General features: G+C 41.6%; 3 protein-coding genes across 4 annotated transcripts; 2 read left to right on the top strand and 1 right to left on the bottom strand.

Annotated features, from left to right (window-relative positions):
- Positions 1-687: 687 nt before the first annotated feature.
- Positions 688-33,244, top strand: DZIP1 (DAZ interacting zinc finger protein 1). The gene is made up of 19 exons (XM_088523346.1): positions 688-705; positions 774-1,280; positions 4,989-5,073; positions 5,800-5,924; positions 10,729-10,890; positions 11,275-11,412; positions 12,193-12,255; positions 13,547-13,687; positions 15,246-15,294; positions 16,353-16,409; positions 22,333-22,392; positions 25,390-25,535; positions 25,872-26,067; positions 26,461-26,590; positions 26,805-26,855; positions 27,561-27,763; positions 28,666-28,796; positions 31,673-31,844; positions 32,717-33,244. Exons 1-19 carry the CDS (start codon positions 688-690, stop codon positions 32,797-32,799), a joined length of 2,517 nt encoding a protein of 838 aa, XP_088379472.1. The 3' UTR covers positions 32,800-33,244.
- A 1,189-nt stretch (positions 33,245-34,433) lies between these two features.
- CLDN10 (claudin 10) lies at positions 34,434-92,799 on the bottom strand. Of its 2 annotated transcripts, none has more exons than XM_010219631.2 (5): positions 92,615-92,799; positions 40,330-40,491; positions 40,079-40,160; positions 35,835-35,942; positions 34,434-34,725 (listed from the first exon to the last, which is right to left on the bottom strand). In XM_010219631.2, the coding sequence occupies exons 1-5, from the start codon at positions 92,682-92,684 to the stop codon at positions 34,611-34,613; spliced, it is 537 nt and encodes a 178-aa protein (XP_010217933.2). In that variant the 5' UTR covers positions 92,685-92,799; the 3' UTR covers positions 34,434-34,610. The 2 variants fall into 2 exon arrangements, with proteins under 2 accessions (XP_010217933.2, XP_088379436.1); XM_088523310.1 differs by lacking the exon at positions 92,615-92,799 and adding an exon at positions 48,142-48,407.
- Positions 92,800-121,546: 28,747 nt separating this feature from the next.
- On the top strand, positions 121,547-255,534 carry ABCC4 (ATP binding cassette subfamily C member 4 (PEL blood group)). The gene is made up of 31 exons (XM_088523307.1): positions 121,547-121,628; positions 132,409-132,519; positions 134,851-134,971; positions 135,627-135,851; positions 139,974-140,063; positions 140,518-140,681; positions 144,763-144,888; positions 147,332-147,581; positions 150,214-150,318; positions 153,584-153,673; positions 154,169-154,360; positions 155,855-155,949; positions 156,070-156,156; positions 162,856-162,952; positions 164,122-164,337; positions 166,025-166,165; positions 167,558-167,595; positions 167,946-168,046; positions 169,966-170,112; positions 194,006-194,085; positions 211,653-211,803; positions 212,441-212,560; positions 216,426-216,536; positions 218,039-218,139; positions 220,308-220,499; positions 224,860-225,015; positions 228,728-228,817; positions 229,249-229,421; positions 235,534-235,639; positions 250,937-251,071; positions 255,424-255,534. The coding sequence occupies exons 1-31, from the start codon at positions 121,555-121,557 to the stop codon at positions 255,529-255,531; spliced, it is 3,993 nt and encodes a 1,330-aa protein (XP_088379433.1). The 5' UTR covers positions 121,547-121,554; the 3' UTR covers positions 255,532-255,534.
- The last annotated feature ends 25,178 nt before the right edge of the window (positions 255,535-280,712 follow it).

Below are 280,712 nucleotides of genomic sequence, written 5' to 3'. Positions count from 1 at the left end.
AGAGTGTTAAGGGTGAGTGATGGAATAGGATAATGTAGCATGGTGGGGGGGAAGGATATTTGTTTCTGAGGACAAACTTTAAAGTCACCAAGGAAGAACAAGGTAATGGTAACACCTGGAAATTGTGGTGAGGTAGGGAGACAGGCAGTGATCATTGGGCGCCTGTGAAGGCAATTGGTTGAGGATGGGATGGTGACACTGGTGTATACACACACACAGGCTGTGAGGTGCTTTGGGGGTGAGGTGCATGGGGATGCTGGAGGTGAGGCAGAGAGGACGGGTGGACGTGGTGAGACAGGACTGTGTGGTTACAGGCGGTGGACGGGCAGACGAGTGCTGGGACCGCATCCACGTGTGTTGGTGTGAGCAGAGCGTGGTCCCGAGCGCAGGGCCGTTCCAAGGGGAGAGCTGGGGTCGTTAGGACGCGCATGGGCCCGTGCCTGGCCACAGGCATGGGCTGGGAGCGAGGCGCATCCAGGAGGACGTGCAGAGCCCCCCAGCACCGTGCCAAGGGCTGGGGGAGACGAGGACAAGCGCAGCAAGGGTAGGGGAGAGGGTTCCTCATGGGTGCCAGCAGTGCCTGCAGTGTTCTTCCCGCAGGGATGGCTGGGACGGAGCTGCCATAGCAACACGGAGGACGCGGGAGCTCGGGAGGCAGTGGCAGCCCCGCGCGGCGCCTGGCCAGCCATGGTAAGCACAGGCACGGTAAGCGGCGCCGTGCTGGGTCCTGCCAGGTCCTGTCTGAGCAGTGGCTTCTCGGCTTCTCTCCTCAGCCCTTCACTGAGCGCGCCTACTACCCGGCGGCGGCGGCAGCAACGGCGGCGACAGGAGCGGCTCCGGCGCCCTTCCCCGCCTTCCAGTTCCGTGCGCGCCACGAGAGCCCCGAGTGGCGCCGCCTGAGCGCCGTGGACGTGGGCCGCGTGTGCCGCGAGGGCGATGTGGCCACGCTGCAGGAGCACCTGGGCCACGTGACGTTCTGCAGCGCTGAGCGGGAGCGCTGCCCGCACTGCCAGGGCCCGGCCGACCCGCTGCTGCTCAAGCTGCTGCGCCTGGCCCAGCTGTGCACCGAGTACCTGCTGCACTCGCAGGAGTACCTCAGCGCCCAGCTCAGCAGCCTCGAGGAGGCCCTGCAGGCAGCGCACGCGCAGCGTGACCAGCTGCGCCAGGAGCTGGCCCGCGGCTCGCAGGAGATCAAGGCCCTCAAGGAGGAGTGCCGGCGGAGGAAGAAGATGATCAGCACCCAGCAGATGATGCTGGAGGCTCGGGCCAGCTACCACCAGGTGAGAACAGAGGTCACACGCATGCTGTGGCCTTACCAGCTCTGTGCCTGCTGGGGATGGTGGTCTGCTCATCATGGCTCATCATGGCCCCTCTTTTTGGTTCATGGTTGTGTCCTTGTGCTGCAGGGATGGGGGACATCCCAAAAAGGGGCTGCATCACCTGTGCGTGTCTTGTATCACCTCTGTGTTTCACAGGCTTTTGGATGCTACCTCACATTTTTCTGAGAATGCTATATCTGGTTTTACGGATCCTCTTTTTGCTAACCACTCCTCTGCAAATTCACTTTTGGTGTGTCTAACACGCCCCATATGTGCCTGCACATACCCAACCTGAGATAAACGCGTCGGTGCTTTCTGTTGCTATCTTTCCTCACCTGTCTACTGCATGGCTGGAAAACATATGCAGCAGGTAGAGCAGGACTGGTGACGAGCAGTGACCTGCCTAAGTGCCTGTGCTAGGATTGGCTTTCATACTGCATTTTTCCCAGACACCAAGTTTCTGCTTCTGTGCATGACTTTGGAGTGGCTTGGGTGTGCAGTGATGAGCAGCAGAGGGTGAACTCATCCATCGTGCCCCCACTGGTCTGTCCTCATACACCTTGCCTGAGAGGCTAAGTGCGCCGGTGTCTGGACATCTCATGCCATGGTTCTCTGGTTAGGGGTGTTTCTTGCTTTTGTTTTGATTTGATCTGGACACAATAGTTTGATTTAGATATTTATTACCTTCAAATGCCTGAAATCTGCAAAGTGTGGACTGCACACAGTCTTGACACAGTACTTCAGGTCAGCCTTGTGTCTTTGTGTCTGCAAGCTGAAAGTCATGGTTTTGTTTGGCTGGTTTGGGTCATTCCTGAGACACTCGGTAAGCGAGCTCAGGGAGTGATGCTGAATAATTGCTGAAAAAATCTACAGTGGTTCAGGGTTCTGCATCTGAATGCAAGAGTTAAATTAAACTCTTTCTAGGATTTGTAAATACGGGTCAGCAGTGTGTTCAGTGAGCAATAATCTTACATTATTATCTAAGCCTTGGTTATCTGCTGACCTGCAGTGCCTGATAATAGGAGTTTTGCTGGTGCTGCTGAGAGAATATTTCAGGTTCCCTTAGTGTCTTGGCTGTTTAGCAAACAAGTTCATAAATAGTTATTTGCATTTTTTTTAGTAGATATGCACTGTATTTATAGTGACAGTTGCAGTAACCATGTTTTGGGGTTCAAGTTTATTGTCTTTAATCCACCACCAGTGAAAACGCAAACGATAAAATACTACCATAAAATATCATAAACTTAAAACTCTTTTGCTCTATACCTTCATCTTAATAATTAAGCTTTTAGTTTTAAATACTATTTTTTTCACTTTTTGGTACCTTGTACCTCTGTGAGTATCGTGTATGTGCCCATAGGTGCATCTTGCATCTAACACTGAAAAGTAGTTGCAAGAAGAATGTCATGTGATTTAAAACCTAGATGTTCCCAGTGTTCATCCCCTCTCCTGCAGTAAAAGCTTTCTTCTGCTACCAGCAAGTCAAACTGACACAAAGTTTGTGCATGAATGGATAGCATTATTTCACAGCCAATTTCATTCCATAAATCATGTGCAATCTGTTACACTACAGCTTCCCTTCTGGTTCTTTGCTACGTGCTATATTTCTTAGCTTCTGTTTTATGTTAGTACTTTCTTGCATTTATCCAACAAAATCTGTCTCAATAATTCATATTTTTTGATGTTTGTTGTAAGGTATTTATATTTAATAGCCTACTTGCTATCAGTAGTGGCGTTTTAAATATTAGTTGGCGTCTGGGAATTCAATTATAATGACATGATCTTGAATCTGCTAAATCAGTTTTTAAGCATCTTTGCACTGATATCATGATGAGATGAACGGACTCAACTGAGTAGTGGTGTCTTACTAACATATTGATCTGAAAAAAAGTCTGAGAGATGGGGAGTGAGCTGCCCTGCCTGACTTAAGAAAATCAGGAGCTTCGCAGTCAGGTTGAGGTTCTTCAATACTTAGCTGTTTTTAATATTCTGTAAATGAGTGGAATGTACTCTCAAGATGAACTGAAAACCTTTTGTATAGGGATAGGATCCAGATTTCACTTAAAATATGACAGTTTCTTCTTTGCAACCGTATATACCATTAAAATGCAGGAGAAGCAATACGGAACACATACATTTTTTCTAGTATTTTTGTTTGAAATTAAGTTTGCCGTAAAGGAACTTGGTAAAGCAACTGAAGCATCTTCCTGGAAGTTCCTTCATTTGTGTTACACCTTGTTAGGTTTTGAATCTTAATAACATACAAATTCAGCTTTTTTTTTTTTTTAAATCCGATTCCCTTTATGGATGTCTGGGAAGGCAGTGATGCAAGAACAGTCTGGGAACAGACGTTCTTCAAATTAAATACAGATTTTCAGTATAAAATAGAAAAAGGCAATTTGGACCTGTGAGAAGAGTACAAAGTGAAAAGAAACTTTTACCTCTTTTCTGTTAAAAACAAAAAGCCTTAGTAGTGTGGTTTTAATTTCTAACCATTTTATTAACAGAAAAATAAAAAGAAATGAAGACAGGAGGTGGAGAAAATTTGGAAAGAGAGAAAAAAGTGGATATCTGAGCAGATATTAGAAATTTCATCTTGCATGATATCTGCTGCAGTTTATGTGTCCCCTCATAAGTCTAATAGAATTTAGTGGAGGATTAGGAGTATTAAAGACATTGCTTGACTTGGTCATCTGTAAATATTCCTGGTAGAAGCATTTGTAGTGGAATAGAAACATACTAACTAGGGGTAATAAAATTACATTAAGAAATAAAAAATGACATGAGATATTAGGGAAGGGCTTCTAGATAGTAAGTTTTATTAACAAATTTTTTTTTCAGAAAAAGTGGAAGTAATTTATAAAAAAAATCCATATTGATGCATCAGTAAAACAGCCTGTGGCTTTCGCTAGTGGCCTATTAGGTGTTTTCTGTCTCTAAGTTTGTTCTACTATAGGTCAGTCATTTTCCTGTTCCCCAGAACAACCTAATTAAATGTAGACTTTCTGACTTGTTTAGCCATCACCAAGTAACGTGTTCGAGGAAGAAGGAAAAGTCTGGTGATACTACTCTACAGAGGGAAAATATTCATGTTATTTTTTCTGTCTTTTTAACTCCTAATTATGACATAATTTTTCTTCAAATTTAAATTTTGTTTTAAACTATTACAGCAAACATGAACTCAAATGGAGTTGTAATTTTAAAATCTGAGTAAATAATAGGATTGGTAATTAAAATAGCTTTATGCTTTAGAAGGTGGCTGTTGAATATGGAACTAATGGGCACATGCATCTTAATTTTTGCATATTTTCCTCCATCTGCCTGTATGCATCTCGTCTCTATTTTATATCTGAATTTGAACTTGCCAGGTCACAGTCTTTTATGTTCAAAGCTTGTACAGTGACTAGCGCAATGGGATTCCTGTCTGTGACCATGACAGACAAGCATTAAATATCACAAATATTTTAATAATTTTAATGGGAATCTGGCACTGCGAGGATTCTAGTCATCATTCTTTTGAAACAGAATTTATTAAATTTGCCTATTTATGACATTGTCTGGACAAAATATCATAACTTGTTAAAAACGTTAACTGCTGTGCTTAGGAAACACAAAAATTGCTAACAATAAACTTAGTAAAAGTAATAAATGTTACCTCTTTTTTTTTAGTGCCAATTTTGTGAGAAGGCTTTTATGAACTATTCATTTTTGCAAAGTCACATGCAGAGGCGTCATCCAGAAGAATCTCAAATTGGTATGTGCTTTAATATTATCAATAAAATTAATATAATAGTATAGAAATGTGTAAATATGTTGAGGTCTGGTGCACCTGTGCAAAAAAAGATAACAAAACTACTTAAACTAATTACTGGATTAACTTATTCCAAAACAGTATTTGGCTTTGTACTCAGATTCCCAAATGACAAGCAGCCCAGTAAATCCTTGGTAAGCTGTTAAAATTTTTCAAGATTAAAAATGGTTGCAAAATTTGCATATCTTTAAACTGTGTATTTTGCTGTGGTACTCCTCATGAAACAGAAAGTCTAACTTACTACAAATAAATGAGAAGCTGAATTCCAAATAGATTCTCTACAAAAAATGGTTAGAAAAAGTTAAACTAGATGTTACTAGCACCATATGATTGAGATTCATTTTATCCTTCATCTGTCTTTCTCGAACCTGTATTAAAATTAGGTGATACTTTGCCCAATGCTTGCCTGATACTTTTCCTTCTAAATATTTCATAAACTATTTGAGAAGTCACTAATGCTGTTATTTTTCATTCTTTAAGAATAAAGTTAGCAGTCCAGTCCAACCTATTTAAAACCTTCTGTGGCAAGTCATGTGGCAGGGGAAATGGTGCATGAGAGTCACACTTGATGTTATTGAAACACTCTAGAAAAGCATTTGCAATAAGTATCATGTTTTCAAAAGTTACAACAAGCTTTTTTTTAAAAAAATCTTTATTTCTTTTGAACAGAACAGAAGAAGAGTGCAAAGACAGACAAATTGCAGGAAGAGATCAATAAACTGAAGGAGCAGCTAGAGTTCACCAAATCCCAGTTAGAGGCTGAACAACATGCTAATATGGTTAAGTTTTCTAAGGTAATATGTATGAAATAACGTGAACCTCTCGAAATAACTAGTAGTTTGGACTGCATGTTGCTCATTTGGTAACTAGAAGGGAATGAAAAGGTATCTACAACTGGCCAACTTAGCAGCAGTGTTGGTTGGACATTACAGTATAGCCACCCCCGTTGTTTTAAACATCCCTTTTCTCCTTATTTTGATTATAGGCATATTTTAAATGACTGCTAAAGGCAACAGTTCTGTTTGTTAGCATTTGCCGGTTTGTAAGATAAGCGTAAGCACTTGGTTAAGCAGCTAGGATTGGCCTTTAGTAAGAGAGACATGCAGCAGTTCCAGGAAAGGATATTGAGAAGAAACAGACAAATTATATAGAATTTAGAATTGGAATGGCCACCGAATCAGAGCAGAAAGTAGTCTTAGCCGTTACTGAAAGAATAAAAAATTAATAAAATAGTTTACAGCAGTGGTGATGGATTTGTAATCACATGCAAAGGTTTTATTTACGATGGTGTTAAAACTTGTGATAGTGCTTACTGACTAGGAGAGAGGAAAGAGAAAGAATCCATGAGCTACTTGTTTAAGTTCTTTTACAGCTTGATATTTCCAGATTGTCTCACAATTTTCATTTTTATTTAAGCAAATACAGTCAGGTCTTTTGCTATTACAGCAGAGGTGGAAAACCTCTGTAAGTGGAGAAGAAATTTATTATTCACTTTGAGCAGCAAATTTTGACATAAAAGACAGCATATGTTAATAGTTGAGTTAAAGACCAGTTTTGATACTGCAGTTTGCTCCTTCATAGTCCTGTATCATACTCAAAAGTAGTGTTATATTGATGTAACTATAACCCATTAAAACCTTCTTTTAATAGATCATCCAATGTTCAGAGCTTTTAAATTACTTTTCTTGTCTAGCTTGTATAGCTATACAATATAGCTATATAGCTTTTCTTGTATAGCTTGAGGATCCTCAAATATAATACTGAGCATTAGGTTTGAAAAGAGACATAAAATTTTGAATTTAACAAGAATAAGACAATTGCTTTGACTAATTATTTTCTTTTTTATTTCCAGAGGAAATAAAAAAGCATTATTCTTTAAAACACGCAGTGTTTCCCTTCCTGAACACAGTTTCAGTCTCTCTCCTTCATTTCTTTAGTCATCCTCTTTCTCTTCTCTCAGAGTATTTTACATTTAGTCTATTTATTTTATAAATTGTAATTGATTTTATAAATTGTGTTATATCTTTTTTTTGACTTCTTCCTATCCCTTCCAAATGTAATTCTGTAGACCACGGCCATTACATTTTTCCAACTTCTGTTGAAAATCTAATTTGAACACCACACTCACATTCAAGATGCCCTGCAAAGCCACCAGAAGAAAGAGGAGCTGCCAGCTCTGAAACCAGCAAACAACCAAATAAGCAACCTTATTTCCCATAGAAGAATCAACAGCAAAAGTGCCAGTGACTGCTAAAACAGCACAGCCACCTGTTTGCAAGAGACAGTCCTCTCCAGCGAGACAGCAGTCACTGACAGCCACAGCCACAGGTTGTCCCCTACTGTCACTCACAGTGTCTGAGCATGCCGGGACCCTGCAGAGCTTCCTGTTCTTCCCCTATTTCTAGCAATGTAGTGAAGCAAGTACAGAAGATGCTTCGATGTCCATGCAGTTTAGATGTAGGTGTTATTGGTGCTTGCTTATGCTATCAGATACATCTAGGAGCTCTAAGCCTTGTGGGCTATTGGGCTTGGTTCCTTGTGCTGACTTCGTGAATTCTGTCAGGATCTATGAAAATGCATCTTTAAGATGTTTAGGTTGGTCTATAAGTGTATCTGGAACTCACACTTTAAATAGACATTATAAAATATTCTGATTAAAGTAGCTTTGAATCACTTTATTTGATAGAATGAGGAATTTCCTTTACTGGAAGAAAATATAGACTGATGCCCAACTTTTAGCATGTGTCAGTTGCCAACTTTTTCTCTGCACTAAAGCGGGTCGGTGAAGACAGGTAGAAATGAGACAGGGCCTTAGCTTTATTTAAAAGTATTTCAGTGAAGAACTGCATGAGGGAGCTAGAGCTCTTTTTTCTCTCTTATTGAAAATTCAGATAGAAACATTATTTCTGGAAGTTGAAGAGTTCATCTCAAGTTGCCAAAGGAAGACTCAGCATATTGAGCACGAACTTACATGGGCAACTGCTGGATAACCGTACTCATCCCTTCTGTACCTCACTTTTCAGAGACAGATCTCCAACCACATTTCTCCCACACCCTAAGCACTGCTCTTCTCATGGTACAGAATCCAGGGTGTTTGTAACAGCGCAGCATGGATTTTGGCTGCCTTAGGAGCCTCTTCTGAAGCCAGATGTCTTAGCTGAGACTTGTGATGCCGCAACTACTAGCTTCAGCATTACACAACGAGAGACTTTTGAAGCGCCTGTGGTGTTTTCCATGATGTAGGGGAAGATAGGAATTTGAAGTGCAACTAGTTGAGGCTTGTCTGCTCTTACTGACATACACTGACATACATTCTTTTGTTCAGGAGAAAATGGAGAAAGTGTTTCCCCTATTTTTGAGAAGTTCCACTATGGAGAAGATTCAGATGGAAACTGTACTGCTTCTGGCTCTTCGTCCCTTCTCCTTTGAACTGGAAGGACACTGAAGATCCTGTGCTTGTTAAGTGACCAGATGCTAGAATGATTGCTTTTTATAGATAGCAGGAAAACAAATTCAGAGTGAATGCCTTGAAAGAAAGGAGCCAGGGTTGCCAAAAATGTGTATGTTTTCTGGGCAGTGAAAATACAGATTTTTGTCCGATAAAGGGTTAAAGGCAGAGAAGGAGTGGACAGCTGTGCTTGAGAGGAATCCCTTATACAGCTACCATGTTGTAGCATGGGAGCATGCCTGGCCTTGCTCCCCTTTTGCCTCTTGCTGTTTTCCCTGTTTTTCTAGTATATGGAAATAAACATGGACTCAAAACTTGAACAAAAATTGTCCTTCTTATAATATAAGAAGAAACAGTATTTAAAGGAAAAATATTTTTATAACAATAGGCAGTAAAGAGGAAAAGCTAGATTGGTGTGCACTGCTGGAAAACTGAAATGGATTTAGAGAAATCTCTGTTTTACATTAGCCTTTAACAATTGATTGTTACATACACCAGAAGGATATTCTAGTATCTATACCTGATAAGCTATTTTGGGGACTCTTAAGTAGGCCATGAATCACAAACAGGAAATGACTAAGGTAGGCTCATAGCAGAGGTAGTCATTCTGCTTACAGGTTTGCTATTTTTGTCCATTTGGAACTGAATTCCATATCCAGAAGTTATGATTTTTTCCTCAAATATAATCCAAATATGAAAAGAGAGGCTTTTATTCGGCATCCCTTACATTGTTGAACTTTTTATCCGCTCAGCTCCTTTTATTCCTTTAGCTCTGTATTCTGTATAATGCAGAATTCTGTCGTGAAGGTACAAAAATATATTCCATAAATTGGCTGAGACTGAGTTCTAAAGAACAAGATAGGTTCCGAGGCCTGGGAGACGACAGGATTAGCTCAACCTCTGTTTCCTAATAGATTTCCTGAGAGGGTTCTCTGATTAATTCAGGAATCTATTCAAGAACAGATATGTTCACCATATTCATACACAACTTGGTCAAGAGAGCAAGCAGTGAGGCAGCAGAGTTTGCTGATCATACTAAGTCATTCAAACTTCTAGGAAGAAAGGCCAGTTATTCAGAACCACAGAAGGACTTTACAAAAATGGGTGACTGAGTAATGGATGTTAAAGGAAATTTAACAGCTAAAATAGGATAAGTGCTTATGGAAGAAAAACAATCTGATCTTCATCTCTGACATGATGGGGTCCTGAGCTGAGCCTCATTATCAAGGACAAGATCTTAATATTATGATAGATGGTTTCATGGAAATATCAGTCTAGTGCTTAGTAGCGATCAGAAAAGGAAAGCCAAGATAAATAGTTAAGAAAAATACATGATTTAACCACAGCTTAAATACTGTGTGTGAGTCTGGTCTCTTCAGCTGTATCTAAAAGGATATAACAGTGAAAAAAAGAAAAATCAAAGAAGAACTGCAAGGATGATCAAATCCAGGAACAGCTTTTATATTTAGTATGGCTGAGTAGGCTAAGAGTTGTCAGCCTCAGAAAGAGACATCAGCTTGGTCTTGGTGGGGAATATTGATGTCTACAAAGTTGCAAGTTACACAGTAAGTATCAGTTTTTCAAAAGATGTTCAAAATTGTTAAATCCAAAAGTAATTGGTACTCCAGAAAACTTTTAGTAGATCTGTGGAGCTCGTTGGATAAAGATATTTTTTGGTTGATAAGAGTTGACACAGCCTTGAGGGGAGACTGAAAAAGCACATGAGGAGAAATCTGTTGAAAGTTACTAAGTTTACAGAACCGCATCTGGCTTAAGAAGTCCTTTGAGCTGAAAACAGTTGGCAGATGGAAGACTCCTAAGAACATTCCTTATCTACTGACAGCCTCTCTGGGAAGCAGGATACTGAACTAGGTGGACCTTTGATATAACCAATTAAAGTCATTCTTGTGTTCTTAAGTAATGAAAAATAACGAACTTTCGAAACTTCCTGAGGCTTACTTGCTTTGCCAGCAAAATGTTAGTTTGTATAGTTTGTTACTCCAGATTTTTTCAGAAACTATATTTTTTATGTTTTTGATGCCATAGTGTTGCCCGTTGAAAGTGACTTTGCCACACATGGTTTGACAACTTGGGTGCTTAGTATTGTGTATGGGGAAAAAATACAAATAATGCTTTTAAAATAATTTCAGGAATGTGAACAGCAAAAATCAAAAGAGGAAGAAATTCTACAATCATTTCATAAATGGAAAGAGGAGGAAAAAGAGAAATTAGCTGATGAAATAGAAAAAGTAAAAGAAATGTTTATGAAAGAGCTTAAAGAGTTATCTTCAAGAAATTCAACGTTAGAAGATGTAAGTGGTTTATTTTTCCACAATTTAAGGCATAAATATCTTATGATAGAAAGTAGTAAGCTTGAGATGTTTGAAACATGATGTAGTCATCTGAAAGGCCTTAGGAAATTTTTAAAATACGATTGAATTGTATCCCTGTATTCTGGTGTTTTATTCACATAATTGCAGTATTTTGGTTGAAGGCGTTAAGGTATCAGAGGGGTTGTTAGTATTTTCTCACTCTTCAATCCTTCTTATGTGAGGAAGTTACTAATAATGCTGATGTCCATATGTGGGATGCAAGTCTTCGCAGTTACCTTTAAGTAAATTTCATATTAAATAAGTTTCGTTTAAAAAAATCCGTGTATGTATTCTGGCCTTAAATTCCCTTTCCATTCCTTTTAGCAACTGTTAGTACTACAGAAGTCCAATATGCAACTTAAATCCAACTTGGGGACGTTAAAAGACAGCCAAGAATTTATAGAAGAGAAACCCCAGAATCCTCAGGATTATCACAATGTGGTTAAACTTCTTGAAAAACAGGTAACATAGTAACTTAAAGTATTACCTCTGAGAAATTGCTGGATATTTTTTTAATTTTTACATGTATAAATAGGATTTTGAATTAATTAGTAAAATTCTTGCCCTTCTATCTAAAATAGCTAGATTTTAAAATTGACTACTATTTGGTACAATCTAAAAAATGAAGGACTTTTTATTTATTGCTTCTTTATTTTTTGCTTTATAACCGATTGACATTTATTCATTAATATTCCCTTTATTCTTTTTTATTAAAATTATCTAGCCATACCAAATACGCTGTGGTTGTAGTTCGGTGCCCAAAGACTCCAGTAGCCCATTTATGTTTGTTGATCTAAGAGCCTGCTTTAGAGAAATAACAGTAAAACTGGATTTTTCCATTTTCTATGATGTCAAAAACATAAAGAAGCTTTCAGGCAAGATTTCCCAACCTGTGGCTTTTAAACTATACAAAGCTATTGAGCTACTGGAACTCTCAGATGCTGATGCTAGTGCAAATTTGCTGGCCAGTAAGTCCTGTGTGTCAAAATACTTAGATATTTCTCGATTTCAGTCAGTACATACACAAATCAAGGCCTTTTATAAACAGATGCAGACTATTTGGTAGCAACTTGCATATATGAAACATGGTGATAACTGTTCTAGGTCTTAAATATGGAGTTACTCAGTTTTCATGTCATTGATAACCTTTTCAGTGCATATGTTTTATTTATAAAAATAAAACTATTGAAGTAAACATTACCATGTAATTAGCAAGAATTAGCATTGGTTTCCTTTATACAGGAAGGTAAATGGGCATCTAGAATACAAGCCCTTCATCAGGAACATGAGACAGAAAAGAGTCTGGTAAGTTGCACAGCAAACCACTCATACAACAAGGAGATATGTTCCTATTTGCTTACTCTTGCGGTAGTTCTTGATGTTTTATAGTGTTATCGGTTAGATTAGAAAGCCTAGACCCAAGAGTTTTGTAATTGTGTCCTCTTAGATGTATTTGTTATCTTTGTATTTCTGTTATTCAGTGACCAGAACTGATATGGAATTTATCAGTTAAGAATCTGACGATCACCTGAAACTATGTCTGTGTTTTGAAGAGCTTACAACTGTACCATTCCATGAGCACTACTTTATACAGTGTTTTCTGTTATGTGGATAGGTCACAATCACAATGGCAATACACAGCTTTCATCTACCCTATACCTTTGGTTACTGCAGGCCTATGGCTTGTGTCTCTATCTTTTTTTCTCTTTTCATTCAATTATCTGTTTCTTTATTTTATTTTATTTTATTTTATTTTATTTTATTTTATTTTATTTTATTTTATTTTATTTTATTTTATTTTATTTTTCCGCAGCTGTCTAACTCGGAATCTGTTGAGCTTTTTCAGGAAAAGGCACCATAGCATTTTATTGTTCATCTGTTTATATATTTTACTATACAAAGTTTTATTCCCCCCCTTTTTATATACGTTTACATTTCTTTTTAATGTCCTTCCTACTTTTTTTCTGTTGCCTTCTTTCCTTTCATTTTCCTTCATCTGCGTGACCATGTGAAAACTGAGCAGGTCATAGTGGTCTGGCCAATACTTCTCTGGCAAGAGAGCAGTGGGGAAGAACCATGAAACAGTGCCCCAAAAGATGTAGTTAATGATACAACCACGTACAGTGCAAGCATAGAATAAGAGGGAGTAACGTAAGTATTAGTTTTGAGATGATGCACTTAAAATATTGTTCCTCTTCTGTATTTAGAGCTAATATGTTAGGGTTAGTGTGCAAATTCACATCTTGCTTCCTTGAGATGCCACTGTTTGACGCCGTTCATAACTAAAACACTTTATACAGTCATAGGCTTTTTCCTGAATCTTATTTTTAGGTAACTTCATCAATGTGTTTTTATATCCTTTCCTTGGTGCTGAGATTTAGGTAGTTCTCCTTGCGTAAATAAAAAATTATTTGGGCAGCTGTTTTGTAATATATGCACGTTCCAGTGGAATCACATGTAACCTTGCATCCCTGGTGGAAAAAAAAAAGCCTTTAAAGAAGTATTTAAACATGACTCTTGTTTGTTTAAACCCAGTAGTATTGAAATAATTGTATATGAGTAATATTGATTTACTTTTCTACTCTTTGTTCGCTAGCTGCTGTCACAGATTGAGAAGCTTAAATCATCAGTGAGAGAAGACTTGAATAAAAGCAACACTTTTTACAAGAGAAGGATAGAAGAGTTGGGGCAGAGGCTTCAGGAACAGAATGATCTAATTATTACTCAGAAGAAACAGGTCTGTTTTGTGAAGCATTCGAGGGTTCAGGGAGCATCTGATTCTATAGGACCCATAGAAACACTTTCCTAACCTTGGGTCACTGATTTATCTCCAGTTACATGGGGAATATTCCGATTGGTAAGAATGTTACAGGAGTATTTTGGTTACATTTCTGAAATGATGGTGAAAAATTTGAAAGGATCTGGAAAGAGACATAGGAGTTAAAGCATGATTTAGAGTGAAATATTTAACAAACAAAATGTTTTTAGCAAGTTTAACGGAAGTTGAGAAATTAATATGTCACAGTTTCCAGAGACAGGATTTAATTTCTCATAAAATGATTATAGTGAGATCTAGTGAATCTACATATAGTGAAACTACATGATTCACACTAGAAATAAAGTATATTTTTATAACTGTGAGACTAATTAATGAAATCATTTCTTTGAAAATGTTTTGATTTTTCTTAATATACCTTTATTCAAACAATGATTCTTTTGTGGTGGTAACTGGGTAAAGATCTATTTCCTTTGTTAGTCTGGAGTTTAGACTGTGCCACCATTAAGCTGCCCTCCATTTGTTCCTGTATTTTACATGTTTTTATGATATTAGTGATAAGCATGTACATGAGTATTTACAGATTTGGAAAGACAATGGCTTTTCAGATGCCTCCATCTGAGCAAATTTGATAGCTGTTCAGTGAAGGTGCAATAGAGGAGGACTTCTTAGTCCTAAGCAAATTACCTGAAGTGACCCTTTGAGGAAAAAAGTAGTAATACCACAGTTGTAAAATAAGTTCAGGGGAATCCAAGTTTGCTTTTTATGAAGTGTAATTATTTCACAGAGAAGATCTGCATTCTCAATATTCTAAAACTAGAAGAGCTTGAGAAATAGCTGGCACTTTTGTAGAATCCAAACTTGACAGGCCATGAATTGAGGCTCTGCTGCCTGTGTCTGAAGTGTTGAACAGGGAGGCCAGGGTCTAGTATCTTGCAGCAGCAGTAGGTGGTACTGACTGTGTGTCTGTGCTGTTTGGGGTTAGCTTCTGGGCTCGCCAGTTTCCTCTTTTCTTTGGACTGAATTACAATCCGTTTGCTTTCTCTAGGCTCTCTAGGCTGTGTGTTCAGCACATAGTTGGAGTAGCAAAGAACTGTAGAGAGACAGGAGAACTGTTCATGCAGCTAAAATCCATTGTGTGCTTTAATGTTTTCCTGGAGTGGCACTAATTTGCAAAACTGAACATGAACTGCTGAATCAGAAGGTATTGGAGCTGTAAGTGTGAAAATGGCCTGTAAGGCTACGCTGTTTTCACTTCAAAGTTTGTGTTATCAATGGTGTACACAGCATGAAGTCATCCAAGGTAGCAAGCAGAGTAAGTCCTAAGCATTCATTAAGCATGAATGTATGAACTATGCATTAGGTAGATGAATAAAGAAAGAGAATAACAGTGTATCCCCACATCATTAACATGAGTTTCTGCCATGCATCACTACTGAAAGGAGGTATTTTACATTAATTATGTATTTCTAGTATCGCTAGTTTCTAACTGTTCATGTTCCTGGCTTTTTTCGTTTAGATAAAAGAATTGTCCACAAGGTCAGCTGCAAGTATTAAACCATATGATGGTAAGTGCAAACTGTAAGAAAAAGCGATTTTGTTTCTCATCTGAAGAGTTCAGAGCGTTTTAGTTTATTAAAGAATATAGACGTACACTTTATTAATTAAATACTGAAATTCAATACTTGAAATTTATTTGTGTTTCTCGGAAAACCCAACTGTAATTCTGTGTTTCTACACCTTTGTACTGTTTTCCAAAGCTCATATTTTGTAGCTGTACAGTCTTGTGATGTGCAAAGTTGGTATACGTAGCAGTGAAGAGACATGAAATATGGTATCTGTATTTTGTGTGATATAAGCAACTTTTTGTTTTGCTTTGTAACATAGAAATTGATGAGCCTGTCCTGAAGCCGTAGGATTTGTAAAAGGGCAAATATTAAAAGCATAAACAGAATTGATTAATATATCAGTTAAGATACAGATTTTTAAGAAATTTAAGTATACCGATGATATACCGATGGTGATCTATCTCTGCTATGACTTTCACCATTTCAAAATTTCACCCAGTCCATTCATTTCCAAAATTTCCCTGAGTCCATTACAAATAGCTACGCCTCGTAATACTTGTGTTTCAGGATGCAGCCCTAGACAATAGGTTTGAGGTTGCAGTTGCTGTGCCTTGGAGTAGGTTTATTGCAACAGATGATGGCAGCAGGATTAAGATTAATTCCAGTTTGGAAACCATCTTGCCCTGTTAGCAGAGCATGGGCTCAACCTGAATCCAACAGCAGGACGTGGCTTGGTTTGGGGGTAACAGAATGGCTCTATGGCCACACTGGGCGCGGGCAAGTGTAAGCCCAGGGCATACAGGGGCATTTGCTCTTAGGTTCCAAACAAATGTTAGCAATGCAGAACTGATGTGATAATTCAGTCCAAGATTGCACTCTATATGTTATATAGGTAGGAGACTATTGGTTTATTTTTTCCTACTGAAATCAAAAAAATTGCATACTTCATGAATATGATTAAATGTTGTTATATTTATGAATCTGCATATGGTGGTGACTTTTTTAGAACATTCACTATAATACATTTACATTTGTTTTTTGTTTTCTTCCTCTTTTAGTGAACACTAATGTACAACCTTTTGTGGAATCTAGATCAAGTCTACCTGTGATGCATGGTAAGTTTTTGTGGTAGGTGCAGATTCGGTACCTGCATGACTAACACCCTGTCTTCTGAAATGTGCTACTTGCTGAATCAAAGCTGTAAGAGTAGTTACACTGAAAGAACAAAATGTGAATGGCTCTGCTGCATGTCTGCATTGAGAATTCCTAGGAAATAGTTGTGAAAAGGACACTGTGGAAAAGTGTGACACTGTTTGTATAAGAAAAGAAAGAGAAAATATTTTCAGAATATTTCCTAAGAGATGGAAACTATTGGAGCACTTAATGTTCAAAGAAACTAAAAGGGGAAATAAAACAATTTTTTTTAGAAAATAGGTTTATTTTGTGGTATCTGCATATACTGGAATGTGCATAGAGAAAAATGTGAAGATATTTGTTTATACTGCGTCTTGAAACTATATTTTTCACGTGTCGTCAAATATAAAGGAATAAAAATACAGCAGAAATAAGTAAAATAGACAGTCATCCCATCTAGACAGTTCTTCTAAAGTAGAACTGTGCTCACTTATAGATCACTATTTAGTTATTTAGCCTTACTACTATATTACATATAGTACTTACAACTATGTTATATATACCACTATAAATCATGTATAAATATGATTTATAATTATTTCTCTTAGCTCTACAACCTGACAAGGAGAGAGGAATATATTTTTTCTAAGACAAATTAACAGAATTTTTCTTTTTCAACAAATCCAGATTTTCTTAATTGACGTGCGAGGGGAAGAAGAATCCTTAGATAATTTGATCAGATCCTTAGATCATTTGATCAGGAATCAAAAACTGATGAAAGTGAATTTTAAAACATTAAATATGACAGTATTAAACTAAAGAAAATATCTTTTTATTTATTATGTTGTAAAATTATTTGAATAATATGGAGATTTCTTAATAGCCTATGTGACACAGTTATTTATTGACAGAAGCATAAGGGAAACTGTATAGAGATGAAAGGTTTCTGTGTAATGAAAAGTAATAATATATTACTAATGTTATTGATAATAGTACTTAAAATAGTCCTCTTATTTTTCATCCATACAGCTTTCATTGCACCAAGAAAGCAACGGTTCTTGTTAAGATAGTTCACAGCAAGTAGCTTAGCTATTGCTGTGAATTTAAAAATCTAGTTTTATGAAGAGATTTGCTTCTGAGTGGTCTCCATGCGAGATTTGTCAAGAACTACATTTTTAGTCCATCTCCTTTCATGTTTCTGTGAACATTAGAATTTTTGTTCTATGACTCTTTAAGTTATCACATTCATATTTTTGTTTCTCACTAGCATAGATGTGAAGTTTGTGGCAACTTAAGAAACTTCTGAGATAACATTCACTATCAATTTATTATGAAACAGTAGAAAAAGTATCTTCTTCTGATTCTTTTGCTGATGATTATTTTATTTATCTCTGCAGGTCTCTCTGTCCCCTTTCTTCCCTTCCTCATGGATTTTTTTTTTTTTTTGTGATTATCCTACCTAATTTCTGGATATAAAGGTTAGCAGAAATTCTAGTGCGTTTCCCCAGACTTTAGGATTCCTCAAGGGTCTGAGTTACAGGCTGAATTAAGATATCATGGCTGCATCTGATGCCATTATCAAAATGAAAGTGCCTGCTGGTGCCTTCCAAATAGAAGTTTATTTAGCAGGATACATCTGTGACATCAGAATATCTGTAGTTTTCCTATCAAAATGTTGCTGATTTCTTTAGATAACTAGTAAGGCCTGTCTCTGTGGAATGCCATCTTAGCATGACTTTTCTCTGAGTTTCTAAGCTAGCTGTTAAGTCTTATTTTCAACAATGACTTCAGTCTCATGAAAAGGCTACAGATGAATTATGTTTTCTTTTTTTTTAAATGGTCTTAGGCTCTTGTATCATCTTCAAAATGTTGACATTGCTCAATGTTTAATCTTTCTTAGGTGGTATTGGAGACAGCAGATAAAAGGCAAACATATTAGGGCAACACTGAAACATAAAACTTGGTTTTAAAACCTGTTGTGAACTTCAACCGAGCCATCATTAGGGACTTAACTGAAGCATCTGAGGAGAATCCAGTCATAACAATCTTCCAGGACAGCTAATGGAGGAAAGGGGCTCCTTCTGATTTTGATTCAGTTGAACTAAGATCTGAATTACTCGTTGAAGTTACCGGTGTCTTTTCATTGATTGTAGAAGGAATCTGAGATGACTAGACTCATAATTTAGATGCCTGAAGACCTTTAAACCAATGTCCAAAATTGGTCATATTTAAAAATATTGTTTTAAAGTTAATGTTATTATAAACATATATTCAGACTGCTTTTGTGCAGCATATGACTTTCCTTTGATTAGTTAGAAGGCAAGTTTAGGGAGCTCATTGATTCAGAATGGACTGTTAAAACGATGGGTACCACAGATGAAGTCTGGCAGCTCTTTAGGTGTGAAATCAAAAGAATATGAAAGGACTGGGTTGTATTTATAACCATGCCTTACATCCTTGTCATGTCAGAGTGCCACTAGATAAGAACAGGCAATTAATACATGATATGCTTGAAATACACATGGCCTGCATTTAGTAAATATATTTTCCTATTCCACCTGCAAGCAATTTGTCTTCAGAAACTATTTTAAACAGATATTTAGAGGTATGTACAAAAGCAAGTATTCAGGGGCATCATTATTTTAGCGTTATAATATCCACTGAAGAATTTAAGGCAACCTGTACTTTTGATGACAGGCATTAGCTGGCAGAAAAGATATTCTGGAGATTGTGGAGGAAAAACTCCATCATTGTGAAGGCTGAGCTTAGCTAGGGCAAGCATCAGTGTGGCTACGTTCAGGGCAGCACCGGCCAGTGAGGTATGATTGTGGTTGAGTTAAGATGGAGACCCAAGGAAGGGCTGGAGATTAGAGTCAGGGAACAAAATAACGAGTTTCACCTGGACTCCAGGGTAGGCCAAGCTCTGGTTCTGCTGGTCCTGTGGTGGTGCAGAGGGGGTGACTGTGTGGCACCTCCTGTCGCCTTCCTTGCCGCAGCTTCCTGGGCTCCTTGTGCAGTAGGCAAGAAAGCGCTTTGGGTGCTCATTGGCTGTGTCCCTCTGGAGCGGGGAACTGAGAAATGCCTTGGAGCAAGTGACTCAAATGCAGGTGTGAGTCCAGAGGGAAGATAGTTGCTTGTCTAGCTTTCACATTCAGGCTGGGACTAAAGCAACAAATAAGATTCTGGACCACAAGGTCTGATGTTGAGGGTGTTGCTATGGAGCAGAGCCCGCAAGGGTCAGCCAAACTAGATTTACAGCAGGTGATTAACAGAAAGGCAAATGTTGATAGTCAGATTTAAAAGATTCCAAAGAAGCAGATTGTTAATATTAGAATGTTTTGCGTATGTACTGCTGATTTCAAGGATGGCTGAGTGCACTAAGTCGAGAGCTAAGAGGTCTGATCAGACAGCTAGGAGCAACACTTCCCTGACAAACATAGGTCCTTAGGAGCTTGTCTCGCCAGCCATCTATTTAACAGCGGAGATGTGAACCAAGCTGGTTTCATTCGCATTGGCTTCCAAACTGACAATTAATAAATTTCTCTTAATATATGTGCACAGCAGGAAGAAAGAAAAGATCTACTTTCATTGGAGTAACTGCCATTTCTAGAGGTTCCACTCCCCCATGTCTCAGGATTTGATGTCATCTGTCATGAGGCAGTGAACAATGATTTTATTTACAGCAGTAATATGGTTTTGGCTTTTGCTACTGTAACTATCCTTTTATTGATTTAAAATTCCTTTGCTTCTAGTATATTGAGGAAGAGAAACACCGTTCTGACATCAGCAGACTATTTTCAGGTCTGAATTTGGAGGATTGGGCTTTCCCTGTTACCATTAAGTTACCCAACAAGGGCTCGCGCTGAGATGAGTCAGCTGCTTTAAGCAGATTGCATTTGAGTAAAGTACAGGTAGAAGGTTTACAGTTTAAATCCAATTACACGGTAACCAGCCAGCTCTGTGGCAGTTCCAGCCAACAGGCTCTGAGGCTATACTCATGTAAGTAAATGAAAACTCAAGTAAATGAAATCTCCTCAGGAACATCCCTCATGCACTGGAAGCTCTGTCCTTCAACACAGGCTGGCTCCAGTCTTCTGGTGGTGTTCCCAAGCTGTCCCTGCCTACTCTTTGGACAAATGTTGGTTGTCGCAGAGCAGTAACGTGTCCAGAGCAGCCTCAGGAGTTCAGCTGTGTGGAGGGTCATATCCCACCGCCCAGGGCTGCTCTGGCCACTGTTTAATTTATAGCCTTAGAGACTAAAAGATTAGAAGCCCATATATCAGTGAATCTCTCAGAGTTTTGTTTTTAAGATCCCATAAAATATACTGATTTTCACATCTTGTTAGCATCTTTTGATGATACAATAGCTTTTTTTTTTCTTTTCCCCAAAAGACTTTTATTTAGTGCAAAGTATATAGCAGTAAATCTTAAATCTTACAAGTTGCCTGAGAAAGCAGGCCAAAGGCTGGATGTAGCTGCAAGAATGGAAGGCATAGAGAGAACAGTCACTATAGCGAAATATTCACAACAGACTTTTTAGTCCCTTCACATTGGGAACATTAGAGGTATGACAAGAACTGTTACTTAGCCCCAAGTGCTCATTTCACTCTGTGCTCATACAGTGCTTCCCTAAATGTACCATGTTGTACAAAAACCACTGAAGAGCAAGCAAGTTTACTGGAATGCCACTTGCGCTTCTGCCACCAACAGAGTATAATAGCCATTTGTAGGGCCAAAGGATTTTTGTGAAGTTTGAGGCAAATGTGCAAGTCAAACTAATATAAGAGAAATTTTCTAAGTACTGGCCAATGAATTGTTTTTTCCTATACTGCCAGCAGTTGAATGCTGAAAGTATAGTTTGCACATTCTTCTGCCTTTGTCATAAACCCCAGAAGAAACTCAAGTTCTAATTTTTGCTGAAATGAATTCACTAATGCAAAATGAATATTAACATTTAAAACCTTCGCTTTTATTAATCTACATATAAATGTTTTCATTCACTCCTCTTACATCTGTTTTTGTAGGTCTATAAAGACTTAAAAAGAAATTGTGAAGAAATTGTGCTGTGACTTCATTTGTATAAAAGCAATTGTGCCTGATGGCCTGGAGAATAATAGCTCCAGTGTGCTTAGAAAGCTGTTTGCAGCAGAGGGCATTTCAAGATCTTTTTAAGCATGTGACAAAACTGAAGCTCGGTATAGCAGAGTCGCTGAAGATTTTTTAAATTGTCCTTATTGAAAAAAAAGGCTCTACTCTTGAGTTTCCTAATATGCTCATATGGTTTCTCTCTCTCTAGCCCATATGGACTTTCTACTTAATAATTTTCTAGTTTGATGATTTAACTCATATTTTTTGCCTTACATTTCTGAGGAATTCTCCATCCATCCATTTCATTTATCTTTTTCAATCTATAATACCAATATAGACATAAACAGTATTTTAAAAACATGTTTTAAAGTTCAAATGCCTCCTGGAGAAATGAATGACAGTATTCATTTACTTAATCTGAGGTGGCCTTATCATTTTAGATATATAAAATATCCTGCCTGGCCTCTGGGTGCTCTTCCAGAAGGACACAAGTTTTCTGTAGGTTCTGTATCTTATCAGGCAGTGTTGTGCAGATGATTATGACACTGTGACATATCTCAGATTATACTAGACACCCGTGTTTAGGTGTCTGAATCACTCCCAAAGCGATACTAGGGTCTGCCCTGCAAGAATTTTGCGCCAGGGTAGTACTTAGGACTGTGAAGAGTCATGTGCATTGCCTTCTTGATTGCTAAGCAGGTTGTCAGCAACCAGGAAAATCGACATCAGTGTGTTATTTTGCTCAACTTTCCCACTCTGGACCTTGACCTTCTTCTGTCCTGTTTGTCTGGTGTTCCTGTTCTTCCTCGTTATTAGAGCAGGCACCCTTGGTTCATATGCTGGAGCCCATAGAGGAGCTTTCAGAAGAGGAAAAAGGTAATGGTTGATTCAGATCAAAAGGTAGTGGCATGTTTTTTCTTGAAAATGGAAGTGTAAATGTTATTTGATGCCTACCTTATTTCTCTCTCTGTTTGAGTTTGCTTATCTGATTTGGGTGGGAACAGACCTTGTGTGCATGTTAATTTCCGGTTTGTTATTGGTGCTTGTAAATATTATGATTTCCTTATCCAAGCTGAATGTTTTTATGGAAATCTGGAAAAAAAAAAAAACAGGAAAAATAGCCATATTATAAATGCTTAAAGGCACTGCGTATAAGCAGAACAAAAATAACTGCTGGAGAGTACCCCCTTAATAGGAAATTCTGTGGTACAATCTGGCGGTTGGTGCTGCTGCCATGTACGGTCGCTTCTTCCTCAAACTCTGTGGAAGAGGAGAGGGAATTAAGGCAGGGGAAGCGAGTTTGTGGTAACGCAGAGCTTGGTGCTGTCCAATAGTCTGCTTCAGCAGATGTTTCAGAGGTCCTCCTGCAAGTAAGGGACGTTGTGACTCCCTCCAGCCAGGGTTGCGCAGCTCTGAGTGCAATTCTGTAACCCGGGGTTTGCAGCCGTCCTCTGCTTCACCTGAGGAAAACCAGGCAAGGCCCGTTTACAGTGGTAGGACAGAAAGGGTTGGTTCATCCTGAATGGTGCTCTTTTCTTTGAGGCAACTCAAAGTTCTTATATTCAAATACCTGAATTCAGAGATATATGTAGAAATAAAAATCCCTCTCTAACCTTATAGATGGTGACTAGATATTGATGGAATGATGTTGCTGCTGTTTTGAAAACAAAAGTGTCTTTTCAATATGCCTGTGCTTGCAGAGAGATTTTCCCAGGGAAAATCCAGTGAGTGCACCATCTGAAATAAGGACTGCTCGCATTTTTGTCGTTCTTTCTGCCATTTCTCTTGCTTGCTATCTCCTGTCTTGATGGATTGTCTGCGATTCTTACGCAGGGCCTAGGGACATGCCCTGCAGTACAATAGAAAGAAAGAATGCAGTCTGAAAAGATAGACCGAGATGTTTTTGTTTTCAGTGACAACCATTTGTAAGGGAGAGTGTGAAAATTCTTGATTTGGGGGACTATTTCATAAGCTTTTTTAGCAGCTGAGGCAGAGGACCAGACTCAAGGTCGCCAAAGGTGTCAAACCCAGTTCTGTTCTTTTGTTGTTTTTTGTTTTTTAAAAAATGAATGAGAAAACTTCCTTACAAAGTAGGTCTTTCCTGCAAAGAGGATTTCACTTAAGTTAATTAGTAGGAATTAATATTATCATTAATTAGGATAATGCTGAATAGTATTGTTACCCATGTACCTATGTAATAATTATGAATTAAGCAGTGATTTTAGATGCATCCATTTTATTGCAAGGATTAACATCCGAAAGGCACAGGATTTTCAGAAAGCTCTTTGGAGCCTTCCAGGAAAAATAAGAAGTCTGAAGCTCTTGGGGAGAATTTTGTACTGCCTAATGCACCTCTTTGTGAGTGGGAATAGCTTCACAGATTCCAGCCCTGCCACTCCATACGGCCCAGTAGTCACCTCTTCTAGCACTCAGCTCTCCAGCCAAGTTGCTCTTATTGCTGGGTCTGTGCTGCCCACACAGTTCTCAAAAGCGGGTAAGACTTCAGGCAAATAATGTCCTCATCAACTGCAGATCTCCTAGTGCCACAGATGGACTCTCTTTTCTCAGTTTCAATTTCCTACAGTTCTTCTCAGGATCCATCAAGAGACACTTTCTCAAAATGATCTAATGTCCTTTATGCATTTCCTCTTTCTTTCTTTTTGGTCAATAAAAACTAAAGTTAAATTGAGCTGCTTTTTAAGTAAACACTGTTTAAAAATGGGAAAAAAATGCACATCTGTTTTGAAAGAAAACATTTGAAAGTCACAATATAAAATTGTTCCTTCAGTTGTCTCTTTGTCTGTGGGGTGGCAGAAGACACTGCTGCCCTACAGGCCATGTTGAAAAGAGATATGCTCCTGAATTTCATGTAAAAGGTGGGAGTGTGGCTTATAGTACAAGTTCTGGGATGCTGTATGCCTGCTTACCTATGATTTGCAGTCTTTGCTGACCACTGCAGAACTGCAGAAGTGTTTACCGTGGGACCAGAGACTCCTGGTTCTCTTGATATAAGACATATCCAGTAATATTTCCATCTTGCCAGAGACATTTTCCAAACAGGTTCCATGTGACAGTATTTTGCTTCCTCACTCATCTATATAGTCAACGTGCAATACTGAAGCCTGACTTAGAAATGAGTTTTTAATTTAGGTGTAGCATCTGTCTAAATGATAATTTCCTGTGTAAGAGTGAGTGTCATTACTGACACTTAAAAAAAATGAAAGAGATAGAAACTTCTTCCTCTGCTTTTATGGATGTATGGTGTCATAGGCCTGCACAGAAGAAAACATGGCCCTGAACTTTGTATTTGGAAGAGTTTTAAAGATAAGTAGTATCAGTCAGGTATATTCGGTGAAATGGTCTGCCTCAGACTAAGGATTTGTCTGTTAACATTTTTGAAAGTGCTAAGTAACTTTTGAAGACTCAGTCTCAATAAGCATTTTATCAGAGAACATTGTGTTGAGGCAATTTTGACAACAAGGCTATTGTGTTAACTAGAATTTAGCTTTGATTTGAAATAGAACTCTTAGGAAATGTAATTATCAAAGATAATCTTTCTTTATCAGAAACTCCAAGTTCAGTTCTAAAATTAGGTCTTTGTTGTTAAATACTCAGGCAAATATCTTTACGATGGTTCTGTAACAAGGAAAAGAGGTCACTTATTACGGTGAGTACTAGGTGCTGAGTTAGACATTCGAAGTAAGCTGAGGTTTGTAAGCTAGCCCCAGATTTTAAAAAAATACAGCTCTTGTGTAGGCATAACATACACACATACATCGCTGGTGTTTCTAAGAAGTGCATGTTTCAATGCAGTCTAATGTCCTGTAGATTTTTCAGATGTCTTTGAAAAGTAATTTTCCATTCTTATTTCAGAAATTGAGAAAGGTGATCATAAGACAGGTAGAAGTAACCAACATTTAATAAATGCTTTGAAGACTGATCCATCCTTAACTAAAGAATTGCGAGTTGTTTTGGAGCAAGCCCTGGAAGAGAAGCTGGAATCCTTGGGAATTAAAGCAGTAAGTTTGTCTTGAATTATTCAAAAGGAGGGAGTCTTTGCCTCGCTTTTTACTACTCTCTTCCACTTCTGCATTGTACCTCTCAAGCTCGAAACTCCAGAGCTAGATTTCCAGCTGCTACAAATCAGTGTAATTTGTTAACCTGGGAGATTTTCCATCAGTTATAGCAGTGATGGGTATGATCTCACCAGTGAGCTGTTATCAGCTTTTGTGCTGTGTGCCACAAGCTGTCCAATATTTGAATTTTTTATGGTTACTGTAAGAGTGTATATGGTTGTGGAATACAAATCCCTCCTATATTAGCCCCTTTTCTTACAGCACAATTTTTTTCTTTAGGGTGTTCGTGGTATCCCAAATGAGCGCCTAAATAGAATTTTACATGCTATTGAGTCTGCTAGAGAACACAAGCAGAAGCAAGAGCCTGACATTCAGCGAATTCGAGAGCATCTGGAACGCCAAGTCAGCTTTAGGATTGAGGAGAAATCATCATCTTGTAATAGATTTGTTTCCTGCCCTCATCTTCCTTCAGAAGGTTAAAAAAATAATAATTTTTATTTTTTAGGTTTTTTGAATCCGTTTGTATGTCTGTGACCTAAGTATCAGACTTAAAGGATTTGTAGACACTGAGTAGTTGCTTTCATAATTTTTCACATAAATATTCTGTATTGTTCTAACCAACTAAATGATTTTCTTTAAAGATTTCTTGATGTATTGTTTAATGTGGAAATCTTGGCTCTTATAATTGGCAAGATCCTCAATTGCTTGCACTGTTTTTTGGGGGAAAAAAGTTACTTTTTTTCCTTCTATTTTTGTAACACCATAATCTGTAGCAGTGCCATCTTTCATTTTAGAAATAAATCAGATTCTAATATAAAATATAGCAAACATTTTTTTCTAATACTGAGGTACATAACTTCTTTTGTAGATAAACAAAAGTTCAATCAACTGAGAATTTCCTCATCTGCAATACCACAAAAAACAGTAAAACGGCCTTCAACAGCTGTCCGCCCAGCTGGACAGAGAGCAGCTGTCACTGAGAATACATCTACACCAAAGTAAGAGATGCTCTTTCTTCTAATATTCTCCCAACTTGTAACAATATTATGGGTTTGTTTTTCTTGACTTTCCATATAGTGGATAAGGGAATTGATGTGAATATTTCCAGCTAATATTGTAAGAATTGAGCAGAGAATTCACGTTGCCTCTTTATAAAATTTGTGTGTATGCAGTTGACTACCAATCTCAAAATAATGTGTCTTATTGTTTTAGATCCAGGAAGCTTTTTGGAGATGGACTTTCCAGAAAGACATCTAGTATCACGTATGTTTTGTTCTCTCATGCTTTAGAAGAAAGCATTTTTGATGACTGGATTTTGATATGCTTGCAACACACACACACCAAAAAAAAAAAAAGATTGATAAGTGTCAATGAGGACTTATTTGATGAGGATTAATACAATATTCTGGATTCCAGTCGCATCAGATGGCACTATATATTTTTTTTTCTGGATACCAGTCAAAATGCACTTTCAAACTTGTCAAGACAGAAATAGTTTGGATCTGGTTGTTACATCTAATGACTAGCTCAGTGGTTATGTTAACTTCGGAAACCACATTGAAAAAGTCCTAAATTATTTAATCTAGCAAAATAACAGATGTTTTATAGTGGGAAGTCCTTGGTCCTGAACTTTGCTCTCCCTGCTGAACCATGAAAGGATGTCTTTGTCTGGCAAAACTTGCTACATGTCTGGGGTGTTGGTTTTGTAAAGACAGTTGCCTAGACAGAGATAACCATGCCTGTATAAGAGATTGTTTTGTGATAACTATTTCTGTTTACTTAGTAATATGACTTCTTCTAAACAGTTTTATATATACTGAGAATTTATGGAAGTTGCTGGGTGTTTTTTTCAAATAAGAAAAATGTGCATGTTACTTGAAAGAAAAATACAATGAAGTTTAACTATGTGTGTATCGGTGCAGTCACAGAAACCTGGTAAGTTCTTGGGTCTTGTGTGTTCTGGCTTAGAACTCCACCATTCAGCTCAGAGGAAGAAGTGGATGATGATGATATTAAGCAGGCTTACATATCACCAGAATTACTGCAGAAACAGTCAAAAACATCAAGCAACAATGTCAGTGCTTTTCGGATGGCTCCTGGAAAAAGTGATATGGATGGGACTGAGGAAAGCGAAATGGAGGAAGCTGAAACACCTGCCAAAACTTCAAAAGGTTTTATTTTTATTTATTTTTATTTATTTTTTTTCCAAGAAAGAAGTGTCACATGATTTTGACTAGGCTGATACTATTTCTGTGTTAGAAGACCTGCTGAAGCCAGACTGTCAAGTTTGTAGTGCATGTGCCTTTCTTTACATGAACACTTTTGAGTGCATATGTGCACTTGCTTTATTCTTTCACTAACATATTTTATAGTCCTCAGAGATGTCAGGCAGGGTTTGAGCAGTATCATGCTGTTTTATATAAATGCAGTAAAATACATGATCTCTGCTTCAGAGAGGCAGTTCAGCCTAGAACAGTTTTTCTCCACATTTTAATGATTTTTATTTTGTGAAAGACACTTTGAGGGTTTACAGTAAAGCCCCAAGCACGATTCCATCAGTGCAAGTGAGGGAGTGATAAAGCCTGCAGTGGAGGGGAGAGAGGAACAGAGAAGCTTCCTGAGCTGATTTGGCTGCTATTAAAAATGCATCATCAGTTCACATCTCAAGATGTTGGTGTTTCAAGATTATATATTCGAGATGAATTTTGGAAGTGATATGTAGGCACCTAAATATCTACTTTTGACTTGCAGAACCTATGTAATGAGAGTTTAACTTTGTAAAGTTTAGTTTACTTGCTGAATTTGCAGACTGATAGAGGAAAAATATATGTAAACTAATGTATTTTGCATCCAAATGATTAAAATAAATACACATAGAATTTAACATCATTTTAATTACAAATATGAATGAAATAATTGATTTAAAAGCATATTATTTTTAGTAGTATTGGGGGGAAGACATAGATACATATTTTTAATTATTTCTCTCAATTCAAGTGATTGCTAACAAAGAAATATCTTTTTTGCCTTACTCGTTAATGAAGATTGTCAATATATTTTTTATTAATTTTAGGAACAGTTATTCAAAAAATGACTGAGCAAGTTGGAAAGAGTCTTTCTAACCATGGAAATAAGAATAAACCAGTTGGAGGGGTTAACGTTGCACAGGCATTTGTTAAGAAAGAAGAGGTGCAGGAACTAAAGGTATCACTTATAAAGTCATTATTATTTCATTAAGTAATGGAATGAGCTCTATTTCCATTTTCTATTTACATTTCCTTCTGAGAGTCTTTGGAAGCAATGGAGAACTGTCTTCTCAAAGAAAGTTTTGGAGTTTTTGAGGGTACCTCTGCACTGTTTATAAAAGGGTGTTAGGAGTGAGCTGTGACACGGGACCTCTTCATCCACACCGCCTGGTAGCAGCTTATAGCCCCGCTGCCCTGGAGCACTGCAGCTTGTCAGAAGTTTGGGCACCATCACTATCCTTTTACCTCTAATGTTAGCAGCATAGATGCAGCTCTTCTTTACTCACTTTTCCTAGAGTCTTGTTTCTGATGGACAAAAAACTCGATTTGCTTACCTAGCTTATCTAGTATTTCAGAGTATTTTTTTTCTAGACCTTTATCTGATATGGAACTTTTACTGCATTTTCAAAAGGGGACAAATTCCATTTCTGTATATGGTCTTTGTTTTGCTCCATGTATCTACAAATCATATGCTCTCCTCAAACTGCAGGCGAAGTAGCAGGGATGTTTGTGCATTGAGTTTAGCACATGTTCACATTCAGAATGCTAACAGAGCAAGTTCTTTACCTCCTTTCAGGCTTTCCTAACGTCTACATCATCCCCTTACTTTAGAGTTTCGTAATTGGTGAGCCACATCAATGGACATTGATCTTTACCAAAAAAGTTTTTTGAATCAAAAGTTACTCCAGACCACAAATCAGCAGCAGATAGTGCTCATTTACTTCAGTTTTAGTGTTTGTTACAAAATGGACAGCCAAACAATAGTTCTGCAACCAATGAAAATCTATTTCTTTTTAAACTATACAAATAATAATTACTGAAAAGCATGTTATCCATAATAAAACTGATATCTTAGGGTGTCCTGGCAATTGAATCTGAAATTGAGATGATGAGAGTCTGATATTTTATCTGAAGAATTGCTCCTCACATAAATAGTGACACCTCTATATCAGTTTCCAGAAAGGGGTGATAATCTCAATCACCTTGAACTGTGATGGTCGGGTATTCATTTTAGCCATGTGCTTTTATTTGTCACTGGCAGCAACTACCTTGTCCATTGACCGCATGGGAGCTGCAAATCACACCAGGGGCAAAAACATCCAATCAGACCTGACTGCTGTGTATATGTGTTACTTTGTGTTCAAATATTACTTTCAAACACTCTGCAAATTCAGATGATACAAAATAACAGTGTAAAAAAATATATTTTAGAGTAAATTTAGGGGATGTGATCCACATTTTTATTGGCTTAACTGATAATAGTTATTATCAAAGCCCAGAACTTAAGTTCCCCAAAATCTTTCTAAGACATCTTGTTGTCATATGTTTTATAGAGGTCACATTTTACAGAAAATATTTTATAAACATTGTAGGGAATGTGATATTTCAGCTTGGCTGTAGCCATATTCCTGGAGTTCAGACCTACCAGATTTTTTATTGGTTAGGGTATTTCTTTGGAATAAATCTTTGAGTTAATAAAAATACATCGTAGTTTTGAGTAGTGGTGTGTAGTTACATTTGATCCAAACTATATGAGGAGTTCTGTTCAAAGGGGACTTCTTTTTTCTGTATTTTAAACTTTAAAAATTTGGGACTTTAAACTTTATTTTGGGATTTTAAACTTTAAAAATTTGGGACTGAGTGACTATTCAAAAAAACTCTCACCACAGCATTTCCGAATATGTGACTGTGTCTTTCTCAGGACCACACCCTCCAAATGTATATAATTTAGAGCAGTGAAATGTTGAATCCTGGTATGTTAATAACACAGCACACTGAGCAGATCTGTCACTTTTTGAAAATCAGACTGTAACAGTTATGAATGTGAAGAATTGAAGTATGCTACTTCAGTCTCTTCACTTCTGTCAAGACACGCTACACGTTCCTATTTGCAGACTTTTCTCTGGTATTTAGGTAACCTGCATCGTTTTCCAGGAACATCTGCCGCTTTCCTCTGTGCAGTGTAAGGACAGTCGACAGTTGATTGTAACCTTCAGAAAGTTCAGAGAAATTAGATATTAACTCTGTGAGAAAGCAGCTCTCTTGCAGCAGTCGGGCCCTCTGAAAATGGCTCACAGCCATGAACCACAGCAGACTGACAAACAGGGAAATGCTGTGGCTCCTTTTTCAGAGCTGAGACACTTACTTCTCAGGCAGACGAGATAAGAGCAGCCCTGGACTTGCAGCCTTGCTCTGTTTGACTTGGCTCTCACTTCACGAAGTCGTTATGCAAATCCGCTGCTTTACTTAAAAAATACTTGCACATGCTGACAGTGAGTCCTAGGAGGAATCCATATCCTAGCTCTGAGCACGAGGGTTCTTCTATATATTATTTTTAATTGTCCCTTTTAAGTAAATTAATTTAAAATTCAAAAGGTCTGCAATGTTAAATTTATGCAGTGTAAACAAGGAAACTTATGCAGCTATCAAACTGCCACCTTGCAAGATAACACACAGTAGCTTTAATGCAAGTCATATTTAAAGTCTAAAAGGTTTTTTGATCGTATCAGGTAAGCCAATTCCCCAGCTAAGACACCCCCTGTTTAGTTAGACATGTTATTCCACAAAAAAACCCCCCACATATTTGCCAGTTATAGAAATGGCTATTTAATTTTTGCGGTTCCTGACTTTTTAAAAAAATTACAGCTTTGCAAGCATAGTAGTGAATTAATATAATTCACGTATTTTTAAACATGTTGGGGTTAAAATGATGGTGATAGATCTCAGAGGGGCCAAGCACCACTTCTGCACTTTTCCTCAGCAGTTTCACATTGTTTGGTTTATGGAAGAACTCAAAGACATAGAGAGAAAAATGTTTGTTTTTTATTCTCTTAGTTCACAGAAGTTGATGAAGATGACTGGGATATCTCATCTGTAGAGGATGACCTTCTGTTGATGAAACCAGGGAGAGGTCAGAAGGCGCAGGCTGCTCAGAAAACCGAGGCAAATGCTGCATCCGTGGTGCACGCGTGGGGTCTTCCCAAGACAAGTGTGCCAAAAGAGGAAGGTAACAGCAGCAGGCTCTTACAGTATAAATCTTAAGCATCATACACAACTAGAGGAGAACTTGTGTAGTGTGTTGCACATTGTAAAATACCGTGCAAGAAATTACAGGAAAAGAACAAAAAGAAAAGTTGCATGTTTGTTGTTTTTCTACATACACGTGTGTGTGTGTATAAAAAGTATCTTTACCTACATACATATCCATGTTTGTGTGTGTATATTTGTGTATGTATATAAATATATAAAACCACAAATACATATGCCTGTAAATACACAACACACCAAATACTTAGATTTGATGTTTTAAAACATACGCTACTATTAGGCTTCAACCATTGTCTTAAAAATTAACCAGCTGGGAAATTTTGTTTATGCTTTCCAAAATGGGTGCTAAGGGCACTATGAAAATAACCTTGCCTTGAGAATAATAATCAGCTCTTAAATTTATTGAAGACCCATGTCTTGTGACCTGCAAGGCTGAGATAAGTATCTGAATCACTGGTAAGGGAAGAACATCAATTGTACATACTAAAGGACTTTGTATTACTAGTCTATATGATTTTCCAGTCCTAACATTTCCAGATAATAAAGGTTAAAACTGGGTCTATTACATTTATAGAAAAGATGCTTCAGGTCATTTTTAAAAGGAAAGTAATGTTGACACTGACTGCTTGTATTGTGCATTATATTCTGCGACAGAAGCTTCCTTCATGCTAGCAGCATTTGTAATTTCCCCACTGGCTGAAGTTCTGGACTTCCTGAAGTCCCCAGGTGTTTGTTCCCATAGCGCATGATTTTATGTTGTAGATCAATATATGGAAAAATAGCCCAGAGATACTACTAATGATTTTTAATATTTTCTTCTGTTTCTAACAGGCCTTCATGAAGCGGATAATACAAGCACTTTAAAAAGCAGCTTAGTCACTGTAACAGATTGGAGTGATTCTTCAGATATCTGATTGTTGTGTTCCTAATAAGAGGCACGGTTTGGGGGTTCTGTGGGGCTTGGAAACTTAGTTGAAGACCTCAAAATTGCTTCATAGTCATTTGTCATATTGTTTATGTCATAACCAGGAATACTGTGGTTTACAGAGCCCTTTGTCTTTCAACCCTGAATTGGGAACAAAGAGTCTTTAAATACACCTTGCTGGCCATGGCTGCTCGGAAATTCAGAGTTAATTCTTAGTGGGGCTGAAGTTGATGGCAAAAACCTCTCTGATTTCCCTGGGCTGAAGGTTTTGCCTCTAATGTTTACTTTTAAGACTGAAGCTATACGAAAACCTGTTAATCAATGAACAGAACTTACTGCAGATTATTATTTTATAAGATTTTTAAATGTATATTTTTCTTGTATTTTATCATAAACTTTATATAAAATTGTGAACATTTTAAATAAAGTATTTCCATGTATTAAAATGTTACATTTCTAACAGTTTACAATAAACACAAAATGAAAAAGAAAATGGCCTCAGTTATAAAATTCATTGTTATTGAACAACTTCAATTTTGGAGAGTTAATTTTTTTTCTTTCTGTTTTTCTTTTCCTATTAGAATAGAGTCTTATGCAAGTTAACATAAGATTACAGAAACTGGAAAGAAAGAAGAACACCAAGCTGAGGTAAGAAAAGTAGTGACCTGCCACTGAGCTAGTGCTTTCTTATTTTCGTTTTGCCCATAGTGGCACCTTCTCAGAAAAAGCACAATGATGCTTTAACTTAGCTGAAGTACAAAAATAAAATAAAGAGCTTGAATGGGTTTGTATTTCTGCCGTATTTTAGATGGTATCAGATATAAGACATTTATCTTCTATCACACTGTGCCATAAATAAATAGGGCTAATCACTGTTCATATTTACAGCTTTTTTTTCCCAAAGTAGCCAATTTAACGCCACTCTGAGGGTTCAGCTCTTCAGATGTCAGGATAGACCCTGATTTTGTGCCTAATTATAGGGTCTCAGTCTAGAAAGTGTTTTGCAGATATTTATAATCCCTGATCTTCTTTTAGCGAATGTGAATTGCGCAAAAGCCTTCACATTTCTGTAGACATGCGAAGCAGAAGCACCCGCTGGATTTCCGCACTGCTCTAACCAGCTGCAGCCCCGCTCGGAAGGTGCTGTCGAGCGCCGCGCGCTCCTAGGCGCGCAGCCCTGCAGGAATGTCGCTCGCGGAGCAGCCCGGCTGGTATCGCCCGGGGTTTTTCCCTCCCGTTGCTTAACCCAGCGGCTTGAGGCTGTTCCGTGCTGCTCTGCCTGCCCGGGCGCTTCCTTCTCCTGCCCCAGCCTCTTCCTTCTTCTCTTCCTAGCGCTTCGAGCTGCCTGATAGGCCTCTCGCTCCCACTCCTGGCCATGCACTAATGCCATGAGAGCCTGGGCTCTGCCAGGCACCGCAGCCACGACGCGCTCTCAAAATCAGAGCAGTGTCGCGGCGCTTTCCCTAGGAACCTGCACGGAGCAGGGCTGGCTGGAGGGTGCTCCGCAGTAACTACGTGTCAGGGGGCCGTGCGGACATCCTGCATCCGTAAATACCTGGCCTGTTTGTTCTGGAAGGCAATGTGAGCACGTGATTTGCAGGTATGAACTTGACAACACCAACATCAATCTTAAAATATTGTATTAAAAAATTTACATCAATATGTAAAAAGCTGCAAGTTAATATTTTAAAAATCCGTCGTCTTAGTGGTAATTACATTGGGTTTGGGGGGAAAAAGAATCACTCTCTGAAGCATACAAATTGATTTTTAGACCTGGCTTTGGATCCTGGGCCAGTACAATTAAACATACGCGTTCTTGTCAAAGTGCTTTGGTGGGGACTTGTCCGGGACGCTGGTGTGGACCTTTGTGCGGGAAGACATCACGGATGTGGCTCCATTATATGCGTACCCCATCCTGAAGAGAAAAGAGAACCGCCCGGTCACAGCTTTCCCCACAACAGGGAACAGCTCTGTAGCCAAGCATTAGACTGATGCAAAACTAGAGGAAATGCACAGGGGTTAAGGCAGGAGCAGGGGGAACACCTCCTCATGTGCCATCTCGTTCCATCTTGGGTGTTTCACCTTCCAGCGTCTCACTTGGCGCTTCACTTCCACGCGAGCGTCGCCCCATGTTCACAGCCAAGAAAATGAGGGGCCCAAGCAGATGAATCGTTTGGGCTGCGGCAGATGCCATGTTAACAGCTGCTCGCCCCAGCTGGGCCTCTTCCTCACCACAGAATCACAGAATGGTTGAGGTTGGAAGGGACCTCTAGAGATCATCTAGTCCAACCCCCTGCTCCAGCAGGGACACCCAGAGCACGTGACACAGGGTGGCATCCAGGTGGGTTTGGAAGATCTCCAGAGAAGGAGGCTCCACAACCTCTCCGGGCAGCCTGTTCCAGGGCTCTGTCACCCTCTCAGGAAAGAAGTTCTTCCTCATATGGAGGTGGAACTTCCTGTGTTTCAACTTACACCCGTTACCCCTCGTCCTGTTACCGGCCACGGAGAAGAGCCTGGCCCCATCCTCCCTACAATCACCCTTCAGGTACTTGAACATGTTAATCAAATCTCGTCTCAGCCTTCTCTTCTCCAGACTAAACATGACCAGCTCACCCCTCTTCCTCCACTGCCACCACCACCACCACTGGCTCTCAGCTCTGTAACTTCTCACCTGATGTTTTGGGTCAAAGAAACCTGTCCCCAAGTGTTCCACTCTCATTCCTAAGGGGGCCTGACCACATTTCCTACATCACCGAGTTCATCTTTTTCCAACTATAACACACCTATTAAGTATATATAATACTTTTGTTAATGGATTCAGTAGCTTTTCTTAACTACATTAATGAAGGAAAGAGAATTAAATCCCACTATTTGCTTTCCTCCATACAATCCTTTTCGCGATACCTCATGAGGATTGTATGGAGGAAAGCAAAGGGCTTTGGACAAGTAACCAGACTTGCCTGCACCCAGCAGGCACCAAGGGGCTGACACTGGTTCTGCCGGGTGGTGCAGCTTGCGCGTTACCTTGGGGTGCTGCTGCTTTCTGCTATGGAAAAGCAGAAGATGCTGCCGCCGATGATGCAGAGCGACGCTCCAGCCCAGCCTATGAACAAGGCTGCTCCTAGTTCATACCTACAAGGGAACAAACGCGTTTAGTACAAGCAGAGGGAAATTTCTTTTCAGAATGAAACAACCAAATTGCATTTTTCATGAATTACCTTCAGTACTTTACACATTATTCACAGAAAAAAATAAACACATGTTTTTCACTCCAGAAGGAAATTTTGTCCCCTTGGTGCACTCCTGCAATGCCCACGTGCCTGCACAGCTGGAGGGAATGCCTTTCCCTACAGACTTCATCCTAGATCCATTGGCTGAGCGGCTACGGGATCCTTTGGCCTTGCTTCCATGGACAGCTGAGAGCCCGCACAGCACCCTAGATTTGTTCCCCAGTGTCCACATACATATGGTGCATAGCGCACTCATCTGTGTGCACACATGCATGTGTCTGTGTCAATAAATCATGCCTATACACACGTGCACAGAGGGGCACGTGTGTCCTGTGTGCCTGTTCACCTCTGCCTCCGGAGCGGCTGCCTGCGCAGGCTGGCAGGGGCAGCCCTGCTCCCAGCCAGGGACAGGACTGCGGATCACCAGCAACGGCCGCTCCGCCGCCTGCAGCAGCCACCGCTTCCTTGTGGCCACAAAATGCTCAGCCTGGCTCAGGTTTCTCTAGATTAAACAACCTTGCATCTATTCAAGGACTGGGCTTCATTTGATCAAGAGCAGATGAGCACTGATCACCCAGCACACTGCTGGACCTAGAGCCAGTGGGGCTGCTGCTCTAACAACTTAACTGCCAGACCGTTTGCCGAGAGAAACGGTAACACAAGCTGATTCTCACATCTCCACCTAACAGGGTTTAAAACACGCTTTGCTGGAAGCAGATGTGAGAGACGCAACACAACCAATTCCTATCTCCTCTAGGGAAGCTCTTCCATTACACAAAAATATGATTCAAGACTAAGCTGGGGTGGAAAGGGGCTGCCTGACTCTTGCCTACTGTTTGGGAAGGCAGCGGGTCTGGTCTTTGTTCCTGGGTGGTTTGTACGTTTTAACCATCTTCCAAAAATATAACATGCATAAGCAAGTATGGAGCCTTTTAGATTACTGCCACCCTGCTGTGTTAATGAGCTACAGAGCCAAATTGGCCTTTCCTCAACATCTTTGCACAGATAAAGGCTTCTTCGACTTACACCAACGCCTGTAAGGAAATTTTCTAATTTTCAATTGTGTATCAGCCCATGTATGGCTCCCTGGATTTTATCCAGTTGTTTTTTTGCACATTTCAGACACCAAAAGCCATCCAAAATCCACTATGTACCATATTCAAGAACATTAAATACACTGGTGGCTCCTGAAAAAATTACTGGAGATGATATAGGACTTTTTTTTAGAAGAAACGCCAGTGAAATATGCCTGAAAAAAGATCACTTGGAAACTGATGGCTGATCAGAGGAGAACAGGACACTGAGGAAGGGGCTAACGGTGGTGACCACTAAAGACTACAACTCAGCGGTCCTGAACTGAAAGGCACCTTCAACTCAACGAGTAGGCGAACAGCAGAGTTTTTTTACTCTAATCCAGGGAGGCAGAATCCGGTGAAATGAAGTCTAATACCAATGAGGAAGAAAAATAGCCTAGCTGTTACATACATTAAGACTGTGAAGCAAACTTTTGAGCAAACTAGATGTAACTTCATTAGCCAACTGGGTGAAATCCAGAACATATATACAGAACATATCTTCTCAATGAATCAACAACTATCCAAATAATTCTTACGGTTCTTGGAAAATGAAAAACAGATTTAAAGCTATATGTGGCAGCATGATAATGCAAAAAAGTAGGCTAATATTCTTTGCTTCTCCCTTCCATTATTTCCCTCAGCCCCAAATGAAATCTGAGCACTACCTTAGAGAAGCAAAATAAAGGCACAGAGAGGGGTGCAAGAAATGATAAAACAGCTGAAAAAAGAAGGCCTGTGTGAACTGTGCATAGTCAGTTCACAGGAAAAAGGGTGAAGGCAAACAGCCCTCCGTAAACTGTGTGGATAGTTTATCCAAGTAGTTGGATAATGCTCTCCATTCATCAGTAATAATAGTCATGATTACGGAGCTCAAACTTTAGCAAGGGGAAAAAAGGATAAAGATTTAAGAAGCTTTTATTAAAAGTAGTAAAGCAACAACCAACAGAAGCTTTGGGAACAGCTTTAGCAAGACAGGAAAAGAGAAGCAGAGATTTTCCTTCTATTAGAGGTGTCTCCAGAAAAATGAAATTCATCTCGACTGCAAGTACCCAGGAGCCCAATGCTGGTCCTACAGCTCTACGTGCGTTATCACACACAAGCATTTCGATTTGTTTTAAAATGCTAATGCAAACCATGCCATCCAAACGTAAAACTCAGCCTAACATTTCTTTTTAAGTAAGCTTTTTTTGGAGATGCCTGTCATTCCTCAAACTGAAGGCATAAAATTATATCAGAAGGCTCCTGGACAACAGCTTTGGGTAGGTTTTGGATTCCTCCTGCCCATCCATGTTTGGGTGCCTCTTCCAAATACTGAAGAATGGAGTGAAATTCTGTCAACTGAAATAGTGCTCAATATTTTGTGCCATCTGTTGTCAGCTAGCAGGCCTCAGGCCTCCTTTCTCTTGCCACCAGAAGAACTTCAGGTGAGCAAAGTGCAGCACAAGGCGAATGGTTGAATCCCACAGCACCCCCTCTGCCAGATAAGGGCCAATGCCAAATTTGCACGATACACCAGAAAAGCACTATTCAAAGCTTCTGCATCACAATCAACGTACAGTTTGCAGAAGGCATGAAACAAATTCCCCAGCATATTCTGCCTCGGTTCAGAGAGAAAGCAGCTAAATGTCACCATCACCGTAACCAGACGCAAGGTCACTGCATCAGCTGCGTCATTCAAATTGCAACATCTGGTTTTCCCCTCTGCCTTTATTCTTTGCATAGCCGCAATCTACTTACGGGTGCTCACAGTTGTGCTACATTCCTTATACCGGAATTATGCAGAGGATGTTTCACTCCCTTGATCTGAGTATTTTAAACTGGATTTCTCATTTGCTCCCTTGCAAACTCTGCAGCAAATTCTGCCCGCTCTTTCACAACAGAGCGGGGACATAGTATAGAGCAAAGGGGATGCTGGCAATATTTCAGGTATTTCCCACGACTACCGGTGAGCCTAATGAATAATTAACTTCCATAATTAACTGCTGGCTATATAACCAGTCTTCATGTCTTCACAGTAGCACACAGCCCGGTTTCTTTCGGTGGCCTTTGGATCCTGTTTTCAGCATGTGAAACCAGTAGAAACTACAGCAGACTTAGGAAGGAAACTAATATTGACTTGTTTTCAAGAAAAAAAAGTAGTAGTATCAGTCTTTTAAAGGGAAGTTTACATTACAAAAGAAATCAGCTCATGACAATCTAAGATGCTATAATTTATGGCCAACTTGGTGGCTAAGGTATGAAGCAAAAGTCCACACAGTGGGTGGTGAATTGCTAGTGTTTTGGATTGCAGAGCCCAGTATTTTAAAAGGAGTCTTACGGGATGCTCATTATTTCTGATACGGCTCCTGCCGAGCTGTAAACATACAGTCCCTAAAATTTTATCACATTCACAGCCAAAGCAACCTGCACATTGATATTAGTGATGGTATGATTATGGATTATGATAAAGTCTACAACCCAAATTTTTAGGCATCTGGTTTTTAAATTTAAAAAAAAAATGCAGAACCTGTAAGAACCTCTTTCCAGAGGGATCAAGACTTGTGCAATGCTCAGCACCTTTATGAAAACGATCATCTATCCAAAAGGAAACATTTTTTTTCACTTCCTATTAAATTTCTTGCCAAATGAGTGTCTTCTGATATCCTTTTTTTCTGCATCTCTGATATAAAGATAAATATAACCGAGATAACCAGAGTTGCTCTGTGGGGAGTGTTGCAGAATCCCATCACGTCATGATAAGCTTGGGCACAAAGATTACAAACGAAGCACCGTGTGGAGATGCATCAGTTCATTAAACTTCAGTTCATGGTTGGATAATACAATTAAACAGAACTCCAAACCACTCTTCATTTTTGCCCAGTGGTAGCAGCATCTGCTTTCTGTGTCAATGACTTCTGGTGTGTGGTAAGAAATCTGAGCTCTATTTCTTTGAAAGATTTGTGGGTAACAGAAAAGTACTTACTTTTGTGCAACAAAAGTAGGATCAAAGAACTCGGATGTAATCTTGTTCGCGTACAGGGAACAACTGGTCATAGAGCACAACCCTGAAAAAGGTAAGACAAACTCTTCAGTGGCATCAGCAGAAGGTGCTTTGGGTCTGACCCTGCAGCTGCTGAAACGACACAGTATCGTGTGTGAATCTCTGAGGAAAAAAAATTCACCTCTAATACAATTTCAAATGTAAAAACTTTAGAGAAATAAAGTCATATTTACCAGAAAGTATGAAAATCAGTCCAGCTAAACAAGCTATCTTAGCTTTGGTCTGATCGGCGCCTCCAACCTTGGTGCACTTCATCCCAACCAGTCCAAACACAGCACCAAAGAAGCCGAGGCAGACGGCAGAGATCATGAGTCCTCTGCAGGCCTGGATGTAACCTGCAATCACAAGGAGGAACGCCAGGTTAGAGCAGGGCCCGCGCGGGGCTGCGCCGCAGCTCCCTTCGCTCCGCGCGGTGCCGCGCGTTACTCAGCGCACGCGGCGTCCGACCGGCCTCGGAGCCGCTGCGCCCGCGCCGAGGCCGCTCCGCGCGTCCCAACCTCGGGCAAGGTGGAGACCAAACCGCTGCCGTGAGCTGCCAGTGCCAGAGCAGCGAGGAAGGGCTGGCTTCAACCGTGCAGAGTTCCTCAGGATACTCCAAGCACCACGGGGTAAGGCCCTGGGATAACTGTTTGCTTGGCATCTTCTGCCTTCTGCGATCTCTTTGCAAAAAGAACTCCCACCACACAAACCACACTTCTCTGCTTTTAGAGACGTGCTGAATACACCCAAAGCTGAATAATTATTCCTGGAAGTTTTTCTCCGTTGAGAGAAACTGTTTCATCTCATCTCAAATGAAAATATACTGCCAGTACCACTTCCATTCTTTGCTCTTTTATCTCCAGTGGGTGGAAAAGTTTGAGTGCTACAGCAGGTTTTCATCATCCACTTTCACAAAGCAGACACCAAAAAAAAAATCTGTATGAAAGACCTTAATGAAGGTGTTAAATACTATACTAAAACAGGAAAAAGGGTACAGCAAGTGAAAACAGAAGGCAAAACAAAAACAAAGGGGTGGCTGTTCATGTAGCTTACAGTTAAGTTGGGGAATTCTTTGCCCCAGGCACTGTGGGTGCTACAGGCTAACACAGGCTTCCTGAGCAAAAGATGCCAGATAAATTAATTAAAGAGAAATTAACATGTGGCCGGGGAGTCCCTGAGCTGCACATGGGCAGACCCTGGGAGAAGCCATCACCAAAGTCTGGGCTGTTGTTAGGCTCTTCCTGTGCATCCACTTGGACCACTGCTGGAGACGGATGAGCTCTGGTCCAACCCAGGGCGACCACCCTTATGTTTGAACGTGAATGAGTAGCTTAAAATATCATTGATTTCCAGCACACAAGCACTTTGGAGCACATTACACCATGTTTTATTGCTCCTACAGAATTTGGGTGCTACACTGTGTGTCTTTAAACACAGCCGACTGGCATTTGTCTATAATCCCTCTACATTCATGCAGGCATCTTTCTGGCACACCAACCCATTTGCTAAGGAAAAATAACATTCAATAAAATATCTGTAACTGCCATAAGACTCTAATACTGGAATATAAGAGAGAGAGAGTCAGTTGCATCAGCTTAAGCTGTCTGGCATTATAATTAGGTAAGTCTGAACTAATAAGGTAGAAGAAACCTGTGCTGGGTAGATGTGCTGCCCTCTGGAGGAACCTCTTTTTCTCCACTGATGATAAATGAATAGGCTGACAAGATCATACGTTACACATCTAACTTTCAGATATCTAAAATCAGGTGAAATACTCTTCTTATTTATATGTAATAGTATATCACCATTTTCAAAAATGCATTTTGAAAGAGGGTAAAGAAGACACCTTCAGTTCTCACAGAAACCCACCTCAAATACGTTTTTCCTTGCTATACTGTTGCTTCAACATTATTACTCTGTTTGAGCTGGAAAACCATCCTGCTATTTGCATGCAGGATTGGTTTCTGGATTTCTATTGTGCTAATGTACTAATTGTGCTATATGTACTAATACATTAATGCAGAATATTTTGGCAAGTATGGCCTGTATGTTCTCTTAGAGGCTGTCAGAAAACCTAGGACGTGACTGCTCCCAGGACAAAAGGTTTAAGCTGTTCCTTAAAAGCTTTTCAAACACGTGAGGAGTGACACATGCCAACACCAGAGCCGGTGACCCTGTCGCTGGAGCCGACGACCCTCTCGCTGCTGCTGCCACTGCAGCACAGCTGAGTCAGGAAACAGTTACTGATTCTGGTCTTCTCCTCCAGTCCCTGCTAAGGGGCATCAGTCCTGCACCAGCAACCATGAGGAGTGTTCATCTGCCCAGATCCCCCTCAAAGACCTAAATGTGCGATTAGGATCCTCTGTGTAGTCCCCCAACATCGTAGCAGAGATGCCTCCACTCACCCCAGGCACTGCTCAAAGAATGGCAAAGCACTGTCCTGTCCCATAGTATAGGGACTTCCTCAGAAAACATCAGAGGAACAACCAACAAAAGAACTATGGAGCAAAGACCTACAGAACCCAGTCTATGATTGCTGTCTGCCCAAGCTCTGCCTGATTCTGGTATCCCAATTTTCACTTGAGATCTCCAAGAACACAAAAAAAGTACGGATATACCTAAAGGTAAACTATTCTATACAGCATGCCATCATATACTATAAAAAGCTTCTTTCCTTTCTGGTCTTCACCTGACCAAATGCTTCTCAACGGAGAAAACCAAGCAGTTTTCACCAAGAATAACCAAGGCATTATTCACCATATCTTAATATAGTTGCCTACAATAGAGCAGATGAATTGTACTTAATTTTTCTCCCTTTAATTTTTCTCTCATTAATTGTATTTAATTTTTCTCTCCTTTTCTCTCAAGGATCATAACAAGAGCCTGGGATGATTCACAGCAAACAGCACTACTGCAGTTATCTGAAATCAGCTGAGATAACTCCCCTTCCAGCAAACCTGCAAGGAGCAAATTTCCTTAATACAAAGTGGAGTAAAACCAAATTAGTGAGGGTCAAATTCCGATGATAGGTAAACTTACCAAATCCTTATCCTGTATTGTTACTTTTTTTTCATTTTTAACTCAAGCTAAAGTCAAGGCCATGCCAGTAGGAGAAAGGGCTTTATAAGATTTCTAAGTGTGGATCTTGGTTTATAAGACAAGTCAGAAGAAAGCAGTCTTGTGTAGTTAATTTTGCTATAGGAAGCATGCAAAATTCCACTTTTACTTCTTTGTCTGCTATGCAAATGTCTCTCTTGTAATATTATGCATACTTAGGTAAAGCAGGAGGTGAAAAGTGGCAAAGAAACTATTATTTTTGGCAGGTCCAATTTATGGACACTGTTGGTAGTTAAGTGACACATTAAGGTGCTGAACCATGAACACATTTACCCAAAGGTCCTCTAAATTTTTATTTATGCCTGAGCCGAGGAGAAACAGTAAATATTCACCCCAACCAAAAGAACTGGCATTTGCTAGAAACAACATGGCTGAAATGCAATTGTTATTGAAGGTCAATACATAGGTTTAAAGTAGGTGGAGGGTAGTGAGGCAACAAGAAATAATTAACTCACTCACCCACAGATCATTTTCAATTTTAAATAGCATGACTTGGAGCACCTCTCAGCTCTGCTGAATGAATAACCTTTCTCCCTAAATGTTTTACCAAATTCAGGAGGCCAAGCCAGACTCTGACGTGATGCAGTTCACTATAGTGATTATCCCACTTTTAAAACAAAACTTATGAAAAGGCGACAATCTACAGCACTAGTGCAGAAAAACAGATTGACTTTGTGAGATCTGCTAGGCTACTGAAGTACTGACAAGCATAAATGGGCAAAATCAACATTTTCGCCAAACCTTAGCTTTCTCTTGCTCGGACCCAGGTTAAAAGTGACTGTTGGACAGCATTTGGCTGCACCAGTGGTTAAACTTCTTTGCTTCTTGGAAAACAAGAACATTGCATTCTAAGACTTATGATGGAGAGAATCGTAAGGGGCAGTTGCCAATTTTTTCATGCTCTTCAACTGAAGACCACAGACTACCTCCTTTCCAAATACTTATTATATGCATTTGCATCAGTGCCAGGCAAAAGCTGGTACCTAACCATGCACACATTGAGAAAAAAACTTCTTTACTGTGAGGTGGCCGGATCAGTGGAACGGGTTGTGGAGTCTCCTTCCTCAGAGACATGCAGAGGCCATCTGGACAGGGTCACAGGCAACACGCTTTAGGAGACCCTGCTTGAGCAGAGGTGTTGGACTAGATGATCTCCAGAGGTGTCTTCCAATCTCAGCCCTTCTGTGACTCTGTGACTACCCAAATGAACAGCCAAGGTGCCAGAAAGCCCTAAGTTTTAAACAGACAAGTAGACAAGCATGTATTACTCATAAAGTCATGTTTAGCAGCATTCCAAGAGAAAACTATCTCATGTGTGTGGTTTTTCTCTTTTAAACAAATGTGTTTTGTCTTGCATTCAAATTAATCTTGTTAGGCTATCGTCTTTCTTGCCTCAGCACTCTCGTGCGAGTCAAAGAGTCAGCAAGAATTCATATATCCACAGTGTAGGAGACACAAGAAATGCATGCTGCCCGTGGGGGTTGCCACTCTCACAACAAGCAGCTCCGATGGCACCTCAGGGTCCGCGTCACGTGCAGCGCCACAGGTTGCCTTACGGAGAGCGCGCAGATTCTTTCCAGCAGAACACACCCAGAGCACTCGCACTTTTGTATGTTTTCCTAAGCTCTAATACCCTCTTTTATCACATGGTTTTGTTCAACTGTGCTCTTTCAAAAGGTCACTTGTTCCCCTGTAGGAACTGCTGTAACTGATAGGACCGGCTTTGGGCAGGTGGCTTCAGGGCTCGGTTTCCACCTACGAGCACTAGTGCGCAAAAGTAAACCTGCACTGAACATCAGTGCCACAGGCAGCAAGGGGCATTTTGGTCATAGAATCAGAGCAAAATCCCAGAACGGTTGAGGTTGGAAGGGACCCTCTAGAGATCATCTAGTCCAACCCCCCTGCTCCAGCAGGGACACCCAGAGCACGTGGCACAGGGTGGCATCCAGGCGGGTTTGGAAGATCTCCAGAGAAGGAGACTCCACAACCTCCCTGGGCAGCCTGTTCCAGGGCTCTGTCACCCTCACAGGAAAGAAGTTCTTCCTCACATGGACGTGGAACTTCCTGTGCTTCAACTTGTACCCATTACCCCTTGTCCTGTCACTGGTCACCACAGAGAAGAGTTTGGCCCCATCCTCCCTACATTCTCCCCTCAGGTACTTATACATACGGATCAGATCCCCTCTCAATCTCCAGACTAAACAGGCCCAGCTCACTTAGTCTTTCCTCATAAGATAGATGCCCCAGTCCCTTAATCATCTTTGTTGCTCTATGCTGGACCCTCTCTAGAAGCTCCACATCCCTCTTGAACTGGGGAGCTCAGAACTGTACCCAATCCTCCAGGTGCAGCCTCACCAGAGCTGGTTGTATACAGAATGTGACAATGCGCCTTCTGTTAGGAGGACATCACATGTGATTTTTCTTCTGACAGCCACCAGGACGATGTGATGGCCCGAAAGCCTGTTAGTGCCCCAAGGACAACCCCTCATCTATCTCAGAGCTTCTCGCTGATACCAGTTTATCTCAGAGGAATCCAGTTGCACAGCCTAACACCCCGCTATGAAGAAATGACCTGGGGAAGAGCCTCACTCTCCTGATTGCTCCTTATCCAAGCTCAAATGTGGTTACCCCAAAAGACTTCTCCTGGGGTGCCTAGGCATGGGAATACTCTGGTTGTATATACTCTGGTGATGCTGTCACATACCTGAGAAGCAGCTTCTGACATGATTTCCAGCAAAACTCGGAGCTTTCCAATACAGCGAAAAAATACTGCCTTAGAAAGGAGCCGCTCTGCTAGGAAAACGCTCACTAGACACGTAAGGAAGGAGCGGAGCTACACCTGAAGAACAAAACAACCTGCAACTTATTTCCCAAGCCTGCCCTACCATTTCAAAGGCTGCAACTTGGCTTCCCTGCACTTATCTCCACGGGGCTTACGGTTTCCACTCACAAAACCGGCAGAGAAAACGGGAAGCCAGATCTGTCCTCATTTGCTTCTTGCGAAGCCCCCACCTGAGGACGCAGTGACGACATTCCCATGTCCCCCGTGACAGAACACAAAATGCAGCTCAGCAAAGTGAGTCTTGTGCAAGGAGGAAGAGGAGGGAGGACAGAGGCTACTCGAGGGCCACGGGCAGAGTTGGCTGCCTGCAGATGCCCGAATTCTTCTGCGCTTGGCGTGACGCACGGCAGCCCCGAGGTATGTGCTCCTGCTGCGGGGCTGGCCGGGGCACGGAGGGGACGCGCACACCCAGCAGGGTCACCGGAGATGCCGGCACCTCGGGATGAGGCCACTGCTCTGACAAACAACGACTTTGTTTTCTCTCCCACCCACCTTTTATTTGGATTGTGGCCGGGTACCGGGATCCGGCCCTGCAGCACCTGGAGATCCTGGTAAGAAGCAGCGATGCCAAACCACCTCGCACTGCCGATAAGGGCCGGAGCAGCGAGGACCGGATGGGGCACCCTTGGAGGTGCTGTTCAGAGACGTTTCTGTCAAAAACGAGTTCCTGCACTACAGGGGCAGGACAGGGCTTCAGAGCACAATCGTTACTGCTGGATCTCATTTCTGGGAGAAGAGCGGAGTACCACCTGGTAGCAAAGCTGTTGTGGGATATGCCTGGAGGAAGGGGGCCACAGGGATGCAGCTGCTCTTCCTCCTCTTCCCTCTGCCACTGCAAACGTCCCTCATTACATGAGCGGGGCTTTTAGCTTGTTTTCAGCAGCTGCTGGCAATCGCTCTGTACCTGCCTGTGCAGCTCATAGCCCAGAGCCGGCGTTTCGGGGCCACCACTGCGTGCCCAGGGCTGCCAGTGCCAGCCGAGGTCAGGTACCCGGCCGGTGGGAAACAGCACCAGGATGCCGCTCTGGTACCACAGGATTGGGTCAGGAAAGCCTTGAGGAGAGGCTCGTCTCCATCCGAGGGAAACATCCTATGATGCAGCAGGGCTTGCCCCTGTCCCCTTGCTTTGGTGGCTTTAACCTCAGCCCCTGGCAGCGATTCCACTGCCACAAATTCTTCTCCTTGCACCCAAAGCCACTCGCCTCAGGTGCGGGCTCCAAGGAGGTTCCTGGCCAGAGCATGACTGGCCAAGGTGACTCCTCCTGGAGCACCAAAGCCGCCAGGGAAGCCTGGAGGCTCTTCCATCCTGCCCACAGACACGGTGGCTGTGATCGGGTGCCACCTTCACTTTCACTGTTCCTACCAAAGCTCTATTTGGCAGCGATTTATCAAGTGAGAGTTTAACGATGTCTTGCCATGACTCAGTTTCCCACTAGGGTTTCCGGGAAGAGTAAAAAACACTTGCTCCTGGACAAGGAAAGAAACACAGGGGACACCTCCTCAGCCTGCGGTCACAGGCGCCGTCATAAAACTTCAAGTTTGGCTTTGAAACAGCATCGCTGCAAACCCCAGCCCCGCGATGCATCACTCGCGCATACCTGCCCGTCGCAAGCCTTTAACACGGTCATTTATCAGCAAGGCCATCACCTCGGAGGGAATAACCATGTAGAGAGAAGGACAGGGAAGGAAAAGAAAAGGAGCACTAATAAACAAGGCACGACTCCAAGGTTTATCCTCCTCTGCCGGCTGCGGCACGGCCATCGCAAGGGAGAAGTGGCGACGGCTGGGAAAGAAAAAAGCAGCCCTAGCCTTGGTGTGCCGGGTCCACCTCTGAGTCTCCTGACGGAAAACAACAGCCGCAGCAAAGGAGATAGCGGAGCTGGCGGGTCCTGGTGCACCGCGATGCAGCCCATTTTGGGGACACCCCCTGGGCCAAGTCACTGCCCCATGGCCACCATGGCCCCCATCGCGTCCCCCCTCCCCAGGCGTGACCCCCCCAGCTCCGGACAGACCCACGGCGGGCGGGGGTGCGGGGGGGGCAGCTGACCGTCCAGCGCCAGCATGGAGGGGAAGTCCTTGCAGTTGGAGACGCCGGTGGAGTCGGTCACGCAGGTCTTCCAGAGGTTGGCCCAGAAGGTGGCCGTGGTGATGACGGTGCCGTCGATGGAGGACACCTTCCAGTAGTCGGTGGGCAGCGTGGAGGAGACCAGCACCCAGCCCGAGATGCTCAGCACGAAGGCGATGATCTCCGCCGACGTGCTCGCCATGGGGCCGGCTCGCAGCAGCCCCACGAGCGGCGCGGCGCGTCCCGGCCCGGCCCGGCCCGACCCGACCCGCTCAGACCCGGCCCGGCCCGGCCCGTCGAGGCGGGGGCCGCCGGCCCAATCAGCGCCCGCGGCTCCCGGCCCGCCCGACGGGGCGGGACCTGGGCCCGGCCCCGAGCCCCGCGCCCCCTGCGGGGCCAAATCCCGGGGAAAATCCCGGGATAGGGAGAGGAGAAGCTCCAGGGGAAAAAAAATCGAAAGGGAAAAAAAAAATTAAAAAAACCCCGACAACAATAAAAAAGCCCTCCGCACCCGCACTGCCTGCAACGTGGGTTCTCCTCCCCAACGAGGAGACAGGTGTTTTCGCTGCGTTTTCTCCCCAGTTTTAAATCCCGACGCAGGGTTTTACCCCTTCCGCCAGGTCCGCTCGCCCGCCGGGAGCGCTGCTCGCCCGGCGCTTCACCCGCGTTAGCCCCGCAGTCACTCGCCCGCCCCGTCGCAGCCACGGGCCCCCCGGGCAGCCTGGCCGGGCGCCGCTGCAGCCGCGCTGCCTTCAACAGCCCCGCGAAACAGAGCTCTGTGGCCTGTGCTGGACGCCCGCTGCTCGTGCAGGGGTCTCGCACGTGGGCGAAGGGTTGTTAATCCTCCACGTTTCAACCGGTGTGGTTATTAACTGGCCCCGGGCAAGGCAGCCTTTAGCAGTTCTGCAGCTTTAGCAGGGGATGAACATGGACTTTCCTGCCTCCGCGTATCAGCGTCGGACGCTGCCGTTCGCAGGGGCAGAGCTGCTCATTGTGGCTTCTCTTGTTAAGAGCTATTTGCTTTCCACTTCAGTAGTGTATTTGGCACTGGTGTGGAAAGTACACTGCCCGTCTTTACTTTCCTCCTATTTGTTTCAAAGCTATTGTTACACTTTCTAACCTTATTATTTTTGCCAGCCGAGCAATCACTGGAAGATGAGAAAACCACATTTATATCATTCTCGTGTGATAAATGCTCTTTGGTGTTACCATGTGGAAACCAACCCGGATGCAATCACCTTATCGCTATGTGGTTGTTCAAAGAAAAAACGACTTGGATGTGTGGCAGAGCTCGAGGGGAGCAAGCGGCCAGAGGGATAAAAATGGGCTGCGAATCTGCTGTCCTTTCCCTCCTCCTCTCCTCTCCTCTCCTCTCCTCTCCTCTCCTCTCCTCTCCTCTCCTCTCCTCTCCTCTCCTCTCCTCTCCTCTCCTCTCCTCTCCTCTCCTCTCCTCTCCTCTCCTCTCCTCTCCTCTCCTCTCCTCTCCTCTCCTCTCCTCTCCTCTCCTTTTTCCAGAGGGAAAAACCCTTCAGCACTGGAAAGCTGGGTCACTCCAAGCAGCTCTCAGCTGGGGATGCTACCCTGCTATGCAGGGTAGGAGACCTGAGCCCACGTCGTGCTTTCTCAACAGCTCACCCGCTCTTCTGGAGGTCAAACTGCTTGGGCTTTTGTAAAGCTTGGTGAATCCCGGGCCTGCAGACTGGGCAAATTTTGCCCATGAGCAGTTCCCAGAGCGCTGCCGAACTGATGGCTGGGACCCTGAGTCACAGACTGAGCAGGAGACAAGGAAGAGGAGTTTTGGATGAGCATGGACCTTCATTCCCTTGTAAAATACCTTTTCCCTCTTCCTGAGAGACACAGCACAGCCTTGGGGTGTCTGGGCATGATGCTCACTGGAGAAGACTCCCCTTCCCTCCTGAGCAGCCAGCGCAGGTGCTTCTGAACGCCCAGGGACATTTGCATTGCCAGTCCCACCTTTAGTGTTAGGTGAGTCTTTCTCACCTAAAATCAAGGCAAGATGGTGAGCATCTCATCTGCTTTGTGGTAGTGTAAGCCCCAAACAGCCTCGCCAGGGTGGCAGAATAATCACCTGGGCTGCAGAGTGAAGGGGCTGCAGTAGATACTCTTCCTCTCTGGCTTCTTTTTTTGCATTGCTTAGTATCTGCAGGGCTTCAAAACTAAAATATATTCAATTGCATTTTTCCCCTTATTACATTTTCAGCCTCTCTTTCTGTGGTCTTGGGATTCCTCAGTCCTGATCTTAACTCAGAAGTCTTCCAGCTCCAATTTTTCCAGAGCACAGTGGCTGCTTTGCTGCTCGTTGATGCTCCAAGAAATCATATGTTGCTCCATATGCTTTACATAAGATACATTTGTAAAGATGTGCCTATAAATCCCTTCCACCTGTATCTCCAGGCTCCTGCCTCCACCATAGTTCAGACTGTTGCTTTTCCTCTTTGGCTCTCTTGGTTGTTTTCTGTTTGTTTCTAGGTCCAGAGTAAGGGGACAAGCTGTGAGTCTCATTTTTTTATTATTATTATTTTTTATTATTTCAGCATTTCACTGTGTGACTATTTCCTGTGCTTTCCTGTACATAAATTGATTAACTGACCATTATATTAATATACTGTCATGGTCAGGCAGCTAAATGGGTATGTGCCTTGGACTGCCAAGAAAGATGCTCAGACCTTTTTTTTTTTAAGAAAAGCATCCTCTGTGGTTCAGTCTTTTGCAAGTCTCGCTGGTCTTTGGGCATTAACACATCAATCTTTTAGAAATGCTACTGAGGGCATTTTAAATTGCACCTATTTCAGAAATTGCATAGGAAAATGTTTAAATATTTGGGCTTTTTCTTTACAAGGTACAAAAGTTCGTTGTGTTGCTGGATACGGAAGAGTCCTTCAGAAAGAGTTTTGTTATGGAGTCTGAAATACAGGATATTATTTTAACTTTTGCAGGATCAAAATCACAGGCAATCATTATTGCCTCATAAGTCAAACACCGGATGACAGCATCACTTGTTCTTTTGCCAGGATAAGCAGACTGGGGTCGTCATGCCTTTGTCGCGGAGTAATTTTTCTTGTAATTTTACCATGCGTAGGTTGGGCAACTTCAGTCTTTTTCCTGGATCTGTTGTGTTATGATTTTCAGGGTGCCTAGAGCACTTGTGCAAAAGAAAAAAAAAGGAAACAGTATTTCTCTAAGACTGAGGGACAGCTTCCTTGTTTGCTAGGGTTTTCCTGATGATTTAAATATTGCAAAAGTAAGGCAGAAATGCAGGGAGTAGAGAGGAGGGATTTTTAAGAGTGATGTCAGCTGGGCAAGGTCACATCTGCTCTCAGTGGTAGCTTTGGGGGGAATACACCCCAAAATTGCCATCTATATTGAAGAATGTTAACATAGCAGAGGAGATTGGGGGGGTGGTCGATACATCCTGCGTCAAACAGAAGTGCTTCCTAAAGAAAAGAGCAACCAATTCCTCCCCTACAAAGGACAGAAGACCAAGGAATGCTGCTTGTTTTCTCCGAGGAGGAACATCAGTTAATAATCACCAGTCCTTGCTTATGTGGGATCACTGCAGCTGCTTTTGTTAGGATCTCAATTAGATTAAGCTAGCAATTAGGTTAAATTAAATTACTGCACATCTTTTGTAAACTATCGGGACAGGAATGACTGTAAGTTGCGTTGTGCATATATTACATAACAAAAGGTAAAAATTAATAGAAAGTGACAACCCTGAACATTTTAAAGGAATGAAAAATTACATTCCATGAGTCAATAAACTTTCCATTTCTGTGCAGCGTGTTTGCACATTAGAGACTTTGTTTCTTGACACTGAGATTAATGCATTATTTCTTTTTTTTCAGGTTGGCTTAATTTTGTTGGAAAAAAAAAGAAAGTGTGTGTTGTTCCCTGAAAGTTGGTAACACAATGCTTTTAAAAATAGATAACCTGTTTAACAAACTGAGCAGGAAAGTTGAAGAAATGCATCTCCTACTTTACTGGAGGTGCATTCCACCTGGCAAGCAGCACAGGTGTAGTCCTTCCTAGTTCAAAAGTTGCGTGCACAGAAAATGCCATTTTGTTAAAGTAGGGATTTTTTCTGACTGTTTTTTTTTCTTGTGCAATATTATGCAGAATGTGTTTGCAAAATATAAGAATACTGTATGCAATAAAATGGAAAAGAATTGAATTGGAAGGAAAGTGGAGGAGGGAGAGGGGAGGGTACTAAAAAAACACAAATGTCTTTCCCAAGGAGCCAGTTTTCAGAAGCGATCCTTGCAAAGAGTTGCAGAGATGGAGAGAGCGACTCCTGACCACAGGGCTGGACTCAAGTCTGGGGTTGAGACCTTCCACTGGGAACGCTTGGTCACCCAGCTCATGCCCTGCTGTCATATGCCATAGCTCATCTCTGCCCTTTTCTAAGCACTGGATAGATCTGGATTTAAGCAGTCTCCTACCTGGCTACAGCAGAGCCCTAAAAATACAAATGACTTTTAAACAAAACAAGACAGAGTAGTAAAACCTTTTGTATCGTGTGTGTTGGCTTTGGGGCTCCAGGCACAGGCTGGAGCATAAGGCCTATAGGAAGAGACTGAGATGCCTGGTTTGTTCAGACTGAAGAGGAGGTCAGGGAGCCCTTATGGCTGCCTGTGATAACACAGTGCAAGAAGATGGAGCCAGACTCTCCCTGGATGTGCGCAGTGACGGACAAGAGGCCACGCACACAGGCTGGAAGCTGGGAAATGCCCACTAGATACTAGGGAAGCCCTTTTTACCATGAGGGTGGCCAACCATTAGAACAGGTTGCCCAAAGAGACCGAGGGATCTCCCTCCCTGGAGGTGTCCAAGGCTTGATGGAGCATGGCCCATGGCCTGGGGTTTGGATGAGATGACTTCTGGAGGTCCCTTCCAGGGTAAATTATTCTATAGCTCTGCTGTCACACTGAAGCCAGTGGAGTAGCACCGAAATTCATCTGGCTCATTAAATTTCCATGTTAAGGAGTGTACTGAGGCACTAATGATTACCTAGGAAATGTTTCACACAGAACATATGATCCCTGTTATCCTGTGATTTCTCCCACACATTTTCTTCTACAAATAAGTTTACTTCAGTCCATAACGGCAGAGCAGGTTACTTCTTTTCCAGCTGTTTGCACATAAAGTATGTTCTGCTACGGATATCTATTTTTTTCATGGTATCTCCAGCTATGCCCAAGGAAAACCATAGTGGGGAGCAGGGTATAATATGCTTCCTGGGACAGTGGAGTGGGATTGGGTGAAATGAAGAGCTACCGGGAAAGCTGGGTTCATGAGAAGACAATTCCCACTAGTGCCAAGGACTTTGGATCCTGCCTGGGCACACGCTGATGGTGCTGTGGGGTTGGTCCTGCATTATCCCAGGCACTTGTGGCTCGTGGTGATCCAGCGCTGTGCGGTCCCGCTGCTTGCACCCAGGCAGAGCAGCTGAGCTTAGTGCGGCCAATGAATGCAACAAACTCAGGAAGCAGAGTCGGGGCCTAGTTAGTTAAGTTACAGACCATGCATCTGGGCAGCACTATTTTCTTGGAAACAGGAGCACTTTCCCAGGTACGGTGCTGTGCCCGTTCTCCTTAGCAAATGACCATTTATTAGTAGCTGTTCTTCACCGAAGAGCTACGCAGCACATCAAGCTTTTAGAAAACCCAACACCAATAAAGCTGATAGAGTTGTGTGAATTTGTGAGGACTGTTACAAGTAGCTGGTTCAAAGCAGTCCAGGAGGCATAGGTTTTACAACCCTTTATGTCCTTAGAAAAACAGGAAAAGCTGATAAGCATGTGCTTCAACTAGATCAAATATGAATTTATCACCAGCAAGGCTAATTCTGAGGGTATATTTGAGGAATACACTGTCTTGCCTATGATATATTCCCCTCCTGGTTCCTTCCTCCATATTCAAGTCAAGATTGACAGTCTCAGAAAAGTTGTGCTTTATTGGGTGACACAAGCCACACAAGGCAGAAACTGGCCCCAGGAAAGTGTAGGCGAGGGGCACGATTTGTACCCTGTTCCTCCTATGTAGCCCTACCCCACCTCAACACAATTTTGTCCTGGGTCCCATTTTGGCAGGATGGGGAGACAAATGACGGTGATGAAGATGAAGGTCTGCTTTATACCTTGCCGCTAATAGCAGTATCTGAAAGGAGACTCTTCCCTTCACCCACTCCAATTCCTTACCCCAGTTCTCCGAGTGTTCCCTTTTCTAATCAGAAAAAGGTCCACGGAGGGAGTGGTGTGGGTTGTGTTTCCAGCCTCACTGCTTCCTTAGGGCTCCAGTTATCTCTGCTACAAGTTCTGCCACAGAAAGATTTCATTTAACCAAGGGCATGAAAACCACAACCTGAAGCAAAGCAGCTTCTGTAGCGTGACTTAATCTGAGTACAAACCGGCTGGGATCAAAAAAGGTCATGGTGACAAAGTAAAGTTAAAAGTTGACTTAGATCAACATGCCCAAGCAACTCAGAAACAAAGAGAATAAGGAAATAGTGGGACTTTTTTCAGATCAATGCGGATTTAAAAGAAATTGATAAGATGAGGTTCAAGTTAATGAGCATTTCTAAGCAGCGTTTGTATTTGAAATGTAAGAGCCATTGGACAGAGGCAGTAAAATCCTTCAGCGAAGAGAGGAGATGCCTGCAGAAGCAGAAGCTCTTTGATAAAGAGGACAGGAATAAGATTAAACTTAAACCTGCCCAGATCAAGGAACTGCAAACAAAGCTGAACACAATATAATCCAAGGAGAGAAAAACAGAGGAGAAACTTTAGGAAGAGAGACACTCACGGGAGCATGTGTGTGCAGTGGGACATGGTTCAGTTCCCCACACCTTCCCTTGTCCTTTCTCAGCCAACTTTGCCTTTTCCAAATTAAGATGTATTTCTGGGGGAAACAGACAGCGCTTCAGCTCAGTAGTGTGGCTGATGCAGCGGGGACTGATCTTTCTTGGCTCGCAGTCCAGTGGACAACTAGGTATCACCAAGGACTGTACACAGTGTACACTGCTTGTTATGTTAATGTTTCTATGCTCCTACAGTGGAAATATTTTTCTTTTATTGTAGTACAGTGGCTCTACCCTGCTCTGGTGAAGGAATAAAGCTTTATCCACTGATAATAGAATTGCACTGTATTTTTCCCTTTTTTTGTTTCTTTGTTCAAGTATCTGAATTTGTCAAAGACACTTCCTTCATTACTTTGGATGGATCATGTGGGTGTTTGTTAGTTCCAGTTTACCAATTCATTTAATTGCAAGCAAATTAGGGCAGGATCACATTCAAGAAGTTTTGCATTAAAATTAAAGCAAAGTCTCTTTTTTTCATGTCAGAAAGGCTTTTCAGATTCTAGTAAAGGAAAATTCTTAAATAATTTTGACTTAAATCCAGTCGGTAAGGAAAGTTTGCCACTCAATAAAATCTCATGTATATTGTCCACTTTTCTGGGTTTCATGGTAACAGTCCTTTATTTGGATTTAAGTATTTCCCTGGACTTTTTGTAGAAAGCAAAGCTGTAAAGTGAGAGAATATGGGGAGATGAAGCAATTTGCTTTCAGTGTGGCAACTCTGTGAACATTTAATTTCTTCCTCTTTCTTAAATTTCAATGTGTTCCCTCTCTAGTGCAGTTATGTTATGTGTTACATGTAGGTAAGAACTGGCAAAACTTCAATAGCAAATTCATAATTTCGGAAGTCTCTATGTGGCCAGATGGCAGATTTTCATTATAAATAGGTTGAACAACAAGATAAAAATGCAGGCGGTTGCCAGACAGTGAGGTTGGAGACACCTATACTCATTGTAGTGGCTGTTCTTTGTTTTCCTGAGGGATAGGGCAATATTGACAAAAATGGCTTTCAGTGATGTCTAAGGATTAGGGTTTATTTGGAAAGATGCCCCAGAGCGCTTGTAGTACAGCAAAGCATTCATATAGTACCTTGGGAAATTTTAACTGTTTAATGTCTGTATGGGAGAAAACCTGGTTCAGTAAAAGAGGGATAAGCAATAACCCGATACATAAAAGCTACAGTTTTGTTGTAGCTTTTAAGAATCTTTAAGAATCTGACACAAATTTTAGATTTCAGACCAAGGAGGTGTTTGTCTCTATACTTCCTGTACCGTTGATGCACAACAGCTTATTTCGGTACAAAATACAAACCATCATCACGTGGGAAATTCACTGCGTGGTCACAAACGCACCCCGGTTTGCACAGACCCCCCTGATTTGCACAGAGCCCACTTTGCACAGATTTGAGGCGCAGTGAGCAGCCCGTGGGCAGTCGGGCGCAGGTGCTCTGTGGCGATGTGCGCCCAAGGCCGGCGCAGCCCCCGCTCCGTGCCAGCCATTGTGCTTGCTGGGCTCTTTCCAGTGCCACGTCGCATGCCCCGAGCTGTAAAAATATTGATTTTGGTATCACTTACTTGAACCAGTTCCAGTTTTCCTCCCATCCCAAATGGTATCTAACCTCAGGCTGAGGTCCCCATGAACCCCTTGAAGGTTACTGGACTTTACTGCAGTTTTATCCAGGTCCATCGTAACTTTTCCAGCAATGGCAGCATGAGTCCCTGTGCTGAATTACCCCTTACTCTTAGATTTCCTGAGGAGGTACCGGAGTGCAACTTCCCCTCTCCTGCCTGCTGTGCTGCATTTCAAGTTACTGCTTCAGGGGGACGCTGGCCTCAAGCCACCAGTATCAGCCCAACTTTGTTCCCTAGCTCTCCATAAGAGGATCAGAGGAGAAGCACAAATTGTATTTTTTAGCAGATCAAGTTTAAAAGATGGAAAAGCTAAAACAAAGGGAAAACACAGCCTTCAACGTATGTTCAGCAAAAGGTTGTTTTCCCCGTTATGTGAATTAAGCAGGAAGGCAGTCCTTGGTCTGCACCGACTGCGTGCCCGGTGCGCACCCACACTCCACCAGCTCAATATCATCCTGGCCCTGGATGGCTCTTCCCGGCCTCCCACCTCCTCTTGCTCATGGGGCTGCTTGCTCTCACCCCGTGGTGTTACAGCATGAGGCCTCGGCTCCCCGGCTCGCTTTGGTTTTGGGCCCTGGCCCCTGTGCCCGCCTTGCCTCGCCAGCGGAGGCTCCGGCAGCAGAGGGCTCCACCGCAGGCCCGCCTCTGTGCCTGCCTTGCAGGAGCGGGAACGGGAACAGCCTCTCCGCTAAACCCATGGGTGCCAGGGTGTTCACAGCTTCTGGCAGCAAACAGGGGCACCCTTGGACTCGTTCTGAACTGCCGCCAGGCTCTCTGCCCAGAGACATGTTAGTGAGGGAGCTGCTACCTCCACGTGTCAGCTGAGGGTTTGCTCTGCCACTCCAGAAAGGACAGAAGGGCTTGAGTTTTACTTCAACTTTTTTAGGGCTTTATGATGTCTCAAGGGTGCTCAAACCCTGTGGATGGGAATCACAGCGACTTGGTGGAAGTGGCCTGGGAGAAAGCTAGAGACTGCTCTTCTCACAGCTGCAGGCTTTCTGGTCTTGGACCAGATATCTCAACGTGTGTGAGGACAGCACTAGTCACCTTTAAGAGGGTGAGGAAACAGCAGAAGCACGTCATGAGCCCTACAAGTGCAGCGCTCCTGTCCATCTGACCACAGCTCTATCTAGATGCCCAGCTAGATATCTACCACGTGGCCAAGGCAATCCAGCTAGCTATAAAACAGAGGTTGTCACAGCTTGTATTGCAGACCTTGCTCTCCAAGCAAGGCTTGGAGAAGCTGAAGGACTCTGTTTTCCAAGGAGAAGCCGTCAGAGGTAGATCTGCAGTTTGTGCTTTCCCTCAAATCAGTGCTTCTTCTCTGGGGAACTACTCTGCCACCACCATCCACTAGCTTGGGAGGAGGGCTGCTGCCAGGTTTCTCAGGCGTGCAGTAAGTCGTTCCCTTCCAGTTTTTGAAGTGTCATGGTTAATTTCTAATGAGAAGTGCCTTTGAACTTCTGAACTTTAAACTCACTGGAGGAAGCCCTCCCTTAAGTACATCAAAACCTGTAGCTGTGCTTAATGGGATGATTCATGCCGCGTGCTCATCATGCCAAGAAATTATCCCTAGTCCTTTCTGTGGCACATGCATCATTGAATATATTAATACAGACGAGTAAATATAATAAAGTCATTAGACTAGAATGTGTCCCTGAGAGCAGAATTTGCCCCGCAGATTATCAAACGGACTGAAAGAAAGCCACTGATCTTTTATAGAGAAAATCTCTTGCATCTTGAAGCAAAACACGCACACGTGAGCAAAAAACTCACACGTGTATATTTGTATATACTGGAAGACTGTGATTCACAACAGTTCTGGTAAGAGTCTGGTCTTTCTTTCCTAGTCTGAGATGTGTGATATAGGCCAGGGACATAAAAAAAGTCTATATGCTTGATATAGGACCAAAATTATTAGCCAGTAACACATCTGGCTACTGTTTCAACTTTTCTTAAAGAATTAAATACATATACAGCTCAATAAGTAAGCAACACCACTACAAGCTGATGAAGCCAAATCATGATAGAAAGAGAAAAAGAGAAAGATTTAAGCTGGGCAAGGGAGCAACCCGACCCCACCCCGTAGATAAAAATGTGCTTTTCCCTCTCCTCACAGCAATTAGTAGCTACAAGCTACAGCTGGTGGCTGCCTATGAGTTACCTGCTCATAGAGCTTCTCCTTTTTTTTTTTTTTTTCACAGAGTTTCTTCTGCGCTAGATATTCCTGCCTACTACTTCTTACAGCATCACAGCATCACAGAATGGTTAAGGTTGGAAGGGACCTCTAGAGATCATCTAGTCCAACTCCCCTGCTCAAGCTTACCACCTACCCCCAGAAGTTTTAATTGCTAAAAGTGGGATGGGTGTGCAATAAATCCCAGCAACTTTGTCAGGAATTGTCTAGATTTACTTATGCTATCTTCATAGTTTTGTCTAATACATACCTGGACTAAAGGTGTCCATCAGGACAAACATTTTTTTTAGTATTTTGCTTTTCACACTTCTATTTCCTTTTTTTCTTCTATGCAGCTTTTGTTCTTGTTAGTAAGGGCCTGTGCTAGTGTGTTGAATCTATTAGGGGATATTTCCCAAACGAGCCCTCTGCAACTTGTGGGTCACCATCTCTCATTAGGGTCCGTCCAGCAGTGGCCTGCAGTGAGCACCTGAGTTGTTTGTGAAACAGCTCAATTTTTGTAATGGGGAAGTAATATACACTGGAGCAATCTCCATTTATTTTCAACAGCGCAGCAGTAGCCTTGAACTGTGAGGTGTTTCATGTGATTTCTGGGGTTCTTTTCCATTTGGATGTCAATGTCTGTTGCAGATTTCACTCTTTTTTTTTATGGCAGCAGTCACGCCTGGCTAGTTAAGATATCTCAAGCTCAAATGGGCAATAAGGATTGCGCTCAGCATTTCTGTGGGCATGCCCTGTAGGGCTGGAGCATAGGGACCCATCACCTCCTGTGAATTCAGCTCTACTGTCCTGGTATATTTGTGAGCTCAGGAATATCAGTGCTTTGGTAATAGCCCTGTATAATTATTTATACATTATTTAGCATCCTTCTTCAAAAAGGCCATCTGTTGGTTTGCACAATTATTTTTGCACTGTTTATGGTCTCATCTGAGTGATTTCTGCCCATGGCCAGCTCACTAAAGAGTTCATATCCCAAAACAATTACCAGTGTTTCTTTCTTCCTAGGAACCTGATCCTGGTGTTTTGGTTTGGTTTGTTTATCTGAAGCTGTGAAGAATGAACATCTTAATCTTAATCTTAATGTGAGTGCTGTTCCTTCAGTTCCCAAACCCATTTCTCCCACTCTTTCTAGTGAGGATCTCTGAACTGTGTTAGGTCAGGGTTGATTTCACATTGGCATTCTCTTGAATTTCTCTTTGACTTCTTTTTTGTTGTTTCATACACTAAAAGACAATGCTACTAAATAATTATGAACTATCCTTGCTTGCTGGGATAACTGCTGAGTTTCAAATGCACCTGCGCCTGCGAAGTGATCTTCACATGGGAGACCTCAGAGAAATGGAAAATATTCCCCACCTTCCTGGGCTGAGGCAAAAGGGGGGCACACTCTGCAGCCTCCCCATTTGGCTGGAACACAACTAAAAATGTGCTGCACCTCAGTGTGCAAAAACACTACAGCAGAAGTATTTTTGTGAGGCGACTGCTGTATATGTGCTTGAGGAGCACAGTTACATCTTTAAACCGAAAGCAACGCTCTGTGAATGCATAAATCACAAAGCTGCTCTGTTTGAAGATTGTATCATAACCAATTGAGGTGATACAATCTACCCTGCACAAATGTCTCCAAAATGAGTCATTCTTCTGAATAATGATCCATACTGGATCATTATTTGTGTGAACAGTGATGAGGAAGATTTTATAGGGAGGGTTTAATTGAAGCTTTCAGCCCCTCCTTAAGACCCAGTGGTCTGCGAAGCCTACAGAGCTCCAGCAGCAGCCAAGTGGTAAGGGGAATTGCTGAGACATGAATAGAAGTAGCCACTGAGCTGGGCTTTGGCAAGCGTGTGCTCTAACTGCAGTGACTCTTTGCTTCCACTCCCTTCCCTTCCACACCATTTTCACAGTTGCTTCTGCTCAAAGGACTCCTGATCCTGATCTCTGACAGGATCCTCTGGTCACTACCGTGATGCTAATACCAGCCCCTCAAGGGAAATGGTGAGACCTTTTCCTAAATATGCTTTGATTTACATGGAGTATGGTGTAATAATTGCTTAATAATTGGTTTTTGACAGCGAGTGCAATAAGGGCAGTCCTGTCCCTGTCTGTCAGTGCCGGATGTTAGCTGGCAAAGGAAGCGTAGGCATCCAATCCACTCCCTATGCGTGGGTTTCTCTCTCACTGAGAGGTCCAAAGGATGGATGTCTGTGTCTCAGCTGGTCAAACTGATCTCTTTGTACATTCAGGAACAGGGAACTAACTAACTAAAGGTGGAACTAACTAAAACACTTTGGGTAAAGTCTGTCAGATGTGGGATTCAGTTCCACATTTAGGCCTCTAATTGAAGATGTCTAACAGTTTTGGTCGATGTCCAAGCCCCACAGGAGCCAATGGAACTCTAGGTGTGGTATCCCAAGGAGTCTGGAGGGCTACTCAGCTAATAAATGTGCGTGTCTGCGAAATGGGATGAACTGTAACCTTGAATTGGCTCTTTCTACTGACTATGAAGGGAACCAGACTGACTGATTCACATGCAGTCATCTATTTTGTAGGTGCCAGGGAACGGGATTCCCACTATGCTTAGTATGTAATCACACATTTAAGAATAAAAATAGAAACATTCTTCAAAATTTTCACTACGTGCCCAGCAGAAATGTGTTTCTTTAATGTTGCTACATATGAATTTTGCGCCCTCTTCTGGGAAAAAAAAAAACATTTGGCATATGCCAGTCATAACGAAAAATGACTGACCTCTACCCAGGGCAGTCCTCTTTTCATTTCCCTAGAGCACACTTAGCACAGCTACCAGCTTGTTAGATATCAGCTATTCCCTGGATTATGATCAGGAAAGATCTTAGTGCGTAGGGCTACTGAACTGGGAAGTTATCAGCTGATGTGTTATCCATTCAATTGTGTGATTTCAGTGAAATGTGGCTTTGAAATAAACAGCCTGAAACACGAAGCAAGGAAAGATTAAAAAAAAAATCTACTGCTATTTGTTTGTCTGGAAGATCTGGAGCAGCAAGTGACCTGGCAAGTTGGATGAGCTCAACTATGGCAGCTTTACAGTGACGTCGCTCAGGTAGCTGCAGTGGCATTGAGATTTATGCAGGTTTGAATTAATAATCCAATCTTACATGCAGTTATAAGAAAGCAAACAAGTCAGGACTATTACACCTGTAAGAGGAAATTCTGTTTTTCAGGGCTATGTCACATATGTTTTCTTCCTGAACAAGGTAAAATGTGGCAGATTGATAACACAAGCAATATAAGTGCTTGGCCTTAGTGGTCTGATCTCGGAAGGACGGTCATGTTAGTGAAATAAGAGCTATCAATTCTCCCACTTGGACTGCAGGCTCCTTATCTGAAACTTGTATGAAGAAGGGCTTAAGAAGAGTAGGACTAACTTTCTACATGGCGTCTGCACGTTCCCATCTCTGAATGGCTCCATCTAATTCACCTGAATGGCACTTTTTCCAAAATCCTTGTTCAAACAGCATAAAATAAAACGAGGAAGGCGGTTAGCAGAGTCCCCAGTCCGTAAGGTCTCAGCAGGTTTTCCCAAGGTGTTCACCTTCCACTGACACGGTGTGATCACATGCTGTAGAAGCGTGATCATGCAGATGCTGCGTGCTAGCTAAGTGTCAGCAAGTGAACAGCAAACGAACACTTGCGTCAACAAATTATATTTCATTACTGAAAAAGCAAAGATAGCAAGCTACTCTTTGTACCTTCCATAGACCAACAATCTATATTAACACTTTCCCTGTGTGGCCAGTCACCTCAGGTGAGCACGGTCCCCAGTAGTTGCTGCCCCTCCTGGCCTCTATCTGATCCCCTAAAATACGGATCTTGCAACAGCTCTCAGCTTGGGAGCCATGGGCTCTTCCTTCTCCTAGCCTGGACCATGGGAATCAGGTGCTGTCTCCCAGCTCCTGTGGATCCGAATGGCAATTCAGCTTCCTGAACTCCTGCTGGCCCTAGATGTGAATCTACACATTTCTCTATTGTCATCTAACAGTAGCAGGTTGCCTGGGATTTCTGGAGAATGGGAAAAAAATGCTTTGTGGAACTGAATTTCTGCAGGTTCTCAAACTCCACAGTACTAGAGGAAAGGGTGTGTTCACGCTTAAAGATACTCTGCAAGAGAATAGTGGAAAGATGGGGATGCAATAGGAGGGCTAGGTCAAAGAAAGTGTAAAGGTGAAAGAAATAAACTTCGCTGGATGCTGGGGACAAGGAAATATGTGGCACTTTGGGATATGCCATGGGTTGGCAGAGAAACCACAGGTGTGAAAAGCAGGAGCTGGTGCTGAGGAAGAACCTCACAGCACTCCTGGCCATTTGGCACTTAGCTAGGAAGGCAGAGCAAGGTGAGACCTGCAGTCACTTTGCGAGAAAGACTTGTTCACTACATAATGGAGAAACCTGTGATGTGTGAGCCACAGATCTCATCTATGAACCACATCTGAGCCACCTGCTCCTTTCAGATGGGACTTGTCTGTTCTAACTTAACTGTCTAAAGATTAAGTATTCAGCCTAAACCAGTGATTCTCAGCTCCCTGTCTAGTCCATAGAGAATGAGGGATGCTTCCAAGGGGGGATCTATCTATCTCATTTATTTCATATTAAATTGCCCTCTGGGGATGCCTATCTTTCTTTACTTATTGCAGAAGGCGTTTAAGCTGATTAATTTAGACATACCTTTTGGATTGCTAAAATTAGTGGGGTCAGTCCCATCTCTCACACTCAGCTTAACTCCAGAGGTAGCGCTGTTGAAATCAGTGGCTATGTCTGGAAGGGCAACTTTCTGAACCAGTGGTAATCTATACGTGCTGCCTGCATTTTGGCCTCCCGCTGTGTCATCTCCTGTCTGTGGACACCCCTGTGATCAGGCTTTGGAAGGATTTATTCCCTCTCACACCGTGCCTGCTCCAGCTGTGCCCAGACAAGCCTGGCCTTTGGCTTATAATGTATAGACACAACAAAAAAATCAGCTTTCGGCATAACGAGTGGGTTGGCTTTTATGTATGTGGCAAGGTCGAGCCTCAAAGTGGGACCGAGGTCTGCTGCAGGACAGTCTGAATGCCACACGAATGTCACATGTGGCACGGGGAAGGAGTAGCCCTTTGCTCATTGTGTCCCCAGGTGCTGCTATGTTTATGTAACCTGTTGGCTCGGGGTACGCTCTGGGAGCAGCTCCCTTTCTCCAGACAATAGGGAGCAGTGGGCAGCAGGATTCCTGCAGACCTGCTGCTGGGGCTAAAGAGCTCAGATGCAACATGTACCCTCCATCTGCTCCTTAGGGAAAAGGAATCAAAGTGTGTTTGACCAGTACCTGGGCAAACACAACGTTTACATTTATTGCGTTACTCATGGCAGGGTGAAATTTCACACTTAGATGCAGGCCCGGTGGAATGTGTTTACCTTGGCATTTCCTCTTACTGCCTTCGCTTGAATTATTGCCATCTATTCAGATATTGGTTCATGCAGATCTTGTTCATCTAGTCATTAGCTGCCTTTGGGAGGAAGGCACGGCAGGCTGCCGCTGCTCAGGCCTCCGGGACGGGGCTCTCCAGTGCTCAGCAGGCTGCTAAGGAGCTTTGGTGCTTCGATATTGGTAGAATTGGGGAGTGATTAAGGTACCTTTAAGCTGTGCACTGAGAGGTAGCTTTGGACCTGTTCTTGCTACGCTTTCTGCTGTGAAATGGCAGTTTATCTGAAATTTTTGAGACATGTTCTGTGCAAAGTCACTGGGCAGAGATGTCTGGTTTGTTTTGGTGTTTGGTGGGGCAGTGGGACTCTAATGTGACCAGCCTTCTTTTAGAAAATATAATGCCTTTCCTGCGCAATGTCTGCTCGTGCAAACTTTGCCATGTGAACATTGTATGAGTGCTTGTTGGGCAGACACCACGGTCCTCTTCAGCTAAGCTCCCTGCCTGCCTTTTGCAGGCTTTTGCTAGCACTTCACAGCATTGCCATGGGGAAAGAGAACTGTTTTTCACCTGCTTCAACTACTACCTGAGGTCCTTTGCTCTCTTTTCACTCTTCTTCCACCACTTCTGTTTTTTTTTTTGTTTTGTTTTTTGTGTGTGTATATTCATCTTTTCATAGACAAGAATACAGATCACCATATTCCTCCATTCTGACTTGTTCAGCTCGACCCTATTATATTTATCCTTGAGTCCAATTTTTCCCTGTCAACTGCCTCAGCTGCCTCTGTGTTGAAATGTTTCAGGTGTTACAGGCCAAATCACATCTGCTCCTGAGGATTCATGTCTCAGTTGTATCTGAATTGTAAAATGGCTGCGGGAGCTTTCCGGACACGGTGATTCATTCTCATTTTGGTGAAAGGAACAAAGGAGCAAGCACATTGTTAACATGATAAAATGCCCATCTGCCTTGTTCCGCTCAGGTCTCATAAAGCTGTCTGTCACCCCTGCGTCCTAAGGAAGTTCCATGCAAAATGGCAATCAGTAGCACATTGCTATTGCAGAATGGAAATACATCCTTGTTCTTGCAGGTGTAAGAGTCAGGTATGAGAAGTGCTGTCTTTTTTTCCCCTGCCATTACATAATGCTGAGCCAACATGGTATTGATTTGCTACACCTGCAAATCCAGACAATTGCAAGTCCAGGCAGTTGTCTAATCCTCCGAAACTGGGCATTTATTTAAATGATAATTTTTTATTTAGAATTAGTGAACAAGTACTTAATTCAATTTTGTTTCTTCACTGCTTGGCCTCCCAAGCATAGATTTGCCAGGTGTTTTTACACTCTAGCCTTTCAACACAATTAAAAGTAAATCACACTAAATGACCTTGTCCATGGTCCCGCTGAGCTCATGTCAGCATTTGTTTTCATCATACTGTATTGAATTTTTTCTTGCGTCTGAGCCTTGCAGTAGCTGGAAGATAATGCTGCATCTTTGCTCAGTGACTTTTTGTGTGTCGTATCTTAAGTCAATCTTATTTTTTTTCTTGTCAGTACATCTTTCTCTCCACAATATACTGTATTTTCCCTTACTAAAACTCTGGCCTTATCTTGGCAGTTACCAGGACATGTGTAACAGCCTGGACTGCAAGAGCAATAAGGAGACCATATTTGGAAATTCCAGTATTAGTGTGTGGAGCTACTCCTGCTTCCCACTCAACCTTCAAAATGGGTGATCCCTGTAGGCAGGGGGAGAGGGGGAAATGAGGGTAAAAGCACAGCAATGTATGTGTTAAAAGCCTGGAATCAAATACGGACTATCACTACAGTCCCTTTGGCCCAGATTCATTTCCCTTCACCAAAATACTTCTGTGAGGAATATTTCGACTTTCATTTAAACTTAAACTTTCTCCCAGGCAATGGAGGTAAATCCCACTAGAGGATGGGTCAAAAATTTCACTCTGGTAGCTGGGGACTTGACTGAGGGAAAGGTCTTGGTGGCCTCCACATCCCTAGTACCTAAGCAGTTCTCACTTGCTGTGACATTTTTGGTAATGATCTAGTACCAGCTGCTCCTAAGATCATGAGACTGCACTTCTGTGACCTTTCTCCTCAAATTTGCTAGGAATTTCTTGACGTCAGTGTGTGGTACTTTATTCCCTGGAAACCTGTAATAAAACTAGGCTTTGCAACTCCTGTGTATTCAACACTTGAGAGATGTGAAAGACTAAGGAGCATAACATCCACATATTAGAACCAGTACTTTCAGATTTTGGTACTAAAATTATTTGCACAAACAGCCAAGGGAGGCACCTAGTTACCGAACAACCATTACAAATAGCACTCTGTGGACATTTGTCAGTGTCATAGATATGTACGTAAATCTCCCTCTCAAGAGGTGATCTTCCTAAATCCAGGAGGAAACATGGCATAGGAAACTTGCACTGATGTGTTTCATCTGGTCTAACATGAAAAGACTAAAATTTCAGGGGGTAATTTATGCTAGTTCTGTAGGCTTTGCTTGTACATGGAATACATGGAATTCCGTACATGGAACACATGGATTTCCATACATGGAATGAGTTGTCCCTTTGTCTTGACTGTATGGAGAGCAGAAACAAGTTATTTAATTCTTATTGCCTTCTTTGCCCCTATATTTTTGGGTAAGAGGACTTTCATTTTCAGAGGTGATCATCTGGTACCTTCTAATCATAGGGTATTTTAAAGAAGGTGATATCTTTTTACTTCCATTTGCAGAATAGTGTTCTACCTGAATGGGAAGAGCTAGGACTAATTGTTTGCACTTTCTGCATACTTTTTTGGACAGGAATCCCTTGAACAACTAATCTGAGTGACCTTCAGATCTGACATATGCCTCACGGAACAGCTCTTTCTGTAAGTCATTCGTATCAAGAATGATGCTTTCTGATGAAGCTAGTTGCTATCCTGTGTATCTGTTTATTCCAGTGGGCTGAGCTCCTGCTCTAGGCATACTTGGACTCCCAACTGGCAAAATATTGCTGGCTTTATATATTTTCTTTCTGTGAACCGCTTCTTTGTGGTATCTTACACTTTCCCGTTGTAACGCCATTTAATAACTCTTATCTCTGGCAGAAAGAACATCATGGGTTTTTTTTTTGTAAATAACACTACCTGTATTCAGGATATCTCATTTTACTTCATATTGTTTTATCTTCTCACAGAAGTCTCTCACAGAGGTTTGGACTCTGTAAATAGCCTGGACACAGTTCTTGAAAAACTGGTTATGTCTTATGTTTTGTAGCTGTTCCAAATCACCTGTGGCAACGTGTGCTCTCTTGTGTATTTTAACAATTTCTCATGTATTAACTTTGAATGTCTTGTTGCTTGTACGGGCTTTATACCTTTGGGCTGGCCTCAGAAAGTGCTAGGCATGTAGCAATACACCCTTTAGCAGCAGCAGCAACAGCAAGTGCAGAAGATTGCAAGGTGCAGTGTATGAACGCATAAACCAGAGATAAGTAGTCTTGAGAAACACCTGGAATTGTGGCCAGCTTGAAGGGCAAAGGGGAAGTGCCTTCAGGAAAAGGCACTGCAGTTCAGCATCCAGAGCTTTTTCAAAGAACGTGAATCATCAAGGTGGTTTTGTTTTGAATGTGCTCTGACGTCTTTGAGGATGGTAAAGATCTCTAGAGGATTTCCTTCGCAATACCTGTGTCACTAATGCTTTGCACAGGTCCCTAGTAGCAATGGCTCTGGTAGCAAATGAAAGAGCTTTCTTGTGTGAGAGGGGGATGTTCAAAAGAGTTGCACAGTAAGTGGGACTGGCTCACTGGGTGCTATGTTCGTGCAGAGCTTCCTTAGGTTCCTAAAGGCACAAGAGCTGCCTGCTACATCTGCATAGCTAAAGGCATCCACTCCTGGGGCCGAGCCTGTGCTTCCAGGCTGGATGTGCTGGTGGGTTATATCCTCCAGCTAGCTTTTGCCAAAACAAATTGTCTGTGATCACATTGCACATCCTTCGGTTTGGAGCTGTCCCAGGCCCAAAACAGTTGCCCTAAGGCATACTTGTGATTTTTCTGAAGTATCTTTTTATTCAGGGACATTGCTTTTATAGTATGAAATTGAAGGCAAGATTTTTAACCAATATAGGATGAGGGTCTATGGGGCATGCTTGGTGGTGCAAGGACTGGCTGGAGATTGCTGGAGGTGTTGCCTACTAGGAATGACTGTCCTCAGAATTACACTCAGGTTTATGTTTCAGAAAGAAAAAATAATCTGCTCTTGCTAAAGGAGGTCCTGGAAGTGAACTAAAAGATGTGGTGTGGACAGTAATGGTGGAGACAACAAAGGTTTCAGCAATGTGGGCATCCTGCTATTTCTACTTAGGGCATCTGGAGTGTTTAAGAATGGGATCCAAAACAGCTGGGAGCCACACGGTCAATATCTCAGATCTGGAATGAACTGGCTAAGCACTGTGTGTTTCTCCCTCATCACCTCCCTGGGGCATGGCACAGCTCAGCTTTAGCTGGTGCAAGGGAAAGCAAAAGAGAAAGTGAAAGAGGACAATCCCTGATCAAGGGATTAGACATTAGAAGAACACCCAAAGAGCAAGTGGGGTGCATAAATGTAAGTGACTAGTGTCATTTTAAATACTCTGCTGTGCCATGACTGCAGACTGTGAGTCTCCCATGTCATATTTGCCTTGTGTGTGGAAAGTATGATATTTTAAGGGCTTCTAAAATGGCGCACAGATGCCTGTGTTCAAACATCTGAGCTGCCCCCTATTCTCTAGACAGCTAAAGTTAGATGAGAGCTGCTCTCAAATTCAGGCTCATGCAACTAAATTCAGGAGTATAACTGCTCTGTGCTCCACTACAGAGAGGATTTGTTAAGAGATTTTCAGTTTATCTAAAATCCCAATCCTCTTCTGAAGAGGGAGATCTACGCAGTTCCAAAGCAGAACACAAATGCTGATCAATGTTGTTTATCACTCAAACTACAAGTATGTGCAGAGATTACCCTATTTCTCATGCTATGCCCAAGCAACAAACAAGTAAACCTTCACCTTCTCCTTCCTTTTTTCTAACTAAGCAGGAAAAATGACTGTCTATTGAATATGTCACTGGCTGTGGGCGTCTCTTTAGCCATTGAGTGCAGTGGGAGTCCAAGGACTTAGTTAAAGGTCTCAGATTCATGACACTTAGATCTGAGCATCAGCACTACACAGAGAGGTAGCTCCATCTCTTTTGACCCAAAATCTTGACTTTGCCCTGAAGAGAGGTGCAGTCTCATTGACGCACATGAGGTAAACACTTAGCTTATAAAGGAAACGAAGTAAGGGATCCATCCTACCTTTCTCCAGCCTTGACCTCTGCTGGCTTAAGCCATGCTAAATTCACTGTGCTATTAACTTATATCATGGGGATAACCCAGTTGCGAGTCCAGCTGTCTTTCTGTAGTATCCTTGAGATTTGTCTTAATTGAACACTTTAGGTATCAAGGGCGACACACAATAGAGAAATGACACTTTGGGGATAACACATACTCTCCCTAAACTGTAGTACACCAGGAAGTTCTTTACTGAGGAGTACACAAAACTGCACTAATATTACTGCTATGCCTAAGAGGTCAAACACGTAAGAGTGTTCAGAGGGCATTCCCTACCATTCTGAGCACTGGGCTGGGAATGAGGATGGCCAGATCCTGACTTCTGGCTCGCACAAGTCAATTCACTTTTGTGCTTCCCTTACTGTACTGTATAACATGGATCTACTCCAAGAGCACGTGTGCTTTGGAGTCCAGCATAGATAAATTTTATCATGAAAAGCCCAATTCACTAATAAACTTTATAAATCTTTAACTTAAATCTTATTTCTTTCAAACTCTCTTACAATGAGAAGTAACCTTTTAAGTATTTATTCCTGTCATTGATATAGCTCAGATACCTTTCCAGATAAGGAATACATCTGAGTACTGTTTTAATATTAAGCCTTGCTTGATGATAATGGTCAATAGTATAATTCATTAAATGGCCTTTAGAGGGAAGCAGATCCAAAGAATCCGCATAAAAGGAAGCAAAATATTGCAAAAACAAAGTGCGATACCCTGATAAACTAAGCCGAAAGTGACTTTGCTTGTTTTCTTTGGCCCTGTTTAGTTTTAATTCAAATTTGAATACCCTTTGCATTATTCTAGAACAAAAGCTCTCACATAGCAAAGGAAGTTGGGGCTAAGTTATCTTAATCTGTTGGTGTAAGCAAACCTTGCTTCAGCCTTCAAAGGACTTTTCCTTTAACCTTCACAAATGCCTCTGAGAGCAGGACTTGGGGTGACAAAGAGCCACAAGAGAATATTTTTGAGTGCACTATGTGATGGGTACTCAACAAGGTTGGAGAGAGTTGCCCTCCTGTCCCACATAACAGGGCATAATTTGAAGGAAATCTGTGACCTAAAGCTTCCTGATTTCTGCCTGCTATCATATGAAGTGTTAGGTAACAATCTTGTCTAAAAATATCTAGATTTAGATTTATGCCCCAAACTTTTCCTCTTATCGAGAATGGTACATTTAAGTACTACATATTGGTGACATAATATTACCTTCTGAAACATCCTTTTTGTATAAGCAATAGTTTTAAAGATAGAAGATTTCTTTCAAGATCAGAAGGGGTGGTGATTTTATGGGACTTTATGGGACACTGCCTTTGCTGTGTCCCCTGTATGTGACACATTGGCAAGGCATTAATTTCTCCGTGGGCATTCAGCCAGCAAAGTGTGCCACCCTGCTGGCAGACTGCTGTTGTTTTATGGGGTGAAGAGAGATGTCCTGTATAAAGCCTGGAATGAGATGATGAGTGTGGAGCTCCATCATTAGACCTCTAACCACCAATTTTACAAGTTTATCGCTCAGTTTGGGCTCTACCAAGTAGAGCTCTACCAAGACAAATGTGGAGTGTGCCCTAGGAAGTCCTACACAGCAGTCTGACCTGTTTTACTTATGTAATTTTTACTTATTATTTAATGGTAAAGGCAGAGCTTTCAAAAGCCCATTGAGGATTGGTAAAGTGACAGAAGCCTGGAAAACAGTGAACAGTGCCAAACCTTAAAAAGAACAACAGGAAATTGTAGGTTCCCCATCTTAACTGCAATTGCTGAAAATTGTTTGAAACAGGTAGTCAAATAAACTCTCTGTAAACACCTGTAAGACGCTAAAGAGCTGGGTGAAGAGCCAGTACAGATTAGTCATGCTGAATCAATCCATTTTCTTTCCTGATGGAGAAGAAGGCTTTATGGACATGGTAGTTGCACTGTATACCTCTAATTTTTTGCGACTTTTGACCTGTTAAACTCAATAATAATAGCAATATGAATTTGATGAAATCATCCTAAAGCAAAGGTCCAAAACACCCACTGAATATCTATGAATGGCTTTCCATCAGGGATGTTCTCAGCAGGGATTTGCAGGGATCTGCCCTGAATGTGCTAGCGCTCAGTGTGTTGTTAACATAGCTAGCAAATAGGAACTCTGCTGATACTGGCAGATCTACAAAAGCTATTGAAACTATGTGCATATAAAAGTATTCCTAATTCTGTTACATTATCTGTGAGATTATTTTTAGATTTTTTTCCAAGATCCATGAAGGCCCCTATCCTTCCTGAATGAGAACCCTGTCCTAGCTGATATGTACCACAGTGCAGTAAGGTCACTCTCTTCTAGCATTCTCAACCTTATGAAAATAAGTACAATTTACTAGCTCTCTTTTTATTGATATGTCATGCCCCAGAATTACATAAAGAAAGCTCTATTGGGTTGGTCTTGCTGTATGCCCTTTCACTTAGGGAAGCTATAAGCAGATTAACAAGTGTTGGGTGTAATCTTAGACTATAATATTGCATGCTAACATTCAAGGGTTATGCAAGATGGGTTTCAAATTAAACATATAAACAATGTTTGATAATGTTTTGTGTATTGTGGAGCCATGTGGGATTTGTATAGTCTTACAGCTCTTAGTCATAATGGCATTAAACTTCTGGTTGACTTGTTCTCATTTTTTTACCAATGAACTTTTGAATCTCTATTGAGAGAAATACGACTTAAATTTATAGCAAAAAATATATATGCTATAAATGAGAACAAAAGAGAAGTTTCACTTTGTTGCACATTCCAAGGACGAAAAGGATTATCCACCATAAAACCTCATCTTTTTCTGAGGGAATTTGATGTGATAAAGTCAGCATCAAGAATGAGAGGAAATGAGGGCAGAAAAAAACAGTTGTGCCTGGATAATGTGACACTTTTGCTGTCTTTTTTGTCTTTAGGTGAGGAAAGTACCATACTTTGGATTTGAGTAATAAATCCTAGCTGCGATCATTACAATCTTTCTATACTTGGTGGGCAAACCAGGAAGATAGACTTTTTACTTTCTTTTAGAAAGAAGAGCATAAGGAACAGCAGTTGCCATTGTCTGTAAGTAGAATTATCTAACTCTTCTTTATGAATAATTTATTAAATATCTGAAGGTTTTCCAGCCTTTCTATCTGGACTACTCAATAAAAATGACCCAGAGTTATTAATTCTAAGCATATTTTCATTACTTTTTCATCATATATTTGAGATTTACCTAAAGCGGAGGTAAACAGAAAAACGCATAAGGCAATTTAAGTGAGGGCACAACATATTTGAACAAAGAGATTAAAGAATCAAATTCTGAGAACTGCAGAATTTTTATCCCTGACACAAAAGGCAATTGTTGATGCATGTACATAAAGTTCTTCCCCTGATGGTTGTTTCCCGGACCCTAGTTTCATGTGACACTGGCCATATCAACAGCTTCCATAATACATATATTAAGGGACAATAGCTAGTGGATTATTAGCACAAAAGCAAGACAAAGAGTTAAAGAAATGGTCTATTTATTCTTAAGACAGAAGCTCAGATATATGTCCTACATGAATTGTTGCTCAGAAGATTAGGACCAGACTGGTGCATATTTCAAAGCCCCTTTCCAGAGTTTGTAAATTAATTCCTCCAAATACTTAAACCAACAAGAGTACAATGTAAGATATATGAAGTACAAAGTGTACTAGGGGGGAAAATCTTAATCTTTTTATGGGATAAAGATTTCATATTATGTAATTAGCAGCACATTACAGAAGAGGAGTGCTATCTTAATCTCTTTCTGGGTGGTATCAGCAGACAGCCTCCTTGATCATTTTGGAGGGCTTCTGGTACAGCATGGTGAATCTCCAGCACCAAGTCTTTCTGCATCTGTGCTAGTTACGGGGAATCTGTGTGATCACACAATCTTTATGTAATTATAAAATTGTTTCCCACATACAGTCTTCTGAGCATCAGATGCATAGTTCAAGGAGCACAAAAGTTAGACACCTTTCTCCCAGGAAGTCTGTGCTATGTTGCTGCCTTCTTCTCAGGAAACTTGGATTATTTTAATCCACAAAAAAACTTGAGAAAAAATCTATCTGTGTGAAAAATACAGGAATTACACCACTGAAACTTTTATGTGTTTAAATCATTTCTTCCTTAGAGAATGGATAAAATAATTTAAAGTTGTGGCTTGTCTGAGATGATGTGTGGCGGTATCATTTGAATCTTTCCTAAACTGACACCAGAGAAGTACTCTGGTGCTGTTGATAACTCTGATATCACTAAATGATTTGGGAAGTGCCCATGGGGTTTCAGAGTGCTGTGGGTAAGACCTGGGATTTTCTCTCTTTCATAATTAGTCCCTTTGTCACAATCTTGTTTTCTAGCTCAAAAGTTGGTCAAACACCTGAAAAGCAAACAAACAAACAATCTTTCACCATACAGACTATTTTCTGTATTAGGATGCCCCAAGGCTTTGGGCAAAAGGCAGCGTAAGGAAGGGCTAGCTTCTTTCTCACGCGCAAAGCCCTGCCGTTTGCAGGCTGGCCGCAGGCAAGTGCCCCTCGAAGGCCCGGGGGACCCCGCCGAGCAGGCGGTGACATCTCGGTTGCCGCTGTTGTAGGCACCGTTTCCTGTCTGGCGGATGCGTCGCCACTAACGATTCAGGGTCACATCTTAGTTCTGGGTGTGCTCTGACTGGAGGTTTCCATCCTCCTCTTGAGCACACAGCAGAGCTACATACAAACTATCAAACATCTCAAAAGGAGACCCTGTGCGCTGTGGTTGCCGAGAAGGTTTTAGGAGGAAATGGGAGTCTGGGGTGCGCAGCGGTGCCTGATGGAGGAAGTGCCAGCATGTTGCAGGAACAGCTTAACAAGGAGCCTACCAACCCCACCAATACTAAAGAATTATTTTCCTTTCTTTTTTCTTAAAGCAACATGATCAAACAAACTCGATCCTCTTCCACCTCCCTCTTCTTCCTCCTTTTTGAGATAAACCTCCCCACTTCTTTTGAAGCTTACTACCTAGACTGTAAACTGTTTGGGAAGGAGCCTGCCCTGTTTGTTCTGTGTGTGCACAGCACCTATTACAAAATATCCCCCCAGAAGCCAAAAATAATAATTTATAATAAACATCTTTTCTGGTTTCAGTAGTTTCTGATAAATGCAAACTGAGCACAATGCCTGTGTTTTGGTTCCTCTGTGGAGTACTGCATGAGAGAGATATAATCCCCAAAGTATGTGAATACAGCTGATCATCAGCAGAGCAGTGAAAATACCTCATGAAGTCCAGGCAAAGACACAACCTCCCTAAGCGTTCAGTGGAGAACTATTTGCCCTCTGCTTCTTGTCAATTCTAAAATCTTTATGGTTTCTGGTAATAATGAAAGCAGCACCGCTCTCGCTATAAAACTACAAGATTGACTTCAATCTAATCCTTCAAAAGAAAGCATGCAACATTATTGCTGGGATTAAAACAGAGATATGGAATTGAACAATATACAAGCTACTGTAAAAAGGCAGTAATGTAAGTTAAACTTTAGTTCTCTTCTTGGCCAGATGATTGCTAATTTGATCTCAACAAGGCCTCTATTTTTCCATAGGGAAACTTATCAAGTTACTTTGAGGATATAAATGTATATGAACCTTGTTCTGTAGACTTTATTCAGTGGAATTTGATGCATATGCACAGAGGAGATGACATATCCTTTCTGTGTGCATCCACTGAATTCAGCATTGGTGAATAAATGTGGAAAAAGCTATCATTTTTAAGATGTGACCTCCTGAAGGACTTGGTAAATGATTAAGGTTTTCATTTTTTAGGAGAGGTATCTCAAGGAAACAAACACTTAGTAGTGTAAAAGAGGGGAAAATCACCTCTCTCGGAGGTCTCTCAGTCCTGACTCTCTGAAACCCATTCTACGATCTACGCTAATGGTAGTATGGACTAAAAGGCAGAAACACCTCCCTGCTTTCACATGTGCCCATCCAAGGTGAAGTTAAGCGATGGCTGGCACGATTTTTGCTAAACTGAAGTCTTTTTGGGCCATTCTGCCGTTGCACTCAGTGTGCTGTCTGTGATATGGAGGGGAAGTGCTGGCTGGTCCTGGGCCAGGGCGCTCGGTGTTTGATCCCCCAAGTCCTGTAGCTGTTTGATTTTGGCAGCTCTGGCAACGGAAGCCAGTGACAACTGCATCCCTGTGCACAAGACCGGTTGGCCCGGTCACTGACTTCTATGACTTCATGCACTCAAAATGTAGTATTTTGGCCTGAAACAGCTGCTATTAAGAAGCAAATGATAGGTATGAGAAGTTTCCTCTCATCATTTTTGACTTCCTCACCCTACTTAAAAGAAATGCTTCTTTCCTCTCACAGAACGCAGCTTGGTCACACTGTTGCAGCTGGTGGATCTTTTTTTAATAACCCAGAACTTGGGTCCTTTGCCAGAGAGTTTAACAAGCATCCCAAGGAGTGGGATTGGGTAAGAGAAAGCAAGAGTGAGAGATGGATAATAGATTTTTTAAACAAACAAACAAATATGAGATAAACATAATGATAACTGGAATAATTTTAAAGGTAATAATATTTTTTTTCTATATTTTGGGACAAAATTTAAAAAGACTTCAAGTTGTTTAGGCAACATACTTGGGATAAGCTCATCAAGTGAGCCTGATTGCTGGTATTATGCCCTCAAAATAATAATAAAAGAATTGCTACCAAATGTCATTTCTGTAAACACATCCTAAAATTTTCTCTTAAAGATATTTCACAATGCATTCTTAATAGGACTAAGTTCTGAAGGCCTGGTTCAGACACAGTCTAGCGTAACCCCATCAAATACTACGGAAATTCCCTGGCATCAAAACTAGAGTAATTTACAAATTAGACTTTGAATTTCTCAGATTTTGCCATTGGGTACTTGGAACCAGAAATTCCAAAATTACTTTTAATCACATGCGGAGATCCCCATTTACTTTCAAAGATGCCATTTTCATCATCACATACTCTGGAACAGTACAATTGCATTCATGTTGGAAGCTTAATTAGGCATTGGTTACACAGGGGAATTTAAAATAATATTTGCTGATCCTTTTGTTTAATGGATTTCACTAAAAAATTTCGTTTATTTTGGTATCACTCTCATAGCCGACATGACCAATTTATCTGATGACTAATTTATTCGATTTAAGCCAGAGATATCCTGCCAAAAATAATAAATGTCGAGTTTATTTTTTGGAATAGCTGGTATTCTGTCTTGCGTGAGTGAGACGCAGGCTGCCAGAGAGTGGCTGTCAGAGCGCTGTTTTCCAGGGTCATTCCCTTCATCCTACTATTGTTAAAGAAGAACACGGATTCCACTGCGGCATCCTAGTTGGAGAAAGAGGCGATTACAGGACTTTGCGTTATCACATATAGCTTGAGTCCTGTGTTCAATGAGAACTGAATGGCACAGGGTGGAGAAGGGGGTTGCTCAGTCCATGGGGAGGCTTCCATGGGCTGCAGTGCCCTGCACTTGTGGAAGCTTCAGGTGAAGGTGTTCTTTCCTTTGGGTACAGTCTGATTTGGGGAAAGGAAGTGTGGAAGTTGGGAAAGTTACTGGGGAAGTAGAGGAGTAGATTGCTCTCCAGGTGTACTCTGGTTTGGATTGAGTCATGGGTTTAAATTGCATCAGATTTGAGTAAGGGTAAGATTAGGTTCAGTAGCATCCCCATCTGTCTGTACCTTAGCTAATCATCACACTTTTTTGGCTCTTCTGTACTGCCTCTCTGCCCTGTTGTTGGTGTCACCCTGGGATGAGATGGATCGTGCCTTAGAAGTGCCTGTAGACTAGAAGGAGAGCTGAGCTGCCTACCCCACACACAGCATTTTACTCTGGGATAAATCACAGCCCTACGTGTAAGAGCCAGTGCAGCAATTTGAGCTCCTTACTTGCGCCCAGTACCAAGCGTTTGGTGAAGTGCTACATTTCCTGTGTAGGAGGAAGGGAGAAATATGAAAGCTACATCATTAAAGATTATTAATTGGTGAAGTCGTTGTTCCGTGCATATGCTTACAGTCTCATGGCAAATCCCTGATGTTATAGAAGGACCTTAAGCTTCTACAGAGCATCACCTCTTCCTACCAGCCTCACTTTACTGATTCATGAGCTGGCTGTCAACCGGGTGTTTGCTGTTCAGATTCCAGTCCAAGTGCTGTTTAATGTAAAGAAGATATGTAGCAAGATGTAGGAAGCCAAAACGAGGAAGCCAATTCTATAACACAGAGCTATGTGCTCTGCAAACATAATGCAAGAAGCCAGCTCCTAATTCAAACAAAAAGCAGGAAGTGTATATAAAGAAAGTGCACGTGGGTTTAATAATATTAACAATTCTTTGTAGGGCAAGGGTTGCTATCAAGTGGACCTTGGATACTTTATAAACTGTATTTTCTGAATTACAGTTTTTCACTTAAGAGGCCTGGATGTTAAAGAAAAGAAGTAAGGACTTCAGGGAACACTTTACCTCTGGCAACTAGAACGGACAGCAAAGTATAAGGTAGGACTGATGCAGGAATCCACAAAGTAGCAAAATTAGACTAAGGGCTAGATCTAGTTTGCCCGTAGACAGATGAAGCAGGACAGCTGCTTTTAAGTTGTAATACTAAAACTGTAGACTTTGTGGTAACTAAAGCCCCCTGTTTCCTGTGGTATTGCCCCTGGCATAGCAAACTGATTACTCTCTTCCTGTCTGCATCCACTTTTTACGTATTTGAAGGCTATTTTCATGTCCCTCTTCAGTTTACTCTTTGTTAGACTAAACAGTTGTAACTCTCCAAGTCCTTCTTCATTGGTCAATTTTGTAAATCGTTGGGAATTCCAGGGGTTCTTCCCTGTACTCTCCCCAATTGCTCTGCATCTTTCCTAAAGTGCAATACCTAAACTGGACACAGCACAGCAGCAAAGACCTTACTACAGCCGAGCAGAATAAAGACCCATATTTATATATGTGCCTAAAAAACATAAAGCATAAAACATATTTATAAAGTTTGGCTTTTTTTTTTTTTGCAACACAGAGACTTTCTGCAGCAATTACAGTCTATATCCCATGCACTGTTGGATCCCTGACTGACAGGATCCTGGATTTTGAATTAATCAGTCCTGTACCAACTACACAGAACAGATAGCTGACCAGAATCCCATGGGATTTTTTAAATTGTTTTTTCTGTAAGTTATTTAGCAGATAGATAGAACTTAGATATTTTGAAGCAAATGAGAGGATATATTATATTTTTTTACACAAAATGAGCAGTTGTAATGAGCAACTGTACTAGGTCAGACATAAGACTGAGGTAGTTTATGAGCCTGTCTCTGTCGGGGGCATGAAGGAGACAGTAAGACTATGAAGATTTTGAGAGAAAAGGAAAAAAAATAACAGATCCACTTAGAAAATATTGCTGTTGGTGAAATTAAGTGAAAGCAGATGTAACCCAGTGAAATTCAGACCTCAACAGGGTAATATTTCTTTTTCTTAGTGAAGAAAATAAGCTATGCCAGTGAAAAAATCCCTGGCTCCAAAGATCACTTTGTATGACTCACACATAATAGAAATGATTTTCTTTTGAAAACAGACATCTTCCTCATCAATTCTTCTACTCACAAGTCCAACACACCTGAAATACATTTCTTCATTTCCCAATTTCTCTCCCTCTTCGTACACCATTTCACTTCAATATTATAAACAGCAATCATCTTGCAGTGATGCTATCTATATTAGCCAGCGGGCACAAAATGGGATTCTGTTGTTGAATGCAGACTTTCATTTGAAACTGCCCTTGGTGATGAAATTTCAAAGAAGAGTTGGCTAAAATGCTCAGATTTCCCTCAACAAGAATTCCTACTCACGCTTTTGATCAAAATGCTAAAAGATCTTGGAACTGATCCTCCTGTGTGAATGTTTAGCCTTTGCCAAGAGAACTTAGGCTTCCTGTCCTTGTCCTTCCTGGAAAGCAGTGGCACCATGCAAAGTGGTGGCAAAATTGTCCATCTTCCTGGAGGGCAGATTTCCAAGTCAAAGCCTTCGTACCTGACAAGGTTGTGCCTGAGCTGCTCTGTGCTGCAGTCACCGTGCTGGTCTGCGAGCACTTTGCCTCCTTGCACACTGTTCCCCATAAAGAGGAGAGCACGTTATTCCTTGCTCCTCCCTTGGGGCTTCCACTGGGGCCAGGCTGCAGTGGTGCTTGCACACCGAGATCTTGCTGAATAAGTGCAAATCTTTCCAGTTGGCCGTTTTGTGCCTTACTCTGCCCTGGGCCTTCCATTAGTCTCTGCAGCTACCTGAGCAATCCTTGCACTGCAAAACAAATAGCAAGTGACCTTTAGGAAACGATCCAACATTAGCATATTGTTACAAACATGAAAATAATAATAAAAGTCAGTGGGATGTGAGGTGGTGGAGTATCTCTTATCAACAGGCTCCACAAAAGCTCTTTCTTCTGTTTATAGAGAACTACAGAACCAGAGATGCCTGGATCTGCAGACAGGAAGGGTGAGGGAGGGAAAACATCCCCACTTGTTTTCTCCTTTGAGCAAAGAAGGCTGCAAAGCTACTTGGCAAACAGATTTGTATTGAGTACCTTGGCTGGAAATGTTTGTGCTCGTTCCTGTAAGGCACGCAGCGCGTCTCCGTGTGACAGCACCCTGCTCCGCGGCTGCGAGGGAAGGCAGAGGGGGCACTCGCTGCCCCTTTGCAGCTGCCCCTCCGCTCGCACGCCGGCACAACCTCCCCCTGGACAGGTGCTGGTGAAACACAACCCCTTTATTATCAAATCCCTGTAGATTATTTCTCTGCCTCTGACTATCCTACCTGGTACCTCAGTTTGGCTCCTTGGAACAAGGTTTCCTGGAAGGGTCTACCCATCTGAGACAACTAAATGAGGGGGCTGCTCTCTATTTACCCTCCACCAGGCAGAGGTTACAGGAAAATCCCTCTGCAGCCCATGCTGCCAGACTCCAGGGGTCTGCAAGAACCAGAAAGGAGCCCCATGACAGTGTCAGCTGGAGACACCTGGGAGAAGAGCGCTAAGGAAGAAAGTAGAGAGGACTCAGTCTCCAGGAATGGCAGGGGACGGGCTGGGTGGCCGTGCAGCTGAGAAGATACTGATGTTGGGAGTGCTACAAGCAGTGACCTTCCCCGCACAGCTCGGTGAGCGATGCCAGCTCCGTGCACTTTCTGAACCTCTGGGACGTGGGGCGAGAAGCCCTGGCCGCCACGAACCATCTGTGACTGCAGTGAGTGTTTCTGACTCAGCAGGAATTAACCCAAATCCCTGCCTGGAACAAAAACAAGTTATCTGCTTTCTGCCAAGATGCTGTCTCTCGCTCTGGCCAGTGCTCTCATTTTTAAAGTCTGGGTCCAGAGCTCTGAATGAAGCTGGGTGACTTCTCGATTGGTGCTTTCTTTGGCCAGGTAGCATCCTCTTGGGATTTCAACAAATCCTGTCTCTGGGGAGGAAGATTTTGTAGCCAGTAAGATGATAACCAATTCATCAGGAAAACAGAAGAAGTTTCGACTTTTGGATTGCAGGGACACCTTTGCTGAGTTCTTGGTCTAAAGCTGGATGCATTCACGAAGGTCAAAAAGTCTGTTGGGTCCTAGCCCTGCGACAAACAAGCAGAACAGGTCTGCTGGAAGGGGAACCTAATTTTGCTGCACATAGAGGCACAAATTTATGACCTACCAAAGGATGACATTTTTAAGACGCTGTTTTTCTTCCAAAGATAAAATGTGGAACGCTAGGTTTCTAGAGAGGCTGCTGCTTGGGCTCATGGTGGGTCTGCAAGTGAGAAGCTGTCTACATCTCTGGAGAGGCTCGTTCTCCTAGTACCCCAAATAAACATGCATTGAGAAATGGTTAGAGAGTCACTTTCTCTGTTTCTTGGTGGCTGCAGTTCAGTTTCTGTTTTTGCTGTTTACAGGATGAAATATCAATAGAAAGGCTTTTATGTGACATTCTATGTTATTGTTTATAGATTCATTGGTGGAGAAGGAAAAGGCAGTCTCCAAATAAAAGAATGTTTTGGCAGATGTCCATTTGCAACGGAAATTTAGAACTTTTGAGTTCTCATTTCCTTTGGAAATATGAATCAGCATGCAGTGCCCTGAAAAAGAATATTGTGTAACAGAATATAAGCCTTGGACACGTCTTATGTTTAAGTGGTATCTGCAGAAGAAGAGACTAACATCTTAGTTGACCTCTCATGGACATAAAAATAACAACAAGCATAGAGGTTAGTAGAATGGACCTCAGAGGAAAAAAAAACAGTATGTATTATTATAAAAATCAAATTTGTGAGAAACTCCAAATTTTTAGTTTTGCTTCTTATTTTGACTGTCAGGTTATGTAGTTGTGCCCATTCAAAATACTATCTGAATCTGTGTAAATAACCTCTGGGAAAATGGGGAAGGGGAGTTGAAAGGGGAAGTTTGGGGGTCTAAACTAAAACAGTCTTACAGAATAAGATTAGTTACATATCCAGTTGATGGTATACAGTATTAAAATCTACCACATGGAAGCCTCGGCCTGTGGTAAGCTATTCAATGGTATCACATGAGTCTTACCACATAAATCTCAAGATGTGGAATTTGAAATCATGAATTCCATCTTCAAGCAGATTTAATACTGAAGACATGTTTTACTAGACGTTGGTTAATTACCTCCAGACTAAGTTACATTTTCCTTAGATAAGTTAACGGAGTAAAAAGAAACGTAACTGTAAAATGATCATATCAGTAGAGTGTTGGACACCGTTTTTAGAAGTCTTTAACACCTCTACTTTTTTAACTGTTTCAGATACCTTTTCAAAATTTAAAGGGCAAGTGTTTGAGTCATCATTACAAGTTATGTAAAGTGAAAGGTGAATAAAAGACTGTCAGGAGATTTCATGTGTGCCTAACTTTCAATATTGCTTTGCTGAATTAAGGCCCTAAATCTTAAGTTCTAGATTTTCAAATAGTATATCCCAGCATACAAAGTTACTATAGGAGCAGAACAAGACCCTGGCTTTCTGTCTTTTGCTCCAGTCCGGAACACTGGCTGATCCACTGTCAGTCCTTTGTGGCATGAAATAGATGTAAGACCTCTTTGTTCTATGGATCCATCCCATGTAGCCATCATCCTTGTATTTGAGCAATCCCTGCTAGCTAAATGCCATTTTGGAGGGTCTGTACACTAGCAATAGATACCAGTGGATATCTGCTCCGTGTTGTTAGTTACCTGTTCTGAGCCCCATTAACCTGTTCTGAGCCATTAGATGACTCTGATATCTCTTGTTCTATTTCCTTTGGCCCCAGTTTCATGCCTTTTGGTCCATTTCTCTGTAACAAAAAGCATCCTACAGAACAGAAAGACTGTGCTAGTTTATTACTAACACTGAATCAAATAAATATTTGAATGGCTTTCTGGTTTGAATTTTGCTTAAACATATGTGGTTTTTTTAAGCAAAACTGAAGCAATACTGTCCAGGAAGATATCACAGAATAAAACTATTAATAAAATTTGAATAGCTTCAGAAAGAATAGGTGCTTTTTCACTTAAACATAGAAGTGCCACCAGAACTGCCTCCTTCCCTTGTCAGGCAACAGAAACCCATGCACGTATCACAGAGGCAGTTTGCGACTCCTTTCAGCCGCCCGACTTCTAGGCCTCTGTTTTATCTCTCCATCTCCCTGGCTGCTCTCCCAACTGCTAAAATCATTTGTCAATAGATCTGTGAGTTGCTGTGTTGCTACCGCTGTATTATGTTACTCCTGTGACAAGTGCTGTTCCTCAGGGGTCAGTGTTGGGGCTGGTCCTCTTTAATATCTTTATCCATGATCTGCATGAGAGGATTGAATACACTGTCAGCAAATTTACAGACAACACCAAGCTGGGAGGAAGAGTTGATCTGCTGGTTGGTAAGAGGGCTCTACAGAGGGATGAGGTTCAGCAAGGCCAAGTGTTGGGTCCTGTGCTTCGGTGACAACCACCCCATGCAGCACTGCAGGCTTGGGGCAGAGGAGCTGCAGAGCTGTGTGGCAGAAAAGGATCTGAGAGAACTGGTTGGCAGACAGCTGAACATGAGCCAGCAGCGTGCCCAGGTGCCCAACAAGGCCAACAGCATTCTGGTCTGTATCAGGAACAGTAGGAAGTAGGAATAATAGCCAGAAGGACCAGGGAAGGGATTGTCCCCCTGTACTCAGCACTTGTGAGGCTGCATCTTGAATACTGTGTTCAGTTTTGGGCCCCCCCCCCACAAGAAGGACATTGAGGTCCTGAAGCATGTCCAAGGAAAGACAATGAAGCTGGTCAAGGGACTGGAACATAGACCTTATGAAAAGTGTCTGAGGGAGCTGGGGTTATTTAGTCTGGAGAAGAGGAGGCTCAAGGGGGACCTGATTGTTCTCTACAACTACCTGAAAGGACGTTGTAGCAAAGCAGGGGTCGATCTCTTCTCTCGAATAACTATCAATAGGACAAGAGGAAATGGCCTTAAGATGCACCAGGGAAGGTTCAGGGTAGATGTTAGGAAGAATTCCTGCATGGAAAGAGTGGTAAAGCATTAGAACAGGCTGTCCAGGGAAGTGGTGGAGCCACTGTCCCTGGCAGTAAACAAGAAACGTAGATGAAACACTTAGAGACATAGTTTAGCAGGCAGGGTGGTGATGGGCTTACTTGATGATCTTGAATGTCTTTTCCAACCATAATGGTTCTATGATTCTATATGCTGAACATGTGAGGTTATAGAGTGAAAGGTGTGCAGTGGTAAAAGGAAGTGCCCCTGCATGTAACAAAACCTAGATTGTAGGCACATTTTTCTAAGCTGATGTGTCTGTCTCTCCTGTGTTAGAAAGTAAGTCGGTCAGTGGAGAGGGACCCATGCAGAAGCTACTCATTTTGGAGAGAAAAGACTGAGCAAATTGCAGACCTCCCTTGAGCAGAGGGCCCTCATCAGGACTGAGTCAAACAATAAGCGCCCAAAAAAGATGGTGGAAATCTAAAGCCTGCAGCGACATCTCAGTCCTACTGCAAAGATTAACCCTAATTTGAATTAGTGAAACACCTAAGAGGATACTTTAGTCAGCCTCTAAAATACCATCCACTCCAGAGACAAACAGTACAGGTAATCAGAAATTGCGGGACTTGATGTGTTGGCTCCATAGAAAAACCCCATGTGTACAGCTCCATTAGAATGTCTGTGCCCATCTAGCATCTCACTTGACTTTGGAAAGCTCCTTGTAAGTACCATTAGATGTCGAATAACACCTACATTGAGGGATTTAATACCCCTATTTTCTATATCATACATGTTGTCTCTCCCTTATCAGCACCTTTCTTTTACCTGTCAAGTCAGCAACGTGTGCTGTCCACAACACAGGTTTATAAATATCACAGAATGACACAATCACAGAATGGTTAAGGTTGGAACGGACCTCTAGAGATCATCTAGTCCAGCTCCAGCAGGGACACCTAGAGCACATGGCACAGGGTGGCATCCAGGCAGGTTTGGAAGATGTCCACAGAAGAAGACTCCACCACCTCTCTGGGCAGCCTGTTCCAGGGCTCTGTCACCCTCACAGTAAATAAGTTCTTCCTCATATGGAGATGGAACTTCCTGTGCTTCAACTTGTACCCATTACCCCTTGACTTGTTGCAGGTCACCACTGAGAAGAGGCTGGCCCCATCCTCCCTACATTCTCCCTGCAGGTATTTATACATATTGATAAGATCCCCTCTCAATCTTCTCTTCTCCAGACTAAACATGCCCAGCTTGCTTAGTCCTTCCTCATATGATAGATGCTCCAGTCCCTTAATCATCATCGTGGCTCTACAGAAGCTTCACATCCCTCTTATACTGGAAAGCCCAGAACTGCACTCAATACTCCAGGTGTGGCCTCACCAGAGGTGAGTAGAGGAGATGGATAAATATATATATATTATATATTTAATAACATATTCTACCTTTTCTAAACTCCTGGCCACTGCCTGTGCAGATTCCCTGCTGTGCCCCTTCCCAAGCTGTTTGCTGCTTAGCCTTTAGCCTTCTTCCTGCCCTTTCCTCTGCTCCGTCAAAATGTCATAGGTACTAGAAAACTGAAATTTTAAATCTTAAATCTCAGTCACATTCATTTCAAAAACATCAGTTATAATAGTTCGAACTTCAGCCTCCTTCTCTCTCCCACTCACCTACCATGTCTGCCTTTGCCAGGTTTCTTCTCCCCTTCTGCTGCAGGGACTTTTAAAAATAACTGTAAATTTGAATGAAGCTCTGGATGTTACGTGACTGTTAATTATAAGGGGTATGTTCATGCTGCACAAAACCTCCCTGCACCCACCTGAGTGCTCACAAAGCAGACCTGGGCACAAACCTGTTTGAACAGAGGTATTTGAAGACAGGCTGCATACCAACTACTGCAGAGTCCTTTTCATTTTGCAGTACACTCTCTGCTGCTATGAAGGAGTAATCAAAGAAAGCCAAAAGCAAAGCACAGATAGTAATCTATCCTAGTGTGAGTATTAGAAGATGAAAGAGCTTTGTTATTAATGCCCCAATAACAAGCTTTGCCTTCTCATCCCTGCACCAGCTGCATGAGAACCATCCTAGCAAAGAGCAGCACTTGGCACCTTCCAGGCTTCATGAGTGACTTTCTGCAAATGAGGACTGTCCACAGGCAACTGTCTTCTACACAAAATCTGTGAGAGTAGGGATAAGTCAGGAGAAACATGAGCAGAATAACTCTTCCCTAAGGTCGGACAAAAGCAAAAAAGTTGTTCATCATCTCAACCTCTGCCCATGCACAAAGGCATGAAGGCAGAAGGTTTATAGCACCAAAAAAAAAAAAAAAAAGAAGAAGAAAAAGAAGAAGAAGAAGGGGGGATTGCAGGGATGCTGCCAAATTTCCGGGTGTAAACAAGAGCTAAAAAGGAGGGCAGCTATGCAGTGCCTTATGTTTCCCTGGAAAACATTAGAGTAATCACAGAGCCTGCCCTTTGCAACTCTTTGGGTCAGCTCTTCCTCCAAAACTGGCGGCTAGCTTTGCATGCCCTCAGTTTAGGGTTTGCAGCTGGCCCCATGCAGTCTAGCCCTCCATTTCTTGGAGTCTCTTCGGTTATCTTTGTGGCTGCCAACCTCCCTAGTAGCCACACTTCTTCCTACTCTGCCCTGGACTATTCTACTCCAACTAATGGGCCAGGGCCCGACAAGTCTTTATAGCAAGCTGCAGTAAAGGGTGATTCAATGTGATTTAGATGCATGAGTTTTTGGAATCTATAGATTAAAATCTTGGAAACAAAGAGCTAGGAAGGAAAAGAAGATGGAGCAGCAGGATTCCCTCTCAACCACTTCAGAACCTCTAACCTAGAGATCCAAAAACGGAGTTTTCAGGGAGTCATCCTGCCTCTCAGGGGACTTGTGGGCTCTGGAGGGTTACTCTGTAACTTATCACAGGGAAATGGATATGCTGCAGAGCTCCCAGTAAAACTCCTTAGGGCCAAACAGTTTGGGTACTTGGTGGTTAGCCCCCTTCTTCAGTTCACATCTATTCTGCCAGGAGCTACCAGGTCAAATATGTCTCTCTGCTTCTTGAATGGCTCTGCTCTACAGTTTTCTGTTCCTTCCCTTACTTTAAAATCAGCTGAATAAGACACATTTTTTGTCCTCAGGCTAATTCTTACCTAGATTGAACTGTTTAATTCACATCTTCCACTTCCTCTGTGTGTGTGTGTGTGTGTGCATGTGTGCAACCACATACAAAGCATAATGTATCCCACAAGGCATCTGCTCTATATTGACATAACATCTCATGACCTCTAATGCATTACCAGCTTTCTCTAGAGACCAAGCATGTATTTCAGGATATCTCATTTGAGCAGAGAGCAGATCTTGCCATCTGCTCTTAAAATAGAGCGCACAAGCTTGGAAAGAGGCTTGCTACAATGAAAAGGCAGACTGTGATATTGGAGAACCTTTTGTTGCCAAGACTAAACAGGCTATTGCTCTACCACACAGAACTCTCCATGCTGGAATTATGCATGCCGTTGACATGCAGGCAACCCAAACTGTGGCCCTTCTCCCTACTGAGAATTGGAGAGCACTTTGGTATTAAGCCATAATACCTCTTAGTCACTATTTCTAAATTTGCACTATTGGTCCTGGTGTATTTTTCTTCTCTCTCTCCCTCTATTTTTTTTGAAGAAACTTTGTCAGTGCTGTTTTGAACTTGTGTTTTCTCAATCAGCAAACGCACATTGTACTCACCAGGCAGAAAAGCTTGAACACAAATGAACTTCCATTAGCACTTTTCCTAGAATGATTTGCTTGCTCCAGAATAGCTCTAGGATGTACTTTTCCTTAACCTTCAACCAGGCCCTCCATGATTGCATCCCTCTGTTTGGAGCATCTCACAGTAGAGTCCTCTGTAGCTGACCACCAAGTCCAACTAAAACCTCCCCGGTAGTGGCCCCCACGGCCTTGCTGCCCTTTGGCTAAAGAGGGCTGCGCTCCGGGGTTGGTCCTGCAGCACCTTGGAGAGAGGCAGCGATGGGCAGGGGGTGCTGGGTGCTCCCCCGCTCGCCTGCGCCAGCCCTCAGCGAAGGGGAGCCATGGGGAGAGGATGGGAAAGCCCATGCAATCCCCCCACATGTGGCATGAACACAAAGCTCCAGGTGAGATTTAGCACCAAGCCCTCTCCTCAGCGTGTCTGACACGGCTGCTGTGGGTGAGTGTTGGCTGTCGGGCTGCCGTGCTGGTTTTTGTGCAACGCCCAAGTTACACTCTTCCTGCTCTCGCGCAGGATCCTGGAAAAGCTGCAGCATCACCCCGAAGCTTTGCAGCACTTGCCCTTCCCAGCTGAACACGAACGTTTGAGCAAAGCTGCTCTTAGTGTTGCAGCTGCCCTAGGAACTGCCTTATTTCAGTTCCCTTGCACTGCTTAGCTGTATCATGATGACCACTTTGTGAAACAGCAGGTCTGGATCCACCAGCCTGCAAGACTTGAATGAACATGCATCATCCTTTCTGCAGCAGTTACCACCAGCAGAGCAATGACCACATCACTTCGCTCCACTAAGAAAGACAGTGGCAAAACTACAAGGTCAGCAGAGGATCTGAGGCTCAAAGCAGAGCATTTCCAGTTTGTGGTATAGTTCCCTAAATGCACACCATGGAAAACTGGAGATCGTAGGAGCCACGAAACAGAGCTCCATAAACTATATGTGCTGAACTTTGAGCCCATGATTTGATCAAGCCTAAGGCTAGATGCTGCCCTGATAGGCTAATAAAGTGTCATAAGAAAGGGATGAAAGAAATTCAGGTTGCTAGATACAGAGTTCTGCTTCTTACATGAGCAAAGTGGCACCACCACAAGGAGAATATTTAAACAAGTAACATATCTAATCTGTGGCTAAGACAACTACAGCTAATTCTCATCAAATCCAAAGGGGCTTGTCAGATTTTGGGGTCATAAGTGCAGGAGGAAGGAGAAGAGAGGTACCTAGTGCCTGGGGAGCACCGAGGAGTTAGCAAGAGGTGCTACTTTCCAGTTCTGGGGTAGGTGCCGTAAAAAGTCATGATCTGGAGTACAAGACAGCCCTGACTCCAGTGGAGCTGAGGGCTTTAGTCCCTGCGCTCACCCTTGGAAGGTACTTTGTGGGTCTTTCTTACTGATAAGGTCTGAGAGGCCAGCGATGTGGTGGTTTTGTTAAAACTCTCTGTTAATTTTGATTTCTGTCATTTACTGATTGTGTGAATTTATGCCCATGTGCGCTTCTCATGAGTATATGCAGTAACTGAAGAGAAAGTGTTCCCAGATAATATTTAGCTTGATGTTTGCTGTGTATTTGCCTCAGACCTGATAAATGACTTTGTTGTCTGTTCTTCCCCCAATCAGTTATTTAATAAAACATCCTGCCTCATCCCACAAACATTGCCTTAGATGATTGTAGCTATGACCACCCTTACTACTAACCGTGCCATAGTTCTGCCCTCCACCAGTATCTTTCACTTGAGTGTTTCCATCACTGGGGCCAGTTTCACTGTGGCTCCACACGTGCATGTGAAAGCACATGTATATAGGGACATGGTCCCATATGGTTAATAGTGTGGCCAGGCTAACGTAGAGCTCGCAAAGCACTGACTCCTGAAGAGTGGCAGGCGTGCTGGGTTGTACAGGCTGAGCTCCTATGGCCTTGGCTGTCCTGCTGCCAGCACAGCCAGTCCTCCAGCCGACGGTGAGACCTGGTATGCACAAACACACAGCCAGCGACCACGCTGGAGCCCTGCTCAAAGATAGACCTTCAAGGTCCGTGCTTTGCTTAATGTGGTTTAAATAGGGGAAAAACATCTTTAAACTTGATGATGTAAGAGTTCCCCCCTCGAAAGCTGCCACCAGTGCAAAACAAACATAAACAAGCAAATCAATCATGCTGTTGGCTGCTAATGCTTGTTGTGGGGAAAGCTGAGGATGGGTAGGCAGGAAGGCGGTGAGGAGCCAGTATAACAGAGTTATCTTTGGCTGAGGAACAAATTGAAGAGGGATTCCATAAAATCATGAATGTGCAATAGGAAAAGTTATTCTGCCATCCCAACCTGCAGCCAGTATGTAATGATGATGACAAATTTAAGCTCTAAAGGCATAGATGTGAGTTTATTACTTCTTTAATATGAGTGCTTTACTGTTTTACAGTGTAGGACAGAGTGCAAAACACTTCCTTGCTGAACTATTGTTTCCTCCAGATTAGTGCCAACCTATGTTTAGCAGGTTTTCCAAAATCAAACACCTCACTCTTTTTGAATTTATGCTACATGTAACACTACCCGTTGCTTGTGCCTGCAATGACAGTTTAAAATTAGATTTTCTAAATGTCAGCAGCTTGCAGCTTGCTACCATCTCATTTTAACAAGGGCGCATTCCTTTAATTTGTTGTAATTTTTTTCTAAGTTACTCTAAACATACAAAATAAAATCTTACGGGGATGCTTAAGTATATTATTTAAATAATATATACATACTCTTAACATATGTATTTCGTTCATTCAGTCTGTCAGTAAACAGTAAAAGTAGTAATAAAATAGAATCTAAGCAGCAAATTGATCAGAGCTGATTATTCTGAAAGCTTTTGTAGAAATAATAATAATAAAAAATGCAAGTTTGTAGTTACTAAAGTATTTCACATTGCTTTGAACAAATTTGACTGTACAAACCTGAGAAGGGGAGTTAGTTAGTTTTTTCTTTAAATCTCAGGAAAAAGAATGCATAAATGGTTATTTACAAAGGGATGATATTAGCTTTTAAAGAGTATGTTTGTGTTTCTATGCCTCTTAGTTTTTTTTTTTTTTGATGAACAGCATTCTTTAAGAAAGCAAAAATATTTTTATGCATTCAGATCTCTCAGATGTGATTTGCAAAGGCTTGGAGGAGAGCATGATCAAATGTGTATAGACATGATTCTGTGAATTTTGTCTCAAAATCCTCTGTTCATACCGAGGACATTCAGTAAGGTTCTTGTGACGCTGCTCAAAATCAAGCTGCACACTGACAGTACGATCATGAGTCATCAAAACAGCATGTACGCAAACAGCTTGCTTTTTTATTTGTCAAAGTGGATAAACACCCTGACAGGGAAGCTGATAGGTTCTGCAGTGTGTTTAGGCTTCGCACATCCATTATGAAAGAAATACCCACCCCACTAAGACAGTAATTCAACTTTCTCCTGCTCCCGAAAGCGTAGGAGTGGATCAGCCTGCCCCAGCACGCAGTGTGACCTGGGGGCCGGTGAGGAGAGGGCTGGGCTTATAACATCCCCACGTTCCCGTGTCTCCCCACGTGTGTCTGGGTCCGTGTTGTGCCTGCGTGTGCGTGACCCTGTCCCTATAACATGGTAACAACCGCGCAGCTGCACATCGCAGGCCTGCTTCAGGTCTGGCTGGGGGCATTTCACCTTCGCGCCTCTTGCTGGTCTCACAAAGACTTTGTAAAGCAGGTTCTAGCCTGGGCCCGGCTTTTCATTCCCTGTGACACCAATATCTTAACCTGCTGTCTCCTGCAGGGTCCTGCCTCCCTCGTGCTCTCATGCTGCCCACGTCCAGGGAAGGGCAGCCCGTTGGCCTCTGCCCTCATGGGAAGCAAACGCTCCTGGCATCCCAGCCGCACTGTTACGCACAAGCTCACTGAAAACAACCTCGCCGACCGTCTCCAGGCTCAGCAGCAAACAGAAAACAAACCTCTGCATTTACTGCTTTAGCTGCAAAACAGAATACACTTTCCACAGCAGACCTGTAGTTAGCCACCAGCTCTGAAAAAACTCTTTTCTGATTTAAGGTAAGCAGTCTCAATTTGTTTCTATGCTTTGATAGACAGCTTCCGAATACAATTATTTCCATCAAAGCAGATATTCTGAAAAAGCACACCTTAAAATTTTAAAGATAAAATATTAGCCTCTGGTACAGCAAAAATATATACAAGTACTTAAGTTTCCAACATGTAAGCATTTTTGAAGTATTCACTGACAGTATTCACTTTGCTATCTGATTTCCATACATCCTAAAGAGACCTGATGACTGACCCAGCTCTTGCCATCCTTTCTCCTCTCCCCATCCAGCCAGAAATGTGCTTATTTTCAGAAGGAAATACGAGCTGGAAGGTACCTCTTAGACAGTTAGCCATCTCTCTGCTAAAAAGGCTTTGCTAGCGATAGAGGATTTACTGAACCTTGGCCAGTATACTTATCTTACACTGCTAACCACAGAGCAGAGATTACTGTCTTTCCTTGGAATACATCTCATGCTTGGGAAGTTGTTTCTGATATTCAGCCTACACTATCCTTTAATTATGTTCATGACAGTGCTTTCATCATAATCTCCTGCACAAACTAAAACAATCTACGCCTCAGGCTCATGCCTTGCAATACCCATAGCTCCCCATGTGTCTCAGTTAAGTTACACCCACTTACCTTCTACTTTGAAGAGAGTAAGGTGAGGTCTGCAGTGAAAAGCGCCCAGTGCGTTGCCTGCACAGTTCATCCAGAGGCCCTGGAAGACCCAGGTTGCGGTGATAACAGATGATGCTCGGCTAGTGACTTTCCATTCATTTGACGCAGTAGCAGCAATAACAGCTCCTACCCCGCAAACACAAAAAATAAAAGCTATAATCTGTATTCCTAGCATGTTTTGCTGTAGCCCAAGAGCTTGGTAATGTCACTGTGGGGAGAGGAAAGTACTTTAGTCATGTGGGTAAGTAAAAAGGCGTAACATAAGCAAATTAGACTTGAACAAGTTCAGTAACACTTGTTACAGAAAGTTAATGTGGCTGAAAGAAATTGTCGTGCTCGAGTGATTTAAGAAAGGCCCCGGGCATTACAAATGTTTAGAAAGAAAGACATGGTACAATTTCCAGGAGCTAATTACTGCTACTCACTTACTAATTTCCAATTTTAAAAATCAATTATATTTTTTCATATTTTTTCAATTAAGATATTCCTGTTAATGCTTAATTTTTAGTTAATTGGAAACTTACAAACATAGCATCTAGCAAAAAAGGTTCAGAGTCCAAACTGTACAGCGCCATTTAACAGATTACCGTAACATTTTAGGAGGATCACACAACACTTGAAAACACGTGTTTAAGATTCTGTGAAATTAGTGTAGCTGTAGCTAGCCATCAGGCAAGCAGCTTGCTTCGAAAACAGGGACATCTTTGCAGCAGGGCCTGCCCGTAGGACACCAAATCCAGGTCCTGAATAAGTGAGGCAGCTGTGGTGGGGAGCAGAATGGACTTCGTCATGTAGCTCCTATCGGGATTTTCTTCTCTGGTCAAAAGTCAGCATAGAAAATGCTTCCTATGGTAGGTCTGCTCTGCACAACAAACATTGTACAGACATTTCCAACACACCATTGCCTGAGCTCTTGTGCCCTTATGCTACAGGGCAGCTCAGGCCCTGAAAGGCTGTCACTGATTTAATTAAATGCCATCCCTGAAGTAGTAGACACTGACTCTCAGCAGAGCTGGGTAGCCCAGACACAACACCATGCTGAAATAGCTGTTCCCTTTCCTGTTCTTGAGGAAACTGCCATTGCTGGTGTGAGCTCTACCTACAGCTTTGCGAGCATCTGTGGCCTTAAGTCTCCTGAGGTGTCAAAGTCCACCTTTTCTTGTGGCCATCCTCATGCTCTGGTCCTTTTGGCCTCTTCTCTTTGGTCTTATGCCATTTGGTGGCATGAGATCATTCTGGGTGTTGAATATACACAACTACTTTTGGCAGTGAGAGGAGTCTATTTTTTTCCCCTTGGATGCTTTTAGTATTGGTTCTACATGTGACAGCTGTGATCACGACCATGAGCACATTGGCATCTGAGCTTCCTTCTAGATCAAAGAGAAGTAACCAAGAACACCAATGATATGACCAAGGAGAGTTTTACAAAGACTGTCCTGTTGGACGATCAGCTGTTATTAGTTCTTTTACTGTTATTATTATTATTATTTTTAATATTATTATTTTATATACTTTTATTCTTATTACTTGAACCAGCGTTAGGTTCATTCCTGAGCAGTGAGGATTTGACTTTGCTGTCAAATAATGCAGTCACATTTAGACGAACATATTTGTCCTACGACAAGAATTAATCCTTCACTCGTTTCACTAACTTGAAAATTGTATAGAGGAGAATATAGATATAGGCCCATCTTTGAAGCACATTACCAGAAGCTAATATTACTTTTTGTTGAACCTCTGCTGTATGAAATGTTGCATTTTTTGCATTTTTGGTTAAGGGCTGTGCTAGTTCATACAGGAGATTGAGAAGATGTGTCATTAGGTATTTTTTTTTCAAAACAGCTCTGTGAGAATCTTGTTGGCTGAGTTCATGGAGAAGCTCAGAGGCATGTTTGGCATCCGATACTAAAGTCAGGCCTTGCTCTGGGCTCGCCCTGAGTGCTCTCCAGAGTGATCCAGAGATATCAAAAAGCTTGTTTGCTTAGGCTGAGGGATCAAAGGTGGCTGGATGCGACCACTGACCCATCCCTGCCTGCTCTGCCCCCTTTCAGTGTACCCTAGCAATTTGACCTGCAATGAATTAGCCAAGCTCAGGGATGCCTGGTTGTATCTTAGCAATGTGCCCCAAGGCAGAGGAACCTCCCCAGTAGGCCCTTGTTCTTTTAAACAAGTATCATGTTAGGAAGAGACTTTATATCTCTGTTTCTAGATGAACTGCAATGCAAACTCCTAAGAATGAACCATTTTCCATTCTCAGTGTTAAATGATGATATACAAAGGCCTCCTCCAGTACACATTCACTCATGTTTGTCATGCTCTTGGGACACTGGAAGTCACTTATTTTAATGGAGCGTGCCTGTACAAGCAATAGGCACCACTTGAACTGTAGATTGTGTTTTTAGGACTTAAGTAGGACTTAGTGATTTCTTGGCCTTGATCCTGACTCTGGTTTACTGCATGAGTTTCATGGTTAGAAACACTTTACCCTGCATTGTTTCTAGGCAATCAGTGTGTGAGTGATGAATAAATTAAACAGACACTTAGGTGATAAGAAAGAAGTAAGCAGTCCTGTTTACAGCCTTCATTTCTTCTATAAACTGTCAGGAAACAAGTTAATCATCATTTAAGAAGTATAAGGCAAAGTTGAAAGTTAGCCTGGTAATGGTGTTTTTCATTGTATCAAAGCTTCTTTTTTTAGTTACTGAACAGACAAAACTTGGAGAACAGCTGATAGCTTAATGAGTATTTAAATATAAAGGTGGAAAAGGGAAAGCATTGCTGCAGGCCTTCGTTGAACTACTGCTCCAAAACTTCACAAAAGGCACTAGCTGGTCACGGGACTATCACTACACAAGTAACATGCGATATTGCCATTACTACTGATACCCCTTTTTGAAATCAGTTCAATGCCAGTCTTTAAATACAGCTGACAGCTTTGCAGCATGGCAGGAGTGCTTGCACTGGTAGGCTGTAGCCTCCAGTTTACGATGTTTACTTTGACCTACATAAATCGTGGCAACTGGGATGAGTAAAGATGTCCCAAGACTTGTATGCTGGCTGATAGAGATCTGATTGCTAACCATATACGGGTCCCTCACAGAGGCGTGTACACTTTAGCAAACTGAACTAGTTGTGGGGAAGGCTATAGTAAAATTAAAAAAGAACTAAGTGCAACAAAATCCACATATCATCTGAAGAGCAGAAGGAGAGCTCTACAAAGCAGACAGTTAAGGTAGCATAGAGAGGGCTTGCCATATAAGCAGCTAGTAATGGTGAAGATACTGCTTTGGAGAGCATGGGCAACACAAATTGCCTCTGACAACTGCAAAGGGAGTTATGAGAGGCCTACACAACGATGGAGAAGCTACATAAGCAGTAAAACGAACTTACAGGAAAGAATAAGTGACAAGTAGAAGCATTGAAGAAATGGTGCAGATATCATAAAGTCTGGAGGCATCAGCACATAATGCAGGGCAAGGGCTAAGCTGTATGGAAATCTAACTGGGCCAACAGCAAAACCAGGGCAACAGCATAGTGCAAAGAAGGTTCCTGGGAAATGCCAATGACATATGGCATATCATCCAGTGTCAAAAGTAGGGAGGGTGCATTTCAGCTAAGCGCCTAATCCCGCTGTCCATGCCAGGTACATGCACTCTAGAAACTCTGGGCAAACAGGGTTGTCAGATGGCTATCAGTGATGAGGCACAGCCAGAGGGGAATTTGAAGGAGCAATGAAAATACTAAAAATGGGAAAACTGATGGCACAGACAAATTCACAGGTTCTTATAGGAGAAGGACACTGGAATATTAGGCTATAATGAGACAAAAAAAAATCGTTATAGTTAGAGATGTTTGCTCCTACCTTGTCATAGGGAAGTCCTGGCAGCATACATTGTTAAAGGAGGTATTCTCAGAGTCTTATACTAATTCCAAATTTCTTTTTTTTTTTTTTTTTTTTTGTGCTCTATGGTCAAGGTACAATAACATGACTGTAGTATTAGTCTTATGCTTTAGTATAATCATTCTATTAATCATAGCAAAGTTGTTATATTACTATACTGCCAGTACAGAAAGAGGTGCTGCATATACCCATTGCTGGAAGAATTGATTTGAGACTGTATGGATACCTGCATAGGGCTGCCCCCAACCCAGCCCCAGGCTCCTAGCCTGGATGTGGGTCCCAGTTTCCTCAGTGGCAGCCTGAACCCCTCTGCCTGCCCATGAGGGCGCTTGGGGCAACCTGAACGCTTCACATGGCCCTCTTGCTCCCTGAGGACCTCCGACCTGGCCTGGGACCCACAGGACAACATGTATGTCCCTGCTAGGATCAGGGTGTTTCATACTCAGGGGCCCTCAGCACTACCTGGCAATCCATTATTCAAATGACTGGTCACGAATAGCCAAAATTAGGGCCAACCTGACTAATCAGTAATCCTCTCTGTACATAGTTCACTGGATTGGATTATATTAGTAGTTTTGAGAGTCTGAAATTAACAGAAAAAAACATGTAAACAATCATTCTTTACTGCGTGATGCTCAAAATTATTGAGTACAGACATAGAGCACAGAAAAAACCCAAAACCATAATGTGAAGAATATATTTGAAATAGCAATGTAAATTTTGGAGCAAAGTCCCACCTATGGTAAATCTGACAACTGATTAAAACTGTTTGAGATGTTTTGATATAACACAATATGATATTATTATGAAAATTAATAATTAAGAGGAGTTATTCTGACTGACTTTCCTATTACTATGCTTTGCATATCAGAAAAAGTGCTCGTGATTTCACAATATTCCACTTGGTGCTACAACTCTTTAAAACTACAACATATAATCAGATTGCAAAATACTGCCTTTCTCCATACTTCCTCTTTAGTCTACCTCATGAGGAATGTTGAAAACCCATCTTCTTGATAATGCCCTGAGGTGCTGTGAGTCTTCTTGGAGACTCTCACTTTATATGAAATTAGGGAAGGAACAAAAGCGTTGCTGTCCTACTGTACATCTCCTTCAACAGGGTGCTTTCATCCCATCCACTTCCCACCTCAGTGTGACAAGGACCAAATCTCTGAGTTAAATACACTTACTGGGCACCAGCCAGTGTGCTGCTCTAATGATTTCTGCAGCACTGCTAATCATTCGTTCCCCAAAAACATACCTATTCTACACGTATATGTACTCCTTTTTCCTTACATATGTGAGATGATGAACATAAATGTGAGGTCACCTGAGAAACTTCTGCTCACCTAAGCCCATACCTCAGGGGATGTTCCCTTCTTACCCTGCTTGAAAGTAAAACCTAGTGCAACACATCTGAATTAGCTTTCAGGTGAATCTCCAATCCTCCCATCAAAGGAAAGTCTTATTGACGTGTTCAAGAGATCCTCCAGCTCTTCCGTTTTCAAGTAGCAATGCATTAGATCAAGCCGTATTGTGAGCAGCTGATACTGCCCAGTGCCCAAGTTTACAAAACTTAAGGGGGCCAGTATTGCTTGGGTGGTCTTTCTGACTGTCTCATCCCATGGAGCCAACTCCCTCAAGTTTGTCAAGAGCAGTGGAGTGGGGACTATGTACATCTGTGTCATGCACCTCCAGAAGGATAAGCCCCTGAGCATACACGAGCAATTAGAGGCGGCACTGCTCTTTCTTTGCAAGTGAGTTCCTGGTTTGCCGCCCAATTTATGCCTTATGCCCAACGGCTATGACTCTTGTTAACTCCACCCTTGCTGCTAATGAAAAGTGTATCCAGGCAGCTCATCAACCATGACTCAGACACCTGACAGGGAACCGCTAACCACATTAGTGCCATCCGAAATCATCACAAGCAAGTAAAACACGACCACAGCAGCCCATGGGCTGAGCCCAACTTCACCTGTCTCGTAAAACCCAGCATGTTAATGTGGTAGCCAGGAAGCTCTTCAGCAACATCTTGGTCACCTACTTGGTCTTGGTCCTACTCACGACTTTGTTCATAGCAGGGCAAAGGCTAAGCAACAGCAGGATTGCTAATGCCACATCTTGCTCAACATTCATTATCTGCCTTTCAGTATGGGCTTTTTGAGCCCATTCTGAGCAGAGAGCAGAGAAAGAGAGCAGAATAAACACTCCATAACCCAGGAGGAAAGAGTCAGTGACACCCACAAGTCTATGGGGCCAGATGGAATCCACCCAAGCGAGTTGGCAGAAGTGCTTGCCAAGCCACTCTCAATCGTCTATCATCGGTCCTGGTTAACAGGGGAGGTCCCAGACAACTGGGGGCTTGCCAGTGTGATGTCCATCTACAAGAAGGGTTGGCTGGATAATCTAGGGAACTACAGGCCTATCAGTCTGACTTCAGTATCAGGGAAAGTTATGGAGCAGATCATCTTGAGGATGATCATGCAGCATGCGCGTAATAACCAAGGGGTCAGGTCCAGCCAACATGGTCTCATGAAAGGCAATTCCTGCCTGACCAATCTGGTCTCCTTCTATGACCAGGTAACTAGCCTAGTGGATGAGGGAAAGGCTGCGGATGTGGTCGGCTTAAACTTCAGAAGGCCTTTGACACAGTGTCCTGCTGCCGTCTCCTGGAGAAGCTGGCAGTTCATGGCTTAGACAGCTCATGACTAAGTGGGGAGGTGAGGATAGGAAATGATCACGGAGGGTCCTCTTTCACCCCTCCTGGGAAACCTGTGGCCTCTGTTGCTTCCCTGAAATGCCTGTATACCAATGCACGAAGCATGGGGAATAAGCAGGATGAACTGGAGATCTGTGTGCGGTCCCAGCATCATGATCTCATTGGAATCACAGAGACGTGGTGGGATAGCTCGCACGACTGGAGCGCTGCCATGGAAGGCTATGTGCTCTTTAGGAAGGACAGGCTGGGAAGGCGAGGTGGTGGAGTTGCTCTTTATGTGAGAGAGCAACTGGAATGCACGGAGCTCAATCTGGGAGTGGAGGATGAGCGAGTTGAGAGCTTGTGGGTAAGGATTAGAGGGCAGGCTAATGTGGGAGACACTGTGGTGGGTGTCTGCTACCGGCCACCTGACCAAGACGAGGAGGTTGATGAGGCCTTCTATAGGCAGCTGGATATTGCCTCACGGTCACAGGCCCTGGTTCTCATGGGGGACTTCAACTACCCCGACATCAACTGGGAGGACAACACAGCCAGGCATAAGCAGTCCTGGACGTTCCTGCAGAGCGTCAACGATAACTTTTTGATGCAGGTTGTGGAGAAGCCGACGAGGAGAGGTGGGCTACTGGACCTCGTGCTATCAAACAGGGAAGGCCTAGTAGGAGATGTGAAGGTGGGGGGTAGCCTCGGCTGCAGTGACCATGAGTTGGTGGAGTTCAGGATTCAACGAGGAGGAGGTAGGGCTGTAGGTAGCCTTGCGACGATGGACTTCAGGAGGGCCAACTTTAGCCTCTTCAGAGACCTCCTCGGTAGAATCCCATGGGCTAGTGCTCTAGAAGGCAGGGGGGCCCAAGAGAGCTGGTTAGTTTTCAAGCAGCACTTCCTCCACGCCCAGCAGCAGTGCATCCCTGTGTGTAGGAAGGGAGGCAGAGGGGGCAGGCGACCTGCGGGGATGAGTCGGGAGCTTGTGGCAATGCTCAAGCAGAAGGCAGCGGTATACAAAATGTGGAAAAAAGGACAGGTGCCCTGGGAGAAATACAGGAACGTAGTCAGGGAATGCAGAGATGCGACAAGGAAAGCTAAGGCACGTCTGGAAGGCAAGCTGGCAAGGGACGTTAAAAATAACAAAAAAAAAATTCTTCAAATACATTAACAGCAAAAGGAAGATCAGGGAAAACGTGGGTCCGCTGGCGGACGGGATGGGCACCCTGCTTACAAATAACACAGAAAAAGCAGAGTTGCTCAATGCCTTCTTTGCTTCGGTGTTTACCAAGGGCAGCCCTTTAGAGCCCCAGGCCCTAGAGACAAGAGAAGAAGCTGGTGGAGAGGAAGACTTGCCCTGGGTAGAGGAAGACTGGGTCAGAGAGCACCTAAGGAACCTCGATACCCACAAATCCATGGGCCCTGATGGGATGCACCCCAGAGTGCTGCGTGAGCTGGCAGATGCCATAGCTAAGCCGCTCCCTATCATCTTTGAAAGATCCTGGAGAACGGGGGAGGTGCCGGAAGACTGGAAGAAGGCCAATGTCACGCCAGTCTTCAAAAAAGGCAAGAAGGAGGACCCAGGCAACTACAGGCCAGTCAGCCTCACCTCCGTCCCCGGAAAAGTGATGGAACGGTTCATACTGGCCGTTGTCTCCAGGCACATGGAGGACAAGAAGGTGCTCAAGAGTAGTCAGCATGGATTCACCAAGGGGAAATCTTGCCTGACTAACCTGATAGCCTTCTATGATGAAATGACCGGCTGGATAGACAAGGGCAGAGCGGTGGATGTCGTCTATCTCGACTTCACCAAGGCTTTTGACACCGTCCCTCACAACATCCTCCTGGGCAAGCTCCAGAAGTGTGGGATAGATGAGTGGACAGTGAGGTGGATTAGGAGCTGGCTGGATGGCAGGGCCCAGAGAGTGGTGATCAGCGGTGCAGAGTCTAGTTGGAGGCCTGTAGCTAGCGAGGTCCCCCAGGGCTCAGTCCTTGGTCCAGTCCTGTTCAATTTATTCATCAATGACCTGGATGAAGGCACAGAGTGCTCCCTCAGCAAGTTTGCTGATGACACGAAACTGGGAGGAGTAGCCGATACCCCAGAGGGCTGCGCTGCCATCCAGAGGGACCTGGACAGACTGGACAACTGGGCGGTGAAAAACCTCATGCAATTCAACAAGGCCAAGTGCAAGGTCCTGCACCTGGGGAGGAATAACTCCAGACACCAGTACAGGCTGGGGACTGACCTTCTGGAGAGCAGCTCTGCAGAGAGGGACCTGGGTGTCATGGTGGATGACAAGTTGGCCATGAGGCAGCAGTGTGCCCTCGTGGCCAAGAAGGCCGATGGAATCCTGGGGTGCATTAAGAAGAGCATCTCTAGCAGGTCGAGGGAGGTGATCCTGCCCCTCTACTCAGCCCTGGTGAGGCCGCATCTGGAGTACTGTGTCCAGTTCTGGGCTCCACAGTACAAGAGGGATGTGGAGCTGCTGGAGAGAGTCCAGCGCAGGGCCACAAGGATGATCAGGGGCCTGGAACATCTGCCCTATGAGGAGAGGCTGAGGGAGCTGGGCCTGTTCAGCCTGGAGAAGAGAAGGCTGAGAGGGGATCTAATCAGTGTCTATAAGTACCTCAAGGGAGGGAGTGCAGAGGACGGGGATGGTCTCTTTTCAGTGGTGGCCACTGATAGGACTAGAGGAAATGGCCGGAAACTGAAACACCAAAAATTCCATAGGAACTTAAGGAAAAATTTCTTAACAGTGAGGGTGACAGAGCACTGGAACAGGCTGCCCAGAGAGGTTGTGGAGTCTCCTTCTCTGGAGATCTTAAAAACCCGCTTGGATGCAGTCCTGTGCCACGTGCTCTAGGTGTCCCTGCGTATGCAGGGGGGTTGGACTAGATGATCTCTAGAGGTCCCTTCCAACCCTAAGCATTCTATGATTCTATGATTCTATGACAGTTGTCATGACTCATGACAACTACCTGAAAGGAGTTTGCAGTGAGACGGGGGTTGATCTCTTCTCCAGAATAACTACCAATAGGACAAGAGGAAATGGCCTTAAGATGCACCAGGGGAAGTTCAGGGTAGATATTAGAAAAAAATTCTACACGGAGAGTGGTGAAGTATTGGACCTGGCTGCCCGGGGAAGTGGTGGTGTCACTGTCCCTGGCAGTGCTCAGGAAGTGTGCAGATGAGGCACTTAGGGACATGGTTTAGCAGGCATGGTGTTGAAGGGCTTACAGTTGGACTTGATGATCTTGAAGGTCTTTTCCAACCACAATGGTTCTATGATTCTGTGAATTAGATTTCAAACTTCTTCCCTTTTTGCTGAGTCTAATCTGGCTAAAGTCCACCTTCAGAGAAGGCACTCACTTTTCAAACTAATGCATGAAGCTAAAGACAGGAATGCGGTACTGATCAGTTTTTTCCAAAGGCAGTTTGTTCAATATCTTATATTTGTCTGTCTTCAGTATCTAGTCCCCTTTTTTTCCCACCTTCATTAGGTAGTCTTGGTATTGTCTTTTCTGGAAATAATTGAGTACTAGAGTCAGTGTATACTTGACCATCAGTTATGGTTTTTATAAACTAAACACATTAAGCTTTCTTGCATGAAGAATTTTCTTGAAATTTCAGATAATTTCTGAAGTTCTTTTCTGCATCTTTTCTAATTTGTCCAAATTTCTATCTAATTATTGGCACCTGAATAGACAGTGACAGTCTGATACAGTCTGTTCCAGTGCTATATGCTACTTTTTACCCAGGAGATTCTCATTAGCTTTTTACCACAGTCCTGCATTGGAAACTCATATTCAGTTACGACTCTTGAGCATTTTCTAAAGGTATTATTTTCTAGAACTGGAAATTGACTGAGCTGCATGTGCGATTTTGCAAACAACTGTTTTAAAATAAGTTAATTTTTGATGTTCCCTGTGTCAAAGAAAGGCTTGCTAATTTACTGCCCTGAATGCAATGTATTAATAAAATAATAATAATAAAAAGCTTAAAAAGAACTAGTAAAAGTATTAGTCCCTGGAATTAGACCCTCTTGGGCACATAGATCTTGCACATTAACTGTCTACACAGCTATGTTGTTGTCATAAAACCAGACTTGTTGGAAAACACCTAATTCATTAACCTTTTGACTTTAGAACTTACCTATTTTAAGGGCTTAAAGCCCAGGAATCATATTGGATTTTAAATCTATTGAACATCCCTCTCCATTCTGTGCTCGGCTTAATTTTGCAGAAACAACCAAACACATTTTATGTTGCTTGGAAAACAAACCGTTTCCATACTCCCACTATTTATCACAGTGAATACATGACTGACCTGCTTCATTTTCTGGTCTTACCTACTTTAGGAATGGGGGCAAAGTGAGTACTTTCTTGTGTTTTTACATCTCTGTACATCTATACTCAATCATGTCCCAGGAATGGTTGTATCCTTGCCGAAGAAACTCTCAGGCAGATCATAGCAGGCTGAAATGTAAATTTTAGAATATTTCAGGACCAGAATCAATGGAATCCATGCAACTTGAAAACAGCAGTGGAAAACTTGCCAGTTTTTATAGCAGTGTGAGCTCTGGAGGCTCAGAGACTACATGAACTTCATTGATACAATGAATTCTTGATTCTTGAATATGCATGCAGTGATGATGCCTGGTTATGTTCTATTGGGCAAAGTCTAGACTGAAGGCCATGTTTAACACACAGCGAGAATAACAAATTCTCCATTAAAAAAGCTCTGTTTTTCTTTTTATGTTCCAAAAGTCTAACATTAAGTGTATTTATTTTTTGGTTCATCCTGAACCAAACCTTAATTTCTCACAGTAGGTGACTGAGCAGCTCAGCAATCCTGTTTGAGTCTGCTGGAGAAGTATCCTGGGGGTAAGATAAGAAAACACTCCAACTATCAAAGTGACATCACCTTATCTTGATCACCTTGCATGCGCAAGTTCTTTTTCTGTCTATCTTGTATTGAGCTCTTTTCTCAGAGCCAAGGGAGAATTCAAGCTTGGATCCTTTTCACTTCTGAGGAAAATCTCCAAGAGAGTAGACTGTATGTAAGTGAAGGGCAGAATAAGAGTGTTGACATGATTTTAGTGAGTATAGACCTTTTTTTTTTTTTTTTTTTTTTTTCATTTAGGCCATTGGCTACAATCTTTCCAAAAGTTCTGCATCTACCTGGTACTGCCAGACTTGTCAACCATCACTTGTTTTCTGGAATCGTCCAGATCTGGATCTCAGATATTTGGGAAGGACTAAGTGAAAATATGTTCTGCAGCACATATTTCACAGTAGTCTGAGTAATGCCATGCCTAAGCCAGTATTATTTTGCACACGCATTCCAAACGTTCCAGTGTTTCTCCAGGGTGCTTTTCAACAGATTTGCAGTGGGCTCAGAAAGCAGAGGGATTCTGTTTAAACAGCTATAATGAGATGTCAGTACAATTTCTTGGTTCCTGTCAGTATCATGTACAGTTTAGCGGTCATGAAAAATATGATCTTTGCAAAGAAAAAGGTTTTTGATCTAACATTCTCTCTTCATTCTTTATTATTCCAATATAATACAACCAATCATGTGAATTCTTACAAGAAAATACATTTATTGATGTCGTATAATCACAATGTGAGTCCTCACTGATAATTTGTAATCTTCCTAAATCAACAGTCTATTGGGGAGTTGATGGAAGGAAACCTTGGATGTTTAGTAAGAAGGTTAATTGTGTGAGATGAAAAGAAATACTGAACTGACGCCACCTCAGCTCTGGAAATTTACAAAATCTCATTCAGACAAAAGGGAAAAATCATATTTAAAAGTGTAAAATTCTTTGTCTACCCACTGTATTACACACATACTTCATAGATCTCTATCTCTAGCCAGCTCCAAGAGCAATGCCTCAATCTGTGACAGCTCCACTGCGGTTAGTGAAACTGCCCTTAGTGTTAATGCTTTCCTCAAAGCTGCCATTATTCACCTGTTTTATTTTCCTTTCATGTTTTCTATTCACCTCAGGCTGTTGCATACTAATACCAGTTCCTGAACATAGGTAGACAGATAACAATGTTTTGAAAGTCATATTTATAGAATATATGTTTTATCTTCTTTAAATGGAAGCATTGAATTTTCATCTTTGCCATTGAGTACTTTCCTCTGATAAAACTAAGATTAGGATGTGACTACATATACAAACAGAGAAGTAGAATTTAAGAGTAAAACATTTGTTTTGAGGGGATATATACTGCTCTATGAAAAAAAAAAAAAAGAGAAGAGATGAATACAACTGGTTTGCATGTCACGAGCTTTCATGTCACTAGCTTGTCACATAGGCTGCAAGAAGTAAGGAGGATAAATACAAACAAACAGGAAAACATTTAGGTCAAATGGACTTTCCAAGAGGTTTGTAAGGAAGGACCTACTTGGGCAACACTGGTAAAGATTACAAGGATCAGGTTTGCAGAAGAATATAAACCTTGGCAATTTACTCTAAAAGGTAAATAGCTGTGAGAACTTGGAATTGTTGTGGTATGACTTAACTTTCTAGGGACACTGTGTCAACAGCAAACTCACTTCTGTTTTCTCTCTCTTCTTCATCAGTCTCTTTTGTTCCCTGTGTTCCTTGTTGATCGTGTTGTTCCAACTATCTTTCTTGACCAGACCTTGACTCCATGTTCATTCTGTAATGTAAAACCTTGACAGGCATAGATGGGTGTCATCTCAAAATGCTAGCTAGCTGAGCTGCTTTACCCCTCCTTGTGCTTACAAACTTTCCATATTTATATTTTAAATGTGTAATATTTCCTGTTTCCCCAGTAGCAGTATAGTATAATTTTTCCTGGATATGAGAGATGGTAGATTCTTCACCAAATACCAATTTAACTACCAGGAATTTATCTAATAATGCTAAACTTGGTTTAGAAAATTGTGCTATATTGAAGATCTGGTTCTCGTTAAATTAAGTGGTCACAAGATATTTCAATTCCAAATAAAGGCAGTAATTAAGACAGTTCTACAACTAAGCTCCCTGGTTTTGAAACAGGAAGTGCTGCTGAACTCATGGGGTTAATCTGCAAAATCAGCTGCCCTAAGAAGTTTAAGGACTTGAATGTAGAGGAAGTCTGGAACTTGCATGTTATACAAGAGGGGAAAAAACAGCTTCAAACCTACTGGGTGTACAGGAAAGATCATTTTAGCCCGTTAGGCTACTTAACTGCAGTTCTGAAAGTAAAAGCATATCACCAAAAATGACAAAAAACAAGGTGAGTCAGAGCTCACAGAGAACTTACTTCAAGAAAAATGACTAGTCTCGAGATGTAAATATGAAGAGAGAACAAGGAAAGAAAATGTGGATCTGCTTTACGGAAAGCAGAGGGTAGAGATGAATGATACTCACTTATCACCCCGAATCAAGGGTTGAATCCAAAAAGGGGCAGTGAGCATCCAGTCAGGAGCGCCAGTGAAGGTGCCTGAGTTTGTTATAGACTGACTGGGGAGAGGTAAGGCTGGAGGAGGAAGGCATATCTGATACAGTTAATTGGGAATATCAAAAGGTGATCTAAAATGCTGACTGTTGCCTGCATTTAAGCATCCAAATAAAGGCTGAAGTAAATGCCCCAGTGAGGCCTGCATTAGTTCTGTCCTTAGCATGTGAACTATACTAAGTTGCAGATGACTGACTCATTTTTATTCCTTAGGAAAAATGGTGAAGAGGAATAAATGGAAAAAAGTAAATTTCGATGCTAGGGACTGTCTAAATAAAGGCTGATATAGAGAGTTTATGCTTACATTATCTTTAGTCCTCAAAATCATTAAAGCAGAAAAGCTTCCATCTGGTTTGCTCTCCATTCCTAATTGATATCAGCACTTAGCGCAACACGAACTCCTTTTGCAGTGTGCAAAACAGGGGGTATTAAGACTAGAAGGATACAACACCTTTATAATTTCCGCATGAGTGAGGAAATCAATATCACAAAGTGCAGCAGCAATCTGTGCAGGGTACATTGCCTGGATGCAGATTTGGGCTCTTTCTCCCGCCGCAACGCTTCAGTGCGTCCGTATCCGTTAGGTTCCAAAAGGTGCCGGTAGCGTGACTACTTTACTGGAACCACTTTTCCGCCCAGGGTCTTAAGGGAGTCATTGTCACTAGGCCAGTTTTACAAATTAAAAATTCCTGCATCTCTAATGACTGCATCATCTGCAAAAAAAAATTAATCTAATTTTCAAATGTTTCAAAGTACAGAAGTCCCATTCTTTGCTGCAAAAAGGAACAGCAGGACTACTAGTTCTCCTGTTTTTTTGAAAAGTTTGAATAGGAAGAGAGTGTCTATCTTCCTCTGGAGATAAGTTTTAATGGGGGTTCAGATGGAGTAAAAATATCAGATTTACTTAGATATTTGACCTTAGATGAGTTCATTTGGGAACTCATGTTTGGGTTTCGTGTAGAGGGTATCTCCTTTAAAATATCTATCTCATAGTTTGCATGTAGAGGCAGTGTTTTAGACTGATGAGTAGCAGTATATTTTCTAATAAAAACACAAAAATACCAATACCCTAAAAAAACAAGTTTCTCCTTTAAGTTCTGAGACAGTGATTTGTTGAAAAATCTCTAATGGACCAAATGTAGCGTTATAAAATGTGCCACAGATTGGATCTATAGAGGACAACGTAATAGTGCTTCGGAAGTTTAGTGCATATCACAAAGTGTCTTGTAGTCACTCAGGATTTGCACTAAGATCCTGCAAGATCCTGCAGGAACAAGTAGATTATTTTGCAGATGTTTTGCCATGAAAGTAGATTACCTTGATTAACAAGTATCACTGATCTTCACCATGTATGTTTGCAAGCCCACAAAAGTAACTAGGTAGATGAATAATATCATGTAAATCATCACAGGGCCTAGGCACCTACACACCTTTGCCAACTGGTGCCTGGAGCTGCCCCATTACTCCTGGGGCTTAGTCCCAGTGCTCCTGGAAATGCCATCAAGGCTCACTACAACCAAATGGAAAAGCAAGAGGTAAGTTTATGATGAACATATTAATGTCACAAGCAAGAGCAAATAGAGCAGAAAGCAAAAATATCCAGTTCAGGTACAAACACAGTTCAGTGAAGCAGAGACGAGTGAAAATCTCATGCTACTCAGTTGTTGTGTGGTAGCCACTGCAATTAGACCGATGTCATTTTTAATGCAATAGCTATAATACATAATTTGGTTTCACGCTTGCCTGGGCATGGTCTCTTCCTTTATTTCTTCAAGCAGAAACAAGCTGCTCAGAATAGGCACCAGCTCAGGCATCAGCACTATCCAAAGCTGGTGCACAGGAACACATTGGAGAGAAAAGTGGAATACATTTCATGGCTTTGCTGTCCCCTCCTTGGCCTGCATCTCATGGGTCTCAGGGCCTGACTCTGTCCTCATGTCCTCTGTCCTCAGCAGTAGACACATGCTTCAGATATGCAAGATGTCCCAGGATGACGCACACAGAGCTGTTCTGCTCATAGCTCCTTTCTGGCTAGATTATAGGCACCAGAAAGAAGTAGACAGTCACAGTAGACTGTGTCTTTAATATGGCACAGTCGGCTCTTGGAAATCTCTTTCCTCCTATTTACTTGCCCCGATGCTTGTGATCTCACAGGTCTCCTTGCCTCTGTTTCTTCCTGCCTGATGCTTGTGTCTATGTCCCAGTGGGTAGGTCGGGGAAGGAAGGAAGCAGGAAAGATGCTGTTGTTGTGGGTAAGATGTATTGGCCTAGGGAGAATGAAGCTAACTCAGAGAGAGGCAGATCTTATGCTGGCCACATGCTGAAAAGTCTGTCACCTTCATTAACCATCACTGCATACCAGAGGCCACACAATCTGAGCCTTCTGGCTACATTTATCCTGGTAAACTATGTGCCAGGATACCCTCTAGCAGGGAAGCCAGCTCGCACGGAGGCACAGGGACACGGCCTGTGGAAACCTCCCACCCCCTAAAGCAGGCGGCTGCGTGCAGACTGCCTACGAGGAACGGGCCTGGCCTCTCTAGCGGCCACGCTTGCAAGTGCTGGAATTTGGCACAGGCCAAAACTGTGCCTGGGCCTCTCCTAATAGTTTACTGGTGCATAAGCAGTGCTGTTGCCTGGGCACAGATATCCCTTTGCAGAACGGCATAAGCAACGAAGGCTTTTGGTGTTGGCTGGACGTGCTGCCGCTCCTTACAGAGACACACTGGCCTCTGCAGCTCTGAGGGAAGGAAAAGTACTCCGAGTACCCTTAGAAAAACACGTGGCCTGCCAGAGCTAGAGAAGCAGAACAGCACCATCTCTGAGAGAAAAGGAACTTTGCTTTCCCATGTCTGAGAAAAGATTTTGGTGGATTTGCCCTGGAAAAATACGAAAGCCTGGTTCTGGCAGGCGGCTGTGCCTAAAACAGGTCATGAGCTCCTTTTGCAGCAAGGGTGAAAAAGAGCAACAGACCTACAGGTGCTGCAGAGAGCTCAAAAAGACTTTTTTTAATCCTTGGGGATTTCTCAGTAGATAGTTGTGTGTTGTTCTGGCCACATTGGTTGGCTGAGCTGCCTATACTGAGCTAGCTGCAGCACATTTAATTCAGAAGTTTTTTTGTGGGAGGTATAGTATGAAGATGTCTTTCCACATTGCCTGGTCTATCAGAGCTTCCTTTCAGATTCCTGGCACTCACAGCCTATGTTTTCGCATGTCAAGTTCCAGGATTTTCTAGGGCTGCCTGAACTGCAGGTCCCATGTCCTGTTGCTTTAGGAGGCTCACAGGAAACATGGGATTGCCCCTTTTTTTGGTGCTGGTGGCAAGGGCCTGATTTTTACCATGGTCTTTCTGAACGGATTGAAAATGATCCATGATAGATAACTTTCTTTTTTTTTGGGGGGGGGGGCGGTTGTAAATGTATCTTGTTGCCAATAGGCCATATTTCCCAAAGTTCTCCCTTCTGCTGACTGCACCTCTATCCCCAGAAAGGAGCCCCCCCACTCTCATTTGGTATGAGCTTCTCTGAGTCTGCAGAAGTTGTTACTCGTGCTGTATTTACCCGTGAAGTATTTAATGTTCAAGACGGCATAGCTAGAGGGTCACTTTTTTTTCCCTTTTTCTTTTTTTCTCTCTCTTTTTTTTAAGCAGGTTCCGACATATTGTGACACCTATTAAAGTCAGGCAGCTGGTAATAAAGTTTTGCATGAGCAAACGCAGGGAGAAGAGGGATCTTATTTCTTTGCAATTAAAAATGCCTTGACATTCAAACATTTAAGAATTTAAATATTAAGAATATTAAACATTATTAAGAATAAAACATTTAAGAATGTTTTATCTGCTACTACCTTTCATATGTCAGATCTGTTTCTAGGCAGAAGACCAACATTATGTAGGCAATTGTGTGTAGGTCATTTAGGGCAATGGTTCTGTCTACGTCTGGGTATGAATTTGTGCACTGTGTGCTTGCAATCTTGATTGCATCCTCTGAGTAATACAGCAATGCAGGTATGCAGGTATGTAATCGTAAAAATCTACTGGTAATAAAAAAGGAAAAGGTTAATTATGTCAGTGCCTGTGCAGATGTTGCTGATAATGCCTTTTATGTGAAAGGCAAACATGAACAAAGCAAGTTCTGACTTTCAAAGAACAAAAGAAAGGAAAAACCCCAATACTGTGCCAAGTTTTAAAACGAGAAACCCTGAAGGGAAAGAGAAAGCATGAGAGTGCAGGGTAAAAAAAGTAAGTGTTAAAAACTATGGAAAATATCTTGTCACTAGCACATTCATTAGAGGGGGAAAAAAAAAAAAAGGATATTCTAAGTAACCTTAATAAAAATATCAAAGTTTTATAACCTAGCAGCAAATAAGAAACATAAATGAAATTGTGAGTGTTAAAGTGCATTTTATACTGCTTCAGTTAAGTCTCTAGCTAACTATGTCCTAAGTTTATAAAATAGAGTGATTCTGGAAGATAAAAAATGCTGTTTTATAGGATCGGAAGAAGAAAAACTCTAAAATCAGATGCTGCCTAAAACCTGCGAGAAACATAATATTCTTGGTTTGAGCCACCATCCAGTGACTCACCCCAAGAAGATGCGTGAGCCCAGCAGGAACTAATGACCCCCAGCACCAAGGGGCAGGATAGCTCAGATAGAGCCCTAGCGGGATAAAACTGGAGAACCTGTCATGTGCTATCCAGTTTTAATGCAAAAAAAAAAAAAAAGAAAAGAAAAATGAAAAATGATGCCTCAAGTAACACAAAATTCAGAAACACTGTTTTGGAGTTAGTTTTTAAAAAAACACATGAATCTACAGCCTTAGAGAAGCCAAGAAATAATGCCTGCTAGTCACGGAAAGGGGATGTTGATCAAAAGCCAACCGGAGATAAATCTAAATGTGGGCCCAGAGAAACAACCGTAGTAAGAGTTTGCTCCAGGCCTCATAAAATCCAAGTCAAGAGTTTGAGCCTAGTAAATTTTAACCTTAAATTTTTGCCAGGAATAGGTGAGGAATACCACGACTGCTGAGTCAGTATGAAAAGGGAGACAGGGGAGGGAATATAGAACGATAAAATATGCCAAATGGAAAAAGAAATCAGCAGTCTCTCAGATTGCAGTTTGTTAGATAACAGAGAAAAGAACAATATGCAAAAAGTTCTGACCAGAGTCTCTTATGGGAAAAAAAAAGATTCTTTTGGCAACACAGTTCTGGTTTCATTGAGTTGTGTCAAAAATCCAAACTGACAATAATGACAACAACAAAATATGTTAAATAAAATGCTTGTATTTTTCCATTTCAAACTATTTTTCCACTCTGGGATTTAAGTTTAAAAATGTGAAATGCTCAGTTTGGAGGTTGACAAAAAAAAAGTGTTCTTCAGCCTGAAATTAATCATTTTTTCTGCAAAATTACCAATAAATCAAAAAAAATAAAAGCATCAGTGACTGTAGGTTCATTCATCCATCTATCCATCTTACCACTTCTCTCACTGCTTTGACTCTCTATCTGCAGATGCATTTATTATTACTTAATTGAGCTGCCATTCATCCATGCCAGGGCTGTGCTGTACTAGTTGTGCCTGATTAGCCAACAAAACCTTTAAATGTACTGTTTTAATAAAGAAACCTTTTAAATTAGATACATAAATTAAAAGGGTTTAATCAAATATTTATCACAGTGTAATCAACCAGCAAAATTGGTTGTCAAGGCAGCTGGAAAGTTCCCTGTACAAGTGTTGGGAGCTGTGTATGTCCAGCGGTCAAGGCACAAGCTTGGGAGCCCCTGCTTTTCCCTGCTCTGCTACCACTTTCCTTGCTGGCCTTGGGCATGTTCTATATGCTCTGCTTTCTTATGCACTTGTTTAGCTGCCACCAAAATCTCTTTTTTTTTTTTAAGTTGCAATCTGCTAAAGAATATGAACTTTCCTGCTGTCTGCATTGGCCCCTTGTTGTCATTTGTACAGATTGTGTCCACCCAAAACATGCTCTGTAAATGATGCTTTTAGCATCATGTCTCATTAGGAAGATAAGGACTTGTCCAGCCTGAGCTTTTTGCTATATGGCCTATTATTGTACTTGAGCTAGATGTAAATTATAAATAATAGCTGCAGAGGTGCTTAATGATCTATTTCATCTTTAGTCTGAGCTGAGGGTAGAGCAAATGGGAACAGGCTTCAGAGCCTGGTAGGTGGCTAATTTTTGTTTTCATTTTCAAAAGCCCCACTTTCTCCTGTTTTCCCCCACTTTCATGGTCCAGCATTCTCTCTACCTGAGGATGTGGAGGCAGGTCCAACAAACAACTGGGTGTACCAGGTCACTCCTGCTGAGCAGAAGCTGGGATGGAGGAAGTTGGCAGCACTTACCCTGTTCACCTACTCACAGAACTTCCCAAGTATTCATGCCACAGTTGCCTTATTCTGGGTGGGCCTTCTTCCTTCAAAGAATGACCTTCCTATAAGGAAATATTATGCTTACAGAATGACTAAAGGAAAACCTCTTAGAAATTTAGTAGGTCAAATGACTCATTCATCAGGTCAGAACAAAATCTGTCAAGATTATTATTACTCGTTATTTGTGATAATGGAGCTCCTGGGAATCCTGCTCCTGAAGCACAACACACTATGCAGGTACTGAACAATTAAAGAATGAAGAAAACAGTCAAGGCCCAAAGAAGCTCAGCGTCAGCCTAAGAAGGCAATGATTTATCACATTTATTTGTCTAAGCCTCTTGAAAAATTTTATTATAATGGTTGCCTGGCAGCAAAAATAACTGTTTGGGATGACTAAGGTTCTTATACCCTCCACTTTCCTGTGCTTGCAAAACGGCTGGGAAGGCAGGAAGTGCCATCAGCACAGGTGCCAAGTTGGAGGAGGGGGTTCAAAAGGTCCCATCTACATTGTTAGCAGCCATGTAGGCTCAGGGAAGATTAATTCAGTTGGATTAATTCAGTTCTCCCTTTGGAAAGAACCGTGCTGGTGCTGCCTGCCCGCATTTAGGAGGTGGGAAGCCGTGGTGTTTTGTTTCATTTGCTGCAAGAGCAAGGTGTAGTATTTTTATACAAATCCTTGAAGATTGGCCATCTCTTTTGAAGATCAGCTGGAGAAGGGAGGCTCACACATGGTGGCACTGACTTTCTCTGCCAGGAGAGAAGATGGATTAATAGATTATTGCCATGCAGTGTTTTGCTCAGTATGAAATGCATTTAGCGACACAGAACTACAGCTGTGAATGCTGACACAGCTTAAACATATCCCACTACCAGCAATATAAGACTATAAATACACACATATATCAGTCCTACTTATTTCTCCTGCCTTCCAGTAGTCGTAATTGAAGGGATTTGTAAAAGCATTTTCTCTCAGCGAGTCTGGTCTTGAGTTTCAGTTGGTAATAGGACTGACATGTACCCCTTCCTTGTTGGTTACAGAGGTTATTGCACACTTGGCCATCCACTGGCCACTCTTAGTACTTGCCAAAATCATTTACTTTCCAGTCACTTCTTGTGATTAATCTAACCTCTCTCTTATTTTTACCATGGTCAGTCTTCTTCCCTTCTGCCTCATTATCTTCTCCCTCCTGTATCAGTTCAGATCTACTTCTTCCTCTGTGCACTGGGGAATACCTGCCCGTGGCCCTTCCTTTCCTGTTCTCTCTGCTTCACCTCTCTGGTTGTTCTTACAACTGAGGTTTCTCATGGTTATGCTTTTCTTCATGCTGAGTTTTCATTCCTCACTCCTTGTGCTGTGTCTGAAACAACCATTCCTGTTCTGGAAAAAAAAAAAAAAAAAAGAATCCATTGTGTCTTTATACTGTGTCCTTTATAGCCCAGGGTATTAAGGTTTAAAAGGCGAGCATGCTAGGAAGAGTAGGAAGAGTGCACTGAAGAAGAAACAGTAAACTACAACAAATGCAAACATGGCCACAGTAAGAGCAAGAACTGAATATGCATATGTATAGATTCACATTAGACCAGCTCGAGTCATGGCATACGAGTGCTCCTTCATTTCTCACCAACCTTGGCATTTGCATATGAGCAAACTTGAGGACTTTGTCTTGCTACCTCCAGCACAGCAGGAGACTGTTACTTGTCCACGGCCATGGCTTTCTTCCCTCCCTTTCACAATCACCTCCTACCTGTACTATCTGGCCTACTCTCTGTGCACATGAAGCCCTTGGCCACAGGAGCTACCATGAAGTGCAGAACACAAGGTGCACATCCTTGAGGTGGCACCACAGGCTGTCAGAAACACATCTCTGTGGTCTGTTCTCCGCTTGGCCTTGTAGAAACTGTTAACCAACATGAAAGATCTCAGTTTTTGCCCTCTGACTGCTCTGTACTTTTTCAGACATCTCAAAAGCTCTGAGATAAAGACCAAGGTAAACATCTATCTATCACAAAGGGAGAAGAACATCCCTCTGTAAGGGCAAGCCTTGGGGTGCAGGAGATACAGTCCTCCAACTTGGTTTGCCTCAGGCTTTGAAACAAATACTCCTGGGGTGGGAAGACTAAGAGAAAACTCACTATCTTCTGTTCTAACTTGAGTGTATTACTTCAGCCTTCTTTTCTATTTGTATATATATAACTGAAACTGCACTAAATTAGAGTATTGCATGCACACAATTCTTCAGCTCTGCCACAGGGATGAAAGAGAGGAAGAGAGCAAGAATAAACAACACTTGACATGCATTAGTCATGGTACTTAATGTGCAGCTACAAGATACTCAGTTACAAGAGTGATTAAGATGTTGGAAGAATCTAATCACACAAGAACTTTGTGCATCTAAATATACTTGCTGCTCGTGAGTCAGGACATGCAGATGTTTGTAGTAATGGGGTTTAAATAAAAAATATAATCCAAGTAATAAAAATAATTTAGCACAAATATACTGAAATAATTATATAACAAATCTTAATGTAAAAATCTAATGCACAAAATGCATGCTATTTAGAAAAAAAGATTAATGTAGTCTTGCTATGTAGTCAATCTTTGCTCGTCACAGCCAGCACAGGTGTGAGGCTGTCAAAAAGAGATGAGGAAGAAGAGCCTTGTCCAGGGGTGCATGGTTTGGGGAGGAGGAAAAGGTGGGCCTCTGGGGTGAATTGTGGCAGAATGAGCAGACAAGAAAATTTGTTTCTTGAGTGCTCTGTGTGGGCAGGTAACTTTGGTGGTGTGCTGAGAACTGTGCCCAAAAGAGTCAGAGAAAATCTGTTTCTTCTCAAACTGTGGGTGCCCAGAAAAGGTAGAAATTCTGTGTGATCCAGCCACAGACTTAGACATGTTAGACTCTGGTTAAGCAAGAGCTAAGAAGGGTAAAGTGACAATGGTGTTGACAGACTATATTGGCCAAGGCTGAGGAGAACTGTGTTTACACTTATTTAACTTTGTTTGCATTCTGATTTAACAGGCTATACTTGGTGTTAAATGCCTCATATCCTGGCTGGATAGGAAATATTTTGCAAATGGCTTATGTTTTTACATGCATACAATTGGTTCCCTTCTCTTTCCTGGTCATCTGTAACAGTGCTGGCCTTAGCTTGTTTCTGTTAGGACAGAATTACCTTTCCCCTCCCCATCTGCCATTAGATCTTCACTAAAGTACTGAGAAGGGAGTCAAACACTTTTATTTTGTCTCAAAAGATAAATTAATAATAAATATGAAATATTGAGTGTTTTTTTTTTCTGCCCTTAGTGCCTTGCTAGAGTGGGTGGTCATTTTTTGGGCCTGGGTTTAAAGCTAACAGTGTATGCAGTGACTTCAAGAACAACTAGGAAAGGCTGGGCTATGAGGTGAACCTGATGATTGATTTGTTGTACCTTGTAAGAACTTGCGTGCTTGCCACCTACTTTTTCCTCCTCCACCCTTAGGCACAGGAGGACTTCAGAGCAGTACTTGCCCCTTTGCTGACCTGTTTTGGGTTGACACTGAATGAAGGAGATTCTGCTATATAAACCACGTTCATGTAAATAAATGTGGAACATACAAGGGACCAGCGTAATGAAGAAAAGCATTGAAAGAAAGCACAGCTTTTACTGTCACCAGTGTGAGAATGGGGTCTGCTAACAGCTTATTACAAGCGACGTCTGAATCAGCTTTAAAACCAAAGCTTTCCTACTGAAGTCACCTGAACTGTGTTTTTCTCAGTGTTGTATACCCTAAATAAATGCTGCTTTAAGAAAAAAAAAAGAGGAAAAAAGACAAACCCATCTTATCCAAGATCCTCAGGTGTGCAGCAAGAGCATGGTATCACTTACATGACTTACATGAGCTGAAGTGGAGCTCTGACATTCATATCTGGATCTGAGTAGAGCTTTTTTTTTGGAAAAAAGAAATAATTTCGGTTGTGCAGAAGTCATGGCAGCACCCTGGGAATCTTGCCTAGTTAAAGGCATTCACAGAGAACGGGGACCTCGGAAGGTCAGCTAACTTCCCACCGCTGGAAGAGATTACCTGCATGGATCAAGCTTCATGACAGAGACTTATCTAATCTGTTTTTAAATTCCCGGGTTTGGGAAGTCTTTACTTTCCCTAGGCTATCAGCCACAGTTTGCACAATACTCCATAGTTTGTTTTCTGTTTGCTGACTCACCCTTGCCCTGAAGCTGGCTCAGTTTAATTTTTCTCTTACTGTAATTCACTGTTGCATGGGGATTATCCTGGGCTGTGCTGGCTAGCATTAAGCTAGAGAGGCAAGAGGTGAGGGGATGAAGAAAGCAAAGGAAGTTTAAAATGTTTCTGTCTCATATCAGTTGGTTGAGAAATGACTTTGCTCTTCAGAGTATTATTCCTTCCAATATTGGGAATGTGGGTTAACAAAATGGAAGGAAAGAAACTGTAATGAATCGAAGGGGAAAGTTTAATGCCTATTACCTGGTGAGACCAGGACATTAAAATAAGCTCCCAGCTGCTTAGGGATGGATAAAATAGGGGTATGAAGCTCAGGCTAGCATTATCACAAATACACATGAATCAATGTATTAACTATTAGCATAAGGAGTTGCTAGGCCTGCTGTATCTCATCCGAGTCAGTCTGCAGAAGTACCAGTCTTCAAATGTATGGCCATGAAGTACAGAGATGGCATTTTTACAAGGAACTCAGCATTTGATAGCTGTGCCAATTAAAACTTTTAGTACAACTTCTACTGATACTTTTCTATTGCAATAAATACTGAAATTAATAGAAAGTAACCATTTTGAATCCCATCTTAGCAGATAATCATTACAACCTACTGCTTGCTATGAATAAGTGAGTGTAGCTTTCTTAAATCAAGATAATTATTGGACATCCAAACATCAACAATGGATCTAGTGATTCAAAGGAATTAAGCTATGAAAACTAACAGAAATATTGTGTGTGACTGTGTGTGTGTGTGTGTCGCTTGTAGGCTGAAAGATGGGGAGGACTTTTTCCTAAAACCCACATTGATTCAGGAATGAAGATGGTAGGGATGGGGTACAGTAGCCCCAAATAGATGCCTATTGCCACTTAAAGGCCACTGGAGACATTGGCGTGGAACTGGTCAAGACACAAGACAAGCTGTGGAAGACCTGAGACTTTCTAAAATGGTAGCTGGAAGGCAAATGGAATATCCTGTGACATCAATAGCAGGCACCTACATTTAGACAACTAATTCCATCACAGTTTGAAGTGAATGAATAAGCCAATTAGCAGAATTTAGAATATATGACATGCAGAAAATTGATACAGGTAGTTACAGATAATAGGGAGAAGAGAGAGGACTAGCAAGCAGAGCAACAAGAAGAAAAAGCTGCTGAGAAAAATGAGAAAAAATGCTACTATTACATACTAGTGGTTGGTTGGAAAGAGCAAAATTACTTACAGTTTGATTAGGAATGTTGACATTTCTGTTCTGCAGCCGAACAAGAACAGGCTGATCTGTCAGTATTGCAGGAAGCTGAGAAGTGACGTAGCAGGACGATGAGTCAGGCCACGAACGGGGTGGTGACAAGTGGGGCTGCCAGCCCGGGGACAGCCAGCTTTCTTGCCCGTGGCACGGCAGGAAACAGGGCCGCCTGGTTGAATTGTCGGGCAGCATACAGGCTGCCTTTCTGTCTGCCTTCCACCAAAAACATTAAGCAATGCACAGTGGTAAAGCCTTCACGGTCTGCTATGATAGCTCCGCTTTAGAAAGTCACTCCCCGCAAAGTCTTTCAAACAGCTTTGAATGAATCTGCCCTCAGTACTGCCTTGGAGATACCATGTAGTGCTCAGTAAATCTTTTATCCAGACTTATTTTAAGACACGTGGCCTTGTTTTCCAGGTACCTGACGTGAGCTGCTGGGAGCCACTGGCAGAAATTGTCCATCTGCAGCTGCAGTCAGGGGGTGCTCGTCTCACCGAGAGAGGTTACGGTGACACATACTCAGGTATATTAAGCCTCAGGTTTTGACTGCACATTCAGAATCAGTGGCTGTATTTCGCCTTAAGATCCACACGCTTCTCTTCACCACCTGGAAATTAGATAAGCTGCCCAATTATCTCTTAAGGGCTTTGTGAAAAGCAGATGTGTGTGAACTCCTCCTCTTACTGATAAGTGCCATAGAAAATGCACATGAAGAAGCTGGTGATCCAGAATGAGAGAGTAGAGCAATAAGGGCTTAAAGCCACACATTGTATAGACACTTCTTTAATGGATATTGCCTTTTGTGTATTGCCTAGATAGAGAAACTTGAGGGTTTGTACGTTTGCGGAATCCTCTGTGATCATCTAATTACCATAGCATAATGTATATGCATAAATGGCTTAACTCAAATGCCACTGGCTCAGCCTGGCCATTGACTAATCTGAGTGCTCGGCTTTGCTAGGGTGATATCTTTATTGTGGATTTGTGTAACATTAACTTCTGATTAGGTTGCTTGCCTATCTATCTGGCCTGTTCATGTTGTGAACTGATTTTACCACAGCAAAACATTCAATTAATATCTAAAAAAATCAGCAGTTGCTTTCCCCTAAAGATTATTAGTATCCGTACTCGGTGCTATTCTCCCTCCTCTCTCTTCTGCATGTGCAGTCTCCTGCTTTCCAGAACATCTCTGTTACTGCATTTGTTTGGTTCACAACTCTGGCTGCTGTATCCGCTTCTAATGGTTACTTGTACACTGGACAGTTACTGATTAATTTGGCCTTCAGGCTTTTCTTGTTTTGTTTTTCCTGTTGGATTTTATTATAATTCTTTAGGCTTGCCTTTTTTTTTTTTTTTTTTGTTTCTCCAAACCTTACTGGAATGTTTTGTTTCAGACATTAAATTCAACAGCAAAACTATTATAAAATTATGCATTATGCATTATCAATAACTGTCACTGGTAATGCTGGGAAATAATATATTTATTTCTTGAGGTCTGTTCTTTGTCATTTTCCTACCATTACAATAATCTTGGACAAAGTTACTTTCTGATCCTGTGTTCTTAAGAAATATTTATTGTACATGACAAATATTATATTTTCTTGTCCAAATAAAGAAATATTTTGATAATCTTTCACTGCAAGAATCTGGCTTGATTTTTTTTCAGGAAAATAAAGCTTCATGAATAGCTGTCAGTTTAAAGATTTACATCTTCCTTTCCCCTGCTACCTGACCTGAACTTTATTGACGTTTTGGGACTTACTGTGTACCGCCCAACCTTTTCTCCTCATATTAATACCTCTTTAGACAAATTTGCTTCACAGAAATCTAAATCTGCGTGGCCAGACTTTGCTTTTCTTCGTGTGTTTTGGGAGGTGACTTAGATTTTAATTCTCCACGTTCTGGAATACATAAAGCACTTTTGTGTGTGTGTGTGTGTGTTTGTTAAAGCCCATCCTTCCAAACCGCCGCTGCACTGTTTCCCTGTGTGTATTTATTTGTTTTGACCCAGGCAGATCTACAGGCCGCTGTTGGGAAGCACACTGCTTGCTGCTTGCAAAATCCCGTGGTATGTGGTGGTACACACAGGCAGCACATTTTGTTGCCAGCAGACACCTACAGTCCTGGCTTTTACTGATAACGAGCTCAAGGTTGGTTTATTTCTGCTACAGTGACGATGACATCTCTCCAAGTGCAAACTGATGCTGTTTGTTCAATGATACAGTGTGGTCCGAACCCTAGTGCCCTCTTCCCTCTCCATCCTGTGCCAGCTCCATGTGCCTATGGTGACAATCAGATGCTGGAGCTATTTCCTAATTGATAAACCATTTCATTTGGGAAGAGATAGGGCTGGTGGCTCCTGAGGGCAGAAGATGATTCAAAAGGGGACTTGCCTTGCAGACGGAGGGGAGGGAGTGAGGAAGGCAAAGCAGAAATGAGGGCACAGCAGACACCTATTCTGCCTGTTATTTTTTTCACAGAGGTGAATAACTTTGGGGTTATTTACAGCCGCATGCCCCAAATCCCTATTACTTCAGATTTCCCCTGCTCGTGGTAGCTACACACGGAGAGGAGCGCGGCAGCCGCCCAGGCAGCCCCCCGCCTGCTCCAGACTGCCGCGGGGTCTCGCAGGGGGTCTCGCGGGGTCTCCCTCGGCATTAAGTCACTGCCTTTTTGTTATAATTAACTTTATTACCATTTTTATGCGTGCGCGGAGCCCCGAGGCCCCTCGGGGCGGCGGCGGCGCCGGGAGGCTCCGCTCGCGCCGGGCCGGGCCGGCTCCCGGAGGCGGCGGCGGGGCCGCGCCGGCAGGAGGCGCCCTGCGGCGGCGGGCGCGGAGGGCGGAGGGACGAGGCGGCGGCGGCGGCGCTGCCGGAAACCGCGCGGGCCGGCGCAGAGCGGCGGCCGCTGCCGCGCGGGGAGGTGGCGTGTGCGGGGCGCCGCGGCCGCGCCGGGCGCCATGGAAGCGGTGCCGCGCGACGAGAAGCCCAACCCGCTGCGCGACGCCAACCTCTGCTCGCGGCTCTTCTTCTGGTGAGCGGCGCGGGGGGACGCGGCGCTGCCCGCGCGCGGGGATGCTGCGCGGCGCGGGGCCGCCTCGCTCCCTGCCTCGCTGCCGGCTCCCGCTGCCCGCGGCGGCGGCGCGGCCCGGGCTGCCCCCGCGGCCCGGCCTGGCGGCTCCGCAACACGCGTGAGCGGCGCCGGCCCGCGGGGCCGCCCGGGCGGGGAGGCGGCGGCTCCGTTAGCGATCGGTGCCTTTTCCCGAAGCTCCTGAGCTCTCCCGGGACAAGGGCAGCCTCCCGCCTCCGCTCCCCCGGTGTCGCGGGGCAGGGGGACCGGCCACCCTCGCAACGGGACCGGTCCTGCTGCCGGACCGGTGGCTGCTGAGCGGGGCCAGGAAGCTCCTGCTCCTGCTGGCGCTGGTTTCGGATGCTCAGAGCAGTAGGAAACACATTCCTGCCGTTTCACTGATAAGGAAAGAGAGGAAAAAAAAAAGATACGCAAGGTGGAAGGGAGGATTGTCCAGGCTCTCTGTCTTAGCAAGGCCCTTTGGAAGAAGAGAGCGCTCGCACGGGCAGCGCTCGCCCTGCTCCACCTGCTGCAGCGGGAGCCCTGGGTGCGCGTGCCCTGCGCCTCGTGGGAGAGGGCAGGGAGCGCGAGGGCCCGTTCGGGAGCCTCTCAAACACGAGCCAGGCGAGTCTGGTCCTGGAAGCAGCCCAGGCGGGCGCAGAGATCCTTTCTAGGAGTCAGGGGGATTTGCAGGGCCCTGACGAGTTTTAGCTAAACGCATTTCCAATCAAGGAAGTGTCTGCGGAGGTGCAAGAAGCAGCAGTCGTCTGCTTGTGTCAAGCTCCGTGCGCTCAGCAGTTTGGCTCCTCGTTTGCGTTGGCCGTGTCAGGGCAGCTCGAGGAGGGCTGGCGTGGGAGCAGCAGCGGTGGCTCCTGCTGGGGCTGACCACGTCCACAGGGCTGCTGGCCACTCGCCCCACTTTCCATCCTCATTAACAGCGTTGCAGGCAGCTGGGCAGGCATCCTTTTTGTTTTTTCTCTTTATTTTGTTCAACAGTCGCATCTTGCTGTTGTAAGAAGTCCTCCCCCCCAGCTTTGTTGTCTGTGGAGCTCAAATTATTCTGCCTTGCAGAAACAGGATCAAGCTCACAGGGGAAAAGCAGTCGTGTTTTCATTGAATTATAAAACCAAGGTAATGAGTGTGTGTAGGCTGAAGACACATTCTTCTCCCATTGTTCAAAGCTTGTCTTCTTGCTTTTGGGGTTGCGACTTTGACAAGTATGAGCTTGATGAACATTTAATGCTCTAGTACGTTCATGGGAAAGAGGAGCATCTGGATTGTGTGTGAATATTGTTATTTAATAATGCATCCCTTGTGTAATGTTAGTTGGACGTTAAAAAAATAAAAACTCTGACAGAAATATGTAGATGAGGGCAGTTGCAAAATATTCTTGTTTTCTGTGTCTCTCAGTGAATTATCTCTATTAACATAGGATTATCAAAGAACCAATTACTGCTCTGGGTATTTTGGAAATTACTGCCGCTACTGACCTTCATAGTTGTTAGTTCCCAGACTCCCAGACTTCTCCAGGCTCCGGCTGGTAGCTCATTTAGGGGACCGGGATGTACGTCTGTCTCCTTTGCTTTTCCTCACCCTTACTGCTTATTTTTGGCTTAGCTTGCTAGTGAGAATGAGGGCTTCGAAGGGTTGGTTGAAGGATTTTAAGACTCTCCAAGGAAGATACGGTTCAATTTAGTGATTTTCATGTTTAAAAATGTGCTCTGTTGCGGCAAGATTGGGTTTAATAAGTTCTGTAAATGTGCCCAGAGTTGAAAAGAAAACTTTTCACATCTTTTCTCTGAGGAGTGGAGGTTCTTAAGTTAATGGTTGTATACAGTAAGAATATTTCTTTTTCTAAACAGCTTCCAGTTTTGGACCTTGTGTGTTCTTTGAGTAGCTGGTGTGTTTTTATTTGCTTAACAGCACTTGCTGCCTTGAGCTGTCAAAGATGCTCTTGTTATACAGAGCTTGCTGCTTCCTGGGCACCCTGTTTTTACAGGCACGTAATTCACTTCTGTGGAAAATTACCAAAGAAGTGCTGTGTTTGGTGACGTTTTTAAAAGTCTAGGTAACTTTTGGTGCATTAGTACCATGAGAAGGAGAGCAAGCTAGGTAATAGGTAATCCAGTCCTCTTGTTCAAAGAAGTAAAGTCCTGCTAAATTTCATATATCTTTAATTTTAAATAGACAAACATTTAAGTATTTTATTTATCATGGAATTTCTGGGCCTGTGAGAAATTTTCAGCTTTTTCTGGGCATTGGACGTTGTCACCATCCTGAAGCTGGATGCTTTTTTACGCCATCACTTGACATGCAGTAGTTACAGTAAAGGTATTAAAACATGCCTCGAAGCGACTTTGCAGTTCATCCGCACAGCTGTGATTCCAAGGAAGCAGGGAATGTTTTGTCCTTACCCTTCTGGGGGTGTTGCTCTTGGCCTGCTGAGGAAGGGGGTTAGGGAAAGTGATAAAATGAGAGGGCTTTTTCACTAGTCTGGCCTAGTGTGTAAAGTGGGAAGATCAAAAAAATCCTGACCTTGGATTTAGGTGTGAACAAAGTGAGGTAAGCAGAACTGTATATGTTTTCAGTGACCTTTTTTTTTTTTTTTTTCAAAGGGTTTCTAGTGCCTGCACATTGTGTAGCTGTTCACATCGGAGCAGAAAGTGTCATGCAGCGTGCCTCTCTGGTACCAGTGTAAATACAGGTGCACACTTTCCATAGCTTTTTTCCTCCTGTCATGTCCCAGAGCTTAGACCTAGAAGGGCCACTGGCTCATTCATTTGGACTTTTGAGACAGCTTAAATGTCATCTGTGCTTTAGGCCAGTGACTTGGCTCCCTTGCCTTGCTTGGAGGGAAGAGACGTGGGGAATTCATCGCTTGCCTTGAGTGTTCCCGTTGGAGTGGAATTGTAGCACTGTTGTTCCTTGTTATGTCAGCAAATACACTCATCTGTGGTGATTTTATCTTTGCTCAGGTAATGAATGAAAATACGACGGAGCATCAGGCTTGCTAGTGAATTGCCTGATACCTGTTCACCCACCAAAGTGCCAAATGATGATGGCTCCAAATTGCTAGCACTTGATAAACATCTGAGATGACTAATTTTTAGTTCATTTAATGATTTATTGGTGCAAGATGACTGCTCACAACAAGACTATTGCAGTACTATATGAAACTCTAAAAAACATGTGTAAGCATCTTGCGTACGTGTAAGTGGAAGATATGTGTTCAATAACCAAAGAATGAATGGGACTTAACTTTTTTTTTTCTTTTGATTTAGAAACAGACAGAGGGTATGTATATAACCTATTACAAAGTTAATGCCTTATTTTTCCACTTATTGGGTATTTAATAGCTTGTAGTTGAATTTTAACAACCTATACCTATTACACCTATATATGAGCTCTAGCGTGGTCCCCTGGATACGTTTTTCAAGTGATGAAGAATTTGCCCATCCAGCTAGGTTGTTTCGCTAAGTTAATTGGAGATTAGGAATTTGGATGACTAATTCTCTTCTGCTAAATTGAAGAGCACTTCGTTCACTCTGTGTGACTCTTTAGGTCGTAGGTCGGTAAAGAGCTTATACTATTTACATTTATTGCTAATAAAGCATGACCTTCAGACCTTTGCACCGAGTCATCTGTATGGTGAATATTCTTCTTGGCATGTGGATGCCAGATCTGGAATCTGCATTTTGATAACAGTCTCTGGAGCAGTCTAGTCTTTACTTAAAAGCAGTGCCACTTTTCGACTCCCTGTTCCCAGGCTTTGCTGGCAGCCACTGCATGGCAGCCTTGGTTTCTTCACCTCCTCCTGCTTTTATTTCTGCTTGCCATGTGGAATATCAGAAAAGGTATTTGAGTAATCAGGTAGTTCGTACCTGGCTAATGCTGTAGACAAATAGCATGAAACAACCCGCTTTAATTGCAATTGATATCAACTGAGTTACTGTTAGTGTAGGAAGAGGGGTGTTCAGTGCTGTAGCTGCACACACTCTGCTGGGAAGAAGCAAAAACAAGGAAGACAAAATGAAATTACGTATCAAGGATTATTACTGTTTGACATTGTGACTGGAAATACGAAGGGATTTTTTCGTTAATGTGGCTTTGAAGTAATTTTTTTCAGTTCTTACTGTTCTTTATATTGTATGCAATGAGAAAATCCAGTCTAAGCTTCCAGTAAGCAGTGGAGGGAAGTTGTGATGATAACTCTAGCTGAAAAACATCTGAAGAAATTTGAGAAACTACTCTGCTTATTAAATGTATGTAGCTGCATTGGTAAGGGGAAGTGGGAAGCAACAACTTGCCGAGGAGAATGGGTGAGTGTGTGAAATAGTTGATTGTAAAAAAGAAAGCAGTCACATGGTGGTTGCAAAATGTTTGCTGCAGTGAGACTTATGAATTCTTGCATGATAAAACTAAAAACTGTGTTCGTGTACCTGAACATCCTAGCCCAATGGGCTCCTCTGCACTAAAAGCAAGTGGCCCACGCTGTTGGCTTTGCTCTGATGTTTTTTAATATCGTGAATTTGGGTAAAAAAAAATGTACAAAAAACCCCCACGCAGGCTCTAGAGGATAAGCAACATGAGCTTGTAGTCACAAGGTCTTGTAAGGAAACCCAGTTTGTTCTACAAAAAACAGCTCCAATTTAAGTGATTAAAGAGAAGGAAACACATGTTACTCCGCAGCTTAGTATTTGAAGTAGTGCTTCCAAGCTGCTCAAGGAGATGAAATCCGAGTGTTATGGAAGAATTTGGGTAAACAAAGACTCTCCTATGCAACTCTTGAAAAATAATTGGACATTGGGTATAAACAGATGATGCTTGCAATGTAATTCACAAATAGGCTTAGGAGAAATGGGGAAAATACAGTTTGTAAACCACCTTCTTAAGGAATTAGTTGATGAGAGTATCCAGGATGTGGTTTTTACTGGTTACTCTGAATTTGCGCGGGAGGTAAACTCCTGCCTATAGCTAAAAATAAAAAGGAGGAATTAGTTGAATGAGATGGGTAGTCTGTTCAGCCTGAGTTTTCTAACTCGGGCAGTGATAAAAGATATTTTGGGTGTGTGTGTGACACTGTTGAGTGCACAGTTTTGCCCTGGGCAGAGGGAAGCAGGAAGGTGGGGGCTCTAGGCTTTGTCTCTCTCTAGTCCTAATTCTTAGCATAAACTCAGGCAGGTTCTGAGGCCCAGGCCTAGTGCTGGCTTAAAGGCAAGTGTTGTCTTGGGACCAGTCTCGCCGTAGCCCCATGTTTCCTTTGACAGGCCCTGAGCAGGGCATGGCGGGTCCTAGGTGAGGCCCCTCAGGGCCTTGTTATATATAAATATGTGTATGTATTTTTATTCATATCCAGTCTGTGGTATAACCATCTTGGCTGATGTTCTATGATAGACTCTCTCAGGTCATGAAAAACTTGCGCTCTGTGGATTTCTGGAAAACTGCAGCATAGAAATACCACATTTTTGACTGTTTACTAGCAGGATATTAAGGTAGCGATTTCCATCCCTAGGCTCAGTGACCTTACTGAGCTGGGCATTGCTTTTAGCTTGGCTTGTCTATTGGTCATGTCTTTTCCTCCCTGGCTAAAAGGGAATTCTTTGGGAATGCTAGCAACCCTAATTTAAAAGCTTCCCCCTTTAAGAAATTTTATGCATCAAATGCAGTGGCGTGGCTGTTTTGGTTGCAAAATGACTCTTTCAGATACAGCTGCTAAGACTTGCACTGTCCTGAACAACTAGATGCAACTACAGCTGGTCGGCTGGGCTGTAGTGTCACAGGAGTGCAATGTCAGGACCCAGGAGTAGGAAAATGCAGGAAATGAGTGTTTATATTGTGGTCTTTATATATCTCTTGCTTCAGAAATGAATAACTTTATTTTTTTTTCCTCTGTGCCTCAGGTACTACTGTAGAAGAGGAAAAGCTTTTGGGGCCGGAGCAATGATTTACTGTTCTATACTGGCTATCTCTTGGGTTTGCACCAGGTCACCAAGTGACTTTTTACCCTTTTTTTTTCTTCTAATCTTGATTCCTGGTGACATCAGTATTCTGGCAGTAATGGGAACTAATTCTGGGCTTCTTTCCAGAGTGATGTCTTTGATCAGCTAATCGCCTTGCTAGGAGAATAAAGCCATTCCCAGCAGAACAGAAGGTGCTCAGGATTCTTCAAATGTTCCCATTTTTATATGCAGTTTATGCTAACACAAAGGTACTGTTTGCTTGATGCCTAAGAACCAAATAATCATTCAAAATATTCACCAAGCAGAAAGATACCCAGGCAAAGAGATGACGGTAACTGAGAGGTCCCTTGTTGTTTGCTTATTTTAAGTTGAACAACTTTTTTCAGAAGGAAAGGTAAAATGGGGGGCTTAGCTGTGAACCTTTTCTATCCCTCCTCTCCTCATCTCTTTTTCTTCAGCCTGTGAATCAGCAGTGGCTCCATTTTCTACCCATTCATGGGATGAGAGGAGTAGTTTGTATTTGGCTCTATATATTCTCTATTTCTCTGTCATCTTTGCTTTTTTTAAAATTTAGTTTGTTTAATTAAACTGTAATACATCTTGAGCAGTTACTGTATTCATGATGAAACCTACTTTTCTGTAGGATTTTTTTAAAAATCCTTAAAGGGATCTGCGTTAGCTGATCTCTGTTTTGGCAGACCGGACGTAGTGCTGTAGTGTCCCTTTATGGCTAAATCTGGCTATTGAAGGTTGCAGGGGATGTTCTGTACCTAGGCCATTGCCTTGCGTTTCCAGCTGCTCTAACATTCCTCTTAGAGCACACTTTTTTGTTTACTAAGCCATTAATCAAGAAAAGAGCCAGATTTTTTGTCACAAATGTGTGACTCTCGTAAGGACAGTCTGGGTGAGGACGTTTTCAATGCCGTTCTGAAAAGGGTGAATTGCGAATTCCTCGTCACGTCATCTGCCTTCATATGTGGAATCTTGATGATAACTCCTTAATGGCACAGTAAGGACATTTGCCAAGTCTCCTATCTGAAAGGAGACCTTCCAGCGTGACGTTCAGGACGCGTCAGCGAGGCTGCAGGCTTTATCTGTTCCTGCTGCACCGACAAATTGCGGCGGGCAAACAGAAGGCATCATTTTTGAGCTGGAAATTCTCCAAGGACTGTGTTTATTTTGAAATTTGTAAAGAAAAAACTGTTTAGCTTTGTTCTAAAGATCTTCAGTTGTAGCATTCAGTATCACAATATACTTTTAGAAAACTTCTGTATTGTTAAGACATCTGTAGCAGTAGTTCTTAAGGCTTAATAACTGGAGGGAGAGTAGTTAGATGTAATAAAATTGAAGGCACGTCTAGGAATTCTCAAATATTCTTTTGAACGGGGTAGAAAGTACTTTGTTAGGTCCTCCTGCTCTTGTAGTGTAACATAGCTTGTTTGTACATAACTTGACTGCATCCAGAGTGATGGTTAGCTTAAATTGGCACAAGATTTTGTGATTTTATTTTCTCTGTGATCTATATGAAAGGAGTCAGAATTATGAGAACAGGCCCGCTACTAGTTATATGATCTCTGGAAGTGAAATTTTAAGTGGAGTGGACATTGGAGTCAAGGGAGGAGCAGAGAAACAGCAGACTGACTGTGATTTATCCCGTGTGGAATTCTGCATTTCTCTGAGATCCAAAGTTGCGTTAAAGTATGTAGGTGTTGGCTGCAAGTGCAGTTACTTAGTGAATAAAATACATTCTTGAGGCAGCAGTAGGGTACAGGGAAGCACTGGGTGGATGGTGATGTTTACTTTTTCGTTCTCTGTTGTTGTTGTTTTAATGCCTGTCTCTTTCTGCCTAATCTCCCAAGAACATGAGGGCTCGTCCTGAGTTTCTCCCTGTGGTCTGTTGAAATAAGTCCCGAAATAAATTGCCACAGTTTTTGGCATACTTCGCCTTTTTTTTTTCTCTTGCATTTTTAATCTTAAAGTAGAGTTTGTAGTGCAATTGTATAACTTTTTGACTATTTTTAACTAACTGAAAAATAGAAGCACTCTGAATTTGTGATACTTCTGACTAAACTAATAGTCTCAATTTGAGATTTTGGACATTTGTTACTCTGCATTATCTCCATTTGCTGCTTAATTTGGAAATCAATTCCTATAGTATGTGCAGTCCTTGCTCGATGTGGACTAGTTAGGGTGATCAGAGATTTACTACGACGTAAATTTTACAGAGTAAAACTGAGAGCACTGTTTCGTTTATATTCTGTTTATGTTCCTTTTTAAGGTTAAATATCAGAACAATTTAATTTCTACCACGTTGGCAATACTAGTTAGTGCAACTTGCATTGCTGTGAGAAGGATTAATCTCTGCATTTTCATGAAAAGCAGCCTCATCCTCGTTCTTACGCTCAAGCAGCAGGAGATTGCCCAACCTCTGTCCTAGCCTGTTAGAAAGGAGATTTGTGGCTCATTTACTGAGTACACTGGAAGCTCCTATGGATGTTGCAAGAGGAGGAGCAATTAGGATCAACCACAGGAGTCGAGTGAAATTTGCAGCTCTTTCCCATCATTGTCCATCCTGGAGCAGATAGAGCCTCTCATCCAGCAGGTAGAGGTTTTGCTTGAAGGCCCTTGAGGTTGCTTGCCCTCTGTCTGCTTTTAGCTGTGGCACAAGTGAGGCTACACGGAGCCGGTTTCCCTGGAGCAGGTTCAGTCGGGCCTTTCTCCGTGTCGAAGTCCAGCGGATGGCCCTGCTGTTCAGCGCAGAGCTCCTGTGCTAAGTCAGGCACAGCTCTTTGGCTGGCTGAAACCCTCGATCTTTGAGGTGTTTGGTCAGGAGCTTTAAGGAGAGCATTACAGGGGTTTGAGCACAGAAAGTTGTACTAGTTGGCTGTGGAGTGGAAGAAACAAACCATGTCTTCAACAAGTAACTTTCTCATTGTCTCTGCATGTTTAATGTATGTGAAGGATTTAGCTCATGTGTCACTGAAGCACAGAATCACTAAGGTTGGAAGGGACTTTTGGAGATCATCCAGTCTGACCCCCCTGCACACGCAGGGACACTTAGAGCACGTGGCACAGGACTGCATCCAAGCGGGTTCGGAAGATCTCTTAGAGAAGGAGACTCCACAACCTCTCTGGGCAGCCTGTTCCAGTGCTCTGTCACCCTCACTGTCAAGAAATTTTTCCTTAAGTTCCTGTGGAACTTTTGGTGCTTCAGTTTGTGGCCATTACCTCTACTTCTGTCGCTGGCTACCACTGAAAAGAGGCCAGCCCCGTCCTCTATACTCCCTCCCTTGAGGTACTTCTAGACACTGATTAGATCCCCTCTCAGCCTTCTCTTCTCCAGGCTGAACAGGCCCAGCTCCCTCAGCCTCTCCTCATAGGGCAGATGTTCCAGGCCCCTGATCATCCTTGTGGCCCTGCGCTGGACTCTCTCCAGCAGCTCCACATCCCTCTTGTACTGTGGGGCCCAGAACTGGACACAATACTCCAGATGCGGCCTCACCAGGGCTGAGTAGAGGGGCAGGATCACCTCCCTCGACCTGCTGGAGACGCTGTTCTTAATGCACCCCAGGATCCCATTGGCCTTCTTGTCCACGAGGGCACACTGCTGCCTCATGGTCAACTTATCATCCACCACGACGCCCAGGTCCTTTTCTGCAGAGCTGCTCTCCAGAAGGTATGATGCAGCAGATTTTTAGGAGCCCTGAGTTTCAAAAGGGCTGTTAGCTACTAAAGGTGCTCTAAGCATCTCATCTTTGAACGCTGTGCTACTGCCATGCTTAGCAGCAAAGGGAAAACAGCACTGATCCCAGTTGTCACATACCACCGTGCCCCAGAGCCGCTGCGACGGGTTGTAACAACAGCCCCTCTTTGGGAGAAACTCCCCGAGCCCCCTCCTCAGCCTGCCCCTCTGCCCTCTCCAGACTAATCCCTCTCTAAGCTCCTCGGCAGCCTTCTCATAAGGCAGCGTACGCAAAGCTGAGCTGGAGCGTGCCCGAGCAGGAAAGGCAAAGCTGTGATGTGGGTTCATAACCACTGTTGTGGCTGTGAGTAAATAAATGCCCTCATTGCAAACCATCACAGCCTTCAATTCCCACAGCTGCTTTCCAGAAAGTAATACACTCCATCTATTGCAGCGGCTGCTCCTTCAGAAACTGCCTTGTGAAATCAAGGAACAGCTTTGCATCAGAAACTAAACAAAGTTAGAAGCTTTCACAGGCAACTGACATGAAATGGAAACACTTTGTCATGAGTGCAGGGGAATTTTTTTCCACAAAAGGTCCATCTCTGACTTCTTGCCTCTGATCCTGTATGATGACCTCAAAAAAATGTTGAGAAAACAAGCCTGAGAGCTAAAATTCATGCCCCTTGTCTCCCAAAAAACAAATTTTAATAGATAATTTGTTAACTTCATGGCAAACTTCCATTTCCTTGACGACTCTTCCTGCTAAGCCAGGCTTGTTTCATAGAAGCCCTTCTCTTTTCCATGAACAACTTTATCACCTTTTCCTTTGCTGTCATGTATCTGGCTGCTCTGTGGAGCAGACCTATGTTTCGGGCTTGAAGAAGGGTCTAGGTACATGAGAGCTAGTCTTAGCCATTTGTAATATTGAATTAATTTCCTTCTTATCTGTTATGAAGATAAACATAGTAAAGTGTGTGGGATGTTGAGGTGACAGGCACAAAGAGGAGGGAAGAAAGGCATGGAAAAATGAAGTTAACATGCAGGGGAATTACTCTTCTGGTTCACCGATGAGTTTATTAATAAACTTGTATTTAAATAGGTGGTTGAATCCGTTATTTGTTATTGGACATAAACGGAAGCTTGAAGAAGATGATATGTATAAAGTGTTGCCAGAAGACTCCTCGGAGAAGCTTGGAGAGGAATTACAGTGGTAAGGAGAAAAAAAAAATATTTCTTCTGTTCCATTATTCTTATCTGCTGCTGAAGATATTTCATATTCTGAAATTAAAAGAGCTTACTGTAAAGTTTGCCAAAGTGTCTTCTTTAAACTTCTGAGTAGTAGAGAGTAATATTGTGAACTTACTCACATGGAAACTTTTAAATCTTTTCTGTTTATAGATAAGGAAAATGTATTTCAGTGTTTTCAGTGTATCATTTGCCGTTCCTTTGGCACTCTGCAGAGCGTTTGGAACAGAAGACTCAGCTGTTACTGAAGTAATCCTTAATAATGATCAGTGGTACACTGGCTGTTGAAATGTCTATATTTTCTCTGTATACAAATAAGGAGAAAGACTAATACCCTCTGTTTTGTGGAATAAATGGAATTAGAAGTGACAGCTGTGTACCTTTTATGTAGGTATGCATATATGCAAAATACAGCATTTTTACAGCATTTTTTGCTGAAGTGCTAAAGTGTCTTGGACCTCTAAAAGTTTGCCTCGTGGAGGAGTCCTTATTATGAACTCGAGATCATCTTTTTTGTTTGTGAAATATCTTCTGAAAATAAGTGCTTGTGTAAATTAGAATCATAGAATCATAGAATCATAGAATGCTTAGGGTTGGAAGGGACCTCTAGAGATCATCTAGTCCAACCCCCCTGCATACGCAGGGACACCTAAAGCACGTGGCGCAGGACTGCATCCAAGCGGGTTTTGAAGATCTCCAGAGAAGGAGACTCCACAAAACAAAAACAAAAACAAAAAATTATCTTGAACCTTGCACTAAGAAAAAATATTTTTGTCTTCAAAGTATTGTTTTTTCAATATAATTAGAAGTAGAGTCCTTTCCTAGTGAAAGGAGGCTTTTGAACTAAGAAAGTGGTAGCTTGGCCTTGCTTTCTTGCAATTACGCTGGAAGAAGTCTGGCAAATGAACTTTCCTAATAATTTGGCTGGGATGAAAGGCTTCTCAAGAGGTAAGAAGCCTCCAGAGTGAGTAAAGATTATAATCAATTCTTTCATGTTTACGCTGTGGCTGAGTTAAATGAAGAAAGGGTGATTGTGATAAACTCATGGGAATGCAACCTTTAATATCTTTCTAACTGGAGATCTGTGTGAAATTCCAGTGACATTCCTTGAAGCAGTTCCGAAGGTTGGCTGTACAGGGAGATGAACTCTTTCCAGTGACTTACAGTAAAAGCGCACACTTTCCGTGAATTCAGGAAGCAGTAGAAAATACAGCATCCAAAAGACATTTTTTTTCCTCTTTAGTGTATTGTCCAGCAAGCAAAGAATATAATTCATAAGTAGCCACCTAAATAGTGTCTTTTCTCCCAGCCAACAAACCCCACAGAGTGTAAACAGTTTTAATTCAGAGGCTGAAGTGTTTAGGCAATGACTTCATAATTTCTGTAGCCTGAAGGAGGGTAAAAAATTAAAAACTTTTATGCTTCTGTCCCTACTATGTGCTTCAAACTTGTGTACCTTGTTGCAAAATAATAAACTTGGCTTTCACGTCTTGGACTAATTTCAGCCCTCCAACTAGCAAGGTCGGGGTAATGGCAGAAAGTGCTCAGTGTACAGAAACAAGGGAGAACATCTTGTCTGACAATAGGGTGCTTTAAGAAGTCTGCTTAAGTCCTGATTTCTTTGTTTTGTTTTTGTTGTTTGTTTGTTTTCATATTTAACTGAACAAACTCCTGTTTGTTTTTGCTGTCTTTGATTTTAATGTGATCGGATTGTGCCTCACTCATGGGCAGGCAAGTGGTAACAGAGAGCTCCCTGCCACTGCTGTTGTGATTCCAGCCCTTGGATAGATGTGGGGAGCAGCAAGTGACTAAACAGCTGTAGACGTTTCGTTTGGCTCCTCTGCATCAAAGCAGGTGGCAGAAACAAGAAGGGGATTGTGCCCAACCACCTCTCTGGGGAAGCGCAGACCTTGCACGAGGATAACGGTGCTTCATGTAGCCTGGTTTAGTCCATCGGGTTCAGGTGGTAATTGGCTGGTTACTGATTGTCTAAGCTGGGAAGAAAGAAAGAAAGAAAGATACGAATGCATCAAGGCAATAGGAGTTAACAGTGGCTGGGGAAATATTTTTGCTGCCTCCCTGTGCTTGTGACTGCAGAGGAGCAAGGAGGCATGTAATGCTAAGTACATGTTTTTGTCAGTGAGAAAACATGACTCTTTCTTATCATGTTAATACCTTGATGAAAAATGATTTACAGGGGTGATCAGGGCAATCCTACTGCAGGTCTGAATCTGTTTGGCTAATTGCCTTATGGTTTTATACTTATCCTCCAGCATATTTTCCTTTCATTTTTCAGGTACTGGGATAAAGAGGTGCAAAAAGCTAAAAAAGATGGAAAAACACCACATTTAACAAAAGCTATCATTCTGTGCTACTGGAAATCTTATTTAGTTTTTGGAATTTTCACCATGATTGAGGTAAGAGGTGTCAAATCCAATACAGCGTCCTTCTTAGTGAACAGTGATGTGAAATTACTCTGCAGGCCTACTGGTTTGCATGATGCCAACTGGTGACTTCGTGCTGGGCCACCCAGGGAAATTGGAGTGTTCATAAATTCTCTCAGAAAAGTACAGCAGAGCTATATTCCCTTAGGGATTGAAGAAGCAAGTCAGATATTTTGTCAGCGGGTCTCATTATGGATGTGGAACTGAGCACTATTTCTGAGATGATATAAGCCATCTGACTTGCCTTTTAGGTCTTACCTGCATCTTATGCATCCGAATGTGATGACCCATCGAAATGGTTGTTATGCACAATGTCACACTAACTCATCTTGAAAAATGGAAGCACAATATGTATTTATGAAACTTGCTTTCATAACTCCGAAGTTTTTATTGATAATTGAGGGAGTTCTTTTTTAAAGAAGCAGTTATTTTTTACTGTGGGGTATATTTCTTAGTTCATGATGTTAATAAAAATAAGCTTGACATGTTAGAGTGTGATCAAAACAAGGTAATGTGGGATGTGACTTGCAACAGTAATTTAGTTCTTACTTGCCTGGGTACAGATTTGGGTGGCACAGTGTGATACAAAATTGTTTATACTTTCTTTTTTTTCCCCTTTTTCCTTTAGGAAACCCTCAAAATAATTCAGCCAATATTTTTGGGAAAAATTATTAGTTATTTTGAAAACTATGATTCCTCTGATGAGGTAGCTTTGAATTTTGCATACTGCTATGCAGCTGCTCTCTCTGTGTGCACTCTTATTCTAGCTACGATGCACCACTTATACTTCTACCACGTGCAGCGGGCTGGCATGAAGCTGAGGGTAGCTATGTGTCATATGATTTATCGGAAGGTAAGCAAGCGTTTACAGTTGTATTTGATGTTTCTACTTAAGGTTAAATATGTGGCTGTTTGTTACGTGTGCTCCTGCAGCTCCTGCAGTGCAGTTGCTGACTTGCAGAAGTGTAATGCGTGCCGATAAACACGGGTGTTTGGGCGCATCTCTGTGTGCCTTATGCTGTCTTTAGTCAAGTGTCCGAATGATGATTTCAGTCCTCTGAGTGAAGAGGATGGATTACAGAGCCCTAAAGACTGAGGGGGAGATGCAAACTTTGACCTGCTCGTGCCGTGGGAGAGAAGCCTTCTCTTTGTTGGCGGAGGGGATGTTTGCTGGAATATATATGCTGGTCAATGTATAGGAGAAGGGCAGAGGTCCCAGTGAGTGCTGGGTCCTGGCCGTTCGGAGCTGGCAGTTTCTGGCTCTCACCAGGTCCTTTAGTACTCTCAGTTTCCTGCCATTTGTGGCACTCTGTTTTCTACCCCCATGCTGTAATGTTTATATGTGTGTGTTTTTTTTTTTTTTTCCTTCTAACAGTGCTGTAAAGGTAATGAATTACCTACTTATTAACTCTTATTAACTTTAACTGCTTATTAAGGGTGCCTGCCTCTTTTGGCACGTCACCATGGTAGATTTTCACAGGGTTATTCACTTTCTCTGCAACACTATGGAAGCCTTGTTTTGATTGCAAGTCCTAAAAACATGGAAGTCAGTGCTAGGAGAGGACTCCAGCGGTGCCATTTTCGGTAAGGCAGGAGGGGAAAGCTGGAGTAGCCTCCTCAGCGGCTCAGGGAGTCCTGGGATAGTGCAGAATTCCTGCTGGGATAGTGCCAAATTCCTGCTGCTCCCTCCAGGCTGGAAGGGCTGCTTGGCATCGTCACAGGCAGGCCCCCTTGGCAGCGAGGGGGACAGGAGGGGCTGCAGGTAGCCCTGCACAAGCAGCAAACTGCACCCAGGACGAAGTGCTGGTCTCCCTGTGCGCTTAGGAGGAAGCAGCAGGGCTCAATGTCTGCTGCCCTCTTCTGAAGCGGCTGGGAACACTCAGGCTTCCAGCCTGGCTCTGCTTCCAGGCGGGAACGCCGCCGCGGGGGCGCTGGAAGGGCGAGCCCCTTCCCTTGGATGTCACCGGGATAGGGACCTGCCAGTGTTTACTTCAGCTAAGAGATTTAAGCCCTTAAGAACAGGGGTGTGAAGTTTATTTAGTACATAAACAAATGCATAGTATTTTAGCTACTAAACGTGGGCAGCATCCCCTTAAAGCAAACATTTATGCCACCTGTGTCGCTCGTGCAAGCAAAAGCCCAAAGTGAGGGCCGTGAAGATGGCTGCCTCGTAGTGGTGATTGTTTCTCATGCACCTATTTATTCCCCTCCTCCTTCTGATACCTTGGAAATTATCCTCTGGGACCTAGGCTCTAACATGGCACACTGCTTTCTTGTACATAAACATATCTCTAAGGTATTAATTTACTCTGCTGATTATCATAACACACTTTGCTGTATACATATTTCATGAATTTCAAAGTTGTTTGTTACGTTGTTGATATTGGCTTAGGAGCCTAGGAGCTTGGAAAAGAAACGTTCATAATGTGTACCCTTATTTCTGGAGATGTGATTAAATGGAGAATTAATCTCCCCTCATCTCATAAATGTTTCCTCCTGAGGGTGAGGGCTGAAGTTACGGCAGAACATTGATAAAACCTTCCTAATCAGTTGTCTTCATTATTCAAGGTTTAGAGATAGGTCATGCTTTTCCTTTATTCTCCATCTATGCTTTTGAAAGAATCTGAATGCTAATTTACCAGCACTTTTGCAGTGCTCATTAATTCCTGTAGTAAATGGAAGCTAGGATTTGCAAGGATGACTGGGGGTGGACGGGAGAGCATCCTTAATACAAAGTGTTGAATGCTAGTACTGCTTAAGTTTTGTATTGCCTTTCCTGGAAAGTTTAAAAACTGATTTTATTTGCAAAAAACTTGTATTCAGACTCTGATATTTTGAGATCAGTATGAACTAATAGTGATGCACATAGGAAGCATGCAGGGAATGTGAAAAGAGACTCTCTTGTGACAGTTTTATATCTTCTTTGGGCTTTAGAGTAGACACTTGAGCAGTTTAAGCTGTGTGGTAGTTGGCTGAGACAGGGGGCCGACACTTATTCCAAGGTGGCAGCAGTTTTTTGCCTGGAATTGATCCGTTGTATGGTCAGCTCTCCCTTTTTCCTCTGCTTTCGAATTAACGCTTTGGGGCAGGGAGAGATTAAAATGAGTGGGAATACAGAAAATGGAGAATTGTTAAAAAATGGAAATAGGGTCAATGCAATTATGTCTGGGGAAAAAAAGATGAATTCTAGACAGACAGCAGGAATACAAACTGCTGTCATTAATTCATGTAAATAAAACCTATTTTCTTTGAAGAAGGGTTCTTGCTGGGAAATACATATGCATGGCAAACATATATAGAGAAAAATCAAGCAGCTTGTTGTGCTGAAAACAGATATTTGGCAAATACAAAATAAAATACAATTTCAAGTTGCAGTTGCTTTCTAAAAATGTGTGTAACTTCCTAAAACATGTAGCTCCGGTCTTTGGTAATCTTTTTCATCATCAGGATAAATTTAGAAATGTTATGGTCAAAACAGTGTTTAAAGACACAGCTGCTGGACAGCTAAAGGAGCAAAAGGGGACATTTGGGTAGAAAAGGGTTATGTGAGTGAAACTCTCCCTTTCTGTTCAGTGTTGCCATTTCCTTCTGTCCAGATAGGTTTCAGCCTGTCTAGACCCAGGGAAATGTGAGGTTCAGCCAGGAAAATGTAAAGTTCATTTCAATAGTTTTTTAAAATTATATATATCTATATCTATCTATCTATATCTCAAAAGCAGTTTTGGAGGCGGGAGGGCAGAGGAGGAGAGCAGCCTGTGGCCTTGCTGTGCGTGGCCGTGGCGTGTACGTCTGCGCCATCAACGTGTACGCAGCAGTAGGGGCTGCAGAGGCCCCCGGGGGACAACGTCCCCAAATACCGGGTGCCTGAACTCCTGCTCCCACGGGCTGCAGGTCCCTGACAGCTTTTCCAGCAGCTTTATGTGCTTGGAGCTTTGCAGTGGGTTAAACGCAGCAGGAATGTGGATGTGCTGGGGCTGCCCTCTGGTCGAGAGGAGGCCGAGGGCTGAGGACACAGTAATAAGCACTGATCGTTTGGAAGGGGCCAAGTAGACCTGCTTTGGAGAAATCACCTGTTTTGCTTTCAGGAAAACACATAGCACATTTTGTTTGTTACTGTTACTTGTGCTACAAAATGGTGCTTTTTCCTTTTCATGGCAGGCTGCAGGGTTCTGCCCCTTTGAGTTATTTCGGTTTGGATCTCTGCAGTCATGTGCAGACTGCAAAATCCAGATATGTTTTGTGGGATAATTTTATAATCAGATACTATTTTCTACTTATTAACTTATTAACCTCTAAATATTTTATATTTTTTTACTGCTTTTCATAATATGTGCTAAGCTTTAATATAATCCAGAAATTGTGATTTCTACAGACCCTTTGACGAGCCAACTCTTACATTAGTTTGTAAAAGGATTTTAACTCTGATCTACAAAGGCAGAAGGCACAGCTCGCAGTGTTGCTAAGAATTTATAATGTAGGAGTATAGCTTGACTCATTGTCTTCTGTGGCGAATCTCAGTCAAAAAAGTATTCTCTTGGCTGGTCAAACCTTGTCCTGACTTTCATGTAGCCCTGGGGCAGAGTTTTCCATTCCGGTGTTGCACATACAGTCCTAACGTGAGGGCAAGAGAGAGCAAAGGGAAGGTTACCAGATGTTTTGGTTGTTTTTAATAACTACGTTGGTAGTTTTCCATTTTTAATCGCTCTGGGAAAGTAAAGATAATGTTTTTATGGCACTTTTTTTCCCCTCCACCCAGTCCTTCTCCAGACTTCTTTTGTACGTTCATCTTCAGGCTTTTCTTTGAAATATCAACCCAACCAATGCGTTATTTCGCATTCTTGAGTTATAGCTGAGAGATTCTCAGGCAAAAGCTACAAAAGGCCTTCAGTTTTTGTTCCAATAAGGTGTTTGTGGGTTCAGTCTTTGACTGTGCTGTGGAAGCTGTGGTAATTCTGGACTGTTTTCCCTTTTTTAGGCACTTCGTCTCAGTAATGCAGCCATGGCAAAAACTACCACTGGTCATATAGTAAATCTTCTTTCAAATGATGTGAACAAATTTGATCAGGTAAGAAGTCAGATCTCACTGAAGGGGGCTGAAGGTGAAGAAAAGTTACAGAGTTTGAGTATTTTATTCACGGCTGGTAATAAAAGTATGAATGTTTTTCCTAGTTGTTTCTCAAACATCATGGAAAAAGAACCAGTGTCTTGAAATATGGGGGAAAACGTACTTGTTTCTCCCCTTGGGTGTTTTCCTGCTGTTTTCAATGTCTCAGAGATAGGTCGGTGCATGCGGAGAGCCACAGTCTAGGTGGGGATTTGGTTGCTTTCTGGAGCGCAGGCGCTTCCATGCAGCCCCCGCGCTGGGGTCCCTGACTCCGGCGAGGGTGATTCCCGAGCCCTCTGCCCGAGGGTCTCGGCACTTCCTGCAGGCAAAGGTGCATTTTCAATGTGGCATTTTGGGGGTTTTATTTTTTGCTAAAGCTGACAGCTTGATTTTTGTTTCTTAATTATTTGTGTAGGTAACGATTTTCCTGCACTTTTTGTGGGCTGGACCAATTCAAGCTGTAGCAGTAACAGTGCTTCTCTGGATGGAAATAGGCCCCTCGTGCCTTGCAGGAATGGCAGTCCTCATCATCCTTCTTCCTGTACAGACCTGCATCGGGAGGCTCTTTTCTTCTCTAAGGTAAGGTCGTGTGTGCTGGGCTGTAGCCCCTCTCTCTGGGGTTTGAAAGTGGGATGTCCTGGATTGTCTGGGCGCTCGATTGACTCCAGGTGCTGCTCTGAGATGGACCTCTGTGTGGTGAGGCTTTTTGCTGTGTCTTCGGGGTTTGACAATATTTTTGTTAGCCACTAATGTCGTGTTTTTGAATTCCCGCTTAGGGACTTGAATCAGCGGTCTATCTTTAAGGGAGGCTGCAAATCCCTAATGCCTGTTGCCAGTCCTGTACTTTGAAGAGTTTGGTTATTTCCATTATTAATTGCCCTTTGTTACATACTTAGTAGTGTTATTTATCTTTGTTGCATTTTTCTGTTCAGGGTGAACAGAACATCTTCTGGTTGCTTGGATAGAAAAAAACTTTTTTAGTGAGTGACTCCCTTTTTCTTTCAAGTTATAGCTCAAGGGAGTTTTTCCAGTGGTACTGAGGCTGGCACCACTGCTGCCTGGCCGGGTATGAGAACAGATATGAGAATCACCAAGTCAGAGCAGCTCAAGGGCTTCCTCCCCTGTTTGTAACCACCGTGATGGTCCTTGGCTGTTAACACTCACCGAGTGTTTCTTAAATAGTCATTAAGTGTCCTCTGCCAAGTTCCTAGCTTTATATGATAAAACGTGTTTTTAGAACACTTAATTCTTTCCTTACACGTGCATTTTTTTTGCCTATGCAAAATGTATGTGTAAGTTGTATCACTGTTGTTTAGCGGGGAGTTTAATTGTAACAGTTAAAATACCTAGCACTTAAATGGTGCTTTATCCTTTGTGTTCAAAATGCCTGTCCAAAATGCTAAACCTTATCATCCCCATTTTACAGATAGGAAACTTGAGCTATGAAGAAATAGAGGACTTATGTCAGGCGACAGTGAGAAAAATATCTTGGAAATAATGTATTTAAAAAGTTTGTCAGGATCCCTATAATATTTTTTTTTCTTCCAGCTATTAACAACCATTAGTTGCTATTAACAACCACTAGTTTGGCTGCTGTGCAAGGGAAAGAATTTCTTAAGCAGAAAAAAACCCTTTGCCTGCACACATGTGCACAAATCTTCGTAGCCCAGTGAATGGAGAGAGTTAATGGAAGCATTAAAATGAATCCCAGCCCTGTCATGATGTCTGTGTTCACATGGCAGTTGTTGGGAATCTGTATGGCTTTAAGGAAATGGCCAATGAAGAAGTAATTTAAGGATTAAAGCTTTTGCTCAAATCCAGGCACACTCCGCGTGGCAGCTAATTTGTGCTAATATTCAGCATTATTCTTGCGGGCCAGCGCTGCAAGCTCCTGTGTGCATAGAAGCTCGTGGTGCAGACACTTCCAGTCGCACCAGAGAGGTCAGAGCTTGCAGAAATGGACTCAGGGTTACGTGGAACAGTACGCACCATATTACGGACTGTTGCTTTTATCTGCACAAGTACTAGAAGTTGCGCAAAATACATAGGTTAGGAATAGTTTAATTGTCAAGCTGGAGAATGTTGTATGTATTCATCAGAGTTTGGCCCTTTCACTACTTTGCCCAGTAATTGTAATATTAGCATTTAAAGTACTTCCTAATCTGTAAATTATATCTTTTTAAAAGAAAAAAAATGCTGCGTGTAAATAAAAGTGCTGTAGGTGTCCCTGCTGGAGCGGAGGAGTTGGACTAGACGATCTCTAGAGGTCCCTTCCAACCTCAACCATTCTGGGATTCTCTGTTCTGTATGTGTAGCCTGATCTTGTTTTACCTTAACATGCTTGGAACCTGTTGAATATACCTTACGGAAAAAAAAAATGACCACTTCCTTGTAATTAGTAATTACTGACACAGAAAGGTGGTCTTGGGCATTTGAAAGAGCCCTTGGGAAACTTTCAGGTCCTTCAGTATTGTGCACTGGAGCATGCTTGGTGCTTGTGTGCCTCCCAGGTACCCTGGTCTGTGCTTGCTCCTTTTTTAAATGGAGTTTTTTAAACTGGTAGCGTTTTCCACCACTGCACTCGGTAAGCCTGCCTGCTTCACCCCACTGCAGCGTCACTGGGATGGCTCCAAAGCTCTCTGGTGGCCCAATGGCCAAATAAGATTTTCTAATGTAGAGGAATTGAAAAGAAAGTTGTAAGAGGATGGTAATTTTGCTTTAACAAACTCATTTTTAAATTTTCCTGCTGACATGTTACTCTTTGAGAACTGTTGCTTTTTTTAATCTACGGCAGTTACAAAAGAGAAGTACATTCATTATTTTTATATATATATTTGAATACTCTTCAATCTACTGTTATCTGCAGACCAACTGTGTAAGTTAGGTCTGAAAGGTGATTGTTTCAAAAGATTGGAGGTGAGACAGGTGAGAATTATTATTTGCTGCACGGACACAAGCAGCATATTCTAAATGTTGTCTCTTGTGGTGGTGGTGCATTTATGTGGGGGAAAGAAGGAGGAGCTCTCAAACTCATTGAGAACTTTTTTCTTTTTTCTTGTTTTGTTTCTTTTTGGAAAAAAAAAAAAAAAAGCACTTGGCAAAGATAATCTTGTTCCACGTCAGTAAGGTTGGTTTAGGCTAAGCTGTCCTCAGTCTTCCAAAGAAGCCTCGATGACATTAGGGCCACTTTCCTGTGTTTCTTCCATCATTTTTCATGCCCATATATTTCTTAATACATCACTTTGGTCATCCCAACATTTCTGAAACACTGGCACTGAGGAGTTGATTTAAAACGCCGGGCAGTCGCCTGATTTTTTTCTATGCAAGTGCTTTGAGTGTGGCCGCTGCTTCCAGAGCACCTGAGAAATTTTAGGGGGTAGGTTGAACTGACAAGACACAACAAGCCAATTTGAAAAAAAAAAAAAATGTATGGTTTCTAAACCATACAAACTTTCATTGGCTATATATAATATAGGAAAGAAGTTGCAATTTATCAAACTAAGATCTACTGTAGGCAACTCTATATGCAGAGTATGTTTGTATGCAGGAATGAATTAGAATTGCCACATGACTTCTAACTTTCAGTGCTTTTTTCCCAAATATAATTGTGATTTGATTATATAGTTACACACACACAAATACACACACTCATTTTCCAATTTATTCATCATTATAAATATCATGCAGGACCAAAATATTAAAAAATGCTGTTAATTACAAATTTTCTTAATGTTTTAGAATGATAAGCACATATATGTTGTAATTTCTTTTTGCTTTTTGAATAAATGGTGCATATGTGTATATACACACATGCTCACACACATGCACCTACACTTACACACAGATTTGAATTTCAGCTCTTCTTAGTGTGGAAACTGTTCAGTGATGAAAAATGCCTTGCTCACAATCTCTGTTCTGATAAAGTAGGAATGTTGGTTAGCTATTAAAAGCCTAAAAAATCAATGCAGCCTTCTATCAGGCAAAAAAGATGACTTTATTCTTTGAACATTAACAGCTTTTACTGCATACTTTGACTGGTACTGCTCACAAAGCAAAGGTCTTTTTTTCTTATTTTTTAATTTTTATTTAAACAAAAAGGTGTCTAGGTTTGTGTTCTTAAATTGTACCTGAGACACGGGTATTGAGTGATCTGCCTCAAAGAGAGTTAGCCTTACCAAGACACAAACAGAGACCTGTTTTTTTTGACAACACCAAAATAGCCTTTTGAGAGGTGTTTATTTTGGCATTTTAAAACCCATTTTTAAAAATACTTTTCTAATTTTGGTTTAGCTCTAAATTCAATATTTGGTTGTATATATTTAATGGAAGAACTTCATTTATTTTCTACATAAATATGTTGTTTAAAGAAGCCTATGTATTGTGTGCATGTACTGAAATACATTGTGTGCATGTACTGAAATAATAAATTGTGCACTGATTTAACTGAATATGCCCAATATTGTGAATACAGGCGTATCAAATTTTTTTTGCTGTGTGTCAAGTGTATGAATGTCAAATGTCAAATGTATGAAAAACATTTAATGCAATTAAAATTCCATGAATCTTCTTTTCAAGTAGAAGTAAAAACATCCATAAAATGAATGTATTATATGATAATAGTCCTTCTTCTGAGAATCTTTTTATTTTCTTCTGATTACAGAAGCAAGACAGCTGCCTTTACAGATGTCAGGATTAGGACCATGAATGAAGTGATAAGCGGTATGAAGATAATAAAGATGTACGCTTGGGAAAAATCCTTTGCAGAACTTGTGAATGGTTTAAGAAGGTAATCCTGTCAAGATACATCTTCTTACATGATATATATGTATATCTATTTCCGTTGTTACAAGTCAATAAATAACTATGTTGTGCTTTGAAAAGCATTTCGCTTGAACGTCTGTGTGGCTTTTTATAATCCTCTATAGGAAGAGGGAAGGAACGAAATTTTTTTTTAAGGAGACAGAAAAAGAAAAAATCCTTTGATATTTATAAATTCTATTGCTTGCTGTAATAGAATATTTCTAGGTAATAGAGTTTATGCAAAATCTTTTCTCTTTTCTGTTTCCTATAATGGAGGTTTTTCTTCTGATGTGTTTATGGAATTTGACTCTTTCCCGAACGATAGCATCATCAGATAGTATTTTAATTCCCTTAACCCTGAGCCTTTTGAAGTGTTCTCCAAAGCATCTGGAAAGGTGGTGATAAAAACTTAGTGTTATATCTGTTTTTCAGGCACTGTATACATGTTCTTTTACTTGACAGTATGAGAGCATTCAGTATTAAGGGGTAACTGTAGGAGTTCTGGTGCAAATTTCCTATCAATTAATTTTGGGTTTATGTCCATTACTTGTCTAAGAGAAAGAGATTGTCATCCTACTGTGACTTCTCTGACTTTGTTTTTTCTTTTCTTTTCTTCCTTACTCCTTTTTAATGACTCTTTAAATGTGCAAATTTGCTTTTGTTCAGTGAGCAGCTTTTCCCCTGCTCGCTCAATCTCTTCCTTTTGCTAAATATCGCATCCTGTGCTGGTTGAATGTTCTCCATTGGATATTCTCCATTGAGCGGTGGCCTCATGCTCATGCCTGGAGCCAGAATTTCTTTATTGGTAACTTCCCCTATGAGAGAGTAGATACCTAGGTTTAGTGTCTCATTAAGTTTAGAGGCTTCCTATTTAATAGCGGGGTTAAAAAAGAACCTCTTCCAAAAGGCATCCTGAATCCTGCTACTTTTCATTGACAGCACTGTGGAAGCCTGTAGCTAAGCCTTGAATTCAAACATCCTTTCCCAGTATTTACACAGTGACACTTGACAGTCATTGAGACAACATCTGAACTCTCATTTATTTGTTTTTTTCCTGGGGATGTCCATATTAGTTTCCTTTGATTTAAATCTGTGCCGTAACATAGTACAGTCATAAAGCTAGGACGCAGGTAGACTGTGATTTTTCTGATACTTGTGGAGAGCAGAACAAAGAACCCGACGATTATCCACAGATAATGGGGGATTATTAAGGATTATTAGAGGGTGGGAAAAGGGTTTCATCCAGGATTGCAGAAGTAATTGAATTAGGCCCAATTCAAATAGTTTATCTACAAATGTTCTTTGAGTGTACTTTGGAGGAGATCAGAGACTGTGAGCCCTTAAGCTGAAAAAATAAGTCTTTGAAACTCCCTGAAAGTCTGTCAATTCAGCCAATTTGGCAAGTAGAATGGAAAGTTGCTTAACCAGTTTTCCAGTGGTGCTTCCTGCGTCCTTCTCTGCATTAAGCGAGGACTTGATTTGTTTCAAGTGGTATAATCACAACTTGAATTTCTACTCATGGTGGATAGTTCCGGGTGGAAGGGAAATCAGGATGAGCAAGGTTTTCTGTGGGAATTGCCAGAGTGTTTGGGAAGAGAAATTAGGAATTGTTTTAGTAGAATTTATTCTAAATTAATTTAAGCAGATAAAATTGGAGTGTATGTGGAAGGAGCAGGTTATTATGGCTCTCTTGAAAAATGGTTATTTTAATAATAGTTTGAGTTTGATGGCAGCGCATCTACAGTGTGGCTGCCATCAAACTTACACGGCAGATGCCCTGCAAGTGCAGTAAAATTTCTAGGATCTGGTTTGACCAGTCAAGCTGAAGTTTAGCAGGGGTGGAAGCTGGAAACACATCCATCAGCAGCTTCTTGGGAGCTCGGCGGAGCCTGGTACGTCTGTGCACTTTATCAATTACGGTCAGATAGGGCAGTGGCCAGCAGAGCAACTGGTCACAGAGCAGTATTTTCTGAATTATGAACCAGAATTCCTGGAGCAAAAGGAGGCAGGAACAGTGTCCACAGGGAGCAAGAGGAAGGAATTAGAATGAGATCAGATATTGCAAATACACTGATGCAGCTTGAGGAAGAGTAGATGATTTATCAGTGGATTACAGAGGCTAAGGCTGGACTCATTTCACACGAAAACATAAATAAAATCAAAACAACAACAACAAAAACCTCTCTGTTTTTCTTTAATACCTGAGTAGCTTCAGAAAAAACATCTTTAAGTACTTTCCTCAACTTGTTAACCTCTTCTTTTTTTCTGTCATTATCTACCATTTGACATACTTCCTTCATGGTTACTGTGGAGTAACCAATGAGCTGGGGAAAAAAAAGGCTATCAAAGTAAAGCCTGGGAGTGAGGTTTCCTCATCCTGTTGCTGAGGATGAGAGACGGGTGTGAATATTTCTATTTTGCATTTTCAGGAAGGAGATCGCCATGGTTATGAAAAGCTCCTACCTTCGCGGGCTGAACTTGGCCTCTTTCTTTGTGGCCAGCAAGATCACGGTGTTCATGACGTTCATGGCGTACGTGCTGCTGGGCAACGTGATCTCGGCCAGCCGCGTGTTCGTCGCCGTGTCGCTCTACGGCGCCGTGAGGCTGACGGTCACTCTCTTCTTCCCCGCGGCCATTGAGCGAGTGTCCGAAGCGGTGGTCAGCATACGACGGATCAAGGTCTGGTCACCGGCTCTGCGTGGGTTATGGGCTTGTTCTCTTCATGTAATAACGATTCGACATCACCAACAGAAGCAGCTTTGTTTTAGTTTTGCAGGGTTTGGAATTTGTCATGAAGTAATCTACCTCCAAACTTGAATGTGTTGCTGTGTCAAGTATGGGGAAAACCAAAAACTACAGGGCAACTGTGGAGCTGAACTGTGTGAAGAAAGTGTGTGAGCGCTCTTGTAGCAATTTTTGAGCCAAGAAAAAAAACGGTGTGCGGATGCCCAGATACGTTGGGTTTGGGAGTTGTGTGCCTGGAAATATGGAGGCCAAAAAAAAAGCAGATGGGAGACAGGTTGCCAAGAGAGGTTGTGGAGTCTCCTTCTCTGGAGATCTTCAAAACCCACTTGGACGCAGTCCTGTGCCACGTGCTCTAGGTGACCCTGCGTGTGCAGGGGGGTTGGACTAGATGATCTCTAGAGGTCCCTTCCAACCTTAAGCATTCTGTGATTCGGTGACACAGAGCACATGTTCCACATGCACTGCCGCATCGGGAGTGAAGGGCGGGCACGGCCCCCAGCTAGTGTCTGAACTCCTTCCAGTACGGAATGAAGACACTACAAATGCAGAAAGAATGAGCATCGCTCGTGCTGCTCTTGTAGCAGAGGGGCTTTATTTTATTTGGTTTTGTTGTGTTGGGTGTGCTGTTTCGAATAAAATAAGTACACAACAGTTTGCTGAGTGTACCAGCAGTTTAGCGTGAGCTGCAAGAACAAAAGATTTACATGCAAATTAGATTTTTTTTTTTAATTTAAAACTTAAATTGCTAGGCTACGGAAATACACACTTAAAGCATGTCAGCTGCTCTAGACCTTAATTTTGTGAAAAATCAGTTTAATCTAGTCTGGAACCAGAAAAAGACAAGCGCCTTTCATGTAATCGTATGGCAGTGTCGCTGTGTAATGTGTTGATGAAAGAAGCTGAATTCTCCTGTTAAAATTTCATATGCTTGAGTGTAATAAATCAGCTTTCTTGATGTTAAATTTGCTAATTGTACTAAGCCCACACATAAAGGGCACCTTAAAAAGGTAATCTTTGCCCTTCAAAGAAGGGTTTGTTAAAAGTTGATGCAGATTGTGTTAGAAAATGTTAATGACAATCGCAACGGCTACTTTGTAGGCAGTAACATGTATTATTACTGCTTAAAGGAAACTGCGGGAGAGGAGAACGTGGCTGGGAGTGCTTGGTGCTGCGTGCTCTTTTCCGTCCTTTTCCGGGGAGAGGTGTTTTGGCTGAGGAAGGTGCATTAGGAAGAGCAGAAAGACACTTGGGCAGAGACAGTGATGGATGTATTCCTTTTTTCCTGTCCCAATTTCCAGTGTGTCCTAGGCCATATCCCAAGATTTTGCTTCTAACGGCCTGTCACTGTGATTCCTAAGGAGGGTTGTTAGAAACCAGCTCCAAAATCGAAGTCCATTGGGATAGTTGAAGAACTCTGCTAATGAAGCTGTAGTGTTCTTGGGACAGTCACCCACTGTTTTGTAATGAAGCACTAAGATCAAGGTCCTTTCCTGAAACACAGCAAGAGCTGTTGTTTGTTCCAGAGGCTTATTTTGGCAGAAACTATAAAAGGAAGATAAAGTTCATCTGGGTACAAAAGACATGGTTTCTCTCTCAAGGATGCGACTGTATCTCAAACTGACGTTTGCTTTCCAAGTTGGCAATTTCATTTTTCTCTGCGTGGAAGATTAATAAATACAAAAACAGTGCAAGAATGTTTAAAGAGAACTTAATCTAAGGATTAAAGTTTTTTGCCACTTTCATAAATCTATTACTAATGTTGATTTTCCCACCAGTATTTGCAAATTTTGGAATTAGCCATCTTGTTTTCTTCATTTGTATGAAATTTATTTGCAATGTTCCACCCATGGTGCTGTCACCATTTTGAATCCCATGACTAGCTAGACTTTATACCTGATGAGAAAGCTACTGCTGTCAGAAACTCCTGATCCGGTCCTGTATTAGAAATGCAGAAAGAATTGAACAACAGGAGTTTGTTGCTCATGGCTCCCATATTTCAGCTATCGTCTAAATCCAAATCATATTTTCAAGGCCGTTTCTCAAGCCGCACACCCCCATACATATTTAGGCTGAGTTTCTTTTCCTGTCTATCACCTTTTTAACCTGAGTTTTCCTTTAAACACGTACCTATTAGCTCCCATCTGTCAAAAACAGCACTTGGCAAAGTCTTGCTATCTTGTCCAGAGAGCTCAGACTTATATAACTTTATATATATATATATATTTCCTTTTGGCGAAGATGCAGGCTGTTAGTTCAGTACTTATTAACAGCTTTCTATAGTGTCCTCACAGATCCTTTAAGCAAAATGAACGCCAAGTCTTTTCTCACCGTGAAAGCAGTGCAGTGATGAGGTGCAGGAGTTAGGGCTTTGTTCCTTCTGCAAAGGAAGAGAGGATCTAGTTAGAGATGGCTGTTCAAAGGTGTTGAGTGTTGCTTTGGAAATAAGATTTCTTCATCAATGTGTATTTTTTATAAATGTATATTTTTGTATGCTGCTTACAGAAACAGGGGCGTTCACTCCTTAGTCTGAAATTAAGCAATACCCTGTGCTTTTCTTTCCTTGCAGAATTTTCTGATCCTTGATGAGGTTTCACACTTCAAACCACAACTGCATAGTAGTAATGAGAATGCTGTTCTTCATGTTCAGGATTTGACTTGCTATTGGGATAAGGTAAGCTTGTTTCTACTGAACACTAAGAGTATATTGATGGTGCTGGCATTTCAAATTTACAGAGCAGTACATCTGTATATAGTGTGCTGGTGTTTTATATGCTGTTTTTTTATACATGAGAAGCCTATTAGTGTGTTAACTCTATAGTATGTATGGGAAATGTATATATGGGAAATAGTATCAAATGCTTATCAGAAATAGCTTTTCCTGAATCTTAGGAGTAAGTAACTAAACTTCTATGTAAAAAATGGCATTGCGTTGTCTAACACCGCTGTAGTGTAGCTCAGATGCTGAATTCGTAATTAAAGGCAGGCAGGTCTCCTGGCCTAGAACCAGAACTATTTTGTACTCCCATTACAGATTCGAAGGCTTAAGAGACTAAGCTGTAAGTATTTGTTACTCTGTATTTTAATGGCTGTAGTTCAACTACATATTGTCCTTTACCTGAAGTGCACCTAAACCACCAAAATGTCTAGAAAAAGGGACAGTGTACAGGTATCCTTTTCTTTAAATGCGGCAGATAGACGTTCTCTTTTTAAAACCAGAATTGCTAAGTGGCAGTTTGTGATGAATTGGTGGAGATGTTACAAGCTGTCACCATTGTTGCTTAAAAAAAGCTATAAAGGTTGCAGTCTTCATGAGAAGACATGAGAAATATTGGAAGCTCTGAGCATGAATTTTGCATATGAATGTACAGCAAATAAGACATATAAAATCCTTCTCTTTGTGCACTCTTACACCTGCTGTGGCTCAAGAATAGAGTATGAAGATACATGTGTGGATCTACCTAATCATACTACTCGGCAACAAAAGTAAATTGTTACTTTACATTGATGTTTTACTTTCTCTGAGCTGTCTCTATGAAAAAAAAGTATTTCATAGACATCGAAAAGCTTTTTTTTATTAATTGATATGAAATACTTGATGGCTGATATGTTCTAATGCAAAATTGAATGTATTTCTTAGTCTTTGGTTTCTCACCAAACCAACACTGGTACCTGCATTAGCAATCCATAGGAAATAGTTGCATAATACATCCATAAAACATCTCCTCTTTTTTTTTTTTTTTTTTCATGAGAAGCTTACGTAATCTCAAGCATGACTGGAATTACTAGTTTGCTTCTGCCTTTTTCTTTTCTTTTTAATATTGAAAAGCCTTTATGCCTTTTTCACTTGGGTATTTAATTGAAATGTACACGGGTGAAGAATACCTCAACCAGAGCTATTAGAGAAGGTCAGAACACTTCTCTAATGCTGCAAAATGATTTTATAGGTGTTTAGTGAAAAGATAAGCTCTGAGAGAGAGGGAGGAGTTATGAAAGGAATAAAACAAGTATATTATAGTTTGTGATTTAACCTGCCTAACCTGTTACCCTTACTGGTCTTCTCATTGCTCTTTGTCTGTCTGTTTAGCAAAAATACATCTGGATAGTAATTTATTTTTATTTTTAAAGATTATGAGCCAAAAGAGATATTAAAAAAATAACAAATCCAAAATCACTGGAAGTAAAAAAAGGGATTATTAGATAGGCTTTTAGGAAAACAAGTTAACATGGTGTATTGCGGTTTATCAAAAGATAAACAAAACCAATTAAGTTATGGTCACACTCTTGTTTTACAAGGCGAGTATTATCCGAGTCCCACAGCGTGATTTTTGGTTTGATAACCAGCGGGGAGCTCAGGATTTGGAGTTCTGGATTCTTATCCATGTACTGTTAGTTTACAAGGCCGCCTGCCTTTTCAGCCAAACAACCCTCAATTTAAATGGAAGCCAAATGTACCCCAGGACATTTTAGGCACCTTCAGAAATGAGAAGCCTAGGTAGTGTAGTATTTTTATGGAATACGTGGTCTTAAAAGCCCGTAGATGGAGTGAGTGACTGCTGAGGGACGCGTGGCGCGCGCAGGCCCGGCGGAGGGCAGCAGGCCTTTCCCTCCATGCTCCCCACACCGACCTTCCCTTCCTGGTGCTGCGCCGGAGCCCGCGTGTGGGACCCTGCCGTGACCTGGGTCCGAGGGATAAGACAGCAGAGGCGGCATCGCCGCTCGTGCGGGCTGTTTTCCGGCAGCTCTGCTCCCCTGACAACCTGCCGTAGCGTGAGGCAGGATCGAGCTGCAGCAGGAGGAACATGGCGCGCGGGGAGAGCTGACCGGGCACGAGGGGAGCCGAGATGTCTGGGGGAAAGTAGCCATCAACATCAGTTGTAATCCAATTTAAGTACCATGGTTCAGTGCCTAAAAATAGGTATGATGTATTCGGGGCAAACTGTTTTTAATTATGAGGAATGCCGATTTGGAAAAACACCATGTCCAAGCGGTGTCTGTGGCTTGTGTCACGTAGCCTGCCTTGGTGCTTTCACATAACGGGGTCCGTGACACCTTGCGCTAGCGGAGCCCCTGGGCTGTGTACCCTGCCCAGAGAAATGCAATTCGTGGTAAAAGCCCGGGGGCAGCCAGGAGAGAAAGGAAAAAGCCCCGTTGCTGCCACCTCGTGGGGAATAGTAGTAAAAGGATAGAGAGGTTGCAAAGTCAAACACAGGAGAGAAAAAAAAAATAATAAAAATAAAGGGTGGATTCCTGCCCTGCACTCCTAGCTTTGGGTGGGAGCTCAGAAGGGCGGCGTTTTGCTGAGTCTGGGCTGCCCTGGTGCATCCCCTGGTACATCCCCTTCCTTTTCTTTTTTTAATGCTCCCCTATTTCATTTCAGTGTCATGCTTTGTGTGGTATAAGATGCGTGTGAAGGCCAATCCTGTTAGAAGGATGTTCAGCTTTCCTGAGAGAGGGCTGAATCAGGCCCTTAGGAATTAGCGCACAGCTATTAAAGGCAGAGCATCCTTTCTTTTCATAAGAAATGGGCTCTTCTTTTGCAATTACACCTTCATAAGAGAGGTGCAAGATATGTAGGGGAAATAAGTGTGACACAGAGGGGAGAGATGCTGAAGAGGCAACGGCAGACAAATTCTGGGTAGTGTATTTACATGCGAATCACCCACGAGGCATCTGTCAAAAGCTTTTGAGAATCTCAGTTGTACAAGAACGTGAACCTAACTGTGTGTGTAACATTTTAGCACTTGCGCTTAGGGACCAGTGTCTTCTGGAAGAGTCTGTGAGTTACTGAAGAGGCAAGTTGTATGCCTGAAGATATGGTGGGGTTATGGGTTGTTTATTCATAGTGATTTATATGCATTGTTTTCTGCTTCTAGAAAGTTGTTTTGATGGTATATATTCCATAACTGATGAAACATAACTTTTTCTCAAATCCGTAGAGTTTAGATAGCCCAACTCTTCAGCAGCTTTCATTTACTGTCAGACGAGGAGAATTATTGGCTGTGATTGGTCCAGTAGGAGCTGGAAAAGTAAGTCTCAATTTTTTACACTGCCTTGTCTGTTTTCTTTTGTGGATTTGTTAAACACAGCTAGAAAGTTACAAATACACATTTCCTTTCCTTGCATAATAATACACTTTACGTCAAGGTAATGGACATGCAGAAAGGCAGATGCTCGTTTTGAGGTGGGAGGTATGGTTGGTAGTTGCAAAGTGCTTTGCGCTTTGCTTCTAGCCTGCATGTAAAGGCTGCTTTGTAGGCTGTCATGCTCATAAATGTTACTCGCGATCGTGATGCGGATTGTTTAATGCAATCAAACTGCTTCTGAAAAGCTGTCGAAGATATCAACAGATTCTGTTTTTTGAAGTGCTACTATCAGGAGATGAAAGTTCAGATGGCACCCAGCTTTTTTCAGAACCTATCTGGAAGGCTTATTTCTGAATGTGCAGTTGGGAGGCAGGTCATTTCTGTCTCTTACTGTTTTTTTTATTATTATTATTTTTTCCCCTTCCAAATCTTTCACAGTCTTCACTTTTAAGTGCTGTGCTTGGTGAGCTGCCTAAAGAGAAAGGACTCATAAATGTTTCTGGAAGAATCGCCTATGTTTCTCAACAACCTTGGGTGTTTTCTGGTACAGTAAGAAGTAATATACTGTTTGACAAGGAGTATGAGAAAGAAAAATATGAAAAAGTTCTAAAAGCTTGTGCTCTTAAAAAGGTATGCTTTTCTCTGTGTATTTTATTTTAAATGTTTTAATTTTATTGTTCTTGTGGACTTCTAGCACAATACTGTTGCAACCAGTAATACATTATTGCATTTGAAATAAATTCTGTGTCTCGAAAGAAATTTGTGTAATTATTTGTGACATCTCCATGTGAGCACATTCTTGTAATTCCTGATAACTTCACTAGAGGGAGATGTAGCTTCTGTGAAGCTCAGACAAATTTAGGAAAAATGTTTCAAATAATTTCATAATCACTTCTAGTGCTGTTGTTTGTTGTTATGCTAGATATGTATGTTATTGGGTGTAATCAAAGATAGAAGTAAACTTGCGGACTAACACTGTCATTTGTTTTGGAAATGCTATTTGTTTGTTTGCTTTTTAAAATAAATTTCATGTATACCATGTATGCATTGCTAACCATTATCAAAAGAACCTTAATGTTTTATATTGGAGAACTCGCTGAGCCCAATAGTTTTATGAAAAAGAACATTTTTGGAAGGTCTGTGTGTAAAGGAGTTTGTGACATGAGGTATAGAAGAGAATTAAGCCTGATTTGTCAAGAAACAGACATTTTGCTTGGCAGCTAAAAAGGTTTTATGCAGCATGTTATGATATCCCTGTCAGCAGCAATACAGGTAAAAAGCAGATGGTTACTATGATGATTTTTTTTCGTTTTATGGAAGGTTTTTACACATAGTAGTTTTAACATCTTCAACTGATATTCAGTCTATTGCTGTTGTCTAAACTTAAGGTCTTAGTGACTTTAAAAGATTGCAAGCTGCATTAAAAACGCTTTGTATTTTATGATGGATTTATTTTTGTAGTTTTCTTGCAAATTTATGGATCTTAAAAAAGCTGTGAATAGACTTTCGGAATATGTTGTTTAGATCAATATAAAGCTTACATATTTTGTAAAGAAAATATACATTACTGTGGTATGGAACTTTATTCATATTTTCTCTTGCCTGTAATCCCAAGAATTAACCAATCTTGTATAATGAATGGCATGGATAGGATGCATTGCAGTAAGAATAAAACTGATATAATTCTTAGGGATATTGGCAAATGGAAAATAAGTACTTTTTACTGGTAGTCCCCGTTCAGTTTTATTTACGGTGACAGCTCGTTATGTGTAGTAAAAGCAATAGAAAGTTAATTTATTGTTGTGTGTAGAGTGGTCTGAATGATCAGTGAATATTCCATATGATGCCAAGAATAATAATGCGCTTCCCTCTGGCCACAGCTATAGAAAATGTGACTTGTTAGATCTGACTTATTTTTCAGTTATTTTAATGATCTTTTGCTGAAGGTACAAATCCCTTAAATTATCTGTGGATATTTCATCTTGTGTGGCACTTAATATTTTAATGTGAGATGATACCTTAATACTATTTGAGTAAGGAAATGTTAGGTTGAAGTAGATTTGTTGGTTTTTGTGGTTAAAATGATAAAGATTTTTACTTGCTGGATGTTTTTTATGTCTACAGGACATGGAATTATTAGCAAATGGTGACTTAACAGTAATAGGAGACCGTGGAGCTACGCTGAGTGGAGGACAGAAGGCTCGTGTAAATCTGGCCAGGCTAGTGATTTTTGCTGCTTCTAATATTTACAGGTTTGGGGGAGGTTTTTGACAGAGATTAATAACTAAAATAAACAAGCATGAGAGTTTGTGGTACTGACTTTTGTTTAAACCTTGTAGAGCTGTCTATCAGGATGCAGACATCTATCTTTTGGATGATCCACTGAGTGCAGTAGATGCTGAAGTTGGGAGACACTTGTTTGAAAAGTATGTTACTGCTCTATTTTGATTTAAAATCATTTGATTTCATTTCAAATTTAATTTCACTTATTTTCATTGTATTGTTATACTCTCATTCCTTGCAGAAGGCCTTTTCTTTGCAGGGAAAATAATTCTGTTTACAAAACTTAATGCATTCACTTCTGCATTTATTTATTTTTTTATTTTATGCATCCAGAAGATCTCCCTCCCCTTTTCTTATGTGTCTTGTCATTTTATTCATTATTTTAAAAACCGTGTAGAGCTGCTTTGAAGATACTATATACTATAATGAGAATTATTCTTAAGGGAATATCTGCCTTTTTCTTGGGGGGGAAAATCGGATTTCATGTGTCGGTATTGGATTTTATTAATATTAGCTGAGTCAAGAATAATATGCGGTGGAATTTTAAATCACTTCTTACTTTGCTGCAGCTTTATTTGCGTAATAATAAGCACTTATTTCAAGTGGCTAAAGAAAAGGACAGAACTTACTTCTCTTCTCTTGAGTGATCTTTTTCATTTCTGTTCTTGAATGCTTGAAATTTCTCTCAAATATGTGAAAGGGGGAAACATGGCCTGCCAACTAGACTGTGGAGAGCAGAAGTAGGGAAAAGGAGAATGTATAAGCTTACCATAAAAGAGAGGGATATTGGCATATTCCGAGAGGGATGTTCTGAAGAAATAGGACAGTGTTCATTAAAAACCAGGTTCCCTTTTCAGTAAATATCCTCTTGACCCTCCCTCTCTCTCTTATTTCAAACTGTTTAATCTACAGCATAGAGCACAGGAAGAACCCAGGTATTCCAGCCAGTGTTTCATTCTTGTTTTGTTCATTGCCTGCTTGTGCCTCTATCAAAAGGTCTGATGTAGAATTTATTAGAAGTGGAAGGAAACCTCGGATTGATTGAGCTTAGTGGGCTTCAGTTGAGGGCCTAAATGAGAGCGTTTCCTGGAGCACACTTGCATCTTCCCTGAATTCCCACTGTACAAATACATGAATTAATTTGCTTTTTCTGTTATTCCCTCCCCTCACTCCTAGGCAACTATAAAAATCTGTTTTGCAGAATTGGTTGTAGAATTTGCATTGACTAGGGTTACAGGCATGTGCTTTTCTCCACCTGGGGAAGCTGTCGATACCTAAATTGGAAAATTGTGCATCCTGTTAATGTTTATGGTTTCAAATCTGACCATCCCTCTAAGGCACCATCAAAACTATATTTTACTTTATTGATTTCTTAAAATGGTGACTATTTGGTTCCAAGAGCCATGGGTAAGAGCTTTGTGCTGCACAGGTTTATGTTAATGACTCTACGTGGGATCATTTTCCCATTCCCGGACTGATGCCTGGAGGTCACTGCTTATGTATTTCACATATTTTACCAAATTTCTTTAGGGCCTGTTGAAACTCCCTAGGTAGCTGCTCTCTGTTTCTGTACCAGATGGCTGTACAGTTCCAGCTTCTGCATGTACGTGAGGTGCACGCACCTGTGCTGCCAACCTGCGTCTACCCTGTTTAGGTCCTGAAGAAAGTGCAGCAGCGCCTTGCAGGGGAGGTCAGGCTCCCTCTTCAATTTATTCTGCTTTTTGTGTGAGCCGTGACAGTGTCTGCATCCTGCTGCAAAACCAGAAGTGTTTTAATTTTTTATTGCCAAAACAGTAAAGTGCTGGAGAGCATTGCTTGACTACTGTGGTGTATATTTTGCTCATAAACAAGGGTAGATGAGGAAGAATAAGGAGATGAGCTGAGAACATCTGAAACTCTTCTTCTAACACTGTGTTTGCTTTGGTTTGCCCCTTCCTCCCCATCTCTAGGTAAGTTTAAGGTAAATGGATACAAGTAGCATGAAAGCTTTTCATTGGGAGAACAAGTTGCATGGAGTCACGGTGACAGACACCTGAAGACAGTAGCTTGTTAAAGAACTTAAGGGAGGAGGGTCTCTAACAACCAGAAGTTGCCTCTGAAACCTCCATGGCAGGTATAAAAGGTGTTGGGGAGAGTATGGAGAGCGTCGTATTCCATATACAGCCTTCACTAACAAAGCTGGGCATGTTTTCCGATGGGCTCTGCTTCCTGGATAGTGCAAGAAATGTGAGGAGAAGACTTGGGCAAGGATGATTTCTGAGAATATCACGCTGAGGAATGCCTGAGAGGCCACTTCATACAAACTGCCCCTAGGAATCCAAACCGCAAGGCCTAAAACAATGGCTGAGATGGAAGAAAGAGAGGGTTATTTAATGAGAATCTGAAATGGATATTGTTCTGTTCCCCCGCTCTTATTTCTTCTTTTAATCTTATATTCATGTTTAATTTCTTAGAAGTGTCTGTTCTATGCATATCTTTCTCAAGACAGGTATACTCCTACCTAGTACATTAAAGGTATAGAGGGTTAATTCATCATATTTGCTGCTTCTCTTTCTTCTGCTCAGCTACTGCTGTAAATATGGGTTAAAATACATAAATACTTTTCAAATGAGAAACAATGTCAGTAGTATAACTCCAGTGGGAAAATAGTCCACAGTATTCTTAATGTTGCTGTGTCTCTTAAGAAATTCTTCATAAGAAAGACAAGTTGTTCTATGGATGATGGAACACGTAAAGCTTGTTTTCCAATTGATTTATTTTCCTTAATCAAATTCCTTGGGGCCTAGTAAGGTATAAACTGGAGATTTTTGTGTCATTTATAGCCTTTTTTCCTGTGGGTTTTCTGACATTTAACAGTAGAGAAGCTTCAGCCCTTTCCCAATGGGGAGCTGGAGTAGAATTCTATCTTTTATGCCTTTATCTTCTATATATATATCTTTTCATTAACTGTTAGGGAATGAGATATTTTTAAACTTCTACTTTTTTCTATCAGATCTAAAATGAGGGATGGACATACACACACACACACACTCGCACACACACACACACACACACACAGATACTGTGGTCATACAGTTCTTTTGGAATAGCCCGTGGTGTTTTAAGAAAGTCATTTGGTCATGCTTGGACCCCAAGAAATTATGTGTTCTCCCTGTGGGTCTTTCTAACATATTTCTGTAAATGACATGATTTCATATCACCTTTTTCATATCAGTTGGGTCCTATCAGTGATACTGACCCATAAATGGTTGTTTGAAGCACGAGATTTTTATTTCAACACTGTATTGAGAGAAACACTTTTCTCTAGGAATGGTTCTTCCTTCAAAAGTTGTCCAGAGATGGAGCAGTGTGCCAGTCACAGCTGATGAGCACTGCTCTTTCATTCTGTTCTTCTTCTGCACTCATGAAAGGAGGTGGAATTGCAGGGCAGACTGGGCTTCTTTCTGAATTAGACCTGTTTTTTGTTGTGATGATTGGGAATGGTGCAGGTGGAGCATCCCTACTATCCAACAGAATTTTTCAGGTCTTTGTCAGTTGGAAGCTGATTTCAGTATGTGGCTCTTTGCCTCTGGAATTAGATAGAAGCTGCAGGACAAAACCCTGCATCTATCACAGCACTAAGTATGAAGTAAGTGGATGTCAGCCTCTATTCAGATGGAGCACGTTGGCATCAGGGGTGAACGTAATTGGACAAGAGGTCACTGGATACTCCTATGTTGAGGAGACCAGAGAATCACCTGGCAGTTTGGCAAGGTGTTCTGAAAGATAAAGCCACTCCCTTGTGGTTTGAGATAACCGTGAGTTTCCCTGCAAGACAGGGAGGGAGACAGGCATGATTTTGTAGCAGAGCTTTCCTTCGAAATAGCAGAAAAAGGTGAGGGAGAAGTGAGGTGACTGCAAAGCAGAGAGAGGAATTTCATAGTGTGAGGTGCAGGGATCAGAGATCCTGGATTCCTTAGTGCATGCTGACCAAAGTCTAAGAAGGGCACGAGAGTCAGGGACGCTAGAGTAGGGAAAATGAGTGAAAGATTCACATTGTCTGGATGCCTGGACAGCACATGGGAGTAGGTGGATCTTTGTTTTTTCCAGCATGATTATCCTGGGATGATTCTGTGCTAGCCCAAAAGAGGCTGGGTCTTGTTATGGGCTAGAAATACAAGTTTAGCATGATAAACATATAGGAATAGAAACAGCATAGGGAAGTAGATGTGCTGGTAGTGTCTTTTGCAAATACGCCTTGTATATTTTGTTCTGAAAATCACTGCACTTAAAAATATAGGAGAACAGATGGAGGTTTGTTTTCCCTGAAATTCTTGAATTTAAAGCAAAAGGAACGGAAAGCAAAGGGAATAAATAAATTAACATAACAAAGACTTTACACCTGTGAGCACTTCTGTGTGTGTTTTAACTTTGTTTCAGTGAGTATTTTCAAATACAAGTATTGACTAAAGTAAAGTTAGACTTGTATGTGAACTTCCGAAAAGCGGATGTGAAAAAATGCTGAGGAAGAAGGTAGAATCGTAAAAGACGATACACTCTGCAGAGGTGAAAGAAAGCTGGTTCTTAGAGATAAAAACTAAAAAGAAAGGAGATTAAAGAACAACTTGTCTCAAAGAAAGGGAACCTGATTTGGAAGAGAGAGCAAATGAGGATTTGTATGTGCTGAAGTGCCAGAGCTGTGCCTGACTTTGCATGGAGCGAGAGCATGCTGTGCTCTTGCAGGCCCCCATCCAGTGAGTGTCCCCTACCACTTGTCCTGCAGGATCAAAGGATCAAAGCTTGAGCTGATTTTTTTTTTTCAGTTGTAGAGAAATTTGCTGTCAAAATGCAGTGTTTTTTTCAATTTGATAACAGCATCCTGTTGCTTAGATTTGTTAATTTATTTCTATTTTTGGTCAAATTGGAGGACTGTAATTTCTAGAATTCTGAAGGTTCTGCCCTGACCTGTGTTACTCGGTACCTTCGGTCACTGATGCTGTAGTTGCAGGTGATACAAAACTGGATAATGCTTTGGCAATTATTAGAGGAAACTCTGCATTGGGATTTATACCAGTGTTATATTCCACGGCACAGGCAAAGTAAAGTGTCCTGTTATGTTTTGTACCTGTAATGTCTCAACATAATAATAATGTATCCAGTTTGGAATTTTGCACTTCCAAAGAGATGAAGACCAGTCCAGTGTAACCCATAAAGAATATGCAGCCGTATGGGGGGAAAAAAGAAAAAAAACTCACTTCTCACTTCTAAGAAAGAAATGAATCTGTGTTTGGGGATTGGTTTTGGTCTAGAAAAAAAAGAAGGCAGAAAGAGAGGCCTCTGTACGGCTCGTGGGTGCTCTCAGAGGGAACATTAAAAAATGTTTACGCCTAAAGCTCAAATACCTTGATGTGTCCAAACAGATGTTTAGTATCTCTTTAGAGCTTTACTAGTTTTGCAAGTCCTGTGTTTCATCATGATACAGTATTTTCAATGGCAGAATTTTCTAGAGAGCTGTCAGAGCAGTGAGCTGTTGAAGTCAGTAGTAGATCTAAGTATATACCTGGTCATGAGTTTTCCTCCCTGTGCTCATACCGCTGAATTGTGACAACAGTTTCTCTACTCAAGTGTTATCAGTGAACTAACTGGCTAGTTTCTTCCTACCCAGACAGACATCAAATCAAGATTTTCTTTTTTTCTTATTTGAATGAACTGATACATCTTAGCAATTCCTAGTTTGAATTTGCTTTCTGCAGAGGTCGTTTGTCTGTCCAGAGATCAAGATCACTTAGGGTGTTGTGCTGACCTCCCTAACAGATCTAATTGGTTTGATCTGATGTTGTGGTAATCCTTTCTTTCTAAGCACAGCTTAAAGTGCAGTGACTTCATGGTGACTCATAGTCATGGAGGCTTAAAGGTTTTTCAGCCATTAGGTTTTGTAGTGGCTGTGCCAGTAAGCTGTTGAACATGCATCTTGGCTGCACAAGTTGAATGCCCCAGTCTAGGCTGTGGGGCTGCCTAAGGGAGGGCTTGATCCCTTGACAGTCCATACCTGGCATTTTCGGGTACCTTTCCTTCTGGGCAGATCGCTCTTCTGGGGCTCCCCAGATTCTTGTCCAGTTCTCTGGATATGATTTGGTGAAGGGCTTCTTGCATGCCTTAGGCTGCTGCTTCAGTTCTCATGTGGCTTGATCCAGCGAGGGCTCCAAAGGGTCTGGAGCCCAAATTATACTCCACAAGGAGTCTGGAATATGAAGAGCTGCAGCTGCTCAGCAGCTGGGTATTCCACTGCTGCAAATCTGCAGTCACGATGTCTTGCTCTCTGGGTCACCACAGCACCTTTCTGTTGGTTTATAGGTGCTTCTTCAGTGCTGAGTTGAAGTCACAAAGTTGTTTTAGCAAGTATGTTCAGCTTAATTTTAACACATAGTTTACATACAAGATGAATTTATGAAATACAATAAACAATATGATATCACTGCTGTTAGCTCTTCAAGCTACTTGTTTTCCTTTATTTTGCCATAATTATACACAGTATGTTGCCCCGCTTTCTGTGTCATTTTGGTGAAGTTTACTGATCGTAATCCTGCTTATGTCATGTACATTTGTTAGTGGGAAGTTTAATACACCTTTTGTGAAATATCCTTAGGATTCTTTCTCCTCCACTTTCAGCTGTAAATCTGTATTTTTTTTTCCTATTTTGAAAACTTAACTTTTTAAGTAAGGGGTAAGGTTGGTAAGCTTTACAATTAATGCATTAAGCATGCATCACTCTCTTTTTCTTGTTTTGAAGGCCATGCAATAAATTTTCCAGAAACACTCAGAATGTTTTTAATTTTTTGAATTCTTTTTCTGCCTCTTTGCAGGTGTATTTGTCAGGCCTTACATCAAAAGGTCCTTGTTTTGGTGACTCACCAGTTGCAATATCTCCGTGCTGCATCTCAGATTCTAATCTTAAAAGATGTAAGTGATTTCAGTGTCTGTTCTACAAATCTTATGTCCTTTCTAATAATGCTTTGTAATTTACAGTGGGAAAAATGTATTTACAAGTCAAAAATAAAATAGTTTTAGCTGCATTTTCTGACACCTTACGATCACAGATATTTTTAAGGATTAAATCAATCTTAGTTTGCCCTGAAAAATGTGTTTCTGATTTATATCATAAATATATTTAACCTTTTTATTTTTATCTTACATGTATGTACTACACTATATACATATAGTATAGTGTGTGTGTATATATATACTCTCTATATACTATAATATTTTATATATATATATATGTATATATAATACTGCAAGAGAATTACTTCTCTTGAGACCTCAGACTTTGCTTTTATTCTTCATTTTTTTTTAACACTTGGTATGAATTGGAAGAACAATGTTGGTTTTGCAGCTGACCCCTTCTTTTCATTAAGGCTGGGAACTGGTCACAGTTACCTTTGAAACCAAGCAGTCCTTCAGCTAAGCTGATACCTTTCAAGCTTGGTTCTGCCTGATGTTTGAGGGCAGAGGGAGCAAAATGAAATAATTTCGACTATTTTGTAAGGTTGGATGATGAAGTTCTTTAGATTACTTCTGATGTATCATAAAATTGCAAAAAAAAAAAAAAAAAAAAAGACATTAGCTACTTTTTTGCTGCAGTGCAGATTGCAGTAGTTTCCCAGAGGTGGGTTGGGGTGCCTGTGCCCTGTGTGCACATTCTGTGCTGGTCCTCGTAGAGCTCTGTGAAGACCAAAAAAAAATTAAGCTGTAGTCACCCCTAGCCCTGCATAGTATAGAAAGCCTGATGACCATGTATGTGGTTCCACAGCCTGTCCAAAACTATGGCTGACTTCTGCATCTTCTCCAAAGTTGTTCTTACTGGTTGCAGCTGGGACTCTGGGCATCCCTTTTATGTGCCTGGTTAGGTGCTGGGAAGAGAAGACTGGCTGGGGACTTGGCAGCTTGTTTCTGCTCTTCCAGAAGAGGAACTGAGAGCAAGAGGCTTCATCTCAGTTACTGCATTGGGGTTGGGGCTCAGCAACCGCAGAATTGCAGCACCTGTGACCTATGCATCAGGGATAGGGAGGAAAAAACGTCCTTTACAGGAAGCGTATAATGAAGATAATCAAAGCTTATATTAATTGTAGGGTAAAATGGTGGGGAAAGGTACCTATGCAGAGTTCCTGAGATCTGGCATCGACTTTGCTTCCCTTTTGAAAAAAGATGAGGAGGGAGAACAGCCCTCGGTTCCAGGCACCCCCAACCTGAAGGCCTCCAGGAACCGTACGTTTTCCGAGTCCTCCGTCTGGTCCCAGGATTCCTCAGTCCACTCGCAGAAGGATGGAGCAGCAGAGCAGCCGCCTGTGAGTGCACAAGGAGAGCCCCATCGCCGGCGCTGCGGGGCTGCCCGTTGGCCGAGGCGGAGACGCGCGTTCCTCCCTGCCGCGTTTGGGTTTCGGGGGTTGCTGGCGGACGTGCGCAGCGTGGTGCTTGGCAGGCAGCCTCCCCCAGCTCCGTGCTGGCATTTGGACACAGCAGAGTTTGAGAGCTCACGTTCAGCACCAGCTCTGCTCCATCCAGGAAGCAGGATTTCCACAGAGGGATCCCAGGGCACTGCACTGTGCTTCCCGTATCCCACATGGGCTGCCTTAGTAGCGCGTGATGCAAACGGTTTCCGCGGGCGCATGCGAGCACCTACCCCAAATCCTGAGCTCCAAGGTGTGCATGTGGAGGCCATGGCTTCATCCAGAGCCCTCATTTGAACAGTTGGCACTGACGTATCCGTGTGACCGTGAGCCCTCCCTGAGGGAGGAAGCGAGGGGCTCTGCGCCGCTCTGCACAGCCCTGTGGTGCTGAAGCTGGCGGGGCTCGTGTGGCAGCAGCCTCGTGGCGTCCGCGCTCCGTGAGAGCAGCCGCAACCGTCCTGTATCCCGCGCCAGAGCTGGCCTGGAGCTGCCCCATCTGTATTCACAGGAGATACAAAAAAAAAAAAAAAAGGCTACTGACTTTCCTTTTTTTTTATTTACCAGCTTTTTGTTTTTCATACCTTTTTGAAGGAATATTTTTACGACAGAAAGCACTAATCTAATCTGATATTAATGTCTCAGTGGTGACACTGTTCTGCTCTTCTTAAAGCCATTAATAGACCAATGTGTGCCAAACTGTTTTTTTTCTTCCATCTGACAGCTCTAGTGCTGCTGAAGTCAGGATATAGGCAAGTAGGTGAGATTTTTCTTTCCACATCTGAGTCAGATCTGTTGAGTCCACTGCTCTTGTACAGCTGTGTCTATTGACAACAAAATCAGATATTAAATGTCCACAGAACTGACACCAGTTTTTCTATCACATGTAGTGTAAAATATCTTCAGAACCGTGTTCATTTGAATAGCTCTTTTGTCTTCTTCATGCGCATCATATTTTTTTCCGTTTTAGTCTTCCAGTGTCCATTGTCCTCCAGCCCATGTCCATTATTGCTTAATAGTCATTTACCATTTTACTCGTTTCGTCTGTGGGCAACTGCTCTGTTGTACTTGCAAAGAGGCGATTAAAACTTTGTAGCTGGTTTCTGACCTCAGGCATGTGTCAATTAAACTTGATGCATGCTTTCAGAAGAGTATTTACCTCGAATGCTTTCCTGAAAAGAAGAGGTTAGACGTGCTGGTGTTGCGAGCACTTTCCCAAGTCCTGGCCTTAGATTTCGGAGCCTGTATGACTGACAGCAGTGTATAAGAGAAGGAAAAAGTAAACAGTCAGCAGTAGTGACAGGGCAAATATTTATGATTGTAAGCTATGTGTCATGCCTTGATGGAATGCAAAATAAAATCACTGCAATGACATTTTACAGAGAGGATTTTTCACTATTATTGCACTAAGATTGATTTTTTTTGTATGGTATTTATACTTTTTGAAATGCATAGCCACTTTATCTTCTTATTTAATTGCTTGCTAATTCTGTGACTTTCAAATGGCTTACTTTGAATCTATGATTACAAGACTGACACTGTTTTTTTCTGGTTTTTGTTTCTTACTTTTAATTTTTTTTTTTTGCAGGTTGAAAATGCGCTGGCTACTATGCCAGAGGAGAGTCGCTCTGAAGGAAAAATAAGCCTTAAGGTTTACAGAAAATATTTCTCTGCAGGAGCAAACTACTTTGTAATTTTTATACTTGTACTGTTCAATGTTTTGGCACAGGTAAGTGGACTGGAGTCACAAGTAATGAAGGTATTCTGATTTTGTCTTTTTTTCTTTTAAAAAAAAAAACATAGCTTAAAAATACTATCCTCATTTCAACTGAAATGTTTGAGAACATCATGCTTTTTTATCTAATAATTTTGTAGCATACCTAGTCATGTTTTCTGTATCAGCATGTAGTTTTTGTGTGGCATGAGCTGTTTTGCGCTCGTCTTTATTCAACAGTCTCAAGGTTTTCATTAAGATTTTTTTACTCTCAGTACAGCACATGTATTGTAAGCCTGTCTAGTTTTCAGAGATAGAGAACAAAATTACAGTACAAAAAGTAGTCTTAAGAAATCTGAAGAAAGTATTTTCGATGGGGAAGGCAAAGAGGTTGACTGGATATGGGAGAATAGAGTCTGACAGAAGTGTTTGGAAAAGAAATCTCTTTTCACTGATAATAAGTTTTGAAGAGGACTGGAAGGAAGATCACTGTTAAACAGATTAGGAAAGTAAGAAGGAGGGTGCGGAAGTATGCTGTGTGTGATGCAAAGTGTAGCAGGTACATCAAAAAGTATTCTGTTAAACAATCAAAATATGTTTGAAGCTTACTGAAAGAAATGATGAGCTAAGGAAGCTGTGAGTAGGTAGCTTTTTGCTTTTTTCTCTCTATTTCTTGATGAGAGACCTCAGACTCATTTCATGGAAACGACTGCTGGTTCTTGGCTTTAAAAATAGTGAGTGTGAGCCATTACTTCCTTTCGAGTCTCTTGGAAAGGTCCCTGAGCATGATCAGATCTTTGCAGTATTTTAATTCTGCATCCAGAATTTTGATTCAGTCGAACAGAAGTTTATCTTGAGATAAATAATCCTACTACAAGTTGAGAGTCATCTATGGGTGCAGAAGGAAAAGTGGCAGTAATGCTGGGGTTCTTTTTTTTTTTTTCCTCCCTCTCTCTGTCTTCCTCCTTCAACTCTGTTTCTAATAATTATCTCCTGTAAACACAAATTTCTGGACTAGTAACATCAGAAAGTTTGTTAATCAAAAAGCACTTTGGAATATCTCTAGTAGCAAATTTAGGAACTGAAAGCAGAGTTCTTTAATGTGCAATTAACATATGGTAAGGAAAGCTGCTATATTTTGTTTGCTTAAATGTATTGCTTTCCTTTAGTTCACTATCAAGTAAGGTAATTCAAGGTAACCTCTTCTCTTTGTAGAGGGTTCTAATGCACTTTCTAATGTGCTTTGCAAATTGCAACTGGTCTTGAAAGACTGGATGGCATACTTTTATGACTATGTGATGTTTTCCCAGAGAACATAAAAGAAGAGCTAAGGAAATTTAATTTTCTGATGTTTTTAATTTTTGTAAGAAGATTATTTATTTATTTATTTATTTATTTTTACTCCAGGTGGCATATGTGCTCCAGGATTGGTGGCTTTCCTACTGGTAAGTTAATGATAACAACTGCTCGGTCATTTCTGCCTTTTCAAATGCTTTTTATCTAATAGAAATCAGTGTTTTAGAGCTAAGAGAGGAAAACCAGCATTTGTTCAGCTTTCTTTTCTGGTCTCCTCTTGTTTTATCTGTGGGGAAAAAATTAAACTTTTGAAAACTTTTTCTGGTGAGGTCTGATGGCTGCTCCTCACAATGTGATCCATGACAGCGTCAAATACATGGGATCCTTTAAGCTAAAGGTCTCAGCAGAGTTGAATCTGGTAGAAGTTAAATGCCTGTATATGTGCATGAATATTTGCAAAGTGTGATTTGATGATTATCTTGCGTGTGCACTTCCCCAGGGCGAACAGTCAAGAGAAGTTGAATGTCACGACGAATGGGAATAATGGAGGAAATGAGACTGAACATCTAGACCGTAACTTTTATTTAGAAATATATGCAGGTAATTCCGCATGCATATATGTGTTTTTGCATAGTTTTTTTAATACAAACTGTATCTGTTGTTTGACCTACCATAATAGACAGTTTTGAGAGGTGCACAGCAATGGCAGTGTGGGGAAATGGGATTTTTAACAGTGACTGAGTAATGTTTTAGCAGATTAGCAGCCTGAGCCTTGTTTCCTGGCTAAATTAACTTGAATAATAAAAGAAAAAAATCTAACAGAAGTAGGTTGAATATAGATTCTTGATTTCTTTGCCTGAATTTTGGAAAATAAACTAGAAATTGAGTATTCAAAAAGTTAGTCAATGTAAACTTGTGGTTATTGTCTATTCTAATAGGTCATTCAACTAAATCTTCAGCCATTATATGGATGGGCAAGAGGGATTGGAAATTGATCCTCATTCTGCAATTCAGTGTTCCAGTTTGTTTATATAATATACTGCTGTTTTAAAACTTGGCATGGCCATATTCTCCTGAAGTGCCATAAATAAGAACTAGTTTTTTAAAAACATTCTAGATAAGTATGCAAATCAAGATTTAAAATAAACCATTTTAATATATCTCAGTAGGACTTAGATAAATGCTTCTGAATACTCCAAAAAAGGCATCAATCTTTAAATAAATTACTATTTTGAAAGACAGTAAGAATGGGAATAGAAAAATAATGTGTAGAAATGTGGTTTCTTTCAGATTCTAGCCAGTTAGCCATTAGCTTCTAGTCATTTACAGGTTTGTATGGCATATAAATCTCCATCAAGAAATTGCTATGGTAGATCTGAGGAAAACAGGTGATGTGCCAGAAGAACGTGTACTGAGAGGACTGGCATTTTTTATTACTTTTCTTATTTATGTTTATATAAAAGGTATAAAGAATACATACATATTTTAATAAGAATCTGTGTGACCTAGGCACTTGACAGAAAACATTGTGCTGACCCAAGAAACACCAAGTTAGGAGCCAGATAATCTCATTCTTACTTGCTCTGTGTAATGTCTTATTTTGTGAGCAATTCCAGTGGACTACACAGTATGATTAAGGATGCCAGACTTGGCCTTCTTTGGCTATATAACCTAAACCATATTACAAAAAAACTTATAGTTAAGGTAAATTTTGTTTTACATAGCAGAATAGCAAGAGTTAACTTGGTATTGAAATGATGTCTCAGTGATACATTTGCAATACTTGAACAGAAAGTAATTATTTGCTTACAGAAAATTTTAAGTCAAGCTGAAAAACAGTTAGGAAAAGGTTTCAAGTTTTGTATATGTATTATGTAACTATGCAGCTTAGCCTTTTCTACAGCCTTAGAAACTAAAATTGAAAAACAATGTTTTTATTTCTGGTCCTTGATTATTGAAAATTTTATCACAGTAGTTTCTTCCTAGTCTCTATTTTTTCTGAAGAAATGGTTTGGAAAAGTTAAAAACAACAACAACAAAACTGTTTGACCGTTACGGAATACCTCAAGATAGTCTTTGTATAGCCACGTGTGTATTACTTGGTTAATACCTGCTTGCAATACTGAGCCTTCTCAGTGGCCTCCACAAGCCACAGCTGTGCACTGTGAAGGGCACTGCTTCGCAGAGCTGCTATGTGGAAGATTTTAATACAGATTTATGGGGAAACAAATATTTACTGTATTTTATAAAGTCCTTTAAATTACCTAAATTACTATATAAAGTAATTACTTTAGTCGTAAATTACTTTATAAAGTAATTGTTTAAATTGATAATATGAGACTACTAAAGCTATTAACAAATACAATGTTTATCTTCTGCATTCATTCTGACTCCTTAAGCTCTTACTGTGCACGGAATGCAATGAACTAGGTTTTTAGCTCAGTTCTATTTTGAAATTCTTTTTCTTGTAAAAGATGCCTATCTGTATGCAGTCCTTGACCATATCTTTTTAATTTTAGGTTTAACGGTGGCTACGATACTGTTTGGTATCATAAGAAGTCTTCTCGTTTTTCAAGTTCTTGTTAATTCTAGTCAGACTTTGCACAACAAAATGTTTCAGTCCATTTTGAGAGCTCCTGTGTTGTTTTTTGACAGAAATCCTATAGGTGAGTTTAAGTCAAAACCCTTCCATATACTGTACCTTATTAATTATGCTTAATACATGCTTTTTGAACAGTTGTGAAATTATAATATTTTTGTACAGTTGTGTTTTTGCTTCTTTTAATCAAAGTCTTCAGGTTTAGAAGTGTTGTACTTCACAGTAAAAAGACTTAATATTTAATACTTATTGATAGTTCATACTATTTTCAAGTGAAGTCTAAGGTAAATGAATGAATGTGTTTTTCTTTCATTCGTGATAGTCTGCAAGACACTTCTGTTCAGGTGTTTTGCATATTTTTTAAAAAGGAAAAAAAGAACAGGAAGAAGACACATGCTCCTATTCAGAACAGCAACATGTAGTAATTCTGAAATACACTTTTGAACATACATATATTTTAGCCAGCTTTTTTTTTTTAAACTGTATATGCATCTGATTTAGAACTTCTTTTGGAAGATACCTTTTTTCGTGTACTAATACCTTCTACATCAGGCATATTTGTCCAGGTAAAAGAAGTTGTAATTTTCATGAAGAGGTGCCTTACTGTGAAGGAGATATTGGAAAGGATTTATTCAAGTCTCATTTTTGTAGTGTCGTCACTATAATATCCAGCCAAGCTATTTTATCCCTTATTTGCATAGCTGAGATGGCAGTGACACAAACAGTGATAGATTTGTCGTTTAAACACCTGATGCATTCCCAGTATGTGTTAAGTTTCTAAGACAATTACAGGAGTGACTGCTAAACTGGCCTCTCTCTGTTGCAGCTTGCCTTTTCCAAAAATAAGCAACTATAAAAAAAAAAAAAGAAAGAAAAAAAAGCAAGGGATGATCATTTGAACACACAGTGATCTATGTTCTCAAGTCTAGAAAGGAGACGTACACACACAGAAATCCCAAGCACTCAGTAGTCCTTACTGGGGAAATAGACTAATGAGCAGCATCAGGGAGCTGACATTGGGAAATGGAAATATGTGGTGAATCATGACATGTCTGTCAACTCCCAACAGTGCAGATAAATCAGTCATGATGATAAAGGAAATGACTTTTTTTTATTTTAAGTGAGTCAGCTTAGATATGAGATCAAAACCTCTCTTTATATATTGCATTAGCAATATATAGGGAAGGGAAGGTTGTAAAGGGAATAGTAATGAGCATTTTGTCCGAATGATACAAGAATTTAAATGTGCTTCTATGAACATCGGTGACCTGGAGCAGAAGCAGGAGGGGAATATGAGGTGCAGCCCCTCCCTGCGCTCCATCCCTGCTCAGAAATATTTGATTTACAGATTTCACCTTCCTGTAATTTGGCATATATGTAAAAACTGAGTTAGCCATTACTGTCATATTAATAAACAACTGTCTCTTTTTTTAAGCATTTGCCACGTTAAATAACTGAATAACCAAGTTCCTGAATAACGAAAATATTTTGTATTATTCAACATTCAAAGAATGATCAGATTTTTATGACTGGAATTCAAATTTAGCGTCAGATACCTCGCAGCAGCAATGAGCAGTGAAAGCCTGGTGGACAGTGCTGGGTTTTGTGGCTGTTTTTTAGGGATTATTGCGTTGTACTTGCCTGCCTTTGCTAGCAGAGCTTGTTGCTCTCTCTGGAAGGTGCGAGGTGACCCTTTCCTTTCAGGCTCCCTTGGCTCCTCTTTCTGTGTTCCCGTAAGGGGGTTGCGCGTGTGTCTTGCAGTTCTATATACGGAGGGAAACGTGGATGTTTTCTGTTCCAGGCTTTTATATATCCAGTTTCATCTGTTCACTTGCAGGAGTGAGGGAGCTGCTCTCTGTGCGAGCCCAACGCAAGAGGGCAGCGTCATCTGTTTTATCCCAGCCCAGCATCACAGCAGCTCCGCAGCCAGATAGCAAAATGTATCTGTAGTATTTTTGGAGGTGATATTTGAGGAGTGAGTTTTCAACATCTACGCTGCGCAGTAGTAACGTGGTTCTCTTCGGTTATCTTCATAATCGCATATATGATATTTTGCCTTAGTATTTTGCACTGTTGTTTCATTTTTGTGTAACTTTTAAGTTTGGGAACTTTGTTGGTTTTGTAGTTAGTGGGCAAGCGAGGCAGATAACCCCTACAGACTCAGTTGCTTTGGGCCGGTTAAAGAGCCCTGCGGCTGTTACTCCTTTAATTTCCTTTTCCAAGATGTTCATAGCATTTGAAAACAAATTTGATAGAAAGCCAGGTTAAGAGACAAGGACTTCAACAGTAAGGAGAGTTAAACTGGGAGTTCCCTTTTTTGAAATTTGTTTCCTATTGATAGTCTTAGGAGATGCTAGTTTTGACAAGCTTGAGGATTTGATACAAGATTCCTTGGTTAGATTGTAAATAAATTGTTCTTTTTCTTGGATTTGGTGGCAGAGGTTTCTTTAGAGCAGGGATGCTAATATGTGGCTGCATCACTTCCAGTACTGCAAGTTTTTGAGGATAATGTAATTTTGAATTACATTAAGTTTAGGAAACTGAAACCTGCTGCTGCTGTGCTGATAGGTGCTGTAAGAATGAGTGAATGATTTGCATGAATTTAGTTCAAGTCGATGTCGGTTCCCCCTCCAGAGAGCTGTCTAAAATTCAGATCCAACCAGAACCACTACACTACAGAAAAGCATGTGAAAATCTGAATTTTTTAATTTTTAAATCTTTTCTAATTGTGCCTCTAAAAACTCCTGGTTCTGATGATTCACAGAAGGTGGAGAAGTATTTTGGCAGACATTACAGCCTTGTTAGAGATCAAAAGCACCCGATTGTGTCACGGTTGTCCTCTACCTGCTGAATTAGGGGCTTATTTGCACCAGCGCTTTGTGGAAGCTCTAAATAAACATTGATCTCTTTGAGTGCTTACTCAAAAACACTGAGGTTTGACCAAGTTGTAAGAAAAAATGTTCTCTCGTCCTGGCAGCCAGAAATAACATGCCAAACTGATAGCAAATAGTTGCGCATAAAAGGAAACTCTTAACTATTAAAAGAGAGATCAAAATGTAAAAGAAAAGCGATACTGCGCTGTAGAGTTTGTTTTTCTTTAAGGCATGAGGATTTTAATTATGGTGCTCATAAATCAAGTGTTGAAACACCTACAATATGACAGGGAAAGTTCCTTTATGGGATTAAAAGCATGTTCATCAATACACAACTGCCTATCTGCGTTTTATCTGACAGAAGCATCAGATGGGCAATGTTGTCAAAGTATGTAAAACGTAGAGTATTTGCAACAAATACGATATTTCAGCAGTCTGAAAATTGCAATGCTGATAATGAGGTGGTTTAAATTATAGCTCTATCAGTTGGATAGTGAAACTGCTCCAGTTAGTGCACATGAATGTCTGCCTGTTCACACAAGTGATTCTGCTGAACAAGGAGCATGTTTGAACAAGAAATACTGGTCCCAGAGCCTGTGATTTGCAGGAGGTGCTGTTTTGGCATATCGTGCAGTTAGCAAGGCAGAGCTTTGCGTTGAAGCATTTCGCTCGTAGCCTCATACAAATATTCACACAAATACTGAGCCAGGAGGCGCGTTGTGCTCCGCTGGGCCTCTGCGCCCACTCGTCCTTCCGAAACGAGGTCTGGGCTGCCCCTCTGGGGCGGTTTGCAGGTATTTCCCTGCGGCCAGGATGAGTTCTGGGGGACTGTGAGACAGGACGCCGGCTCTTCCGAGAGCCGTCGCGCTCCCTTGAACACACCCGAAGACACGATGCCCCGAAGAATCGGGGCCTTCGTTTCCGAGTCTGTGCCACGTTTGGGAACCAGCTCACGTGTGCGCAGGTTTGTTAGTTTATGTTGAAAAGCAGTCCCCATAGGACAGCCTTTTGTTGCAAAATAAGCGCGCGCTTTCTCTCGCCGGTGTTTGCAATCACTCGCGCCTGTTGTTAGGAAGATGACAGTACAATAGATTCCATCAATCAGCCCGATCCTTAACAACCACAGAACATGCTAAATATTATGTTTGGGTGTTTGAGTGGAACAGCTCGTCACTGCAGTAGGTGTGGTAATTAAAACCTGTTGGGTTGCTACATGTGTTTAAAAAAAAAAAAACTCTGTAATGTTTTTTCCATGTAACAATGGCTATATGTACTTTAAACCTTATCAGGGCGTGATTATTAAGTGATATTTTGTGGGAGTTGCTCATTTACTGCTAGCATTATCATAGCTTTTGTTAGGAGTTTAAGTAGTCTTACACTTCCATGTGTTTTATCGCTATTGTGATTTTGTCAGGAACCTTTATAAAGCTGATTGCTCTAGGATTAGTATTTAAAGTTAGCAAATAATACTCTGGAGTTGCGTTTACTTTTATTATCTGTGAGCATAACCCAATGCAACTCCATCCTTATTTGTCTGTGCAGTAATAATTAGATATAACCTGGCCATAAACTGATGAGATTTTCAGTTCACCAAGGCAGCGCTCACCCTATTTACCCTTAATATGCGAGGTGAAATTAAGGGGTTTACAGAAGCCGTTTGTAGGCGGCGACAGCGCGTTGTTTGATACAGGAATAGCGTGAAGCTCGTGCTGACAGCCGCTTCCAAGGGCAGCCTCCCGCTTTCCCGGCACAAGATTTCAAGCCTTTTCACTGCATTTTTCCATCTTTCTCGCATTAAGACCCCCCTGGCAGGGAGAATGGCCTGCTGTGAAACTCATTTCTGCCCGTGTGCTGACCTGCGGAGATAGCGCGACTCCGGGTTCCCCTGCGCGGCGGCGGCCGCGGCCGAGCGCGGCGCGGGCAGGGGCGGCTCGCAGAGGCTCCCGGTTACGCGGGCCGCTCCTGTGAGGCCCAGCGAGAGGAATCCGTGGGTATGGCGAGGGTGGCAGGGAGGTAAAACCAGGAGTTACGTTTCAGCCTCGCAGAGAAGGCAGGCGGTCTGTGGGTAGGAAGGCAATACTGGTGCGAGGCGCTCGAAAACAGCAATAATGTCAGTGAAGCGCCGCGAGGAGCTTAGAAGAAGGCCGAGTTGATGCGATGCTGCCCTGCAAGGGAGCCTCTGGGGTCTGCCTGAAAAATGGAGCTTGCCAAGGACTGAATATGGGCTGTGGCTGTACATTGCAAGAGGGCAGCCTGTTACAGTACAACCCCATGTCGTTAGCTGCGTTCTGCTGCTTGCTAATGCCCACAAGTCTCGCTCCCAGATGATCCTAGGTACTCTGCACTGCGGCATCTGGGTGAATGAATTATTATTATTATTATTTTCAGGTTGCCAGCATCTTGCAGGTTGTGCCACAAGTGAAGTTTGTGCCTGTGGTGATCTTAAAGAGTGTGTTTGGAAACAAAGCAAAAAGGCACTTTTTGAGCCAAATTGAAAAATTAGTACAGAAAAGACAAAAGAAACTGTTTTTTATGTCTGAATCTGCTTTTTCTGGCTCTTCAGAGTAAAACTGAATGATAGCAATGAACAATTAAGGGAGTGGGGCAGTCCCTGCATGTAGAGGTATCGTGTCAGGGATTGCTTTACTATTCAGTTTAAATATTACAAACCTGATAGCCAGAGTTAAGTTCTAAGCCATGCAAAAAGTACAAGACAACATTTGCTTCCTTGCTTGCTCTCCAACCTTTTCTTTTGGCCTGAATCATTTTGGGTAGATATTTTGTGAGTGGCATTTTATCTGTTCAGATTTAAAACAAACAAACGGAAAAAAAAACCCAGGACCTCCTTCAAATTTTGATTCCTGATGTTATTTTATACAAAATAACATCATATTGTATTTAGAGGAGGCAGCAATATGACATCCTGTGTAGGGTGGCAGCTATCAGTCTGAAGGTAGCTTTTATATTTGTTAAAACATTGGTAATAAAGCCATACTAGTATTTTAAAATTAAGCATGTGAAGAAAACTTTTTATTTTTTTATTTTCTTAACAATAGTCCTAAAGCCAGAATGCTGCCATGTAGCGGGCATTTATTGCTTGTTTATTTGCTTCTTCCAGATGTAGGTGGTTGAAACTGGAAACTGTGGGTTCATCAAAGCTTGTTTTAATTTTCATTTAAATTCAACATAGCTTCTGAATTCTGCTTGAACAGACTATTTACTTGTGGTTGTCCTAAGAAGAGGCTGTGGAAGGAGGCGACTTCAGTAACAAGTAGGGAATCTAGGGCTGCATTTAGGTGTTTTCCATCCAGCGTGTTCACTGATTTGCAACTGGGTGGTGCAGATAAGTGGTGTATTGTACACTAATGATTTTTTGTGTGTATTGACTTTTTGCTTCCGTGGAAGACTTGTGAATGGCTACTGAACTGCTGTTCTGCTTCTAGGGTCTGTTCCATCTTGCCTCATTCATCAGTTCAGAAGGAATATTGGTGTCACTAACAGGCCTCAAACTTGAGCTCTTAGCATGGGCTACTTGTGCAACAAATACAGCATTCAGAAAATCAAAGGAAGTCTAAATGAAATGGCTTATGAGTCTTTTTTTTTTGTCTCCCAGGCCTTCTTAGTTTTGACCTGCTGTTTTCACCTTTGCTTTCTGTGTGTGTGAATACTACTTTTCCATCTCTCACAGTGTGTTTAAGCTGCCTTCTGCGTGTATTCTGACTCCTTCAAACATGAATCTGCACTAACCTGTTAGCTTTTGGAGGCATAGGGCAGAATAATCGCATGGTGTGAGGAAGAAAGAAAAGGGGGAGATTTGCAATATAGGCTTCATTGCTGGCAGCTCTAAGACACAGCAGATGGAGTAGGGACTAAGAGGATAGATGACCTAACTCTTCTCGGCCATAGCTTTCTTTTTATCAAATGGGATGAGATTTGTGTGTGATGACTTCCTCAGTGAAGTTACTCTCTGTGTAATACACAAATGATGCATTGCAGAGTACTGCTAAGTCACGTGTGAGCAAATGAAGTTTGGTTTTGTGGTAAGCTTCCTCTCCTAAGCAATACGTGCTCCTTCGCCCTTGTTTGCGTTCACTTTTCAGCATCACTTCAGGTTCATTGGTTTGAATATTCACTGCTGAAAATAGGTACATTTCTAATTCTTCAGGCAAGGTTTCAACATCTCTCTTCTGAAGATGTCATAGCTTATTTCTCATACAACTATTCCAGCTCCATCCTTTCTAGGACATACTCATAGGTCAGTAAGTAGCTAGATGATGGATGTATTTGCTTAGTTTTGCCTTCTCTCTCTCTCTTCCTTTTATATGAGCATCTAAAATTATAAATAAACTTTACAGTATCTTATTCATCTTTTTTTCCAGTGCACTCATATTTATAAACATAACTGTATCTTTTCTCTACCTCCTCACCCCAAAATCCCACCAGTCAACCAAAAATAAACAATTGGTGTCCAATTTCCAGAGAACAGGTGGTAGATACAAGTTCCAGAAAACAGGTCAGGTCATGTTCCTCCAGCGCTGGCTGAAACTTTCATTGAAAGTGATCAGAATCGTGTGCTACAGAACATTTCAGTTTTAGAAGTGTTATCTTTTTTTTTTTTTCTTTTCCCTATTTGAACTAAGAGCATAGGAAGAAGATTTCTTCCTGATATTTTTCTATGGAAAACTGGTTCAGCTGGATTTGTTTTAATATTAAGAAATCTTAGATAAGGAGCACTTTCAAAATAAAACCAAACGCCAGAAAAAAAGTGCCTTGAGGTTTTTATGAAGCCGGCAAGTTTTAATATTCCAAATATGTTAGTGACAATGATCTTTTTTTTTTTTTTTTTTTTTTTTTTGTAATTAAGCTTCCAGTATGTTTTAGTATTGAATTCAAAGCCATTTATTAAATGCTATTTATATTTTAAACCCTCAAAATCCCCAAAAGAAACACATGGGAAAACAATCCCAGTGTATTTTTAAAAAATTGAGATAAGAAAAAAATAAACTCTGCCCCACCTCAGTTTAATAACCAGTGTTGCTAGCTACTACTAAAGGCTTAAGAAACAGTGTTTAGAAGTGATTGTTCATAAATAAGTGTTTCTCAGAGATTATGAGGGCTTTTACTGATGATTTTGTTCACCTGCTGAGTATTTGAGAGCAGAAATGCCCAATCTGTCACTTTCCAGAAGTATTCGTTTGCTTTAAAACTTAGAAACATTCTGTGGAAAAGTAAGATTTCGTTAATTCTTTTCCCCATCTTAGCCACACAGCAAAGCCATACAAATGCCATGTGCATGTGTCATAAGCCAAATGCCATGCTAAAGCCAAGCGTATGTGCCTCTAACAGAGAAACCAACATTTCCTGAAATGCAAAATGTCGAGTTACTGAAATGATCCAAGATGTTTTCAACTTGAAATATATTCCTACGAGGGTAGGTCAATGTCTTCACCCTCTGCTTTTTTGTTTGTACCCCTTGTGAGCTGCAAGATGTTCAAATACCAATTGACTGCTCTTTATTAAATGTGAAGTGGGCACAGAGATATATTGAACAGAAATTTTAGGTATTACTATTTAAATTAAGTGTGCAGAAGAATATTTGACGATTCCATGAGGAGATATAAGAATACAAGATACCAGCTAGGAACCTAGAGTGTTAGAAGTTACAAACTTTGATTTGTGTTTAAATTACTGCAAAGTAAATGTGATGGGCTTTGGCAAGAAGGGGGAAGACTTCGAAGGTCCTCCAAAAGATTTAGATTTGGTGTACAGAAATGTATCGTGCCTGGTTTTCATCTGACTGTTAAAGGGTTGGAGGTTCTTGTAACGGCGTTTGACTAGCAAAATCCCTCGTTCATCTAAGAGGAGGTGTGGTGGGGATAGCGCTTACTCCACACACCAAATTTGCCTCTTTCTGTGTGTCTTTTTCAGCTGTAGCACCAGAAGTAATTCAGAAAGGAATCAGAGCAAAGCAAATAAGGAAGTTATTTTCATTACTGAATCTTACACTATCCTCAAAGACTTTGGTACTTCAAACTATTCAGTTTTGTGAGTTTTTGTTGATTCTTCCAAATGCTTCAAACTTATTTAGACAAAAACCCCTTTCTTCACAATTGTCAAATTTCATTGAATCTCAAGTCTTGGTGATAGAGCTTAATTGTCAGCAAAATAAGTCTTGGTTTCTGTAAATTGTTTGATCCTCAATTGGTTTAGAAGTGACAATATACTTTCTTTTACATGGTTTAGATATTGTTTTCATGTGGCATATGGAGCAAAGTTGGACCAACTAAAGAAATTATTTCAATTGTTTTCTGTCAGGAAAGCTTAGACAAAGAGCTTAGTCTCAGATCCTTTAAAGTTCAAGCATCTGCCACTAGGGGCAAAACTTATTTTCCTGTAGGCATTCATCTTTTATTATAGATTTACTGTGATGCTTCACTTCGCTGATAATCTAATTTAAACCTCAGAGATGAGTCACATCTCCTCAATGGAATTCAAATCTAGTTTAAATTTTCTGATGTCAGAACCTTTCAGTTCTTGCAGGATCTCATTTCTGAACCCGCGGGTCCCTGGGGTGTCTGTGTGTCCTGAGGAAGGAACGTGAGCCAGGCAAGCAGTAGCACTTCAGGGAATTGGTTTTACAACATAGCTGCAGTTCTGTTCCTAATACTCATTTGGGTTTCTGCTTTGGGAAAACTTAACGACGGCTCCACTTTGTTCATCTCTTCCTGCCATGTCGACAGACCCTGCTGTGAAAGTGTACGAAACTTCCACGGCGAGACACATTCCTGCCTTCCTCTGCAAAATCCCCAATCATCCAGAGAGTCCAGAGGCCTTAGGATGATCCAAACCCTTCAGCTCCTTGGTATCCTCTTCCCACTACCTCTGTGTAGTTGACCACTAAGAACCTTAGAAATGAAGTGTTCATATTCGGAAAGTGAATCGGTGTTTAAGCAATTCATCTCTGTAGTCAGTCAAGGACAAAATAGACATTCAGAAAGCTAAGAGGTGTTGTAAATATGATTCAGCTGTGATGAAAAAGTTTATTGGATGCTTTTCATTTGCATTCTAAAATTAAGATACCTTCTGAAATCTATCAGACCCAACATTTGTTCTGTAAATATTACAATTAAATATCTACAATACTAGCTTGTTGCTAATTAGTATTCTGAAATGATGTTTGGATTATTGGCACTTCCTCTAGAAGTTAGATATTTTTTCTTATATTTTAACAGCATACCCACAGACTAATCCAATATGAAGTTCCTCCTCAGTCATGCTGTTATATGCAGAGACAAGAAAAAGCACATTTTTGTCCTTCATTAAATTTCCTTATTGTATTTTTCTATTTTAATTTTTCTTTATCAGAGATTTTTTAAAAATCTTTTTAATGCAGAATAACGTAACAGCCTTTTAAAACATGACTAGGACCAGACTATGATTGGTGATTATTTGCAAAGTTTGTAATACTTGTCCCAAAATAAAATTTGCAGTTTCTTTCCATTAGGGGATTAGATTTAAACATCTGAAAATATACTTTTTTTTCGTTATCTTTGTGTCTTTCCTGTAGCTGTCCAGTTCCTTGCAATCATGCAGCTGTTGTTCATCGCAATACATGTGATAATAAAATAGGACAATGTTGTGAAAATGGATGACAGAGACAAAAGGGGCAAATAAATAACTGAAAGGTGAGCTGTTGAGACCTAAGATAAACATGTTTGTTTTGAAAGGAGAAAGAAAACTTGATCGAGAATCCCTCTAACCTGAAATTGTAACTGACATGACTTGATAATAAGTGACATAATAGTAACTGACAAAATAATGATATAGATATAGTAAGGCATAATAAATAAGAGGATGTAATAAATAGCTGACGTAACTTGATTCCATTCCCATGTGCTCTTAAGTAGTGTGTACCTGAAAGGTTGACTTGAGGCCAAACCGGCTATGGCCCCTGCAGTTCTCCTATGGCTAGTGGAGAGGAATGTGCCCCTGTTAAGAGCAGCACAAAGCACGAGGTGACTAAAAGGCTCCAAGGGCTTCTCTCTCAATAGATTGTCTGGCCTTCTATGTCCAAATATAACTTTGCGAGTAGTTTCTGTCTATTAAATGACTTGTGGCTGTGTAGTGTATTCTACATGTGTTGTACCATCTTAGTTTAAGTGACAATGACATTGTGGCTTCCCCTGTCTTAAATTGGGAACTCTTTCTCTCTGATCTCTTCTTTGCTGCAAGAATTTCCCATGTGTTTCAGTGCAAAACATCCTTCCCGTTGCTTTTATGGCTCATGGGTAGTATTGTAGCTCTGCTGTCTGGATCTTTTTGTCTCTCTCTCTCTCGAATTCAGGCAGTTTTCTGTTGTTTAGACCAATGCTTCCTTTTCCGCTAGCTCAGCATACTTTGTTCTTCCGCACTTCCTGCTCTGGATCTCACCTTGTCAGGCTTCACGCCTTGATAGCGCTTGCGATGGTGACGTGCCCTTTTGTTAGTTAAGTGTGCTGGTTTGTGTCCAGGAGCTGGTGTCATTGCACCCGGAGCAGGGTGAAAGAAGAAATGTTGGAGGAAGATAGAGGTGAGAAAAGGGGAAGAGATACACAGTGAAGCTGAGTGAAGGAGAAGGCAGGTGCAAGCAGCCAGCCTGCACAGGACACGAATTCAGGTCAATATGTACAGAGCTGAGTGAATGTCCAAACATCTCCGTGTTGGCATTTCTGTGGCTCTTAACTACCAGCTAGCCTCTTGACAGCTCTGCCTTGCAGTTCCTCTCCCAGGCTGGGTCCAAAGTCTTCATTTTATGGCCCCAGTGTGTTTTGGAGGAAACTACCTCCATGTAGGAAGTGTGTGGCTTCATTTGAGCCATAGCCCTTGTCCTATGCAAAGCTTTTGCTGTTTCTGCTCTTGGCAGACTGCTACGTGTTTTTTTTATTTGCTTCCCCTCATCATTTTTGCTGCTTATCTCTCATGCTTACATCTCTGTAACTTCCTGCTGTCTGTGCACTAAAGTTCACGCACAAGCTGGATCTGCTTCATCTTAAAATCATCTCTCAAGATACACCAGCATCACTGTAACCACAGTACAAACTCGGAATAGTTTAACATAAGGGTGGAGAAACTCATTAATTCTCTGACCCCTTTGTTTTCCCATGTTTAAAAAAAAAAAAAGGAGATACGTCTTGTCTTGCAACTTTCTGTTCCAGCTTACTGCTGTTTCTTCCCTGTCCTCACTCTTCCTTTGCAGTCACTGGTGACAGTGACAAACTCACGTGACAAACTCTTGGGGACAGGGCAGGCCACTGGCTCTGTCGTTGTCCCACGTGCTTCCTCGTGAAGCTTTGAGTCCCACTTGAGATGCATTAATCCTGTTCTTGGGGTCTCTGTCGTGCAGATAGCCACTGATAGTGCTCTCAGGAGTCCACTGGTATGGACGGCACTTTTCTGTTTTTGCCTATTTATTTAGGAGTTCATACAGCTGGACAGCTGTAAATCAGGGCTTCCCATTGAGCTCTTTCCTCCAATTGAATAAAGACAAAATAGATGGTAAATTGTGCTCACTTTTGCTTGAATGACTGCTCAGTGAAGTCACTATATAATTATTTTTTTCTCCTTGATGTGTGTGAAATTTTCGTATGGAAATGTGAAGTAATGTTTCTGTTAACATGATTTACCATTCTGGATTTGTCTATTATTATACAAAAGACATGAAAAAATGCAGGGCTATATGAGATTATTTTCTTAATTTTAAGCAATTTATATGCATATTTAAAGTATTTAATGTATGTAGGTAAAAGCTTCTAGCAGTCAGCTGTCCAGATATCTAGAAGGATGCAATTGGGTTATACTAGTATGTTCACATACAAGTTACTGGCTGTTTATGGACACACTAGTGCAGCTGCTTGTTCTTAGTATGATTTTTGTTTTTGAGGTGAAGCTCTCTAGCAGTTGCCCAGTAGAGGGGGTAGAGCACAGGCATATACAGTGCCATATTAACCGTGCACACTGGTTAGTGTATAATTTATTCAAATTCTTGCCTTATTTTAACATAATGAATCTCATATACAGTAGGGAAAGGTCATATTTTGCCCTTTTTCTCATTTGAATGTATATTATACCCTACATTTCCCTTTCAGTGTTTGTTGTTAATTATAGTTTGGGCTGCAAATAAGTTTACACTGTAGTGATTTTTCTTTCCAAGTGCTGATGGCCCAAAGAAATGCATTGTCAGACTATCTAGGTTCCTTTGGATAGCACTTCTTCCTTCAGGAAAATGCTCAGGATGTGGATGCCATCAGCTCTTTTGACACGATGGAGTTTTTGGTGGTTTCTCGAGTGAGATTTGTAAGTGGAATTCAGTGCCAATCACAGATCTGAGGAGGAGGGGAAGTCATCGCTCCTTATGCCCTACAGCCCGTTCTGCAGGAAAGCATCCAGGCCATGCTCCAAATTAAGCAAAGAAAAATAAAAACCAAAAATCAAAAACACAAAGTGCGAGGAAGAGAGGGGAAAAATGGAGAGAGGCGAGGGGGAGATTTGAATCCAGCTGTCTGGTTGCTGTAGCCTTCAGGCCAACACTCCTTGGCCATTTCAGTAGAGCAACAAAGATGATTAAGGGACTGGAGCATCTGTCGTATGAAGAAAGGCTAACCAAGCTGGGCCTGTTCAGTCTGGAGAAGACTGAGAGGGGATCTGATGAATATGTTCAAGTACCTGAGGGGAGAATGTAGGGAGGATGGGGCCAAACTCTTCTCTGTGGTGACCAGTGACAGGACAAGGGGTAATGGGTACAAGTTGAAACACAGGAAGTTCCACCTCAATGTGAGGAAGAACTTCTTTCCTGTGAGGGTGACAGAGCCCTGGAACAGGCTGCCCAGGGAGGTTGTGGAGTCTCCTTCTCTGGAGATCTTCCAAACCCACCTGGATACCACTCTGTACCACGTGCTCTGCTGGAGCAGGGGGGTTGGACTAGGTGATCTCTAGAGGCCCCTTCCAAACTCGACCATTCCGGGATTCCTGCAAAGGGAGAGCAGCTCCAGCAGGAGAAGCCATGGGCGGCCTACCCAGACCTGCCTCTGGCAGAGCAAGTGCTGCGTGTGCCCCGGTGCTGGGGCTGCGGCTCCGGGCCTGCTGTGTGGCGGGGGGAAATGCAACCGACTGCAGCCCTCAGCCCTCCTGCAAGGGTCCTGGCTCCCGGGCTATAGGATATACCCTACAGAAAGGATGACAGGTTTCCCGGTATCTGCTTCCTTTGTGGTTTTTGGGAATGGAACCGAAGTTGTCAGTTGGGTTGTTTCTGAATTTTCTGTGGTTTTGCTCTAGGATGTGGTTTAAAACGTCCTAAGCTGAAACAAAATATTGCTTTAAAAAAAAAAAAAAGTTATTTAACACACGGCAGATTTTCAAAGCAAATGCTTTGATTGTTTGCACAGCAAACTGAAATAAACACAATTCTAATTTTCTGGTAGTTCTAGCAGAACTTCTCTTGAACTCAATAATAATGAGATTTCACATGAAACAAGGGAAGAAAGCCACTGAAAATTACCTGGTCTAACCTGTTGTGAATTCTGGATAGTCAAAATTTTATGTTGTTGCAGTGACTTTTCCATAGTATGAGTTGCCAAAGAAGAAAAGTTTCTCAAAATCATTAAATGAGTATTTAATGAATAAAATTTAGAGAAAAGTTATCCTTGCCAAGCAATACATACTTTCCAGAAGAAGAAAAAGAAATGAAACCAAAGTGTAACATGGCAAATAGAAGATGAGACTTTAGAGGAATCCTATGAAGACATGAAATATCTCTGCTGTTTGAACACAGACTTTATCCTCAAAATGAATGAGAAGCCAAAAGTCTTACCTGACTTTTCAGAGGGTTCAGGCTGTCTAGATTTCTCCTCAAGAAAGACAGAAAATGGATGGAGTATTTTATAATCATTCTTCTCAAGGAAGGGGGGGATTTGATTATATATGATTGGTGAAGTATGGGAAGTTGTTTTCCTGATGATAACCATCACCCAGAGAGTAATTTCTAAGCAAGATTTCAGGAACAAAAACTTTGTCGTCAGTGGTGTTCTGCTTGGTTGTTGTCATCTTAAGCTGGAATGAACATTTAGATCTTTTAACTCCAGTGCCTTAAAAAAAGGAAAGAAAGAAAGAAAGAAAGGAAACAGAAAATCAACAGAAATGAGCAGATTTGCAAGAGCTTTGTGAGATATTCTCCTGATATTTTTGTGAAATATAAAATAGGATTCAAAGCTTATTCTGAATCCAGTCTTGGATAAATAGCACATCCAAACTGCTTTTTGTTGATGGAAAATCCTTACCAAAAAGATGACATGTTCTTCCTTCTTTTTGTTCTTCTTTCTTTGCATTTTAATCCTTGTAATAGATGTATATCCCTAAAATCTGAAAGTAGCTCTACAAGCTATTTTTCTTCTCTCATGTAAGAATTAGAGAAATAGAATAATCTTCAGATTTTTCAGTCTATCGTGTCTAGTTGTGTTCATTTTAATTAATTTAGTAAGGATAGGGGGAAAGAAAAAAAAAAAAGGCAGGACATTCAATCCAAATTGGATTTATAGAAGAAAAGAGAATTGGAGTGTACAAATGCTCTTTCTGACAGGAATGTCTTTGTGGATCACTAGTTTAGCAAAAAGTTAATTTCATTATCTTGCTAGTAAATTTGGTGTCTAAAGTAGAAAAAGATGATGACATAAATCTACAGTAAAACTCTGTAGGTAGCATAGAACAGGACTTATTTTAAATGGCCAGTTGATCAGTTATAAGTGATTGCTATTCTGATTTTTTTTCCTTCAAGAGCAGAATGAAGCGACTGTCATCTCCTGCAGTTTGCTGTTATAAATAATTTGCTAGTTTTGTTGGTTCAGTTGGACTATTAACCTTAAAGTTCATTTACTGCAGACTATGAGAAATAATTGAGTAATTTTTAGTGTCTTTTCTTTTGAAATATACTAGACTTTTTCAATAGGCTTCACTAATCCTAATTTAACTCATGATAAGTTAAAATAGCTCCAGAGTACAAAAATGAATTAATAACAAAGCAAAAAGAATACCCGCAATTAAAGTCACGGAATTGCTGGATTTTTGTTCGTTTGTTTTTTAGTAATTTTCTTTACTAAATTACAAAGCCAAAGGTTAATATTACTCTTGGCAGGGGAAGAAAAGTCAATGTGTGTACTATGTTAGATGCATAGATGCCATTATCTTTCCAAGTACAAAGCAAAGATGTAGTTTCATACTTAGATTAGGGTATGAAACTTTGGTATTTAGCCAGAAGTTAGATGTTGTGAATGATACCTTCTTCACAATAAACTTAAAAAAAAAAAAAAAAAAAAAAAACTGTGAATATTAGTTATTGGCCTAGGAGGCAGTATTACAGTGATCCATAATTTGGAAGTTGCTAATGAATGCATTTTATCAGAAGTAACTTATTTTGGTGAAAGATGTCATTTAATTGCTGAGGATGATACAGCTACGAAGCTAAAATTCTGTATGGAGAATTCCAGAGCACCTGGTTAATTGGTAATGATATTAGGTAAAATACGAAAGGTGATTTCAATGTAGAAAGACAGTATTTTAACGCTGCCCAGTACAGTGATTTCCTAGTAAGATAAGTAGTAAGAAGGATGTTTGCCATTGTGTGCTATGTTTTTAGTGGGGAATTTGTATGCACTATTTTCACTGAATGTTGGCTCAATAGGTATATAGGAAAACAGACTGGCTGGTGGTGGCTGATGCTTTTCCAGACACTCTCAAAGGAAAAAAAGTGCTTGTAACATTTTTTAGAAAAATTAGAAAAAGGGTAAGTGGGACATGCATGGGGCACTGACCCAATGTTGGTTTTCTGGGGGCGGGGGGTGCAATTCTAGTGGGAAAGTTGATTAAAACAGGGCAATTCCAGTAACCTGGGAAGCTCCAGAGATACCTGCTCAGTCAGCATCAGTATGTCTGCACCAGGTAACTTGGACCTCTCCATGATCACTAAAAGCACATGGTTCGTATATGCGTACATGTGTGTGTGTGTGCATATATGCTCTCTCTGTGTATATCTGGATGGTGTATATATGTTTTAGTAGGATGGTAAATGAATACAGATTAAGGTTACAGAGCCTGTTTTTGTCTTCTCATCATTGCTACTATCTATCTTTAAATCCTACACTTAAAAATAAGATCAAGCACTAACAGTGTACCCATTTGCTTACAGTTTCCTAACTCTGTTTTCCTTTTTGACAGCTTCATGTAAGAAGTCCTTTTCAAGTAGTAAATTAATTTGGGGAGAAAGCATCCCACCTGAATTTATTACATGCTGGCAGCTGAGATAAATGGATGTTATGATCTCAGCATATTTTGGCCCAGCACCACTGGGCCATTTGCAAATGTCTAAGAAAGTGATAATATTCCTGTCAGTTCTAGGCTGCTAAAGAAAAAATGGGGTAGAATTTCTTATTTATATTTATAAGACGCCTGTAGGGAAGACAGTAATGCTGTATATGGCAGTTTATGTGGACATGTGGTGCTAAACATATATTTAAAAAAAGATAGCAGACCTATTGACATTTCTTTGTAGAAATATGGAAGAAAAGCCAGAGCAGATCAGTAATTGACAGCTATGCAGGAGATGCATTTCCAGATTTCTTTCTGAAGAAATATTTCACAAACTTACAATTCCTTTCAAAGTCAGTAATCCATCTTTAATTATTTTGTTGATTTCATAGTTGTATTTTACAAGGTTGATGTAATGTCTGCTTCCTGCCAGCATTTGATACGGACAATCCACTTTGTCAGTGCTTTGATAAAATGAAAGCCTGCTTATAGTTACACCAAAAAAAGGGAAAAAAAATACTGTGCGTGTGTATGAAAAGTGAGCGCGAGTGAAGACCTATCAGTCTTTGAATGCCATAGCTTTAACAGCAAGATATGTGAGGAGCTTTGGGTTTATGCTACTGACAGAATGGAAAACATATTTAATGTAGTTAAATTGATATACATTTAAACATATCTGGTCCTATGCAGTCATTTTTTTATTCCTATCTTTGTGTATTATTTTATTACCACACGTGTAGTTATAAACATTATTTGACTACCATATGTACATTTAAAATGTCTTTGGTTTTATGATTTGCAGTCTGGACTGTTAAAGCACATTATCTCTCTCCTGGGGGAAAGGTGCAGCCTTTCCGTACAGCCTGTGCTGTCAAAACCTGATGTGTGGTAGGTTGCAGTGCATCTTTCCATGGTGAAAGCAATGGTGATCCAGGAAGGACACTGTGCTGCCATCTGCACCCTGCGTCCCTTTTTTCCAGTGCTGCTCTGGAAAGTGTCGTCAGCAGCGTATGATCCTTGGGGGGATTTTGCCTTACCCCAAGTAAGGCAGGTGGGTGTGAGGTGCTGTCAGCTCCCTGACACCCGTCCCTCTAAGTCAAAGCTGGCTTGGATCAGCAGGGTGTTTCTGTGGCATGACGGGCAAGCAAATTCGAGCAAATGTGCAACCCCTGTTCCGATTACTTGCATTTAGTTACGCAGATCTGATTAAACTTTTTTTTTTTTTTTTAATCCATTCCTAACAGCACAAGTTGCTTTCAGGCAGGTTTCTCTGAGCGTGGAGAGAGGAGTGGGGGATTGTTAAATTTATTACTTCTTCATCAGGACTGAGAAATAGGAGGATGCTCCTTCCTCTCCTGTTGTGGAATAGATAAGGGAAACTGTGATTTCTATTTTTTTATTTATTTTTACCTCCCTGGTACATGCAGTATACTTGCGCGTGAAAATTGGCATTCAGGCCTGTTGCCATAAAGTTGTTTGAATTACCAACTAAAGCAATATTTATTAAATGTATATCAAATTAGTGTGATACTTTTAAAATTCCCTGGGAGGAGTTTTAAGTTGATCTCTGAGGAAAAAGAGTTTTAAGAGTGTGTATCCCATGGAGCCCACGTCCCAGGGACAAAAACTTCCTATCCCGAGAGAGGCTTTCCCTACAACTTTCCCCCTTTCTTTCTAAAGAACTGAGTCAGTGGACCAGCAAAGTAGCCAGAAAGTATTTCTGCAATGTCTGATGAAGCAAGTAGGTATAAGGCTTTATGCAGCTCTTGTAAACTCTTTGCAAAACCTTAAAATCAACCCATCCACTTCATTCTGTTGCACAAAAGAAGTACGTCAGGGAATACACTGGCTAACAAAGTAAATTAGAAACACTGAATATATTTTAAAATAATGCTCGCTACTCTGCAGAGCTCTTGATATTTGGAATTTAGGTTGCCCAGTATCAAATGCTGTTGGTGGCATTTGGCTGTTTCTGTGAACGATTCTATTTTCTCATTTAAAAAAGAATTTTTTTCTGGTGCTCACATCGTAAATGTTGGTTCAGTTTGGGTTATACTTCTTTCATCGTGAGGTATGTATAAACATTTTAAGTAGGTGTGGCAAGCTGTCAAGTATTTCCATTATTTGGATGATAGGTTTGAACATCTGTTCCCAAGTATCGGTAGGCACCTGCAGAAGCGGAGTGGGCGCAGAGCACCTGAGCACATTCTGATTCATGCAATTAAAGCAGTTTACAGAGTTAGTAAGAAAAGACTATCACATACTAAGGTTTGATGTCTTTTTCATGCAGAACAAAAGAGTTTTGCTTCTCTCATTTCAAGTTTAGCCTAGCTATTGTGTAGTGAAGGAGGTTTAATGAATCATTGTTTAACTTTGATACTGCCAAGTATTTGACCATTAAATAGTCTCAAATGTGTACATAGCACTTTGGTGACAGACCCTTATTTAACTGTGATTAATTGGCATTGAATAGTTATTTAATTACCTCGGAAGAAATCTAACAACAGTGTGTGTTCTGATTAAGTTATTTGATGTAAAAACAAACATGAGGCTGTTGCAGCGAGCACGTTCCCCAGTGCATCTTTCGCAGTGCATGAAAGCCGGGGAGGCCTGAGGCAGCAGCAGATGCAGACCTGGGAGGAACATGAGCGTCCTGCGTTCCTGATTTCTCAAAAGCCTCTTTGGTAGCATCTTCATGACATTTCACTCAAAGGTTTTAGGTTTAGTATTTTCTTCTTGCTTTCAAAGCCCCAGTTGAAGCTCTTTAGGGTAAGTAAATGATGCAAGCAGCAAGGGAGCTTGAAAATTTTATGAATTGAAAAACGCTGCGCGGATCTAAGAATTTTCATCTCCTGACATATACTTCAGCAGAAATGCTCCTACTCATTTACAGAATTTGTGGGTTTGGAAATATTAAGCACTGCATGAAAACAATGTAGATAGTCTATCAGCGTTGGACAGAAAGACAGTATTATATGTATATTTTTTTCACAGATTAGGTTAGCGTGGGGCCTGCCCTGCTTGAATACTAGATGCAGCAGTTTCTTTTAGTCTGAAGAACGGGCCCCAAAGAGCCCATTGCCAAAGAGTCACCCTCAAATTCTGATAGAAGCTGCAGTCGTAAGGGCAAACGTTTTGAATCCCGACTCCAAGTGACTACTTTAACTTTCACGCCTGGATTTTTTTCTTTGGCATGGTTAATAATGCATAACCAAGCCACTGATTTATTGTGCTTCCAGTAAGTGGAAACAATTCTGTTTCTTCATACCTTGCGAAATAAACCTCATTTACTCTAGACAGCCTTGAAAATGTAGCAATCGCTACACTTGCAATATCTTAATGGCTATGGGGCATTTTCTGACTGCTCCAAAGTAGAGCGCTCTAGTGTGGAGGTGTTATGCTCTCCCTGATTGATATAGGGGGATGGAACTTGCTTGCTCTGATGGGTGGTCACAGCTTATTTTTTCATGCACTGAATATGCTGGATAAAGTGCCATTTTGGTTGTGTTTGTATGAATTGTATCTGAAATAAATCTCCAGGTTTGGGTCTTGTCTTCTACATTCAGTGGAATAATATCCACTGAATATCAGCATCAACAAAAGTAGGACCAAAGCTTGTGGCTTTGTTGCTTGCTTTTAGGAGTGGAAATGCAATAAAGGTCACTAGAATAACTGAGCAGCTTTATGAGATACGAATCTCTTATCAAGAAGCAAGATATTTTCCTAAACTTAATTATTTCAGGTGTTGTTTTCCCGAAGTAGTTATGCAAACTATAATCAAGGCTGTGGTAGGCTGTAATCAAGTCAGCCTTTTCAGTAACTTGAAAATTCCCAGACAATGAATTTCAGCCAACAGAGATTGACTGCAGTATTTGGGCAGTAAGTGGTAGGTCTCCCCCATGTTCACATCGCTTTGTTTCTATCAGGAGGCCTGCAAAAGATGACGCTGTTTTCAAGTTTCGCCGTCTCCATTTACCATTTCTTTCACTCACTCATGTTTTAGTCCTTGTCAGAATTAGTGTATTTATGTTTGAATGAGGATTAGGCAGATTAAAAGATGCTTCCCTGTTTTATTGATAGTGTCAGATTAATTTCCACCCTCCTGGTGGCGGCTCGCAGCGCTCTCAGCGCACGCTGTCTGTAGAAGCGCTGTTACGCTTAACACTTTCTTAAGGCAATTGCCAAACGTAGAGTTTGGGTACTGCATCAGCGGCTCGGTTACCCGTGGAAGTAATTGCTTGGTGGGGATATATGGAAGAAGAGAGTAAGACCAAAGGAATACCGAGGCTGTTTGCATTTGCGCCTGTATTCCTCAAAACTCGAGCCAGAGGAGATGGTGCTGATGCCGCAGCTGCTCCTGGCAGCCGGGGTGACTGCAGCCTTAAGCAGTTCTCACTTGTATCTCTGCTGGCTGAGGAGCACTGTGAAAGCCGGCGCAGATCTGTATCGTGCTTGCTGCCTAAAACTCTGCTTGCTGCAACACTGAAACTTTTTCAGGAAATGGAGATAGTCACCGCCTCCAGATGAGTTACATATTAATAATAAAAAAAAACCCTGCAAAATTCCTCCTTGAGCGGCTTTAACTGGTGATCCTTCAGTGGGAACCTCGGGGCGGGGGGAGTGTGCACTGAGCTCCCCGATACTGCTGGGGCTGGAGCCGTGCGGCACTTAAATGCCTTGTGAGAGGGGGCAGTTTGCAGCGGGTTCTCTCCTCCAGCCCTCGAGGCCTTGTCCTTAGCAGGCAAAAGGGGAGGAAGCGTCATGCCCTCCCAGGGGCAGGTTTGGATGCGCTCTTCCCCTTGTGGAACGGCGGAGGCTGGGAAGGCCGCGCGGCTCCTGAGGAGAGCTGCGGCCCTCTGCCTGCTGCCCGTGAAACCCGCCGTGGGTTAAAAGGCAGAGGAGGGTTTTAAAGGCCGAACTAAGCGGCGGGTTCCCTGCCACAGGAATAATCCCCTGCCCTCGTGTAAAGCTTGTCCGCGGTGGTTCTCACAGCGCCTCACAAAGGAGCGCGGCACCGCCACCTCCCCTCTCCGTGCCCTTCGCTCCGCAGCATAAAACGAGGTCACGGTGGAGACAAGTGGCAAAGATGGGAAGAGAATGTTAATATCCTCAGCCCGGTCCTTTATGCCGTGTTTCTTCCCTAATCTGCCCCTGCTAGTAAGGCTGGTAAGGGAAGCGCTGTTAAAAGTAAGTATTTAACCTTCTGGAATGATTGTTTGTTTGCTTTCCCAAGGAAGACAAGTTCATTTGAAAATACCTTGGAATATAAACTTAAGAGATGTTAGAAGTGTGAGTAGTCGAGTTTAACTCTGAGTACATGTACTCTGTATGCTAGAAGACTCTTTCAAGGCCAATCTCCATGCAAGGGGAATCCCAGGAAACCCTAAAAAATTTCCTGGGATTCTTTCGGATGTATCTATTCCAGCATGAAATAAATGAAAGGTAAATCCCCAACTGATGCTTGCCATGGAAACAGATTAATTTTTTGCCAGATCTTGTGTTGCTGCATACACTTCCTCTTTGTCTTCCACACCTAGAAATCGGATGGATCCTACTGTTACCTGCTAAAGTAACTACTTTTGGCACAAGACTGCTGTGGAACACGCTCTTTTAGAGTTTGAGGGCGTATCCTACGATTGGAGAGAGAGTGACATGTCCTGCAGTATTGTGCAGTGAGACTCCTGAGTCCAAGACAACCATGAGCAGAAAAATGGAATGATGATTGCTACAAAAGTTACTGTAGTTACTGCTCTTATCTCTGAATTTAGTCTCCAGCACAATCTGTGGAAACTTTAAAGTTATCTTCTTTCAGTTTAATGAGCACTTAGGGGGGAAAAAAAGTCTTTTGTTGCCAGTGCAGTCGAATGTGTTTGTACCAGTTAAAAGTAATAATTGAATCAAGATATACTGAGATAAAAAAAGCAATGTGAATGCATGTATGGGCATACACACCTTGTAAAAGGCCAGATTCTCATCCTTAGCTTCGAGTTTCTTTCATGCAGAGTAGAGGTATCAATTAATAGAGAAAGATAGTAATCCACTTATGGGTGGCAGACTTCTGACTTTAATTATTAAAGAACTCTTGCTCTAACTGATTTTTTTCACTCAACTAGAACTTGGGAAAATAGAGAAGTGTAAATGCTTCAGTGGTAGCAGATTAAAAATTGTGTTACTGGTTTTAATAAAGATCAGCATTGTCAAGGTTTTGAATAAATATAAATAGAAGGCTGCGTGAACACAAATGTACCTCAGTTTGATTTCAGAAACGTCCGCAATTTGAATTCAAATATAACGGAGCGGTGAAATGTAGAAATAGTCATCCATGATCTACCTAGGACATGCTTGCACTAGTGAGAGTTTCAGAGGTGAGAGTCTCTTTACCTGAAGAGTAAACCTTCACCTCTACACAGTGAGCAGGGAAAACTTGCACCTTTCACCTGTAAAATTCTATTAACTACTAGCTTGAGCTGATGGCAGAAGTTTAAAATGAATTTTTAGGTGTATGTTCCATACCTGGATGAAGTGTATTTGTTAAAAAGTGTTTTTATTCTTCTATAGCAAAGCCTGCTCCATTGGCAACAACCACCAAAATATCTCCCTTTGTGGTGATTTGCAAAAGCTATCTTTTTGTCTATAGATTCCAGCTGTTTCCTTTTAACTCTTACTAAACCAGTTTAAAAAAAAATCTGTGTTTAAGGTATTTTTGGGAAATTGTATTTAGCTTTTCTTTTTTCTTCTCCAACCTTGTTTCTGTAGGAAGAATCTTAAATCGCTTCTCCAAAGATATTGGCCATCTGGATGACTTGCTTCCATTGACGTTTTTGGACTTTGTGCAGGTAACTCAGTTGCTACATTCAAATAATTCTCCAGTGCATTGGGAACCTGGATTCCTCTGTGCTCCGGTGGAAATCAGCCATTTGTCACAGATGTAGTTGAGTTTAATGAAAGTCCGTGTTTGTGAAAGAAAGGTGTGGTCGAAATTTAATGTGTCAGTAAAAAGCTAACATGAGTAATAACTGGCAGGTAGGAGTGGCTATACACAACTTGCTATTATGTCAGGATTTCAGTTCATAGTAGCTACATGCTTGGTAAATTGCTCCTGATTTGCCTCCAAGCAATCTGGCAGGCTTCTTGCTGTTATAAGAAATATGTCCATAGTAAAGAAACAATCAACTCACATGAAAAGATAGCAGAGATTAACCTAATTACGTGTGTACTTCCACAAAGAATCAAATGCTTACCACACCAGTTTGGATTAAAATAGGTGTGGCTATTTACAAAGAAAAGATTAGTCGTAATAGGGTGAATATAATAGCCTTAATAGCAGCAAGTGAAGTAAGTTGCTGCAGACAAAAAAGATGGACAAAGGCCCGATATTTTAATGATGACGAAAGGATAAAGGATTATACGTGATATCGTGGTGATTTTTCTGATGATCCGTTATTCTTTTGCTTCATAAAATACTGCAGAAAGCAAAAAGTAAAACCATTTTAACATCTTTTTGCCTAGATTAGCAAAGATTGTAAAGTTGAGGTGTGTGCTTGAAACTTTGTGATGCCGTATGTCATTTTGGGGAAGAGGGGAAAGACAAAGATGAAACCACTGCTTTTGTGCAGCAGCCGTTGGCCGTCAGGGCAGGCAGTGCAGAAAGACCCCTGTTTGCCCAGGTTTGTCTCCTTTGCAAGAGACTTCTACAAATGTCCACACTGGACAGCAGTCTTGGCCAGAGCATCCTCTAGGCCCTGTGGTCGTGAGATAAAATGATTAGCTCTTTTTTTTTTTTTTTTTCCCCTTTATTTTTGTATGTTTACAACAATGTGATGGTTGTTTTGCAGCCCACTCGCATGGTGTGTTTTATAGCAAGAAACTGAGTGGGTGTTTTGCATGCCCTGGCATGTGGTTTGGAGGCATGTGGGGTTGTCTGAGGATGCAAAACTTGCTGGGAAAATGTTGGAGAACTTTGTGTAAGCAGCAAGCACCAAAACTGGTGTGGTCCTGTCCATGCTTCCTTCTGGGAGCAGACCCTGAAGCAAACTGTGTTGAGAACGGTGTTCTCCTGCCTTCTGAGGGGCCAGGGTCTCTGCTCCAGAGGGAGCCTCGGTGGGAGCTCACCAGGGACACGGGCAGAGGAGCCGCCTTGGTGGCGGCGAGCTGGAGAGCAGAGTTATTTCACCAGCACACATGTACCCTGGGCAAAACGTAGCCCGTGTGGGGCGAAGGCAGGGAGGCTGTGGCTGTAAACGTGATCCTAGTCGTCTTTGCACTCACATGGCGGTGATGATTGTGTGATTTTTAGGCATTCCCCTTCATGTCGATTGAGCTGCTCGTTTCCTTTCACTAGGCTGTTGCAGAAGCTGTCACGCACTCTCAAGTTTGTATTTTAAGCGAGAGGTTTGTTTTTTCCAAAAGTAAAAAGTGGTATGTCTAGTACACTATTAAAATGATGCCGTGTTTCAAAGCTTGCCTGTTCTGTTTGGCGTCAGAAAAGAAAACTCAGGATCTCACTATTGTTTAATAATAAGCTGCTATCCATAAGACAAAAGCATTTCCTTGTTGGCAAGTTTTCTAAAACTTACTATTCTTGATTAGCAAGTTTGTTGATTAGTTGATGCCTTTTGAAATTCAATAGCAAAGATGCGTTATTTCTGAAGAGGCCCAGATTTGTACAAAGGATAACTGTTATCAGTTATGATAAAGATCTTTTGTCGCTTGTTTTGTTTGCAGGTGTCTTTTATAAGACTTCCTATAATCCCTTCAGGAAGAAATATTTTCTCCTTTCTAAAAACAGTATTAGCTAAATATAAAAGCTCTGATCCCAACTATTGTTGCTGATTCTTTGAGAGACATTTCCCAACATTCATTGTTTAAATGGTTGTCAGGAGGAATCAAGTGAAACTTAATAAACAATGCAGTAACTGGTTCATCTTACTTTGTGTGCAGAAGCTTTTCTTGAGCGGATTTGCATTGAAGAAGTGGTCCCTTTTCTGAGTTATTGCTGGGGTCGTTGCGAGGCATTCCAGCCTTTTGACAATATTAGCAAGCGAGCGCATCACCCCGGCACAAATAAACACAGTGTGATTGGGCGCTCACAAGCAACAGCAGGAGCCCATTTAAATACCTATAAATAAATAATTAAAATCTACTAGTTTCAGGGATTTCATAGTCGCACAGAGAACAGATTTTAAGGCAATGCTAAAAATTCATGACATGCTTTTAGAGTCCCTAATAAGATTTATACACTGCACTACAATCATAATGAGCATGATTAGTCTAGACAGCTATCCTGAAGAAAATTAATTCCTTAAACGAAAAGAATTGCATTTATTAGCTTTTTCATTGGTTAAATGAAGAAGAAATAGTCATTTATATTCAAAACAGTGGATGCTTAATTTACACTTAGTTGTTGGAACAAAAACCAAGGCAAGCACAAAAATGTCTCGTAGACTTTCCGTGTTCTTCCTAAAACACAGCTAGATTTTGCAGGACAGCTGGTCAGAAATGGCTCCCAAGGGAGCAGCTCTCACAGTATCTACAAAGTTCTCTTTCCTTCTGCCTGTCCTTCGTGTTTTTACTGTACCAAAATATAGCCCAGCGGCCTTTGGAAACATAAGGTGAAAAAAAGACAAAAAGAAAATAAATGGTCTCTTATAAACTAAGGCAATGATTCCTTCATCTGAATCTGTGAACTTTAACAGCATGTGAGAAATGTCATGTTAGAGCACTGACTAACAGCTTGTAGAAAACTCTGTGTCTATAAGTTTTATAAATAAAAAATAATTCTCTTTTAAAAGAACGTATTTATGGCAGGTTTTACTAGAAGGCTGTTGAAGAGCTCCGTGGGTAAGCATGCGATATAAAAACTGAAAAGAAACCAAAGTTCAGCATCTTAGCAGAGGTATCTTAAATTGTACAGTTACAGCCCTGTTCAAAGCTGATTAGAGCAAAAAGTAAACTTTGCAGGCCCCAGTTCTTTTTTTCTTTTTTAACTTAAAGAAAGAAAAAAAAAAACAGCTTTAATTAAAGCTTTTTTTTTTTTAAAAAAAAAAAAAAAAAGTAGATTCTGGCTAGGCATAAGGGTCCATACCAGAATACCAGGTCAGGTAGTTAATTCATATATGTATGTTGATTTAGATAGCCAAAAGATTACATGAAATTTGGCAGTAGTGTCTGTCTCTCCTTTTTTCTTTTTTTCTTTTTTCCTTCTTTCTTTTTCCTTTTTTCTTTTTCTATTTCTTCTTTTTTATATTTTTTCTTTTTCCTTTTTTGTTTTCCTTTTTTCTTTTTCTATTTTTTATTTTTCCTTTCTCCTTTTTTCCTTTCTTTCTCCTTTTTTCCTTTTTTCTTTTTCTATTCTTTCTTTTTCTATTCTTTGTTTTTTCTATTCTTTCTGTTTTTTTCTATTCTCTCTTTATTCTTTCTGTTTTTTCTATTTTCTTTTTCTTCTTTTTTTCCTTTGCTTTTATTTTCTTAAGCCTTTGTTTTTCTACTCGCCTCACTACTGATGGTCTGATTAATTTCGGCTCTATTTCATCTCTCTCATTTTTGTAATCAGAGTTGCGTATTTTGGGCATTTTTTTTCCAGCTAAGTTGCAGTCTCTTCAGGTCAGGGACTATTTGTATAAAGGCCATTAAAGAACCTTCAAACCTTTAAGGAGGATTTAAACACCTGCTACATTTAGATATATACTTTTTAACTTACCTGTTTGTTGGCTTAATCAGAGGGCAGACCTGATAGCAGCACCTGAGAGCTACCCACATACAGCTAATCACAGAAATGCTTCCTTTAGTTGGTTTGAACTTGATTGTCCTGTAAAGGCCAAAGGGCTTAAGTAAGTTAGGTGTCTTTAAAGGTGTTTGGGAGTTTGTTAATCAGTTTTCTCAGACTTCTCTGAACATACAGCTAGATTTACTCCATGTTGTGGCCAGCTGCTGCTCCTCCTCCCACTTTAAGCTGTGCGGGACCGCAGCGCTCTGCAGACCGCATTGACCAGTGGGTGGCTTGGAGTTCAAATGTCATGGGTAAAATGTACATCCATCTCTAGCTCAGTGTAATTAGTTAAAATGCACTACCCTGATTTGAGGAAAGATCAACAGTTAATTGCAACTATAAAAAGTGTAGAAGTTAGAGTTTCATCAGGAAATACAAGGAATTAAGAATGCAAGGTACTGAATAGTGTTTTATGCTCATTAACCAAGATATTCCAAAGTAGCCAATATTTTAGATGCTGCATTTTTGAGGGCCCCCTCAAAGGCTTATTTTCAGTATCTGCATCTCACTTAGACGTAAGATACATCTGCAAGGCTGAGCATCTTTGAACTTGGTTCACAGGTGATTCAGGATAAGCACCCCCAAATTCTTCACTATTAGTTGAAAATTGTACCTATAAACTGGCTAAACATATTGGAGGATGAAGTACATTTCAGGGATTTTGTGTTAATTATGTTGATAAGTGTTAATGGGTTTCCTTGGCTTTATTTTATGGCCCTCTTAATTCTTCAGTGATCTCATTACCTTTTAACAGAAATTTTTCTATAGTTTCTAGCGAATTTAAGTAACTTCATGTGATGGCCTTTCGTTTTGATTTCTTCCCCTGTGTTGGACAAAAAAATTGTGATTTGTGTTGTTTCTGGAGAACACTGCGAACATGTGAACTATCTGCAGCTGCCCTTGGAAAAGGGCAGTGATTTATTGAGGAAAACTGAATTGCAAAACCTTTTTCCTCCCCAAAATCAACAGCTTGACTGAGTTTAAATAACTGACTTTTCATATCCTTTCATCACACACAAAGACCTAATCCTGAGACTACTTGAGCCACCAATGTAGGCTGTGGCTGAGACCACCACTGAATGTGCCATTCCCTTCTCACCACACACAAAACACATTGACTGCAGCTTTATGAAGTGAAAATGCTGAAGAAAAGGAAAATGTGAAGGAGGTGTCCACAGTCATTTCTTTAAAAAAAAAGAAAAAAAAAAAGAAAAAAATAGCTGCTGCATCTGGATATTAGGAACAAAAAGTGCCTCAGACTGGAATAATAGCTTGGGTCACTTGCTTTCATATGTGCAAAAGAGTGGAACTGCCGTTACTTGTTTCAGTACCACTGACCCCTGCATTTTATTGTGTGAAGATGTCAGGGAAAGTGTGTAGAAGGAATTCCAGTATCCTTTAGTTGAACAATGACTTTGTTATTTTGTGATTTGCAGGAGAGGGGGGGCCTGGCGTGGGGAGGTGCTCAGCGTTGCTGTGTAGGCATGTGCGAGGTGGCTTGTGCTGGCAAGATGCTTGTGTTAGCTGAAGACCATCTCTTTCTGTGTTTGTGTGTGTGTGTAAAGTATGAGCATGAAATACACGGTGAGAGAATAACCGATAGATGGGTCCATGTTAAATGTCAGCGTGTTCAATTCAGCCTGGTGTTTAGAGCAAGCCTGTATCTTGGAGAGACCTTTGGGGTTCATTTCTGGTGCTTGGTGATCATTTTGAGTGACAATCACAGCCCAAGACCGCACAGTTTTGCTGAGATAGGTAGGTAGGGAACAGAAGGTGCCTGCTGGCACGTGACCATTAAAGTTTCCCTGAACTGTCTCTGTGTGCAGTTCATAGTCTGGCCATGCTTTCCCAAATATCGTGCTACATACGGGGTATCCGCTAGTGCTTAACCAAAGACTGCTTAACACTTAAAGTCATAGGAGTGTGCATTTTTTCATAGGTCATTTTTGAGCTATAATTTCAGGGGGGGGGGAAGAGTATCATGTTTAAAAAGTCACTTTCTTTTTACTCATTTGTTGTTTGCAAGCGCTTTCAGTTTTGCTTTTTTCCCTTGAATCGTGAAGGGGTTATATATTCTCCCAAACCCCACATACATATGCTGTGCAAGCTGCCCCCCTCAAAAGGAGCAAGGGCTGCACGGAGGAGGGACGCAGTTGTGTCTTGAGCACCAAATTGTGGAGCTGTGAGTTTAGCACAGGCGCGTCCCCAGATGCTGCCCTTCTTCCCTGACCTCTTGGGCCTCTCACTTTGAATGCCCGGATTGTTAAAGCTCCGTTTCCAATTAGTCTTCGTGGTGGTGACCAGCAGTGGGGATCATCTGTGCCAGAGCTACTGCTGTCACCATATGCCTTTTACTTTAGGGGTGGTTGTCTTGCATATGAATTGCGTATTTACTGAGGTTGTTTGTATGTGTATATATATGATAAAACATGTAAAGTCTGGAGTCAGTGCTAATAGGCTGGTTCCTATTGCCAATACAGAGACTGCAAATGTTTAGGGAAAGCTCTTCTCGCTGTGTTTGTCGTATGAAATCCAACCCGATACTTTACCCCTCCCTACTTTGTTAACTGTGTGTATAATCTTTATAAAAATCTATCTGTCTATCCATATATATATGTTATTCTGCACATCCTAGTGTCAAGGCAATGGGTGTCATTGCAGTAAAACAACTAACTGTATGGGAAAAAATATATATTTTCAAAATGTTTTAGGATTTGTATTTACTTACTTTCAGCCATGTTAAAAACTTGTAGAACTGACCTCATACCTAACATGGAAAAGACTATAAAATAATTCTGAGAAATACAATTTTATTACCTTTACCTAATCTTGCTTTTTGTGTTTCCTTTACTCCTTTTCTCATTTTTGTATTTTCTTAGTTTTTTTTTTTTTTCTTTTAGCTTGCTTACTTCTGCGTTTGTACACAGTAATATTGATCTTTTTTGTTGCTACGTCCATTTTTCTCAATGCAGTGTAAAGGACTGATGTTTTGAATATTGCGTTCCTCAGAGAAACAGAGGAAGCAGGAATCTATCTACCTTTTGTATTTGTTTTGTTTGTTTGTTTTTTGTTTTTTAATCTAAAACATGCAAGTCTTGCTAGATGCAGCCTTCTTCTTCCTCTCCCTAAAATTTTCAGCATTTACAGTTGAGGCTTAATGCCAAGAAGACAAAATTCAGCTTTCACCACATTGTTGTATGTGACTGAAACTAGTAGGTATGAAATCTGGATCTGGTCTAAAACAGTCCTCCTCTTCTCTAGATTGGTTTCTCTGTTTTCCTTAGCAAGTTTTTTCAGCTTCATTTTTATCTGCTGCAACCAATACAGTTGTGTGGAAGTCCATGCTGTCCCGGTTCTGTGTGATCTGTAGCTTTCTGCCCTCCTAAGGTAGAATTTGTAAAAGAGACTCTTGTCCATCTGAGATTCCATTGGAAGTTTTGTTGGTTGTTGTTTTGTTTTTCATTTTTCCTACTGTGACAAAGAGAGCAGAGAAATGCTGTAAATTAACTTACGTTTTACAGTTTTCTCATTTGGTATTTTAAGACCTTTGAAGATCATTAACATTTCTAACACTCCACAGTAGCCGAAAAATCTTTTAATTCTGCTGTCAGTCACAGAGTGTAACAATCCTGTTCCAAATGGTGATAAGTACAAATCTTCTAGTTTGCCTTAAACTATTGATATACTATAGATAGGATGTCTGCTTACAAACAAAGATGGATTTTACTGTTTGGCGAAAGGGCTGGAGATTTTGCTTTGGATGCAGGAGGGAAAGAGGAAGAAACTTTGAGGTAATTTAAATTACTGAGCTGTATTACTGGTGTGTGTGTGTGTGTGTGTGTGTTAGATCATTATGTGTGCGTAATGCCCCAAACAAACATGTGGGACAGGAAATTATCTCTAGCAAAAAAAGACTGTATCTCATAAAAATGTGCTGCTGGGGTTTTATGTGCATCTCATGCAGAACACGAGAGCTCTTTGCTTGTTTTTCATGAGATCTGAAATTGATACTGTGGTTGGCTGGAGAACTCTGCAGCTGAATTGAAAACTCCAGATGAATTTGTTGTTTAAAGCATACGTGCTGCAGTGTGGCCAGTCTGCTCAAGGAAAAGAGGGGGGCTCACCTGAGAACTGAATATCAGATATCTTAAGGAAGGTTATATTTACCTTATGTGAGAACTTTGTGTCATTTAAACGTGCTAATTAGTTTGGATTGCACCTTTAAAAGTGTAAAAATTTATGCATTAAGCAATGTTCTTCCGCAGTCCAGGCAAGGGATGTTCCTACTCTGTGGAAAAACAGCATGCTAAGGGGTTGCATTTTCTTGCACAGTCACATCCCTAAACCCTTTGTTTGTTTCCGTAGTGACTTTTGAAATAGTCTAATTATTAGTTTAAACAAGCAGAGCTCTCTTATTATGAATGTCAAGCGAGTTGTCATCCTCAAAGAACTGTTTTAGATATTCCTTTCTAAAAATTGTTAGGCTCAAAATAAGAACATGCTGGCTTTGATACCTGATTCAGTTCTCCCTCTTGCAGTTCATCATAATAGCCTACTACTGAGGGGGAAAGAGTTAGTTCTCTTGACAGACTGCAATTTGGATTTCAGGTCTGGTTAAGTACATACAGTTTGCCGTGGTGGGGGGGATGTTTGTGGTTCATCATCAATACACTCCTGAAAGGGGTTCCTTGTGGTCTTGCCTTTGTAACAAATCAGGAATGCCCATGTACCAAATAAATAATGTTTTTTGGCTGCCAAGAAGGCTTTTTTTTGCTTGTGCAGAAGCTGCTGGGCTCGGTACCTGCAGGAGGTGGCCGAGCTGAGTGACGGACGTGGCGCTGCTGTTCGGAGGCGCATGTGGATTAGGTAGAAGCAGTTGCTGAACATGTCAGGCCACTGCTAAGCGGCTTGGAGCCCCTGATTACTGAAGAGCATGTAATTCTGAAGAGTTATGCGAGTCAGGAATTTATTTTAAATAGCAAAGTAGTGTTTTGTAGCCCTGTCGGAGTTGTAATGGTCTGGAGAACCTGGGGAAGCAATCAAGGGCAGACTGCAAGCTTTGTGGGTGTTATTTCTTTGTTTGTTTTGTGCATATCCTCTAAAAAAGAGGGTTACCAGTAAAGAACAGAAGGTTGTTTTATTTATGATGATAGCTGAATCTGTCGTGCTTAATATTTTTCATAGTTTTGATTTAACTAAATCAGAGGGGCCACTGTGGAACCTGCAGAAATCATGAGTACCACTTCATTCCACCTAAAAATAAACATATGACAGTGTGTTTTTAAATAACAAGAACGAACAGGATAAATAAATAATTAAATAAAAGCTTGTAGTTATGTAAGGCTGGAGAACTGGAGAACTGCTTTTTAACAGAGGACTCAAATGTAGCACAAAGCTTTTAAGGTTGTTGGAAGACCCAAAATCAGCTTTTGGCTAAACAAGTAGACTTGGTTGAGCAGAAAAACTCATGCAGTTGAAGCCAAGGTGTTTTTAGAGGGGAAAGGGGGTTGCTCTTACATTATATCCATGAGAATAGTCCATGTAACTGAAAGCCAGAGCTTGCAGAACTGCAACATTTGGAGCAGTAGCATCTGTGGTAAACCAGAATTTGCCTGGCATTTGGAAAAAAAATGAAAAATGGGCCTAGTGTGGACAAAAAGGGTAGGATAACATCATTGTTAGCTCAGAGGAGCTCCTTGCAGGAACAGTGGATAATATTTAGTGAATAGTTGGGTGGCCTGGAACACACGAGCGCTGAATTAACACCGCGCTGGGGAACAGCAGCGGTCACTCCAGCCCGGTGGCAATGGGAGATGCTGCTGGAGGGGAGCATGAGCCTGGCCCCTTCTGGGATCCTTCTACTCCCCCCCTAGCATGCACACTCTGGTACTGGCAGTGCTGGGAAGTCTGTCCCTTCCCAAGTCTTTAGGAGCCCTTTTTCACATCCCTTTGTATGTGTTTGTAACATCTGCCTCCTGCAGCTTCGTACCCTGAAAGCAGTGAAATGTTTGTTGACTTTTGTTCTATCTGTGCCTCTTCTGTAGAAGAAAGTGCAATAATTATCAGTGAAAGCAAAGCTGCCTTTAGAAGACTTGTTAGATATGGCTAACAACAAGTGTGGGTGAGCCAGTCTATGCCGAAGAGATAAAGTACTAACTGTATGAGGAGCAGAGAACGAAATGGGAAATATGCCATTTGGAGTAGTACTAGAGAAAAAGTATCTGTTATTGGATGAAAAATTAGTCAGACTTCTGATCTCATCAGTGCAGCAGTATGGGACTATTATGGTTGAAGAGGAATTTGGGAAATGGCTCTAAGAGATAGCAGGAGACCAAAAATTGTCCAGCATTAGTTTTTCTCTAAAAAGATAAGTTGCAAGTGCATTACCCTGAGAATCTTGGAGCAAGGGGACAGCCAACAAAGTGACCACTTTGCTGGTGTTGGGGTGGGAGTCTTAGAGACCTCTGCATATGTTCACAAAAACTCTAAATTATTGTGTAGCAAGGGGATGCCTTCCACTATCTGAGAAGAGCAGCTTTGGGAGGAGACGCTGGTGCCAGGCACTTTTCTGTGGTGTCCCAGACACGTTCTGGCATGAGCTATTGAGAAAACACGAGTTGTGCATGTTGCACTCCCCCTGGAAAATGTCGCCCCCTTGAACTACCATGTAAAATATGCTGGGCTTCCATGGTTCTCCACGGGAACATATAACGTATTTTTCATGGTACAAGTGGAACGATAGTTTAAATGACTAGTTTTCATATATGTCATGTTTGCCTGTGGGAAAATAACAATGTAGGAGCATCGCTAGGGACTAAATGCAGACTTATTTTATTTTATTCTATTTTATTTTATTTTAATGAGAGGAAAACCCAGCAGAATTGAGTAGCTAAACGTAGAAATTTTGCATAAAGGCAATAGTGACAGAAGAGAGGGGTGTTACTGGAGACAGCAGCTTCTGTGCAATGGATATGAACAGGAGCTGTGTGTAGAAGTGCTTAAATAGAGGCTGCAGCTCTGGCCCTGCTAAAAGCCTCTGTTTTCCTGAAGCTCTGTGTTACGTTGTGGGAGGATGAGCATCTTGGGTGTCCAATGGCCTCAAACTCCAGGGCTTGATTACGTGTCTGTTCATAAAGCATCAATATCTAGAAGTCTCAGACATCGTAAACTACTGTGATTTTTTTGTTTGTTTTCTTATTATTATAAAGTCCGTTGTTAAAGAACAGCCAGACAAAATTCATCATGGTTTTCAAAAACTCTTAAAGCCCCTCTTTTGTGGTAGGATATGTGCCAAGCCAAATAAAAAGTGTATTGGTGGCACAGCAAGCATTTGCCTCGAGGAGCTAAGGATACAGGGGTTTTCTAGGAAAACCGGTGCTCATGAAGACTGTCTCCTGGAGACAAGATTGAGCAGAAGGTGGAAGCGTGAAGGAGGTGGCTGCGTTTCACACGTGCTTGCAGGGTTAAGCTGAGAGTCGTGGGCTGCGCCGATGCTGGACTGAGTCAGGTAACCTCTTGTCCACTAAGAGGTAACAGCAGTTTCTGAGGAAGAGAGGGTGACTCACAGGAACATAACATGAGCTTGCTGGTTTGGGGTCTTTTGGAACTGGCACTGTTTAGTTCTGGCTCTTCTTTCAGCTTTTCTACCTTAAATTTAAATTCTTTATTTCATTTCTTTTCTTTGTCTCCCTTCCCTTCCTCTGTTGCCCACCAGTGTCTTGCATCTGATCTTTATGTTTTCAAGCATGCACGTTTTCCTTAAAGCTAAATCAGTACTGGAGAGATGTCGATTCAGTCATGGATTACTGTCACTAGTTGCCTCAGGAAAGAACCATGACTAAGAGATCTTTTAAATACAGGATTTACACGCAACACTTTTTTTTTTTTTTAATGCTACCCGTAAGTCTTCATAGCTTTTCTCTCAAGACACATCTCTCCCTGGCAGTGCAATGCAAGTAGTAGTATAAACAGCCATAGTCCTGCTATGTTTTATATATATATGTCTAAAATAAAATATTACAAAATATATTATTTATATATATATTATATATATATATATAAAAATAGTCAAATGAAAAGGTAATTTTGAAGACAAGACTGCAGACCTCAATACCAGTTACTTTAATAGACTACAACAAGATATTGCAGTGTAGATACTAGGCTTGTTGTGCAAAGATAATGAGTTTCTCTCTCTATGTTTTCTGTTTTTAGCAATAAAGAAGATAAAATGCAAAAACCTACAGTGTAGTCAGATACACTGTGCTGGGTGCAGCTCATGTGAGTGAAGTATTTACCAGCTGGATCTGCTCATCACAGTGGTTCCTCGCCAGGGAGGGTTGGCTTCTGCTGTGCCAGTATAACCAAACACGTTTTCTGTGACAGGGTCTTTCCAAGCACTCTGGACACATTCAAAAACGTAAAAAGAAAATTTCAATGAAAAAGAAAATGTTTTCAGAACTGGAGTAGGAATCGATTGTATGTGCAGTTATTTGGCAGAGTCAACAAGGAAATAATTTTAGTGAGGTGAAGGGAGGAGAAGGAAACATGATGCCAAGCGTGTACGGACAGAGTGGGGTTCTGCAGTTTCTTGGCCTGGCTTTACTTCACACAGCAGAGTATGACCGAGAGTGCCCTAAGTTAATGCGGTTAAGGTTGCAAACTTGAAAGCCAGGATGTGCACGATTGCTGTATTAAATTAGCATGGCTGTGTGGCCGTGTCCATGAACTGTTACAATCCTTGGATATATACGTAGCCGGGTACAGAGGGTAGGAGTTGGAGGAAGGTGCTTAGATACTGGTAAGCGCAGTACTGGAGTGCTGCAGTGCTTGGATGGGATTTGACTGCAGCTTCACTCAGGAAAATTCAGGCATCTACTTGTGGGGCTTTAGATGTCTCTAAAAGTAAATGTAGATGTTTCTAAAATTAGAGATCTGCCTGGACTCTGACTGTAAGGCCAGAACCGTGTGGTTCCTAATGTACTGAGCCTGTTTTGTAGCTGCCAATACCATGCAGATAACTCGACATCATAAATCATACTAGGCACTTATGAAGCGAAGCCAGTGACTCGTATGGTACTTCTTATGTGTATATTTTTTAAAATTTCGGAATCTATACTGATACTATATGAGGTCATTAAAAACAGCAGAAGTTCCTTTTGAATGATGAAGACAATGGAAAACCTTAAAGACCTGAATCTGTCGAGCACATTAAAAAGATGGAGATGTGATTGATAGGTTATTTCATGAGAAACTACAGGGCTGAAGAGCTTTTAAATCCACAGTAAGTGATGGGAAGCAGGAACCAGAAATATTGAAACAGGGGAAACATACTAAGAAGTGAGAGTTCCCATGCAAAGTGCCAGAGGACTTGAAGGATTTTTAACATCATCAAATCAAGACCAGTACCTTTTTTGAAGGAATGCTTTAGTCAAACATGAAATATATATATGAAATATATATATATATGAAGTATATAACAGAGTGAGAGAGCTGGGCCTATTCAGTCTGAAGAAGAGAAGGCTGAGAGACCTGATCAGTGTCTAGAAACACCTCAGGGGAGGGAGTGAGGAGGATGGGGCCAGCCTCTTTTCAATGGTGGCCAGCGACAGGACAAGAGGAAATGGCCACAAACTGAGGCACCCAAAGTTCCACAGGAACTTACAGGAACATTTTTAACAGTGAGGGTGACAGAGCACTGGAACAGGCTGCGAAGAGAGGTTGTGGAGTCTCCTTCTCTGGAGATCTTCAAAACCCACTTGGATGCCACCCTGTGTCCCGTGCTCTGGGTGTCCCTGCTAGAGCAGGGTGACTGGACTAGATGATCTCTAGAAGTCCCTTCCAACCTAAAGGTTCTATGATTATATGATTTTATGATTCTATGATAACTGATATTGAATGACTGTGATCTGTAGGATGGAAGAGTAAATATTCTTATGAAATTTATGAATTTATGAAATGTAATTCTGGCTTTGTTGAGGACTGAATATGGCATATGAATTGCCATATGTAATAATGTATAAACTATATATGGCTTATGCAAGAAAAAGAAAGGCTTCCAGCTAGTGGTTTGTAATTGTCATGTTCCAGATTTTTATGATTGTTTTATTATCATTTCTTTACTTCACGTTAAATGCTTTTCTGTTGTATAGTTATGGTACAGAAATACCTTGTTCTTCCTATACCATGGCCTATTTGAGATAAAAACTCCAGGATATTGCACTCAGCACCTGTAAGTATTATAAAGATACAGATCATCAGAAGATGAAGGGAAGGCCCATGTTTCACAAGTGCATGTGCTGATTGGAGCATTCGCTTCCCTGGAGGCTTATAGGGAGCTCTGCATGGTCTAGTGGGGACTGCAGCAGGTCAGTAAGACAGGAGAGATTTTTCCTCAGGGCACATAAGCCACAGTCAATTGACAGACTGATTGAGGTATGAGGGAAACTTCTTGGGACCCTTGCAGGCGAAAGGATGACCAAACAAAGCACATAAGATTTCATCCCCTAGCAGAGTATGGGTGGAGTGTGTTGTTTACTGCTAGTCTGTGAGTGGGAGATTCATCTGTCTTTGGAGAAACTGATGCAAATTACAGTGTGGATGTGGGATGATATTGTGGCTCTGTTTGGAAGCAAATTTGATTTCGCTCTGTATTGGTAGCTTATGCATCTGTTGTCTTTCCTAATTTTTAAAGTTTGTCTACTGTGTTTTCTGCACAGTCATGACAAAAGAACTTTCAGTGCCAAAAATAAGGAATAAAATTAAAGATACAGTTTTACGGGCTATATTACCTTACGTAGGGCAAGTTTCTGTTGTGCTTAGCATTTTGTTGCAAATGTCAACTGTAAGCTGATTCTGGTAGCCAAGACTTTAAGTATCCCGTCCCAAGCTTTTCTTGCCGTGCAGTCTGAATCTGTAGCTTGCGGCTTGAGTGCAGAGAGGAGGTTAATCAGATTGCTCATTATCATCAGCCTGCTGATTACCTCTGCCCATCCTGCTTGCATGCACTGAATCTACTAGAAGTTCAGGCAGCTTTAAACTGTAGAGGTTAGTTGTCTGTTGTGAAACTTGGGAATTAGGACCTTTGACTTACCTCACACAATAACTACATGATTACAGTCTGCAAATAGTTGTGTCTGGCTTTCAGACTGCTTCATTAAGAGTTAATTTATATGCAGGTTTGGTTTTCCAAAAAAACAACACACATGACTGATCCACCCTATCATAATTTTTTTGTAATGATAAGGTGGTGCAGGCTCATCTAAAATTCCTTTCAAAGGCGGTGTCAGAGTTTTACTTTAGTCATCCTAACCATCTTTTCCTTCCCTGTATTTTCATTGTAGTGAGGTATTGTTTACACGAGCTGGATCCTCATACTTCCACCACCACTAGCACTTTGCAACATGCTGTAGATTATCATCGCTAACACCTCAGTTTGGATTTTTTTTTCTTAAGGTTTTCCTCGTAATTCTTTTCCTAGAAGCAGCTTTCCTGAATGCTTCACGTCAGGTTTGCAGCTGATGAGGGGGCAGAAGTGCTTCAGAAACTGCTTTTGTGACTGCTTAGGAACCAGACAATTCAGCCTGCCCCCCATTAGAGATGGCAGAGGGAGAAGTGGAAGGGAGGAGGTGTGTAAAACAGATGTGGGAGTGAGCTGTCAGGAGGAAGGAGCTGACCTCAATCTGTTTGCCGTGGAGGATGGAGAAAATTTGAAGGTGATAGGCAATTTTTGTTTCCCTTCTTTTCATGCCTTCTTCAGGATAAAAATGAAATCGGCCCATAGGGTCTGAGGAGCACACGGAGAAGGGCTGACGGCAGCGCTGGTGAGGAGGCAAAGTGCTTCCTTTGGCTCTGTGCCCACGTGAGTCCCTGCTCCGAGGGAAACGCTCTCGCTGCCCCCTTGCCTCTCCGTGATGAAACCTAGGCAAAATGCTATGCCATCTGTAATCCAAACGATGCCATCTCATCAATAACTCTACCCCCGGGTGAGCCAGGGAGCAGTCAAATGGCTTCCTTCCCAGCTCCTAGGCCTAACCCACCCTGTAGCCATTTTCCTCAGGTGATCACCGTCATGAGGAAGCGCTCAGGACGCTGCCAGGGCCTGTGCGCTGTGATGGCCCTGCTGCTGGGGAACCCTCCCCCCGGCCTTAGGATCCGGCCTAGAGCCACCGCCGAGCCAAGGCCGACCCGTGCAGTCCCAGCGTGCGCTGTGGTCCGCTCAAATTAGGGACGAGTCAGAGAAAACTCAAGAAAAACCAAATGGGAAAGGTATGGGTGGGCTACTACTCAGCGTATGGGTGGGCTACTACAGGTGTAACCGGGGGCCCGGTCTGTTTTGAGATAGTAGCGCTGAAAGCACTTGAAAATCCAGGTAGCTCTGCCAATATCCATTCCTGGGTAACTTGTTGCTTAGCTTTTCCAGCTAGACCCAGAGATGACAGCATGGAAGCTTTTTAATTCCTTTCTTTTTTGTTTTGTTTTGTTTTACATTTGAAGATTAAGCAAACACAAAATTCATCTGGAATCTGCATATGCATTATGAGGAAGAAGTCCTCATAATCTAGTCCATAAAAAAGAGACTTTTTTAAAAAATAGTGTTATTTCTAAGAAAAATGAATAATTATTGTAATATAGGAATTTATTGTTAAGCTTAGAGTTTCTGGTGTCTGGTTGTTGCACATGGTGGCTTTCCTTGTGTATGGGCTTTTCGTGTGCGTTTTTGTTTTTCCTTGCTTATTTAATTTATGAGCAAACAGCAGGAGCCTGTTTTCAGTTTGCCAGTTTAAAATAAATAAATAAATAAAAGTTGGTGTTCTGAAAATGTCTAGGAGTTCACGTCGAGATACTTTCGTGTGCTTTTCGTGATATATTAAAGTTAGATGGGAAGGATATAAAGTAATCTGCCCGTTTATGTGAGGTTTAGGTCAGAAAGCCGGGCCAGGATCCACTTTCCTAAACAAGATTTTCTTCACCATCATTTCTACTTTTCTTAGAGTAAATTCAGGTTTAGGCTAACTGTTCATCTCTTGTGTTTTAGTGAACCTGGCAAAATTAGCCTCTTGTAATACTTATCTTGCAGTTTTGATTGTTTTTTTTCTTAATTATAACATTTCACAATTACTCTCCTTTGCGAAGAGCATAGTTACTTTCTCTGGTATCAAGCTTTCTGTTTATACAGGACAGAGCAGTTCTTAGTAGAAAGCTGCAAGTCTCTTTAGGACATCCGTTTAACTTTTAACCTAGAGTGAAAAAACACCTTGCTGATTCAGTAAATGGCTTGGGACCATTAAAGATGACTTAGTATCTCATAAATCAGCATTCTAGTGTTTTGCTACAGCAATCACAAAAACAGCCCACAAAGAAAGATGTTCATGTTAAGTCAACCAATTTTGTAAGGAGATCTCTTAACAAATAATGCAGAAGAAAGCCATAAACTGCACAAATAGTCAAATTAGGTAAATCCTTCAAATTGCGTAAAAATAGATGTGATTCAAATGTTATACAATGCATGGGCTTTTAAAATTTGGTAATTTTGTCTAAATGTTTAAATGTTTCAATAGTGTTAAATAATTTTGTACTCATTCTAAATTAAATTCTTCTGGCAAATATTTTTTTTTGTTTCTTTCTATTGTGTTGCAGACTGTCCTACAGATTTTTGGTGTGGTAGCTGTGGCTGTGGCAGTGATTCCTTGGATACTAATCCCCTTAATTCCACTATTTATTCTTTTCATTTTTCTTCGACGATATTTCTTAGACACTTCAAGAGATATTAAACGTCTGGAATCCACAAGTATGTAGTTTGGTGGGACTTCTTGTTAACTTGAACCCTCCTTATGATGTCTATAAAATTCTGGCATTTAGCACAAATTCATTGATTAGTTTTCCTTTGTTTTTGCAAATAAATTCATTTTGCCTTGGGTCTAGTGAAATGCATGTTTAACTCCTGCTTCTGCGTAATGATAAACCTTTTTTTTGTCAGATCAACTATGCACAGGTCAAATTATTTAAGAGCTTGTTTAAGTTGCTGGATTTTGGGTCCTTTACGTGCACATAGTAATGGTGTCTCTGACCTAATCTGATTTTTGTGCTTGACTTTACCTTGGTAATGATATAAAATATTAGGCATCATGAGTAACAAACATGGGTGCCTCATGCCCCTTAATACAGCTCAAAGTATCTCTTGGGTGACAACTATTGTTAAAAAATGTAAGACATTTTGGTATAAATTAATCTGCTTGGTTGTCTGAATGATTCTAATTGAGTAAAAGGAATTTGGTTAAAGATATCATGTATTTATTCTAAGAGGATGCAGTACAGTAACTTGCATGGTTAAATATAAAGTAGTAGGATTAAAGATTAGCATAGTAGAAAAAGAATTAAATGTTGCCCTTGAGCTATTGCTAAGTTACTCTCGTTTCTCTTTGTAGCTCGAAGTCCAGTGTTCTCCCACTTGTCGTCATCCCTCCAGGGTCTTTGGACTATTCGGGCTTTGAAAGCAGAGGAAAGATTTCAAAAATTATTTGATGCACACCAAGACCTCCACTCAGGTTTGTGATGAATTGACATGAAAAATCAAATACTGTGCTCTGTAGGAGGGAAATATCTTACGCCCTCAGCGACATGTATATAATGTACATAAAAATCAGTAGGAGCTGTGTGTTCATCTCTTTAGGGTAGAATTTCTCTATTAGAACAACGAAGTTATTATCTCTCTAGATTTTGAGAGTTTACTTTGGGCTGTAATATAATTTCAGATACCCGTGCGTATGTTTTAACAATGTCTTAGATAAATATTTTCAAGTATGCCTGATAAGAATATTTTAAAAATCATTTTTGACATTTTACTGGATTTTGTCTTTAAAAAAGCTATAAACAAGCTAAGCTATATTATGAAGCATTTAATATTAAGTAGTTTGCTAGAAGTAGGCAAAGATATTTAATATAAGTCATCATTCTGGAAAAGTTTTGTAAATCTCTTATCTTTTTTACTTTGAGCAACTTTCAAAGCTTGTATGAATATACAGTATTAATATGACCAGGAGGAGTAAAATATTAGTATTCTGCAAGCAAAACTAATCTAGTTTAGGTTTGTACTGTGATTCCTTACCTCTATCAATTAAATTTCTAACTGAAAATGTTACCAGCTCTCTATTACAGTGTTCTTCAAGGTGCAGCAGAAGCCCAAGACCAATGAACAAGAATGCAAATTTGTGATTTTATGTTTGTTAGATAAGTTCTTGAGCTATTTTCTGTCATAAAGTATGCAAGTATATCCTATACCTTATTTTAAATTGATACACTTTTAAAGTTTAAGGCCAGAATAGATTTACTGATCTTGTCTAAAGTGTTCTTCATGGCAGGTTATAGAATTTTGCATGCTTGTATCTGTGGTGAGCATAGTGACTTGTCAGTGGGTAAAACGTCTCTTGTAGAGAGGCACATTAGGCTTTGAATGCCCCTTTGCCTGTGTGTCCAAATTGGTTTGAAATTAGCTGTTGATGAAGGAAAATAAAGTTGCTTTCCAAGTTTTTTGTGAATGTCCTTAGTGAATGAGCGGTATATGCAAGATTCACCATGCAAAGAGGAATGTGACCTTTAAGCTAAATTTATTTATTTATTTATTTATTATATTGTGGTCAGATCTAAGGTACATAAGCGTGCCCCTTTTCTCAGTTTGTTTTATGTGTCTAACTCTGTTAAAATGGTTCATAATGCCCGTGCTGCACAGTTCAGGCACATACTTTGCAGGTAAAATTTAAGTGCCTAAAGTTGCACTGTTTTTGCTTGCCTGCTCCATCTTCATGCCTTTCCTAGCAAAATACCAAAGTATATCAGCACACTTGGTGTGTGAGCAGGGTTAGTAGGTTTGTGATTGTGGATTCTTTGTGCAAACGTGAGGCAGCAGTGCGGCCAACAGCATCCTGGGCTGTGCTAGCAGAAGCACCACCAAGTAGATTGAGGGAAGGGACCGTCCCCATCAACATTTGTTAGTCTGCATCTACAACACTGCATCCTGTTTTGGGTTACCAAATACAGGAAATACATTAATAAGCTGGAGTGAGCTCAGTGGAGGGCTGCTTGGATGGTTAGGGTTGCTATGAGGAAAGACATCCCTGTGATGAGAAGCTGGAGAAACCAGGCTTGTTCAGCCTAGGAAAGAGAAGACTTTGAGAAGATCTAGTAGCTGCCTTCCGACACCTGCAAGGATGTTACCAAGAAGGAGCAGCCAAATTCTTTGCAGTGGTATATGGTAGGAGGAGAGATGTATAAAGGAGGAAACAAGATTGGATATAAGGAAAATCCTCTTCACTGTGAGGACCCCCACATGCCTAGGTAAAGCTCTGGGCAACCTGGTCTGACCGTATAGCTGACCCGCTTTGCAGACTAGGAGGTCAAGACTTGAGACTTCCTGAGTTTCCTTCCAATCTGAACGATCCTAAATGTGCTTAAGCCATAGCTGATGGGAGAGGATGCCTTCCGTGCTTGCCCAGAAGGTTGGTGTCCTGTGTTCTTAAGCCCCCTCTCAGCTGAAGAAGTTTGAACTCTTTCCCGCTTCCCAGAAGGCTCTCCCATCCAGCAGTGTTTTTGTTCAGGGCTTTTGCCTGGAGCACTTTCCTCCTCTCCATATAAGGCTGAGCTTGGGAAACAAGACACTCCCTTGTGAGCCCTGTTTCAAGGATTGGCTATGAATTTGATATTAAATAGTCTTTAGATAAGAAAACAAAACAAAGCACCTAAAAGGCACGTCGAGGATTGACCTAAACCTGAGCTTCCTTCCTGCCAACGTAGCCTGTCTCTGGGCAAGCTCATCAGAAGCTGCATCATCATGGGTGCCTGTGGAGGCTGCATTCCTGCATGCACAGCAGCCCCAAGCACACTGAAGGCTGCAGAATGACCCATCTCAAGCTCGCAGGTTTTAGCGCACCTTCCTGCGTAACAGCACCTAAAGAGTAAAACTTTGCAGCTGGAATTCTACAATCCAAGTCTTGCATTTTGTGATCTTATTTCTAGGCTTCTGCACCGAAAACGACCTTCTGTCTAAGTGTAGGTGGGTGCTGTAGGCTCAGTTTCTAGGGTCACGTGTATGCTAGGCTTCAGAGAGGCACCTCGCTCACCAAGATAAATTCTATTTCTGGAACTACATTGGGGACTTTATATAGCCCTCCTTTCTGTATGTGTAATTCCTTGTGCTTAGCTGTATGACCTTCCCTTAGACCTTATCAAATGACTTTTGTTTAACGAAGCCAGCTGCTACATGTGTGGTCAATGGCTTCTACATTGCAGTTAATGTAGAAGGAGACCAGCAGATTGCAGGATCTAGAACTTCTTTGACTGCCTTTTATCGTCTCTTTCCACAGTTGTTCAGAAGTTACATGATGTCCTGTTGATTGAGTTATTGATTTGAACACTCTTTAGACTGGATATCCAAATTATCTGATTTAAAAACAGATTTATCTCCTCTCTTTGTCATAACATGGGTTTTTTTACTTGGAATCTTTCCCAGCACTGGTCGAAAGAACGGTTAAACAATTCAAACAGCACTAAGTTTTAGCATGGAGCAATGACAAGCAATGCTGAAAGGATTGGAACAGTAACCTTTTACTGTGACGTGGTAGCAGCTGGAACAATTCATCTGACTGTAGCCTAAGCAATAAATAATGCAGTATTTTGTTATGCTTATTTAACTTCTCTTTTTGGCCTTGAGCTCAAACGCTTCGCTTTCTGTTTTACGATGTCTTTTTGCTGCTATCCTCAATGTACTGTAGATAGTCTGGGATGGAATTCAGCACCAAATTATAGACACACAGATGCAGGAGATGTGCACCTGCGAGGTCCTCCAAAACCAGATGTGTGCATTCAGTTGCTTGAACTGCTGTCTGCAGTGCCACTGAATGTGGTGACTAGATCTCCACTGCCCAGCACAGCTGCCTTCTAAAGATTTGGTGCAGACAAGTGGGTTGTGATGCAGTCTGTGTAGAACAGCCTGTAGATTGCAGTACTACAGTGAACTGCAGTAAACGTAGCTGTATTACAGTGGACTGCAGTGTAACTTGTGCATTTTGTGCAAGTCTCCCATTCTGAGTCCACTGAAGTTAAGGAGGGGCTTCCATTGTGAGTAACTGGGCTGTGCTTCAGGCCTCAAACGCTTTTGTTTTTCTTCCTATTTCTGTTTGTTATACTAGCCTTGGTTGTGTTGCTGTGAAACTAGGTCAGACTCTACCAAGAAAACAGGACAAAATTCTGATTATCATCATTCCATACAAACAGGCACTTGAAAATGACAGTACATTTTTTTCTTCCTTTTATTTTTATAACAACTTGTAATATCAACAGGAGTTAATTTCATAATAATTACACAACTCATTTTTCTAATAATCCACTGTTCTTATGTCTTTGTAAAATATACTTTAGAGGCCTGGTTTCTATTTCTGACAACCTCGAGGTGGTTTGCTGTGCGTCTGGATGCCATTTGTGCCATTTTTGTTATAGTGGTTGCCTTTGGTTCCCTGCTTCTCGCCAAGAGTAAGTACAGATGTTAGGAAAAGTTCACCCAGTAATTACCATGTATAGTAACGTCTCATTCTTCTTCGTAGTTTACTGTTTCTAATTGTTTAAGGACTGTAATTAAGTTAAATGCTCCTTTCTAGATCATGATCTCTTCCCCTGTCTAGGACACTGGAGCTGTATGTCCTTTCCTGCAGACACTGGAGGCAGTTCAGACCTCTCCAGAGTTTTTTAGGCGTGTATCTCCCTTCTTGCCCAAATGTGCAAATAAGCCTGCCAATCTGTAGTCTTTACTCTTGAGATTCTGGTTTTCAGATCAGTAAAGGCAAATAAGTCCTTTTCTTTTTCCTCACCTTTGCCTTTCCTTTGCAAGCCTACAGGGCTCTGCTTTTTGTACTGAAACACCCACAGAGATGCTTGTTAACACTTCTTCCCTTTCTACACATGGCACAGGAGGCCAAAAGGCAAACTAAAGTTCTGAGGGCTGTTCCGCTCATGCCTTGGATCAGCAGGATAGGCCAGTTCCAGAAAGAAAATCACCTTGTTGTAGTGCAGTTTATATTCACTGAGTGACAACTCATGAACTGTCATTAGTGTATGTATCATCCAGGATGTAATTGGGTTAAATGTACTAAAATGAGATAATCATCTAAAATATGAAGGAAGAAGTAATTATCTTGGACATGAAAATTAGTGGTAATTTGCTGTTTTTGTTTCTTTTCTTTTTTCTTTGGATAACTTTTGTGTGTGTGCGCGTGTGTATTTTAAAGTACTGTATGCTGCTTAACACTGAAAGTTTTGAGCTGGGTTTGAAGTTATTAGAATGCAAAAAGACAAGTCAAAACAATGGTCCTGCATCTTTCCTTGCCTCTGGATAAGGAGTAGCTCTCTTGAAGTCAATAGAGCTGTGCTAGGATAAAGTTCAAGTAAGTCAGAGGACAATCATGCTTAATACTAGGGCAGGCAGAATTCATTTATTTTTTACAAGAGCTGATCCAGTGAATGTAGTAAGCATTTATGTAAATAGAAGAAGAAATATTTCGTCCTGTCATTTTATGTGGCCATTTGCAGTTGTGCAGATTTGATGCAAATGTTTGAAACTGACTTTGAAATCACTTTATGCTCATTTTTTGGCATGGATCTGGGGGCTCTTCTATCTCCCTTAGAAAATAATTGAGAAGTTATTAAGGCTTAGCCAAATAGTAATGACCCTAACAAGTTATGTATGCGCTGTCTTGAGTTTGAACCTGAGGTTTTAGAGAAGTGCCAGATCAAGGAGAGGATTATCTTTTCCAAAACCCACATAATTTCCAAAACATTCAGGAAAAAAAATGGGCAAGGGGGCAACAAGTAATTATTCTGCCTGGGGCTACTGGTCGCACTGACAGTAAGTAGCATGTAACCAATAAAAATTTTGGCTTTGATGTTTCCATTACGTGCTTGTATGAAAGTGAGGCTTCCTAGAATTTTGTGTAGTTACTAGTGTAATCTCTTTATTTTTTTTTTCCTTCTTTCTGCAGCTCTGAACGCCGGGCAGGTTGGTTTGACACTCTCCTATGCAATCACTATCATGGGAACGTTCCAGTGGGGTGTTAGACAAAGTGCTGAAGTTGAAAACCTGGTAACATTTGTTCCTTCCTTTTTCCCCATCTTGATTCCTTTTTGCTGTTGTGACATGAGGCCTTAAGGATGGGATTCTTTTTACCTAACTTCGGGCATCAGTACTTTCACAAGCAATCAAGGCACCATTTACAGTCAGTGGAGAAAAACAGTGTATTTTTAGCAATTTATTTAGTGATTTTTGAATGTCTATTGAGATGACTTGTTCTCAGAGACTGTCCTTCTCCACTGACAATAAGAGAACCTTTGTAATTGCTCTTTTCAGCAGTAAGGAGACTGTCTAATCCAATGTTGATGTGTACACTGAAAGTTGCTAAAATTACATGAAAATAATCCCTCTCCAGAAATGGTTTTGTTTTTTGTTTTGTTTAACATATTGTAACTATTTATGACCCTTGTGGGATCTTGGGGATCATGTTAATTCATTTTAAAGGGTATATCTTCTTCATTTGTTTGAAATTAGCGAATATTTGAAAGTATTACATTTGTATTCAACTGAGCTAATGATGACTGTTTGCAAAATATAGAAAGTAAAACACCTTCTACCTACCTATGGTATTTACTGGTGTGCTGCAGTTTACCCCTTAACATTTGCAGGACTATGTATAAGAGAAAAATACTGCAAAACATATTACACCGTAAAGAGCATACTGCATCATAAACCTGTTTTTATGTGTATTGTGTTGACGATTCAAGTTTCCTTTTAATTATGATTTGCTGAGCATAACCTATGAAATACAGTCAGTACTTTTGTGAAAGTAACAAAGCCATGCTGAATAACAGATAAAATTAATAATGTTAGTTTTGTTTTTATATTGTGCAGTGCATGGCTTCTTCAGGCAATTTTCCAGACATGCATAAAGTAATGGTGCCAGACTTCAGTAAGAAATGAGAAAAAAATTGGTCTTTTCTGTTCAAGTTAGGAAGTTTTGTAAAGGCAAATATGTGCAACTCCAGCATTGTGAATTACTCTGAGAGGGTCTGGGATTCAGAAATGCTTTGGAGAAAGACTTGCTGCTTACAAAGCTGTCTGCTGCCTTCAAAGTAGATCATTTTGTAGAGCTGTGTTATTAAATCCTGAACTGAGGAAGGCAAGAATATTTCCCCTCTATTCTTCTCTGTTACTCTCTTCTTGCATGTTTTCCTTGCAGCTTATTTTGCAGTGTCAGATGTGCAGGTGGCAGCAAGGTCAGGGAACCTGCTGCCTGGTAGCACCATCTTCAGCACTGCCCCAGGCAAGATAGGGCTGCCATGTTTCTGGGGTGGCTTTTTCAGAACCCACCCATGGGTGGGTACCGTTCAGGAAAATGAGATCTAATAACCTGTGCATTCAACATTTCTATAAAACTGAAATTGTACTGAGTAGGTGTATGGGTGAGGATAAGCACTGGAGCCTAGACAGAGCTTTTATTACTTGCCTGAGAGGGGAAAAATAAATGGCTAGCTTGTCTTTTTTTCTGTTCCCAGTTGATGTCCCATAGAGTAGAGTCACCAATCATCAAATACTGCATATTCTTTAGTATCTGGCATCATATACATAGGAAAAAAAAATTGGGGGTATTAAGGCAGTAATATGATGATACTTTGAATTTTGGAGTTGCTTGTGACAAATACATTTAAAACATTTGCTGGGGATGACTCCAGCAGTAATGAGGATGAAAAAAGGAAGGGAGGACTGATGATTGTGGTACCTTGATGCTAGTAAGCGTCCTGGGTCTGCCTGTGGTTTATCTGGTAGTTTCATTTGTAGCAGTTTTCCGAACACATGGCAAAATGTGGGGTCGTCTTAGTTAGGATTGACAGACCGCTGCCGTAGCTTGGGTTCTTTCATACCTACGCATGCACTCTAACATGTAATTAATTCCCCTGATTAAAGATTAATGCTAACATAGGGATTTATGTATCATAGTAGACTGGGATCTGTAGTAGAACATGTAATCAATTCTTTCCACTTTTTTAGTTGTGTTAAGTAAGTATAAGATAGGATCAATATCCACTTGAAAGAAACACTGGAGTAATTTGCATTGAATCTTTATAGTTAAAATGCAATATATGTATATTACATAATACACATGTGAATTTACATGTGTATATGTATGTGTATATATGAAATACACGTGTATGCAATCAGCTGAAATTCATGCCTACCTGTCGTCTTTCCTCCCCTAGATGATATCAGTAGAAAGAGTAATGCAATACACAGAACTTGAAAAGGAAGCTGCTTGGGAGACAGACAAGCATCCACCCCCCGAGTGGCCTAGCCAAGGGATGATAGCATTTGAAAATGTTAACTTCACTTACAGTCTGGATGGACCTTTGGTGTTAAGACATTTGTCTGTTCTAATTAAACCGAAGGAAAAGGTACGTATGTGTCTGTGTTTCATCACTCACAGTAGTTAAGCAAAGGTGATAAGTTGAAAAGAAGCTATGTGATAACAACACCTAATAAAAGATATGCACATCAGGAAATAAGATAAAGTCTATTCTAAAAAATAAGTCTTTACTTACATTTATGAACAAAGGCTACAGCCTATTTATTTCCTATATATTTAGAAGAAATATGTTTGAGAACATGATGTAATTAAGACAAATTATCTAGCCCTTAAAAGATATTAAGCATATATGATAGTTTTCTGACAAAACTTGGATTTCATCAGAAAATGACAATTATTCAAAATACCATCCAAGCCCAAAATGTTTGTCAAGTCCAAAGCAAATGGAGGTGCAGTAGGAAACCGGGAATTCAATAAGTGAAACGCAACTGGAATGAAGAGGGTCCGCACGCAAGGTGAATAGAGACAATTAAAGAGTGTGCATGCTCTGGCACTGAGGCCAGAACAGAGGAGGAGAGGAAGAAATACAAATCAGCTGCACAGCATTAGAACTGGGGATTTTATTTCACTTCCTTTTGGCTACCAATCCAATTAACTGTTACCACTAATTAGATTGGTAGCCAAAGAAACATAGAAATAAAATCCTTTCTCCTGCAAATGTGACTCTTTTCCCTCAATTTTGACAATATCCCAATTGAAAGAGTGCTGTGGGGAGGGCCTCCACCACAGACAAAATTAAATTGGAGCCCCGAAGTGTTAATTTGTGCTTTGCTACGTGTCAAATGCACATGTACTTTTTTGATTAGGGTATCTTCCCTAGGAGGCTGGTTCAGCTCTCCACAGTCATTACCCTGGCCTCATTTGTAGCATGCTTTTCCATTCAGTCCCAGTCCTGATCCTTTCCTCAAGTGGACCTTATTAACAGCATACCCAACTTTGCTGCATGGAGATGATCTCATGGAATTAGGTCCGTGTAAGCTGAGAAGAGGGTGTTTAAGAAGAACAGCAAACAGGATGTTTGTCTTCACATTTCTCACATATGGGCCAGCTCTTCAGCTGTTGTAAGTCACTCCCATATATCAGCAGAAAGGAAAACTTACGTATCTTAGCGAGAGACAGAAGTAAAACAATAATAAGCCAAGGAAGAAGTGTTAACATTGTATTACTTAATACTTGGAGGCGGGTATTGGAGGTATTTACTTTTGCTGTGTGGTTGTGCTGTGGCTTTGTCATCCTGAAGTGAATTTACCCAGCTTGAAACTATTGCCCGCAATTCTATGCTTGTTCTCCATCGTGTTTTGCACAATACTGCAGTTGACTGCCACTGTCTAAGATAAGTCTCCCAGGCATCTGTGCCCCCTATATTGTTTTTAATTACGGCAAAGCATCTCTTCAGCCCCAGGTTTCCAGCTGCACCAGGGGATTCTGCTCAGAAGCTGTCAGGAGGTTTTGATGTCTGCTCACAGTCTGGTGCAGACTCCTTGTGTTTGCAGTGCTGCTGACGGAACAAACGAAGTTAAATTCCTGCCGTGTTTGGGGCTTGGCTTCTAAGCACCCCATTGCTCACTTTGGGAACCTCTACATGGTTCCGAACGGAGGAGACGAGCAGCCGCTCGCTGGCTCTTCAGGGCCACCTGCCATCGCGGGCTGCTCTCTCCTTGGATCTGCCAGCCAAGCTGCGTGTCGCAGCCTTTGGTAACTCATCACCGTCAAAATGGGCCAGGAGGGACCTTCTGCTTACAGCACGTTTGCTAGCATGGCCCGGCCCGGCCTGCCCGAGGCAGACGTGAGGCCACGCACAGGGTGCGATGCAGCTGCCTCGTGGCCCTCCTCAGCCAGCGTGGCTGGAGCTGCAGAAATTGCCCTGTTTTATGCCGCTTTCTTTGTTTTGATAAGGTGTTTCGTTGACTGTAACAGCCTCTGAATGCTTCCTGACTAATAATTCGATAAAAGCGCGTCATTTTCCTTGCCCAGACATACCCTAAATCTGAGGATCCAGCTACGTGATGAAGTTGGTGTGAGGAGGCTGAGCCTCGGTTTACGGCACGGCCGCTTTTCACGTAAACACTCGTACAGCGTAGCGCGAAAGGGAGGCTGCCTGAGGGATGGCAAACGCATAGTAGACATGCTGTAAATCTCATCCCCCTTTCCTATGCAGCTCTGCTTTGAAGTATGAGTGATGCTTGAGTAATGGTGAGTCCATGCAGCAGGTGACTCCAGCCTATACACAGGGCTCACATTGGGCAACAAGGGCCCAGCCACATGATTTTGGCAGCTGGGATGCCTGTTTGGGGACCATCACTGTGTTTGCACTGGCTATGAAGAATACAGTGTGAAAAAGAGCTGTTTATACTGAAAGCTGCTTCAGATCCATGTCAATTTTCAACAGCCTGTAGTCAATTGGACCAAAGATACAAACAGATTTTTCTAAACACTGAAGAGCATAGTCCTTTCATTGGATGCCAAACTGAAAGTGGGATTTTGACAATATGCAGAGCAGCTGCATTTTTATTTTAAGTATCAATGTATTTTTTTTATGTTTTTTTCTTTATATTCTTCATACAATACTTTATATCACTGACATTTATAAAGAAACAATTGAACTTCTGTTTTCACAGCCTTGGAGTGTGCTCTCCGTTCAGCATTTTCCTTCTGAGCCATAGTGCCACTGATCAGAACCATTTTTCTTTGTTTCATTGATTTCATTTGGAATACTAGATAATTTATTTTCTCTTATCAGTCATTGTAACAAATTAGCTTAAATTATGCAGTGTCTTTTCTAATAAGTACTGTATAAATGTTAGTTTGTAGGCAGTCGTACAGTAATGAATTGTTGCATGAAGTTGTTGAAGCAGAAAAGACAGAAATAGAAAATACTTTTTAGATTATGCAGGGCAAGTTGCATGCTTGCAGTGTACATTTTTGCAGTGTATATACATATGCATACATATATATATATATATTTTTTTTAAGTTTAATGCATTAGTGATTAAATGTGGACATTGCTGCTGCTTTGTTGGTGAGCTGAGCACCTGACTTTCAGGAAGTTTTTCTTTGCTGCTCCATGTAATGTTTCCTGTCCTTAATTTCATTCCAGCAGTCGTTACTGCTTACATCTGAGTCTCGGGCAGTGGGTAATTGCCCTCTGGTGTCTGTACGTATATCATGGTGGTGCTCGTGTTTCTCCTTCTTCTGTTCCCAAATCACTTCGCCAAGCCGTATTGTGCATGTTTAATCCTCATAAATCCTTCCACACAAAATCAGTATCTTCAGCTCATATTAATTTTACGTTGCACTTCTCTGAACCCTTTCCAGGGTGTTGATTTCTTTCTGGAAATGCAGTGATTAGAACTGAATGCAGGAAGCAACAAATCCTGCCAGATCAGATCTGTGTAGGAGTTATGCCGATCACCTCCTCTGATCAGTCCCAAAGCACCTACTGTGCTTTGTTTTCTCTAAGAATCCTCTACCTGAAGACAACTTTCTATTTTTTTTAAAAAAAAAAAAGATTTGCTGTTCAAATAGCCTTTAATCACCACTAATTACATGTCTCTTGTCATTTATTGATGGACCTACTTTCTCCCTGATGTTAGTTTCCTATGAAACATTTGTAAATCTTAATGCCTTGATATTCCAGTTAGCAATCCTTTACTTTGCGTCGTGTCCATTTTTTTTTCCCTGGAAGTCCTACTTTTTCACATTTTGAACAGTTTACTTTTTTTTTTCCCTGAGTACCTATAGAAATCGAATGAGTCTCTCTAATTTTATCCACTGTTTCTCCTCCTTGGAGAATTTGTATCCTTTCTGTTGCTACAGCTCTCTGAAGCATCAATACTGCTTGCAATATTACTGCTCATTTTAACTTTATTTTGGCTTTAAAGTCTGATTATTTTAAAGTACCACTTCTTAACCAAACTAACCCAAATCAGTTATAGTGTTAAGTGGCGTTTACTATTTACATGTTACTCGCGAAGTGCTTTATGAGAGTCTTTCTTTTCTTTTGCGGGGTGGTGCAGGGAGAGAGGGATTGAGAAATAGATTCACTTCTGAAATGATTTGCCTGACATCACCGTGCAAGCCAGATTTAAGACAGAAATGAGCTGCCTTGAATCACTTCATGCATTGAGGCACTTTATCTTGTTGACACACTAACACATATTGAGAGAAAAGCTTTGTTAGGAAAAGATTTCTTTCACTTCCAAATGATGTGATCCAGGAAATCATTGAGTATCCAGATGTCACTTGAAATTGATTTTGATAGGTGGGGAGTCATTTCTTTTGAAAAATGAAGCATTTTTATAAAAATGTTTTGTATCTGTAATGATCTAAAATACTGATCAATCTCAAAAAGGTTTTGGTTTAGTCAGACCAACTTGATTGTTTTGTAGGTCGGAATAGTGGGAAGAACAGGAGCTGGAAAAAGCTCTCTGATCGCCGCGCTCTTTCGGTTGGCCGAACCTGAAGGAAGGATCTGGATTGACAGGTACTTGACATCAGAGCTGGGACTCCATGACTTGCGCAAGAAAATTTCCATTATACCTCAGGTAAGGACTGACTTTGTCGCCCTGTGCGTTTCCATTTTCATTGACACAGTATTGTAACACTTTGTCAAGATGTACTCCATATGAAGCAGACTTCGGAACTTGAACATGAGCCTGTTCTTTATTGAATAGTCTTGATTATTTTAAGATGAAGAGAATCAGCTTAAGGGACTTAAGGGTTTTCTTCTCAGTTTGGCCCTGTCTACGTTTTTGGACAACAACGGCTGGTTGGGTCATTGCCCAAAGCTTTGTTGGAAAGCGACTTTGAGGGGTCACTCTGTAGTCGCCTCTTTACAGACTGACTGAGGTTATGTGCAGAAAGAGCACACTGAGAAAGGGAGAATGGGTCATAGATTAAAGTTTGGTGAACTTCAGAAGCCCAGAAATTCAAGAGGAAATGTTGTGAGTGGCTTAACCTCTCTGACATTAGTTGAAGGTGTTCCAAGAAGTGCAGGTGAATCAGAGAAGAGCCATACATACAGACAAGACATACATACCTATGTGTATGACCTCTGAACTTCCTGAAAGCAGAGTCTTTGCAAGTTACCAATTTCAGTGGGAGCTCTGACCTATCCTATGGTCTTTTCCCCCCACCCCTGGAGGGAAAGGGAGAAAAATTCTAACTATTACAAATATAAAGTTGTGTTTTTGGCAAATAACTCAGCTTGTTTTTTTTTTAATTCTAGTATATAGACAATAGAATAAGTTAGAAACCAGAGAAGCTTGTTTGCCATGTTAGTTTTAATTCTCAGAACTCTGTATTTTATCACAGAAGTTGTGTTCAGAATCCTTTGACCATCCAAATGTTTTGCTAGTCTGTTGACAGGAGGGGCCTCATCCATCATGCTTGTTACATTACTTTCTTTAGATTGAAAATCTGAAATAAATAAATAAATAAATAAATTATGGGTGATGCTTCTTTTAAGCCTCTCTTGATTACCTGCCTTTCCTGCTCTTTCTCCTCCCTCAGTACAAAGACTAGGGATGAAAGAAGGTGAGTGTGCTGTTGCCAGCAAACACGTACGCCCTCTTCCCCTACTCCCCTAAAAAATGGCTTGCAGCCCGATGCAGGCTTTTGTTTCAGCACACTGAAGGCTTCATTAATGCACAGTGGCACTGCTCACTGAAGGTAGTGGGGCTTTTATATCTAAATAGGACTTTACCTAGACTAAAATTCTGTTTCTTTTGTGTGCCGTGTTTTTTTTTCCCCGTTTTCTCCTGAAAACAATCATCAGTTCCTTCAAGGTCCACAGCTTTTTCAAGTCCTTGTCCATAACTATTGCAGGTGATTTCTGTATTTGGAAGCATTCAGACAAATTGAGTAAAAATAAGAGCCCTGAGACAGAAAAAATGCTGGTCAGAAACAGTTTCCACATCTTGAGCAATGCAGATGCTCAAAGTTCACTGCATTTAGTTACACATGTTTTTATTCAATCATTGGTTCATTGACAGGATCATGAAACTATTTTAATCTAGCTGAGTTCTGTGACTTTTTTCAATTTTTATGTTATGGGTTCTCACCGTGGTCCCTGAGGGTTTTAAGTGCCTGAGGACTAGCTGGTAGGATTTCTCCTCCACATAAAGGAAGACTTGTTTTCATTAACAATATGCAATACTGCGGTGCTGCTAGTGAGAAGGGTTTAGAATAGAGACTGTACTATCGTATAGGTGTTGTCTTTGTATTACATTACTAGTAACATTATCAGTAATAGTCTTGTAACATCAGACAGTTACTCTGCAGCAAAAATATTCATAATTATGTGGGAAGCTAAGAAAACAGAGAGAGGGAGAGATGCTTATGAGAATTATGACATAAAGCAGCCTAAACTGAGCCATTCCTAGAGAGTGATGAGGCAGGACTGAAGTTTTCTTATATGTAAGTTTACATACCTACCCAGAGAAATCAAAATGTGCTTAGACTTCTAATTGCTTCCTTAGATGGAGCTGTATGAAGGCTATGTTTGTAAATCTTTTCTATGCAAATGTTGTCTGCCTCCCTGACTGCAAGCATTTTTACAACAATTATTTACAGGTTTGTCTTATTACTTTCCTCTCATAAACCAGACTATTTTAAATAATAATCTGTGTCAGAAGTGATAATTAAAAATTATCCTTATCTACTGTTGCAGTACATGTCTGTTGTTAGGACTTCTATAATAGTTATGAACATTTTATAAATTCGGCTTCTTATTTTGCCGAAGTATTAAAATATATGATCTTTTAAAATATATATTTTTATATCTATTTTTAAAAAAAGATTGAAATGGAATATACACCTAACAATACTTTCAAAACACACCAAATGGTGTATTAAAATACATATTGTTTAACAAATTATTTCTACGTGTTTTTGAAGAAAAATGTTCTTCAGTCTGTTAATGTTCTTACTAAATCCTTTTGTTGGTTCAACAGGTTTTCAGTGGTGTTGCTTAATGCAGCAGATATTTTCAAGTAATTGGGGTATTACGTCAAGGAATGTTGCCGTTGCCATGTTCTGTCTTTGTTAATCCTTTCGTATCACGCAAAATGGCTTAGAAATGAAGACCCAATAAAAGTGGGTTAGTCTAAATTCTGTTCTGCTTTGGTGCAGTCCTCTGGAGCTGGACATCACTGGGGCTAGATGGGGCATTTGCATGCAGTAGGGAAAGAAAATACTTGTGTAAAATTTCTCCAGTTCAAAGGAGATGCTGATAACACCGTGAATAGACTCCCTTTCTGATCAGCAGTGTTGAAGTCTGTGTGTGTAGTGTTCAAAGGAATTTAGCCCTCAGATTGTACCCGTGCGCGACTTTCAGGTCTGGCAGCTCACACGGGTGAGCGTTGGTCCCTTGCTTAGGGAATCCTGAATCCAAAGTTACGGTCTCCATTCTTAAATACTGCATTTTTCAACGTGAGTTGATCAGAACCAGTGTGAAGAACCCGTTGTTGTTGGCCTCAACTAGAGCAGCTGCTTCAGCTCTAAGGAAACCCGTCTTGGTCCCTGGGTGGGTGAATGTGCTGGTTTGAGGCCCTGCTCTGTTAGGATGGGACAGGCTCCTCTGCTCGGCCGTGCTCCCGTTCGGGGCGCGACGGGTTTGTGCTTCCACGGTGCAGTAGAGCTGAGCGTTGTCCTCAAATGGTGGAGACTGTTTCTTGCAGGAATTGTGCTGGTAAAATTGAAGAGCTTTTATGGTGTGAAACGGGAAAAGGAAAAAAAAAAAAAAAAGGCCAAACAAAAAAGCAGAGTCAGAAAAGCATTGTAAGCTCTTTGATTCCTCTCCATTTTATGTAGTCTAAACAGAAACTTTTTGGAATGGCCCTAACGTAATTGAGGAGTGTAACCCGTTTACAGTGGTTGTTGCTGATGTTCATTAACAATGCCAGGAGAATAGCAGTAATTTCATGTAAATATGTATATAGCTTGTGGTATCAAAACAGTGGCAAGTGAGTACTGACCTGAGTACCAACAGACATGTATATAGCAGCTCTGCCAACAGACCTGCCCTGTTTATTGAAATATCTCCATATAAATTTGTCTAGTACTTACTTTGTCTTTTTTTTTCCTCTATCAGTGTGGTCTTATTGTAAAGTACTGTTTTGCATTTCATAAAGGATAAGTTGGTGCAGGATATTTCTATGCCGTTGCTGATGTAGATTAGTTATGCTTATTATTAAATTACCTGTTGTAGTATAAAAGCTGCGTATGTAGTAAAATCTTACTTTTTCTGGGCTTTAGGAACCTGTTTTATTCACTGGAACAATGAGAAAAAATTTAGATCCTTTCAACGAATACACCGATGAAGAGCTGTGGAATGTCTTGGAAGAGGTGACTTAATCTAATAATGTACATCTGATATTTACATGCCAAGTAACATTATAGTGCTTGTGTATGTTAGGTTTTAGATGCTTCAGATTTGATAAGGGCACAGCTGTTGATTGAAAAAAGGTAAACTGGTATATGTGTGTATGGGTGTGTTTGTGAATATGAGGTGTACATTTTTATATATGTCTTTTATGAAAAAAATATCCTTTGGGATGATGATCCGGTTATATTTTGATTCATATCTTAATTTTAATGAACATTAATAAAATCTTAACAATATGCTTTAATGGCGCAGTGTAATCCAGCTTGGCACTTGCTCATACTGTGTCAGAATATAAAAGGCAAACCTTGCTGCTTATTGTGGTGTCATCAGGCAAACAATAGCTGATTTAAAAGGGAGTTGCTCATCCTACAGCGTGTTGACATGTCAACAGGTGCAGCTGAAGGAGGTTGTGGAAGATCTACCTAATAAGATGGAGACACAGCTGGCAGAGTCCGGGTCTAATTTTAGCGTTGGTCAGAGGCAGCTGGTGTGTCTTGCCAGAGCGGTTCTAAAAAAAAATCGGATCCTTATCATTGATGAAGCAACAGCAAACGTGGACCCAAGGTAAAAACAAAATCTGGCACGTTGAGAAGAGCTCTATTTTTTTTCCTTTTTTTAATATCATCATCTCTACTGTAGAGATGAACTTAAATGCTTTGTGTTTCTTGTTGTTTGTATTGCTGTTTTGTGTTTTCCATGATAGCATCATTATTGTCTATTCAAACCGGGGAAGCTGAGCTTTGGATACAAAGCAGATGATATAAACTGGGAATGTGCTCAAAATATCCCTCATTTCAGTGCTTTCCATCGAGTAGGAAAATTAATATTCAAAGTTATTTGTCCTGCAGCCATAGACAAGAACTTTTTGGAAATGCAGACTAGTAACATCAGCATAGCTATGAAACTTAAGTTGAGTTCTGCTGACTTCAGGAAGAAATAGCTCTGCAAAAAATAAAACATAGCAAATTTGTTAATAAAAAATAGGTGAACAAATGGTTATAAACAAAACCAGATATTCTTCTGGCTATGAGATGCTATCCCTTCAGATTACTTTGGTACCGGTATAATAAGCTAAAGATGAAATAGGGTAAAAAAGGTAAAATATCCCAAACACCACGGGAATTACAAAACAGATTTTGAAATTTTAAAAGCTACCATTTATCAGTTATTATTATGTTTTGTATAACTCAGGCCAGCAGAATTTTCCTGAATTCTTTCCTGTTTGAACTAAAGCGTATTTCTAGAAGAACATTGAACCTCAATAGAAGGCATTTTCAATGACAACCCTTGTTCCAATAGCTAAGTACCCCCACTGTTAATTTTTGAAACATTTGAAACGCTGGTGGAAATATTTTGGAAACAATACTGCAAACGTACTGCATCAATTAGCCTGAGCAGAATATATAGTTCCAACAAACTATGGCTTGAGGGAGAACTCAACGTCCAAAGAGGACAATAACCCAGCAAGTCCCTCAAACAGATGCATTAAGGATTTTCTATGTCATCTGGGCGTGACTCATTTTTATAGCATCTTCTTGGGGGAGAAGTGGTGGCACTGGAGTGGCTTTGCAGTTCAGCTGACAGGGTATTTCAAAAACCTTTGGAGGAGTGCATTCCCTTTCCCAGAGTCGTGTGGGTTGTTGGGGTTTTTTGGCTGTTAGTTTATTTTTGGCTGAGCACTGATAGATTAACTGCGATTAATCGTAGCTGTGGAAATTTAATGCCATCTTACTCATCCTCCCCATTTTGGCATCTCATATACGTGTTCACAACCTGCACTATCCGTTTAATGGATCTTGATTAATGTGTGCTGCAATATATATTATAATAAGGTAAATGTTTGTGTCAACTCTAGGCAAAACAATACAAATAATAACTTAAAACTTCTTCTTTGCATTCAGTTTGTATTACAGTCATCATGACCTTTCCCTGCTCGTTGCTATAAGTAGAGCAGAGGATTTTTCATCTGTGCAATCTGATAGGAGGCTCACAAGGAAATGCTGATGCCTGTTGCTTAGTTGAACAGTCTGGGAGGCGTTTTTGGCATGAAGGAAAATCTCGTCCTCCAACGCACGTCCCCCGTGCCTGGCACCCCTGTCTCTTGCTTGGTGGCAAAAACGCCCTGTTCCAAGCTCCTGGGACAGGACACCAGGCTGAGCGGCCACCAGCTCTGAGACACTATTTCTCCTCTTTATTTTTCTTGGTATCTTTGGCTCAACTTCTGCTGCAGCCATATCCCTGCTCCATTCAGCCTGGCAGCAAATGCGAGAAGGCAGGGTTTGGGGGGAGACAAAATCGAATGAAAAACAAAAAAGCAGTTAAACAATTCTAAAAAGTTGTGACAAATTCAAAGCAGAAGAGCTGCAAATCTTTCTGTAGTCGCTTCAGTGATATATTAAAACCTAATGCATGGTAACAGAGCCTGTTTAAAAAAAATAAAAGCTAGCATTGATTGCTAAGATGTTTGTACATTGAGTACAGTAGTACCTTTTAAGTGGTGTTTGTATTGCTTGTACAGGACGGAAAATTTTGAGACTGATCTGCTGCCACTTTTTAAATTGGTTGTTCATGGAGTTTGTTTAAACACAGTAATTGAGCGTAGTTCAGTTCATCAGGCAGTTTAACCTTGTAAGGTTTAACCTTTCTTTACATCGAAGCGCTATCTGTAACTGCCTCTCTTTTGGAGAAATTATCAGCATGTGTTGCCTCCTCCATGGCCATGGAGGAATCGTGGAGTGTGAGATACGCTTCTGGGACAGTCCCGAGAGGACATTCGGCTGAAGATAAAGACTTATCCAGTGTTTCTGTTTCAGCAGCCCTCATTCAGATTGTACTTATTCTTGCTCTTTAGATAGTTTTCATTTTACGCAGTCAGCTATTTCAGAAAGATATACCAAATCTTGGCTGGCTTTGAAATTTGCTGTTAGATTCCTAACCCGTGGTGGCGATGGGACAGCTCTACCACCGTTTCGTGTTTTCTTATCGTGCTCTTCTTGGGTCGAGTACAGCGATTCTGATTTTCATTTAATCAGATAAAGGTTGAGTTTTGTCATCCAGCAGCCCTGGTCTGGAATTCTGGTTGCGTCTTTGGTTTCAGCCGTGCCTAAAAGGTGGTGGGGCTTGAGCCGCTGCAGTGGGTGACCGAGTCTCTCGGCCCTTGTCTGGCCGCAGGTGCAGGCAGCGGCCAGGTGCGTAGGCGCCAAAAAGGGCCCATTTGTGCCCTCAAAAAACCACAGAAATGCTGCTACTTTGGGCACTTTGGAGAGTGGGCATATCCAGCTGGCATGGGACATAGTCTCTGTACTTTGTCAGCACTTGATTCTGTACTTGGCCGTTTTGATAATTTTGCCCCCTCCTACCTTCTTCCCAAGATTATCTGGGCAGATTGCTCTGGTGTTTCTGTCTGCCTTCCTAAAAGCTGTGCTGCACGCTCTGCTGTGAACCTGAGAGATGGTCTGGTGCAGTTCTTCTAGGTGGACATGTCTGCATGAGATTTCATACTCTGATATTCGAAGATGGAGTTATTAGATCTTTTTCTGATTACTTTGTAGTCTCATTTTAAAACCCTTATTGCACCCACAATACAGCCAACAGTTCCTTATTAGAGCTCAGTTTATATTCAAGAAATACCTGTTTAAGATAATAGATTGATAACATCTCTCTAAGAATGAGAAATGGTTTCTAACCTAAATGCAGGGAGAGGTGGTGCTGTGGAGAACACATGCAATAAATAAAAGGGATAATAAATGAGTGCATAGGACAGGGATGTTCAGCCATTATCCGTTCTCCCAAGATAACAACAGGCGTAACCTGAGAGCTGCAAATCATTTCAAGTTCTTTTAAAAGTGGTTTCCAACATTTCCAAGCAAGCTGCGTTTCTCTGTATTCCTTAGCTCTTCAGGAAACTTGCCCTGAGCTTGACTAGAAGGAAGGAAAAAGGCTTTCTCACCTCCTTCCAAGTAGTGTTATTGAGGCCTTTGTTTTGCTGTTCAGTGTAGACCCTCACTGAGCTGTTGCAGAGGATGCATCCTGCTGCCTGTACAAGCCTCTGCCCTGCTGTGTGTTATCGTGGGTAGCCCTGGTTTTCTCTGCTCAGAGAGAGAATAGTCTGAGAGCAACACTGAGGCGTTGATGAGAAGATGGCAAAAGTATATGTGCCCTAATAATGGGGCAGACACCACGGTGTTACCGTGATCGGAGGTCTGCGGGGACGTTACAGGGTGCTTTTCTCATGGAAGCTGTTACCCACCGGGCTAAAGAGCTCTTGGCCTTTCCCCCATTGCCTTGTTGGTAAGGAGGAGTTGAGGGCTCCCTCCGTGTCCTTCAGCTTCTTCTGGGAAATAGAAGGAGAAGGCCCAAGCTCTCTCTGACAGAGGCCCAGAACTTGTTCTTGGCTTTCCTGAATTAATGCTTATTACTGCTAAGCTATTGGCAAAAGATGGTCACGAAAAGAGTTTGTCAAGCTGCAAATCTCTCTGGTAGTTCAGGCTGCAACCAGAATTCAGGCAAAGACTTAGTTTTTCCTTGCCAGCTGCAGAATCATGGCGAAGCTCTGATGCTTCTGTCCCCCGGCGAGGATGCAGACACAGCAGCGATGTTCACTTGCTGAGAAACTTTCCTGTCCCAAAATGGAGATGGGAGTTTGTGGTTAGTGGAGAAGTGGCAGCAGGCAATACTCAGAGGCTCAGATTTATACAGTTTACCCAAAAAAGGATTTGGGCAGAGTTTAGGCTGTGTCCACCTTCTCTGTGGTGATTTGTCCTGTTGTCAGTCTAAAGTCATCTCTGTTGTAGAGAGCTGTTCCTCTGTCATGCTGAATGCTCAACCTTACTTTGCCATGAAAATTGTGTTCAGTCTTCCAGAGCATGAAGTAATGCTTCCTGTTATGGAAAGCCATTCTGTTACACCATTTGTCTTAAGTCATCTTATTACTCCAAAGTTTGTCATCTCTTTTGTTAGTGCCTCCTAACTTGACACCATCAGCACAATTTTCTTCTCTTAGTTTTTGACGTGATACCAAATGTCTATGCATGTCCAGACAGATTCACTATAGAGTACTTCTACCTAAAAAGTAATTTGTCTGAGGAATACATTTGTTGATGTGGCATGTTTGTTGTATTTTATTTAATTTTCCATCTGTGTTAACAACTGGAGGAACAGGTAAAGTGTTGCATGCACCTGGTGCAGAGTAGTATAGCTGTCTGAATATACCAATTTATATAATTATATATTCTTTGTCTTATGTTAACTCTAGGTACAGCACTTATTGTTACGCAGTCATTCTATAAACGTTCATTCTATAAACTGTTTTAATATAAATCCTGGATGTGACAGCCTTGCCTTCAAGTGCGGATTTCTAGGCTGCCGCTTCGTTGGTCCCACTAAACCCGTTGTATCTTGAGTGCTTTGGCTCTTCCTTCTCCTTTGGATGAGATTCTTAATTCTTACACTTTTTTTTTTTAATTAAACCTATTTTTGAAAGTGGATCCAGGATACCTGCACATGCAGCCAGCCTGGCCCCGTGCCCGGGCTGGGAGGTGAGGTTTCCATGCGGTGCCGCGCGGCCGGTGCCTCTAGAGGGCATTCGGCCCCCGGTGGCCGCCTGGTTCAGGTGCTCGGTCGCGCTTGCCAGCCATGCCTTTCCCCTGCCTTCACTATAGGGAGGACCATATAGATTCCTGAATTTATGCCTCACTGCAGTTCTTCAAGTTAGGTGGTGTCAGTACTTAGCTGCAATTAGTTTCTGAAATAATTTCCAGTTTTATAGCAGCTCTTCTGCCTTAATACTCATGTCTACAGCTCGAGAGCATTTTAGACTCATTGGGTTTTTGTTTTGTTTTGTTTCAGTATAACTTTGTTTTCTTTCTTACGGTTGTTCTCAATAGGTTGTAGTTTTCACTTCAACCCAGTACTTCAGTATCTCTGTCCTAGCTTGGTTTTTATTTCTCTCAAGCCTTTTATTTCCTCCTGATATGAATTCCTTGGTACTTATTCATGCAGGAGGTTGATATCTTTAACAAGAAAGGATTTATCCCTTTCCTTGGCAGATGAGTTACAGGTAACCCTTTCGATTTAGTAATATACCAAATTTTCTATTTATGTTTAAAATTTTCTGTTGAAAATTCAAATTTTCAAGATTTTAAAGATCAGTTTGAACCGATTTATTTACCAGCTAGTTTGCTTTATTTCTTTACACAGCTGAAGTCAAGAACCTTAGTTGTAGGCACTCTTGTGTTCACTGTTCTGCCCATTTGCACTGAAGAGTATTTGCTTTCTCCAGCTTTCCTTCACTGCTTGCACAAGCTAGAGCTTAAAATAACAGTGACTTTTTTAGTGTGGAAATTTGTAGGAATATCTGAATATAACTGCTAATAGGAGTGTTTTTCTTTCTGTAATCAATGCCTAGAAAATTAGTCTGTGAGAGTGAAACCAATTGTTATGCTTCCAAGAAGGAATTATTTTATCTTCAGTCTTTGGAGTACGGAGCTTTTGGAGTATGGGTCACGATATGCCTTCAGGTCACCTAATGTAGTAAGAGGAAGCAGCACTGTAATCCCTTCCCGACTGTATAGTTCCTGCTGTACGCTCATGCGTGCTAAGTCCTAGGTCCTGCCTGCCGCTCAGCTTTCCATGCAGGCGTCTCATTTTTGTCGCCCCTGCTCTTTGTGTGTTGCAGAACAGATGAGTTCATTCAGAAGACGATCCGAGAGAAGTTTGCTCAGTGCACGGTGCTGACCATCGCGCACCGCCTCAACACCATTATCGACAGCGACAAGATTATGGTAAGCCTGGCAACTGATTCAATTCTTTTTGGTCCCTCAATAAGATGAATTTTATTTATTTTTTTTCTTCTTGGTTTTGATCCAGAAGTGATTAGAAACATAGCTGTCCCTTAGACTTATCCTAGTTAAGCTGCAGGGACTGACAACTCACGAAACTGTAGTAGTGACCTGAAAAGACTTCTTGCGTTGTTTGGCCCTGCAGTTTCCAGCCTGCGAGGCACGAACCCATTACAGGTGAGGTAGAGCAGCAGACCCGAGCAAATGAGCTCTGGCAGTGCCCAGAGCCCGAGGAGACGCACGCCCAGGTAGACAGAGTCAGCTGGATTCAGCAGCTTCATTAATTCAGTCTCGGTGGGCTGGGGGAGCAGTGACGGTAGTTAGTGGTGTGGGATGTGCAAGAAGGAAGTGGTGGCGGTTGTGGGGCAGGAGGCACGGTGGTGAGGAGGCAGGAGCTGCCTTGGGCAAGGGAGGTGGTGGGAGAAGTAGAACTAGGCTGATGAATTAGTGGACACAGGCAGCTTTCTAAAGCAAGATTCAGACAGAAAAGATGAAGCGTTGCCTCGTCAGCTTTGTTTGCTATAGAGCAGGGATGGTCTCTGCCTTCAAAGCACCCTCCTTACTATCCTGCTGGCCCTGCACATGCACAGAAAATGAGCAATCCTTTCTCATTATTTTCATATAGAGCATGGTCTTCCCTAGGCTCTCAGGAAACCTGGCTGGGCTACATCCTCAGAATGATGTGCAGCCCACAGTTTGGCAATTTTCTGCAGTAGGAAAGGAGGAGAGGAGCTCTTTAGACACGTTTGCGTCACAGCCAGTTAGCAAATAACTGACATGGTGGTTGAAGTGGACATTCAGAACTTGGCTAAACTTCAAGCAGAAATTACTTTTCCCCTCACAGTGCTGACCTTAGAAAGAAAAAACAACCCCCCCTCCAATCTCTTTATTGAGCTGAAGATGAAAACCCTGAAAATCAACAACAACAAAAAAAAGAATGAAATGGAAGTGAATAGTGTTCTGATGCAAAGAGTAAATTGTGAAGTGAGTGGTTATAGTACTTGCAAGGAGAGAAACTAGCAGAACTGTCATAATAAGTCATGTAATTGCAAGCATTTAAGGTGTAATAAATAAATATTTTCTTCCCTGTTGAATACCTCCCCACAAGTGTGATGGATATGTTGGTTTTCTACAACTAAAGTGAACAAAAGAGTTGTGAGGAAACAACTGTGACCTAATTAATAGCTGTGTGTGTTTGTTAGCCGTCCAAAGGGATTTCTGTGGGTTTGGGTTCATTAACTACCATTAACGTGTTATGCACAGAATGCTCTTTCCATTAAGATGTTTTCTTAGTTTACCTTTAATATCATACAGTTGTAATGACAAGTAAATGTTTCTGTGTACTTTTTTTTCCCCTTAAAAAACATTTGAACAAAGCATGCAACTAGGAAACCATCTTTCTTCCCAAACTGCTCCGTGCTTTATTACCAATGGTATAGCTCTTTTGTTGTATTTTTAGAGTCAGCATACTATTTTTAACTTTGTTGTTTCAGCTTAGGCCCTACTAAGAGTTCTGCTTTCCTAAAAGGCCATTTATTTTCATGCATTGTCTAATACAGTCCTTTTAGTATGATTTAATGACCTCTTTAGAATGTATGAAGGAGCAGATTTGCAAAAAGTGGTGCCTTAGGGTCTACAGTCTTCAGTAATTTTGAAAACATTTTTTGTGCTTTTAATATTGCTTCATTTTGATCTTAGGACTTCTGTAATTTTTTGGGACAGAGGAGGACAAGAAGAATAACACAGAGAAAAGAGGGAAACTGACACACTTGACCCATTAAGAAATCTGTTTTCTTGACATCCTTATTCAGAGTAATTGGTTCTGTTTCCATACAAATTGGAAATATGCACTTCCTAGAGGGGATAGAACAGAATTTTGAAGGAATAATGAAAGTGTGCGTTAAAAATCCAACGAACAAGAATGTCCCTCTGGAACAACTAACAATTAAATGAATGCCATTAACAATAAAACAACATTCATTGAAGTTTAATTATTTACTCAATATTAGGAAATTTGAGAAAACATGGCTAAAGAAGGCTTTCTGTTTTAAAATTTGATCTCAAAAATATGCGGTATGTTAAAAATATTCAATTTTAAATTGATGCAGTTTTTTTTTAAAAAAAAAAGGAATGAAAATGCACTAGATGAAGTGTAGTTACTCCTTTACCCACTGTTCTTAAAATTTGGGGATTTGTTTTTCTTTCAACTGAGACCTCTAAGTGCAATAATGCCTGTGTATACAAGCTATCCCAAATCCCAACTGTTTGCTACCAGGGTAAGCTTGATAGAAAATGGCAGAGGAGGAGCAAATACGCAACCTGACAACTGGAACAGTTGGGCAGTTTCTTCTGACAGACAATAAAGTTGTTCTTCAAGTAAATTTTGATCAAAATTGCTCAATCACAGAAAACCAAACCTTGATCTTGAACAAGTCACATAGTCTGAACGTAAGCTAGAGTGTGTTTTTTTTTTTTTCGGTGGTTTGCTTGCTGCTTTTTTATTTCCATAGAATCATTATGTCTGGTAGGGCCCTCAGGAGGTTTGTAGTCCAAACACCTGCTCAAAGGGTGATCAACACTAACTTCAGACCAGGTTTGGTCTGAAACTAATTTCAGCACTAATTTCAGATTCAGGACTTTATCTTTTTGGATCTCAGAACCCCCAAGGATGTTGATTCCCTGGCCTCTCTGGACAACCTGCCTCAATGCAATCACAGGAAGGCTGCTGTAAAGTCTTCTCTTCAGTGTGATTCTGCCCTGCTCCCTCAGTCTCTCCTCAAGGAGCAGGTACCCAGCCCACTCTGGTAGGTCTGTGCTGGACTCCATCCTGTTTTCTCTTGTGCTTCTTGCACTGAGGTGGAGCCAAAAATGGCCACAGTATTGCCGAGCTGGTCTGATGAGCACTCGCTAAATTACCTCCCTTGATCTGGCTATACCTCCTCTTGATACAGCCCAAGATGCTCTTACCCATCTTAAGATGCTCTTCCCCTCGCTGTCGTGGTGCACAGTTTGGTTCCCATTTAGCCAACTGCCCCCCAAACCCCAGCTCCTTTTCAGCAGAACTGCTCCCCAGACAGTAACTCCCCAGCTGGTTCTGGTGCAGGGGGTTGGTCTGTCCTGGATGCAGCATTTCACATGCATGTCTGTTAAATTTTTTGAGGCTCCTGTTGGCCTGTAACTTCAGCGTGCCTAGATCCTTTTGGATGTCGGCCTTGCGTTCCATGTATTGACTGCATTCTCCAGTTTGATGTTGTCCACAAACTTTTGATTTAATTCAATTTAATTGCTTGTTAGGCTAGAAGTTTACAAAAATATGATGTTCACCTTTAGGGTTAATTCGAACATTAAAAAAAAAAAAAAAAAACATGGACCAAAAAATAATTTTGAGGAAGTCATGAGAAAATGTCAAGTTGGATGAGTATGGAAATAAGAACTGAACGTGAACTGTTGCAGGTCTGCTCACACCCTTCGTAATAACCGGTTCTATTTTAGAGAGAAGAAAAGCCTACTGGAAGAGAGGAAAAAAGGAAGAACAGAATACATTTTATACAACTGTAGACAAATCTGGCCTCAGGAGTTGTTTTAAATTCTCGTTTGTTCCGTTCCCAAAACCATACCTCTGGTTTCATAATCCAGGTCACACCTTAAGCGTATTTCCATTATATCTATCTTAGTGATAAATACTTTTTATCAGAACTTCAAACGCTTAAAATCACTGAGGGAAGAGCTGTATTGTGTAATGTGATACTCTCTAACCCAATCACCTCGGTGAGTAATACTACGTTGCACTTGCATAGGACCTTTCATCTGGAAATTGTAACGCTCTTTACAAACATTAATTAATTAAACTTCAAACACCTGGGTGAGATAGGGAAGTATCCATACAATCTTTGGAACTGGAGTTGGAAAGACTTGTTAAGTCAGGCCATCAAATAATACTACCATAAAATTATAATCCAGCGGTTTTCAGAGGCTTTTTTTTTTCCCTTCCTGCGCTGCTGCTGCTGCTCTCATTGCCTTTTCCTCATTTGTTTGAGAACCCACACGGTGACTCCTCCCGGCAGGCGCTTGCGTTCCCGTTTTAGCCACGGGCAGCCACCCTGCTCCCCTCCCGGGCAGAGGGCGAGGGTGGCAGGAGAGGCTCTGGCCTCTGCCCGGTGCCGCGCGTGCCCGCTGGCTCCTGCAGCCCTTCATCCCACAGAGCCTCCCCGCCGCCACGTGCAGCAGCAGCTCTTGCCCTGGCTTTTCCTCGCCTTGAAGAGAGGGCCTTCAGCCTAAATCCCATCTGCAGCTTAGCAAACTGAGCCCCGGGCAGCCTGAGGCTGACAAGAGGCACCGTTCCCAAGGCTTCCAGTGGGATCCCAGGAAATCCCTGCCATCTGCTCCTCTTCCTCTTCTCTGATTTCTCCTCCAGGTTGAGAAATCTTTTTCATATAAATTCTACTTCTGTAAAGGAGACAAGCTTACAGAAATTGAGGTGTAGTGAATCAGTAATAAATTAATTTGGCAAGAGCCTGGTACGTTAAATGCTATGCCATTATATTTTTCTGTAGGAAATCTGTAGGCTAGTCAAGGTCCATGCATTATCCAATGACAAAGATGTTTTTTCCTAGAGACTTTTCATATCAGTGGAGTGCTTCTTTGAAATGGAAACTCTATGTAAGCAGGACTTGATCTTGTAATTAAAAACTGTCATTCAAATAAGATGTTTTTGTTGAAGAGAAGCATGGGAAGAGGTTTGATTTATGGGAGAACCTGTTGTGATTACGTCCTGAAATGACTAACATTCATTCAGGTTAACAATACAGTGTACTCCACTGCCAGATCAAGAGGTCAAAACATAACCAGACATTTTTTTCTGTTCAAACTGAGTTTGCTCCCTTTTTTCTATCAGAAGCTTTTGACCTCAACCCCATCTGTAAGTATCAAACATAAGTAACACAATATGGTATCTTCTTCCTTTGCTTTTTCCCTTTTAAAGCCAGAGACCTTATCAAAGCATTAAAATGGAAATTGATTGAGAGAGGAGAAAAAAAAAATGCATTCTGTGTCATTTAGCTAGCATTTTTACTTGTTTTTCCTTTAAAATATTTGCATGATGGTACAGAGGAGACATTGACATCTCAGTTGTGCAATGTAGAATTGTTTTATGACCAACAGTAGAAGTGCATGTGTCGTGCACGTCGTACCTGAGTACCTTTTCTTGGTCAAAGAAATGACTCCCCGCGCTGAGGTGTTACCAGAGTTACGTTGCACTCGCTGTGGTGGGACTTCTGGTCCTTCGGAATCAGGCGCCGTGTTTGGGGCGCTGTAGACGACGGCCAGCTTCAGGAGGGTGAACCAGGCAGCGCAAATGAGACCTGAAAGGAAAGGTGAAGTCGTGGAGGGAAGTTTTGGTGGGTTTGTTCAGAGAAAGGGAGTCCTTGAAGGTAGCATCACTGAGTTAGTCATTAATGCTGTGGGCTGTTGGCTCTTCCTTTGGTCGCATTTTTGCTGCCTATTTTAAATACCACGACTGGAAAATCTGTGTTTTACAGTAAAACTTACACAATCCCCTAAAGAGAATGTCTGAGTTGTAAGATGTCATAGAAATATGCAGTCCTAGTTGCAAAACAGTCCTTGGTGAGCACTGTGCATGTTGCCCACAGGGATGACTTTTTTGGTTTAAGCCTGTGACAGTTTGGTCAGTTTAAGCCTGTCCGTTTGGTGGAGAGCTACCTGCTCTCCTATACAGGCTCTCACATGCAAAATGTGTTTTAGACAGGTCAGCTGGCAGAAGCCGTAGATTTCTCTTGGACTTTGGGGTCATCTGGGAAAGTGTGGGACTTGATGAAAGGTAGAAGTATTTGAGCTGCGTTCAGAGCTCTTCTTTAGTCCCTTAAAATGCAAAAGTAGGAAGAACTGCATGGGTATAAAATGGATATTTTTTATGGTAAGGCACAGATGCGGAAAGTGTTTCTGACCTTATATTATCTCAGAGTCCTGAATGTGATTGATTATTCGTGGATGGCTGTTGAAGTCTGTTAAAAGAATATATAAGTAACTCGGTGGATTTCAGCAGCTGGTAGGAGCCAAATCCTCAAAACTAGGGATTAGATTCCCCCGTAGGGTTGTTTAGGCACTTAACTTTTCATTGAATCCTTCAAGTAGCTTGTGGATTTGGATTCAGATGTCCACAGAGAAGTCTCTCCGTTCCTATTTCTGTACCTGCCATTAGTGTTCTAAAGAAACAAACACTAGTAACTCCTCTTTTTTTGACCAACCCTCTGTCTTGAAATACTGACTAGTGAATATTAGATGAAAACAATATTTTTTTTTGCAGGCTAAGAAAAATACCAGCTGTGCTGTGGGACAAAAGTCTGTTGGATAAAGTGTCAATCTTGAAATATAAAGGATAGATGCAGAAAGAGGGGTCCTGCCCAGAAACATAAGTTTGAAGTTCATGGTGATGGCTGAGATAGCTTGTTTGGGGAGGTGAGAGAATGCTGTGTCTCAGGATACCTGTATATCAGTATCCCATCAAAACACTGATTCTATATATTGTTGGTGACTGGTTGTCCAGGTTTTCAGGATCCGGAAGATCAAATATGAAAACTTGGGAAAGATCTCCACACTAGCTGTAGGGCTGGTCAGAAAGGCCTGCGGGAGCCTCCAGCGGTTGCAGCGCGGTTCCTAGAGAGCAGAGGTGACCGCCAGCCTCCCTGCCTGGCTCCTTCCTCCTGACCTGGTGGAGGGGCAGGGGCCTCCAAACCTTCTGGTTCCTCCTTTCAATGGGTGATCAAAGACTTTCAGAATTTCTGAAAGAGCCGAACATAGCAAGAGATTTTTTTTTTTTTTAGAAATGATCGATTTTATTTTGAATCTGAACAATGCCAAGTACCACAGTTCCAGATTTTTGGAAATCCATGGGGAGAAATGGATCCCTCGGCGTTCCTTCTTGGAATTTATCTGTTCAGCTTAACAAATAGTAACAGTGAAGGTGGTGTTTTCAGCACAGACTAATTTATGTGTTTCTACCATTAAGAGGGGACGTTATGTTGATGTTTAGGCCAGGTTTTGCATAAAATACTGAGCTATGTACCACAAACGTGTATTTGAGCAAGGGTTGTCAACTGAAGTGGAGTGCGTCCCTTCACTTGCGGGTATCACACCTGGCCCAGCAGCCTCTAAAAGGAGGAAGCTGAAACTCCAAAGAGCTCTAAAAGATAAAGAAAAGGTTGTTGATTCCCTTTGTCAGTGTTAAACCACACCTCACCATAAAGTTGGCATCTCTGAGTTCTTAAAAGCTGCTCCCAATTTCAAGAGGGCCGCCCAGCAAGATTCCTCTTTTGCCTGAATAAAACAACTAATTACTGAAGCAGCACTTCAGATGGGAGCATTCAGATGAGGAGCTGGATTTGAATTACTGCAGGGAGGCAAGCCAGTGTTTCATGAATCTTGATCTTTCATTCTGTCAGACATTTGTGTGGATGCATTTCCATCAGTATAAGGACAGGGCAGTTGGATCACATTCCTCTAAAGGCAGTAGTGTGGCATCCATACTGTGCTAGTAATGCTAGCAACTCTTTAGAGATTTTTTTGCTTTCTCAGAACTACAGTATTATTTTAAATGTAAATCAGTGCAGGACATGCTGGTGGCTGATACTTTGCGCAGAGAGTTTCTGATAAGGTGAAACTTTGTGCATGGCAGCCAAACCACAAATTCATTGTCATAAGCAACTGATAAAACCAAGAGAGTTGCCCAGTCATCTGCAACAATATTCCTTAACCTGTTGAAAAATATATTTTCCTTGTAGCTTATCTACTTTGTAAGATCTTCAAAAGCTGTATTTAAGGGGAGGATTTCTTAAGCTGGAGCGTATCTTCTGACACTTCAGGTCCATCTTCAAGCCCTTCTGCAATCCAGATTGAGAAACGTGGCTTTTCAGTGATGGAAACAGTCGTTAGTGATTGGCCAAGGAAGAGGTTTTTCAACATTTGCAGCTGCTGGTAGGAAGTGGTACCAGGTCCCTTCACACTCTGAGGGGAGAGGTTGAACTCACACTAGTATATTCGCTGTTTTGAGATGAGGAAATTGAAGAATACAAAAAACATCTGCAGTGACTGGTTAACAGGTTTTTCTTTCCTCAACCGAGGTAGAGAAGGAGCTAATATCTGTAGAGTAAGACATAATTGTGATTTTTTTTCCCTCCACAACATTCCAGCAATGCAATCAGATACAATACAATAGCATGCAATCAGATGGAGAAAAATAGAAGGAAGCATCTCTGAGAAAAATTGAGATAATACATATACAGAACAACTTGCCAGGCAGTGCTTAGTTTTCCATGTGTCTCAGGAATAGTGTTAGTATAAAGAAACTCACTCGTTCTGGTTGCAGAACAAAATGACTGCAGTTTATGTGTGGATTTTTAGGAGGGTGCATCTCAACTCCCCGTGATCAGTGGCAGACTTGGCATTGTAACAGAAAAATAAGCTCTGCTGAGAAGAACTGTTTTTTAAGTTTTGGAAATAATTCTTAAATGTAGAAGAAACACTCACTGTGCTGTATTTTTTTTTTAGAAGGAAATAAATAAATAAATAAAGAGTACCCAGCTGGCATATGATATATGAAATGTACATTGTTTGACACCAAATTTGGGCAGGGTTATGTGCAGAACAATATCTGCACAGGAGCTTGAGGAATGCTCAGATTAAACCTGAAGACTAAAAGAAAACAAAAGTGAGAGACAGCCACTCCCCCTGCAAATAAAAAAAAAACCCAAAGCAATGAAGAAATTTAAAAAACAACCATCCCTTTAAAATGGTTCCTGAATTATACCTGCCCCCTTCTCAATGTTCTTCGATGTTTGCAAACCTGTTTAGGTCGGTTGATATTTACAGCTGACTCTTCAGAGAAGTATGTACATGTTTCTGATCTGTTTTGACAAACCATGATGAGACGGAAGAGGCAGAACATACTCTCATCTGAACTTCATGCCAACTGGGACACAGGCCCTTGACTCTTTCCCACAAAGCGATGTATTGTCTTTAGTAAATATATTTCTTATAATATGATGTAACCAGAAGCATCTCCTGAATATTCTCCTCTTCCCAGGACTTTATTGAAGATCATCTTGATGCGTGCTCTCTGAGGGAAACATTGTTTAAAGTTGTACTCCTAGCAGAGTTTTGAACTTTTATAATAATTTTGTTGTTTGGTGATCTCTTCTCCAAGTCTAAATTAAATCAGATGTAGTCCCTAGGAGATAATTTGCTTGAATTATTTTCCTTTTGAATAGGAAATAAAAACATTTATGATCAACTCTTAAATGTCCCATTTTCCCTCTGGCTTTATGGTGAAGATGAACGTGAATAGGAATAGTAGTCATTCCTCAATAATAATTGAAATAAATTCCCATGCCCCCCTCCTCTGTTGCTGAACACTTCCAACCTTGTACTTTTTTTTTTTTTTTCTCAGAATGTTTTATAACTATTGTTCTCTTGGTTTGTCTGCTTTTGCTGCTGCTGAAAGTTAGAAAATGCAGGATTTAGAACTTTCTTTTTGTGTCAATGGATAGCCATAAGTACTTGTTGCTTGGCACAGCAATCTGAAGGGTGTATGTTCTTTCTTTTTTTGTGGCTAGTGACGCTTATTTGCCTATGTTAATCCGCCAAAACAATACTAGATTCACTTACAAAGTGAATGTTTGCTTTTCAGAAGTCCTTTGTAGCAGAACGGCATAGATATTTACAGGATTCCCCAGAGAGAATAGGTACTGCCCTGGTCCTGCAGCCTGTGAAGAAATTTGGGCCATCTCTGTAGAATATATTCTTCTTTTGCCTTCACTGACCTGTTTTTCTCTTCTTTTATTTGTAAAATGAATCTCTGATTTCTTTTTTTCACTGTTTTGTCTTTTTTTTTTGTCTTTTTTCTTTTTAAGTCACGCACAAATGCCAGCATGTATTGAATGTCTAAACTAATCTTGCTGAGGGAAGAATTCTGGATATGAATAACGTGAGCTTTATTTATGTAAAGTCACTTAGCCTAATGGGACTATAGATACTTGGCTTTGCTAGGAAGTCTGTATTTGCTGGGGATCCTTTGGCTTTGTTGTGCTATTATTTCATTAATTACAGAGCACTCCCCTCTTTTCCCTTTACTGAATTTGTCCTGAGATTATGGAATGGAAATACTGCAGTTTGGGGGTTCGGAGAGCTTAGAGTAGATTTTTTTGATAGAATACACCTGGGGCAAAAATGGACCCCACTACCTTGTGGTAGCCAAACTTGATGCAGTTTTAGTTCATTTGCCTTTTGGTGGTGTAAGAAAATAGCTCTTCTATGCTAGCAAGTGTTTATATAAACAACACATTGATGTGGCTAGTGCTGTGTTTTCATGATTGCTTTTGCAGGTCACTCAACTCCAAATCGCTCCTTTTCTGTTTCTCAGCTCCACCCGATGTTTTTAATTCCGCTCTTTCTCTGCTGCTCTGGGCCTCCACATCCAAGTGCTGTTCAGATCTCCTTCGCCTCCTGCCCAGCATGGTGCTTGCCCTCCTGAAAATTACATGCCTGTGAGGAGCAGTCACTGCCCCGACTGTTCAACTCAAAACATTCGATGGAGTGGGGTTAGATGGCACAGGGATTTTACTCAAGGGCAGCATAGTGTTTAAGTACTGATAGAACATAAAATGTCTCAACAGTGCTGCTTGAGTAAAGATAATTTGGACAGATGTGAGTAAAGATCAGCCTCACCGTGTATAAGGAGGGGAGTGAACTCCTCTGAGCAAGAATTTTCCTGCATGCACTCTTGCACGGCTGCCAACATCTCACTTGGTAAATATTTTACTATAGGAGTTATTCTTCCACTTGGGAAGATGCTGTTGAAGCTGTAAGGGTCTAACTACAAAATGGGCAAAGACAGTGCAGAGGACATAAAAAGAGGCTGTCGGTGCAGGGCAAGTGGCGAATATGGCCCTGGTTTCCATACAAGCCCTTTGGGGTTGTATAGTTTTAGTGTTTATTTTGTTTTACTCTGGGATGTCTAAATATTTCGCAGACAGTTAACACCCACAGCATGATTATGAGGCTTTATTTTATCTATTTTGCAAATGGTCAGATGGAGGAACTGAAAAATGATTTCTCTAAAATCTTCGACTCTCAAAGATCTGTGCTAAAGTTTATGAGGAAATCACGGTCTGGTTTCAAGTCCCGTGCTCTTTTGTGTGTCCTCCATAATTGCTTCGCCAATCTGATTTTGCAAACTAGCAGCTTCCCTGGCTTTTCTGCGTCAAGTTCCACAGGTACAACCACCTGGGAATGTATCTGGGTTCAATTCACCCATATTGTGCAGTGATAAGAGTTGCATGCAAGAGGATCAGAAAATATGTGGCTAGTAAACACCAGATTCCACCTTTCCTGAATGATTAGCTTGCTTTTTGAAGTCCTAATGATTTTAATTTGGCTTGGAGTCAGTGAGTAAGAGTATGCAAAGCCTTAGCCAAAGTATCTGTTTGTTTATTTAAATTTTATCAGCGCATATTTCTTCAAAGAAAAGTACCTACCTCTTTGTCTAAGCACTTTTTAATAAATGTATAAATATATAAATGTATAGCTCCCAAGTAAATCAACTTAAATTCTTTCCATTGTCACGTAGATGAGAACAGTTAATAGAAATGTCTTTTTTTTCCCTTTAGTTAAGATGGTACGTGGAGTATTCCTAAGTTATAAAAATGATATTGACTGTTTTTTCTCATTTAAGATGTTTTAAAATAACACATTTTGTTTGTTCAGTTTGTTTCCTAACACAAGCTTGCATTTTTTATTTCTCAAGAAAGGACACTAACAGTGTGATGATTTGTTTAAAATGTCAGTAAATTTTTTTCTAGATGCATTTTGCATCTAGAAGTCTCTTTTTCTCTTTTGGACTTGACCGTCTAAAATGTGCCAAGGAGGAGCAAGTTTTTGGATTATTGCCTTCCTAAGGAAACTATCTTTAACTGACTTACTGAAATATATAAAAGATAGTGATGAAAAATATATTGTTAACTTATCTTCAAATATCCAGATTACATGGGATAAAACTGTGCACTGAAATAGCTACATATGTACAGGAAGTGCCTTTGGAGATGACATACTGTATGTGTTGTATATTAAGTCACTGCATACTGTGCCGTGTGGTGCCACTGGTGATGTAAAGCTTTCCTGCTAGCGCTTTCTTCAGCTACATGCCAAGCAATTCTGGATGTCCCTTGTGGGGGAAATCCCAGTCTAGGCTGGATGCTTTAAGGCAGGAGCTTTTGAAAATAGAAAATAGCTTTTTATAGGTTCCTCTGCAAACAATTTATAAAATTAGATACAGTTATGCCATTATCGTTGGCTGAGTCGATATATGTTCCAGTGCGATGCCCTTAAGCGAACAGGAAGCTCAGGAAGGGGAGTCCTTCCCTTGGTGCCCGGCCCCTGGCGTCGAGTAAGCGGAGGAAGGCCGGAGCAGCGCTCATCCTCACAGTGGGGGAAGGCCGGAGCAGCGCCTCATCCTCACCGCGGAGGAAGGCCGGAGCAGCGCCTCATCCTCACCGCGGAGGAAGGCCGGAGCAGCGCTCATCCTCACCGTGGGGGAAGGCCGGAGCAGCGCTCATCCTCACCGCGGGGGAAGGCCGGAGCAGCGCTCATCCTCACCGCGGGGGAAGGCCGGAGCAGCGCCTCATCCTCACCGCGGAGGAAGGCCGGAGCAGCGCTCATCCTCACCGCGGAGGAAGGCCGGAGCAGCGCTCATCCTCACCGCGGAGGAAGGCCGGAGCAGCGCCTCATCCTCACCGCGGAGGAAGGCCGGAGCAGCGCCTCATCCTCACCGCGGGGGAAGGCCGGAGCAGCGCTCATCCTCACCGCGGGGGAAGGCCGGAGCAGCGCCTCATCCTCACCGCGGAGGAAGGCCGGAGCAGCGCTCATCCTCACCGCGGAGGAAGGCCGGAGCAGCGCCTCATCCTCACCGCGGAGGAAGGCCGGAGCAGCGCTCATCCTCACAGTGGGGGAAGGCCGGAGCAGCGCTCATCCTCACCGCGGAGGAAGGCCGGAGCAGCGCTCATCCTCACCGCGGAGGAAGGCCGGAGCAGCGCCTCATCCTCACCGCGGAGGAAGGCCGGAGCAGCGCTCATCCTCACCGCGGAGGAAGGCCGGAGCAGCGCCTCATCCTCACGGCGGGGGAAGGCCGGAGCAGCGCTCATCCTCACCGCGGAGGAAGGCCGGAGCAGCGCTCATCCTCACCGCGGAGGAAGGCCGGAGCAGCGCTCATCCTCACCACGGGGGAAGGCCGGAGCAGCGCTCATCCTCACCGCGGAGGAAGGCCTGAGCAGCGCCTCATCCTCACGGCGGGGTAGCCCCCTCGCGTGGCTGCACAGCTCCTCCTGGGCAGGGGTCGGGCCCTGTGCGGATGCGGCCGAGCTCCTGCCCTCCTGGGTGAGGTGCCTCGGGGAGGCAGCCTGGGCAGACTGCACGAGCCCGAAGCAGCGCCTCGGGTCTGTGTCCAAGCTCACTGGGGCTGCAGGGTTTTTGTTCTTCTGGCAGTTGTCCTCATGATACCTTTTACTCACCTCTTTCCTGAACAGCTCCATTTTTTTAGAACTCTTTTTTTCCCCTACAAGTATGTACACCACAATTATATTTGGTTATGAGTCCATGAATGAATTTGGTTATTGCCATGTTGTGCCAATATCTTTTTTCAGCAGTATACATGTTTATCCAGTTTTTTATTTATATAGGAATAAAAATATTTTCTCTATTACTTTATTTTCTCACGTAACTTTTTTTTTTTTATGTTACTCCTCCTCCACACAGAGTATAGAGCTTATAAGCCAATACTAAATTTCTTTCTTGAGTCAATACCATTAATTCATAAGCCAGGTAAGCATTTGAGTATATCGCATTTGTCAATATTGACTTTTGCTTGCTATTGTGTTGCTCATTTACTCAGGTTAGTTGGGTTTATCTGGATATCTTCTGGTCTAGACTTACCTGCATGCTTTTGTGTCATTTGAGGGTTTGTTACTCTGCTGATAGCTCCTTTTTCTGATGACTAGCACCTATGTTGCTCCCACAGTACCTACCAGTTCCTAGCCACTAAGCTTTCCCCACAGTAAAAATATAGTGTTTATTTCTAAGCTTTGTTTTCTATACAAGTTCTTGAATACTTTTTGTCTCTTGTAACATGACTATTTAGTTACAGGAGATAGATTTCTGGAAATCCAAATAAACCATTTGTGCTTTTACTTTTCTTCTGGTGCGTTTGAAGAAATCTGTCAGATTTGTGAGGTCCAATTTTTATTACAGCTGTGATGAGCAGTTGCTGCCTGTGATCTGGTGTATGTCTTGTATTTCCACTTTAATGATGGTTTTGACTAAACTACTGTCTCATCTGAAAAGAAAATATACTCATCTGAAAGTTTCCTGCATGATCACTTAAGGCCTTTCAAAATGTAAGTGCTGTACTTGCTGCCATGCAGTCCATAAATGGCATCACGAGTATGAGAATATTTTCTTAGCCATCCAGTCAGCCAACTCTTAAATTCTTTGAATATTTTTGTCTGTATGTATCCTCCGTGGTCTAATGACTTATTAATGGCTGTTTAATTTCACTCTTATTTTTTTCCTTCTCCCTTCCTCTTTTGGGGTACCTCTGTGTCTGGTGGCATCTCATCTTTTTATGTATAAAAAATAGGTTCAGAGTAAGTATTTTTCTAATGTGTAGCTGGCAAAAAAATGATGCAAGAAATTGTTTATCTTTTCAGCAACACCCTCATTTTCTTTAATTACATCTTCACCTCCTCTAATCCAAAAGGTCTACTTACTCTCCCCTAATCGCCTTGGTGGTTATTGCTTGTTTTATACCTACAGCTGTTTACTTCAGAGCCCATTTTAGGCCTCTAAACAACAGGCCTTTGTTTCTTTCTTACACAATGAATCTTGCAATCTGCTTTGTTGGCTTCACAAGCATTGTATTTCCATATTCTGCATAACTTTGCATTGGATTCCTGTAGGTAGAATGGCTGTAGGGCACTCAAAAATAGTACAACTGGTCTATAACCTGAAAAAAAGCGTTTGAAGTGCTGTTTGAAGACGGCATAAGGTCTCATTTTCAGGATACAAAATCCCTCTTAGCACTTAAAGAGCTTATAGTCCACCGCACACCTTGCTTATAGTCTCTAACACTTGCTTTGGAACTTTGTACGTTATTAATTTTATTTTTGTTTGATTTAACAGGTTTTAGATGCAGGAAGACTAAAAGAATATGGTGAACCTTACATTTTGCTACAGGAAAAAGATGGCTTGTTTTACAAAATGGTGCAACAAGTGGGCAAGACTGAAGCAGCTGCTCTCATAGAAACAGCAAAACGGGTAATTTTAAAAGAAGTGTTAATTAAGTTTGTCTCTGCAATTTGTTTTTTTCAAGTTTGTGTGTTCGGTGTTATGATAGACCTTTCTCTACACATCAGAATCAGCTTTACAAGACTAAACCTCATTTTTGGTGCTTTTTTAGTGGGATATACCCAGACTTCAAAATGATAAATATATTTATGTACACTGACTTGCGAGACAGTTTGGTTTTCTCGCAGTTGTCCACTTGTACACTCAATGGTAAATGCTAATGATATGTGACATACACTCCTGTGGAAGACTTTGGTCTTACAAAAACTTGAAAAAAATCGTAAAGGCTGCATAGCACAGCATTGAGTTCTGTTGTTTCTGCATTTTTAAAAGAACTCCCACAATTTTCATTTCAGGATCAGTATCAGCACATTATTTTATGGTCTTTCAAAGTGAGATTATGTTCTTATTTTGTGCTGCTTCTCCTTTGTTCTTGTATCCCTGCTTCATTCTGCACAGATGATGAATGGTGCTCATTGAATGTTTTGTTGCCTCCTGTTCCTTACCAGGCTCTGTGCCTGTTTACTACTTACTATTCAAATCCTACTCAGAGTACAGAATTATCAATGTAATTGTGAGCATTCCTCTGGCAATCAAGGTGTTTAAGAAACATCAGTGGATTAATTTTCATAAAATGCCTCTGAGGTGAAGCTCTATGATCTCTACCTTTCAGATGGAAAGCTGAAGCAGAGATAAGAACATAAAAAGTGACCTCTGGTTGAGGAACTCATTTTGACCATCTTTTGGCTTGATGACTAGGAAAGAAGTTTCTGTTCATTATGATTTTTTTTAGAGGGAGAAAAAAAATCAGACTAAAATTCTGTGTTTGTATTTTTTTAAGAGAGTTTTTTAGATGAAGCTTTGTAGCTAAGAACATACACCGTAAATTCATATGTGGCACTAATTGCAGAACTCTGGAAACAATTTTTTTTTTCCTTAACTAGACTATCTAATGAGTCCTGCTGTTTTCCTAAAATGCTGCAATGGGACTTACTGTATTTTGTTACTAGAAGTATAAGGGGCTAGCTGTGCTCTTCATGGTATGTGTATGACAATCTGGAGCTTATATAACTTAGGCTACAAAGGAGCATGTATATTAGGCGTTGAGTTCCCGTGACCAGTGTTTGTCTGCAAAGTGGAGGGCAGCTTCCTAAGGCTCCATCCTTGGGATGGTGAGAGGTGAGGCTGTCTCACTGTCATCACAGAGGTTTAGCCATGTCATGCTGTCTCTCCTTCCTTCCCTGCAGCTCTTCCCCATTGCACAATTGCATTCAAAGATAATTCAAAATATATAAAAATAATTACTTGATGTTACTTGCCCGTATAGTCATCTGCAGTTACCACATCAATGTTATGTGATTTTGTACAGGAAGGGAAGAGATCCAGGAACCAGTCTCTGCTGAAATGTGGTTTGATGAAAAAGTTTGCTAACTCCCAGGCTAGAAGGCAGATACAAGCTTTAGCATCTGCCAAGAATGCAAAGCATGGTGCTTATCCACACTCAGTCCAAAAAAGTAGGAATTAAGAGACTCTATCTCCCCTCAGTAGCTATCCAGAAGGACAGTTCCAGTTCTCTCCATTTAAATGACTTGGACATTCATTCAGGGTTTTCTTTGTTGATGTCCCTGGTGCTCCATGCACGCTTTCAGGGAAGCTGCTTAGTCAGAAGAGCTCGATCTTGTGGCTCTTCTTACACTTTGTAAGTCTGCTACATGGATTGCTCTTGGTCTCATACATTCCGACTGCGGTTACTAAGAACTGTTTTTATGAAGAACAGCTTTTATTCTGTTGCTGAAAAACAGCATGCTGCACATGAAAAGAGATGGTAATATGGCATATATATGTGTTTCAAAAGGCGTTACAGTGGGTTGCTAAATAAAATGGCTTGGAATGGGGCCATACTTTGATGATGATCACTTGATTTATTGCATTCTGGACCTGAACCTTGGGCAGAACATACTTGTGTTAAGAGCTTCTTTCAGTAAGGTGAGAGTTCAAATGCATTTTTTGGAACAGTGTAGCTTCTACATATATTCTTTGACTGCAAGTAAGGCACATGTGAATAACTGTCACAAATGACTAGGCACTTTTAATTGGAAGCCTCATTTTCCAAAACTCTCCTAGGTATCCTAGCTAATGTTGAAAGATCCAGCTATTCAAGATCGTAATATATCCTGAAACTTTAGTTCCCTCTTCCAAAATGATCCAAACTTGCTATCTGCTTGTCTGTTTAGATCAATGAGTATCCCTGATTTTTGCACAAATGCAAGAAGAAGAAAACCAGCTCAGTGGACCTCAAGCTGGAGACTGCAGGTGCAGTCTAAGCAGTGCTTGAGCCCGACCGCAGTAGGGCTGTGCTTTGCACCGTTAGACTTGTCTCCAGAATAACGCCCTAGGAGAAGGCTGTTTTTATCTTTGTTCATTTTACAAGAAGCTATTAGGAGAAAATCCTATGGGAAAGTGAGATACAGTCATCAGACCGTTAAAGAAGTGTGCTCAGTTATTCAGATAAACAAAACTTAATGTGCTCTCCTGTTGAGAGAAGCTTTTCCACAAACTTTGGTGGCAGCAGGATAGGGCTGTTTTTCTGTCAATCAGTTCTTGAATAATTTGAGGGAAAAGTAAGGATAATTTTGTATTAAAGCTATGACAGATGTGTAAATATTAAAATACTAGCTGTTATCTCACCTCAGTGATTACTTTTTAAAAGGTTGCAGCTCAGCTGGCAGCAAAAGAAGCTTGAATAAAGACTTGGGCATTTAATATCTTGAGGGATTGGGCCCAGGGGAAGAATTGCAATGAGACAGCTGAAAAGCAGCTGCCATTTCATTATGTCTCTAGCAACGTGCCAAGGTTTTCTATTAACTTAAAAATAAAATCGTATTCAAAAGCTACAGTAAAAGTATGTCGAAGTTATGTTTTAAACCAGGAAATGGATGGGAATATGCAACGGAGCTTCCCATCTGCAGCCAGGCACCTGATCAACTTTCCTCTGTTGCATCCCAGAGTGGCTGCTTCCTGAGGAATGCCTCTCAACGGGACTTCCGTTGCTTTGCCTGATTCCAGTCAGTCCTTCCCATTCCTTGAAAGTCCCAAGATGCATGTGCAGCGCGTTAGCGTGCGTACGCAAAGGGCGACAGTGGCACTTTCAGAGCATTTGTGTAGTGTAACTATTTCTATTTTATCCCACGTCGTATTCATGTATATGAAAAGAAGGGTATTATCAAGCAAACTGCCCTTTGTTGACAGCACTCCCAAACGTAAATTGGAGAAATGTCTCATCAGCCGTAGTCGGCGCGGTGTGAATGTGAGACCCGACTCGTGACACGTGTCAGCCTCAGAAAGATAGTGTAGTTTCTGTTTTTAAAGACTCAAACAAAACTTTCCACATTCTTTGAAAAAAATGCATTTGAAGTCCTCTTTCACCCAAACACATTTTTAGATAAGAGCACACAAGTCTTGACATTATTTCATTTTGTTATGCGCATCTGTCAAGGAACAGAGATATGATACAGTTACTAAAAACTGATGATTGTGGAACAGTGAAACTTGACAGCATTTCATTTCCTTTATGTTCTGATTATACATTTATCAGGAAACCTGTATCTCTTCTAGTTCAGCTAGAAATTGGTAGAATTCAAGAACTCAAAGGCTCGGCAAAGAACTGTCCTATTATTTGGTATCATCTTACATTTTAGAGAAGTTGCTTGGTTGAGTCATTGTTAAAGCTTTTGCTTCTTTCATTATTGTGATTCACTATCCAGAGATCACATTTCTATAGGCCCTATAACTGTTCTGCGGCACAAATTAAACGCTGGGATATTTCATACATATACCACGAAGTCTCAATGGTTGTCAATCATAGTTTGTAAAATATAGGGATTACAACCTGATATTAACATCCAAATCCATTGTGTTCATTTTATGTGTGAAAATGAGAAACCCTTGTGCAGACGTAAGATTTCACAGCTTCTTTGTCACCCTGTTTTTAATTTATCTCCATGTGTTGAGCTAGCAAAATGATTTTACTTATCAGCTTAATGTAAAGTGATAACATATATCTCTTTATCTGAATTACCAAGATTGGAGTGGATCTACAGGTTGAGTGTTTATTTCTCGGACTTTGTTGTAATGTAAGATCATACTGTAATTTTACTAATTTTTCAGTGACACTGAATGCTACTAATCTGAAGTTCCTGCTTTCTTGCCTTATCAAAATGTATATACCCATACTGTATTAGTCTCCAGACATTTTATCTGAAACTAAAGGCTTAAGGTATAGTTAATCTTTAATTGCTTACCAAATATAATATTTGTCCTAGGTTTACTTCAGTAAGAATTATCCGGAAGTTGTTCAGAATGGCCAGCTTGCCACGGACTGCTCCTTGGATCCTTCCTCGGGAGCCTGGATCACCGAAACTGCACTGTGATTCCTGACAACCCGCAGCTGTTTCCCAGAGAACGTAAACCTGAGATTATTCAGACTCACTGACTGACAGTGTTTGAAAGTTTCAGATGGGAGGAAGAGTAGGGGGGCGATTCTTTGCACTGGATATCCTTTCTATTTAATATTGAGAAAAAAATATATTTTTTTCTGTGCCTGTTTCTTTAATTTCAGTGCAATATATGTTTTCCTATTGCTAAGGAGATTAGGCGGACTAAGTTTTTATTTGAAAGTTATGTGGTAGAGATCTCTTTTATTTAAGCAGGTGCAGGACACCTAACAGATCTAGGGTGCGTTTTTGGAGCTTATTAAAAACACTGAGATGTGTCCTTTTTCCCTTTTGGAAATATTTTGAGAGCAAGCAAAACCAAAATTTGTTCAGTGTCACTTTAACACAATAACAAGACCTAAACAGCAGATTTGGTAGTGCACAAGTTGTCTAATGCAGTTGCCTTTTTGCCCGTTTTGCAGATTGGTAGAAACAACAATTGAACAAGCCAAAAAGAAAAAAAACTTTTCTTTTTGATAGCAAAAAGTACTATATACTCATTTTTTGATAAATAATTGAAGTAATGCTGTCCAAGGTGAATGTAAATATTACCTTTTTTGCAGAAATCCAACTGCTGAAAAATCATTATCAATCTTCTGTACTTTAGAAGAAAATTACTACAATTGCACTGAGGAAATATTTAAATAATTTAACATACATTCCTTTTTTTATCCAGGTTATCAAAGAAAAAAGTATTAAAATAACTTGAGGAAACGTTTGAATGACATGTCATTATACCTAAGTACCATGTAGTACAAAGTTATCTTCAGCACAACACATTGAAATGTATACATTATTTGCATTTATTGTGCCTTAATATTTGTGCCTTCAAGCAAAAGCTATAACTGCAGGGTACACAACAAATTCATTAAAGATACTTTACAAATGTTTAACCTTAGTTTATTTAAAATTTTGCATCAGGGGTTCTCTTGAACTCGAGCTGTTTGAAGTTACCATCCTACCGAAAGAGGTAGGAAGGTACAAGCTGTAGTTTCAAATGGCTGTTGCTGATAGTGGGAGAGAGATTCTGTGTTTGGTTGTTATGTCCTGATTGAGCAAAGCACTTGAACGTAAAGACACTATTCCCATGCTTAAGAAAGTCAAGCAAGTGCTATGCTGCTTCAGATTTTTTTTCATGTTTAGTGAGATACCTGCTCTTTGAGGTCCAATGTAGAAAAAATCTTGCTGTTTAAATGGCACAGGAAGGCCTAGAAAGTAACAGATCTCTCCAGGACACAGAAGATACTATGCTCTTCAGAAAGTTTTCAAGATATTCACTTTCACTGCTGTAAGGTAAATATTGTTTACTCAGTGAAAAACAGAAAGGGGGGCAGGTCTAAAACCAAAGAGAAAACTCAACTGTTTCTCATTTCAGGCAGTTCTGCCAATAAATGTGTGATTCAAATGCCAAACTGCTCTCTCCTTATCAGGAAGTAAACTGAGGGCTAAACCACTGCCTTGGCTTAAGGGCCAACCCTAGAAGGTCCTCGTCCTGCACAGGAGCAAGAGGCAGAGGCTACTTTTCCCTCGGGCAGCAGCCTTCCTTTGGCTGGGCTCGGGGTCCTGCTGCAAAATCCTAGAAGGGAGGTGGATGCCTCTTGCTGGGTTTCTCTTGGCCCCTGCAGTTCGAGGAGGGCCCTGCTGCAAAATCCTAGGAGGGAGGTGGATGCCTCTTGCTGGGTTTCTCTTGGCCCCTGCAGTTCGAGGAGGGCCCTGCTGCAAAATCCTAGGAGGGAGGTGGATGCCTCTTGCTGGGTTTCTCTTGGCCCCTGCAGTTCGAGGAGGGCCCTGCTGCAAAATCCTAGGAGGGAGGTGGATGCCTCTTGCTGGGTTTCTCTTGGCCCCTGCAGTTCGAGGAGGGCCCGGATGCCGTAGAGCTTGGCGCAGGGGACGCAGCGCTGCTCAGGGAGGCTTTGTGAGCCACGAGGACCCACCTCTGCTTCCCTGCCTTCGGGTTTGCTGCCCCACACAGCAAGCAGTCTGGTAACAATCTCTAGTGTTGTTAGGAGGATGTTACAAAATGAAATATACTATTCCTTTCTTGGTCGCTTTTGTTTTGTTTTGGCAGGTTCTGACGCTTTCTCTCTGGTATGTAGCACCTTATGCTTTAGCCAATGCCACGGAAACGAGTGGAATTGAGTTTCACACAGTGATGCAGAGCATGAGTCTTGTGCTATGTCTGGTGCTAAATAAAAGAGGTTTGGGGACAAATACCTGTCCCCAAAACCAAATGGCTCAGATTGGCTCATGTAAACAGTGCTTCCAGCTCGTGTCCTCTCAAGCCCACCACCAGGTCCACATCCCACACCACCTGGCCCTTTATCTCGGGCTCTACCTGGGCTACCTCTAGGCCCCTGTGGACCTCATTCACAGTTGCTATCGTGTTTGCTTGGATCTGTTTTGTTTTGATTTTAATTTCTTTTAACTTTTCAACTTTTTCAACTTTTCCGAGTGTCTAAAGTAACGATATGGCTCAGCAGAGTGGTGTTTGTGTAGTAGAGGTATGTGAAGACGTAAAGAGGCGCTGCAGGGTGCCAGGTCACCTCGGGTGATGCCGGGGGGTGTGCGGGGCGTGAGGAGAATGCGAGCGGGCGCGGCCCAGGCTGCGCCGCCGCTCGGGGGGCGCCCTGTGGTGGGCGCGAAATCTGTGGGGCTCTGCGCAAGGTTCCTCATGGAGACGCCTCGCTGAGGTCACCCAAAACAGAACTGGGGAGAGAGCTGCCCACTTTGCAGCATAGACGGGTCATCAGTGCTTGAGCTTGTTTGGGGTTATCCTTTTTACTGGCCAGTTGGGACATACCCACAGAGTCTAGTCCTGTTTGACAATTGTGCATTCTTTTAAGTCCGTTCTTTTTCTAAATAGCTCTCACAAGAGAAGTACCACCGGGTATTCTAAGAGAAGTGTGTGTTCTCTTGGCCATATATCCTGAGGGTTTTTGTTGTTGTTACTTTTTTAATCAAAATCAAGAAGAAATATGTGTATGAAACAAGGTTATAATTATAGTTTTAATACATTTCATCACTGAAATGAATCTCTGGTAAATTGTATTCCAGAGCAGAACTCCAAGATGCTGGCTGCTGCAGAGCCACTGGTGTGAGACCCTGACAGATCTAGCTATCAATCTATAAGCTAGAATTACTTTGATACTGTAGCTATTTGAATGCGCACAAAAATGTTAGGAATCTCTGAAAATGCTGATTCTGCTTCTTCACGTATTTTGACAGGACGTTACTAGCTCTATGTATCAAATATCATTGTAAAAAAAATCAAATTAAAAAAAAAAGTCACACTGATAACCCGTAAATTGCTGAATAGAGCAACTGGTAGTGAGCCATTCATACCGTCATTGATTTTTTATCCATCTTTTTAGCTAAAAGAAAGTAACAAAAGTACTTTAAACAGGAAAATTTTATTCAGGGCATTTTTTATTTGTGTTTTTTTTTTGTTTGTTTGTTTGGTTTTGGCTGATACTTGTTTTGTTTAGCTGTGTGTTAAGATTTGCTGATACATTTAATCTCAGTTGAGGAAAACCTCAATGCACCTGAATGGGAAGACTCAAACCAGGTATAAGGCCTTTCTTTAGTGAATGACTTGATTTGTTAAATGTAAAAATTATCTTTCTGGCAATGTGTTTTCTATTTCCTTGTAAGGAAAACCTCAAATAGTTTTAAACTTCCATTCTGAAAGAAAAAAAAAACAACAACTCATGCTTCATTCAGAAATAGCAAAACTGGTTATTATAAATTGCATTCCATCATGGGGATCTTAGAAAAAAGAGCTTGGTCTTCTGAGTAATTAATGCCTTTAAAATATTTCACCACCAACCAGGTGCCTTAAAATATTCTGGAGTCTTCTTTCTCATATATATATATATATATATATATATATAAAATTTATACAGTAATTCTAAAAATCATCAGTTACAGAAATATTGTTTCTTTGGTGTAAGAGATGAGGAACAGCCTCTACTTTTGATCTTCGGAATTGTACCAGATGTTACATTTGTTATATCTTTGCTCTACTTCTTGTGAAAAGATTGGTAGAGTTAAAACCAACACAGTTCTCAAGAATAGGTTATTTGATGTTTTGCTTGTTCTGTGAGCAAAATTTTGTTTGGTGAGTTGAACCAAAGCTTATTTGCAAGATTGTTTTAGTCTTCTGCAATACTGTTTACACTGCTCTTCGGAAGAGACAAGCTGTTCTTCTGGCCAGGGTCAGTAAACTTCGTTGTTTAGTTGACATTGACTATTTCTTGAAACGTCCCTCCCAGTATGTTTAAAATAAAATTAAGAAGCAATGGGAGATAAAAGACCCAAATGGTTTAGAAGCCTTCCTGAAAATGCTGCTTTTCGTGTTATTCTGACCTTTTAAAATATCTCAGTATGTCTGCTCTTTTTTTGAGGAAAAAATTAAAAAGAGAAAAAGTAAGATCGGTTACTTCCTTTAACAGCAATGACCTTCTGCCACTTTAGCAGAGAAATGTGGCTTTATGTATATGTTTTACATTGTGTAACATGGCACTGCTTTTTCATCATTTTAACTCTGGTTTGTTTTGTTTTGTTTAGCATTTGTATGGTAATTTGATTTTGTTACTGCTGCAGAATGATCTCTTTTGTAGGCGATCACATGACAACTGTCATACAATAAAACGCATTTCTCAGAAGTGTCCAGAATTGTGTTGTTATTCCAAATGGGCAGCTGAAGGCAGACACGCAGTGCCATGCTACCCATAGGTCGTGCTTGAAAGCTCCAAACACCACCTTTTTTTTGTGGCATTGTCAACTTCAGGGATGGAAAATCCTTCATTATGAGCTATAAAGTGAAAAGGTATGAGTAGTTAGTACATCTTAGCATGCTTTTACCAGCCTTCTGGTTTCAGAGACCTTCACAGATCACATTTTCAAGCTTTTGCCTCAATAAAAATGGCTAGAAAGCAGTTCAGACAGATTTTCAAAAACCGTGATATGACTTTAAATAAATAAATAAATGCATACTCACATAAATAAATAAGCTACAATTGCAAAACAGTAGAATCAGAACAAAATCTCTACATCAGAGAGCTACAGAGCTAAGTGAACTGGATAGGCAGAAGGAGGAGGGTTAAGGACACATGGGTGAAATGGGATAGCAGGACAACTCCAGTATATGATGGCCTCTCTCTCCATCCCATACTTATTTATCTAACAAACTCATTGTTTCATTTAACAAGACATTGTAAGCTACTTATTTCTGAAAACTGCTCAGGGCTGCTGCTCTGTCTACGATCTGTCCTGAACACTTAGATCTATTAGTGTGGTGTAAAGTTTTAATGCAACTTGCATTTGACAGCAGTTGCAGTGTAGCAAGCTCCGGAACTGATGCAGCCAAAATTGTCACCTGTCCTTGTATAACAAATGATGCTGGAATACCTATGATATATTTCTTGCCTTTCTACCCAAATTCCTCCTTACAACCGAAGCGCCTCTGTCTTAATCTCCTTGTAAGGGGGCTTGGCTCGGCCCCCATGCCTGCACTCCCCTGTCCATCACAGCAGTTCTTGGGTTAGGTGGATGAGGTGGACCTGTTTGCATGCCCAAGAGAGAGCAGCCGACAAACAGCAGGGCCGAAGCTGTGCTCTCTGAATTGCCTGCAAAGGCAGCATGGATCTCACTTATAAATGAGTGCGCTAAACTGGCTCATGGACGTAGAGCAGTGTCAACGTGCAAAAACACAGGGCCTCCAAGTTGGGTCTTCTTAGTAGAAGCTGCATAAATGACAGGAGGCACAAAGGACTCATGCTTCAGGGAAACTCCCTTTTTCCTTCGCAGTTGCAGCTGCATCAGGCTGTGCAATGGGTTGGCATGTGTTTACTACTGCTCTCACACGAAGACCCCAGATCCAGAGGCACCCGGGTCTTCTCGGAGCTAGTGTAGGAGGAGCAAATCTGAGCACGGCCTTTGGATCATGGCAGGCATATAAGCCATGGCAAGGGAGCCATGGCTTATTTCTGCCTTGTTTGGAGTTTTTAGCCTTTCCTATACATTATCTTATGTGAAATTCAGGCTGAGGGGATAGTGAAAATTCGTTTAATTTCAGTAAATTTTTTATCTCACAGTTCAGCCACAGATGGCAAAGAGGGATTGATTTAACCTGTGAGTAACCTGAAGAAAACAAGTCTTGCTAATGTCTATAGATTCCTATATAGAGTATTTTGAAGAAAAGGACAATAATTACCTATTAGGGCATTGCATTATATTGAAGGGGAAATAGAGCCTCAAAATTAGTAGTGAGAATTACATTGTTAACAAAAGTTTGCTCCTCAGGGTTACAGGCCCAGCTTTTTTTGTAACATAAATGCATGAATAGGGCAATAGAACAATGTAGAACATTTTCTTGGAAGCATTGCCAGGACACCAAAAAAAAAAAAAAAAAGAGGATTTCTCTTTCCTCCTTCCGAAGCTGAGAGATGAATGAATGAATTTTGGTTCATTCTGTACCGGCAAGGAGACCAAGGCCGGGAATACGGACCACACGATGCTTTGGCTGATTTAACATGTGCACGCTTTTGCAGAGTAGGGATTTCTGCAAGTGGAGTTATGCAAGTAATTCCCTGTGAGTCACTCATGCAATGAATTGAGTGCCTCTTCCCACAACCAGGTCATCTCCTGACAATCATTCCTTTTTTTTTCTTGGGGGGGGGGGAGGGAACAGTTCAGAATTACTCAACAAAACCTTTTGCAATTACTTTTAAGCATTCTGCTTTGATCACAAATAACTTTTGTGAGTCTTGTTAGTTTATTGCTTTTTGAGAAATCTTTCTAGTAGTTACAATAGTAGATCAGAGAAACTGCGTAGTACTGTCTGTGTATACGTCCATGTCCACGCATTTCCATTCGTCTTGGGCGTGCAAGTGGGTGTTTCTGTGAGTATCCCTGTCAGTGAAGCTAGATTTACTTGAAGAGCATGTCGTGTCACGCATGCATGACAACGCAAAAGGGAAGAGAGACTGCATTTTTGGAATAGCTTCATGGAAAAGTCTCCCGTTTCTAGGAGCAAGGACGATCAGAGCCTTTAGAGAAAAAGAATGAAAGAAGGGCCCTCTGCGAATGACAAGAAGTGGAGGCAGGAGCAAAACGCTTGCGCCTGTGAGGCGAGGAAGTTTGGAAGGAGTCTCATGGCATGGTTTTCACGTGGGAAGGTCTTGTGTGTATTTACGTGCTGGTGTGAGGTTGCAACAGGCGTCAGGCAGAACCAGTCGGTGTCGCAGAAGGAAGAAAGTGAAAGGCCGAGCGGTGCCAGGAAGCACCGGCAGCTCCTTGGGAGAGAGGGAGCGGGCAAGTGCGCGCCCAGTACGCGTCACCTCTGTGGGGATGGTGACTGGGAGAACCAGGCTCCTTTTGGGGACGAGCACTCAGGCGAGGAGGGACTTGTAGGGCGAGCGTCCTTTGCGAGGGGGGCGACAGCAGCAGCGGCACGGTCCCCTCCAAGGCTTGGCCTTGTGGAGCTGTTCTCTTTTCCTCTCTCTTTGGGGCGGCCGCAGGAGCAGCACGAGGTGCTCAGTGAGGAAGGGGCAACCGCTGACCGCAGCTGGAAGGGCCTCCTCATGGCACGGTTAACCTGCGAATAGCGAAGCCAGGGCTGCAGCCTGAGCGCAAGCGCCACTGTTACCTCACAGCCAGGCAGACAGATCCCTGGGAGATGCCTCTGCTGGCTGCCAGGAGGGAAGGGGAACAAACCAGTCCGAGCTGCTGATGCTGTTGTCACGGATTTACCAGAAAGGCTGCTTTTCCAGCCAGCTTTTTTTTTTTTTTTTTTTTTTCCTCTCTTTGTCTTCTCATAAGGAGATGATCAGACGTCCTCTCGTGAGGTGGATGGTCATCACCCTGTACCTGTCCCCTGCCTTCTTGCAGCTTCTCCATGCTAGGCCCAGCATACCGGGCTCGCACAATCTTTAAAGCCCTGTCTCTGTGACTGCAGCTACTGTTGGGAGCTTTTCAGGGCTTTCACTTGCCTATCCAGAGGAGACTGTAATAAAGACTGGCCCCTGCTGCTAAATTGTTTGCATAATTCCTTTTCATTATTATTTATTTATTTATTTATTTATTTTTTGGACTGACAAAGTTGATCTTACCCTGGAAGAAATGTCAGCTGTGCCAGAATTTTAACACCTGCCCATATCATAGCTGAGGGAATCAGGCAGCTTGCTTAGAAGCTGAATGTGTTGCTCTTCTCTAATCCGTTGCCGTCAAATTCGGAGAGAGCTTGATTTCCCACTTTGAGTTATCTGAACTGAGCTTAATCCCAAATTTTAGCGAGGAGGTGATTTATTGTCTAGCATCGGGGAGGGTACATTAATTCCCCATCTGCCACCCAGCATGCCCACTCGGAGAGAAAGAAACCTCCTCTGCTGTAGGTAGGATCAAAACCGAAGGATATAAACAGACTGAAGTTCGTGTGTCCAGGCAGCTATTTTGGAAAACTCAGTTCTGCTGCCACTTAACCCTCTAGTTGCCTGAAAACTCTAGAAATGCCTGAATTTTTTACCTTAAAGCTTATCCAAGAGCCTAGAGCCGCTTTGCATGTCTAAAGCTGTTGTTGAGATGAGACTGGGCAGCCTGGTGCCTCATGCACACCTGAGACTCCCTGGCATTGAGAAACCACGTATCTTCTTCCTCTGTTTGTAGGGCTGGACAGGCCCCCAGGACTCAGAGCCTCCCCACATGAGTGAATGGCAGCTCCAGCCTTGAAAACTCTGCCTATGGGAAATGGATAATGAGGACCCCACCATCCCTGTAGGTTTGGCCCTCTTCCCTTTCAGGGCTTTGAACCCACTTTGCCTTCTCTTGGGAAAGTGCCCTCAGGCTGCGGAGTGCCTTGGGGCTGGGGGAGAAAGGCAATCTCTGCTTGCCCGCCATAGCAGTGCCACCTCAGCGAGGGCATTTCCCAGAGCCGCGGTGCCAAGGAGAGGAGAAAGCGGGATGCTGTAAGCATGCATGGGTGCAGAGGAGCGCGTGGCCGTGCCTGTCATCTGCACAGGATAGGCTTGGGGAAGCAAAGGCCAGGGGAGCAGGGAGTGAGCGCAGGGCTCCCATTCCCTGCTCAAGAGCAGGTTTCCGAGTCATGCGCGCGCTCTTGTGCTCTTCCCTCCTGGCCTAATGAGTCTTGAATTCCTTGCTGCAGAGTGATGCATTTTCAAAGCAGGGGTGGAGGATCCTCCACCCAAGGTAGCCTCCAGCCTGGCTGTAAGGGCACTCTCATGGGATGTGGGAGACATGGGTTTGAACCCCTCAGGCTGAGGCGGGACAGGAACCCAGGCCTCCCACTTCCTCAGCATATACTTTGAATACCAAGGCATTATATAATAAAAGCTATCACCACCTTTTCTTCTTCCTGCTTTGTTTTTTAAAGGCTGATCTGTGCAGAGTCTTTTGAAAGAAAGGGCGTAGGTACCAATCTCCAGGAGAAGATTTGAGACAATGGATCCCAAGCAGACAGGATTGCCTCACTCCAGCCTCAAGGGGCTTTTAGTGCAAGAGAAAATTTCGAATACATCCTCTGCTTTTCCTATTGCTTGAAAGTGAGCAGCTGTGTGATCCCTTCGAGGAGCTCCCACTTCACCCTGCTGCCTGCTCCAGGTCCATCTCCGAAGCACCCAGCAGCTTTCCTGGTACATCACACAGGGAGCCCGAGCACGGCTCGTGCACTGCTGAAGGCTGGGCACCTCAAAACCAGGCATTTCAGTGCCTAGACTTCTGCTGAATCTAACCCTGATTTCTCACTTTGTCAAATTCAGAAAAAACTACCTGCCTCTTTGAAAAAATATGAGGGATGGAGGCAGATGAAGCAGGATGTGTTTGTATAATTGCATAAGCAGGTAACACAGATTTTGTTGCTTTGAAATGTTTAGCCTGAAAGGGACTAAAAATAATCCTGCACAAAAATCCTTAATCATTGCACCCCACAAAGACTCACTTGAAACAGTCAGTCTGGACAGTCAGTTCTCATGTAGTCCTTTGGCTGTAAGTACCAAAGCCCAGACAGACAGTCCTGGATGGCTCTTTGATGTAAAATCACATAAAGACTCAAGTTTCCGTAGCTCAGATTAAGAGAAGTGTCCTCTGCCCTAACTGAGGGGGAAGAAGCCCTTGTTTCCCAAAGCATAAATGTGTTGTGTGTGGTGCCTATTAATCAATGGCGTCAAGTTTGGATCAGCCTCAACTCTTTTAATTTGTACTCATTGACGAGCTTATACAAATAAATCTTATGCAAATGTGGTTTTGCAACCTTGAAAATTTTGTGTGCAACCTGTTTTTAAAACATTCCATGCATGGAAATCTATTATTTACCCCTCATTTCAAGGCAGAAACCTCATTCCAGGGGGGACTATGCTAGGCCAGCAGTAGCATCTTCGTGAAAGGAAGAGTTAGATTTACAGTATCTGTTGCAAATGTTCCAAAGAAGACCAGGCAACCAAAATGAAAAAAAAAAAAAAAGAATGTTGCTGTCTTCATCACTCTTTTGTCAATAGAAGCATGACAAAGACCCTCTAGATCTCCTTCACTCACATCTCCATTATAACAACTTGATTGCCAATATGTGATCAGGTTGATTTTCAAACACACTGACTTCATTCTTTTTATTTTTTTTCTGTGTGTTTTTCAATGTTGATCACTGCTATCTGAAGATCTGAAGAGCTCCAACCCACTAAGGGCAAGCAGAGTTGTCTCCAATCTGGACACATTCAGGAAAGCACTACAGGAAATACACTAGAGGTAAATCCTTCCCTGGATGTCCCTGAGATTCGAGGAAGCCCATCTGCAATAGGTCTTTTACCCCAGGCCTGCTCTGCCTGCCCAGATATGGTGCTCCATGGACCTTCGGGTAATTTTTGCCAAGTGCTGCAATGAAATGCCTGCTCTGATACCATCAAGGGATGCTCATCACAGTGAAATAAAAGAAAGAAGGTATTATAGAGGATCATTTCAATACCTGACACTCTTACACTTGGCTAATTGTATTTTTTCATTAAGATAAGGATCAGCATTCAGCTTCTCCAACATTTAGGTCAGCCTTCCAGTACATTTGCACTTGCAAGGAAGAGCTGCTTTAATGATGGAGAGAGAAACCTTCCAAGAGTTGCATCATGACTTCTGTGTTAATATTACTTAATAACATGATAAAATGCAAATAGTATTGACTGTCAGTAGACAATCAACCTTAAGCCTCTAAGCCCACACACATACATGTGCTAAGACTAATCTCCCTGACAGTAAACACAAGATACATCTTTGCGTCTCACCGTCCGCCTGAGACGCGCTCGGTTTGACAGGTAACACATCAGCTCTAGGCACTCAGCTGAGCAAATGGGCTGAAAACGGGCTCAGAAAGGCTCTGACTCCTGGAGGTGCCCTCATTCCCTGTTTGCTCTTCACAGAAATACAGCATTGTCACTAGACGTTACTGTAAACAATCCTCTCCTAAACAGACCTGCACACTGAATTTTAGGCATTTTCTCTCATGCTTGGCTCCAGATCACTCTTCCAATACACTTTGGGTATCAAAGTCTTGTGCGCCCAGCTTCCGAAGATGATCTGAATTGCAAGACAGGGATGTCAGCTATATGCTAGCCGGCATAGAAGCTCGAACTGTTCTGCATTTGGGATTTATGGAAGTAAAAGGAGTACCAGCTTGCTCTTAATTCTGAGGTTTGGAAGTGAATGAAGTTCAAAAAGAAAGATACTAATTTGAAGTGGGATCAGTTAGTGACTGGTCATCTTCAGTGAATAAATGTTCCCTAAAGGTTAAATGAGATCACATCTATTTTAAGAAATGCAGATTAAGCACTTGGTGAAAGTTAAATATGTTTAATTGTAATTCTATTGTTGGATGTTCAATTTGCAATGTCAGAATAGCTGAGCTGTTGTAGGTAACGAAGTTAACCTTAACACCATGACAGTGTTCGTATTCTTTGGACTGAAGGATTTTAGGGGCTGTCTGAATCTGTGGTTCCCTAGAGGAAGGATAGCTTTTTCTATCAGCAGTTGTTTGTGAATGTAAATAAACCAGCATTGGATCGGGGCTGGTGAAGCTGCACTTTGGAAATTTCCCACTGGCCTTATGAAATGCAGGTTGCAGCAACTGTTTCCTCTTTCTCAGCTCTGTTGGCAAAACACTGCCTTGGGTTTTAATGATCCAGAAAAATGCAATGGCCAGTCAGCAGGTGTCTAGAGAAACCAAAAAGTGGTGCAGGACATGCCCCTTGGAGCAGCCTCCCACCGGTGAGGAAATCCTGACATGCAGTTGAACAAGGTTGGTGTCTTCCCAGGGCCTCTATCTCTCTCCTTTGATTATGTAGTCCCTTATTTTGAGGTGACTGCTTCATAAAGCACTTAAAACCTAGCTTCAAGATGCCTGCTCACCATAAAAGTCTTCACAAACAGTGTCTGCTCTCCTGGATAAGCCTGATATCCTTAAGCCTGTTCAGAAAGTGTCCAGTCTTGAACACAGGGGAGCCCTTTAGACGCTTCTCTCCCTAATCTATCTATCTGAGCTGTGCACATGTATACATATTCCCATCTGTAACCACATTACATTCCCGCAGCAATTCCTTTTTAGGAATTTTAGGAATTTAGGATAGCTTTTACTTACTACTTACTGTATTTTCAGCTGGAAAAGGAGTGTGTGCCTCTGCTGTGTGTCAGAAAGTAAAGAACCTTGCACCCTGAAATAGCAAAACCCACCAACTCACAAGAAGAATTTGTTCTGAATAAACCAGGCAGGCTGCCGCAGGGCCTTCAGTCAAGGGGCTGAAAACACACCGCCTCTGAGTAGCACTTGAGTGCCACTCACTCCTCCGAGCTGGATGGCGCCTGCAGTTTGGGGATTGTGTGGGTTAGATACCTCTGCTTGGGCAAAGCCTTCCTTGGCTTCATTCATTCCAGTGCAGTCGAGTTGGGGTGAATCAGGCTCCCTCAGAGCGTCTGGCTGCCTCAGGCACTAGGAATCCAGCCTTTAGTCACTGCTGAAGAGCTAAAACAGGCCCTAGCAGTGGAGCCTCCTGCAGCATCAGCTCTGCAAGGGAACAGCAGAGGTGACACCAATGGCCACATTTGAACCCTGGCAGCAGCAGTGTGCTCTGAATTACCCCAGGAAAATAGGAGTGGGTTTGAAGGAATGACTCTGTGGACATAGAGTGGAAGCCTGTGCTCACAGATGACCCAGAGCTTGTGTCTATACTGCTAAAATAAAGGCAGCTAATGTATCTGTGCATACACTTCGCTTTTATGCCATACACACTTAGCTGTTATTACCTGTATTGCAGACTAAGAGCAGTGGCCTGCTGTTCCTTTACAGTGTAAAGTGCTTTGCTGTGTGGGCTTCTGGGTGTTTTTGTTGTTGTTGTTCGGGTTTTTTTTTGGAGAACACAGGTCAATCCAGACTAATTTTAGCAGGTCTTATTTCTGAGCTTCAGTGGGCTTCAATGCACACAGCACAACACTTGAGGGGAGTTGGGTTTTCTCCCTCAAGGATGACAGGACTGAAGCAAATAATCACAGTGCTACAACCCTTCTGTGTTTTTACTTTTGACCAAAACAGGGTAGCTAATGCCTAACTCCAGCTTCCCTCTTATCATCCTACTGTCAGGTCCCAGGTACCCGATTTGTGACCTGTCTTTTGCTTAATTCTCTGGACTCATCTCCAGGAGAGACTCCCTTACAGACAAAGAATGGCAACGTGTAGTTGCCTAAATTCTCATGGATGAGAAAATTAATGCCCCCCTCCTCCTTTTTTTTTTTTTTTTTTTTTGTTGCCATGGTCACAGGAAAGGAATTAAAGCATCAAAGCCTTCTATTTCCCGATGATGGATTAAGGAAATTATTAATTTGTCTTATAAAAAGGCAGGTTGTGTCTCTGCAATTAATGTGAGAGGGCCCTTCATGAGGGGAATTTCAGCCTCCTGGGCGGAGAAGGCTAAAGCATCTGCTTATTCACCAGCTTAGATATATGGGGCTGCTATGGGGTCTATGCTTTCATTAGGCACTGCAGATAGGATTTGGCTGCTCGGGCAGTAGTTTCTTTGGGGCACAGGATTAAGGATTCAAGCTCCCCTATAAATTAAGCTTTTTTTCTTTATCCATTTCCTATGCTCCATCCATGATCTCTTAGGATTTTTTTTTTAATCACAGAATGAGGAGAAGGAAAAACTTAGACAAAAAAATTACATATGTGCAATTGTCTTTGGTATGTTCTTTCTCCTTCCTGTCCCTGCTCTTCTATCTCTTGATGCCCAGCATCTGCCACCTCCAAGGCTGCTATTTGCACGCCAGCTCCTCTCAAAGGCTGGGGGGGCGCGTTGCCTTGGTGGCTCCCTCCCATCCGCACTGCTCGTCTGCAGCCACCACGGCGGTCCCAGCCTGCGGAGCGGAGGGGTCCGGCCCCGGCTCACACCTCGGTCCCATGAAGACCTGCCGTGAGGTCTGCGCCTCCTTCCCCACCTTGTTTCTCTAAGAACCAGGGAGCACTTGGGCCAGGAGTGCCCTCCTCCTCCCCTGCCTCTGGGCTGCCCATGCCTGCAGGACATGATGGGGAGGAAAACACACTACTCGCCTCTGTTATGGGAAACTCTTAGCTCACCTTTTCATCACCTTTTCTATTTTTTTTTAAACAATAGCAGGGTGTACATTTTTTTTTCATTATGGCATTTGATTTTTCAAACTTCTCTTCAAAAGCAGGAGGGGAGCAAAGCAGCGTCAAAACATGGAAATTTTCATCTTGTCTCTCAGCAAAAATCATTAACTCCCCAAAGAGTCTTCCAGTCGCAGTCTTTTTCCAGCATCCTCTTGACCAGAAAGGTGCTACTCTCACCTTGGACAGCCAGGAGCTATGTCATCTAGCCATACTGTCCTGAAAACCTTTTTCCCACGCTCTTTTTCATGTGTGCTTTCATATTTTTTCTTAGTGAGTTCAGCTGATTTGCCCTTTTGTTTACTTGAGTCCTTTTTTTCTTTTTCTTTTTTCTTTTCTTTCCCCTGAAGGGGATGTCTTAATGCTTTCCACTGAAATCAGTGGAATTAAATTGTCGCAGGACGGTGCCTGACCAACTAGTGCTAGCTGGGATGAAGGGAGTCGGAGCAGTGACTGTGTCAGGGACCTGTAGCTCTTGTGAACCTCACAGCTCGTCCCTTTGATACAGAGTCTCTCAGGCACCTTGCCTACCTTCCCGCAAGAAATAGGAACTAGTTTGTCGCTCTTCCCAATGCTACAATGACGCCAAGGAGGAAAAGCTTTTTCTCTCCAAGCGATTAGCCCCATTTCCCTTTGATCTGCTCTCTGTGAGTCCCTTCCCTCTTGGAAGAAAAAAAAAATGCCCAGACTTCTTCTTGGAAAAGCTAAATGCAATTTAGAAACTCAACAGGAGTTTGCATACCTGCCATATTGGTATGAATAATACAGTGCTGCTCTCCCGTTGACCACACTCAGCCCACACTCAGCTCGGATATCTTCCCTGGGTGTACTGCTGCAGTCAGGAAGGCTCCTCCAGTTGATTGAAAGATATGAAACCCTTGTTCCTGGGCTTGATGGGACTGTAATTAAGAGCTTTAAAATCAATGTTGTAACTCCATGATAGACATTTCTTCGCTTTAAACACTCTAAATGATTTACCGATCTCCGATGCTGAGGCATAGCCCTTAAATTCTCAGCTGCTCATTTCAGAAACCACCTTCACCTCTGTGTTTGTGCAGTGGCCATGGGTCCCTCTCGCACTGTTGCTGCTGTAGCCATTCTGTGTGCAAAGACACTCACTGGCAAATACAGCGGGCACCTACAAAGTCTAAAAAACTAAAACATTTCACCGCTTGCGCCCTGAGTGTACTTATTCTTCAATTAAGCCCACTTGAAAGTGTTCCACAGTCTCTCGATGGGATTACGTTTTATTCTTGTCAACAGCGCATACACAATGTGCAAGGCTTAAAATAGGCCCCTGAAGAGCTTGCTTTCTCCACAGACAGCTTTGAGGACTCAGCAACACCAATGCTGGCTTCCCTGCCATGCCTTTTCCCTCTACCGTGTTGAGTAATTGAGCACTTGATAGGCCGTGCAGTAGTTTATCCCTCAACACCTCCACAGCCCTCAATAGCAAATGCTTTTTTGCCAGCCTGCAGCAAGAATGAACTGCACTATCCTGTCGATCTTTATTTTGTCCATATTTGATACCAGAAGGTCCTGATACTTGCCATAATCTCTTGTTGTTTTGAGTGTCCAAATGCTGGTAGCCACATGTAGATAATATACCCTGGCATTCAACGTTAGAAGTGTGGGGAGAGGAAAGATTATATGCTAAGGCAGAGGGAAGAAGGACAAGTACATCTAATGCTAGAAGCCTTTGCTTGGTCCACAGTTTTGCCTCAGTCAACTGAAGGAATTAAATTAAAACTTGAATCCCTTTAGATTAAAATGTTCATTTTCTAATTCAGAGAAAGCTGAAAGAAAACTTTTTAATATCTCAACTCCCTGTCTTCCCATTTATCTTATTTCAGACTCCGTAGAGACCTGATATGGGTCCCCAGAGGAGATTTGTGTCTTCTGCTCCACGTTTGTCTTGCTGTGAGCATCACATATTTTCTAGAGGATAGATTTGCACCTCAGAGTGCGCCATACAGATCTTGCTTGCTTTCTTTTCTCCTCCACTAGAGAGGGAAATCTGGGATTGTAGACTTCAGTCATGGTGTGAATCTAGTTGTCTGGAAGCTAGCATGCATATAGGGGTGTCTGCTATAAGTGGCATAGAAAGAAGGACTCAGGACAGAAATTTTGACAACACAGTTTTATTTCTGGGTCACAAAGGAGGAAAGGGTTTCAGGGAGCTGAAGGTTTGCATGGTATTTCCTTGGTGGTCTTTGAAGGGAGAAGATTTATTCCATCCGGAGAATGAGTTGGGGTAAGTTCCTCTGATATCCAGATCCTTTTTCTTCCATGGCAGCCCAATCCCCTCAGCAGACATTTCACCAGGCAGATGGGCACCCACTGCCATCATTACAGCTTCTTCTCCTTTTCCTGCCAAAGGTTCTCAGCAAGCTTGATATGTATAGACATGCTTGAATGAGATTTCCCCCCAGAAAGTAATTCCATCTCATCTGATAAACTCCCATCTCGTATATTGCACCTATAAACAGCATCTGAAACCCGTGCTGCCAGTCTCATTCAGTATAAGCAAACATCTTCCCACTAAACAAACAAACTTAATGCCTACCCTGTGTACCTCTAGAGAAAATGCTGAAAGGAGTCTGGACACAGTCACTGCCACAAAGAGACAGTGAGACATCACTGCGTTGGTTGTTGGCTGCATGGCTTCGATGTGTGGAAATGAGCTACAGCATCCATCTTCATCTTATAATAAAAAGCATTTCTTCTTATGGAATGTATGTGCGCATGAATATAACTCCATGTTATCTGATATAGACACTATGGTTGTCACAACCGAGGGTATCACCTAGGGTGGCAGGTCTTACATAGGACCTCAAGAAAGAGGCTTGAGCAGCAGCTGGAGGCCGGGTGAGGTGTGGGTTCATCTGGCATGGCAATGGAAAATAAGAGAAATCTAAAAATCTAGGAAACACAGCGAGAGCTGCGAGGGCCCCATCCTCATGTGTGGCACAAACCAGGTGCAGCGCTGAGCCGTGGGTGAGTGGAGACTCGTAAGCAGGCAGAAACGTGTTGCCATGTGAGGGGAGCTTTCCCTAGCCCTCCTGCGTGTAGATTTAGAGGTGAGCGTTTCAGAAGGTGAAGCAGAAAAAAAAAAAAAAAGAAAAGAAAAGAAAAGGAGCCTGCTGCTTAGGGAAGGGTAGTGAAAAATCATTCTTGAAGGATGGGAGACTAAATAAAAATATGCATGCTGCGGACACAGATAGGACTGCAGACTGTGAGACTGGGATAGCCAGTTTAGAAATATTCATCTTGCGCAAGATGGATAGAAATATAATCTGGTTAACACCCTGGGTAGTGGGGAGAGACTGAAGATGAAGCTGGATATAGGATCATCACGCGGTGGCTGTCATCTTGCTTTGGCAGCATTAAAATCCCTCGGTGGCGTTGCACTAATGCAGACACCAGTGTCACTGGAGATTTAAAACTCAGGGAAAAGCAAGGATGGGGTCTGAGTATCTGCGTATCTTCAAGAAGGAATAAGCAGCACGGTGACAGCAGAAAGGGCCAGGAAAATGGAGCCAGGCTGAAGCTGGAAGAGCATAGCCCTATATCAGAGCAGCATCTGGCAGCTGCTGAATATATATCCCAGTTAAGACCCTGTGTTGAGATGCCTGTTGGAGGAGTTTTGCCACCCTAGGCACCTTCATCAGGGCAAGAGCTGCCCATACATCCCACCACGGGGCAAGCCGGGAGCCCAGTCAGGTGTCTAAAGCGAGGTGGCATGAATAGGGATCCAAGTATGTGAAATATTCAAGGAGAACACCAATGAATGTGAGGAACATGAGTCACTCTTTCATATTTGGCACCCTTGGTCCCACCACAAGAGCGTGCTTCAGCACATAGCAGAGCAGCTTTCATGTCTTGGGTTATGGCAGATGGTTGCAAAAGACCATCACGGATATTATCTCAATAGCAATTTCTGGCCACACCAAAGTGGTTGGTTTTTTAAAATGGTTATGGTAATAATTTACCAGGTTACTAATTAGTCTATTAATTTTGAAATGGTTCAGGACAAGGTTGAAAAATGATGATTCATATGTATTGTTTATCAAGAAAGATTTCAGAGAGGACAACTACTTATTACAAGTATATCACATTATGAAATCAACGGAAGAAGAAAAAACTAAGAAACCACAGAAAATAATAACTAAAAAAAAAAAAGACAAGGAACATTATTAATCTACCAGGATAAGAAAAGGCAGGCCACATTATATGTTGAGGAAATTAATATGAATTATATGAATATAAAATATATCCATAACCTTCTTTAAGTGCTGTAAGAGGGAATAAAATTATGCCTTACATCTTCTGCACTTGCCATCAATTATGTTCCTTTGTTTCCTGGTGCATGATTATAAACAATTGCCTTAGAAAGGAGTCACATTCTTGACTCACTAGTCGCTAATCTTAGGCCTGTATTCAGGTGTAATGCCACTTCTTTGTCGAGTCTGTAAGTGATTTGAGTCTGTGTCTCAGAAACAAATCCTAGGAATTAGGGCAATGGGAAGATGTTTGCTTTAGTCCCGAGGAAGCGTTGCAGTGTTACTGCTTCATGTTGTGGTCTTTCAAGGTCTTCTATTGTACTTGCAGCAATAAGAGCCCCTTTTTTGGACCACTGGAGAAGATGCTATGGTGCTATATTATTTTTGATGAAACAGCTTCTCCTTAAGAACATATCTTTTCAGCCTAAGCGAATGCAGCTGTTTTAGTGATTTGGATAACTTCCAGAGCAAGGGGACGGGTTATGCTTCGGCTCTGAAGGGTGGTAGTCCACGCAGCAAGACCATCTTCTGGACACCGTAAATGGAAACGTACCTGCCTGGAGCTTTGCAGCTTGGCCAGCCCTGGCCATCACACAGACCCCACAAGGAGCAGGACCCTTCTCCGTCTACCAACAGCGCACCTGCGGTGTGGCCCATCTCCTTCCCTGGCAAGTGTGCTCAGAAGCTCCTTGCCCTTATCGAGGTGCTTCTCCGAGGCCCTTGAGCAGCCACAGATGTCCCAAATGGCGAGGCTGCCACCTAAAAAGCGATGCCGTGATGAAGGTGTCAAAGGGCTCTGGTTTAATTGTGCTAAATGTTATTGACTGCATTTATGGCTCTGTTGCTTGAAAATGGCTGTTTTGTCTGCTGTGCTATATTACAAGGACTATTATTCTTGCAGTTTAAAGAACCTGTCTCTTCTTCCAAGTTTTCCTGCCTAGTAAGTGCATTCTAATTTACATTCCTCTTCAGTTAGTAAGTCCTGGTTCAGCCTTAAGTCCTTCTTGAAAATCCTGGACTGATTCATTTCTCCCCTGAAGAAGCTCCTCATAAACTCTGGCTCACCCCACATACATACATTTTATTTTAATTAAAAAATACCTTGCTGGCATGACAAGCTATACAAGTTTTGCTAAAATATTAAATAATTAAAAAAGAAAGGACCTCAGAACCCTCAGGTCTCTGTCATAGAGAGATACAATACATCAAACATCTGTCCAGAATAGAAGTGAGGATAGTCGGAGCATTTGGAGTTTTAACTTCTTGCCATTTATCATTGTGATGCATTTCTGATCTGGAGACAGGTTCCTCTGCAGATGGATCAGAGCCTATCTTTTTCTTTTCTCCTATAGCTGTGCAAATGTTCTCCTCATCATTTTTAGTGGAAAGTTTTTCTACTTTCTTTTTTTCTTAAAAAATCTTTTTCTCACATTTCCACCTATTTTATGCACAGAAATAGGATGTTTCTCCACTTCAATTCTGCCCCCCATCACATTAGCTGCTCAGTGATTTCTTTTCAGTTCTGCACTGTGCTTTGCCTCTTCCAATTTCCACTCCTAGTTTACAGTCACTGATTCTTTATATGCTGAGGATCTGCTCTTGGCTGGCACATCTCACCCTGCAAAGTTATCCATTAGTGTCAGAGAGCTATTTAAAACTCTTCTGCAGGTCCATCTCTCCGGCTTTAAAACACTTACAGCAGTGACCTGATGTGGTTTTGACCCGGGCTCAGGCCTGGGGATGATGCACGCTCTTGCTCTGGGTCCTGCATCCACAGAAACCTGTGCCGCTGTGTAAGCAAGCCCATGGGAATGCGGAGCAGAAAGGAGGAGCGTGCATAGCGCTTCTGGTATGTGGCCAGGCAACTAGGGCTGCCGAGCTCTTAGCCAGCATCTTCTCTGGGTGCCGGGAGAGTGAGAGCAAGACGAGAAGGGCAGACCATGGCGTCAGCCCACGCGAGGAGCCCGCTACAGGAGCTCGCTCTGTGTGGAAAGCCATAGAGGTGTGTTAGCACGGCGCTCCACCTGGACTAGTCTGCCCCCATGATATAACCTCTCGGAGCGAGTTTCTGGAGTCTCTTCTCATACCAAGGTGCATGTTGGTCTATGTCCCTATTATCCAAAATAACATATTAATTTCTTTTGGAAGGTCTCCTACAGTGCCGGTCTTCTGAAGTGCATTTCTTGGCTGTGTAAATTCCTGTTCATTCATGTACTTCAAGTGCAAACAACCCACATACAGCAGAGTTGCTCTGTATCTATCTGAACCATTTTGCCAGTGAATCTAGAAGTGGCCTTGTAAATTTAATATTTATTGTTGTTTGTACGGCATTTAATATTTATTTGTTATCCATGTAGCAATAAACTTGTTCCAGGCACCTAGCAGCTCAGTGAAACAAACCGAGACAATGTTAGCAAACTACACATTTGAAGAGGAGGAGGCAAAGCAACAAAGCAGTGTCACCAAGCCATGAAATTTTCTCAGCTTTCTATGCAAGGGGGGAAAATAATAGCAGAAATAGTGGCTGCAGGTGGTCTTGTGCACTGGCTGAAACCATGGCCATCACAGAATGCTTTGGAGAAGGACATGAGAGTAGCATTGCAGAGATGTGTAGCATAAGTTTTTCTTATGGAAAGTTTGCCTCAACACTTATTAATGAGTCAGACAAATGGTAGGGGCTAAATATGACCCTAAGCATGATTGTGACCTTCTTACCTCTCCTGTTTGCCTCAATACCTCGCTTCAGCATCCCATAGGCCATTAACCCTTTCCCACGCCAAGCTGCAAATGCTTCTCCTCAACCTTTTGGGTGCCTAGGGATGAGAGGAGAGCAGGTCTCTGCAAGGCCAGTGCCTTGCAGCGGCGCAGGTACCTACCAGCAAGCCGAGCAGAGGCAGGTGCACGTGCGGATGGGTGGGCTCAGCCCATGCCCCCGAGGAGCGCCTCCGTACCCATCCGCCCAGCTGCAGGGTTTTGTGTCCGTGCACTTCTCCTCAAAGTGCAATCACAGCACAGGGACATAACACAAAACACATTTTTAGGCAATTTCCCTGTACAACAGCTCTCCTTGTATTTGAGTAAGTTTGGACTCCAGCACATTTTTTATTCTAGTTAATGTAACCTAACTCTCAATCTTCATGCCATCCATATGAATATTAGCCTCTTTTCAAATCCTGTCTTCCTAGCCTCAGTGGTATCTGTGGCTTAAAGTCCCATGCATTAATTATACTTTGTGTAATAAAGTATTTCCTTTAGCAGTTTAAATATGTTGGGTTTAATACACTTCTCCTGTAATTTATATGGCAGAAATTGACTTCTAGATATCACTTCATTTACCTCCCCTGTGTTCCCCATTATTCATTGCTTCTCAAAACTAATGCCCCAATTTTCATTCTCTTTGCCAACAGAATTACTTCTCTCCCTTCATACCTGTTTTGAAGTCAATGATCAACCCTGAGCGCAACACTACAGTGAGTGTGTGCTACTGAGTTACAGTGTCAACATTATTTCTAAATACTCTTGAAATCACCTAATACTTTGCTGTTGTTTTTTTTCTTTTTTGCCCTACTAGAAATCAGTTTTAAGTGGATGGCCGCATCCTGAATTCTCTGTAGAGAACCAGAATATTGAAATTTTCCAGTTCATTTTGTGTGCAACAATGTTAAAAAATATTTCCAACACTACAATCATAACCTGTTTTCAAATTTCTCTAGCTCCAATATTTTTGTGCTCTGTTCTTCAACCCTTTGCCATTGGGCCTTTCCCTTCAGTCCTCTTCACCCCAATTATTTTTCCATGTCCAACGCCATGCAGAAACTCTTGGTTTTCTGAGACTACCCTGACTGTCTTACAAATTTCAATACTCTGCAAGCTAGTGATACCCAAATACTTCCCTGTGTGACTCCTAAAGAAACTGCTAGCAAAACCTTCTCCCATCCATCCAGGTTTTTTCCTCCTCCACAGTACCTGCTTTCTCTCCCCCCGCCATAAGAGTATGCACGATTTCTTCCCAGTGCCTTTCAGGGCTATCCAATGCATTTCATGTCTCTCCCAAGGAATTCCTAACAGGGTTTCTTCCCCCACTCCCTCCCTCCATTTTTTTTTTTTCTTTCCTCACATCCCCCTCTCTGCTGCTCACCTCTGGGATGTCCCAACCCTGGGAGCTGGTGGAAACCCATCCCATGAATCCCCATTCTCATGACCTTTGTCATCACCAAGCTGCTGGGAATCTCTTGGAAAAGGGAAATGAATCAAGCTCACCCAAGACAGAGACTTGGAGGATTATTGAGAGTTTCTCCTCTTTCTGACCTTCAGGGCTCAGTCAGTGATGGAAAGTTTCACAACTTCTGCTTCATTTTGTGATTAGGCACAGAAAAGATGATGGGAGACATGCGCCCATCACTATTTTCTAGGGAGGTGCAAGGAATTTGCCCCGTTGGCAAGCTTTCCGCTTCTGTTCTAAGAAGGAAAATGTTTCCCTGTTATTAGTGAACTGGAAACTAGTGAAAGCCAGGAAATTGAAAGCTAGCGATGATCTTTTTCAGGCCCAGAAGAGTGTTTGTGTGGTGCTCGTGGTAAAAACCTCCAGCATGCTGAGGTGTGTGGACATAGTTTTTCATTCATTTTCATTCACAGTTTTGCAGAATGGTTTTAATTTATTTGAATGCCTGTACCTACAGTGCAGTTTCCGATTAAATCAGTTTTCAGAGATTTTGGCTGGTAGTAAAAGTGTACGAACTTTGCAGATTCTTATATATGAAGATCCCATCCAGAAATAATTTTAAAAAATGAAATTTTGAACAATTGGGTTAGGGTTTTCCTAACATCTCAAAGTTTGGTGTGAATGTGTATGTGAATGTGTGCACATGCCTTTGTGGCACTTAATAATCCAAAACTACACAACTGAGAACACCTAACTTCTTTATAGATAGATGTTCATAGAGAGATTTTTTTTTTTTGAAAAAATAAGATTATTCTGTCTTACCTTCTTTTTAGAAATTTGTTCTATTCATATGTGTGGTTTTCAACAACCTTTTCCCATCTATAAGTAAATTCAAAAAACAGATAAGGAAATAAATACAGAAATTTTTGGATGTAGCACGTAGATCTGCAGAGAGGTCTGTGCTGAAATTTGGATTTGTGTGGCTGAGGCCTCGTGCACTGAGCCAAACATAATTGCCTCTAGTTCTTATGCACAGCATCTCATTTGTGGATTTAAAAGTCCATAAGTGCTCATTGCCATGATGGATCATAACAGCTTCTGAGGCAGTTTTCAACACCAGTGTGGTAAAAGATATTCATTTAAAATTACACTAAATATATGCATTTTTTTTTCCAACTGTGAAAGACCATCAGTACCAACTGCTGTAATGAAGGGGATCCATTATAGACTCTTTTGTGTTCCCAGAGGAGATTTCTGATAGATCAAATAAAAGGAATTGTGTACACACACATCACACACATACACACATTCATCATGTTACACCCACAGCCTTAAGCCGAAATAAGACAAGAACAAGGCAGCTCGATGCCTTTTTTAGACTAAGAAATTACAGTGCATTAGTTTCAACCTAAAATGGTTTATAATCTCTAAAAGCAATACTTTATGTTGCATTTTATGCAGACAGAGAGTCTGAGGGTTTTCCCAAGCCTGCTCTTATTTTCGACTCTGGCATGCAGGTATTGCAGATAGTAGAAACTTCCATCAGGGGTCTCTGGCTAGCAGACGATCTCAGCAGGTCGTGCTGCGGCGTGCGGGCACTGGGAGAAGTCCAAGGAAGGACTTGGAGCCTTTTTGGTGGGTTTCTGTGGGGGGTACGTTTGCACACGGGTGCGTGGCCCACGGCTGCGGCGCACGGGAGCGTGTGCGGACGCTTCCCACGCTGATGTGGGACAGCGTCCTCTGCCACGTGCATCACCTGAAAGCGCTGTTTGCAGGCAAAAATCGCCAGCCTCAGCCGCAGCAGCAGTTAGCTCTACGCTCCTGGTTTAGTTGCCGAAAGTCACAGCTAGGGAATGTTACAAAAATCCTTGGAATGTGTCTCGAGGAGATGCGTGAAACGCGGCGTGCAGTTGCTTTCTCTGGGTCTCGCTTTGTGGCAAGCGTGTCCCTAGGATATACATGTGTGTACGTGTCCGGGTGCCTGCATGCACGTGGTGCAGGAGACTGG

Source organism: Tinamus guttatus, unplaced genomic scaffold (assembly GCF_059628265.1).
Source record: "Tinamus guttatus ecotype Peru unplaced genomic scaffold, ASM5962826v1 Tinamus_guttatus_pri_ptg000180l, whole genome shotgun sequence".
Taxonomy (NCBI): Eukaryota; Metazoa; Chordata; class Aves; order Tinamiformes; family Tinamidae; genus Tinamus; species Tinamus guttatus.
The sequence above is the reverse complement of the archived record's forward strand: the minus strand, read 5'-3'. Positions and strand labels throughout refer to the sequence as shown.

What these genes read in the sequence shown, in the direction of transcription:
- DZIP1 (XM_088523346.1), top strand. An exon ending in ATATGGTTAAGTTTTCTAAG is followed by an intron (nt 5,925 to 10,728) that starts GTAATATGTATG and finishes AAATAATTTCAG; the next exon opens with GAATGTGAACAGCAAAAATC. An exon ending in TTAAACTTCTTGAAAAACAG is followed by an intron (nt 11,413 to 12,192) that starts GTAACATAGTAA and finishes TCCTTTATACAG; the next exon opens with GAAGGTAAATGGGCATCTAG.
- CLDN10 (XM_088523310.1), bottom strand. Translation starts at nt 48,361, where the DNA reads ATGGCGAGCACGTCGGCGGAGATCATCGCCTTCGTGCTGAGCATCTCG. An exon ending in CTCCATGCTGGCGCTGGACG is followed by an intron (nt 40,492 to 48,141) that starts GTCAGCTGCCCC and finishes TTGTGATTGCAG; the next exon opens with GTTACATCCAGGCCTGCAGA. An exon ending in ACTGATTTTCATACTTTCTG is followed by an intron (nt 40,161 to 40,329) that starts GTAAATATGACT and finishes TACCTTTTTCAG; the next exon opens with GGTTGTGCTCTATGACCAGT.
- ABCC4 (XM_088523307.1), top strand. Translation starts at nt 121,555, where the DNA reads ATGGAAGCGGTGCCGCGCGACGAGAAGCCCAACCCGCTGCGCGACGCC. An exon ending in GCTCGTGTAAATCTGGCCAG is followed by an intron (nt 155,950 to 156,069) that starts GCTAGTGATTTT and finishes TAAACCTTGTAG; the next exon opens with AGCTGTCTATCAGGATGCAG. An exon ending in TGTGGAATGTCTTGGAAGAG is followed by an intron (nt 228,818 to 229,248) that starts GTGACTTAATCT and finishes ACATGTCAACAG; the next exon opens with GTGCAGCTGAAGGAGGTTGT.